Raw genomic sequence first — 288,358 nt, 5'->3', positions numbered from 1 at the left:
CACAGGAATTCCCACAGTGAGGGAGTGATCAGTGCTGCATAGCTGTCTTTTCATGCTTTATTAATAGATATTTATATTCCATAAATACCATCACATACTCTGCCCCCTTCCTACAATGCCACCACTTTACTGGGAAACCTAAAGCCCCATTGGTCCTTTAACTCCCTTTTTACTCTGAATCCAAGGTAAATAGCACTGCATTGAGAAAGATTGTTTGAAAGATTAGGTTACTCAATTAGAGGGATTTATTCTACCTTACCAACTTCCTTATAAACATTTTCATTTGAATTTTCAAGGGCAGGAGTCTATTCTCATAACAGGCATGGGCCAGGCTCCACATACCATCTGACATTTCTTCAAGTGGTTTTCTTAATCAAAATTGAAAGCTTCTTTTATCAAGTCACATGTTCACATCAGCGTGGACATGGGCCACCATGGAAAGCCCAGAAAATCAAGGTCTCTGTCAACACATTTAGACATCAGCTGATGCTCCACATAAATGGGAAGAGTGGGTGCTGCTATTATCCTGGGAGGTGATAGGTAAGTGTTGCTACTCAGCAACTAAGATACAAGAACAGGGATATGAGCATCGCAGAGCCCCTCACTAATTTTTTTCCTGGGAGACAGCCATCATGTCCTGGAAACAGCGGTGTTCAAAGCTCAATAGCTATGACCCATCCAGAGTTCTCTGCAATGGTTAAGATTCCTAATAACATTAGGAAGGGTTTCTTTATAGGTTTCACAGATTTATAGATTTCAAGGGCAAGAGGAATCATATTTCCTATGCAGTGTGGGCTACCACCCTCCCCTGAAATAATTAACTGGAGCAAGTGGAAGTAACAGTCTCTGTTTGCACAGCTAGGACTCAGTAAACAATAAAACACAATACCTACAGTAGATGATGCAGGAAAGTAGGAGAGCTGAGCTCTATCCCACTCCCCCTGCTGTGGCCCTCCTAAATGCCCACCATGTTCAGTCCTTTGGCTCTTTCTGCCACAGGACACTGCAGTGCCCCCCTCTATTACAGGACCCTTTCCTACTTGCAAATTTTACTTCAGAAAGAAGATACCAGGAGACACAGAGCAGTCATTTTCAAATGGTGTGCTTTTCAGCCACGTTCAACAGGCTTCCAGTGAAAAACTGGAACCCAAGGAAGAAACAGTATACTCTGATTTAAATTAAGGCACTTCCCAGTCACTTGTAAAGTAGCCAGTCATAGTAATGGATATTTTTTCCCATTCAGATAAAGATTGTGTATTCAGATTGCCATTTACCTTTTTCATTTTCCTTATTCCTTTACCTATAACACATTCACTGACATCGATTTTTGCAATGTACATCATATCAAGCCCACAGATCATTGGAAAGGACTGAGTAATATTTTACAGAGCAGTGCCAAAATATTCATGAAGGTATCAGTGTGTTTCTAGTGTGAAATATGCTATCTTCTGCCCAGAAGTTTCCACCCTCATAAGAGTTAGCTACAGAAGAGGCTTTATGAAAAGTGCAAATATTCTATTACTCTGTGACAAAGGGACTGAATAGATCCAAGCAAGGAAATATCATGAATAACCACATTTTTCTGTGGTTCTCTAGGAAAAAAAATTGAAAGAATCAGCAGGAGGCCTGTGTATTCCAGGGTCCTGCCTAATTAAGATGTCTGAACATTCATGGATTTGTTACAGTGCATCTGGAAAAGAAAACACAGAGAAGAACAGACAGAAAAGACACACAAGGAAAACTGGAAGATAAAATAAAATCCTTTTGCATTGCTAACCAGCCCAATAGTTAAACAAAGCCTGCCTTTGCATCCCCCAAATCCTTTTTGTTTCATGAATCAAGTAAATAACATCATTTGAGTTCCCACTTGGTTGGCATTGACACAGTCTTGCTGCTCCAGTATTAACTATCCTGGAGCTGCTAATGAGAAATTTTGATTAGAAAGGTTTGTAGCAGATTTCTTAGCCACTGAAAGACCATTGCATAATGGCCATCCATATGTGAGATTGATTACTATTTTGGGTTTACTTAGAAACAGAGGTCAGACAACCTTAAAAGGATGAAAGCAGATTTATTTAATGAAGGACTTTCAGGTACATTAAGGGCTTTGTCTGCCCAAAATGGACAATGGTCATATTTAGACAGATTTAACTTTGGTCTATTTGCATACCAGGGGTTAATTCTCCAATTACAGCTTCAGGTAATGAAGTTATACATCCCTAGTTTTGTATCTCCCCCTTTTGTTTGTACTTTTTGGAGCCTGAAGCAGAGGGTGTCCTTGGTTCTCAGGCCTAGAAGGATTGTTTTGTCTGACCAAAATATGAAGAGAGCTTACTAACACTCTATATGGAGTTTAGAATTATACACTAATGCAGTACTGGATCTGAAAAATATAAAAGCTGTATTCTTAAGGCATCAAGATGTGTCCACTTTACTTGAAGTTGAAAGGGAAAGTAATGAATACCATATCAACACAGCACAGGAAAAGAAAGATACATGGTTCTCAAGGGACCATCCATATGATTAAAGGTAAACATGCTTATAGAATTTGTTTAGTCAGAAGCTTACAGAGGGAAAACAATTATTTTAAAGTTAAGGTAGGCCACCCACTCAAGGTTAAGCCTACCTGTCACAAGGGGAAAAAAATTGCTATTTTTGGGATAGCTTTTTTCTCCATGACAGCTTGTCCATTTTTGCTTCTCCATCAAAAATACTTTTTAAAAATTGCAGATGGTTTTGAATTTTATGGTCATGACTTATTTCAAAGATTATTCTTATACCCCACATCCCTCTCAGAAAGAGAAGACTTTTTCTCTTTTTTTTTCTTACTGAAAGTCCACTTGAGCCCAGCACTGAGTCTTTAATGGCATTGGTTACAATAGGGCAGAGTTTGTTACACCAGTTTCAGGAGCAATCTGTCCCTTAGTACATTTTCATAATTTACTAAAAATAACAGTTTAGGATTTTTCTGAGTCTGCATTTAAACATGAACAATAGTATCTGGACCTATCCTCTAGGAACTTGTCTCATCCCTTTGTGAGCCAGTTCAGGCCTTTGGCCTTCCCAATATCCTGTTCCAATGAGTTTCATAATTTAGCTAGGGTTTAGTTCAAAATATTCCTCCTTTGATTTTCTTGAAATGCAGTGCCTAATAATTGCATTGAGTGCATTGTTATTACAGAAAATAATCATACTCTGTTTGCTTCTCAATACTATTTGCTAATCCTACAGACATCTATCAGACTCTCCTATCATATTTTATGGGAAATCAGAGACAACTCTGTTGCCAGAAGAAACTCCTACCCTACTTTTCCTCTCACTTCATGGAAGCTGATGAATATTCCTAACCACCCTTGTTTAGTGCAACAGGTAATGCAGAGGGTATTCAAAAGATGGAAAGGTCAAGCTTTGGCATAATTGTGTTTCTTGTTTCTAATTCTTTCTCCACTGTTGTAAATATTATACAGCTTTAAGACCAGTCCTGGACACTAAGCTGGCCAATTCATCTAGCAAATGATGACTCCCAAACTTCTGTCTTGACTGGTCAGATCTAATCTGGAGCTTTTGTATGGGACCATTCAGGTTGTCTGGTTGGGTACAGACAGTCTCTGAAATGCTTTTGTTTTTATCAGCCTTGCTATCGATAGCAAGGATGCAGGATTGAGGCATTATCACTCTAGGAACTGGGACAGCAATTCAGAAAGGGAAGATAGGAAAAAGCCTTTGGCTCAGCTAAAGAGGATACAGGATAGTTACCTGACTGATCTGCTCTTTTTGGACCTAAGATGAAATATCATTTTGAAAGCACTGTAAGGTATCAGAATGGGCCTCAATAACACATCTGTCCCAGTCACTCTGACATGCCATACTATTGCCAAGTGTGTGTGCCAAGACACACCATACCCCACTCCTGCAATGATTACATTCTTGGGCTAGCACAGTCCAAGCTGTTGATCTTTGGGACACATTATAAGCCTATTTTGTTCCTCAGTCATTAGTGGTTTTCTAGGGAGCTGAGAGCAGCTAGAATGGTAGGAATGAGCAGTATTAGTGGGTTGCCTGCTGTATTTTTTAATGTGGATCTTGGTTACTTCAAACAATATTTTTGTTATTATTTTCTCTTCATAGGAGTGATATCTGAAAATTTCTAAATCACTGGGAACCTCACTGAGGCAATTCTTTCAGGCTAGAATAGTAGAAATAAACAAATAAATATAATCTATCCTGCTGCTTCCCTCCTTTGTTTGACATCTATGGCTGGAGTCAGCAGGCACCACACCAGTGCCCAGTGGTGCTGACCATCTGATGCCACCAGAGCCAGCAAGTTGTTTCAGAGTACCAGAGTGCCAGTAGAACTGGAATCAGGTACCATTTGCAATATCTGCTCTGCCACATCCCTGAGGGGTTGCTAACAGAGTCCAAAAGTACAGTACTTTAGTAATACATCATCATGGTGATGAATGTAAAGTCTTTCTCCACTTGAACAATCCCCTATTATCTAAAAGCTCCATGTTAAAAAGAAATATTTGTCTTGAAGGAAAAACATTTTACTGTTCCTCATCTGTTTTTACAAATCCACACTTAGTCTGGCAAAGATATCCACTGTCATTTTAAATGAAAACTGACTGAATGTTACATCAGTTTAAAATTAACTCATACTGCAGTTAGAATTTATTGTAAGGCAGCTGGTTTTTATTCCTATTTTTTGAAGATAACATATGGATTATGACAGAACCTATTAAATATCTCTGGAGTGTATGTGGGAAGCTGTGTCATTTTACTCTGAGCTCCATCATTGAATTTCTGTCTGAACATCTTAGTCTCCTGTAGGCTCCCATCAAGTTACAAGAAGATAGAAACCAGAAGAGAGTTTTGTAAGCAGGCCTGAAAATAAAACTAAGTGAATGGCAGTTTTCTTTCTGAGGCTTTGTCTTACTTGCACAGCTGACATTTGAAATAAGTCCAGGCTGTTCCTCTCCTTAAAAAAGATGAAATGTGCTCAATTGAATGTGTGAACTGGGGATCATCAACTTTTCACTTCAAATCTGCATTATCTGGTATGATGGATAACTTGTTACACAGCAGTATCTTTTGTAGAAATTAATGGCCTGGTTTACCAATGCTTTTATGAGCTTACTTGCTATTCCTAAACCTTATGGCAAATATATTCCTGCCACTTTGTTCATTTTATTGTGTTATGGTAGCAGTGTTTTCATATCCAGCAAAGCAAGAAAGCATTAAGACTGAACACAGCTGTCAGCCCATGCCTGCAATGCCCTCCAGCAGCTTCAGAAAGAGAGTGAGTGAAAATAGCTTACTCAGTGGAAGCTGGATGGGAGATTTCTAGCCAGGCAATTACCTGGCTGGGAATTTGTGGAGGAAACTGTGGTTAATGCCCCTCCTCTCCTGAAAAGTGCAGGGGATCTTTAGCAACCACAATAGTCAAGATTTCAGGGTTTAGTTTAATTATGGGGAGACGCTCTGTACCATTAACACAGAGGGGAAAGGAGGGGTAGAGTTTGGTATGTAGAATGTGTGTGTGTGTTTTAAATGCTATTTGATAGCCTTTAAAAGCTCCTTGCTGGAGCAGTTCAGATGCTTTCTTGTTTAGAAAACTTATGAAGCAGAAATTCTGTTGAAAGAAACTTCACTAGAATACATTAAGATCTTTCATTTGTTGGCAGCTGACACGACTCTTACCAGTGTTTACAAAGAAGAAAATGTAATGTTTCATTTTATTGAATTGGCAAATTAGTCTTACTTGTTGCACTGTTGCAAACTTCTCCAGAGTTTCACTCTGCTTTGTTTTAAAGTATGCCTTGTGTTACTACCTGGTAATTAAGGCACTGATTCTATAAACAATGTCCCTGTGAGTTGCTGCTGCCTTCCTCGTCTGCACATTTTAAACACAACTTCTGCTGACACTAAAGGCAAATATTCATTATTATGAACTGTATGGATTTTGACTTATAAGAATTTATGGAATCCTTTGTGTACGAGAGAAAAAAAGCAGAATTTGATCATTATGTTCAAAGCTATTATCAAAATTGGGATAACAACATTCAGACATAACAACAGGAGCCCTTTTATTTTATGTTTCCAACAATAAATACAGTATTTCTGAAGAGAAAAGCATTTTTCCACCATTGATTTTCAGCAGAACAAATCACCAGTTCATCTTAAGAAAATAGATGCTTAAAGCAATACAAAGCAGTTAGAAGGAAATTAGATTATTTGAATACACTAAGATTCTCTTAAGGTAAAGCATTAGTGAAAAATTTCATCATGCTGACCTATCCACCACCACTTTTAGCACTGATCACACATTTGTGGCTTAAATGGAGGCATAAATCAGACTACTGCTGACAAAGCCAATTAATTTTGTGATCACAGAAAAGCTGCATATCTTTCTGGCACAATTTGAACTTTCAAAAAAAAAAGCCAGAGAACCAGCATGTCTGGAAACTTTTGCAAATACCACAACATGCTGCTGCAGATCTAGAAAGTAGGAAAAATTCTTAAATTTGCATGAAGAATAGCTGTAGAAAAACCTTTCCAAGGATAAAAAAGAATGATTGTAGGAATGATAGTCTGGGACACTGGTGTGCTAAAAAGGCACAAGGCTCCAGAGTAATCCATAGTAGGTGAAATTTATGTGGTGGGATGAAGTCTGTAAATTGCACTATTCACTTTTAAAGTTATATAGTTCAGAGTACTGTGCATATTGTTTCAATATTTAACTATGGTGAAAATAACTTTTCTTTGTTTTATCTGCATAGGAAGCTTATTTTCCACAGAGATTCCAAAAGTCACTTTTATCCTTTAAATATTTCCTACTGTGCATCTTTTTTTCTCCAATATAAGTGATTCAGTGGTTTGAATAAAGGCCCAACAGACTGAGTTTCACCATGAATACAGCAGTAGGTGATCCCCTCCATACACAACCAGGAGATGGAAAAGGGTCAAACCTTTTGTAATTATAAATCATGTGGCCTCTATGGAGAGGCAAGGGAGCCACTGCATGAGATAGAAAAGGGTAAAGGAAGTGCTCCAATTTGCATTTTGCAGTACTATAAACACATTCTGTTGTCCACAGTAGAACATCTGCTCTCCCACCACCTTCAGTAACAGACCAATTTCCTCTCAAATCAGTCCTGTTGTAGTGGAAAGACAAAGGCTCTTTGTAGTCAAAATAAAAATAAGAGGTAACTATTTCAGGAGTAATGTTTTTAATAAATCCAAAAGAGCTAAAATATTTTAGTAGAACACCATCAAGTAATCCAACCACTAAATGCGTCTCCAGTCCAAGATCACTTGGGCTTCTTGCAGTCAGTTCACCTTGTTCCCTCTTTCATGAGCAGAGCATTCTCCACTAAGTGAGGGCAAAGGAAACTTCAGAAAAACAAAAGGAAAACCATATCACATCTCTCTTGAACTCTCTTTGGACCAATGTGAAATAAAGTTTTGACACTTTCCTTTGTTTCGTCCAAGAATATAGTGCAGTCATAGCCTTACCCATTCTTTACCACTTGTCTTTCATAAGTCTTTTAACTTATAGGAATGTAAAGACAGGAAAAGAAAAAGATTGGATGGTTATCCATTAGAATATGAATGAAGGAGCATTTTATTTTCCAGTAAAAGTAAATTCATTCTCATAAAATCGTAGAATGTTTTGGGTTGTCAGGGACCTTAAGGATCATCTAGTTCTAACTCCTTACCATGGACAGGGACATCCTTCACTAGACCAGTTTGCCCAGAACTTCATTCACCCTTGAACACTACCAGGGATGGAGCATCCACAGTTTATATCTCATTTATACCTACTGTCTTCCACTTTGAAGCCATCCTCCCCTTTTCCTGTTATGGCTTTGTAAAAAGTCCCTCTCCATCCTTCTTGTAGGCCCCCTTTCAGGTATTAGAAGGTCCCATTTAGGCCACCCAATGGCCATCTCTTCTCCAGGCTAAACAAACCCAATTCCCACAGATTTTCCTCATATGGGAGGTGCTTCATCCCTCTAAGCATCTTGATATCCCTCCCATGGACTTGCTGGGGACAGCAGGTCCATGTCCTCCCTGTGCTGGGGACCCCAGAGCTGGACACAGCACTCCAGGTGGGTCTCATGGGAGGAGAGCAGAGGGGCAGAATCCCCTGCCTTGAGCTGCTGGCCACGCTGCATTTGATGAAGCCCAGGACACAGCTGAGTTTCTGGGCTGCAAGTGCACAAGGCTGGCTCCTGTGCAATCTCTCAGCCACCAGCACCCCAAGGGCTGCTCTTGATCTGTTCACCCCAGCCTGGATTGAGACCAGGGCCTGCCTTGACCCAAGTGCAGCACTTTGCAGTTGGTCTTATTAAACTTCATGTGATTTCCATGGGCCCAAATCTCAATCTTGTCCTGTTCCGTTTGGATGGCAACCCATCCTTTAGGCATGTTTTCACTAAATTACTCTCTAAATTGCTTTAACTCGCCACTTTACAGTGCAGTTTTGGAGGAATTGGTATCAGTGTAGAGACACATTTTATTTTTTTTTTGGCAGTTGTGAATGAGAGGAGATGACTCTGCAAGGCAGACAGACATGTGACTATCAGTTTCTGAGGCTGTTTTTAATTTTCTCCTTAATAAAATGTTTTCTTAGAAAGACACTGAATGAAATTCAGCCTTAGTGTGGCAACAGGAATTGCACAAATGCCAAAATGAACAACTTGAGCTGCAGATGATAATTTTTCTCTTTGTGGGTCACAATGCATCTACTATATTTGGGGTTTTGGGTATATTTGCAATGTGCCTCACTGCAGCTTTAGAGCTATAGCTGGACATTCTCCTAATGGTGGTGTGCTTATTAGATGCAGTCTGTCACCCAGACCATCTTCCCTACCTTCATTGTAGATCTCAGGAATTTCTCTGAATAGTGGCTGTGAATAGGAAAAACAGATATTTTGCTTGCAGACTGTATTACACAAATTATTCTCTTTTTTAGGCAGGATGGAGGTTTAAAAAGGGTATCAATAGGCCTCTTAGGAGTTTTCATCTCAATCCAATGCTAAGCTTAGCTGTTGTACTTGCTAATTCTCAGGGCAAAATCTCATTTGTTCCACAAGACTCTTTTTCTTGTTTGACATATGTTCTCCAGTGGGAATTCCATCACCCTTTGATTTAATTCTTCCAGATGTTTCATGCATCCTATTAAGAGCCTCTTCAAAGAAAGAATACTCATTGGTCTAGAAACCAGTTTCATTTTCATTGTTCCAGGGAAGGCAATAATTTTATGTTAGGAAACAGGAGCAAAAAAGTGTATGGGTAGTTGAACATATATGTGTCTATATGTATATATAAATCAGTAATGAAGAACTCCCTAAAATCTTGTCAGTTAAACCCAATGGAAATATACTACATTTAAGCAGTAAATAAATATATTTAAAAAATACATTCTATCTGAAGGTAACAGTATCCTTGGGAATGGAAGATTTAGGGCTTTTAACTTCTCCCCTTTCCACATAATGATTTGCTTTGTGTTTATAAAGGGGTGTTGTTACAAAGAGGGGTAGTTTATTGCACCTGAAAGCCATAATGCCCTCATGAAAGACTGTAACTAAATAGACATTTGTAGAACAGATTTTACATTTTGATACTTAAAGCATTGTTACACTTCAAATAAGAAAAGTCAAAAGCATGGCTGAATCTTTGTGCTCACTCAGAACTTAAAGGTTGCTTGTATAGTAATTATTTTGTGAATGTTTTCATATTGGCTATTTGTATTACTTCCTGTAAGAAAATTCACTGCACATATCATTCCACTGCTATCTTAATGCTTTTCCATCATTGCCATAAACTTATTCTTCAGAGATAATTACCTTTTTTTTAATTCATTCATGACTTTTAAGTTTGGGAGGAAGGGTTAATTAGCTTTGTTTTTCAGCACTTTTGACATAATGTTGAGTTTTTCCTGTTGCTCAAAAAAAAAAAAATCACATCCTAATTGTTAAAGAGTACATCCAACTAACACCCTTTTATAATACACTAGATAACACAAATTCAAGTCACTGGGTTAATGAATTCTTTTTCAAGAGCCTCTGCAGTTCCAGCTGCTCTTCCTTTCAGGCATCCTGGAAAGGTACAAATGTCAGCCAAAATTTCTGGTAGAAATTTATACAATGGAAAACAGTTGGAAAAATTATTTTCTTTTTTTCTCAAAAAAAAAAAAAAAAAAAAGAAAAAAGTACTAAACATGGAAAATATTTGATATCATAGGCTGTGTCACCAAGTCCTGTAGCTTTCCAGTTTCAGCTCCTTTCCTCCAATAATTTGTCTGCAGATAATATATGGCATAATAATATGTCCTGTATAATAGGACAGATTTTGCTGTCCTGGAATTTCACCAATAAATCAGGTGAAATTGCACTGATTGCATGAGATTACAATTTGTGTTTGGTTCAGCATTCCTTGTGACCCGACTATTGTAAGAGCAGAAAACGTTTCCCTCACTTACACATGGTACTGTGAGAGGGACCTGACCTGAATGACTGCAGGAAAGATGTGCTGGCCCAGCCATGCTCAGCCTCCATGCTGCTATCCACAGGTCACCTGGATCTTGTCCTTTGAAGAAGGTCTAGAGCTGAGAATGCTCAGTATCCTTTACTGGAAGACTCACCCTTAAACCCAAAATATCTGTGGAAGAACATAAGAGCGGCCTCTTTTTTTTTCTTTTTCTTTTTTTTTTAATTTAGTGGCATAAATATGTTGAAAATTGAACTTGATAATTTTGGCTCAAAGTGGGCTAAAATACATTTATCAACATTTCTGTGAGCTTCATGTTATGAATATTAATCTTTTTGAAATTGAAGATATGTGCCAGACATATATATTGTGTAGAAATACAGCAGAAAGAAACATTTAGATTTAACTAATTCGAGAGTCTTCCCAAAACAGCAGCTTGACACAGCACCTTCAGAAAATCACATCTAAGACAATGTTCCCAGGTCCTACAGAAACTGCAGCAGTAACCAACCCTACAAGCATCAGCATTTTTTCCACCTTAGTTGCTGAAAGAAAGATCTCCAGTTTCTTTGCCCTTACAATTTCTTTCTGACAGAAGTGGAAATATTTTAGAAAATCTGTGTGAGTCCACCCTGTGTCAGCAATAAGTCAAGGTTTTGGCTTGACAATTATTGACTCAGGTACAGAAGGAGACGACTGAAACCTTCCATGTGTGACTGGCAGTTAAGTTGTTATGGATTATTAGGCTCACAAAAACAACTAGATCACAATCTGTAATTACTTGCACGTGGCAATAGGGACCTTTTTGGTTCCTAATACTAGAACATAATGTGATCTAATGGCTACAGGTGGGACTAAAATTACTTTTTAAGTGTGTAATTGTTCCTTGAAGCAAAATAATTCCTTATAGCCTTTGTCACTTGAAGCCTTCCAGCTGAACATCTTTCCTCTTCATTCACAAGCTACTGAGTTTGATAACATTCACTAATTTTGGTGCTGATCTAATCACTATCAATAAGGGTGACACAAGGAAATCAATTCTTTAACAGGAAAGAATGAAAGCCTGTGATCTGGAGAGCTCTTCCAAATAGGCTGGGTTAACACAATAGTCCCTCCTGAACGTGAAATTTATGGATGCAACCCATATTCCCATTCCCCTATCTGAAGTCAAGTTTATCTTTAAGTCTTTTAACATACATCCTATGTTCACTGAATATGTGTGTTTGTACGGGTTGTTTTTCTCCTCAGGTTAAAAAAGGTGTAAGATACTGCATTAGGGTAAATAATGTCAGTCTCTAGTTCTGATGTCCCTATCTCTTTTCCAAAAGAGGAAGGTTGATAGTGATTAGTGGTGGTGAAGATGTGAGGATCCAAGTATTTTATTGGGGTACAGTCTGTAATTAGTTCTTTTTATTAACTTTTCTTCACATTCACCCTTCAAGTCTTACCCCTAATGACGCTGTCATTATTTAGCTCTTAGGAAAATAATGTGATACACTTTGGAATGCAACCATCTCTGAATTATTTGCAATACTATTGCTTACAACTTATCCATGTCCTAAGGGCCAAACCACATTTGGGTTCCATTTTAACAGAATAGAACTTTTCGTATAGAGGGGTGTGTTAGGCTAAATGTTGAGTGAGTGTAACACACTGGTAGGGTAAGATGGAAGGGAGGAGCACCTAGCAGGAGAATGTTCCTAGGTAGAAATGAAGGAAGTTGTAGCTCTTACATGAATGGCAGGTTTCTTTCTTTTCTTTCTTGAGAAGGAAGATCAGTAGCAGTAGTCCCCAGCCATCACCTGCACCACATTTACTCCAGGCAGTGACTCCAGATTGCTCTTTTTTTGTTAGCAGAGGTTTTACTCCATCTTGGAAAGAAGAGGGATGACCCAGTGTGAACTGAGTAGGGGGTAAAATGAGTGAAAGAAGGATTCAGCAGTAATTCTGCATTTCCTTGATTTTGTCAGTTTAAAGTTGACCTCTTAACATTAATGTAGATTTTGTCATTTATTTTTTATGCCTGGCGTATCTACCTTAATACAGGGACAACAGTTCATGCTGAGTGTTTTATACATAATTTATATCCAATACTAAAACCCTTTGTACTGCTTTAAGGGGTTATAAATTCAGTGCAGCTGAATGGATATGTTAATGCAAAACTCCTGGCCTACACATTTCACTTGATGTGAATTGCCAATGATTTTCCACCCTAGACATTTTGCCAGCAATATGCATTTTAAAAAAAAAGAATTACAGAATGTATCAATGAACAATAAAAAAAGCTACATTCTTGGGAATATTCACCTCTCTAATAATAATTACCCAACAAGGTTTGGATCAGATATTCATTGTTCACATTATTTTATTACCCACAAAGTGCTATTTCCAAAACTTGTACACCATCCAAAGTTGTGGTTGTAGAGAAGTGTAACAACACTATATCCAATTTTATTGTGCTCCATTCATATCAAGTTAATGAAACAGTGACAGTTCTATTTTTTCTTGTTTGTTTACACTTTGGCTATCATGAGATAAACCCACTATTATGATACTTAAAAGTCCTCCTAAGTGTATGACATTGTGTTCTGTGAAATTAATACTATAAAACACATCCACTTCATCCTTACTGCTCTATTTATTATTGGCCCTTCTATCTCTGCACAGTGACATTAGTGGTTAAGATGGTTCCTAGATGCAGCAAGCACAGACCATTCCCACCAGAACTTGAACATGTTGGGAGCTATTCTATTATACTTCTTGGGTTTTGCAGCTAGCAGCAGGACTAAATATTAAATTATGATGTGACATAACAAAATAGGGAGAGAAAAGTAGGGAAAAAAGCATGTGCAGAGCCAAGACAGAGCAGTGTGTGCTATTTAAAGGAGCTGTATTTGCAAGTTTGGAGTTCTAGTCTGGGTGTTTGCACACATCAGTGTGCACGGATTGAAAATACCATGTCTGTCATGGGATCAATGTTAAAGGAAGAAACAATAGGACTACGTGTTTGTTTGGGCCTCTCTGGCACTGCACTCCTTTACACGTGTGCAAACATGGTCACTCCACCACCTAGAGGGTTCTTTCTTCTCGTGCAATCTCCATTCTTTGCACCTCTACAGCAGAGCCCCTTCATGAACAACTTTCCAGGTGGAGACACAGCCACACTGTAGAGCTGGTGAGGAAGCAGACAGCAGATACCAAAGGTAGGCTGTGGTAAGAGCAATGAAAGATGTAGGAAATGAAGCTGGGCCACATGCAGCCATTTCAGACTCTACTTTTGCAGCAGGAGCTGGAGGAGACATCCTGCGGCTCTAGCCCTGCTGTGGCCAAACAGAAGAGAGTCAGAATGCTGCTATTAAATCCCTGGGTCCACCAGTTTCCCCTTCTTTCAATAGCTGCTCAATGATGCATAGGATCACAGCCTCTCTGAGTGCAAGCAAGGATGGCTTTCTCCCCACCAAAACCCCAGGGGCACCCATTCTTTACCACAGAGCCAGCTTTCATCTCCTGGAGAGGGAAAAGTAATGAATCCAAGAAAACTGGAAGGGAAATTCAGGAAGCCAGAGCATCATTATTGATGTTATAGCTTCTCATGAAAGGCTGTAAGGGATCTTTAAGGTTTAAAATAAGCTTTCAAAGCTTCGGTTTTAAGTTCAAATAAAATAAAACAAAACAAAAATTAAATGAAAAAGGGATTTCCTTATGGACGCAACTTCTCTCAAAACCACACGGGAACTTTGATCAAATACAGAACCTTGAGAAAGTGTGTTGTGTTATGTACAGTACTTTCAACAGCCCCCAAACTTCTCTTCACAGCCTCTCATCCAGGTGCTTAACCAAACCAAACATGTCTTTAATTCTTCCAGTCCTGCAGCCTCTCAGTCACCCTGTTAAGACTACAAGCCTTTAAGAAATATATAAATTTACTCTGTAAGTGCTGTAGAAGCATGTCCAATGTGCCTTGCAGTGATATGTACACAAAAAACTGTCATCCCAGGTAGAGTTAAAGCAATACTCCCTTACTTGTTTGCCGGGGAAATTGTTTGTTTGTTTTCCTGAAGGGGAGCACAATTGTTCAGACCATTGTAAACTGAGTCAAAAGAGATTTCAGCAAAGAGTTACGTTTCATTGAATTATTTCTGACAGCTTTGATTAATTGCAGATGTGCTAATCAGATTTTTTCAATCTCTTATTAACTACAGTACTTTTTTTTTTTCAGGACCTGATTTTCCTTCTTTGCTGGCGATAATGTAAACCTGACCTGAAGGCTGGCTTTGGTCCAGCCTTGGCAGCTTTCAGTCACTGCACAGAGGAACAGGTAGCCTCTGGCTCTTTGTTTGTTTTAAAATTTCTGTGATGATTGTGATCTGGCAGAAAGAAGACAGATCCAGATTTGTTTTAAGCAACTGTTGTAACGGGGAAGTTTTGTAAGATCCCTTAAAGCCAGTGATGAAAACTGGACAATGCTCCTCTGTCATTACACTCCACCAAATGTCAAAGATCAGAACCTGTCCTGTGTATTTAGGAAAAACTCCCCCTGAAAATTAATTAAGACCTAGGGTTTTAAAATGTCACCAATATATATATATTTAAGAGATAAAAGGAAAAAATTACTTTGAGGTTACAATCAACACTTGAGTTAATATAAGTCAATTCTGTTTATTTTACTTACAGGCAGCAAGCAGTATCAGATTTCAACACATCACACACCTGCATCTTCAGGGTTTGTTTGCTTTCCATCCCATAACTGCATTCAGTAGTAACAGTCAGTAAAAGCACTATATTTTCTAGGCTAAAATGAATGAAAATCCACATCTGAGTTTCTAAAGTTTAAGTAAACATTAGAGACAGTAGGAGGAATTTGGGATATTGCAAACAGCCTGTAATTGTGCCCTCAGATTGCACAGAAACATGAGTTAACACCAAGGCATGACCAGTAAGTGCTGATGTTTGCCATTAGGCTGCAAGTCAAGTTGTCACCTTTAGGAGTTGTACTTCTACTTCAACATGGAAGAAATGAAAAATTCTTTTTTTTTTTCAGGGCACAAAAACATCAGGTTTTTTGTTTCCCTTTCCTCAAATTGGTTATATACAAATCTTGACCTCCTGAAGTCAATAAGAGGACTTTGTTTTTATGAAGCTTTGGATCTGCTCATTAAGTGCACAAGGGCTTTTCATCAGGAGGGCAGAGCACAAAGGTCCACACGTGTGGACATCTCTGCAGCAGTGTCTGTGTGTACAAGCAGGGGGCTCAGAGGGAGAATGCAGAGATGCTCTTGGGTTTTGTGGGTTTTTAAGTGTTTTTTTTTTCCTTCAAGGAGAGGGAATCTTTCAGCCTGAAAGTAATTCATCAGTTCAACTTTTAGAGAAGAGTCACATAGAGAATAAGGAAAGCTGTGATAAAAAATGTTAGCTTTTCAATGCGTCTTCTGACTATTTGTAAGTAATTGAGGTCTGTTGGGAGGAGATTTTCCTCTAATTATCTTCCCTTTTTAACTTGAGGTTAAGAACCTAATAAATCTCTCCAAGTAGTGCCCCTTCACCCCACAGACATCTTGAGCTTTACCACTGAGTTTCTGTGGCATGCAGCTAGAAACTACCACCCATTATGGCTTCTTCATAAAATTACCTGCAGGCTGTCGTTCTGCTTTTGCTGTTTTCCACTTAAATTGGCTGAAAAATGTAAAAAATAGCTCAAAATAGAAAGAGAAGATGAGGTAAAAATGTGGACTACTCAACTGTAAGGAGCTCTCAAAGTCTTGGAAAGAGTTTCCAGAAAAAGACATAGGAAGTGCCCCCCTCTTGGTTTTGGGGTTTTTTTAATGTCTTTAAGCTGAGGACTTTAACATGAGTGTCTTCTTAAAAGGGAAAGATTTGTTTTCTTGGCAAGAAGGGCAGGAGAGCAAGTCCTCTAACACCCATGAAGTTCAGGGATCAGCAGGGCAAAGCAGCTCAAAACCTCCCCTGGCTCCCACATGAAAAGCTGCTTGACTTCGGACTCCCCTGACTGTCACTATCAAGGTGTTCTCCAAACATGCTGACACCAGGTTGTCGATTTTCTGTAATATGCCATTGGAGCTTCCCACTACTCCTGCTCTAAAATATTCCTTCTTCTCCCTATGTCAGGCTCTTTGCTTTGTGGAGTTGCTAGCAAGCATCTTGGAAGAGGATGCATGTTCAAGAGCAATCCCTTGTGCATCTCCTCCTGTGATGGGTGTTCAGAGATTTCCTTTTCCTCCAACTGTCATGCATTCTTCAGTCTCTGAATGTAAGGGTCAAGAAGAGAATACAATTATACAGAAGTGAACTTCCAAAGCAGAGTTATTAAACTGTGTATTTTTCTATATAAACTTGCCATGGTTTGTATGGAAGATATTTTCATTTCCCAAACTGAAGAGCAAAGGAGACAAGAGGAACAGTTGCAGTGAAAACATACAGATCATTTTCTTACTGACAACCTGTTCTGCCTTTCTGTAAAACTGAAACATTTGAGAGACTAGTGTTTTCTGTCTCTCTTTTACTCTTTCTCTTTGATTCTCCTTGTCTAAGCTCCTTTTTATATTTAATCTTCTTTTGCAATTCCATTGCTGGAATTTAGCATTTCTTTTCCAGACAATCTTTCCTGTATCCAATAGCAGGAATACTTTCTGCACTACCCCCAACTTCGTCATGATGAAACATCTTTTGTGAGATCAGACCTGGCTCCTGATTGCTAAAACTGGCTGTTGCTACCAAGAAACCTGGAGACTTTCCAGGTGAGATGTGGCAGATTTCAGCATTGTACTTTAGATATCGAATCCAACACTAGTTTAGACCCTGATGATGCTCAAAATGAAGAGATGGAGAGGACTATTTATCTAAACAAGAAATAATTTAAAGGATTTTAATTGCAGGATTTTTTTGTAGTCATCCCCACTTGAAAGTTTTGACCTGATAGTAGGAAGAATCTGGTCCTTCTTTAATCCTTCTTCTTTTGCATTTCACCTATGGCAGAAGAGAAAAATGAACATTTTGAACTTTTCTCACCTACTCCACAGTTAAATTTCTCATGTTGAAAATTTGGCTTACAGGTCATGTGGTAAGACTTGTAAAACAAAATAAGAATAACCTGAGTGATGGAGGATGCTAAAATTATTCATATCTGTACAGAAAGACAGTTGTTCTAGCTGCCCATAAAATGCTTGATTTTCACTTGATTATTGTTTTTCTATTTTTATTCTTAGATGTCCTGAATGTTTTAGTACCATCAATGATGGATGATATTTTTCAGCATCTCTTCTGCCGCTGCTATGCGGTGAAGTTCAGCCACTCTGTACAAAGGTTAGACCCAGTTAAAACAGCCTGTTAATTATTTATGAGACAGCAAGAAGACCAATGGGACTTCCAGTTGTCCTTCTGGAGCAATAATGAGACCATTACAGTCTATTTAACACCATGAAAAACAATATCCACAGGTGACCTTTCAGAATCATTGCAAAGTTGGATTTATGGCCATCATGTACTCTCATCAAGTAAGAATATCAAAGAGGGGCCTAAAGTTAAATTGGCACTTCTGTCGGTAACAGTGTCCTGAGGTTTGATAATAGTAAAATCTCTTCATTTTCCTTAATTTTTTTTTAAGGGAGAGAATGGATGTCACAGACAGAATCTGATAGCTGGTGTTGTTTCTTATAAGTTCAGGAAGCCTACTGAATACTTTGGGCATGTGCTGTGATATGACACAGCAACAGAGCTGAGATATTTCTGTGTCTGTTTAAATAGTCAAAACATCTGTATGCAGAGAAAAACCTCAGTACTCCATTTCTTCAGCCACACAGCCCCTGAAAACTATGCCAGATATTGAAAGACTGAAACCTTTTTCAGTAGTGCTCAGGATACTGATGTACAAAATCTGAATACCCCCATCACCTCCCAGGGATGAGAATTAACTTAAAAATAAAAACTGTGTAAAACTTTGTTTTCAATTAGTAACTAAATCAAATGAAAAATATGGTTTACCTGTCCTTTTTGTCAGCAAATTATACTGAGGTAGATAAAATTTCAGTCCTGATCCCTATGTGGGCTTGAAGAGACATGTACATCTATCAGAATGGTGACTATAGAAAAAAATAAAGACTTAATCTAAATGCTGTCACTGAACAAAACAGCAGTGCGTAGAACACATGCAGCTGTGAAGCTGCAGATGGAATAACATGGAAACAGAAGCTAACTGCATGTCTTGAAACAGATGTGAAGCAGAAAGGGCGTGTTACAAGCAGCTGATTAAAAAAAAAATGCTGCATTGAATGAATTATTGTATTTGATTGCTTATCTAAAAAAAAAAAAATGGAGATATACAGTTTCGAGAGATAGGCTCAGTCCTCGTCTAAATACCTGCACAACAGCATGGCTGCATCTTCTTCATGAGACTCAAGAGCATGACCCACAAGTACCAGTGCCATGGGAACTGACAGGGAAGCCAAGCCTGGCACTCAGGGAAACCTGAATTCAAGAAGACACAAAAGTAACAAGATGCTTATTCATCTTCTGTCATGAGCATCACATTCAGGGTCAAAGAGGTAACACCTTCCACCTTCTGTCTCGTCTGTCTCTTTTTCACCAAAGGACTGATAGTAATCTTTTCCTTCCCTATAAAAAGGGAATGGGAAGACAGTAGTTTTCTTCACTGTAAGGATCTGCTTAATTCCTTTGTTCATAAGCCATTTCTTCGTGTTGTCTCAGACTTCAGATATGAGCAACACTGACTTTTGCAGAGCTATACCCAAGAAGTCTCCTCTTTTGTCCAATAATCCATCTGCCTATGCAGCTGCACAGCCCCAGCTGCCCTTGCTGCTGCTGGCCACTCTGCTCCCAACTGCTGTCCCTAATTCCCTTCTGCATCACCATCTACCTCTGCCTCCAAACAGTCCTTTTCAACCTATCAAAAATGGTTGCAAAACTCAAGCATGTGTCTTCTGGCTAGTGCCAGAGCCCTAACTATTTCCATAAATTCCTGTTTGTGCTGCCCAATGCAGTAATGTTAATATTTGTATTATCTATAAATAATGATGCAAAATTTCCAAAGCTGAAGTGACTGCAGATTCAGCAGAAATTTTTGTGACTCTTTTCATATTGAATAGTTCCTTTCTGGAAAGGAGGAGTTTATTGAACTCCTAGTCAGAAGGTGATTCACACAGAGCATTCTGAGGGTAGAATTACCAGATTTTGCTTTAGGGCAACAGAATTTGTATTCCTATTTGCCTTTTACAGTTTGAAAGCTAGAACAACTGCATGTCCTCCTATAACTCATTAGCAGTAAGGAAATTGTAGGATTAAGTGTAGTATAACCTTCTCCTTCCTCTACTTACTTTTAAAATCCTTGAACTTTGTAATCTGGACTTCTTTTCTTTTGTTTTCTTTTCTTTTTCTTCCTTTCTTTTTTTTTTTTTTTTTATCCCATAGTAAATTAACTGGAGACTATTCACAAGTTAAATATTAAATGCTTTTATATCCAAGATCACCTAAATCACAGGAACAATGTTGGCTGTTTTCCAATTCAAAGGCCCGTAATCTGTATATTTTCTTCCAGTTCACTTTCAGAGCTCTGTTTAATTCAGTGTAGTATGGTGGTCGTCTGCAATTCAGTGTTTTTAAAATTCAATAGACATTTGGGGGGAAAAATAATGTGGTTAAAAAAACATGCTTAATCTTTTGAAGGTTTTGCATGAGCATTGTATTTGTGGTCTTTTCTTAATACCCTCGGAGATTCATCCTCTTTTCCACCCCCTTGGAGAACCTGACACACCATGTCAAAAGCACAGCCAAAATTTGAGGAATAAAGTGTCTGTCCAAATGGTTTCATCTGAGTTTTCACTTTGGTTCTGTTGAGTACCTGCTGACAGGAAGCAGATTCCTCATTTCCTGATGTTCTACATACAACAGCATCGTAAATGGAGCTCTTGACATTGTCTCTGCTACTAAAATCAGGCCACAACCTCCCATCAAGTGATCTCTTCCTCAGGTGCTCATTTAGCACTTTCATATTCCACTTTGAGAGAAACCAAAGTTCCAGGGAGCAGAGTACCAGATGAGAGCAACAGGGAGAGGATGTTTGGGGAGCAAGTTATCCACACAGACCATCAGGTTTTGTCTATTCATTTTTACAGGTTCAAGAGAAATCATGATCAAAGGCTGCTTACTCCCTGCCCTCAATCCCCAAACTACAGCAGAAACAATCTTTAAGGAGAAATTGATTTTTGAAAGACTCTGCTTGTTTGTTTTAAAGGGACCACCAGAATGCGTAAGTTCTTCAGAAGCCACTCTTCTTCAAGGCAAGTTGCTGCCTTGGTTTTCAAAATTAGTGTTCTCATCAAAATAAAATACTGTATATTTTTGATCTGCCAGAGTTTGCTTCTCAGACAGAGAGAAACTCTTCTCAGAGTTTGCTGCTCAGACAGCACAGGGAGCTGTTCTGTCTGAGCAGCAGCAGTCACCCTTTCTTCCTGACTAGCAGACACATGCTTTTGGTAATTGAATGCAGCTGTTCTCCTCTCTGCCCCTTCTTAAGCTTTTGAAGGAAATCCTACTTAGAGAAATGGCTGTGCCTCCAGCAGGGATCCAGAACACGAGGGAACACTGACTGGAAAGACTGCATTTGCAAAGGGCAGGTACCAGCTGACCCTGTTCTTAAATCTCTGCAGAGAATTTGGGATCAGTGATGTCACATTGTAATTCCAACTACCTGAATTTTAGATTCTAAACAGACAACTGGCATTTCCTTTAAAGAATTCCACAAGTGAGATAGCCTCCTGAATAGAGGTGGCAGATTATTTTTGCAACAAGATAAGAACACAAAAGCAGATTTCTGTAGGCATCTATAGACACCTCATCTATTACCTGTTTGCACAATTGCACTCATAGAGAGGTCTAGGGAGCAGAAGAGTCCTCTGTGATGGAGCCTTGGGTCTACATGGCCTCTCCCATAGTATCATGAAATTATTGATGCAGGTGAGCCACCAAATACAGCCATAAAAAGAAAGGCCTGAAATGAACCTTAAAACTTTTGTTTGTTGTTTGTAACATCACCAGCAAACAGAATTTTATGTTTATACCTTCACATGTAGATGAGACACTATTGAGGACTTTGGACTTTCATAAGTAAACACATATTTCAGCATTGAAAATTTTAGAAACAGGCTTTTAGGGCAAAAGATTCATTTTCTATAAATACAAATGAATATACTGTGACAGCTAATAGAAGGCACAAAATTAATATCAGAAGTTGAGTCTCAGGAGAGGTAATAATAACAATACCAAGACCTCAATAAAATAATAGCTGTATTTAAATTATGCCGTTCCTGAGAGATGTGCCAATGGAAGCATGACTGACAAGGGCAGTGGAAGTGCTGTACCTTTTTAAATGGATTTTAAATTAGGCAGATAGTTTCATTGTCTCAGGCTACAGACACAGGATCCAGTAGATAATGCTCAAGGCATAAACCCAGATCAAATCTTGCTGCAGCAGCAGTATAAAAAGGAGCACAGAACCAGCAGTCAAAAGCCTGCTGACCATCTATTGAAGAGAGGGCAGTTGAGAGCCCCTATTTGCTTTTGTTCCTGCCAGGAGTACAGTTCTCAGCATAAGGGTGATGAAAAAATAACCCTTGAGGGTTGTGTCAAGCAGCCATCCACAGCATTTTAAATCAAAATGGGCTGATGTTCTACAGATTAACTGCATTATAAGCATGTCTGCAGTACTCTCTGGAGTGAGGTGCAGTGTTTCCTGAGGCAGGGTTAAAATGTCCTTACTCCTGCAAAATGACATAGCCAAACTAGTGAACAACAAAGCCCAAAGTGCCAACAAAATTCGACTCTGGACATGAGGAGGGCAGGCTTTGGGCTGCTCAGGAATTAGTAAGTAAAGTCTCCTGTGAAAATATTTTTGCAGATGCCAGGGTCCTTCAACGCTGGTTGCTATTTAAACATCACCTCCTAAGGGCACAGGAGCAGGCAATTTGCAAACTGAGAAGTCAAGCAGGTGAGGTAGAAGGCTGGCTTGGCTGAACAGGAATCTTGTCTTGGAAATAAGGTGAAAAAGGAAGGTGTATACCCGGTGGAAGCAAGGTCAGGTGACATGGGAAGAATGCAGAGATGCTGCTCACTACTGCTGGGAGAAAATTTACATGGCCAAAGCTCAACTGGAGTTGAAGAGGGTCAGAAACCTGGAGGACAATAAAAAAAAGTTTTTTCCAAATATACTGGCAAAAAGCAATGTAGAAACTGCATCTGCCCACGACAAGATGGGCAGAGTCTTCTCACAAACAGGGACAGATACAAGACAGAGGTATTTAATGCATTCTTTTCTGTCTGTCTTCAACAAGAATGACAAACTGAGGTGGTCTCAGCGCCCTGAGCCTGAGGACCATGACTCTGAGAATGATGAGAGTCAGCCAACCCTGAAATAGTGTGAGATCTGCCTCATCTGGATCCCTGCAAATCTATGGGGCCTGAAGGGGTTTTTCCAAGAATCTTCCAAGAACTAGCTGATATCATTCTAAAGTCTCTCTTGATGATAGTTGAGCTGTCTTGGGATTCTGGAGAGGTCCCAGCTGACTGGAAGCTGGTTAACATTGTCCCAGTTTTCAAGAAGAGGAAGGGGCAAGAAGGCAAGGGCACTGGAACAGGCTCTCCAGGGAAGTGGTCACAGCATCAGCCTGACAGAGCTCAAGCAGAGCTTGGAAAATGCTCTCAGGCACATGGTGTGACCCTTGGGGTGTCCTGTGTAGGGCCAGGAGTTGGACACAGTGATCCTGGTGGGATCAATTCAGCATATTCTATGATTCTAAGAGTTTTATTACACTGAGATAGGACTGGCTCAGGCACACCTACATCATCTCAAAAGGCATTGGCAGGCAACACGTGTTCATAGTCCTGAAGGAAAATTCTTCCACAGGTAGCTACTGATAGTTTTACTACGTTAAAAAATCTGTCACGGTGTTTCACGTGGCTCTGGCTGAATTCTGCCCTCTGACTCTGTAGCAAACTCTTCTGTAATTAGAAATCCAGGAAGAATGAGGGCAACCTCCAAAGCCTGAGCAGTTCTTACAGGAACTGTTCTCATGATTTGATGAATATCAGTGAGACGGCACAGCTCTAGGTGAGGATAGATCACAGCTCTTGAACACTTATTTATGGGAAGAGAGGGAGAACCTGTTAACATAACAGCACTTCTTGGCCTTCACTAAAACAAACGTACTCAAAAGCTGAGAAAAATGCCAAATTGCAGAAGCCAGAATTTCTTGAGGGGAAATAAACATTTTTCCATTGTCTTTTTTCTTTTACTCCCTAATTTTATTTTTGACAACCTTTTAGAATTTTTTGGCTGCAGCAGCAAAACTGTCTGCAGGAAAGAAAAATAAATTACTGATTCTTTCAGTTTACACTCTGGCACAAACTTTTCAAACCTTGACTGTCTTTATTGCATTCTGAATTAAAGCACTTCTGCTGAATGTGGTGATTTATTTATATTTTTGTTGTTTCTGTTGGCATTTTATGTTCATATATTTTTTTAACTACTTAATATAAAATAAACTCACATGCTGATAACTTTGGATCAGTGCAGTATTTTTAAAACCACATGTGTACAATAAAACAGTGAGAGTTTTGAAATCGAAGTTAAACTAGATCAAACTAGGAAAAATGTTTGAAAAGTTTCTGTGCTTGGGAGTCTGATTCTGCCTGAGTTGAGCCAAAATTCTTTTCTCACCAAAAATTACTCAACTCTGGACTTTCCTCAGTAAGCCAATGAAGATTCTTCACATACGCTCCTTTCAAGGAAAGCAGAATTCAGGCTTCTGTCTCCCCTTTTGGTTTAGGTAATGAAAAATCCCAAAAGCCGAAGAAAAGCTGAGGGTGTAGATAAAAGACTGCCTCATGAGACCCAAGGTTTTCATTCTTTCAGTCAAAATGTGAGTTTTGCTGCCTCTATTCTTGAATATTTTTTATGCTCTTTTTATCCTTTTACAAGGGGATTTTGAGGGAGAGTTTAAATAAAAGTCTCTTACTAGCTGCATTAAAAGTATGAAATACATTGTATCACATCAACTCTGACCTGGTATGGAACAGCATTTTTCATCCTTACATTTTTGGCAGATTTTTATTGAGTTTTGATGGTGGGGAAAAGACCAATAAATGGCAAAGACAAAAGCATCACTCACTGGTAGCCAGACCTTTTCTGTGAAAATATAAACGAAATTAATGTTCTCTGAAGATTTCATCTTGCTTTAATTATAACTTGATAATGTTCTGGCAACTTAGTTTGAGAAAGGTAAGAAAAGTTAGGCATGTATCAGCTTAAAAGTTGCCCCACACTTTTAAAACTGTGATTTTATAACCAGGAAAAGGTATTTTTGGTGTGCAATTTGTCTCATTTTTAGTTAGTGGTGTCTGGTTCACTGAATTTCAAGCTCTGTGACTGCAAGCTTGGCCTGTGTTTTCTGTTCTGACCACTTGAGGGAATCATTCTGTAGCTGTGGTCTGTAATTTTTTTTTTTTTTTTACACTAAGGAAGTAAGAAAAATTATATTTGTTGCAGAAAGTTTTCCAACTTTACTTCAACATGAAAGACATCACAAGGCACCGGCTCAGAAATAAATTACTCCCTACATACTAAATATCCAGGAAGGGAAAAAAATGTTGATAAATGAGAGTCTTGGGAGTTGCTAAGTGAGGTCCCTGCACACAATTTATGATCATGCACTCTTGGACTTCAGAATGATTAATACAGCTAATTCTCAGCAGAGTAAGAGCTGTTTTAGCCCAGGAGAGAACTGTATGCTATTGTTTATAGAAGCAGATAACATCAAAGTGGCCCACTGCTTGTGTTAAGCAAATAGAGAATTCTGGGTCAGTGCAAATTAATCCTAAAGGAGTAAGAAAAAGTTCTTAATGACTGTTAGATCGGTGTGTTATCACTTTTCATACAACCAAAAATGGTGGAGCTGTTAATGAGAATTACAAATGGCCTCGCTGGCCGCAGCGTGCTGGCAGCTGTCTGTGAGCATGGTGACCATCAAGTCCTCTGGCAATCTGCAAATATGACATTTGCTAATGAAGTGAAGAAGATTTAGGCAATTCTCTGAGATATTTATGTGATTTCAAAATAGTCCTTGGTGACAAATACGTGAAGTGCTTTACACTGTAATTAGCAGAGTGGACCAAAAGCCTTGAAACCCTTAACTTCTATTCATACAGTAAGAGCCAGTTTGCAGAAACAAATTAATTGAATTTACACATGTGGTAACTGTGGGGAAAAAAGAAAGTCTTTTTGGCTGTGTCTCTTAAGATGTGTTTTCACACAAAGGTAAGTGAAGCACACACTTCATGTTTGTTTAGAAGGAATTGGGGCTGACAATATTGCAAAGCCAGCTCCAGACTGCCTTAGAAGCATTGTTTTGTTCCATTAAAGCACAATTTAACATCTTGGCCACAAGAAGGTCTAAAAAATAAACATCTTTTATTTGGTTTTGTGAGATGGCTTGGGTTGGTAATGATTTCAGTACCTCTGCACATATCCCAACACACTATAATTCTGTTCCAGTCCTTCTGACATGATCTATACACCACATTATGGGATGTAGCATGGCTGTTGACAGGTAAGGAGTGAGAATGGGTTGTAAGGGTACACTGGCCTTGTAAGCTGGGGACTCCTGAGCTGTGCTGGCAGAGCAGAAGGGCAAAAGTCTCCTCAGGTCCAGTTGGCAGGTTCATGCCTCTTTACAAGTCATCATAAAACAGTATGAATTTTGTAATTCAGAACTCTGTAAGTACAGTTACTACAATTTAACTCTCCTAGTATTGTCACCAGAAAAATTATCTGTCTGTTAAACTTGTTTTGAAATAAATTGCCTTGTTTCACACAGGATCATTACATCAAGAAACTATTCACATAGTTATTAGGTCCTCTGATATATTGCCCTCTGGTAGGGTGGTTTTCACTCAGCAAAGTACACACACACATTTCAGTGCTTTGCACAATATTTGACCCATAAAGCAAACCCTTTTCAGAGTGCAGTAACAGCAAAAATAGGCTCCCCCCGCCTTGACTTACAGCTTTCCTTTCTACTGCTTCACATCTGGGGTGCATTTTTGCATATGGAGGTATTTTCCAGTGTAAGCCAAGGATGTGAAATACCCCTGTGTGGATACACAGAGGGAAAATGTGTATAGGACATAGGACACCAGATCTTTTTCTCCCTTACATTGATACCCCTACATGGGAGAGTTCTTTGTTCAGGGGATGCAACAGAGCAGAGCTGTAGCAGTCTGGTTTTATTCTAGTATCAAACTTCCCTGAAGGCCTCTAAGCTCTTTTGTACATATCTGGATGGGGAGGTAACAGAGATCCCTATGTATGCTGTGTGGAATAAATGAACCAACTTTTTAGCAACACACAGAGGACCTCAGATATTTGCCAAAAAACTTTGGTGGGAAGAGTTGCTGACTTGCAAAATGAATAGCCTCCCGTAGGAGACTTTATTTAGAAGTGGCAAAAATCTCTCCTACACAAAATGAAAATTCATCTTTTCCTCTTTTTAGCCCTTCTCACTTCGTTTGAGGAAGGTAAGCAGCTTTCCCTCTTATCCATTGTAAATCAGTCATCTAACCAGGAGGTAAAATTGTCCTAGGGAAAATGACTGTAGGTGTCTCTCATGCCCAGTGTCCCATCAATGCTTAACCAAATCATTTTAATTTAATTTTTCTAATCTTCTCACAGGAGTTTGTACATTCTGCCATCAATCAGATTTGATGTTTGTCTCTGAAGTCACTCCAGTATGTATAAAAAAATATCGATTTTTTTGCTGGTTTGTATCTAGAACTAAACATAGTATAATCAGTGCAGAACAGAGCTATAGTGTAATGGGCACACATTAAAAACAAACTGTTTTGGACTGGGGTAACCACTGTCTAGCAGTCAATTTACAAAGTTTATGTCTGAAAAGGCAAAATGAGCTATTTTTCATTTGCAGATAAACTTCTGAAATCTTCCACCTCCACTCTAATTCCTAGAAAAGAGAGGAACAAAAGGAAAGCAACTGCTTGTGATTCATCTCTGTCTGGCTCTCAGAACACAGTGCACAGACCCCTTAAAATACTCTGCAGACCTTCTTGGTGCCTGGCTTATCCTGTTCACCCTTCCTAGCATCATCTGAGAAATACACTGTGCAACTGGCCCGTCTGACAGCTTCCATGATGCCGAAGTTTATGGCAACTGTAAATCTATTAAGCCACAATTTGCACTTAATAAAATGAAACAGCAAGTAGTTAAATGAAAGCTCAATCTTAAACTGGACAGCATTTTTCAGGAAAAGTCATTGAGCCTGCTGTTGCTACTGCTGCCTTCCTCTGAGAAATTCAATCGTGCTGATTGAGGAAACCTGGAGAGAGAGAGCTGGCTATTCCTTCCTTTGGTTTGTAATTGCTCCGTAGACCATTTAATCATCTGTAGATGAAACAAAGCCTGTGCTGTGGAGTCCCGGAAGGGCAGGCATGCTCTTATCAACTCCTTCCTACCCACCAAGCAGAGCTGGGAGCTCATCCTGGTGCTCTGAGCAGCCCTGCTGTCGAGGCAAGGAGCTGAGAGCAGATGGGCTCTTCCTGCTGTCACTACACCAGCCTTCCTGCCTGCCTTGATTTCATTACAGCAAAGTCTGTACAAGCCAATTTTTCAAGAGTGGGGTTTGGAGCACAGAATGGTCTTTCTGCCTGAGAAGGCAGGCAGATACTGAGACACCAGCCAGGACAGGAGCTGCTTGATGCTGTCTGGATGAGAAGAGATAAGCCCTGAAAGTTAAATAAGATGAGCAAGGATTTACTGGCTCTTGTAAAATACATTCCTCTGTCAACCTTAAAATGTCTTTCTTCATACCACTGACTCTGAATGTGGTCCATATTGCATTGTTGCTGAGTGACCAAGTGGATGGCCCTGTTTCACAGATGAATAATTTGGTCAGAAACCATATCCCCAGTTTCATTAACTTGAAGGAGGAAAAAAAGCCTGGCCAGGGAAGGCACTGAGAGTGAGCTCGAAAATGAAAAATCTCATCCATCATACTAATTGGTTCAGAATATTAGCCTTTATTTGAGATTTGAAATCCATTTCCTCCCGAATATAAATAATTTGCCCAACAGCTCAGGCACTACACATAACCAGGTAAAGCTTGACACTGCCCTCTGCTCCTAGCTCATATTTTCTGTACTACACCAAGAGAATACAGCTCTTTGAAACAGAGTTACAAGAACTGACTGCTCCTGGGAGGGCATTTCTGGGCACATATCTTTCCCCTTTCCAAAACTTTTGTCAGTAAGGATTCTTATGAGGATTTTTAATTCACAAAAAACACTCAGTGCTGACTAATGCTTGCCAATTAAGTCAGCCCATTGAATCAACAGTTTCCTGTTACCTGTTCCTTCAGGTAGAACAGCGTCTGATACCCCTGCCCTTTCCCAGGCTTCTGTGCAGGGACCTTTCCTGCCTGAAAACAGTGGGGACACCTGTTTTCTGAGCTCGGAAGGCCAGCACCTGAAATCCTAGGAATGGGCCTGCTATTGAGTAAAGGGTGCTTGATAAGGCAGCCACTGTGATAGGCAGCGGAAATTTGATGATGAAAGGAGATGCCTAATAGATTAATCTGGTGTGATTTGCCAAAACACAGGGTTTTCTGGAAGATTATCCACACTCGCAATAGGAAGCCCTTTGTTTGGTAAAAGTCCCCACTTATCATGGTATTCTTTATCTCAACAAGAAACATAATGGTTTACTTGTTTACATGCATGGCAGATATATTCAGAGCTGGGCTTAGGAACTGTGAACTCCTTTTCATTTGAAATGCTTCCAGCAGGCAGGTTATTAGCTGAGGGGGAACAAGCAGTTGGACACACATAAAATTTAAATCTGCCTTGCTTGGATTGGCAAAAATCAATGTTATTTCATCCACTGGGAAAATGTTTTACTTCCTGCTCAGATACTTTTGGAAGAAAATCACAAGCTCATTTGTAGCCATCATATGTGTATGTATATATTTTTTTAGAGTTAAGTGGTATGTCTACAGAAACGTATTTGTTACTTTATACCAGTTATTTTCCACTAATATTAATTATTTTATTAGCTTGTCTTTACTTCTTCAATTTTGCTTTGCTTACTATAAAATGTGACTGATGGTTTTACATTATTTATACTGAATGTGTGGCTGGAATCTAGCCCTTGATGTACCTTGGATAGAACTGCTTTGGTTTCTGGAACTGATTTTTAAATACCTAACACATCCGGAACTGCAGAACTACCAAAGCACTGTGTTCTTGAACTCTGAAAATAAACAAAAACTGCCGTGCTAGAAAACTGCTTTATTAAAGCCTTTTCTAGCAATCTTGTGTCCCCAAAGTCTTTCATAGTGTGCAATATTAAGCTTGCTGGATACACAGTGCACATGCTGCACAAAGGATGCACGTTTTATGAAAGGAGCTGGGGCATGGGAGTCTGAGGGAGTTATTTTCCTGTGCTCCTCAGCAGTAGTGTACTGTGTGTACCATACAGGATTTAAATTCACTGCAGAGGCAGCCAGTTTCCAAATCATATTAAGTACAAGGTGAGGGGGGGGTCACTTCAAGGAGGACTAAAAGAAAGAGAAGGCAAGTAAAGGAACTGCTCACCCTGATGCCACAGGATTAGTTATGTGGACCTACCTCAGCATAGGAGGAAGGAACAGAAATTGCAAAGATGGGCAAAATGGGTCTGGAAATCTGATAAATCCACCAAAAGAATAGATGTGCAAAGATTTGTCTGTCTAGACCAGTGGACAGCTACAAATGGGAGTTAGTGGCTCATCCAAATGGATACACTGCAATGAAACATTACAATGGAGTAATGTTTGGCATAGACAGAGGATTTTATTTTACTTATAGGACATATTTTATGGTTTCTGTTTTCTTCTTCCATGTTCATGTTTACATTACTTATTTTACAATGTGTTCAGGCACACATTGTACTTTTTTCTGTCTGCTCCAAACTTTCCTGTTGCTGAAACTGTGCTTAAAGCAAAGTCCTGCAATTCAACCAAGTCAGTGCACAGCTAAAACGGAGGAGTGCAGGGGAGGCCTTCAGAATTTGTTTGAAGAAAGTGCAAAATCATCACAGACCTTGCAAAATTTCTTCATTAAGCTCACAGTGTCAATACATTGTCCATAAAAAATCCTTGACTAAACCAACTTTCTAATGTCATTTCCCTCTGTTAAGTTTTGCCCTATTTTCACAACGGTGTCTGAATAAAGTCACATGCTGGAATATAACAGCATCTTCTGTTCACAGTCAATGGGATGCTTTCAGAGGAAAGCTCTCAGCCAAGTGAGTGCAAGCCATACTGAACTGGGGCAGTACAGACAAAAAATAACTTTTAATGTGTTTCTTGGCATTTAGCTCTTTCTTCACATTTATTAAAACTATTGCCTCCAGTACTTTCTATATTTTTTATTTAATGATTAAAACATTTTAAATCATTCTGGTGATTAAAACATTCTAGTAAAGTTGAGATGATTAAATATTTTAGCTTATTAAAGAATGCACTTCCACTAATAAATAAAAACACCTCTCATTAGGGAAGTATGGTCAGCCTTATTTTTCACACCCCTCCCTCATCTTGAACTTTTCAGTGGAGGCTTCTAAAAGGTTCCTTGATTTTTTTTTTCAGGGGATGGAGTTGGGTTTTTTTAATTGGTTCTTTTGTTTGTTGGTTTGGGGTTTTTGTTTTGTTTTAGTAAATGCACCACACTCTTTTGTTTGTTATTAAAAGTTTATAGTTACATCACCAGACACTAAAAATAGAATATTTCCTTTTGTATAGATAGTAAAATTATTTCATCTGACTAGGAGTTCTCCTAAAAAGTACCTTCTGGGTTACTCGAGTTTCTGCATGCACAGTCATAGAAAGTCTATGGCTTTGTTACCCAGCCCCAGGGATAAAATTTGCCTGGTGGTGTTAGAATGTATTTAATTAGAAGATAACTTCTACACCTAACTTCTGTCTTGTTATAGTCATGCCGGCAGAAAAAGTGTCTGTCTGCATCCCAAGTCACCTGCAGGAACACATGGTTACTTGAGAAAAGGTAATACAATGCTAAAGGAAGTGCTGCTGCACCATGCTAGAGCACAGTGCTCTCCTGAGAAATCTGCAGAAGTGCTACAGGTCAGAGCAGAAGTGAATTTTTGAACAAACTTCCTGGTTGTTCCCACTCACTGTGCTCTGGTTCACGGCACAGAGTGGTCTAAGAGCACATTTCATAAAAAATCCTTGGATGAAACTAAGCCAGATGTGTTCCAGGACTGAACCTAACTCCCTCCAATTGCTCACAGTAGCACAAGTCCCAGACCCAGTCACAAGCTAGACCACAGCAAACCCCCTCTGACACTCCTGGTCCTTGGGATGAACAGATTTGCTCCACTGATCTGCTGATAGCAGCCTGTACTACCCACCACTGTACACACAGCACATGTGGCCAGCACTAATTTTGCCATATGGAAGGACATCTATGTGAATGAAAACCCAGCAGTGGATTTCAGAGCAGGTTAAGATCTCCTGGCACAAAGAGAAGCCCTGCATCCTGAACAGGGTGGTTTGCTGAGAGTCAAGGCTTTGGCTGAAGCAAAATGTCTTAGTAGATGCACAGAAGAAGTCCTGACACTTCCACACAGGGTCGTTTGCTGGACACAGCTGCTTCTCTTCAAACCTGTCACTTACCACTGCAACAGACTGCACAAATAAAAATACTCTGTTTCAAATCACTGCCTTGTGTTGCTGTGAATCTCCATCACGGGAAGTATCCTGAGGATGTATGGAAGAAAATTAAACGTATAATGATAAGGTGGCAGGCGATGGCCCATCTCTGGACAGTAACATGGGCCCTTTGGTATTTCTGTTTGCCATTAGAGAGGGACAAGACAAACCTTTGCTGCTGAAGCTCAAGGACTACTTTTTTGCATTGTTGCCCCAGTTAGCTCGTGTAAAAGATACCAGCTCTGCTTGCAAGCCTTGACTCGGTTGTAAACTTAGATCATCCAAGCTACAACAACAAGAGGACAAACTCCACATAGTGCAAATGTAATTTGCAGGGTCAGCATGAAACTGATCCTGCCTCTTGGATGAAGAGAGAGCTATATATGTTGTGTCACATCCACAGAGCTGCCAGCACCTGCTAAGAATCTTCAACACAAACTGAAGCCAAAGTGAGCTGAGGTCACGCTTCAGGCATGCCAGGATGGATGAAGTCATTGTGTTCAGCCACTCTGGCTAAATGCACTGGCAATGTATACATATCACACACCCACAGTCCTCTGCCCATCCTGTTCCAGTTGTCCTTGGTCCTGCATGATGGAGGATATGCAGGAAAGGAAACCTCTTGGCTGTATGGAGCAGCGGCAAAACTGATTTCCACAACATTAGATTAGGTACAAACATTATATACACGGCCAGAATTTAGGCCATCATATTTTAGGCCATATATTAGATTTTCCAGAGGATATTAAATGCAGCTTAAATTAATCTTTATAACAAGTGGGTGAGGCATATAGTAAAATACTAATTCAGTTCTACTGATGTCCCTAATGGAAAGACAAATGTTGCAGAAATCTTTACTAAACAGAAGAATGGCTTTGGCATGTCAGCTCTCCATCACTGGATCTGAGGAAACAAAACGTTTATTGTTTCCAGGTCTCTGAGATCTTAAAAAAAAAAAATCTTGGATTTTTGGCAGCTGAAAATAAGAGCTTTCAATTCAGACAAAAGAATTATTTTTTCTGGTGCTCATCCAAAAAATTAAATACAAAATAAAAGGTACTATACTTCTGTCTTTACCTTAATACCAATGAAGTGTGTGCTCTAGTTTTCTACTCCTCATCTTTACTCGTGGATAGATTTGTGTTCTTTTGCTTTGCTCATGTTCACTGAATCACAAGAACACATCATGTGTGACATCTCTTCACTGTCATTTGGCTGCACACATCCAGGAATTGACAGTGCAGCTAAAGGTCCTCAGACCTACCAAATCAGTATGGTCTTCACATAGAAACTCACACTTTTTCATGTTAGAAGGACAGCTTCTATTATGCTGTTTGGTGTCTAGCATACCATAGAAGTAAATGCAGCTGTTTAATTTTGGAGCCAGTAGACAGTTCCCATGAGCAGCAGCAAAATGACGACGGTTAGTCTCATGCTACCTGCTTGTCCCCTCCATGTGTCTACTTTCCTATCCCTGGCCTCTGCACCCTGCCCATGGCTCATCACAGTCTGCAAAACTCGATGGAAATATGCTCAGTTCTTCTCTGGAGAGGAGTCACCTTCCTAGTGTCAGGTCAGCCTTGAAAAGCTCTTCACTTAAATCCAAACCACGACTGGAGGGAGATGCCTCCATCTCTTCTCTATCCTCCTGCACAACACACGTGGCAGAAGGATCTTGGTTGTCCTCTGCCAGTTCAAACAAACGCTCTTCAGCAGGAATGAGCATTCCCATTGCCATCCTTTTCTACCACACAAAGGATGATCATTTATGGTAATTTACAATAATACAGCTTTGGAAAATATATTTTGGAGGGGAAAGTGTTGTTTTAAGAACTACACAGAATTTTCAACATCCAAGTAAGAAGAGCACAGTCAAATTTTAGTGGTACAAGATTTAAATCCCTGCATATTTGACAGATTATTTCATGTGAATGATAATGATTTGTTGTAAATGTCACCATAGCAGCTACACATAAATATATAATCTAGTCTGACTTCAGAATAAAATAAGTTTTATCTTTATTACCTGGTACACAACCAAGAATAAAAGTATCCCCTTTGTGTTTTGAAGATACAAGACCCAAAGTTTGCCCTATTTTTTCTTTCACTTAAATAGTGAGAAAATTGCAATGTGAGCTAGCCAGAAAATGTTGGCAATTGTATATTGGATAGACTTGAGGGGTGAAATATGAGAACTGCAGAGACAAAAATGAAGGATGTTGTCAATTTCAACAGAAATTTAGACTTGGTAGCCACCTTCCTGGAGATGGTAAAAAAAAAGTCACAGAAATTAATTAAGTTTCCAAGGACTGAGTTAGAAAAGGAGAAAGGAAGAAACGGGAGAAGAAAGCCTTGAGACACCATGAGAGGAAGAGGAGAGGTGGTAAGTGAAGAGAGTAGAGGAAAGAGGACGTAGAGTGGCTCCAGAAGCATTAGGAAATCAGAGTTGGGAGCAACTCAGTTGTCTGAAGGAGTGACCACAGAAGATCAGGGATGGAGAAGCAGCAAGAGAAATCCCCTTGAGGAACATGAAAACACTCCAGGACAGCTGATGTGGAAAAAGGCATATGAAAGGGCATTCCCTGAGACAGGGAATGAGGAGGAGATGGAAAATGAAAGAGCCCATGAGGGAACCTCTCAGTCGTCTCTGCATGTGGCCCTCTGGCCCGGACTGGGAGGAGATGTGATGGCAAGTTGCATGGCTGCTAAGGTAGCTGAGGACCTTAATTTCCTTCTCTCACAAAGAAATTTTGTTGCTTTAGGTCCATCTTGAGGGGGAAAGAAACCTTTTCTTCTATTGTTGTGGCTGTTTATCTTGTGCAGACAGCAGGGTCAGAACAAGCTCCTTTTCCACTTAGGCTCTCTACACCACGCACCTGAAGGCATTTAAGAGTAGTGTCCAAGCTCCGGGTCAGGTCTCTCCAGCTCCCACAGAGCCAGAAGAACAAGAGAGATTGCTCCAGGCAGCAAGTCAGGACTCCCAGCACAAAAGTCTCTTGACTTCCCTCTGGCCTGTACAGAGGACATGAGGACTCCAGACCCCAGCAAGTTAGAGATCCACCACCAACTCTCCCAAGCCAAGTCCAGATTTCTTGTTCTGAAATCAAAAGCTATGGCAAAAAGTAGTTAAAAGCTTAACCTTGTACGTCTACCAGGACTCCTCTTTTTACTTTTTTACTTTTTTTGAGCACGTCATTTCTTAAATACTCTTAACTTGGATAAAAAATGGTGATATATCTATTGCTTCTAAATTTGAAAATATTTAAAATACATATACAAAATAATAGGAAGCTAACTTTAGTAACTTAAGTAAACCAAACATAAGTATATTGTGGTGTAAAGTTTAGCATATTGTCCTCCAGAAAAACCTAACATTGTGCACATTGGTGTAAAAATACCATAGATCCTGTTTCAATTAAATGACTTCATTGAAAAAGCCATAGCATGAAGATTGAATGCTAGTATTTATTGAAAATGATAAATTATCCAAGGATTATACTTTATAAACATGGGACTCAATGTCTAGGAAAGAATGTAATAACTGCCTTAAGTATATTCAAGAAACAAGCTGTTCCACGAGCAGTTAACAGAGCCTGAGCCCCTCTATGTTTGTGTCTTATATCCTCTGCACATTCCTCCTGTATTAACCCTATTCATCTCCCACATCCCCACCTGAGAATCCCTTTTGGCAAGAGAGGGAACAGCCTGGAGCTGTCCCAGAGCCCTGGGTGAGCTGGCTGATGCGTGGCCACGAGCGTTTGCGTGCACCCAGGCATTGCCAGGCAGAAGCAGAGCTGACTTTGCCAAACAGGGGCCAAGTTACCTGGAAGAACAAATATCCTTTTTCTCTGCTATCCAACCACAAATTTTCATGGCAGTTATTGGAGCTTAACGATGTTTGGGATTTCTCCTCCTTTCTCAAATGTGGTTGAAATTGGCCTGAATTTTTCTGGGGAGATGAAGGGGTAGTAGAAGGGAGAGAGTGAGAGAAAACTGGGCTAAAAATAACAATGTTTGGATTTTTCCAGGCCATTTATTCTGAAATATTAGAAAATGAAATATGTAAAGTAATACCTTTCCTCCCCTCCCCCCCCACTAAAAACACACAGTTACAGACACAAATGTATTATTTTTGTTTTGATCTAGGAATACATTTTCATATACAATGACATCTGCATTTTCTTCAATTCAGAGTACACGTACTTTGAGGTCTGTATTTTTCTACTTCTGAAAGGATGGACAAGACTTTAGAAAGCTGTTTGGATGATGGGGGAAGACCACTGTCCAGTGTGTGGATTATTATGGATCTAAGACCACAGTTGTGTGAGGAGCAAATTGATAGAACAACATCAGCCAGGGATCTATGATTTATCTGAAACAGTATGTTTCCCAAGACTGCCTAAATTATTTAGATTTATTACTTGATTACATAGTTATTTTAAGAACTCTGCAATGGCCCATAAGAAAAAGTCTGCTGTCTTCAGCAGTCTTGTCTAATTCATACTGTAGGTTCCCCAATTCTTACTGATACTATGTCTTACAAACTAAAGGGACTCCTTTTAATAGTCTGTGCTATTGTGCTCACACTGCTCATCAGTGAAACTAGTTACAATTTTGAGGAGTTAAAAGCCTTTATTTAAAGTAACCAGGCTCAAAGGCTGGTGCATGGGCATAATTGACAGCAGTAGGGCTTGGAATGAAATTCAAATCCCATATACTAATGCCAAAACCAAGATAGAGTAGGCTCAGGAAAGCCCTGACTGCTTTTGACGTTCTGATGCCATAAATAAACATCAATGACTGTTTGTGAGAATATTACCTTCCCTTGAGTTTATACTTTCACACTAGTTTCAATTTGGCTACTGCCTCTTCATTATAAATCTGTGCTGTTTCCCATGCCTGCCTGCGTGGCGCTGGTTGGATGTTACAGAGGTGCAACACACCAGATCAGCATGCCATGGATGAGATGCAGATGCATCCAGCAAAGGTTTTGATGTTCTGTATGTTTAAATTCATAGTTTTCATAAGAGTAATTTTAAAGGAAGAGATTTACCCCCATACACATTTATCTCTGCCTTTCCTCTTACCACACCACTTCCTGTATTTCTTTACTTTCTTCTTCTGATTTAGCATCTCTCTATTGTTTTCCTGTCTTTGTGTCCTTACAGAATGCCACCATTTTATACATTTAGATGTCTGTGGTGCAAAAAAAGCAAAAGAAAATGGATGAGTATAAACATTGGCTTTGCAGAGACCTGTAATGGGCAAATGGCCAAGGAAACTCTGCTGCAAAGAGAAAGAAAGCAAAGAAGCCAAAACTTTTAACTTTCACTGCCTACAATACACATCAGTCTAATGTTCGTTTCATCAGGAAAAACATGGATGACTTAGAAATCTAATTACATTGACCTTCAGAGGTGTTTTTTACTTGCTGTCACTCCAAAGTCAGTAATACAAACTCCCAGAATATGATCTGAGTGCCCATAGTCTCTTGCTCTCGCTTCTAAAAACTAATGACAGTGCATCTCTCCGAAGTCCAGATCTCAAGATGCCAAACTTTTATTCTTTTTTTTCGTTCCCACAGGAATGTTGCTGGACGCGTGGATGGAGCTGAGAGTTTTCTTCAGATCAGCTTTTTGTGTATGCACTGTTTCACATTGAAAAAAGTTAAAAATCATGTGTATGGAGAATGAACAACTTCATAGGGAAGTAATGGTTTTGCCTGTTCTTGATTTCTTACATATTTGATTACTTTCTGAATATATCATATGGATTATTGTACTCCAAATGCACTTTGGTGTAGACATCTACCAACACAATAATCAGTAGTGTTTACATTACAATCAGACTTGACTCATGCCTGTAAATTCATCCCCTGTTTTTGTATTTACACACAGACTTTCTCTCCATTTTTTTCCCCAACAGACCGCATAAAATGCAAGGAATGGTTCATAAAATCTAAACTCAAATCTGCAAAAGTTGCAAAATATCAAGATAAGGCTGCTGCTTAAGGTAGAAAAATAACAGATTAGGAGGTGGTCACCTGTGGACCGACCCTGGAGGAAGATCTGGGATACTCTCAATGTATTTTATCACTAGAAACAGAAAAAAAATTGAATGGTGACCCTCAAGCATCCCACACTTCAGTCTAGATTGTGAATCAGCCAAGATAAAATGGGCTTTTAAGAAATGGCAAAAGAGAGCAAGCATCCACTGACACGACATTTTACATAGTGGGTTAAAATCACTTCAGGCAAAAGTAAGGTTTGAAGGCACAGCTTTGGGAGCTGCAACTACCTGTATTCCAAATCTCATTCAGCTGTATTTCAACATGTGGAAATGACAACTGCAACTCTTGCTCTCTGTGGACAAGTTTGCTCTTGAAATTCTTTAAAAGAGAGGAGATTTTGAACAGCAATTTTTCATGAAATTTGGATGATGAAAAAAAGAAGGATCAGAGACAAGCAACAAGACCAAAATAATTTTAGGTAGAGACACCATCTGAAGCACTGAAATTGCCTTTCCCTAGCCCTGCCACAATAACTGTGCGGCTGGTGTGGAGAATTGAATTTCAAATGGATTGAAAGCTGTGGAAAACACATTGCACTTCCCAGTCTATCTGGAAGGCCAAGTGACTTGACCCACAGTAGAGCAGTGTATGAAAAAGCCTGCACCACTGGAAGCACAAATGGTCTCCTGATCTCCTGATTCTATGGAAAGCACTAGGAAGCAAAATCATCAGGCAAAGATCACAGGTGTTCACATGAACATAAATTCAACAAAAAATACCCAGAGGTTGAATTTAATTGGCAATATCAGCACTGTTTTGTCAATTCTAATAGTGACTCACCATGCTAAAAATCTAAATGCAACGGTACAGCAAAATAAGAATGATAAAAAAAATGTGGTCAGGAAAAGCATCACCAAAACCTCACAAGGAAATATATCTCGCATAAAAGTCCCAAAATAAACACTTTGCCAAATACTTGTTGTCAAGGACAAGTTTCCATTTATGTTTGTAAAATGACAAAAAAAAAAAAAATCTAGAAACTACTATTTGTTTTCTGAATAATTTTGCCTGTATGAAAGGTACCATGCTTTTTCTTTATTATCCTTTTAAATTGGTGAAGTTTAGATTTTGTTCCACTCTGAGATTATCCTGAAACATATCCTCACCAGAAGAACTGTGGATTAAGAGTAAGCATAAAGAGTTTAATATCACAAACATCACAAAATGATAATTAATTTATGTAAAATGCCATAATAAGTGCACGTTGTAAGATTGCAGTGTTGTGGTATACACATCTCTTTAAAAATTAACACTCATGCAGCAGATTATCTTTTTTCTGTATTCCTCAAATGTTCTGACTTCAAATTTCAAAATGCTTTTCTATGTCAATGACAATCTTAATAAACTACAATTAGTTCCACAAGGCACTTTCTGATGCACAAGCCCCTGGCTTGATTGCGGTGAATGGTGGGTATTTCCTGTGTTTAAGTCCACATATGGATTGAGTAAGGCAGTGGCAGAGAGACTACTGTTTTCCTTCACTACATCTTCATTTCTTTTTCAGAGGGTAAGCCTTTTTTGTTTTTCCTGGCTCTGTTGTCAAAACATTGACCAGAGTTTTGGCTCGTGGTATTGGAATACGAGGCCAAAACAATCCTCTGAAAACCAGTGTGGCAAAATGTATTTTAAATCTATACATTCACCATTCAACCATGGGAGTAACCACGCCCACTGCCCCACTCTGTGGTTTAAAAACAACATGGGTTTGCCCCCAGAACGGTTTGATTTATTTGACAAGCTTTTTCAAGCTGGATATATCAACATTTAAACTCTTCTGAGGCTTGGCTTCCTACATCACATGTACACCAAGTATTAAAACACACTCTAATCATTTTCTGCCTCTATTAAACCAGACAAGGTGAATGCATTGTGTATTCTGCAAGATTTCTTTGAAAACCTGTCAGTCTCTCCAAAGACAGATAAACTAAAGTGATTTTCATTTTTCTCTGAAACTTACAACCGGGACCTTTCAAATATTACCTTTATTACATCCTTTTTGGAAAATACATTGTTATGATTAATATGCAGACTTAATTCCTGTTTCTGACATGCTAAAGTCCAATGCCAAACCGTAAAAGATGACACACTATAAAGAGTTCTTCATAAAATGTAGCAGAATGCACAAGTACACTGTGAGAGTACAAAATTTTTTTCCAGCATTATTAGAGCAATTCTCTTACCTCAGGGGTAACAAGGAATACAAACAAAAACTTGGATGTAAAAATTAAATCAGGACAAGACCAATTTTGCACACATGATTGGGAAAATTGAAGTACAGAGATGGTGGGTGGTAGATTAAATAATCTATCCAAACAGAATCTAATATTCTGAGTACTGGGGTGCAATTCCCTTGAACCAGAATTCCGGTATAATTTACTCCCAACTTTTTTTTGTTCCGTTTTTTGTGGTGGGTACCACATCACTGAACCGGGCCTCTGTTGGTGTTGCTCACATGGACATGATCTACGTAACAGTCACACAGAGAAATATATTCATAGACATGCAACAATAAGCCTAAATTTAAGGTAAAGTGGTGGCTCTACCTTGAACCACCTATAAATGATCCGTGCGACACTTGAACCAAATTTAAATATCCTGCTGGAATTTACTCCCAAGCGGCACTGCGGGAAGGAAAGAGCAGGCCAGGAAGCGCTTCTCGCCGTTAAATCAAACATAAACTTCACAGCCAAACCTGCTCCGTTTGTGCGTGCTGCGGAAAGCTTTACAAGGGCTGGCGGGGGGAATATTTGTGTCTGTGAATGCAGCGACACGTGTTACGGCTCCTCTGCCCAGCCCCGGCTGAAGGCAGCGCGCCGGGAAGCGCCGGCCCTAATTGAAAGAAAAGCAAAAGCAATTAGCCCGCGGGGAGGGCAATCCGCTTGATTGGCCGCTGCTGATGGATGTTCCTCCGCCCCCGGAGCCCACGGCGGCCCCGGCCCCGGCTCCCGCACACCCCGGGCCCCCGGGGCGGCGGCGGGACCCGGCCGGGCTCGGTGCTGCCCGGGGATGCTCGCTCATCTCTGCGCGCAAACTCCCGCCCCCAGCGCGCCCGCCTGCTCCTCCTGCAGCGCATTCCCGACGGCCTTCCCCACGAAAACCGTAAAAACAGAGGCTGGCTTAAAACAGAGACCTAAAGGAAAAAGAAAAAAAAAAAGAAAGAAAGAAATGAAGCAGCATTCCAACAAACCCCATAAACCCGAGATGCTAGAGCAAGAGAGAAGAGAAAGGGGGAAGGACGAAAAGCTGAAAGTATCAGCGGGAATAGCAAATAGCTTCGTTTTCACTCCAGACACCATAACTTGTTTTACGATTAGTGATCTGTTTAAAGATTTGTCCTGGAAGTACTTGATATTGGGTTACAAAAGGTCACCTTAATTGCATTAAGCCATAATGACCCATGAAGCGCTGCAAAGGCTTAGAGAAATCAAGCTTCTTCCTTAAAGAAATAAATGTAATAAATAAAATAAAATAAAAATAAAATCACAGCTGGGCAACGGGGCGGGACTCCCGGCGGAGGCAGAGGGGCGGGAGGCAGCGCCCCAGTGGCGGTGGGCTCCAGCCCCGGCCCCAGGAACCTCCGGGGTGCCCTCGCCCCCTCCCGGCACTGTCCCGGTGGGAGGGCGTGTGTCGGCCCTGGGCACAGCCGCCGGCGTTATGGTCCGGAATTAAATGTGTCTACTAATAATCTATAGTCTCGCTCGCCGGGGCAGAGCAGACAAACAAAATCGTCATTCCAAATGAAAAGAAAACACTATTTCTTAGAAGTGTTTAGGAGGGTGCACAGCAGGGCATATTTTCTTTCTTACTGGCAAGAGTTTGTAACTGGATCCCTTAACATTACTGAGAACATGAAAACATGAAACAAAAGTATTGATCCAAGAATTCGCCGAAGAAAGTATCCAAATACACACCGGTTTATTTGAATTTTTTTTAAGGTTACATCAGATGTTTACGGGGGAAGTCCAAGCTTGAGAAACGTGCCCCATTCAAACATACGGGGAGGAAAGTGTCATTTGTGTTGTTAAATTTACATTACGTTCACTTTAATTGCATCAGCTGCTAGATAGATCTAGGAATAATGGTATTTAAGAGGAAAATAGCAATCATCTTCAGAAGACTGAAGCATAATGGAGGAACCTAATTAATTTAACTTTGCAGTCTTCCATAATGGCTGCACTTTATCACTTCCACAGATGGAGCTTGAAGGAATTAACAATGCTGTTTATCCCAGCAGACATCTCTGACTGTGGTTAGCCAATGGCAGATTTCCCACTTAAAGATGCATTTCTTCACTTGAGAGAAACCAACCCGAGCCCTGGCAATAGCTGTCGAAATTTGCTATTACTATATGTGTGTGGGATTTTGAAAACCTGAGAAAATGCACAATATGTGTCTCTTTATGGTCTCATCTAGTGACGCTGGAAGAAGACAGAGTGTTTCCTTGCTTACCAGAGCCAAGGTTTTTCCAGTACCATTTTGATTTTGCTTCCCCTATTTTCTCCTTCACTAGATTTTTTTTTTCTTTACAACTTATCCTGCAATTTTTTTTTCCTTTAAAATCTCAGTACGTGTCTTTTTCTAGACGCGTAGAATTCAACCCCTCCCCTAGATGATTTGCAGTGTTTACAGACTTTTCATGCCTGGGAAACCTGAGTAGCCTTGAGGTAAGCACTCCTCCACACACAAAACACGGTAAAAACCGGATTATTTTAACAAGTTGATTGTTTATTATTTCAGGAAACAATGTATTTTCCACGCTGCCATATTCTAGGGTGCACACACACTCACACCCTCCAGTCACCCGTGGGTGTCCGAGGAGAATCGGAAGGGAGAGATCTAACGTGATACCAACCTGGGGATGACCCACAGCACTTAAATGCTCCACACCATTACCCGCATAGCTGGGCAAATAAAAAGTGTTGCTTAGCACCTTTGAGGGGGATATTTGTTACCCCAGCAGCAGGCACCTGGGGAGTCAGCCACAGCAGTGAGCCAGATGAGCACATCGTCGACACCACTGTCTCTATCCACTCCTGTAAAAAGAGAAACGTTTTGAGGGGGCTCGGAGCCAAGGATGGTTCTGCGTTCTATGTGCTTATGTATTCGAGGCGGATCTTAAACTGCATTGCCCCTTTTTTTTTTTTTTTTTTTTTTTAAGGTTTATTGGCATATTGGCATCCGGAGTTTATTGTTGCTGTTGATTTGTGGGAGGGAGTGAGGCGGGGCGGAAAAGGGCGGGCTTGCACACTTCCAAGTGCCTGGCAAGCAAACCTCCCATCCTTGAACTTAGACCTTAGCACTGCCCAAAATGACAATCTCGTACCGTTCTGACACCCTGGCAGAGAAAGCGTCTTTTCCGTCCCTCGTTTGTACGCAGCAGCGTCCAATAGAAACCAGCTCATGCACGGAAAAATCCAGGGCTGCTGGTAAAAGTCATACAGCTCTCAGTTTTTATAAAGTAAAGGTGAATGGCAGCCCAGGAGCCACCTAGGCTTTTTGTTCCGTGTTATTTAGGAAGGCAGGTTTGGATCCAAACCTGAATTTGTTAATCTGGCAGGTACCTCCACCAGCAGGCAGTGGAGTGACAATGAGTATCTAAGTCATGCTGTCATTTCTCTCCTTGTCAGAATAAGTCCCCTGCTGCTGAGAGCATGGAGGGAAGAAACGCCTGTCTTCCACCCGAGCCAGGAGTGCTCCCAGCTGAGGGCTCCGTCAGGCAGGTACGGCAGGGAGAGCGCCGGGATTTGAGCCGGTGACGGGAGCCGTGACGCACGCCCCGCTAATGAGGAGACAGTGATGCCGCTTCGCTAACCGGTCTGAAGTGCTGGCCACTGGACATCTCAAAATAACTTGGCACATCTATGTGTCTACACTTCCACGGGGAAGAGGAAAAAAAATTAAAAGGAATATAAAGGTGAACGGGCACAGAAAGTAGCGCAGGGGATCTCAGGCTCGGGCTGGCACGTAGCTTAATTCTGAGCGAGGGACAAAACGTGAGGTGCAATTGCGTGGAAATCAGTTACACCAGAAAAAGGAAATGACAACAAACAAACAAACAGCGGCCAAGCCTCGGGGTCTGAGGGCGGGGGGGAGATACCAGACACGGCCGCGCGGTGAATCCCGCAGAGGCACGGAGGCACGGCAGCGCCGGCTGCACCTGATCTGCCCGCGGACCCCCCCGCGCCGACCCGCCGGGCCCCCGTGGGTGCCCGCAGGCTGTCGGGGCTCCCGAGGCGCTGGTGGGCAGTGGGGGAACTCTGCGGTCTCCCGGGGCCAGGGTGGGGATGCTGCCGGGTGTCAGTGATGCGGTCGCTGCGGGTGGTTAAGTTTTGCTTATGATGTAGGATAACGCCGCTGTGTGACCGTGACGCTCTGCAAATCCCGCCCGTGTTCCAGCCCCTTCTTACTCGGTAGTCACATATTCGCAGCGATACTGATTTCACTGAAAATAAAGTGGTTGGTTTTTTTTTAACCGGCAGAGAGTAGCTGTTAAAAAAATAGAACACAAATCCCAGCGGGAAGCTTTCCAGCATGTTGCGGGATCCCACTGTCCCCTCGGAGGTGCGGGAGGGCCGCGACGGCCCCCGCTAGCCTCGTGTCCCGCACAGAGCGGTGGGAGGGAGAGGAGCGGCCGAGGCGGGAGCAGAGCAGGGAGCGGAAGGCGGCCGCTCCTCCCCTCGGCTCGGGGAGAATCGCCAGGGAATCCAGCAGGACTTTCCTGTTTACCCGGCCCCAGTGGTCCCCGCTGGTGCTACCTCTGGTGACGGCGCCCAGGGAGGGGAACAGAGGAGCGGGAGCACGGGGAGGTTGTGGCGGCTATGGTCAGCCAGGAGATGGGAAGGCTGCAAGGCTAGCTGCCCTGTAGCTGGAACCTGGGCTGTTCTTGTCCTGCTCAGCCAGGGAACAGAGATGCTGTGCGGAGGCAGCAGCATCCTCCCCCTTCCTTGCCTGGACAGTCGGAGGCCAAACCTCCCTGGTGCTCCCGCAGAGCTCATCTGCAGCTGGGTCATCAGGGCCGGAGCAGAAGTTTTGAGGCGCTCCCCAGTCAGATCAGATCTCCCCGTTTTCCTCACTCAGGCTCCCTTAGGCTCCATTCTCAGCGCAAGCCGCTCCTGCAAGGCGGCCGGGCCGGGGCAGGGCTGGGTCGGCCCCAGGTAGGGCGCGGAGCAGGGCGGCTGCAGCGGGCGGGGAGCGGCGAACGCCTCCCCCGCCCTTCCCGCCGCCGAGAGAGCTCCGTCCGGAGTTTGAAACGGGGAGATCACGTAAATCCTAAAGTCTCCTATGAAAATTAATAAAAACACACGAAATCCTAGACAGTCCATAGCAACTGATTTTTATCCACCGTTTTACGCGCTTCATTATCCACCTAAATATAACCACCCCGTGATTTAATGTAGTTCACGGAGACCACAGGCATTTTTGGCTTCTCTTAGCCTTTTTATTCTAGCGCTGGCAGTGGCCTGACTCAGTCTTCTCTCAACATTTGACTGTATCTGGCAGTTGGGATAAGACCAAGGAGGGAGAAACAGACTGCATTCGATGTGTTTGTCTCGGTGTCACTTCCAACCAGCTTGCAGAACCCCTAGCGCTTCAAACCCTGTTTTTCGGTAATTGTCCCTGTGCCTTCGTTTTCTGCCACCGTAATGTCCCGACAGACAGTTCCTCTGGAAGCTGGAGACCCCGGTCGGGCTTGCTGGAGGCGGGGGTTGGCTTTAATCAGCGTAGTCAGAGAACCAGAATCAGGTGTGGATTTGTTTCAGGGCATGTTTGCATCAATCAGTATTTTCGTTACAATCTTGTCAACAGTTTTAATTCAAAGCTTATGCTAAAGCCGAAGAAACTGAGCCATACAGGGGAAAGAGTTATTTTTAGAAAAATATCGTTAAACAAATTGGCATGGATGAAAAAATTCTGATGGTACTAAGGCTAACATTTTTTGCTTAGCTTTATCAACAACAAGATGGCTCGATGCTGTGTGGCAGGGTGGTCTGTAATTTTGGCGAGCGTCGACCGTGGCCTGCCAATCCATAGGAGCGCATCCTCTGCTCCTGAACTTTTCCCTGTCTGTCTGTGCCAGGCGCAGACAGAACCCTGCGCTTGGCCGAGCCCCAGGAGCGGCGGTGCGAACTCTGCGGCTCTGCGATCGGGGTCACAGCGGCGGCCTTTGCGCGCCCCGGGGCGTTCCGCGCCGCCCGCACCCCCGCACCCCACCGCGCCCCCCCACATGCAGCTCCGCGGGGACCCGCGGCGTCACCCCGGTGCTGCGGGCAGAGAGGCCCGGGAGCTCCCATCGGCTGCCCGGGCTGTGCGCAGCAGGCGGCCGAGAGGTTGTACGCGGGTTTGCGGGGGCAGCCGATGCCAGGCGCGGCTCTCCAGGGCCAACTCAGCCATCCCAGCGCCCCACTCGGGAGGTTAAACTCACCGGATTAAAGGCTAACCCGACGGAGAAGCGCTCCTACCTGCGCTGTATTTTTGGCTTAGCTATTTGCGTGGGGCTGGGGGGCCCGGCTGAGCGGACGCCCTGCGTGCGTCTGGCCGGCTCTTTTCTCTCCCGCTCTCCGGCATCCCCAGCTCACTTTTCACATCAAATAGGCCATTAACTTTTGATCCTGCCTGTTACATTCCAGGTTTCCCAGTGATGTTTCCTGCACACTGAGCCCCCCCCTCCGCCCCCCCCCCCTTCTCTCCCACTTCGCATTTAAACACGACCCGGTAGATCTGAATTTCTGTCGAAAATGTAATTTTGAACATATGCACTCATTCGTCTCTTTGCGCTTGGCCTCACACAGAAGTCCCTCTCGGAGGAGGGACCTAACGTTTTAGATGCCCCAGAAGAGCCTTGAAATTTTGGCTTGCTTACGTCTTTCAGCGACCGAGCCAGAACGAGACCTATTAAAGCACCGACTGATGCCTGCGAAGACAATATCCATAGCTTCAAAGTCCTTACGCGACTATTGGCAATGGTTGCGCTCAAGCGCAGCAAACAGCCAAAGGGATCAGTGGGACATTCTCTACTCCCGTTTAGAACGTTATTAAGAGGGCTTCAGCAGAAACCGGTTTTGCGGTTTTTTCTCCCGCATATGATCTCCTAGTTTCCTCTCTTGGCCCTAAGACGCCACTGGAGCGACCGAGCAGTGTTGGAGGAGCATCCCCTGGGTGCCACAGGAGGTCACCTCAGCGAAACAGGGGTCGGCCCATGGTGGGTGGAAGGGGATGATTTCACGCATGGTTGCAGCCCAGTCCCGGCCCACCATCCGGCTGCCCCCAAACTTCGCTGCGGGGGACCGAGGCGGCAGAGCCGCCGGGTGCGTTCCTGCCATGTCCTTCGGAGCATCCTTCAAGGGCTCCACGTCCCTCGAGCCTGGAAAGTCCCACAGAACAGCCAGGGAGGGGAGTGTTCAAAGCACCAAGCTCAGCATCCCCTGCCCGGCTCCGCGGTTCCCTGGGCCCGCGGAGGCGGAGCGGGGCGGGCGGCGAGCGCGGCTCGGCTGGGGCAGCTGCGGCCGGGAGGCGCCGCTTCCCCCAGCTCCCCGGTTTGTTCCTAGCACGTTTGCACTGTCGAATTTCATCGTGGGGAAATTTTTACTTAAAATTCGCCGTTTCGTTACATTTTTTGACAAAGAAAATCTCTTTCTAGAGTTTTTCCAGACGTGTGTTCAGAAGGGACTTGAGCAAACTGAGAGATGGTAATTTTAAATTCAAACATTTCTCCCCACATATCTAAGGATGATACTTTTTCCTAGTAACCTGTCAGAAACGTGTTGCAACGCCTTCATATAATTTTACTCATTAAAAGAATACATTTTTTTTATTTTGTCATCATTACAATAAATATTTGCTTTGTTAATGAATATTTTCTTCTAAGACACCCAAACCTCCTGTTACAAACACAATTCTCCTCAAATATACTAAGAAATTTTCTGTATTTAACCTAGGGAGGATACAGGTAACGACAGATTAGCAAGACTTAATATTGTCAGCAAAAATGATTAAATTACACCGACCAGCCTCTTGGACTGCTGGGAGTTAAATCGAGCCATAATGTTCTAAAGAAAAACAAAGAATGTGAAATACGTACAAGTTTCCCAAGACTCCTTTGATTAAATTTCTGTACCTGATAAACTGCACTTCAAAATTTGCAATACTGACTGCACTTAACTACTTTACAAATGGTCTTATGTTAAATAATGCACAAGTCCATGTTGGCAGAATATGACATTAAACAAGTGGCTTGTTGCTCTGAATGGTTCAGCCTCCTATTAATACTGATGTTAGGTACACAGGCTTCTGATTTCAGGCCTTTACTGCTGAAAAACCTCATCTGGAGTTGTGGAGAGAGCAAGGTTAAGGGTGTTCTTTCACTGCACATGGAGTATTCAGTTTTAAGAACTTAATGAGCTAAGGCACAATTAAAATTACAAGACAGTTTAAAATACAGGATTACATGGATAATTTACTCCATAGTCTGGTTTTAGCCAGTTATTTCATGGAGTAAAATTCTGTAAATTTATGTATTCTTAAATAGTTCGGGGAGTAGTTTCACTAACACGGAAGTGTCTACATTGTTAGGTCTTAGCATGCGAGATTAATTTTCAGATACTGAAAAAACAGCGCTCAAAAGTCATTGGAAGTCAGAGGGACTTTTCCCACTGACCTGGAGACTGTGGGAAGTTTCTATCAGCAGCGACACAATTAGCAGATTATGAAACTGGAAGACGATCTTATCTGCTCCTGACACAATGCTAAATGGCTGCTTTTCCCACCTACCTCCATCTTCATTAATTCTAGACAAACACCTATCAGAAAGATAGCGACAAAATAATGTATTACTGGGGGGGATGGGGTGGGGGATGAGCAGCATAGCAGAGGGAAAAACAATTTGAATTATATTTAATTCATCACATGGAAGATAAACATTGGTGGTATTGAAAACATAAGCATCACATATGAAAATGGTTTATTTTGGGGAGTTAAATAAACTATAATCAAGACTTAGAAGATGAGACAGATTAACATTTGAATGGACTATTTGTTATTTGTCTTCTCGTGGGACCTTTTAAAGGAGTAGGTGGAGATCTGTTGCCACACGTGGCTCACCAACACGGCATTATGGGTGCCAGTTTGCACTGGATCCTAACATCATCTGTCTCACAAATGTTTCCAGGTTCCATTAGAAGCCATTAGGCACCATTTGAATATTGTCTTTTTTCGTAGTAATCAGCAAAAATCTTGCTTTTAATTACATCTACATGTAGCTAAGGACAGCATCTGATCCTGGAACTGAAAAGCTGAGTTTTATTTGTCCTTCTTTACATGGATAAGTCAGGTTCATACTCATGGCAGTGCTTTTGTTCATAACAAAACGCCTGTCGGTGACTGGAGGAATCAAAGTCTGAAAAGACTTTGAGAGAGACAAGAGAACATTTACTAACTAAGGAAGTCCCGTTCTATACTTCCTTTCTAGTATGAAACTTAAGTGAAACATATTGCAGAAACTGAATAAGCTTGAGATGCTTCTAGAAAGTTAAAACCCAGTGCTGTTTTTTTTTTTTTTTTTAACTCATCAGGGCAAGGTAGCAGCACACCACAGTAGACCTGATTCAGAAAGAAAATGTCATACAGATAGGACACAAAAATGTCCCTGGAAATGAACTCGAATCCTCCAGTCTCTTAAACCACACTGTATTATTGAATGATGAATTTTGTATTTGGATCCCTTGCTTAGTTGAAAGAAGTGTAAAGACAGCTCCCTACTGGCACAGTATCTGAGGAGGTTACAGAATGCTGTTTATTCCAGCTAGTGTCTGGAATAAATTATGTTCAAGAAATTGGCTCCTTATACTCCTATTTCAGATGAGAATTTGTACAGAGTGCTAAGTCCTAACACTTCTGGCCAAACCATGGGATTCATTAGGATTTGCCATTCATCATACCTGCCAGAAGCTCTCAGATTTGGAGAGGTGCTTGTTTTGAGGAGTGAAAGAATAACAGAAAAGAAACTGTTTACCTTGGCATTACTGTCAGTTCTCAAAGGCACCGGTCTTTCAAATTTCAGGGCTATGAGTTGTCAGACCTAATATGCTTTCTTACTATTCCTACTGAAATTCATTAGCTACATAAGGAAGACCCACACCAGTTTTAGCTGACATTACAGGTCGAATAAACCACTTAACATTTCAGAGGTTTCTATTGCAGATAAGGGGATAAATGGCAGCAGGTGACCTGACAGCTCTTGGGGTGGGAAGGAGTTTTCACAATTGGTTTTTAATCCAGTAGCAGCAGCAGATGCTTGACAACTCATTAGACCGGACTCTAGGAAGCAGGATGGCAATCTCACTATTCTAAACATTTTGATCTATAAACCATGCTTACCAATTTCCGATTGTGAAGGGTAATTATGCTAATTTTTTACTCAGTGCCTAACTATTATATGGGCTTCACTTGAAGCCTTCACTTGTGTTCTTTTCACAACATTAACAGCTCATAACCCCGCAGAAAAGGAAAGCTTACAGAAATACCTCTAAGCCAAATCCAAGACAATCCACATCACTTACCACCACAACGTCCAGGGTTTCTTGTAGGAAGGAGGTCCATTCTTTTATAAGCAAGTTGGGGGCTCTCATGGTCCTCCGTGGAGCTGTATTGCCAGCATTCTCACATACCTGTGCAACAATTCTGCTCTTGCTGCAGTGGACATTAACATTTTATTCTGAGGTATCCAACACAAAAATTAGAGCACCTCTGGGGAATTAGATGTGCTTTGGCAGAGACCTTCTTATACATTTTTGGTGTCTGTGTAGTTTTTGAATACTATCCTACTTGCTCAAAATAACAAAATACATATGAAATACGAATATTTGATTTTTTTTTTTTACCAGTAAGATTTCTAGGAGAAAAAAAGAATTTAGACATACAGTTAGCCCCACACCTGATTTTGAAAAAAGGCTTCATGCCAGAGTGGATAGTTAAACAAAGATCATGAATTTCTGAAGAAACTGTTCTGTGCAAGGTAGAGTATGGGCTGTACATGTCTATTCCATAAGTCCAGGACAAAGTATGTTGCAGAGATGAGGTTTTCCATTTTGCTTCTAGAGATTTTCATAGAATCACATGTGCTGTTCTCCATTACACATTCCACTGCAAGAGAGCAAGTGGATCTGCGACTTTACCTTTCTTGAGTTGTTCTCATAATCTGTGAACTGAAATTTTTACAGCCTATGGATCACACTCACAGCTCAGGTATGCTACAGCAATTTAATCTGCTTCCCTGAAGTGTAAAAATCTCATTGTTGTGTGTCAAGGTGACTTTTGACTACTGGATTTAGTGGGAATTTAACTTGGTTTTGCACCTTAAAATTATATCGAACAAGAACTACAATGTTGAAGTAATACAGGTACAATGAAAATTTTAAAAAACCTTACATATAAACGTCCCGTATTTGCCAATTCAAAATACAGCCTAATGGATTAATTTAACTTCAGAAGAATGTGGACTCCATCTCTGTGAATATTTTGTATACAGCCCCATGTGTGACATTTTGATTAACTTTTACCCTGTAATTTACAGGACTGGAGAAGAAATTTGTGGAGGAAAAAACCCTTGAAATTGTTAAAAAGAAAAAATAGATTCCATGTGATTTGTGTCCTTCAAAACAAACATTAGATATTCTAGTGATTTAAATGGCATAACTTGTATACCTACATAAATGCTTGTGGGTACATAATTTCAATTTCTTTAAATGTAGAGATAGGGGTTTCTTTTACTTTCTGAAACTGGCATAAAAGCACACCAAGAAAGCTGGGAAAAGAAAACACTGGAAGGGTATGTACTGAAGACAAAGAAATGGAATGGAAGAACTTGAAGCTATGGTAACTTTTTTTTTCCTTTCTGGTTTAAGGGAGAAGAAAGGGAGGAGGAGAAGGCCTGGACTGCAGTGTTCATATTTACAACTACAGGTAAAAAAACCCCAGCAGCTCTGCTTGCTTCAGTGTCTGGACCAGGTTGCCAGACTGAGCAGGGCTTTCACCTGTGTTATGCTCGGATGCCCATGCTATACACCTCATGTAGGGTCTAAGTTCATATCTGTGTGATGAGAAGTGAAGAGGATGTTCTACCACTGTTCTGCAGTAACTTTATAAGTGAAGCATAAGACATATGGAATCTGACCCATGCTTTCTCTCTTCATGGGTAATGAGGAGGGGTGGATGCGTATGAGCTAGGATTTTAGGGGTGATCCGATTCTGCGGGGTCAGGTGCCATATGCCTAGCACAGCTTTTCCCAGCGCAGCATTCCCATGCAGACCTTGACGCCTTGACTCATTCTGTGCCTTCAAGCGATGGCTTTACCCACGATGGTGAGGAGCGGTGTCAGACAAGCCCCTGGGCCCGGGGGATGCTGCCGGTAGCTTTCCGTCCCTTACCTCCCGCGGCGCTGCAGGAAGCCGGCATTCCTCAGCGCCCATTCTTCCCTCGCTAATAACATCTAAATTCTCAGAAATAATAATAAAAAAAATTTGAAAGAAAATAATAATTTTAAAAGCGTGTGTTGGTGGGGAGGGAACGGGGGGCGGCCAGCGGCGCTCTCGTGTGTGACGGCGGGCAGAGAGCGGCGGCAGCGGGCGACGCGGCCGGGCAGGCGCGGTGCTGCCGCCGGGCGAGGCGGCGGCGGCGGCAGCGGGAGGAGGCAGAGGAGGCGGTCGAGCCGCTCCAGGGAAGTTTTCTCGCCGCCGCCTTCCCGAAACCCCTCCCCGCCGAGCGCGGCTCCGCGCTCCTCGAAACTTACCGCCGGGCGCCGCTCCTGGGGAGCCGCCGGGCCCGCGCCGCCGCCCCGGAGGCCCCGCGGAGTAAGTGCGCGCCGGGCCGGGCCGGGCCGGGCCGGGCCGGGCCGAGCCGAGCCCGGGCAGCGGGGCCGAGGCCGGGGGTGCCGTACACGTGGGGCGGGCGGGAGGCGCCGGCTCAGTCCCGGGGGTTGCGCGGGCGCGCAGCGGAGCGGCTGGAGGGAGGGAGGAAGGGAGGGAGGGGCGAGGCCGCGGGAGCCCCGTCGTGGGAGGGGAAGGGGCGGCGGAGCGCGGCTCGCCCGGCGCCGCGGGAACCCCGGTGCCGGCCGGGGCCGCCGGACGCTGCGGCAGCGCTGAACGCGGGTTGGGTGTCGGAGGGTAGCACAACGCGGGCTGTGTGTGGAAGGGTAACACTACGCGGGCTGCGTGTCGGAGGGTAGCAGCCTGTGGACGCTTCGCCGTGTGTGAGCGTGTCCGCCTTCGCCCCGCTCCCCAGGGCTGCCCGCTGTGGGCACGGCAAGTGTCAGGGGAGCGAGGAGCGCGCAGCTCCTCCTCCGACGGACGGGGAAACGAGACCGATGCCCGGGCACCGACGGCGACCCCGCCGAGCGCGACCGCAGCGGTGTCCCGGGCTCGGTCCCTCTGGGGCGGCCGCCTCCCCGCCGGGAGCCCGCTGGCTGCCTGCCTCCAGCGGGTCGGGGCGCGGAGGGATGATGTCCGGTACTCATCCCGCTCCGTGCATCCCGGCACCTGAGGAGGAGAGTGTTGAGCAAGGGCAGCAGGGAGGGGGTGCACCCACAGGTGTATCCTGCCTCAGCTCGCTTTCTGGGGTGCTTATTTCTCCCACCGTCACCTAAGACCTTCAAAGAGATGGATGGATGTGGCTACTTATGAAATGGTTTTGGTCCCTGTTGTTCAGCCTAAGAGATAGATTTTTTTGGGGTTTTTTTTGGTTTTTTTTTTTTTTTTCAGGAAATACTCTGTTCTTTAAGACTGTACTCAAATTGGCAATTTTTCTAACAGAAAGTCAGAGTTTTCTTCTATTATGAAAATTAACAGTAGGCTTTCCCCCTCGCTGCCCCCCCCCTCCCATTTTTTCTCCCTATTGGATCGGTAGCAGCACAGTGTTGTTTAAATTGCAGAGTAGCTCCCATTGGCTTTTAGTAGCAAAACACTGTTATTGTTACATATGCTCCAGCAAAATGCAGGATGAACAGCAGCACCAGGCAGTTGCTAGGTTTGAAAACTCACACTTTCCATAATACTTTAAAATAAAAATATGGTTATAAGAAGAGAAAATGGTCATTCAGTGCTGTCAGAAGTTCTTTAAAAAGAGTGGTGTGTGGAAAGTCCCTATGAAACAATTTCCAGATTAGAGCTGTTCATTCTCTGCCAAAAGCTGTGTAAGCATGAACCGTAATGAGGGTAGTTGTAGGATTATGGAGTAGGCACGGAGCAGGTAGTCCAGCTGCAGCAGAAAGTAAAGAGACAGAAGGGCAATATGTATGGAAATGTCCCTAGTTGAGGACTGCAGCTCGTGGAGGTAGCTGGCACATCTTCTGAAGGCTAGTCTAGATACGTTCCTCCCAAACCTTTGTTCTAGCTTGTACACAACTTGTTCTACTGTAGATTTAAGTGTGATGTAAAACACAAGAATGCATGTTCTTCAGCAACCTTTTAAAATGTATGGATTACACTTACCAGTCCTCAAAATTTTAGAAATTCTAATAGCATCAATAAAAGTATTTATAACCCATCTAAGTAGAAATGAAGTCACTGGTTCCTTGTGTGACCATAACCAATGGTTACCAATAGCACCAATAATTGCTGTTATTCATTCCAAGCCTGATGTACCATTACTAATTTTCTTCATTAGCTGCATCTTCCCATGTGAAGTGAATCACAAACAGGGTAGGAAGAGAAAGAAGGAAGCAAGTCACTCTTTTTTTTTTTTTTTTTGTTTTTGTTTTTGGTTTTGTTTGTTTGTTTGTTTGTGGCTCTGTCCTCCTTGTGCTGCAAAACTTGTCACTATGGGCAAGGTGAGGGATGAACTCTGGCAGGAGAATTGTAAAATCTTCAAAGGTCATTTGAACAGTTTCTCCTAGTCAGCCAGAAACTAGGGCCCACTGGCATCTTGTACATTTAGAGAATTTTACATTATTTTCTTTGTTTCTCTCATTCAATTGCTTAATTATAGAATCCAAAAATATTATTGCTCAAAATAACCTTTCCTTCTAGATTTAGAGAGAGTGATACAAAATTAAGAGTTTAAATTGAGTTAGGAGGCTTGAGATTTTTTTTCCTTTCTATCATTTTTACTCTCTTTGACTGTTTAATCTGATATACCAAACATCATAAGATAATGATTTCTCAAATGTCTGGACACTTTTAATGCTTTTTTTTTTTTCCCTCCCTTTGTGACACAGAATATCTTCTCACTCTGTCTGATAGTGCTAATCCCGCTGCATGGACCTAGGAAGTAAAATACTAATTTACCATTGAGTTCTGTGATGTGGGTCAAGCTACCACGAGAAGGCTCTAATGGTTGGACCAAGAAAAGTTGGCCTGGATTTGATGGTGTGCCAGTGAGCTGTGGCTGCCTGGCAGTGACACCCAGAGAGGCAGCTTTTGGGGGAGCCTGGGGGCAGCTGCTGTCCCTAATCAAGCCCCGGGCAGGGGGTGGGGGCGTGGGCAGCGCAGGCAGTCAGTGCCCCAGTCTGCCCAGGGCCCCCACTGTGCCAGGCTGCCTGGAAAAATCAGCCAGGTGAACTCCTACCCTGTGAGGTGGGTCTGCATTTTTGCAGCTCCCCTTATAATGAAGTGAGCTAGGAGAAAGCTCTTTTTATTTATAAGAACGGAAATTGTGTGTAAAGTCCTTAAAATCAAGGAGGCCACAGCTGGGTACTTCACATGCTTTTGAAAGCTTTTCCAACTCCAGGCTGTTTCTCTGTCCTTCCCATGCTGTTTCCATAGAGAGTCACACCTACTGCTACTTTAGGCAATTGGCCTAATTCCTGAAAATTTGGAATTTTAATTACTCAGCTCAATAGTTTGAGCTCTTTATCATCTGAATAATGAAGGTGATTGCATGGTGTTGTGTGAATAAAGTTTCTTTTTTTATGTTTTATGTTATATTGTTCTCAAAAGAAAGTTAAATATTATGTTCAAAATGTTAATGTAGTTCATTCTTCACTTTTTCCTTTATTATGTAATATTATTTATAAAAACTTTGCTATAGCATTATTTGGTAAGTTAAACTATTTTTATAATAGTTGTAAAAATCCTATTCTATTGATAATAACCATTGTCTGTTCTGTTCTTCCCACTTGGTATATTGCTAGAGTCAGTAATATTTAACAATAATTAAAGTTTCATCTTGAGCTGTGATGGTGAAAAAGATTGCAAGACTATTAGGATAAGCAAACACTTAAGAAGTGTGCCTGTTGCTAGAGGAAAGATTGACTTATTAGACTTATTTAACTGCTTAATGTCTACTGTGTTTTGCTCTTGAGTATTTTGTTTTTTTCATGAATTTATATAGAGTTCATTCTCATTGGTAGATGCAGTTTGGAGATGTGGAGAACTAAATATTGTTGAAACTAAATATTGTTGTCTGACTAGGTGCATTTTTTTGCTGACAAAACCCACAAAATGCATCTTTGTGTAGTTGTGTAAGCAAAACCTATTTATCAAGGTTCCAAATCCTTAAGTTTTCAGTTTTTATAGTGTTAAAAATGAGGAGTTACTGAATTCATTTTCATGAAAACATTGTCTGGAAGAAGTGAGAGGACAAGAATGTCATCTTTCAAGCAAAAGTCATGATAGAGTGGAACAGAACAGCATTAAAAACCAAAAGTGTTTTAGCATTGTTTTGCAAGAAATTTGGATACTATTTGGCCCTATAAATACTCCTACAATATTTTTTTTCTTCTCTCCTGTAATATTCCAATGCTAATTGTCCAAACTTGTTAACAATTTGGTGGGGTTTAATTTCATTAGGAGTGACTGCTGGCTAGAAAAGAGAGAGAGGTCCCAACCAGTGCCTCCTTGCTTGAGCCACTGACAGTAGGGATGGCCCACAGGGAGCTGGGCAGTGCCTTCCCTGGGATTGCTCCTGAGAGGCAAGAGCTTGAGGACATAGAACAGAAACAGGAAGGAAAGTGGGCATCATTGTTAGGTAAAAACAGCATCACTTCTGCTTTAAAATTAGTTTTCAGTTAGTGAATTGGGGGTATTTCTGGTCAGCATGGGCGGGGCTTCCAAGGGTATTTAGGTGGCTAAAGGGGCAGCTGGGTCTTTACTGTAATTCACAAGGGTGCTTGGAATATAAACAAACACAAACAAGGAAGTGTAAATGGCTGTAGGTGCTTAGGCTGATGTGATGTCTTTAAATATCCCATTGGAGCTCACACTGACAGATCTGACAGTTCAGTGGTACAGCCTTCTGGTTTTCTCAGTTTGGGACCATTTTCATGCTCTTTCATTTTGACTTAACAGAGGTTAAAGGAGATCCCATTCTCAGAAATGAGTGCAAATGAAGAAAATAGACTGCTTGCACCTACTAATGAAACTCATCCCAATTTCAAGTTGGCACCTCTACTGCATGAAGAGAGGCAGAAGCATTTGTAGAAATTGATCTGTTGTGAAGATTGAAGAAAACATGCTCATTGCACTGTGTGATTGTTGTGACTTATCAGTGAAAATTTTGGTTGACCTCAAGAGACAGGGAAGTTTTAATGTTGCAAGGAAGAGAGCAGCACCCTTGGCGTTGCTTCTGGCAGTGTGAGGATGGTCCCTGCTGTGCACACTGAGGTGGTGGTTGATCCATTGTGAGATCTGCAAGTGGCACTCCCACGGAGACACCAGAGACGTGGCTCTGTGCCACACAAGGACAGCTACACTGCTCCCAAGGGGGTTCTCACAGATGCACCGAGACCTCAGCTGGCCCTGACCCAGTGCTTGGGTCCCCCTCACAAGGAGATGCCAAGACTTTGGCCTCTGCATTTCCTGGTTGAATGTTGGCTTTCTATAGCCAGGGTGACTCCCTTGCATCCATGCTCTCTGTAACCCATCTGTCTGGGTGGATTTTTCTGCTCTCTGGGATGCTGGGGCATCCACTACTAAAAATATTGCTGGTATACTTGAATGCTTTTACCAGCCTGGGGGAAGCCTAGGTTTTAATGAAAGTTTTTACAACTTTAGACTCAAATTTATCTGATTTGTTTTAAAAAAACTTTAAAAAAATATAAAACTTAGACATTTCACCTAGAGGAAAATTACTTTAATTGCTCTGTGTAAACCTTAAAACCTCTACACGTGACCTGTATTAATTATAACTAGCAAACTTTTACCTGTTGGCACTGAATTATGCAGAAGCAGGACAAGTTGCTTGTTGTTAGACCACAAACTTTTATAGACTTCATATATTTTACAAACTACTTTAAAAGCCATGTAAAATAATAAGTAATGCCCTACCTTTAATCTAAATTTATAATAGGTGTAGAAAGGCTTCTTAAAGCACATATATAATTACTACATTGTACAGAACCACACGGGTTGAAAGAAAGCTTTGTTTGTGAAGTGCCTTACACTTCTTTCCTGAGCTAGGTAAGTGTTCCAGTTGCAAGTTATGATTCGTAGCTCAACATTTTTTCTTGTAGGTATTTCATATTTTTTAGTAACCATGACACTTCACCTAATAGTTTTAATCTGTTCATCCCCCCCACCTTTTGTAGTCTGTTTGACACACAGAAAGCAGAAAACTGATCTATTGCTCAAAGACATGATGACAAAGGAATTGGCTGTTGCACTCTGGTTTTGTTCTTTGTTAATGATATATAAATAAAACCAGGGAAATTCTAACTTTTTGATGATAGAGATCCTGTGGAATTCTAAGGGGAAAGCTGTTTAATCCTTATTTGAAGCAAAGTTCACCTTGTAAAATGTAATTTTATTAATTTTTAAAAGCAGAATTTTTATGTATTCACCTTAAGAATAGTCTTTATTTCCTGTCCTGAACTGTTAGTGTGTTTTTCTGCTGAACAGTTTCAGCCTACATTTCAGATACAAATAAAGTTGATCCCACTGGGTAGTTTAAATGTAGTATTAATTTTTAAAGTAATTTAGAAAAGAAATTCTGGCAAGCAAGTAACCAGTATAATTTTAACATTGTTCTACAGCTTGGGTTTTGTATGCATTTAGTTTTCAACGAAAAATATGATCTTTTGCTATGTTTGGAGAGCTCTCCTTTTAGAATAACATTATTGCTTTAAATTTTTGTATGGGTATGTCTCCCACTTTAGCCTTTTGTGGAGCTTCCCATCTGAGGCACCTTGTTGGATGTTTGTGTGAGGGAGACTGAACTTAGAAATTTGCCCTTTGCAGGCACCAGGTTTCATACCTGAAGCACATACCAGGTCCTAATTCCTGTTCAAAACCATTCCTGACCATTGGATGTGGGAAGCAACTCCAAGACTTCATGAAGACAGTTTTTGAAACAGTTCTATTTCAGGTTTAGATCTTGTAAAAGCAATGGCAAATTATTTATTTCATTTTTTCCCATTCTCTAACTTTTGAACACCACATTTTCAGGCTTCTGTCTCCACCCCAGGAGAGTTTTCTTTGTATTTGACCATCATCCAACGCTGTGAGACCAGAGAGCTTTTCTGAGCTTGCTGAAGTTAGCAACCAGGAGATTCCCAGAAAAACATGCCAATGTCTTTTGCCTTTGTTTCTTCAGGTAGGACTTTTCTGTTATCCCCATTCCACTCTCCAAAGGTCTCAATAAGTGTGCTTATCAAGCAGAATCATTTTTGTAGGTTTCTTCCACTTGAGGTGAATAGCAAGGAGAGTGGTGAAGAACTGCTCAAGGATCTTATGAGACAAGACAGTAGACAATAAAATGACAACTGAAATTCTGCAGGTATAAATGTGAACTGCTAAACCTCAGTTTAAATAGTTGTAGCTGTACATGGAAGGTGATCGGCACTGGGCTGACCCTGTCAGAAGTCTTGAAGGAAGCTGACTCCTTTAGAGGGGATCTTGGCATCTAAGATAATTCCAAGAAATTTTGTTCAGTTCTTAGTAATTCCCCCAAAAATGAATGTTCAGAACTTCTAGGAAAAAAAAAAAAATACATAGGCTTCAGGAGTAGAATAGACAAGTACTGGAGAGAGTTATACTGAGGATTGCGACACAGATGAACTCCATCTGTCTCAGGAAACCCTCTCCCTGAGCTGAAATAGCAGGAAACTGGGAAAATGCTGTGAAAATGGCATTTGCTTGTTCTGTTCTAGCCCTTCTGTCCAGTTATGGCTGTTGCTGGAGACAGCACCAGGAGGATGTTGGTCTCAACCAGTATTGTGGCCCTTGTGTTCTCAACACCTTTTCCATGATTTAATGGTGTATGGGAGAAATGGGGTGCAAACTCTATTGTTGAGTTGTTCCTTTCAGACTTACTTAGGCTTACAGTGTGATAGCATTTTTATAAATGTAATCAGGATTCAGGAAGTATCACAGATGTATTTCCCAGACTGTCACTGATATCATTTGCATGTGATGTATTTTTTGTGTTCATAGTGCTTCATTTCTACCTTCTTTCTTGCTTGCTTTTGCTCTTGAATCTCCTTGGTTTTTCTGGTCCAACACTCAGTGAGATTCCTGTGTAGGCAGATGAGACCTCATGTTTCCTTACTAGAACTTTAACTTCTCAGTGAAGTAAAAAATGTTAGGGAAATACCATAGTTTTAAAGTAAAGTTAAAAGTGATTATCTAGATGGCAAAACAAAATTCTTGATACTAAATTTATATTATTTACTTATAAAGAGCAAGATTAATTTCAAGCTAGACCTAAACTTGACAGTGAATGTAAGAGCTTTGAGTTTTAAACATGCCTGTCCAGGACACCAGAGTGCTTGTTCTATTTTATATAAAGGAAACCTTACCAATAAAACTGAAAACATTCAGCCTCCTATCCCACAGGTTTACTTCAGCTGCAAGTCCTGCATCCATGCATTTCTGCTTGATGGTAGTGAAAAAAAGGTCTGTTGAGATGAACATGGGGGGTGTGTTGAGATGACTGTGGGGGTGCAGAAATGGTGACCCTACCCCCTGTGGTGGTGTTCAGTGTGTTACCTACATGCTGCATGGCCACAGAGCAGGCTGGGGGTTTGCACACCCCCAGAGTCTGTGTCTGCTCGGTGTCAGCTGTGCAGTTGGTGTGGGATGCCTTCCAGCAGATGTGCATGGTAGGTCCCACACATCTGGGCACCTATCTGTTTTGCTGGAGTCCCTGAGGCTCACTGGAAGGCAAGATGCTGTATTGCATCTGCAGGCATCCCAGGCTGAATCAGAGGTGGTCTTCAGTCACAGCCCTGGAGTTAATTGTTTATAAAGCTGCTGAAAGGTTCCTACCAAATTTCATTTTTTAAAAATACCTTTCCTCTTCCATTTTATTTCCTTCCTCTTTATTTTTTCCTTTCTTTTTTGGTTTTCAGCTGTTACACTTGGCAAGTTTCTTTCCCAGCATTTGGAAATAATTGTTTTCTAAATGCTGCCCAGGTTATCTGCCAAATGTAACACCTTAAAAGGAAGGGGGGTGGGGGACGAGAGACCTACCTGGGAATAGAGTGAATGTAGTGAGTCTTTAGAAAGTGCCTAAAAGGAAATTTACCAAATATAGCACCTAAAATCAAAACCATTGAGCTCCCTCACAGTAACTGCAAAATACCACATGCTATCATCTACAGGGTAAAAAAAGGCCATTTCATCCAGCCTCAGAACTTCTTTTGTTATTTTCTTTACTAAAAGATAAAGCACGTGTGGCTTTTGGGGTTCTTTTTCTTCTAACAAATGTGTATATTTGGGGAGATACAATTTTTTCAAAGCGTTACTGGAAAAATCCCATCAGTTCCTGAGAAAGCATAAGAAAATAAGTGAGAGCAAAGCAGAAACCACTGATGGCACTAAAAATGACCTTATCTTGGAGACTTTGCAATTGCATAATCAGCTGGGAGGATGTAAGACAGGATTTTGCTGGTGGCATAGGAACAGGATGAAAAGTTTAATTCCTTCCTCTCGGTGATGGAAGGGCTAAGGCAGCCCAAGGTAATGTGTTGGTGCTGTTTCTGATCACTGTGAGTTTTGTCAGGGGCTCAGTGCAGCTGAAGGTGTGTTACAGCAGCCCTGGGACAGCTCAAGATGTGGATTAGTGGTGTTGGAGGTCTAGCATGGGAAATGCACAGCTTTTATGAGGAACAGCTTGGCAAGCGTAAAGAATCAGGTTCCTTGTCCTTAGATGTAGGTGTCTAGGTGCCAGGGGTCAGCCATGGCCGGTTACTTTTTGGTCACCGTTGTGTTTGGTAGTCTCTGCAAGTGGTCAGCTTCCACTGGCACCTCCCAGCCCTTCGAGGGCATGTATCAGTGACTGTGTTTAACATCTGCTTCCCGGGTGATGCGCCACTGGCTTTGGCCGGGTTTTCAGGTGGGTGCTCGGATGGGGACAGGGGGACAGCACTTCCATGACAAGGAGCTCATCAAAGCTCCTGCCACCTCTGCAGTGTGGCTGGGAGGGGCTGGCAGCCGCCCCGTGCCTGGCGGCAAAGGCGAGTGTTGGGATCCGCGTGTGTTGGGAAAATTGCACAGCGCTGGCTAACGTCTCAGAGAGGAGGGAATGAAAATCCCCCATAAACCACTGTCTGTGCTGCTCTGTGGGCTTTTTTAATGCCCTTTTACATGGTAATAGCTGCTTGGAAAGAGGAGTGCTGGTCATTGTGCCTGGTACAGCAGTACTTATTTAGCTGGTGGGACTCTTAATACTGTTGTGTATTTAATGGTAATAATATTTTACAAAGCAAATGACTTCCAAAGAAGTAGAGAAAAATAAAACAGGATATGTGCTTTCATGACTTCCCTTCAATTAAATCTTGTCTTTTTCAATAAATTGAATTTTTGTCCTACTCATATTTGATGGCACATTTTGCATATAACAGCTTCTCTGTAATAGGTACAGAGAAGCTGTTATATGCAAAATGTAATTTGGATATATTATATATATTTTATGTAAGTGTAATTTGGATATATTTTTGATACATTAACACGTCAAGGGAATTTAATTAGTTTTTGTAAAGCTTTACTAAAAGTTAAAAATAACCTAAGATGACAATTAGAATTAAGATAATTTATCTACTCTTGTTTAAAAGTTGAATTTTTCAAAATTAAAATTACTTAATTATTATGACTTGATTGTGGATCAGCTGTTCTTTATTAACATCTAAGCCCTCATGTTACTGTGACTTGATTCTGCTGCCAGAGGTCTCTGGTGTCTTCTGAGCAAGGCAAGTCTTTGCCCCTAGCAGTGTGGGTGGGTGCCTGCATATATAGGAGCTTTTTGTAAACCTCTTTTGCAGTGACATGAAGTGCAGCATATGTCAGAGCAGAAAGTACAAGAGTAGGCTCTTTTAACACTGGTGTGTTATAGGAATCTTTCCCAGAGAGAGAAAATATTTGCCACAGCAGTTCCTGCAAGTTAGGTTGCCTAATTACGGCTGAACTATAATATGCACGAAAACCTACATGCTTTTTCCTTCTGGGCTTCAAGAGAAAATTACCAGTCATTGTAAAGTTTTCTTTCCATTAGTAAAGAGAGCACTGCTGATCTGAAAATCCATCAGGTCATCCATACCAGCATTACATCAATTGACTTTTGAATATTTTTCCATTAGAAAAGGCTCCATTTTATTCCCTCGCTGAAGTGGCAGACTTTCAGTTTGTGCGGTTTTTCCATTTATTGAGTTTTGCAATAAAAGAGTTTTTGAAACAGATGTCAGTCATTGCTTAGTAGTGGGGCATTGTAAGAGGTCTGTTTTCTTCTTTTTTTTTTTAAGTTAGAAAAAAATCTTTTCATTCCCTCCCTAACTTTAATTGTCACTTTTAAAAGCCATAAATAGTTTTCTAACCTATAATCTGGTGTCAGAACAAATATAAGCACCAAACCCTGATTTCACAGAAATATTGCAGATTGGCCATTGTTCTCAGCAGGAGCAGGACTGGATTTGATCTCTCAATTGTAAACCAGAAAGAAGGGAGTGGATGCATTGCAGAAGCATGGTTCATATTAGCATCTTCCTTAGGGTGTGGAGTGGACCTGTTAACACTTTCTTAATGCTTAGATTTTATAAAAGTAGCCAAATATGTGCAATGAATAGCATCCAAAAAACGGGGTTTGAAGGGATTTTTTTACTTTCTTGCTAGGTATCCAGGTAGAAAGATAAAGCATAAGACTTTGGGTCCTGATCCTAAATCATATGTGTTTCATATGCAGAGTGGTTTTAGGACAAACAGAATGTCTTCAGACCATATCTTCAACTGTCACAGAAGAGCAAAGTGTTACTCACATCTCTGTGTATATATAACGTGTGTTACATATACACAGAGATGTGTATATATATTAAGTGTGTGTATATAAACACTTAAAAAAAAAAATCACATTTTCATTTTTTTTCTTTATTGACACCATTTCCCCCATGTATTTAAAAAAAAGTCTCAGTTTTTCTTATGAGGATTTAAGCTGGGTTTGTTTAAATTATGCCATTGAATAGTTCTGAATGTTAAGATGTTTACAGCATTTTATTCTAAAGGAGGAAGGAAACCATATTTTGGGTTGATATCTCTTTGGGAGGGTAAGCTTTTGGTGTTTCATCTGAGTACTTCACTATTACTTTAAACATCAAAGAGCACCCTTTCCGAAGGTGAGAGAACACAAAGCATCCCATATTTATAATTTATGAGGCCTAAGACTGTGACCTAATGTAAACTTGAAGAGATTTAGTATAAAAATATCCTTAGCTTGAGGGCAACGTTTGAAAACTTTGTGGATTTTCTTTTTTATCCTGGCTCAGTCTACAATCATATTGCTTTGTTATCATTTCCTCTTAGCATTAAAGTACGATTGACATTGATAGATATCAGGGGAAGGCTGAGCTTCCTAAAGGGAAAAAAAAAAGGAAAGAAAAGAAGAAGAGATATGTTGTTGGCACAGAAATAGTGGTGGTAGGAGCGTTCCTGGCTGCCTTTTATTCTTCTGCAGACAGTGAGCACCACGGGGCTCTCGCTGCCTGCTTTTGGCATGCATGGATTCGCAATAAACAGCTCGGCTATGTGTTTGTTTTCAAGACTGATTCAGTTCTTCAAAGGCAACTGCTCCCAACTTGTGAATACTTGTTAGTTGCTGGAAAGTTGCAGAAGTGAAGATCAGCTCCTAGTTTCATGCCAACAAATTAATCCGACGATGTGGTGCTGTCTTTTCCACAGGTGTGTGTGCGCTAGCACTGTCTGAAGCCCCCTGTAACTAATAGCCCGTATATAATTTGGAAGGAGAAATCTTCAATGGAAGACCCCGAGGGAATAAATGGGAAGTCTGTAAGTAAACAACTTGTCAGTCCTGAGAAAAAAAGTTGTGGCTTTTAAAGTGGCAATTATTTTTGTGGCAACCAAGCAAAGGAAAGTCTTAAGCGAGCTACATGCACTTTAAGTGACTGGAAGAAGCAGGGAATGATGAAATTAATCAAGAGGTGGAGGCTTGTGCTAAAGCTACAGAAAATTAATACAGCTTTAAAAATATTTGTCTTCAGTGATTCATATTACAAAATTATGGTTGCTGCTTTCTCTACGAAATATTTGGCCTGCTGTGTTTATGTGTTAACATTTTTATCTGTTGGGGAGTTTTCATCCCATTATTTGAGGTTATTTCTCTTTGCCTTTGTGAACATATGCAAATACTTCTTCTGGGAAAAGCGAGTGAAACTCCTAGCTGCAAAATTTAAGAACAGTGGCAAAAAAATGTAGTAGCATTGTTGTATGTTGTAAATGCTTGTCTGTAGAGTCACAATAATAAGAAATTTTGGAAACTATCAAGCACAATTAAGAATGTTTAATGCACGGTCAAATGATTAGTTGTGTGTTTTGGATTTGTTAGTTTAATTTGTGACATCATTCTTGGCACTCAGTGAAATTCAAAATGCTACATATATGTTTTTATTCTGAATTGCTTAACAGAAAGTGTGCATATTGAGATTACCTTATTTTTACCAGCTGTAAAATAAGTCCAAAAGCTATTTAGTAAATTTAATTAGACTTATTTCTTGCATTTTTTCCTGATGTGTTCATTTTCTACATTTGACAGCAGTCTATTCTCTCTAACTCTTCCCTTTCTATTGTATGTTTCTATATCCAGTTTCCCTGATGCTTCCATTTCATGTAGCAACAGAGTAGAAAAAACCAAGCCCCTTGATAAAAAGCCTGTTGTGCTGTGTGTTTTTTGTTACACTTCATGTGTAGTGCAATTTTTGCTGTCTGAAGCAAAATATGGTTTTGATTATTTTGATTATTTTCCAATATTCATTTGTTCCAGTCTTGTCTCTATGTGTATGTTTGGGTATTTATCCATCACTGCTACCACCATGTGTGGACAGGACCAGTTCACTTTTAGGGGAAGGGTGGCCATGGTTACCACCAGGCACTAAACAGGGATGGTCCTGTTTGCAGTTGCTGTGCCAGAGCTTTCAGCACCACCCAAGCTCCTCGTTCCATTTGGAATCAGGCTTTCCTCCATGCATGAAAAGCCATTCCCTGATGCTGTCAGCATTTTCTGTGGCTTCCACTGCAATACTTCCCCTGTGTGTGCCTGGCATGGCCTGGGCTTTGTGTGCTGTGGAGGGTTTGGGCTGGGTAATTGTCTGCTGGGGCTGTATGTAATGACAAATATAACTGTCACTTAACAGGAGTATGAAGGGAAATATTTGTTCATGGTTTGGCACCACCAGCACTCCTGTTGGGGTTATTCATTCCATTCCTTCTTTTCACCACTTAGTCCAGAGAGCCTGTAAAATGCTTCATCTGCTCAGAGTTTCCCTTCACATTTCCCAAGTGGGTGGCAGTTGTTGATGCTATGAGGATTATCAAAATCTAAGCCAGTAACTGCTGAATAGACCCACTGCACTGACCAGCACTCAGGCTTCTGTAAATGAGGACTGAGGTGCCCAAAGGTACATGACACAGGGCAGGGCATGTGCAATCTTTTGATTGCAGTGTCATTGGAGAGGTTTAAAATTGGGGTATTAAATCCTGGAATCAGATCCTTCAATTAGGTCTCACTTGGAGTCATTCATAACTGGACAGTCTGCTGCATTTGCATCAGCCACTTGACCAGCAGGGAGATTTTCTAAAAGCAGTCATCAGAAGGCAAAATAGTCTCAGTGAAAATAAAGATGATGGCATGAACATTGGTTTTTGTTTATTTTGCTCTCTGTGTGTGCATAGAAAGAAAGAGAGGGTGAGGGATAGATTAGCACACTGTAATTAGAAACCAGAAACCAAACCTGTTTGGGATTTAAGATCCCAAGCACATGTAGTGACTTTGAAAACCTGGTGCTAGTCCATAGGAAAAGAATAAAACTTCCCTACACATACAAGTTGACAGGTAATTTAATTTAGTACCTGGCCAATGCAAACTATGTGGTGGAAGCAATTTCAGGTACATGTGGATAAGCTTTATTCAACAACTGAGAAACGAAGCTGGATAATGTAAAAAAAGTTATCAGACAACAGTAGGAGAGAGTATATGAGAAAGTACTTTGCCATTATCTTTGGCCAAGATTTCTCTTTTGAGGAAGAGGATGGTGTTGCACTTGGGAATACAGCCTGTCAGTGTTGGTGTGTACAGAGGATTCCATAATAAGCCCAGTAAACTCACTTCTGCACTTCTGTTACACTCACATGGCTGAGAGAGTATTTTAGCCATTTCCTAATCAAGAAATGGTTCTAATTGTACTAATTGTCATGTGCTTGATTTGCATTCTGTGGGAAATTAATTTAAAACTTGGGCTTGCAGACTTGAACATTACCTCTGCCCCTGCCTTTCCTTTACAGCAAAACAAACCTGAGGCTGGCTGGACAGAGGATGTCAGTATTTTATCCTGTCTGAAAATTTCACTGAAGTTCTGTTGCTTTTTTTCCAAGTCTAAAAAAGACTTTGAGGCTTGTTTGCTAATGATATATGCATCTATCAAAGATTGTTCACTCATGTGTCATCAAGCCAAAACAAACGTTTGGGTTTTTTTAATTAGTATTTTCTTCACCATCCTGAAGGGGCTTTTCTGTCTGTCAGTCATTTGCAACAAGTCCCACTGCTCAAATATACTTGAGAAATAAAAAACCAATCTCTTGATTTAATTATTTTTGAGATGAAAATATCATTTTGGGTGTTGGAAAAATTCTGATTGTAAGGAACCTGGGGCTGTGTAATAGTACATCTTATACCAAACTAATTTTTAAAAAATTAGGCAAAATTATAATTGCTTGTATTTGGGGTAGGCTAAATTTGGCATTGGCATGAATCTATTACCCTAGAAATCCTCTAGAAGCCCTAAAAACATGACAAACACTGATAAGATTCAGCATGATAACCCAGGTAGTTAGAGGTACCCTGATGATGACTTAAAAAAAAACTTGAAAAGGGCAGTGCAGAGGTCAGCAGCTATTTTATTTCATTATATTTGCCTGTGATTTTTTTTTTTTTTAATGTGTGGGGTTTATTTATTTGAAAAACCCAGCACAAGAAAATTTTCACAAGTAAATACTGGCATGTTTTCAGCTATTACTATACCCTCTGGGGATATTTTGGAGGGCTTTTCTTACATAACTCTCTCTTTGGTAGCTATATTAAGTTATTATATAACATAAAATAATTTTCATTCCTACCCTGTCCAGGCTCATAGTTGAAAATTCTCATTGCAAAATTGCACACCAAGAAATATTTTCAGCATTGAGTGTTTTTGATGATGGAGTTTGCCCATCTGGAAAACAGAGTGAAGACTCTGAGGCCCTCAGCAGTCAAGGTAGATCCAAAGAGTGTGTACCCAATGAGCCAAAAAAGGAGGTGCTCTTGGTCCACTCCTGCAGAATTCTTCTCTGATTCCCCCCACAGCCCCCAAACCTCAGCTTTCAGTCAGCACTCTGGGCAGCCTGGCTGTGTATTTCCAACTTTTTTTCTCCTCCCTGCTGCTGCCCGGACACTTCTGCCATGCCACGTACCAGAGAGCGGCACTTTGCACCGAGAATTCACCTCCTACCTCTGTTCGTGGAAAGACACAGAGCAAGTAGCTGGTTTCAGCAAGAAAGGGGGAGGGAGAAAATAAAACCCCAAACCAAAAAACATCCAGCACCTGGCTGCAGCAAAATAATGAATTTTGCAGCAAACATGCGAGATTCTGTGGAATCTTGGAAAAATGCCAGACTCCACGACCACAGAAATGCTGAGTCCATGGGGCCCAGAGAGAGATGGCTGGGGCAGTTCACATCTCTCTGTCTTTGTTTCAAGCTCCTTGCAGTCTTACTGAGGCATCAGATTACACTCTCTTCACATTTTCAAGGTTATCTTCACTACCAGAAGGGCTAGAAAGTTCATTTTGTTTCAAGGCGAGCCGGGATCCGGCAGCACAACTCTGGAGCGGTTTCAGAGGCCACTGCCACGGTGGTGGCATGGCTGTGCCTGAGGGCATGGCTGGTGACCTGCACATTTGAGCAGCATCATCAATGACATGTTTGTCATGCTTACTCACATTACCTGTTTGTCACATTAGGGAACAAAGTCTTTGAGGAGGAAGGGTGAAAATAGAAGTATTTTACCTTTGGTTGAAAACTTAGAGCGTTGTCACTGTGAAAGTCACACATGTGCTGCCTAGTTTTTCTCAAAGGCTGGCAAAGTTCTCCCCTCTGTGTTCCCCTCCTGTTCTGAAGAAATGCGTGACACACTTCCTTTTTGGAAAGCTCTGCGAGGCAATAACCAACAAGCACCATTGCAATTGCCGTCTGTAACTGAGCCTATAAAATGTAATCGCCTGCACCCTTCCCACTGCCCTTCCCCTCTCTATCTGCAATTGGTAGAATATTGGAAACATAAGCCACAAAACCCACTTATTACCCTCAGTAAGTGTCAAAAAGAATGAACAGCCGGAACTAGCTGATGGATTTAAGTTCCCCAAATTGAAGTGAGCTGCTGCTAGGCCGTCTATAGCAACTGCTCAATCAGTAACTATTAATAGAACTTTTTCTTTCAAAACATTTTAGTGAAAATACTCCTGAAAATTGTAAGCTGTTTGTGGACAGTTTGAAAACATTATTCACTACAGGCTCTTCATTCATCTGTGCCTGCAGAAACACCACGGAGAAATTCTTGTCATTTAAAATGTACCTTTCCTTGCTGGTGGCAGAAATCCTAAGGTGCCGTAGGCAGCAGTGCTTGCAGCACTGACAGAAGTACTGCTACCCACAGCTTGTAGCCTTGGGCATATTCCTCAAGGTCACAAAGACCTTGCTGGGGTTTTGTTGGGGTCCATCAACAGATACCACCACTTATCTTGGTTACAAATCCTTATTTCCTCAGAGGGGTGGAGCTTTTGCTTTGTTACAGCGTGAGGCATTTTTAGATGACTTGTATAAGTGGGCATATGAGAAATACACAATCCATCTGACTTTTTCCAGCCACTGTGTGCAACTGTTCAGCATGGAGTCGCTTCTTGAAAGTCTTGATGAAGTTGTAGCTTAGCCCTTAACACTAAAAAGCAAACTGCCAGTGAAGTTTATTTTCTTTTTTACTAGGTTTTCTGGACCATTGTTCCGCTTGAGGAGCCATGTTTGTTAGTTTTGGCTCTCTGACTTCTCTTCCTTAAGGATAAACTCTCCTTAGGCAGTTGTACAACTATGCACTGAAAGACTGCATAGCAGTTTATTCACAGCCCAAGCTCCAGCCGAATTCAACTGTGTGACTTCCTGGCTTAAGCAGGGGTGCATCCGTAATGTAAATACCTACTTGATTCTGTGGAAAACCAGGAGGTTTTTTGTTTGCTCTTGTAAAAGATTCCTGCGGGAAGCTTAACTTTAAAGTTGGCATCCAGCCTTCTCTGCTGTGACTCGGATGCTGATCTGATTTTGTGCTTTCATGGACATTTTTATATTTGAAAATTTTTAATTCAACATTAGCTTTGCTTACAAGCTACAGAGCAGAATAAAATCACATTACAAACATTGTAGTATTAGATTTTATCACCATTTATTTCTTCTCGTCTGCCCAGGGATTTCTACATGTTCGGTAGAACTAATTTGCAGTCAGACACTGAGGTCTTCTAGAAGGCCAGCAGGCTCCACAAACTAATTTATCCAAATAACCAATCCCTCATAGGCCAACCATAGAAGGACACCAAAATGGCCTAAGCAGGCAAAGCCCCCTTTTGAAGTCTGGAATGTTTTGACTGACTTGAAACAGGCGGCAGGAATGAAGGGATAATTTTCAGTGACCCATGGGACTTTTTTGCCATTTTCAAATATTAGGTAAAACAAAGAGAAATTGCTTGTTCTAATTTAGAAAGACTTAACAATCCGGAAGGTAACCAGACTCAGAATTGAGTACTAAGGTATAGAGCTGAAGTTTACTTAATGCATTGAAGGTTTGCATCTGGGTATTTGGTATTTGCACACCCACACATACACAGGCTGCTTTACTGGTACATGCACATACCTAAACTGTTTTTTGACTTCTATAAAAAAAACTTTAGTACAAAGTATATTTTTGCAATATTAGGTGGACTACCTGGAGTGCTGTTTTTAAGTACATACGGTTTTTCTCAAAATAATAATTTCTAGTTAAAAGGATTTGTTTCTGTTGCTGCTTCAAAAGCTGGGGTAGTCACTCAGATGCCAAGACTTCCATGCCATTCCTCTTTTCTTCCACCCCCTGTCCTGATGCCATCTGAGTAAATGTAGAAATTAATACAATTTTTTACTCTTGCAGATACAAAAGAGAAGTATTTTGATGCATACATAAACCTGAAATTTTCTATGAATACTTCTAGGGAGAAAGAGAGAATGTGAATATTTAGAAATAGAATGAAAACTTTACAGATCAGGTATTTCATGTTCAGCTACTTGAATGTACATTTTAAAGGCAGTGTGGAGCAATCACATAGATTTCAGCAACTTTTTTAGAGACATTCTCTTGTAAATTTGGTCTCAAGTTTACCATACATATTTATGGGATAAGTAGAACCCTGTATTAACAACACTAATGACACAGACCAACTCCAGCACTCAGCTTCACCCCCATGACACTGACTTGCAGGTAAGCTGGAGCTTCCCAGCAGAAGGAATGTTGTCTGTAAGGGTCACTAAGCCAGTAGTGAAGCAGCTCTACCTGTGCTTAATAGAATTATGTTCCCTTAAAAGAGTATTTTGACAAGGATTTGGTCACCAAGTCACCCATTTTCCTCTGCCATATTTGGTTGTTCTTGGCATGGAGCAGTGCTGTGTGTGTTCTTGGCATGGAGCAGCTCACATGTGTGTCCTGATAACTGTGTGAATAGCAATGTCAGCAGATGGGGGATTCAAGTTGGCACTTAAATATTTATGGGTTGGGCTGTGGCTGTCACTGGTATTGCTCCTACATGCAGAACAAACTCCTAGTTTTAGTTTATTATTTTACATGGGTTATTGAAGTATAAGTTTCATCCCAATTTCAGATTTCTCTGAAATATTCATTCTTACTGTTGTTCTATGGTAATAGAAAATACAATAGAATGACAAAGAAATCCTGTGTAAGTGCAGTTTTCAATCATGTATATACTGACCTCAGATTAGTGGATTTCAGAAACATGATGTTTAAATTAATGTTATTTTGGTGTGAGTTTATATATGTGTGTCTGTGTGTGTCTGTGTGCATGGAATGTATTAGATTAAATTAAGTTATGTTCCAGCTTTTACTTGAGGAATATAATTTTGTTAGTAGTTAATAATGTTAATGCCATGATTTTCTCATATTATGTTTACATATATGGCTACAGTAAAATCAAATTATATTTGCTGGGGGTAAGATTAGTCAGTCAAAGAGCTGTTTACAACGGGAGAAATTTAAATTCAGACTTGGTAGGAAAGAGATTCTTCTCTATTCCTGTCTGCCTTGCTGTAGCTGTACTGTCTAGACTGTCCTCGAAGTCATAGACTCAGTGGTCTCGTGCTCTGCCCAGCACAGCAGCAGAGTCTGGCAGGGAATAGAAAGCTTCATAGGGATTTCTCATCAATCACATAGAATTTGTCATTTCAGCATTTTTGGCATTCAAAGCCTTATATTCTGCCACCACCATTCACATGGGGTGGACTTTCCATTGTACTGACAGTGCACCTCTGCAACTGTGCAGTGCAGCAGATGGGAGAAAATTTCCTCCCAGCTCCTGTGAAGGTCAGCTCCCACCCCAAAGCACAGGATTTGATTATCCTGATTATAATTTACAGAGCTGTAAATGCTGTTAGTGGTCATGAGTCAAAGAATGAAATTTCTTGAAGATTAAAAAAACACCAGTTTTATCTATTTTTTTAAAACTCTATTTTAAAAGAAGAAAGTAGGAGAGTAAGTAATTTCAGACACATTTTCATACTTTCCTTATGCTATGGAGTAATTTTAGAATATAATCTGAGTGTAGCATTTGGGCAAAATGAATGGGGATTCAAAGAGTGGGAGCTTTTAGAGCAAACACTGCTTTGGTGCTCATAGATTCAGGAATTCACTCTTGCTGAATGTGTGTTTAGTACTGTAGATATTTTTAGAAAGTAAGCATGATCTATTTTTTATTTTATTTTTATTCTTAATAATTGGACATATTTTTCATGTTTGACCACCCTTTTAGGCCTGTAAATAATTTAAAAGATCTAAAAGTATCTCAGTATTCAGAATCAACTAGTTAAATGCTTATATGCCTGGCTTTCACCTTCAGTTATATGTACATGAAAAAAGAATCTAAATTTAGGGTTGCCCTGTCCCACTTCTATTTTTCTACTCGAGTTTGAAGCATTAGTTTTCTGGGGGACAAGCAAGGTGTATTTAGTGGTAGGCTGATGTGTACCTCAGACCTTTGTCCTTTGCAACATTACTTTGAAGAGGGAGGTGCAAGATCTACGTTATGTTTTTCTCTGGTTTTTGCAGGGCTCTGTAAAAGCTAAGTGGCACATCAAGCAGGTTTCTATAGTGCAGACACTGCACAAATCCTCTGCTCAGTCCCTGTAAGGGCTGTATGCTGCCATTATGCTTTCTATAAACAGAAGACAAGCACACTGCCAAATCCTTGCAGCACTGGACATCAGCTCTTTCTGTTCTTAGCTTGTTTTGTTTATTGATGCTCAAACACTGTCTTATTTGCCACTATTGCATCCGCTTTTGATCATCGGGAGCAAAGAGTATCATGCACTTCTTGCTAGCTTGGAATCTCCATCTTTGCAATTTCTTCTCCATCTGCAGGGTTTTTTTAAAAATAATTACCTCTAAGGAGTGTAATTAATTTGATTTTGTATTTTGGTCTGACTAGTGAGACAAAAAGACAAAAACTACTCAGAAGCAAACACTTTCAGGGCTGGACAGAAAAGCAAGAGCCTCATATGACAGCTTGAAGAACCTCAGACTGGGACTAGCAGAGAAGAGCAAGAGGTAAGTGCCACCAGATTTGGATAGACAACTTAGCCTGGTGTTCTGGGACTGGTGGCAGACAGTTAATGAGAGTAGGAGAAAGAGAGCAAATCCTGCTTTTGAGAGGATGGAAGATACATCCCAAACATTGTGTTTAATGCTCTCCTTCATGAATTTCCTTTTGTATATGTGTGTGCTTTGATTCTCTGCAGTGGTAAGTTCCACAACATAATTATGCCTTTTCAAAGAAAGTGGTTCTGTTTTATGCTTGCTGCATAATAACTGCAGCAAAAACATGGGGTTGTTAGGTTTTCCTGACATGAGAAATAATGACTTGCCAATCTCTGTTCACTTCCTGCAGTCTCTTTCCTGATTTGGTAGAATTCTCTTGTTTTCACGACACAAAGGTGTCTCCTCCAAGCTGAGGAGCCTTGTTTTTTCCTGAGGCTGCTGCTGAGCTTTGTGTGAGAGATTCAAGATGTGAGCACTCCAGTTTTGTGATGTTTTCTGCTTTACTCTGTGTTTCCTTCCTAATAATTTTAAACACTACATCCACCTTTTTTAACTGCCATTAGCCACTAAGGCCTTGTTTACAGAAAGTTATTGGCAACAACTGCAAGATCTCTTCCTTGGGAGCAATAGATAATTTAGCACTTATCCTTGTCCATTCTCAGTTTGAGTTGTCTTTTGCTTTGCATTTATCAACACAGAATTTCACCAGCTCATGTCATGTGTAGTCACCATAAAAGCAGTTTTCTCTAGGCAGATTTACTGTAAGCTGACCTGAGTTATGTAGCAAATTTGTAACCTTGCTGTTTGTCATCTTTTCCAGGGTATTTATGTTTAATAGACCCGGTCAATTTGCAATTCCACTAGTAACATTGTGAAAACTGCCCACTTACTCAGTTCCATCCTTTAAGTAGTAATTCATGACAGCTCTTTTATTTTACCTTATGACAAAATTGTTTAAGAGCTTTTGGCTTATGAGAGCTTTTCAGAAATCTAAATATACTACATTAACCAAATCATCCTTATCCAAATAATCGTTAACTCCTTACAGAAACACCAGTAATCTTGAAGTTATGGCTTCTCTTTACAAAGCCATGTTTTCTCTTTGCCATTACATCATATTCCCATGTGCCTTCCAATTATCTTGTTTATTATAGCAGCTGATTTGATCATGCTTCCATTGTTTTAGAGCTCTTGGGTGAACTCTTGAGTCTGGCTGGTTTGTGTCTCTTCATTTTGTTAATCTTTCCCAAAGCTTCTGCTGATACTTTGTTTTAGAGCTGTCAAGGTCTTCTCTTCTTGGACAGCGAGCATCGTGCAAATAATTAATTTAACTGTTTCTGTAATAGTGTTTTCTTGACTGAATTTTCCTTTGTTACTACAGCTAAATGTTGGCTTTTTGCATGTTTTTAATGAAGTTTTTATATTAATCTGAGACAGTAACGAATGGCTCTTCAGGGCTGGGTTACTCTTTGGCCTATGTTTTCCTGTGTTTGCATTTGAATCTACTGCACATGAGCCCTTTTCCAGTTTCAGGTATTTAACTGCAGAGTGTGGCACTCAGCTTGTGTAATGTCTCTGACAGACATTCAGAACCTTTCTCTCTGAAGCTAATCAGTTAAAAAAGTCTTGGAAGCTAAAACTCTGTATCAGCTTGTGATCAATTAGGTTAAATGGTTTTCACAGATAAACCCCAGAAACTGGCCGCACTGGCATCAGTTGCAAATCAGGAAGGCGTGATTCCACCCCTCTTCACTGTGTCCCCTGGTGATGGTACTTTGGGAGTCTGCCCATGAAAGAGAGCTTGGGCTGGCGCAGAGAGGGGAATGAACACCCTGCCCTTATGATCAAGTGTTCTGCCCACTTGGCTACAGGTGAGCCTCTTCTTCCAGACAAACAAGAGAAATGAAGCTTTCCTGAAGGAGCAGTTTCAGTTCTAGCTCTAATCAGGCACAAATGTCATTTAAGCTCTCTTTTGCATTCTTTGGTTTGTGAGATAGGGTTGTAGGAAACACCTGCCTCAGCCACCTCTCTCATTTTTCTGTTATCATCCAATCTTTTTGTTAAAAGCTCTGTCTCCAAAACTTTCTTCTCCCTTTGCTAGTAAAGTTTCTGGATAGTTCTGATTTATTGTCTGGCTCAAAAGGGATAGACATATAGGTTTTGGCAGAGTGGGAACATAACTTTCCAGAAGAACTTGCGTATGGGAGTGCATTTTGCTTTCCTTTTGGAACCTGCATCTCACTGACTGAGAAAAGATATTGCTGGGAAACATTCAATTATTTATGTAATATTATTTTAAGGTCAATTAGTAGCTGTATGAGTTAAAAAAAAATTATATCCAGGGGAAGATCAAAGACCCATTCTGACAGGTGGCACAGAAAGAGGAAAGAGAAAACAATCTGGCACTTAAAGAAATTGCACGTTTAGTTAAGAGCAAGATACAATGGAAGACTAAATTTTAGAGTTTTGAGCCCATCTGTTCTAAAAGCAAATTCTGAGAGTTTAATAACTTAATTTATATTTTTAAAATATTTTATTTTTCAATGAAAATTGAATTTATTCAATACTGTTAATAAGTAATTCAGTGACTACTTTTTCTTATATTTTGGTTGAATAAATGCACTATTTGAAGATTGACTCTTATACAGGGCTTTGTCCCCGTTAAAGATCAGTAACCAGTCAGATCTATTGAGACTCAGGCCCCAGGCAGTTTACCACTCCTGGCTTCAGTGGGCACTTGCAGCCAGTGCCTGCTGCAATGTTGCTGGGTAAATCTTAGAGCTTGGGGACTGAAAAGACAGTCTGCATCATCACTCCTATGCACTGTGGCTAAATCCTGAGCAAGTCAGTTGGAGTGCAAAATGTGTGGTTCTGCTCTTACCTTGTCCTCCTCTTTCTCCACATTATTCTTCCTATTTCCCACCTCTGTTGCCTTCTGTTCAAGAAAAGTGTGTCCTAATTAACATGCATGATTCTTCTAGCATGTGAATCCTCAACTGGTAAAGGTGCTAAAACCATACCTTACACTGTCTGGTACTAGCATAGTGTGTAGGTGTGAGAACAGCTGATAAGATCATGAGCCCAACTTGGTCAATGGATTACAATTAAAGGTGTGCAGGTGACAGAAGCTATTCTATTTCTATTTAATTGTATCTCCTTCTACCCTTGTTTATATTGGGCACCAGCAACATAAAAGCTCAAAATCCCTTTCCTGCCTCTTCCCATGATTCTTTCAGGGAAGTTTATCTAATGACTATTGGATTATAATGGCATAACAAAGATTTTATCCACTTGTTGACCTCCCCATGAAACACTTTGGCATATAAGTGGGAAGAGAGCAAGAAGTGTTAGCAGAAAGAAAGCAACTGTAATACCTTGAAATTCTGAAAGCATTAATTGCTTTTCTTTATTAAAGATTTAGACAGTCTGTGTGTGGATCATTATGATGGTGGGGTGTGATGACTCCTCTGTACTTGAAATGTCAAGATGATTTGACTGCTTGTCATCATGTAGTGAGAAGAGTCATGCCAGCACCTTTGAATCCCTGGGCCTTTTAGAGCATCTCCTGTGTGTTTGAGCTGTTACCTGCATGTTATAGCATTTAGTGTATTATGCAGAAAGAGGTTGTGCTGAGCAAAGGCAGAGAGGAAGGAGGGAACTGCACTTGCAGTGTAATCCAGGAGTGGGTAATAACATGCTGTGGAGATAACTCTGAATGCGAGGTGAGGCAAGTTTGGGAAAAAAAATGAAGGATGTCATTTGCTCCTTCCTTTTACCTCCAGCTGAAAGTACTCCTCCACTTACTTGCCTTTCCCAGCCTTTGATTTCTCATCTTTGTTCTCATGTTTTACTGGCACAGAAACGTTCTTTATTTCAGTTGACCAAGGATCACAGCAGCACATACCTGAAAAATTATTTGTGCCTGTGAGCTCTTCAGTCTTTTATAACCTGCCATGAAAATAAAAATGGATCTTGAATATTTTTCCAGCATGACTTTGAGAGTTATCAATTATATATTTCTGCTGATGAGCGTTTTGACAATTTGCTTACTTCACACTAATGCCAGATTTACACTGATGTTGTTTAGGTCATCCTGACTCCTTTCCTTAAGTACTGGTGCACCTTTGGCTTCACTCCCATTGACTGTCAGCTGGTGCTAATAATAAACTGCAGATCTCAGCTGAAAAGCCAGTGCTCTTTTGCAGACTTTTTGTTTTTCTCTGCGCTCATCTTATTCAACCACCGATGTTTTGTGCTGCTCTAGTTTCTCATTGTCAGTGGCTAAGTAGGAAAACATTATTCGCTGCAAAGTGTTCACAAGGCGTTCAGCATTAGAGACAGCTGCTACAAATAGAAGCCCTGTCCTCCTTGGTTTTGCTGAGCAGTTGAGGATAGTTTGTGTCAAATGAACTCAGTGGGAGATTTTATGTTGTTGGTACTGCTGTTACTTAGAGAGGATTGCAAACTCTTGCCACGTTTTTTATTGCACATGGCATTTGCTGTCATGGAGTTCTTGCCTGAGTACTTTTTTCTTTTTACAGAGCTGCTTGGCAAAGGTTTATGCTTCAGTATCTTTCATACCAAATCCTTGTGAGATACAAGTTTACAGGGCATTATTATTCCTCCTGTAATTCTTGCACCCTGCTGGGAAATTGAGAGCTACATTTATAAGTCAAAGAGGATTGTCAGAAACAAGTGGTGCTGACAAACCCAGTGTGTTTTGTGCTTTAACATTTGTTTTCTGTGAGTAATTTGTAGGTATAAAAGTAGCATTTGAGTAAAGTAAGTGATAGGAGCTGTTACACAGGACCTGTGTAGGCCTGCCAAGAAAAATAAACATGACTGTGATGAAGTGTGTGATGGTGGTGTTAGCAGAGCTGTAGAGGCTCTTGGAGGGATGCTAAACAAGCATCATTGGGATCATAAACCAGCTGACCATGTGGAGTCCAGGAGCTGGGCTTCTGAAACAGACATTCTCTAAATCCACCACAACCTTTCATTTTACTGTTCATAAAGGAGTTTTAAAACTTTGTTATTTTTATCAGTTCTGAATGCATCAAAATTGGAGGACTAGATTAAGTGTAACATCTGATGTGTTTAATCTCAGATCTTTGTGTTAGCCTAAACTGTCACAAAAGGTGACAGTTTCATGATTGCTCTGGTGACACTTTTTAAACATCTAAGACTTCACTAAGGAGGAAATGAAATTTCTCTGATTTGAGATCTCCTTGTGAAGTTGGATGTAATGTGCTGGTAGTAAGGAGGGTTTTGTCATTAAGACATCAATCTGACTTTGGGAAATGAATCCTCTCCACGGCTGTCCTGCAAACTGCTTCTATGACTGGTGATGCCCAGCAGTTTGCCTATTTTTTGTCTGCAAAATGGGACAGTAATGTTTTCCTTCTCATCATGTTAGTCTAAATAATTTGAGCTAGTTGTGGTAAGCTTCTGTTATGTATAGAGGTTGCACTAAGCACTGTCTTATAGTCCTGAGCATTGAATTTATCATTTTGAAAGTAAAATGAGAGTGCCAGGCATGAAAAATTATCTATTAACATCTACAAAGATCTCTGTGTAAGTGCTCACAGCAACTGTATTCCAATGGACAAATACAAAACACACAGAGACTGACCCATATGTTTTTGAAGTGATAAAGATCTGAAGTCTAGATTTTAACACTGTATTATCTGTCCCCATGGAGGGAATAAAAATGGTGTGTGCAGAGCTAAAGCTGTGAATTTGATCCAGAACTTTCTTCTATATTCTGTAAATGCAGTAATTTCTGTAAAGGCATATTATTTTGTATGACTTCTTCTGCTTTGTGAGTGCATGCACTTTTATCATGGTTGTTATATAGTTTATGAAAAAAGGAATGCTTTAGTGCTATTTAAATTCTAGAGCAATTATTTTCTATAGCAGACATTGACATTTTAAAGCGCCAAGCACTTCTTTAAGTGAAACTATTCAATACTTTCACATTGCTTTGTTCTCCTCTGGTCAGAATATAGTGTGGGAATATTCTGCAATAACCCAAGTTATAGAACATATTTAGTAGTTTTTTAGTATATTGAGTAGCTTAATGCAAAATGGTACTGGGAGAAAAATGAAGAAAATGTGAGGATAAATTAAAGCAAATTTTAAATTTTTTCTTTAACTGTTTTTAAAATAGGACAAAGTTAGTAGTCTTACTTTTAGTCATCTACTGTTGCTACTGTGTACAAATGATGCTGCATGAACAGGGGGCTACGTGATGCAATTTTAATAGCAGCACAAACCTATTCTCTTCTAACTTGATGGTTTTTTAAACAATGCAAATTTTAGAATCATTATTTTTAAATTATAAATATAAAAGTAGTTGCTGCATGTATTTCTCCTATTTAATTTATATTTAACTGTGGTTGGTCTATTAATCTTTGTTTCGAACATTAAATGCCTTCCTCATGGCAGCTGTCCATTCACTAGTACCATGACTACTGGCATGTTAAGTTCAAAGTGGAATGTCTTGGAGAATTCAGATAATATATTTAGTTCCTGTCACCAGACAGCCCAAGGCACCAGTGCGTCTCGTTCTCAGAAGAGAAAGCCAGATACTTTCTCTGCAATGTTCCCCTTCAGTTAATATAATTTGGGGTGGTTTTTTTAGCATAAGTGGTAATCAAGTCTATCAGCATGATTTTTGTTTCTGTAATCTTTGGTTATGAATACCTGGAAGAAATTTTTAAACAAAATAATTTTAAAACCAGTGCCAGGGAGAATATGAAGTAGATTATATGGGTTTTTTTCCCCCAGTGCTTAAATATATTTGTGACAAAAATAATCTGGAGCTGGAGTGGATGCAAAACTCTGGGTCTGAATGATCAGCCATTTTAAAACAAATTATAGAAGATTATAGAAGAGAAAACTTTCCCAAGAGCATATTGAAAGGCTTAATCCATATCTCTAGAAATTGCAGCTGTCAGGCTTTCTTTTATTACCCTAGCAAAATACTGTGTCAGGTGTTACAAAGAAGTTTGGGCATGTATTTAGAAAATTAATAGCTTCCTTACATCAGATGTGTTAAGTAGAAATGTCTGGTTGCACAGCCAGTTGTCATATTTTGATGTTCCTGATGAAAGTTATTTCTTTCACTGTATAATTTAAAGTCAATAATTAAGCTATGAGGAAAGACTCATCTTCATGCATGTAAAAATCATTTCTAGGATGAGACCTATTGCTATGCCAGTCTTGCTGCACAAAGTGTCAGGTGCTCCTGAGAGTGTGCCATTCAATCACAGGGAATTCCAGTGTGGAACAATAAAGAATTGCAACTTTACCACAAGGAAAAAATTGGTATTGACATTTTCTTATGTATCCCAAATAAACTGTGTTCAGCTTGTCCAAAGAACAAAGTGACAGCCAGTAGAAATATCTTACACTGATGCTCTGAGAATTAGTGATTAGCATATTGAAAGAACTTTTTTTCTCCTTGTGTGTAATTTCCCATGTTGAACCTGATGTTTATTGCCTCCTACCTTGTCATTGTGCATCTCCAAGAAGAATCAGGCTTCATCTTCTTATCTTCCTACTGGGAAAAAAAGGAGCAGTAACATCAAAACCAGTTCTCTCAGTCTATTCTCATACAGAATGTTCCCCCTAATCTTGATAGACTTCTGTCAGGCCCTTTCCAGTATCTTATACTGGGAATGCCAAAACTAGACCCAGTAATTCAGATGCAGTCTCTTAAGTGCCAGATAGAAGGGGGGAGAATGTTCCATGATTTGCTGCTTGCACTCTTTCTAATACAGCCCCATATTCTCTGGCTTTCTTCACTTCTCACAGCTTGTGTGCAAATGCTCTCTCACCCTTTTCTGTAAATCTGCACCCAGTCAGCTCCCAGCCTGCACTGTTGCATGGGGGTTTTCTGTCCTGGCATGGGATTGGGCATTTCCCTTTGTTGAACTCCATGAGTTTCCTGCAGACCCGTATCTCTGGTTTATCAATGTCCCTCTGATGAACTGCAACTCTCCCCTACCGGTGTGGGAGGGCAGAGCTGCAAACTTGTAAACTTTGCAGTCTACAAACTTGTTCAGAGTATACACCACCCCTTTCCCTGCTTCTTTTTAAAACATTGATTTTTAAACCATCAGTGCCTGATGAGATGACACTGGCACCTACCTGTCAGATGGCCTTTACATGGCTGAGCAGAAACCTTCACGCCCAGTTAGCCAATTCTCCACTGCCTCATCTTCTACTTATTTGTCTGAAAGAATACTGTGGGAGGCTTGCAGACTCTTGTCCACAGAGCCAGTTGTTTCATCTCACAAGCAATCAAGTTAAGCACAAATCATCCTTACTAACTCTAATAATGCTGGCTATTTCTTTCTATCTTCTTTTCTGTCCTGTGCCTAAAAATGGTTTCTGAAAGGTTTTGTTCCATAATCTCCCTGGAGACTGAGGTTAGGTTGACTGGCCTGTATTTCCCAGAGTCTTCTTGTTCTTCTTGATGATGATATTGCATAACTTTTCTGAAGTCTTAAGGAGTCTCCTCTAATCATTGTGACCTCTCAGAGATGCTCAGTGTTGCTGCTTCCCTACCTGTATCCTTGCACACTCATGCTGTGTCTCTATACTCCTCATGAGTAGCCTGTCCCTGCCTCCACCCTCTATGTTCTTCATTTTTGTGTTTAAGCTGAATCAAGAGTGTCTTTTTCATCCATGCTGCCCTTTTGCCTTTCCTTCGTGTTGGAAGGGACATTGGGGAGGTTATTGAAGAGCATTGGGGAGGTTGTTGGTGAGGGTGAACCATCTTTCCTGGGCCCTTCTACTCCCATGGGGTCCTGCCAGAGGTCCCATCTGCTCTTCTGAATGATCAGATGGGGGTGTGGGGCTGAGCTGTGCTCCTGATCTCACCCATCACCGTGCAGTACCCACTGCTGAGTCTGCCAAACCTGCACTGCTTTCAAACCAGGAGGCTCCCTATGGCAGCCTCCTCCCTGCCCTCATAATGGATTTGAGACATACTCCTTTCTCCCAAGATGAGAACAATTTTTCAAGGCCATTCTTATCCCTGAGCTTCAAAGGAAATAGCTTTAAATAAGCAGGCATTTGTCTAGAAATTGGCAATAATTAACAGTGGCTGCCCATTTAAGCAAAAAAGAAATCAAACAGTAAAACATGAGGGCAGATTGTGGATGTAAACCATGGCTGCTTAGGTTAGGAAATTGATCTAAGTGTGCTCTTTTCTGTTTTTTTTTTCCCTTTGAAGAAGAATTCAAAGTAATGATTGTATTTTGAATGACTATTGTTCCTGTGTAATGCTTATTGCATGAACACACCCCTTGACTTTTGAGCGCATGATAGAATTTTATCAATTCCTGAGGGAGGTTCTTGCTTTTGAATGACCAGCAATTTTCTGTCAGTTTGTCTAATTGATAATGTTTATGCCTGTACAGTGTACATAACAGAAAACTGCTTTTGTGGCAACTTCTAAAAGCTGAAACTAGGCTACAAAATTTGATAACCGCAAAAACTATTTAATGTAGCTAAACGCCAGGGTCCAGATATTTTCCTATTATGTAATGCACAAAAGGAGTTCAATACCCACAACATTAAAACAATGCTTTTCCCTACTTCCTGGGATGCCTTCAGTTCCCTGCCTTTTATATTGAGGGGTGTTTTAAGTACTCCATTTGTTGCCCTTGTCTGCAGGGAAGAACAATAAGCCCTAAATTAGTGAATTTACTAATACAGTGACAAAAAGCTGTAACTCTTTGGTACTTGTCAGTGGCCTTATCTTTGCTCACACTGTAAGGTAAGTTACAGTAAGGAGTACAGTACTGAGTGGATAATTGAGACATGAAGCTGAATGTTGCAAAGACTGACTTATGTAGATACAGGTGGTAAGATGTTCTCAGTTCCTCTGCCTTTTCCACCTAATCCAGTTTATGCTACTGAGTACTAAAAGTAATGTGATTAATTCTGAAATTGTTAAGGAGGTGCTTCAAGAACATTTACCAAAAACTAGTTTAAATTCTATTGTCTCTTCTGACTTGCAGTCAGGTTTCCATCAAGTAAACTGCTGCCCTGTTGGCTTTAAGCCTAGGGATATCCTTAACACAAAATGCTATATGCTTTAAATTGTAAAATATTCGTTTTATAAAGTAGCTTGCATTATGTAGGGCTTAAACTGGGTCCATCACAGATACTTCCCTTAAGGTCTTAAATTTGCTGAACCTGTATGTAAGGTTTCAAAATAACTTTATTTTCTAAAATATGCAAAAATAGTAATGGTAATAATAGTAATAGTCCTGAAGTTTCATCTCTTCTTGATCCTTTAGGGGAAAGAATTAGACTTACTCAGTGTTTCTGGAATAGCTGTGGTAGTTGAAACTCCATCAAGCAACTCAAAGACCTTAATAAATTAGTAGGTTTAAAAAAAACTACTGAAGTTACAAAAGGGTTTTACTGATGGCTTTTTTGAAAAAACATTATGCCAAAAACTTTTTTGCAACCCTTACCGATGAGTTTCTCATTAATAAGATTTATACAAGCATTGACAAAAGGAAAAATTAAGCATGTATTTGAATATTAATGCAGTTGTTTTCAGCTGTGGTGAAGCTGCAGTTCAGCAATGTCCTTGATGAAGTGGTTGATTTTAAACTTTTTGTTCCAGTGACCTGCCTTTTTCTGTAAAACACACCTGAATAAAACATATGTTTTGGTACATGCATATAAATATGATATGATTGATATGATTGATATGATATGATATGATAATGTTATACAAATACATATGTATATTATATATTTTAGGTAAACTAGGAAGATGTTTAGAAGATTTCTCAGTAATACTGAAAGTGTAACTACCATGAGAGATGGATCTCGAGTTTACATAAAAGAAAAATTATCTATTAAAGCAAATTTTGTTTCAAAAAGTAATTGAATTTTTCAAGTATTTATCCCTAATCCCTTGCTTTAATTCCTTCTGTCTTATCTTTTCATCTCATCAGAAGCAAAGTGTTACAATCACAAAACCTTTCAAAGTTAGTACATTGCATCTCCCAGAAAGAGACTTGTAAAAGGGACTGTTACACTTAACTTTTCGGGGTGTCTGATTGGAAAAAAATTATCAAGGAAACTCTGCTAGTGCCAAGACTCATTTCTAGGGTAGGTGACATTTCTGAATGCCAGCCAAGGTGAAGATTAGGCAGATTGTTTGTCACGCTGTTTGATTTTGCTTGATTTTTGATTGTGAGCTTATACAGGGAAGATCTTCAGTGTGAACCAAGTGTAAGTGAAAAATTTCAGAGTTACTGTAGATAGTCCTGTGAACAAACAGTGTTTTTAGCAGACCTGTTCTTCTGTTTACCACCTATTATTAGCTTGTCATGATAAAAACAGCATACATGTTGTTCAGTGTGGTGTCTAGGGCTCTAATCACATGTCTATTCCTAGATAAATTAAGATATATGTAATTATTTTTAATGATTGGAACCTAATGCAGATATCATGAGAGAAACTATGACCTTGTTGAAATCAGCAAGAAATCATTGATTTCAGGGGGATGAGCCTCCCAATCTTTTTGCAAGTGTCATTTTTGCTTACTTGAGATGACTCCATGGCCCACATTCCTCCCTTTATATATATATGGCAGTTTCTACCAGTTGATAATTGGTTTGTAGTGGATTAGTCTATTAGTCTGTTGTGCATTTCAAAGACTATTATTTTGAATTCTATCAGATTAAAAGTAGACCTTTGGTGCAATTTATGAAGCTCAGTTTTCAGTAGCTGTCTCCTCCTTGGATTTCCTATTATCTAAAATCTGACTGAGGTTATGAGGCAGACGTTCCATTTATGGGGAAGGATCTCTCTCCCATTTAGGCATCTTTGTCCCCTAGCACTGTGGAAGCTGCCCTCTGTCTATCAGATGCAAATGTTACCAAGCAAAGTATGGCCATGACAAACACATGGCCTGCATGACAGTAAAATACTTGGTGTTTTTTCTTTTTATGTGAAGTTGGATTTTTGTTTGTTGTGGAATTCAAAAAACAGTCAAAATGAAAAAACACATTAAGTTTTAACATGTACCCTTTAACATAACAATCTTTCTCTTATGTACATATAAAATATAACTAAGAGGGATGTCAAAGTAAACCTTTAAGCATCATTCTCTGTTAAAAAGACACCTCTGAGTAAAAGAAATTAGATGTCAAGCAGCATTCCACAGGATCTTTTTAAAATTCAGATCACATATATGTTAAAAGGAAACTTTAGATATTTTGCACAGTCAGATTATGAAATTAATAACTTGGATAGCACATCTTGGGAAAGCAATTGTAAGTTTTTTGAGATTCCAGAAGAAGTAAGATGGGGAGTGTGAAGGAAGGTGTAATCTCCACTGTGAGACTTCTGTGTCCTACATGTTGTGGTGGGAACTCATGTAGTACTTCTGTGTGTACCACAGCAGCCCCTGGAAGAGAATTACTGATGTAATAGCCAGCATTAATACTAAGAAAGAAATTTATTGATGTCTACTCCCTGGAAAGTGACTAATAGCAGGACTACTCATAATTAAGAAAAAAGAAAAGAAAAGAACAGGTCCTGGCCAGCACAAAAGTGATGCAGAGCCATAAAAATTTTGGTATGTTTTAATGTTTAGTTCCCTTTTTGTTATACTAAACAGTGCTAATAGACCAACAGACTTTTAAGATTCATCTACAACTGTAAATCTTAGTTAAAAATGATTAAACCTTATCCAGATATTTGTGGGTCATATTCCCACTTGCAAGGTGCCCCATTTCATTATGCACATTCCTGAAAATTAGTGTACAACATGATTGATTTTATTTGATAGGATTTGCTCTTCCTTTATAAACACTCTATGTGTTATGTAGATTGCAATGTCTAGGGGATTTAGATGAATGTGCCTGGAAGACAGTTTTAACCATCCTCTTTCAGATGAACCAGAGGGGACAGGCTGACTGTCTTGAGGAGCAGAAAATGTTTCTATGTCTAGTCAAGACATAGAAATTTAGAAGGATCAGTGACCTAATTAAAGAACATGAATTCTTCTAGTGTTGACGCCCAAAGTTCAAATGTCCTTTTTATACAGGAAACTCGCCTGCCTGGCTGCTACACAAATATTAAAACAACTCTGTGTGAGACCTGGGTTTTTGAGCATCTGATCTGCAGCACCATGAGACAGTAGCTAAATCTTTGCTATGCAAGACCTCCTTGTCAATCTTGAGCCTAAACATAGTAACCAGTGTAATAGGATGTTTATTAGGCGAAGCAAACAATTAATGTCTTGAGATAAGCTCCTAACAGAGACTACATTCCTCCTGCAAGTTGCTCTAAAATGACTACTGTGTTTTCTTTCTGACTGTATTTCTTTCAGGAAGAGACTCGGCATGCCTGCTAAAGTCATTTGTAGCCTTGTCTTCCATATAAATGAATGTCAAGGTTGAATAAGATAACTAATGAGTTGGACGACTTCATACTTGAACACCAGAAGAGATGCAGCTCCAAGTTTCCTTCCTCTAATCCTTGGTGGCTTGCTCATATTCTCATAACTTTTTCTCCCAACCAACTTCTCAATGTGTGTTTCTGGAAAAAAATACCTTATCTAGGGCTTATCCAAATCAAATCTACATCATTACCACATTCACCTTGGGACAAAAGCCCTTGCAACACAGGAGTGAAATATGGAAATAGTGGTTTCCAACTGTTCTAAATCTTTACATTTTTATAACTAAATATTTAAGTGTCTGAAATCTAACTAATAAATTGAAAGCTTTCAAAATCACAACCAGGAGGTATGCTGTACCTTATAGCACATGTTTTAAAAAGGAAATGACTGAATAAATTAAAACATAGGAAGACAATCTTAGTTACATAATAGCTATATGTATTAAATCATTCAGGAGAAGTTGCAGCTGAACTAACACTCTGTAAAAATGAACTCTCTGTGGCAGACTCTTCACTCACTGAACTTGTTTAAAATGTAACAGAGATGAGAGAATGGTTGTACAAAATGGAAAATTGCTGCCATGGAAGAGATATGTTCAGATTTATTCCTTCCAGAGGAGAAGATGATGATTTAGTTACATACGAGGGAGAAGCAATTAACTGTATCTTTCAGTTTGAATCTGATGCTTATTTGAAATTACATTTAACCCCTAACCAATTCTTTCCCTCTTATCTAAATGCTGATCTATAAAAGGAAGAAAGCATGATCTATTCATAGAGAAGACATTGTGGATGTAATTAGAAATTGTTTACGGTCTGCATAAATGCCAGGTCTAAATGCTTTCCCCATAAATGCTCATTTAAGCACCCCATTGATCATTTTTTTTCTCAAAATGTTTAATCATGTTTTCACTTCAAGTACATGACATAACTACAACCCAACTAAAATTAAAGTCTAAATAGCCTAATATGCAGTCCCTTACTGGGGCCCCCTTACAGACCAACCAGCCTTATGAATTCAGATCTTACTGTTTTATCTAAATTAGAAGCCAATGAGCTGGAACACATAATTTAATTTTATGATGCACTGAAAGTATTTCAGTAAGTAGTCATACCAGACTGCTACAACACTCGATCTTGGAAGAGCATTTTACAGGTTGTCTGTATAATAGATTTTGAAGGACAAAAATTATCTTTTATCAGAAAATGTAGAAATATTTTTCTGACAGAAGGATATCTTTATTGTTTTTTAAATAACTTAGTTTGAAAAATACTTTGCCATGTATAGAGCAAAACACTCCAGTTAGTGCATGGAGAATGAGTTCTCTTCCTTTCTTCTCTTCCTTTTTTCAAAAGGGATACTTATCAGAGCTGCTTTCTAGGAATCTTTCTTTTGTAGCTGCTATAAAAGTATTAGCTTTTGTCAGAGAAAGAAACATAAACATATATTCAGTTCCCTTTATTTATATGCTAAAAGCATTAGTATTTCATTTTTGCACTAGAACTTGCAAGTTCAAGGGATTGTCCATCCATGCATCCTGGAAAAATGAATTCCCATACCCAGATGGATGCAGTTGGTAATTCTACAATGTATAAAACTTTTACTACAAAAAATACTTTACCTGAATGAACTTAGCAGAAATTCACAGAAACGAGTAGTATTAATTGGAAGGAACCCAGTGAATTTCCTGTCTTGCTTTCTAATCAATAATTTAAATAAAATCAGAGATATTTTGCTGACATTTCAGGGCAGAGCTTTACTGTATGAGATGGCTTGAATGGTTGCTCTGTCTCTTCCTGGCTTTATGCTGCAGTTGGGGCAATGTCAGTGAAGGAGAGCACAAATGTAATATGTCCTGTATTTCCCAATGCCTTTGAGGAAGCAGCCAAGTTGAATCTGTTGCAGTTAGAATGAGAATGCAGAAGTGGCTGAACTGTGAATATCTAAGTTCATTTCATTCAACAGGGCTCCAAATTTTAAACCAGAGGTGGGTAGACTTCTTCACTGTGGGAGCCCCATCTTAAAATCCCTGGGGATAAAAGCTGCCTGGGGTCCATTGCATACTCAGGAGAGTCAAAGAGAGTAGGAGTGTGATTTCCCAGTAAGAAGTGAAAGAAGAGTCCCTGTGCTCCATAGAGTTGACCTGCCTTGCTTCTGAGTCCCAAAGCAGCTGAGAGATGTCTCCTTTAGCAAACTGGACTCTCCTGGCAGTATGGATTACTTGGCAGCCCAGCTAAAACCCTTCTGCTTGCCTTTCTATTTAGCAGGGAAATCCTTTGAACATCCACTTCTGTCTAGCACCACATCTTGGCCAGCCTTATCTGATTGCTTTAAGAATCTGAGTCAGCTTAAGCATTAACCTCAGGAGTAAATGGTCTCATTATAATCAGTGCAGCTACCAACAGGCTAAACTTATGGTTTGTGATTTAGGACCCTCCATTAAGGGATGAATAGAGTGGATTCTAGTGGTTCCATATGTCCATTCATTTTTTATTTATTGAAGGGTACTGCATCAGCCACAGTTCAAACCAAGTGGCTTTACAACACATTATTATAATCTATTTGAGTGAGGAACATTCAGTATGTTGTGAGGTTAGACACAAGCCTTGTCCATTTGAAAAAATGCAGTTCATGTGGGAGTGAAGTGAAAACATGTTTATTGAATTTAGAATTCCTCTATGTTCCATTCAAGGTTTGAAGATTATTTATTTTGCTACATTTTCATGAGTTTGTTCAACTAAAATCAGTGCTTGAAACTGGGGCTTACTATTTTTAGAGTTATAGAAGAGTTTTCTTTAGAGACACACTTGTCAGGAATGGGACTACTGTTGTATAGAAATCCAGGGAGGACAGAGTCCATTCTTGGCTGATGCAGTAGTTTAAGTGGTAATGCTAAAAATTATACAAGACAATTCTCAATCTTGTTATCAATACTTGCTTTACCATTTATCTACAGAGAGCATTTGTTATACGTATGTATATGTATATATATATGTATATGTATATATATGTAAGGCCCGTGTGAGACTAATTATCATTGATCTATGAATAAAATAACACCTTTTAAACTTTTTATTTACTACATTACATACCACCATAGCATTTTAAATATGCTGACTGTAAAATGAACAATCTTGATAGAAGCATGGAAATTCGACAGATTGTTTCATCTATCACTGTCTCTGAAGCAGAATCAAACATCTTAATTACCACTGCACCACTGGGACACATATCTAGCATGATGGTGGAGTTTGCTCCATTCCCATTTCACAGAGGGTAATTCACTGCCTTTGTAGGAGACTTTTAAGAGTCAGTAATTATATAATTCACATTCTTCTTCTCAATTTCAATTTTCTTTCTAGATCCACCAGCCCTAGAACCACCAAGCTAGTTCTTTGAGCGGTTCCTGATAGCTCATATTTCCTCAGCTTGATTGTCTGTGTTGCTCTTTGCAAGGTTCACCTTCTGGGGAGGATTACTTTGCGTGTCACAACAGGATAAACACTTTTTTTACACATATTGCTTAGATTTGTTCTGTAATCTGCTCCAAAACCATTTCTCCATACCTGCAACTTACTCAGTAGTGGCTTTCTCATATCTGTACAGCTTCTTGTTTAGATGTCGTAGTTGTTTTACATATTAAGTACAATTAAATTAAAAAGTAAGGCTTAATTTTCTGACCTGACATTTAGGGAATTCTAAAAATTTTCAGTGAGAAGCTTGACTTTCAACTTTTGTTTTTATTGCACTTGATTTTTGTATTTTATCGCTGTCTTTGAAATAAATATTTAATACAGTAGAGCTTTAACACAGCTACTGTGAAATCACTCATTCTGCATTTGAAATGGGCAAAACTTATGGTTTGTTTTTATTATGTAGCTATATTGCCAGTCCCGTTTTTCTGATTGTTTTAATGGAAGAATTGGAAGGACATCTATTTTTTCTGGTAATTTCTATACATCATTTATTTATTTATTTATTTATTTATGTGTTTGTTTTGTCATCAGCTTGGGCATAAACTTTTGGTTTTGATTATGTTCCTTATCATGGCTTTCTTAGTCCATGTTCTTGCAGATATGCATTTGCATGTAACTAATGTGGTTGACGTTGAGGTGATACAGTTAAACACGTGTTTTCATCTTTGGAGAATTGAGTCTTTACTTTGAGGTCTCCAGGGAAGCAAACCAGTCTGCTTTCCTCCCTGGAGAGTTTCATGCATTATAGCAACAATAAATATTATAAGAAATGTATATCTTTTCTTATTCTAGCATATTATTCACGTGCCTGCAGATTTCTGACAAATACTTTTGTTGTCTGATGACCTTTCCATCATTAGTATGAATTTCCCTTCAAGGCAAGCATTTTTCAATCAACAGTAATTTGCATATAATTTATCAAGAGAAAAGAAAAGCAAAATAATTTTATTTAAAGATTTCCCTTTGTTTTAAGTGTCATTAGCAGTTCTGACTAATCAGATTTTTACAATCTCATCAGGCGCTTTTAGAAAATCTCTATGAACTCATCTAGAGGATGCATTTATTCCTAAGTGTCCTGTATTGCATTACAGCACAGTAACAAGTCACCGACTGCTACAGATGTTTATGTGAAATGCAATTAACACTCTGCCAATTTAGTTTTTATAGGGACACAATCAATTTTTATTCATTTTAAAGCTGGAATGCTTTCTTTTATTGTGTGCTGCCTCTCTGCTGATTATATAGCTAAACAAATTATTCTGTTTGTACTAAATGGGAGTGTTTAGGCAGACAGTACTGTGCCATGGATCACATATAAGAGAGGAATGCAATATTTGGATTATGTAGAATGTGTAGGAACTAAATGTATTTAAATGCATTTAAGTTATCTTTATTATTTTAAAAAGTCACATAGAAATGTGATTGCTAGTATTTAGAGATAGTTTTTTAATCCCAGTCTCAGTTCTCTGGTGTGCTTAGTGTCCACAACTGCTGTGGCTTTCATTATTAGAGAAATAGGAAACTCAGTTTGTTCAGGGGATCCTTTAACAATGACATTTTCTCGGGTGCTTGACTTAGTTAAAGCATTTGCACTGAACAATGCTAAATTATTACAATAATCTTTGCTGCATAAAGAGACCCAGAGTAAGTGGTACGCTCAGGAAACACGGGAATGTTGTTGTAGGTAAGGGCTTTCAAAAATTGTGAAGAATGGGGTTTTCTGGATGGTCCCTGTTGGGTAATATTTTTTGGATATTAAGAGTGACGTCAAGTCAAGTAAACAGAAGTCAAAAAAGAAGACTGGATGTGGCATGAAAGTAAGGAAAAATTTTTCTTAGAATGACTTATCTTCTGCACTTAGCAAAATTATTAATAAAATTGGCTTGTTCTCATGCAGAAGACATTTTTTTCTAGGTGATGGTTCCACCTGAAATAAACACCTCTTATCCTGGCTTTAGTGATCTGTAAAAATAGCTCTTCCTTACTTTAGCTTCATGCCTGTATTACTTCCTAACTTTTCCTTATGCATTCGTTTGCTTTTCTTCCTTGACTCTTGGGATATGTTGGTCTGCTTTTAAGGGAGCTTTTCAAAGAGTTGCCCCCTGACTGTCCTCAGCATGTGGAGCTGGATCACTGGGGTGGCCAGGGAGACACTTGAGCCAGGCTGCCCACGGGCCGCCTGCATGTGGCTTCTGCTGGGGAGGGCAGCGGTGGATCCCCTGGGCATCCCCATTGTGTCTTACCCCAGCAAGCAGCCTCAGCCCTGATCCATACTGATGTCTCTTCCTAAGTGGATCCTCCTGATCACTCATCTTTCTCATGGTCAGTTCCAGTGTTCATTCCCAGGGTGTTCCCACCTCTTGTTCTTTCGTTTTCCAATCCCCGGTCCTGCATTGCCCCTTACAGCCCTGCATCCCCATCTCCTGTCCTTACTAATCCTTAGCTTTATTCCTTCCACTCACTGGTCTGCCTATTATTAATTTTCTCTCATTTTCTCTCTCAGCTACTCTTCTTTCCCTGCATTTGAATCAACTTCTTTCTCTGTCCTTTGTAAACACTAGACAGAGAATGAGGGGAAGGAAAAGATCGTTAAAAAGAAGATAAATCCCATTGCTGACCTAATTTTATGAGACAGCTCTCAGAATTCCTCAAAGCATGCCAAGTGTGAACAGATTGGTCCATAGGACTGACTTGCTAAAATGTGATATGTTGTCAAGTCTCTCCCATAAGCTGCCGTTTTCCAGTGTTAACTATTTTTATGAGATTCATAGTAAAGTTAATAATTGCTGCCCTGAAATGAATTCCACATTCCTAATGTATTGCTCAACTTAGAAATTGATAATTATTTTGAATATGGTTGGAATTGCTTTCTTTCTTATGATTCTAGAAATGGCTGAACACTTTTTCTTGACATTTTATGTCAATCAGCTTGATATTGGAAAGTAGCAAATTTGTTGTGGAACTTGCTCACCTAGTAGTTAAAACATGTGTACACTAAAGCTTTCTAGGCTTCTGCCAGCCAGGCTGGGAAGTATGTTGAAAAGCCATTTCTCCTGCAACTGCTTTGCCACCCTTTCCATGTCAGGCTGCAAGGCTTTCAAGTGTTTTTATAGCCCCTGTCACTCAGAGAATGCTTTTATTGTGCCTGCTGGCAGAACCACCTCTGTGTAACCTATGTAACTATTAAAATACTTCTAGTTTCAGAGAACACAGTAAGTATGTGCATTCTCTGTGTGTTTAAAGCCCACATTTATGTCCTGTGAATTTTTGCTGCATGTTTCAGAGGTTTCAGTCTAATTCCACATGTATGGGTTCTTGGAGGCAGTCTTGTCTTTTTATTTGCCTGTGAAGTGTTATGAATCCTTGTAGTTTTGTTAACCATACCAATGTTAATTTACTTAGGATGCAGTACCTATGCATACTTTCAGTATGTTGCTGAATTTTCTCGACCTCAAGCATTGAGACAGGAATGTAGCTTGAAGCACAAAAGTAGTTTTCTTAAATTTAAACTGTGACTATAAATAATGCACATTTCTTTTGTGTAATTAAATAATTGATATTTCCCCCCAAATGTATGTAATTTATGTGTAAATTTATAAACTACTGAAGTTAAGATTTTAAAGCTAAGACTTCTATAAAATACATCTAAGAACTTTATAGAGGAACACAACACAAATCTAAAGAAAGTATTTGCAGTTTATATTAAACCTTTTTACTTTAGATTGATCGTGCAAGGATGTTCATGTCTTCAGAGAAAATGTGCAAAGGTTTTGTTTTCTTTTTCCTATGTTTTTCACCTGATCAGGCTTTCTGTGACAAGTAAAAAAGAATTAGCACCTTTGGTGCTGCTGCTAATAACTCTCAATGCAGAGTTTTCTGAGGCCTCCCTGCAGACAGCATGAAGGCTTCTTGTTTCACTTCTTAAAATTTATTAGTATTCAAGTTCAGTGAAGCCTAGATGAATAATTGCAGAAAATAAACACCCCTAGGAAGTATGAACAAGGTGAGCTGTGGAAGCTGCTCTTACAATCAGATGAGATCTGCATTTGGTTCTTTCATGTTTCTCCTGCAATTTTTCAAAGGGGAGAAAAAGGGAAATGGTACAATGACAATGACCATTTTTAGTAGCATGCTGTAATTACCAAAGACTTAGGACACAAACTATTGTGAAGCAAGCAAAAAAAGAAAAAAAAAAAGAAAAAGGCTGAAAATGACCAACAAGGACACTTTAATGAACACTTCATTGCACCTCAAATGAAAACCAGATGTTCTTTGTTAACTTCAGCAGCAAGCCTTCCGTTCCGATGGAGGAAATTGTACCTTCATATTTTTTTGTAAGTTTAATAGATAATATGACAGAGGTATGTTTCTCTACCTTTCTGAACCTTTATGGCATACTTAACATTGCTGATATAAATAACAACCCATGGTGCCAGAATTTTATCATTTGAACTGTCCAGTGCTTTTTATAAGAAAACCCTGTAACACAATTTGCCTAGCAAATGGAAAATATTTCTGCAAAATCACTATTGAAACACTGCAAAAAAAGGACTATTTCCTTACCATTACACTGCACCAGAAGGGATACTACAAATCAAATGATGTTGTAAATAGATTTTCAGCATAATTTTCATTTAATAGGTCATAAATACCATTTTTCTGAGCATTGTCCAAGTTCTAGCGGGACTGCCTAGGTCTGGCAAATCAACCGCTGACAGGAAACAAAAAATTCCTGGGAGAATTAATTGCAACTATTTATGTGTATGTATGTATCTATATCAATACATACCTAGACATTCAGAAATATATAGCACTGCATAGAATCCCTGGACTTTAAAAGCATATTGGCTTGTAGAGCACCTACAGCTGCAAAGCAGGTATTAGGTGCTTCAGTTACCTATGTAAGTCTGCAGTTCTACTGCAAACACAAATTCAAGGACACTGCTGGAGCCTGACAATGTTAAACCTTCAGCCTTTAAGGAAAGGGTTTAATCAGAGATGTCCAGAACTGATGCTGGAAACCTATTTTAAAAGTTCACCTCTTATTTCTCCCAGTCATCAGGTTGTTCTGCTGGACATGGTATGTGGCCACCTAAATCCTTAGTAGGTAGTGAGGGTCCTGCCCAGAAATGATACAGAAAATTTTCCTGTACCATCTGTTTCCTTTCTCATCAGGAAAAGTGAACCTAGAAGGACAGAGAGGTCATGGCGAAACTATCTGTTCTGTGTTTCATTACTTTTTGGACTGTGTTAGTAAAGTACAGGGTGGGCTGCTGTTTGTTTTAGCTGGAGGTGAGGAATGGAGAAGAATAGTCAGCTTCTTGGAGCTGCCCCCCTCCACTATGTCTGAACATAGTTTTGGGATTATGTATATTGTACTATTTCATGAATTACTAATGTAATATGAATCATTACAATCTGCCAGTCAAGGCCTACTGGATGGAAATGTGCTGTTACATGCCAAGATCTGCTGGGAGACAATTTAATTTATGGCTTATTGACTAAGATTTGTTACCATTTTCTTTTGAGCTTTTAATACATGCTAAGTAAGGCTTTATCAAGACATTTGTTGTATGATAAGTGGTGTAGGAAATCTGAAAGCCTAGCCTGCAGTTGCCAATGCTAAGCAATACACTAGAGCTACATGTTCTTATTTAGCCATTTATCTCTTTTAACAGTTAATAACTTAGGCTGTTAAGATTATAGGAAAATTCAGTTTGGAAGGCAATCCAGGAGGTCCCTCATTCATCCTCCTGCTCAAAGCAAGATCATCCATAAAGCCAGACCAAGTGGCTCAGGGCTTTCTCTAGTCCAGTCTTGAAAAACCTCCAAGTTTTTAACCTCAGGGTGAAAAAGATTTTCCTATTATACAAAAAACTCTTAAACTCTTGAGTTTCAGCTGGTGTCTGCTGTCCTGAATCCCCCCCACCAGGCATCAATGAATGTTGAGAGCCTGGCTCTTCTCTTCTTGATGACCATCTTGCAGGTGCTGGAAGGCTGCAGTTAGGTTCCCTTTACCTGCTGGACTTGGTAGATTTTGTGTGGTTATTTCCACTGGCTAAGCCACATATTATTTTGAGAAATAAAGACCACATTTTACCTTTCAAACAGCTCTCTGTTGGCACGTTTAAGTCCTCCAGATTTTTTTGCCCTCTCCTTTGTTTGTTAGGACAGTGCCCTTCCCTGCTGTACCAGTGTTGGTCTGACACCAGTGAGTAGTTGTAAGTGTTGTGCCCAGAGGTTCAGTTTAGGAAGAACTAAAATGTTGGGAGGGATATTTAGGTTGTGGATACTCAGAGTTCTGTGTTGCATGCAGAAGTTTTGAGTGCCTCTTCACAGGATAGGAGTAATCTGGTGTTTATATTAATCACACAAGGTTCCTCTAAAGGTCAGGTCTCCTCTCTTCTACTGTTCCCACTTAACCTATTCAGGAGGACATACTGTCTTGGCATCCTTTTTGCTTTCTGCCCTTTTGATGGGATTTGAAAGTTTAAAATGAAAGTCAGATGTACAAAGCTACTGGGAACTCAAGTTTATCTTCAGACAGCTTCTGTTTTGCTGGTCTTCACCAGATTATACCATTTAACTACTACTTAGTATTTCATAAAACTCATAGGACATCTGCTCCTTGATTGCTGTCTGGTTTGCTGTGTGTTTTTCTTAGCACAGTTAATTTTCAACACAAGGTGTCTCCAAAAAATTCATACTATGAAAAGTGGTTCATCTGCTTTTATGAGCATATAATTTTTTTTTGCAAATGAATGAATCTCAGCCTTCTGGGGATATATTTCAAAGTTTTCATCAGCTGTCTGTTACTTTGCATTCAAGAATGTTTTGTTCTTGTGTCTGGATTAAGACTGGACCTAAGGGAGTAGGTGGGGACATTCCCATACATGCTCAAAGGGAATTAAAGGGCGTTGTCTTATGTTTGTTTCAAAGAAAAATGCTAAAATAGACAAAACATAAGCATTTAATGTATCAATTCCATTTTTTACATTTACCATTTGAATAAAGAGATCCCGTGATGCCTAGAGAAAGAAGTGAAAATCTGTTACTTTCCAGCTAGTAGTTTAAAAATACAGAACTGACCTGTCCAGCTGTATTTGCAAGTTTGCATTCAGCAGTTACAGCACACCAGAAATTACTTTATGGAAGGTGTTGGAAAGACCAGATTCATAGATTCTTTTGGAGCCTTGCTCATCTCTCACAACTTTATGCTTGGCTCCAATGTTTCTGTCCTTATAGGGCTGCTGAGAACTTGTAGCTGGGTTGTGTGAAGCTGAGGCTTTCATAAAGTCTTAATAAAATATATCCAACAGATCATTTTCAGCACAAACTGGTGGCAGGAAACATAAGGAGTTCCTTGAGATTCTCTGATAGTTTTATGCTTGATATCTAGATTTTTTTCCCCGGCAAAATGTGTTATTTCTACTGTAAAGACTCAGTTTACAATGGTTAGTTGTAGAGATAGAAAGTTTTCCTTTTGATTTCCGTCTTTATGGAAATGAACTGCAGTTTAGCATTTTGTTCTCATCCTTGGAAGGCCTGTAGGGGGTTTAGTGCCACCTGAGACTGTGGAGAGATGTACTAGATGGAGGGACAGAAAAGCATGAGGAAGGAAGGGAGCAGATCTCCAGAGCCTTCTGAATATCAAAAGTTGTGATCATTTGGACTTGGCACCAGCTACTGAATGAACAGGATCAACGTATGGATAGATGGACAGTTTGCTCTTTGATTAGTTGAGTTTTGTTTGATTGCATCCCTGCAGTGCCTTGGGAAGGGTTCATTTAGCAACATGTAACCAGTCCAAGTTCTGCAGATTTCGACCAGTTTTACCAGAGAATCCCTCCCATGCTGCAAGCAGGAAAAATATTAGTGTTTTGGTTTCTTTCTATTTTAAGTAGATTTTTTTCTCTGGCATAACTGAAGTTTTGTTGTTCATTATGCCAACTAGTATGTCTCATGGAGAACTGAGGTCATGGAAATCGGCTGGGGAAGGACTTCACAGCAGAAGGAAGGAGTCCAGAAATGGTAGTAAAACTGTGGATTTCATTTGGTTATTGAGGCCTATTAAATTTATGTTCAACTGAACAAACTTACAAGATATGGATTGATACACTGAGGAAAAAAACTCTGGGGTCATTCCTGTGTTTCAAGTTGTAAAAATTAGAAGTGTAAATTCATGTGCTAGTGCTTGGTTTTTTTAAATAAAAGCTAGGCTGAAATGCTGATTCATGGGACTTGTGGAAATAATAAAATATATACTCATTTGGGAAGTCATTCTCAGGTTTAATTTATATATTTTAAAGAGGTCCTGCGCAGTTTATCCCAATGTCATCATAAAAGAGATTCACGTCTTCTTGAAGCGATAATACTACAGCAAAATTATGTTCACAGAAGTAGGTTTCAAAAGAAATATTAGCTATATCAAAAAAGCCCCAAATGCACAATAACTTAAGTACAGATGCAGTTTTAGAAATGAGTTTTGGTTTGCCTTTTAAAGGGCCATATCCCATGTATTTCTTCCATTGCCTGCTCATTCCTGTGCTTTGAGGTTCAGCAGGGCAGGAGTGCAATGAGCAGAGCTTCACACAGGCATTAACTGGTGCCAAGTACTGACTCCTCACTAGGAGATGCTGGCATGTAGAATCAGGTTAGAAAACAAGCTGCTGATGCAGCTCAGTTACAATATTTCCATACTGCACTGTGGTGATTTGACTGTTTAGAGTACATGGAGCCACTGTTCTGCCACAGTGAATGTTAAATTTTACAAGTATTGGAGTATAGTGTGAAAACTCTGAGTGCCAAAGTTTGGACTTTTAGGTGGCTGACAGGAATTTTCTTAAAGAAAAAAAAGCCATGAAAACAGAAATTTTTCTTCTTAGGTAGATTCACATCAAAATATCTCCATGTCACTTTCTTATTTGAGTCTTTTTTCCCTTTTATGACTTATTGGAACTTTATCATACAGGCTGGGGAAGCAGGAGCAGATTTCTATTATCTAGAAACCACAGATTGTTATTCAAATCTATGGTATGATCACTATTGCAATATCATGTGTAGAAGTCTGCTGAGGTTTTGGGGTAAGAAAACTAGCTCCTGGAGGCCGGGGGATGAACTTTGTAACTTAATAAGAAAAATAGAAGGTTCCACTCTTTAAAAAAACAAAATTCCTCTGACCCGAAAGTCTTTAACTTTGGATACCAGTCAGAATATTTCAGCATTGAAGTTATGCTCCAATAAGACATTGTGGAAATGCAATCTGAAAAAGGAAAAAAAATACTGCTGTATTTGTCCTGTATTCTATATAAAACAGGGGAACTCTCAATTTTATAATGCCTTGTGTGTTTTAGCTTGGTTTACTGGAGGTCTCTTTTACTGGAGACCTCCTTAGAGAAGATGGGAAGTGGATGGAGAACTTCATTAGCTCTTGAAGGACTACAATCATCAGAGATCTTACTTCTCAGCCATTTGAATTGAATAATCTGTCATAAAATGTACACAAATGCTTATATAGATAACTGTGCCTGAAGAAGTTTATTTATAGAAAGGAACATCTTCATTTCAGTACATTGCCTCTGAAACTTCTATCATAGACACCAAGAATATCTAACCCTCATGGAAATCAGGCTATTGAATTCTGGACACTCTAGACAGAAAACATTTCATTTTCTCAAGAAATGTGTATTTTTGTTTGTTTGTTTGTAAAGAAATAGATGGAAGAAGGTATCTTACAAATAACAAAAAATATTTTGTGATAATTTTTGGTAGTATTCTTTTGCAAATCCGCATTAGAATAAAAACCATCCAGTTATTCCTTTTGTAAAGGCCAAAACATTGATCAGTCAGGCTATTAAACTGTAACAATCTAAATATAACAGTTGGGAAGGAAAGAGGCACTACATCTCTGCAATGACTTGTGACTGATTCATTGGTGTTAGTGTAAAATTAAACACCTGCTTTTTATACAAAGTGAGGAACTGTTTGTGTTTTCAATGCTGAAGGAGGTGCTAAACCAAATAACAGAGCAGCAGCAAGAAAGCCAAATGGCATTGTATTTGTTCAGCTTAAGAAGGGGGTGGTCAAAATACATGAGTAACATTACTGAAAGCACTGAGACATATTTTTGTATGAGGTAACCAGTGAGTGTGGAAGTGTAAATCCCTCAGAGAACATGTGTGAGACAAATGAGGTTTCTGCATTCTTTGTGAGAGTCACTGAGAAGGTGAACAAAAACCAGACAGATACAGTGTATTTGGATTTTTCAAGAAAGGTTTAGGTTCTCACAAGAAATAATTCAAGAAACATGTTACTGCTAAACTTCCATGTGGATTGAAAAGTATCTGGGAGGTTAAAAAAACAAATAGGAGAAACAGGAGATTGATATTCATCATGCAAAACCTTCAGCATCTATAATGAAAGTACTTTGATTAGTGTACTTATTAATCAACTAAAAATAGGATGACTGAAGAGATGGCAAATTTAAGACAAGATAATTTAGGTGAAGATTAGGAAAGGCTGAAGAACTCCTGTGGGACCTCATATAACTGGCAAATATGATGCAAACTATTTGGTAGGACAACGTGGGCTGCTGTAGTCATAGCTCCTACAAACATTTGAACATCCTTTTGTGTAGCTCATTGCCACTTCTGCTCATAGCACAGCACCAAACAAAAATTAAAATTATTTCATTGATATTAGAAAAATAAATTTCTTTGTGCAAGTAATAAGCCTGTGTTATGATAGAAGAAAAATCACTTTTAAGGCTCAGAAAGATTTAGAAGGGTACTTACAAAGGTAAAACAGATAACAAGTGCAGTAATAATAATATTTTTTTATGTATGTTACATAATCCTTATGCTTCAGATGGCAAAATCATGGGCAACTGTATCCCTCTGTTTTTCTAAAAGAGCAATTGTTATCTTTCTGATAAAAATGTCTGGTACATCAGACAAACTGCAAGCCTGCTTTGCTACAGTGGTCATTGTATTCAGTGTCTACCAGTAAAGATAAAAGTTTCTAAATGAGAATGCTTGAGAGTGTACAGGTCATGGAAAAGTGAAAGTTCAGACTGCAAACTCATCCGTTTAGCTTTTTGGGTCTTTCACATTTATTGTGTGCAAGGTGACACTTCTGTCTTATCGGTAAAGATATAACCTTCAGTATTCATATTAATTCATAACTGATCACCTGCAAATGAGCTAACTACTTAGACTTGTATGGTTTTAGTATCCTACCCTAGCTAAGTGCTTCTGGAGACTTAAAGCTCAAAACTCAGCCCACTCAGAAAGCTTGTTAATGGGTCCCACGTGACACAGCTATCAATTTTTTAGTATCACATATACATGCTGTATCCATTATAACTTTCACTTAGGGGCAGGCTTGCCCTAACTGTACAGATGCTTGTAAGGCTTTGCTTTTATTTTTGGTCTGAAAGAAGGAAAAAAATTACCAATGCTAGAAGAGAGTGAAACTGCATGTTGCAAAAGGCAATGTTCTCTGTGTGTCTGGCAGAGAGAGGGCCTGATGCACTGCAAAGGCTTCCAAGATTCTCTCTCTGTTTTTAACATTTCCCAGGTTGTTTAAATGTGCATTGTAAGCAATGATAAAATGACAAGTTATCATTGATCTGTCCTTTCCTCCATCTCAGAGGGATTCATTAAATAATGCATGTACCCATGTGAATTACCCTTCTTCACTATACTATCCCCAGACCATTAGCCAAATATAGCATCAGCAACATCTTTCAACCCCTAAGAACCCTTTGGCTTTCATTTAATTAAATTATCCCATTATGAAAACTCTTATAATGAGATTAAATTTAATTATTTATTAGACACTTATTTGCACTAGGGAACCTATCAATTATGCATGGTTGTGCTAAACATTTTTCAATCCATCACCTTTTCTTTTCATGGAAGGTGCAATTTATTAAGTGCAACTGAAGTACTGTAACAGAAGAGCTCCAGCAGAAATGTGCATGCCATATTAGTTCAATTAATTGCAAATGTAATAGGAAAACAGAAATATGAAAATTTATCCTCTCTCCTTTTGAAATAAAGAACATTGACAGTATTGCATATATTGCAATTATTTGGTGCATCTTATTTTTAGATCCTACCTAATAACATTCATGGACAGTCATTTTAAATCATGATTTTGCTTGTATTTTGGGTATTAAAGGTTCCTAATTGCACAGAAAATTCAGACGTAAAGCACAATTAGAATAGCTCAAAGAAATGTTTGCAGCACACTGTGACTTGTTAAGTACACATGAAAATTTCTTAATTGTTTATTGAGGACTCTAATGTTCTCGTAATAGAAATTACACAATCATAAAGATTTTAGGCAACTTGTTAATTCCTATAACCATAAAGCATCCTCAGCCACACATCTTCTTGATAAGCATTCGGATATGAAGGCAAAAACTGTAAGCTACCAATAATTGTTTCAAGCAGAATTACATTTTCTAATGAATTTAAGAAAAATATATAAATGTCAATACAGCTCTGAGCTTTTCTTTTATAAGACCCTGTCAATATGTAATTAATTATTCAACTAGAGTTCTGTGTGGCTCAGGGCAGCATTTCAAAGAGCTTTCTTTTTTAAATTGCAAAGTCATCATAAGATAGCTTTTAGTTGATTCTTCTTTTTTGCCATTTAGAAATTGTTTGTGTATAAAAGCTCATGGACACCTGTGAGGTGGCATATGCAGTGCAGTGATAAAGTGGGGAGCAAGAGGCTTTTTAGTAGCTGTAGGCTTTAGCATATGCTTTTAATACATTGCAAAATTCTTCCTTGCTTTAAAAGTGCTCGTGTTTCTTGTTCAGATTTGAATGGGGGTCAAACAGAAAGATTTATTTCCTTTTTTTTTCATCACTTATGCATGTAAGAGGATGTTTGCTTCATTAACTTCGAAATTCACTGGCCAAAAGACTGCATATTTTAGAGGATTTAAGTAAATGTGCCCCAAAGTTCACACAAATTATTATAGAGCATTTCAGTCCTCATCTTGAAGGAATGAGACATGATGCATCTGTTAATAAAAACAAAAGAGTATTGCTTGTATTTGGCAAAACAGTTGTATTTTGTATTTAAGGCTTCATCAATGTCACCTGTTGTTATTATTTGGTACTTTCTTCCTGAAAGTCAGGACAGTTAATTAAATCTCAGTGTATCCTGGTGGGTTTGATGGAATGGCTTTATTCCTGTGAGGGAGATTACATTCATTAGGACAACTTTCCAGATGATATTCAGAACTTAAGTTTGCTTTTTGGTATGCTGCTTTTGCCAGCCGAGAATTTAGCTCTCATTTTCCAGAACAGTCACTCATCTCCCACTTGGATAGATATGGTCATGTGTAAGATTGGGATGTAGTTACACAGAAGTTGTTTTTTTTAAAGTATCAAGATCTTATCTGAAGCAAGTGATGGTACCATAACTGGTAATTCTTGGTTTCTGACACTTCCTCTGCAGAACCAAAGCTCTGAATGAAGCTTAAAAATAGTGTCTAGAGGAAAACCTTTGCAACATTACAGTACAATGAAATTACCATCTGCAAATCTTTGAATAGTGAATGGGTGAGTTAAGTCTACATCTTCTCAGCCTAAAAGCTGCATTTTAATATAATTTTTCAGCAAGTTGCAGCAAAACCTTCATTTTATCTTTGGCAAAGATTTCTGTATTTTGCATTCTGAAACCTTGTTGCTGCAGTTAGCTGTGGAACAGCCCATCTATGTCTGTGTTGGGGGCTGGTAAATTGGCAGTGGTTATTCTCATTTTTCCCACTGTATAATCAATTGGCAGCTTTGAACTCTACTTTGAAATCTCCTTCAAGGATCATGTATGCTACACACTACAATATGTTAGCAAATAATTTTAAATGCATACTTGAGACATGAAAATGAGATTAAAATAAAAATGAACATGAAAAGGCATGCTTGAGATATGACATCTGTCAGCCACCTGCTTAAATTATAGCTATCCAGTCAGGCCAGATGTACTGGTAGGTGCAAGCAATTTTTACACCAATATTGCCTGAAAGTTTCATTGTCTGCAAATTGACTGTGGTTGCAACTCTCCATATACTCCTCTCTTCCTTTTGCATGTGATGATACCTTTTTTTCAGGTGAAAAAGTAAACTTTCTAATAGCTTCAAAGGCTGAAGCATTACACAAACCCTAAAATGAGCTTATGTTGTGCAGCAGGGCTTTTTGATACATCTTCTTAGTACTTTAATACAAACTTTGATAGTTTTACTTGAGCAAAGACATGATCTATGAGGAAAAGTAGAATTTCAGTGATGAATTCATCATTGGTATGAAAACCTTGTAGACAGGCTTTTTATTTACATCTTGCTGAAGACTTCCTTCAAAATCCCTTATCTTTTGCATTTAATAGAGACCACAATTAATAGAACAATGCATAGGTATCAGTATCTTTAAAATCTACTGATTTCAGCTGTGTTCAACTTTTCAGCTTTATTTTTAACGCTGATGGTGAAAACATGTGCCGTGGTTGAGTCTAGTTGTCATAATCTTTGGTCACTTGTCTTTATTAATAAATGACAGAATCAATTTAGTATGGTTCTGAATTAATATAATTTTAATTGTTTTATTGTTTTAAAAAAAGATATTGAGTTTATTACTAATATTACTTAGAGGTGTGAAATTTTCACCTTTGCTGCTTGTTTAGTGCTTTCCCCTTCCCTTACTGTTTTACTAGAAACAGGAGTTAAGATAGTAGTTAAAATAATGTTGTATGAGGGAAATTACAGTAAAAAGGAAAAACTTGGTACAACCAGAAGGAAATATGGGTTTTCAGAAAATTGCACCATACAGTAATTTTTTAAGACATTCTAAATGCAAAGACTTTTCAGCTTTTTTATTTTTACATATTTTAAAATATTTTTTGATAGTTAAGGTAAAAAGATTCCTGATTTCAGACTTGCTTGTTTCAGGAAAAAATCCTATTCTGCAGACCATTGATAATTTTCCCAAACTCTAGCTGGAAATCATCAAGGCATCAGGTCATTAAGTGAGGACGATAGACTCTTGCTTCACCTCTCCCTGATGCAAAGTTTTTTCCCACCATTTTAGGCCCTGAGGTTGCCAACAGTCTTCCCTTTTGCTCTGAAACAAGCTGACAGCCTCAGGCATTCCAGCAAGCTGTGTAACAAAGCCTTTTCAAGACCTGCTTGGTGGAAAATCAGATTATTTATGAGCTCATACATGGTGTCCATTGTTGTTGGCTTGTAGTTCTTTTCCAGTGGTCTCATCCTTCCCTGCATTGCTGTGGTGCCTTTGATTTTATTTTTTAGTATCCATCAAAGTAGACTGAAAGAATGGGTGAAGAAAGATGCTCTTCATTGACATCACTCTTGCTTATCATCTGCTGCTATGTGGTGAAGAGGAGAACGTAAATCTGACCCACATACAGGAGAGGACAGTCCAGCTGTTTACAGCACCAGGTGTGAGATTGAAAAAATAAATTCAGAAAATTTATGATATAAATAAGAGGTGACTTCTTGATTGCAGCTGTAGCTAGTCCCTGAAAGGAAGCAATGCACGATTTTTGCCTGTTGTTTTCCTTCCTTCAGCAGCTCAATAGGATGAACCTGATTTCTTGAGGTACAGTTTTACTTTTGTAGGTAGGGACTGAAAGGCTGTCGTGTGACAACTGACAGCTCTCACCCTCTGGGGAACTGTCTTTCTATGTAAAATGAATTTGCCCTGTCAGCAAAATCAAAAACTTCATTAAAATAGCTGAACAGAACTGTAAATGGAGATCAGGCAGTTTCTTGTTATAACCTGGTTTCCTAAAGCAAAAAGGCTTTTGCAACCACATTCTTTGTATGTGTCTGTCTAGCTGCATGTCTCCTAATAACTTCAATTTTTTGGAAAATCTCAGTCCAGTCTGATGGAAAGCTAGCCAGCCTCACACACGTCACACTCCTTTAAGCTTCAGGAAAACACAAAGATGGATTGTGGAGAGTGTGTAGAGGTGTCCTGGGCTGATGAGAGGCTAAAGACAAATGTCCTTTGGGTGGACATCTGTGAAACTCTAGGATAGGGCTGTTGTGTGCTGCTGATGGTATGGTTGGAGGCTTGCTGGTCTCCAGTGCAGGCAAGCTGCCTTTTGGTCCTAAAGGTGCTGTGCTGTTGATGACACAACCCCTGGTGTGTCCCTCTCCCCAGACTGGGGAGCTGGTAAGAGGTACCTGGCTGGTCTGTGTCAACCCCAAGCCATTGCTCCCTCAGGACTTCCAAGCCCAGAGAATTCACTTTTAAGCAACCTGCATCCCCAAAGCCAGAAACCTTTCCTCTCCAGAACCACACCAATGTCATCAGCACACCTCTCCTTCTTCCCTGCCACTTCTCTTCTCTTAAGGAACCCCATGATCTTGTCTTCGAGAAGATCTCTTCGAGAAGATTCTCTTCTCTTCCCAACACGGAAGCTCCAAACCCGTTGCAGCTGCTCCACCACTAGATTTCAGCCTGGTTCAAAGCACTGCTTTCAGCCAGCTGTGCTCCCCCTGGCTGCCCATGTTCATTGCCTCTGCCTCCATGGGCACTGGATCTCTTGAAGTTATCTGTGTGGGGAAAAATATCCTCCCTTCCCCCACTCCTGGTTTTCAGGAGATGTGAAAAACTGGTTAGAAGCAGCAACTGTGAAAATTGAAGCCTTTGAGCTATAAAACAGAGGGCATCTCTGGCAACCCTGCAAGTAACTCTAAGCCTGTAATTCTCCTACTCACAGCCTTGCTCTAAAATACCCTGGCTGACCTTCCTGGCACATTGTGGGGAAAGTTCAAATATAGTCAAATGCAAAAATCTTTCATTTATACTTGCTGTCATTAGCTTCTGGAATGTCAAAGCACAGTTTCTCGGACTGCTTGATGGCTTACAGGTTGATTATCTCTTACTTTAGTTTTAGTGGTTGTTTTGATCCTATTTTTTTTTTTTTTGTAATTGTACTTCTAATTATTTTAGAAGTTCTAAAGATACTGACACTCCATGCATCTAAAAGGCATTTCAGCAAAAATATTAATGGAAATATCCTTAGAGATGAGGATTAGGAGCAGCATGAGGAATGGAGTAACTCTCATTAGGCTGGAGACTTTTTCTTCTGAGTATAAAATGTTAATGGAGCATCCTGTAGTCTCTGTATGAAAAGACTCTGTGTTCCTTCTGTATTTATAGATTGCAGAGTGGGAGATGCAGACAGTGCATACCCGGAATTAGATAGTTATTTTAGATGGAGGAAAGCAGGAGGGAAATTTTCAAATTAGAGTGTGAGCACATAACCATGTGACTTACTCAAATTAATAGGAACTGCATAGTGTAATCTCTATGCACTGCTTTGAAAATTTCCCTGGGTATTTTTATGCAATCAGAATAATATGCAGGCAATAAAGCAAAAGCCAGTGTAAATACAAAGTGATCACAAAATTTTGCATGTTTTTAATTATTGAAATAAACTCCACTTTTCTCCAGATATAAAAAATGCATATGAATGAAGTAGCTAAATGCAACAGAAAACTGTTTCAGCAATTATTTAGAATGGATTTTTTAAAATTTACTTTCTAATGAAGTCACTAAACTTGCTTGCACATTTAGAAAATATATTTAAAATCTTTACTCACAGATATGTATAACACCCCCCCCACCCAAAATACAGATCTAGAGGAGATGTTTATGTCAATCGGATCCCCAGGTATCAAGCAGCCTTCTGGTAATGTCTCCAGAGTCTTAATTGGATCTCAATATTGGATTAAATGAATTCTTTGTACTCTGAAGACTGTGGCTACACTGCAGGATGATATGAGAAAGGTGAAGGAAAGGCTTCTGCATTTGCTTCAGAGCCCATCTATCTGCTGTGCCCTGTGTCCAGTTACTGCTGGCTTAGTAAAAGACACATGGTGCTTATCATTAATTAAGTAATGAATGGTGTTAACTTCATTATCCACTGGGCTTTCATTCAACATCATAAATCCAATAAAGCAAAGCTCATGGTTTCTGATTGTCAGTTCAGCTTGGGGGAAGAATGAAAGATGACAGGGTAATGTCTGAAAACAAATATCATATGGTGTCTGCATCCCCTCCAAAACTCAAGAGCTGCAGAGCTAATTTCAGCTGTTAGTATATTGCTGTACCACCTTGGCTTTCCCAGGACAGACGCAGCAGGTCAAAAAATGACAATGCCTGTAAAATGAGAATAATTCTGAATCAATAAAGCCCTTTAAAAAGCCTGGCATGAGAAGCAGGTATTCTGCAGCTTTCCCTGTCTACCAAGTGGTTTTCACATTTTAAAGTCTTGTCCAAAAGCAGCAATTTTCTGCCAAATAATTCCATCACCAATTAGTCTGTCATGGGCTTTGTCAGTTCATCTTAACTTCTCTGCCCTATAGACTGAATGCTGGATGCAAAAGATCAGAGGAAAGAAATGTTTTTCTTTCTTTCTGTCTAACACAGCTTTAACCAAAAGAGCCTCAACTGCTGACATTGTAAAGCAACAAAATTCCTTCCCAAGACCCCAAACTCAAAAAAGAAACAATAACATCTCCAGCAGGACCAAGAGTCTCACACCCTTCCTAGCAAGATGTGGTTAGAGAGGTAAGGAGGAATATATAACAAATTGATCAGTATCAGAGAGAGTGATCCGCTACAAACAAAACACAGACACCTTCTTGATCCTATAGAATATCTAAGAGAATAAATTCCCCTGGCAAATACATGTGGGCATTCCCCCAGAGAAGAAAATTTTAACAGGCTGGTGTAAAGAAAGGAAACTGTGTAAATTGTGTAATGAAACAGTAAATTGTGAGAGCTGGAAAATCCCGCAAGGTGAATGTGGACATCGTCAGCTGTTGCTGGCAGCTCATGAACAAATGGACAGCAAAACCTTGAGCCACCCAGCTTGTGGTGCCACAGGAGTGTCCTCACTGCCAGTATAATTCAGAATATCAGTGATTCCTACTTCAGGGGTTCAGATCAGGAGAGCTGAGAGAGTGAAATCTAGATAATTTCACAGAAATTATCTAATATATACATCCACTCCATTCTCTTACCTGCAGAGTCAAGAGGAGGGAGGTAAGCATCTGACACATCATAGGGCAGTCACCCCTGTGTGGGAGAACAAGCTCCAAGGAAGGAATTTGTAACGAGCTTAGGGGCGAGACACCGGCGTGTTGGACAATGCATTGACTCCTGTGATAAATGTTCTCTGAAAAGTAATTTCCAGAGCTAGAAAGGAATTATGTAAATGGAGAAATAATCAGATAAGGTGATCAACTGTGAAGAAATGAAACAGTCTTTCAGGGCTCAGTTATGAGAAGATGATTAGAATGCATTTAGCAGTTTTCAGCTAATGAAGTTAGAGTTGTAATTGAAGGCAGGTGAGGAAACCAAACAAATTTTAAATGATAACTCAGTATTTATGGTTTTTAGGCTTAGAGGAAGTCAGGACTTCGTTTTTTTTTTTTTTTCTTTTTTTGATTTCTGTTTTGTGAATCCATTTGCATGTTTCAGAAGTACATTTTTGGGGATTTTCAAATAATGGAGCTAATCCAAGACCAATGCAAGTGATGAAAATTTGGTGGATTTACTTCTTTCAGTAGACCCAACCCTACAGAGATGTTAATTTGGATAGCATGGCATTTGATGTTAGACAGAGAAGGAGATTGTGGCTTATTAGATCTTCTGGGATGGAAGGAGAAAAACACATTGTCATATGCTAAAGGAGATATTAGCTGTCACTCCCGTGAGCACATGACACCTATGTGGAAATCTTATGAAGTCTGGGTATCACTATTTTTATTAAATACTAGGTTATCACATTTCCACTGATGTCTGCCTGTGTACTTTCATGTTTATTGACTGTTAGATGACATCACTGCTTTCTGATTGCAAATACTTTGCATTACTGCTAGCTCTCAGCTATTTGAGGGAAGATTTATTGGTATTATCCATGGATCTTTCTAGCAAGAGAAAAGATACACATGCTTAAACAGTGCTGAAGCTGGAAATTTGGCAGGTATCCCTGAGCTGCACAGTGCAGTTTTCTTAAACCAGAGAAACTTATGTCTTGCAAAGTAAAAAGCAAGCTCAGGTGAGTGCAAAGATTTGGCAAATCAGTGTCTCAGACCAATCTCTTAGATCTCTGTGATTTATTGGGTTTTTATTCATAGTTATGAGTTTCTAAACCAAATGTAAACAGAATTATTCTCTTGTTCAGGCTCTCTAAACTCCACTTCTCTTACTAAATTAATAGGAAACATTTTTATTGCATTTTAACTTACAGTTATTTCCTCACTGCCATTCATTTCAAGTAATTTTATTTTACCCATTCAAATTTTGAGGAACTGCTGTCTTGGTGCACCCAAACATGACAAGATAACTAGACTTGTTTCCAGCAACCTGGACTGTGAGGATAGACTCCAGCCAGCAGTACACAACTCCCTTGAGGTCAGGAGGACAGCTGATGGGTACCACAGTCCACTTTTGGACTGGACTTTTTGGGCTGAAGCAGACCCCAGCACTGGCTGACAGTAACCTTGTAATGTAGGTCCTGCTCAAAAGAATTTTATCCTGCACATTCATCAGATGGTAAAAAAATTTTAGGCCAACCCATATTACATTGATGTAAAAATAGTTGACCTAAAAGTTGCTGCTTTAGTGCATGTGCTGCATAACTATATACTATTATTTACTTACTTACCAGGAAAACAAGAGGCAAATCCTGTAATTCATCAGCTAGTAGAGTAAGATTTGTATAAGCCTCCTGCTATGCTTGGTGTACCACATTTGTCTGAGGCCGATTACTGTGATGCTGATTCTGTCTTAATTCAAGCTTTAGAGATGCATACACAATACTTTATAGTATTTTGAAAGTGAAGATATTAAGAATGTTTTCTCATTTAAAAAACAAACAAAAAAGAAATTATGAGTATTTTACAAGAAAGGAGATTGGAGGAGATAAATGCACTCTAGGGCTATCATTGCTGCTTTGTGGCAGCTTTTTTCGGGTTTCACAGAAGAATAAGAGCCAGCTGAGGGGCAGCCACTCTCCATCCCTTGGATTTCCTATTTTCAGCTGTTCCTGAGACCATCACCCAGTTTCTGAATTCAAAACCATTCTAGATACACATTAAGATTCAGGAGGGGGAGCCTTCATTCTGGAGGCTTGAGGGGTGGGTAAAATTCATCAGTGGCTGCAGGGGCTGGGGATGCTTTAGTGAATGGCCAAAGCCCATTGGGGCTTGGTGGAGCAGGAGGTGTCCTCAGCCAGGGCAATGCAGCCCTTGTGACCCAGGCCCCATAAGGCATCACATGCACCATTCAGTCTCCACAAGTTTAATTTTGGGGTTTTTTCAGTAACTGTTTCAGTCACCTGCAGTGGAGTACATTGGTGGAATATCTTTCAAACTAATGCATTTCTTGGCTACTAAAGCTAATAAATTTTCCAAGGTGTCTCTAATTTAGGCTTTTGTGCTTTCCAAAAGAGCTGTTAAAAATCAGCCTGGTTACAAAAAATACCCTGCTTGTAATCACAGTGGCACTAGATTCACCAAAGACAAATCAGCATTTCTGATTGCACTCAACACATTCCCTACACTGATAGCAGACAGACGGCAATTTTTAAAAAATCAAATAATAAGAGTTAAAACCAGGTTACTCAGCTTTGCTCCAAGTTCTTCATGCAATTGTCTGCTGTTGTGTGTAGCTCTTTATCCTGTTCTCCTTATGATATTGCATCCTTCTGGTACCACTGCAAGAAAAGCATTCTGCCTCAGCCCAGTGTGCAGCATACTTGCTGTGTCTCTCAGCTCATGAACTGGCATCCAGTGCAAGATGCATTTTTGTTTTTCTGGGCATAGTTTAGCAACACCTTTTAATGGGGGTGGCTGTGTATGGAGGTTCCTGCATTGTGCAAGGCAAGGCATCTCTAAAGATGCATTTTCAGAACTCCCTCAGCTGAATAGCTTGGGTGGATATGAATGCTTCTCTCTTTTGGGCATGCAGATGTGGTACAAGAAGAGGGGCAAGGTATAGGATTTGTTTTTTAGAGACTGGAATCACAATTTTGCTTGTTCTTAATTCTTGTGAAACTCACTTAAAATTCTTGTTTTAACCTATTTCCCTTTAAATTAGTGACAGGTTTGCAAGGACAAAATTTCTGACTGCTGTCTGTGACTTTTTTCCCCCTTGAGCCCAGGTTTGAAAGGGATCTGTTATCTTGTATTTGTGAGCTCAAAGTGTAATTATGAATAATTGGTTTGAGAATTAAATATTTCTTCAGAAGGGTATATATTAAAGCAGGATATATATGTAGAAAATCTGTATAATGACATTAATTAAAAAATAAAAAAATCTGTATTGGTAGCCTGGAAGTATCCAAGCAGTAAAAAGAGTTTAAGCTTTGTTTACATTTTGGCTGCAAGAGGTGCCTCTCTTTAAGTATTTAGATAAACAAAGCAAAGCTGCTGTTTTCATTAGCATGTAACACAGAGCCCAGCTTCCTTACCTGAGAGAACATTAAACTAAAATTCAGTGGCAGAAAGCAATTTGATCTCTTGCAAATATGAGTCTTGATAAACCTTATTCTATGGAAAAAGAGCCCCAACAAACCAACCTTCAAGTCTCGTACCTATTGACATTGCTTAGTAAAAACATCTCGTGTGCTGGTGCTTCTGGGTGTGTTTCCAATAGCAATGTGATTGCAAGGCTCCATGGATAAAGTTACCAATCCTTTGAATTCTGACCTTCAGTCTAAAACAGCTTTAGAGGTTACTCTTTTTCCTTTTTGTGAGATTGCAGAGAAGAAGTTAATGCTGCTGGAAGGAAGCGGGGGAGGGAGCTGGGCTTGGAGATGAGAACTGGGTCTTTGAAGCCATCTGAGAAGTTTTCCTTTGGCCTTGATTTGTAACAACAAATATTGGCAGTCTGAGTCAGTAATTATATGAAGTTTCAAAATGGAGCTGAATGCTCTATTTTGAAATTTCTGTGAATACAAATACTATTGAGACCCAATTGATTCTGAGGGAAATTAAACTGTTGTGTTGGACAAAGTCTGGATTCTTGGGGCAGCTGTAGCCACCAAAACCTGAGAGTAGCTTAAGTCCATCATCTGTGTCTACAGGGAGGGGACACCTCAAAATTGGGTCCCCTGCATTGACTGGAAGTGTCTCTCTCTCCCCTGAGGATGAAGGTTTGGATGATCACCTTCAACTAAATCTTTAATTTTAGATGATTACACTAGGAGAGAATCTAGCTTCAGCTGAACAAATGATGTTCATAATATAATTACTCTAAGGTTTAGAAGAAGTTATTGTATTAAGTTACCTAAAAACAGCTTCTGGGAAAAACATCGTTGCAAGTATGACATAAATCACAGGATTATTTTAAATTAGATTCCGACTTTGTCCTTTTCATGACAAGGCCCACATATTTATGCATGTCCCTTTGAGAAGATACTCAGATCACCAAAAGAAAAATTTGTGTGACTGAATATTTCAAAGTTAAGGATGTACATATTCACTGTATTCAGCTAATGGAAGGGTTGCAATTTGAATGTATATTGATGAGACACTTATATTAGTCATAAATACAGGTTTGTCAAAGTGAGCCTGGGTTGCTGTTTTTTCAAATTCTTTCCAATTCAAACTGCTTTAATCAATAATCAATGATCAATTATTTTCTCTATATAATAATTTTTGGGGGTTGTGTGTAACCTTATATGTCAGTACATGAAAAATTATGTAATAATTGGCACAAATAACTAAAATACAGTAATGATCCACTGCTCCATCTACTGTTGAACTGTGACATGAATAATACTCCAGAAAAAAATACAAAATGCATTTAGGAAATAAAAGCAAAATGGAATTTACAGCAAAAAAACCCTATTGTTTCTGTGGTTGAAGAACAAACATGTTTTTCTAGCAGAGTATTCTGATTATGACTTTAATTCAGAACTGAAAAACAAAGAGGAACTTTCCATCTACTTTTTCACCTTATAGGAGGTGCTGAGAAAACTGGTTTTGTTCATGTAAGTGGGAAAAAGTTGGAAAAAAAGGCAATCTAGTATTACTGAGCTGACACATGTCATACAGGGTGCTGTATTTATATCACTGGCAAAAATGTAAGTTATTGCTGTGAAAAAAAAATGCAATGGTTGGTAAGTTCTACCTTTATTCTAGTAGCACTAAATGAAAGATGAGGAAGGCCTAAACAGTCGTGGGAGGATGAGCTATGGAAAAATGGCATGTGTGTGAAATGATGTGTTTTATAGTCTTTACAGAACAACAGGACTTGATTATTTTGTCAGCTCACTGGTAATCTCTCATTTGTAGAGTGCTCTTCCTGCAACCCAGTCTTCTGAGGAACTGCTGATTATAGCTTTTATCACCCCTTAGAATGCTGGCAAGCTGCTTCTCATCATCAGTGGTGCATTTGATTTGTCTTTTTCATTTTTATAAGCAAATTATTATTCATGTATCACAGTGAAGGATTATTATTTTCAAAGTTTAGGCAGTTATGTTTCCATGCTGAGCTGGAGTAAAAGCCTGAATGTCAATTAGAAAAATTAGCTGTTTCTTAAGGAAGCTCACAGCTTGCAATTTACTCCCTTCATTTCACCCCCTATCTTGTGAACTGATAATTCTTCAAATAACTTTCTTCAGACACATCTTTGTTGTCTTCAGCAGAATTTCTTTTATAGACAGTTGCATGTTTATGTGTCTTTTGAGCAGAGGTTATTGTGCAACAAATAAAAGTAACCCTCCACTTATTCTTAGGTACTGCAGACAGTATTAAAAATCCCCCTCTAAAACTCTTGAACTTTATTGGAAAATGGAAGATAATTTTTATAGCTCAATTTAATAGCTAAGAAATTGCTAAAATGGGGACTGTTGTAGTTGGAAAAGCTACATTACTCTTAAACCTGCAGTAAAACTCAGAGCTCTGCTGTCAGGATGTCACAGACCTGGTCTCTCAGTCTTTAGGGAAAACCCATCACTTTTGGGTAGAATATCTAGTTCAGATAATGTGGAGACCAAAGTTTTTCGGTATTTTCGTATGTCAATCATTCCCTTTCCAAGATTTCTAGGAGAAAAGTAATTTAGAGTGCTAAAAATTCCCAAAGGGAAATAATAGTATTAGATACGATTAAAATTTAAATTAATCTAGGAAAACTTTCCTTTACCCTAACAAACTAATTTTTTATTTTGCATTTAGAGTACTGAGTATTTATATAATTTACACTACTGATGCTTGGAAATATATATATATATATATATATATATATATATACATACACACACACTATTTTTTCCTCACTTTAACATAATGCTTTTAAGATGCAAGAAATCTACTGAAAAAAACAAGCAGACTTTCACTTTGGAGAGTGAAAAATTGAGATACACTAAGGGATTGCCTTTCAAACTAGACTTTGAACGCTTCTTCTGTGGGCAATCTCTGCATTTGTTTATGTCATAGCTGTCAGCTATTTCAGAATCATATATAAGTCATCCATTCATTTAAAAAGCTAAAGCAGCATCTACTTAAGATTAATAAAGGTTAATATTTCCTATTTTTAATTATACTGAATGGTTTTGTAATTTGTACTGAAGTGATGGACTGCAAACAGCTACAACTGCATGCAAACTAGCAAAACTAGCAAACTGGGGCCAGCAGTTCATACATGTTTTGGCTAAGGACCATGGCTAACAGCACATACCTTTTCTTATAACATGGTACACACAGTATGAATTTTAACCAATATATCTTCAATGAATATAATTAAATTGTTCTACTGAGGCACACTGATAGTTTTTGGACAGAACATTTTAAGTGGTTGATTTCTGTCACTTTTACCGTTTGTATTTACCAAGGTCTTTCTGCTTTTGCTCACATGAGTAGCATGAGACAATACGGGCTCCTGTCAAATGCTGCAAACTTCTGTTCCAGCCAGGGATGTCTCTAGGCAACAGCTGCTATGTGTAAGATAAAACTTGTATGGAGGCATAGGAGGGATATTGCTGCTTCAGAGGGTTCTGACGTTGCACTGCAGTTGTTATGGGAAGAGCCAGGTGGTGGCTCTCAGGAGCAATGGGATACATCTTTTGCTTTAGTGGAGTGTGATCTTCCTAGGCCTATTTCTGGTATTAAATATTTCAGTAGTATTTCCTGCTTGGAGACAAACATATGAACATCCCACTGTTCCATATCCATCTTACATCTAATTTTTCTTAATTACCAGAAGATCTGTAATCGTGGCACCTAAGCGCCCAGTAAATGTTGTGCTCCAGATGGACCCATCTTACTTGTGCTAAAACAAGTGTGTGACACTGCATATGAAGTTAAAACCATATTGCATGAGTAATGGTTGTAATAATATACCCAGTGGCTTGTTGTGCATTTGATGTTATGTAATAGGCCTGGTCCTTCACTTCTTAGGACTCTTGAGATGCCAGCTGCATTAATGGGAATGCAGAATCAGGACAAATTTAGGCATGATGTAAACATATGCAAATCCCACTGAAATCTCCGTTCCAAACCCAGTGTTAGTGCAATTGTGGTTTGAAAATGTTGTTGGGTGCCAGTGACCAACAACCCACCCTGCACTGATTTGGTATGCAGTTACTGGGAAGAGTAAACCCCAAAAGATAAGTAAACAAACCTCTTTTAAGAACGTTTCAAATCGGTGCAGTACTCAGCTGTCATAATTAGATTACCTATTGAAATAAAAAGAACTGCACTCACTTAAACCAAATGAGGATCTGGTCCATGGTATCAGCTGTAGGATAAGTTCATAGGTTAGACCCTATCACGGGGTTATGATATACACTGATCTGAAGTCCAATCTTCAGACATCAGATAAAGAACTTTAAGGCACTCTTTAATGGCTGTATAAACACAGAGGACCCCACTTTATCTCATATCCCCCATCTAGATCACTTATATGGCTTCAGTTCCCATACTGCCTACATGCCATACTACAGAAGAGATTAAAAATTCAAAGCTGATTCTTTTCTTGCAATGCATCGCCAACACCCTTTTTCTGATCATTTTAGCCTCTGTGTAATTTATCCCATGTTTATCCTCACATCATCAAGCTCTGTACGTGTGTGTGGGGATCTGTCTTACTTTAATTAAATACAGAGACTGGGCACACTCCTGAAGTTATTACTTAGATATAACTCCCAGTAGGGACTACAAACTAAACAACAGTAAGCCTGTTTCAGTCACTTTTACATTTATAATACTAAAATTTATTCATATATTTTTGCTGTTTGGTTTTGGTGGGTTTTTCTTTTCAGAAATGGAATGGAATAGATTTATGCTAAAATTTGCATGCATCATTGAAGTCACAGTCTTCTTTTTAAATATTTTTTTATTTCCATAACAACATGTATTGCTGTTTTTGAGGGTTTTGAGTTACATTTTCCAGTGTTAGATTGTACCTCACAACAGCAATATTATATTTTTTGAGTTTTTCTAGAAAAAATAATGAACTTCTGCTTTACTAAAGTCAGTGCCTGATATTATACTTTTAATAGATGTAGCTGCTACAGTCAGTGAAGCAAGATGTGTCTTTATATCAGATTGGGCAGGACTTTTAAAAAATGAACTTATTAACACTGGTAAAGAATTCGGTGGAAAGCATTTTCCGGAAGATCGTGGCTATTCCAAAAAAGCATATAGTTCAGAATGATTGCGTAGCCTCGCGCTTCAGGGCTTCAGTGACTTTTACCTGACAAAACTGTGTGACTCCATCATAAGTAATTTGCATTTCTTTCACAGTTTAATATAGAACACGATAAATAGTTTTCTTGGCGTGAGCTGTGGTTTGTGACTCTGAAGAAGTGATGGGATTGTGTTTGTGCTGGCTACGCAGACGGGCCCAATCGAAAGCTGCTTATTTTGACCTGGCTTCCCATATATGGTGTGTGACTGTCCCGAGATCCCTTTTCTCCGCTAAACAAAATGAAATCCTAGGTGCGTTTTCAGCTCGAGGTTGACTTGTAGCTTTGCAAACCGATCTGCTTTCCTGAAGTATTCCCAATGTACTTGCTGCAAAATAATGTCTCACTTACTGGGATGTAGTAGCCAGAAGATATTTCTCCTCTAGAAGTATTGCTTTCACATTCACTGATTAGTTAATTGAAGGTAAGGATATATTAGCAGTGAATAACCACAGGTTTTTGCAAAGAGAAAAAAAGTTCTGTTTCAATCTGTTTATACAGTATAAAGTTGGGGGGGGGTTTCTTGATTTTTGGTTTTGTTTTGGTTTTTTAAAATTTAGTACTTTAGACCTGGCGTGGTATTAAGACTTCTTTTTTGGTACTATGAATTGTTACGCTGTTTTCCTCATCATATTTGGATTATGTGCACTGAAAAACAGTGTAGAACAATTAGTGTTACATGAAGTGAAAGATACTGTCTGCATAGTGGAAATGCTCTGGAGAATGCTGGTCAAATTTAGTTACTATGTATGTTAGAATGTTTTTTAACTTAATGTATGTATTTTTGAAAGAGTTAGGGTTTTTTTTTTAAATTATGAGCAACTAAAAGTTCGGTAATAGAAAAGCATCATAAACCCATTTCAATTTAATGGCTTGCTAATTAAATTACTTAATTACCTATTGATTGGTAAAAGCTAAGGTTACTTAATGCACAAATTTAACTCTGTGCAACCATCTCTCCCTTCTTTGGAAACATTTATATGGTCTGTGGAAACAGCCTTTATACAGTTTCAAATTTGAAAATTTTAATAAGTGATTAGTAATAATTAAAATACGAATTTTACTATATTTGCAATTGTTCTTAGGCACACAGATATTTAATGGTTTAAGTAGTTTAAACCATTTTAAAAGTTCCAGATATTTTATTTAATAAATACCCTTAAATTGGAGAAGGGTAGCTTAAATAGTTTTAGCAGACCCTTTCTTTACAAGGTTGCAAGAATCTCAGATATTTGAGAACAAATCTGTTACATATCCAATCAAAACGGCATGTCCGGACGCGCACGCTGGTTGTATGCTTAAGAGCCTCTATGAGTATCCCTATTTAGCTTCTCTCATTGATATAATGTTGGTGTAATTCCGGTTATTCTATTAGGACGGCTTTAGTTTAAACCCAGTTTACAAGAGGGGACGCATCTACGGGCAATTCAACTTTCTAAATGAGCAGGGACCCGAGGGATTTTTAAGAGTTTTTTCTGGGGTGAGGCTGAGGAAGGTGCAAGGAAGGGGGGCCCTGTCGGCCGGGCAGGGGGCGGAGGGGGCGGCCGGGGGCCAGGGGCGCGCAGTTTCGGCGGCGGAGCGCGGCAGCCCCGGCTGCGTTTCGCCCGTGCAGGAAGGCTGACTTCAGACCGCGCAAGCCTCATTGCAGTTGTTGCTTTTAAACCAATAAGGCTGGGACAAGAGAATAGCTGCGGTTTGCATTACAAAAACAAAAACAAAACCCAAAGGGGAAAGGAAGAAAAAAAAAAAAAAGAAAAAAAAAAAAGGCGAAGGGGAGTGAGAAGGAAAGCGGGCGCGGGAGCGGCGGCGTGCCCCCAGGCACTGCCTGGGCAGACACACACGGCTGAGCAAACAGACGGCGGGGCTGCAGGCAGCCTCTCTTGGCCGCGCTTTGTCTGCCCAGCCCGGCCCGGCGCGGCCCGGCCCCGGGGCGCTCCTGCCCCGCCGCGCCATGGGAGGCGCGCCCGCCGCGCTCTGACCCGCGGAGCTGCGCCGGCACCGTGAGTACCGGGGGCACGGACAGCGGCCGGGGCAGCGGGACGGGCGGAGCACCGGGGAGGACAGCAGCGGGGAAAGGGGGCCGCTGCCGCAGCCCGGCTGCCGAGGGGCGCGGGGTCCCGGGCGGCGCCGAGGGGCAGCGGCGCTTTCCGCGCGTTCTGCCGCTCCGGAGGAGAGCGGCGCTCAATTATAAATCACTGCAGTTAATTTTGGCCGTAGTTCAGGCTGGGGTTTGTAGGCTTCCCGCAAAACAGATGTTAGGAGGTTCTGTTTATTGTGATCAGCCAGGTTTGGGGATTCTCCTGCTTGATTTCCTCGAGTGCTAATGGTTCAGCAGATAGGAGTAACGTGATGGGGAGATATTAAATGAGGGGTGGAAATCGGCACGTACGGTACGAAACCAGCAGACCTTGTTGAAAGAGACTTGAGAGCGTGAGAAAAATAATAAAAAAATTGGGAGGAAGAATGCCTGACAGAGATTTTGACAGTGCTTTCTGAAGCAGGAAATCCTTTTGCTCAATATGTTTAAATTTTCCAAACACCAAGGAAAACATGCAGATCCCCACAGGAGAACTTTTCAAGATGACAGAATAAACATCTACACAACTGAAATATCCAACGTTTATTGACATTTTAGGTGGCTTATTCAGAACGGTGATCTTAGAACAAGGAAGTTAAAGACCTTCTGAAGTCTCGTTAAATTTACATCTTCCTTGCGAGCAACCAAGACCCACCAAACATTCTCTTGGTGTTTCAAACACCAAGAGGAAGGACTGCCCTTTACAGTGCAAGATTGATTCTGGAAAAGTAAAGGTGTTAGTGCACTTAAAAATGCTTCTTTGGAGGTGGTTGGGGTTTGGTGTGGTTTTCTTTCTTCTGTAAGCAAACATTCAAAACTGAGGTAAGCGGAAGAGATAAAAGATTTCCGGGGAAAAAAAAATGATAGCATGTTTTGTGTAGTTTGTTTAAATTTAAAAATGAGCACCGGGGGAAATTTGGAATGAGAAGTGGAAATGTGGTGCAGTGTATCATTGGAAGTTTTTAACATTAGATACCATGTATAAAGATTATTTTATTTTCCAACCCATACTGAGATGGTTCACAAAGCATCTGCCAGAACGCAGACTACTGTTTTGGGGTGTCAATTAAATGAATAGCATTGGTGTGGATATGCATTGGTAACAGTACATATATGTGTGTGCAGACACATTACAGAATTTCAGGTGTATGAACACGTACGCACACAGCGTTTTCATGTTGCTCACAAACCCATGACATGCAGTTTTTAGCCAAGCACCTCGCTGCTGTCAGAGTTTTCCCAAGGCCTGGAAGGGTCTGGAAATGAGCAGCCATCCCCTCTCAGCAGTTCTGCGCAGTGACAGACGGCTTGAGTCATGCTTCACCTTAGGAGAAAAAAAGAATGAGTAATCATTTTGTTTGAATTGCAATAAGTATGAAATATTTCTCAGGAGCCAAAAAAAATCTTGGAAAAGCAGAAAGACATTCTTAAATGGCTGGTCATAATAGAAGTATTGTCACATTGTAGTATTTCTTTCTTAAGGGGAGGAAAGTGTTGGGATTTCAAAATGTTTCATTCATGAGTGTATGAAATGAGCACACAGGATGGCACTTCAGAAGCATTTAAACTGGCAATTAAAAATTTAATAACTGCAATTACTTGCTTTTGCTTTAATAAGTACAATTTGTCTTTGATGTGAATATCTAATGAAAAAGCCCAACCTCTTGGAGCCCAGCAAGGTATGATTATTGGAAGACTGAAAGCATTACCAAGTTTCCTGGGTTGCCAGCAAGGTGCCTTTCTGCAGCCAATTGGCATTTTAGTTTTGTAACATTTTGGCTGTTGAAGCCATTATGTCGATAGATACCGACTGCGTTGCTCTTTTAGAGAGTGCTGTTGGGAAAAAAGTCCCTTTCCCTCCCTTCCTCCACCCCTTCCTAAAATGACAGATTTTTTTTTTTTCTCCCTAAGAAGGAACACCCTCATTTGAAAACTGCCATTGTCTTTGAAATTTGCTGCTTTAAAGTAGAACTGTATTTTAAGAGAAAACGTGTGTGCTGGCTATAGTTTTCTGGGTTAAATTCTTATTTTCACTTTGAAAATTTCTTTTCAGCTGGAAAAATGTTTTAAATTATAGCCATTAAAAAAATTGCTCCTAGCAAGCAAAAATACTGTGGAAAACCTGTAATTTAGACAAGTACCTACATTTTATTTGCTCTGTGCTGCTGAAATTTAGAATCTCTTCCCATTTACAGTTTACTTTTCGCAGAACATTATTAACTTTTTGGCTTCATACATGATCTTCTGTCAGATGCTTTTGATTTGTAATTTAGCAAAGTATAATAAACAGTGCAAAAGTCATGAATTTTCCTCTGCATCCTGAGCTCTGTGGTAGGGAAAATGTGATAAAATGTGTACCTTAAGTCTTGTTTGATGATCTCTCAAAGCAAGTTTGCCTTCTGGAAATAATTTCTGGGGTTGAAGAGCATGGTATTAACAGATTTAATGTGGCTATTCAGTGGATTGGTGGAGTACTATGTGAGGTTTAACAAAATGAGAGAGACAAATTGAACATCAACAAAACCTACATCTGTGAAGAATTATAAATTTAATTAGAAAAAAGGGCAAACTTAAAAGACCTCATTAACTAATCAGAATTTGATGTTACTGATTTAAGATTCTTAAATGGATGAATTTTAAGTAGCTTTGCTATCACTGTCCTTTTTTTCTCGCCATGTACTACATAGTGCCCAATCTGCAGTCTGTATTAAGGAGAAAGATGTGACTGTTACTGACAAAAATCAAATTATACCTAGTAATGTTTTTGAAGTATTAAGAAGAACATGTATGCCATTTAGCCTATAAGGCATTTTTAGTTTAAGAAGAGCATTGAGTATGAAGGGGGGGTATGACAGCTCCTTTTTTTTTTTTTGTGTGTTTTTTTTTAATGTGATCCATTCCTGTCCAGATAAGGCCAAGCATTTGGGTTTTTTCCCCCCACTTTTTATTTGATATGTGAGTTATGTTGCCAAACTTCAATTGCCCAGAAACCTGTTGACAAAATGGAAATATATGAGAGAAAGCACAAGCACACACCACCCAGAAACGTTTTTATTCTATGAATTAACTGGTCATCGTAAGTGTGGTTCCTTACTACGTTGTAATTTTGTACTGCACATAAAAAACTGAAAGCATGTGAAGTGTAGCATTTTGTAAACTGTAACTAATTTCAGTCACATCTGTGTCTAATTGTTGTCTGCATTCGCATTCTTGAGAGTAGATTTATTTTTCCTGGACCACTCTGTGGATTCAGCTGACCAGCCTAAGTGAGGATTAGTTGTTTTAAAGTTATTTTGATTAAAGAGTCATTTTTAAATTTGGTAACGTGCAACACATGTTTTAAATAATCCTTGAGACACAAAGGAATATATCTAAAGTATGTCTAATGAAAATGAAAATTGTGGATATGAACTTTCACAAATCCTGGAGTGTTGGAGGACATTTAAGGTATATATTTAATTCACTGTGAATGAGCTGGGTTTTTTTTTTGCCCTGTCCCACAAATACATTAATGAGATCTTTCTCGCTATGCACATACATGGACATGTATATATGCATATAATGTATATATTTGGTACTTAAAATAAGTGAGGATTACATTTTTTTAAAATTTGAATCAAGTACGAATAATTGTGTAGTGCATGTTGGAAAATATTGGTTAGTTAAAGCATCCATTTGGAAAAGGGAGTTTTTTCTCTTATAAAAGGTGGGTTTTTATAAGATCCTGTGCAAGAGGGAGTGAAGATAGCTCTGTAGGCAAACTTAGTTCTCACCTATAATTTTTTCCAGGTGTTTAGAAGTAACAGCAGAAGCATATCCTAAGGCACTCTGCAGCAGTTTCTGGGGTAAAGAACTAAGGGGGGAAAAAATTCCTTAAACCAAAATGCAGAGTTTTGACTCTATCTGCTAGTCTAGTTTGATTTGGCATGTAGCAATGTATTGAAAAGCGTGTTATGCAGTACTTTAAGTACCCAGTTATAAAAAGATTGATGTTCTTCAGCATGCATTATTGCATGCTTCTTGACATCATTTGTAATGTTCTTCCTTGCCTGACTGCCCCTAGCAGTTGTTTACTCTTGCTAGTAGTAATTCTGTCTGTGATTAAAAATAACAAAAAACCCACCCTACAGACACATAAGTAGGATTTGCTCGGATGATTTTTATGGCACTTAAAATGCCTCATCTCCCTTGTCTTTGCTCTGTGATCATTTAAGAGATGTCAGTTCAGGTTGAATGGAAATGCACAAGAGCGATCCTCACTGCAGGCATTGGCAGGATATATACCTTGCCCAGAGAAGCTTTCGTGTGCTTTTAAGCTAACAGTGTCTAGGAGTGTATTTCCACCTGAATTTTATCACCCGCTGACAATTGTTACTGCCTAAAGTTTGACAGTAAAGCAACAGAGTTTTTCTGATGGAATATGAAAACTATTACTCACCTGAGTTATAAAAGGAATCATTGGATTAAACTAAAAAATTGTTGGTGGGCTTTCCAGTGGAAAAAAGACTCCTTTTCTTCATGAGCAACCTCAGAGGTGAATTCTACAGGTTCCTCCCATTTATTTAGCCAGAAGTATCCTTTTAAGTAATTTTATCAGAAATCTCATTAGCAACTGCAATTTTTAGGAGTAAGACTATGCAATAGCATGTGGAGTTTTTATTTTAATTTGACATGGCTGGAGATGGGCTTCTTTTAGAGGTGATTCTGTCAGACTGTGTGCTATATAGTGAAGGTCTTTACCACAGGTAGACTTGCCCCTTGTTATTCTCTGCCTCTCCTCCCCAGAAAATAACATCAGCATCTCCAGCTTGCCTTTGGGGTGAGCTTGACTTGTGGGCTCCCTGCGGCCCAGGCACAGAGGAAGGATGGCGAGGAGCAAAGGAAGAAGAAAACCAGTGTGATGAGGGCAAGAATCTGTCAGGACCGAGGGAGAAAGGAGGGATGAGAGCAGCGGAGGATGCTGAGGGGCTCGGGGCAGGAGCGGCTGGCGCTGCCCTTGGCGGGCGGCGCGGCAGGGTTACCTTTGCGGGGTGCAGCCGAGCCGAGCCGAGCCGAGCCGAGCCGAGCCGAGCCGAGCCGAGCCGAGCCGAGCCGGGGGAGGAGTGAGCCCCTGTGCAGCTGTCACGGGCCCCTGATGAATCACTATCCCGTCACTTGGCTGCCGTCCCCTGGCGCGGGGAGGAGGGAGAGAGACCTGCCGGGGAAACAACAGTTGAGCCTTCAATTTAAAGACAATATGCCTTTCAGGGGCACCGCACCCTCCTCCTCTCCCTTTGGATTTAAAGGACAGAATTGTCATCCGTAGTGATACCCTTTCTTTAAATTAAGGCCTCATAGCTTCTGTTTGTTTCCCTGGTTTACAGGTGCAGAAGTCCCAAACCAGTTCAGATGTTGCTGTTTCCTCAAGCTGCAGGTAAGGAATGAACAAAAAATGCTAATTTTTTGCAAGCCTTCTATAGTTGGGGATTTTTTTAAACTTCAAGTGATAAGTAAAATATTTATTCTTGTTTCTCACATTAAGCCGATGAGTAAGTGTTGGAGAGTAGCCTTTACGTGTGTGCAACCAAGTCTGTAAACCATGAGCACGGAACTTTTCCACTAAATTGTTTGAGTTTATATTTGATGTGGATGTTTTGAACTCATAGCAGTATCATCTTCTTCTTGTGTAGAATGTTTTGGGTAAAGAAATATTAAATGAAGGATATATGTTTAGAAGCTGTGATAAAATTTTAGTTAAAATACAAAAGCTTTGTACCTGAAATGACACTTGGAATATTTATACCATTAATGCGGGAGTAATTTTATATGTAATTTTAATAGTCTTTAAAAGAGCCTAAGCATTTCTTTTAAACTGAAAAATTACTAGTTCAAATGCCTTGGAGGCACAGTAACCTAGAAAGTTTCTACTGGGAGCAATTAGTTTGAATGAGTACGTCAAATAACAATATCAAAAGTTTTAGGTATAAAGGAACAGAAGGGTAGGAAACTTCAGTCATAAGCCCCAACACCAACCAAGGGATATGTCATGGTGGTGATGACTGTTGGCCTGTTGAAAGCACAACTCTTAAATATTCAGCTGCTTTTGCGCCGCTTAAACGTTTAATTTTTGCTTTAGCTGGGAATTGCTCTTTCCTCATTTTGAGTGAGCGGCAGCTGCTGAGGTGCAGCAGTGCTCAGGCACACCAGCGCCTGCATGGCCTCGCTGTATGTCGGTCAGATCCCTTCCCAGTTGGGCACGCTTTATGTAATCCACAAAGCAAACAAGTGAGCAGACATAATAATGTTTTAATGCTGCATTTGTTTCAAAGGAAACAGAGGAACAATTAAGTAGTTTGCCAGAGTAAACACATACATCAGGAATATCTCGTTCCCTGTCAGTAGATGATAGGTTTCCACAATTGCTTCAAGTGTTTTATTTGTTTTGGAGGGCCATTATATTGCCACTGAGTGGTAAATCTTGAAAAAGCAGAGTGTTAATTTGTTTTTAAGAGACTATGTGTCTTCATATATTGGTGATTCCATCTTTGTACGTATTTTAAAAATACGAGATGACATCCATTTTTAAAGTGCAGTGCTTGGAATCTAGGTTTTATTTAGTTACAAGCTGCAAAAATAATTAAAGTAGCTGGCCACTCATGTTTGGGGATACGACATGAGTTAAGCACTGGAAAAGATCAAGTTGGGAAAAGTAGTTAATTTTTTACAAACTGTTTCTGGGATGTTGATAAATAGGAGGCTGCATCTCATATAGGCAGTTCCTCTGTAATTCATGCTGACTTATGTCACTAAAACGAGTTGCATCTTGTTTTCAGGTCTATGGAAATGCAGGATCTAGCCAGCCCACACAGACGACTAAGTGGTAGTAGTGAATCCCCCAGTGGTCCAAAACTTGATAACTCCCATATAAATAATAATTCCATGACACCCAATGGCACAGAAGGTGAGCCAGACATTTTTTTTTCAGTGTTTCATAATTTATTTTTTTTCTCGTTTTTAGCTTTGGTGTTCTCACAGTCAGCATGCTATATAATGTTTTACTATTTTAGGTGTTCTGTGTTTATTCATATGTTACATAAAGTCAATGTTCAATGTTTATCAGTAGTTACTATTATCAAGTTTCACCAATAGCTTTCATTACAGGTTTATGTTTCTTTCATGGAGTTTGAGTGGACTGAGCAGGTAGTATGTGCAGAGCTTAAATTAAAAAAAAAGTCAAAAAACTGAAAAGGAAGTTTAATGATGAGAGAAAAAAAGTAGGTGTTTACAATTGCCATAGCACAAAATGCAATTTTTCAGTCTTTTTTTGCTATTTTGGTATTTCTTTATGTCTCACTTTTTGTAAGCTCCTAAGGCTATGAGAATTTTGTCAAGTAGGCTAATAAAACTGAGTGTTGAAAGTTCCTCAGGCTAGCTTGCTGCTCTGATGGAGTGACCAAAATTCAAACAGGTGTAGTAATTCAATGGGGTAAACTGATACCTATTTCTCAAGAAGCAGTCAGGCAGTTGATAAGTTATGTTTGTTCTCAGTAGAATACTAACAGCAGAACAACCTAACAGCTTTGCCAGTAATATAATACATCTATAACACATATAATAATATATATAATGAAACACAGAAGGGTTTATGCAATGAGTGGCAAAAAATGCTCTTTCCTGTAGCATTTCTATGGCAATAGTGGGAAAGATCATATGTGAGATTTAACTGGCTGTGTGAACAGAGACTTAATGCACTACTGGAAGACAGAGTCATGCAGGTCCAGAATTGCTCTTCAGCACAAATGTATAGGTAAACTGCTACAACTGTTGTAGCGAAGATATGAAATTTTTTTTCTATAAGAACTGGGTTGTAGTAGTGCTGTCAAACTCTTTAGGATCATGGACATGCATTTTTCCAGGAAAGGCACATGTCAATCAAACAGATGTTGTCCCCCCCTCAATTCCCCACATATCTTTGTTATTCATTGTAATTGGAGTCCTTGGTAGTGGGGACAGTTTATGGGTTATCAGATTAACAGGGACTTGTGCCAGACTTGTGTGTAATTTACTTTTAGCTATTGCTGTAAAAGTATTGCTTCAATCAAATATTAAGCCATTAAAAAAACCAAACTTTTTAAAGGATAAAGAAAGTGCTTACTGTGCTCATGGAGTTTAAGCAGGAAAATATTTTATGTCCATAAATGAATCTTCTTCCTTTAAAATATACAAGTATGTTATTATATTTCTATATCATATTACCAGGTATATACCACTTTTGGTACAGGATAAAATTGCCCTTTCAAATTAAAATTCCTTTAGCTCACAGAAGCCTTTGTTGTAAACGTCATGAACTTTTCTACTTTCTATATAACTTGAAGGTTCTTTTGTAGCAAAAAAAACCAGGGAATGTTCCTTGAAATACTGAAAGATATTCATTATCTGACTTGACTTTTTGTTCAACATGTGGGTGCTGTGTGCACCCACTCTGAGAAATTCTTAATATTACTTTGTCAGGAAATGAGGTATATGTTGTATCTATTAATGCGCTGACCTCAGGTAGAAAATAATTTTGGAAATAATATCTCAACTCCTAGGTAGGTATCAGAGTTTATTGAAGAAAGTCAATTAAACCATGGTAACTTATTTGTCTGACACTAGAACTTTCCAGTTTAAAAGAATTTGGAGTGAATTCTACCCAGAAAGCTGTAACTTGCAATAGATGTTTACCTCCTGAGATGAAGCCAAATGGTTTTCTTTTGTTTGCCCTTTTCCCTCAGGTGACATGACCCTCCTCAGCACTGCAGACTGGCTGCTCAGCCCTAGCACACAGAGCCCTGCAGGTTTGGGTGCTGCAGGCGTGAGCACTCAGCATGCGATTTCGGATGTTGTTCCAAAAGTGTCCTGAGAGACAGCTTGTGCTTGGTGGTTCTGCTCTGAGCTCTCTAATTTGAAAATTCCTGTCTCTGATTGCTCTTAAGTGACAAAGAAGGAAAAGTTTTTCAAAGAAACTAGTAGAATAATTTATTTCTGAATGAGATGTGTGCCAAGAGACAAAATTTGTGAGTGAAGCAGATCCCTAAGAATCTGAAGGTGGAATTTTTACTGCTTATCTGTTTTATCTTGAAAAAATGTTTTGTTAGGCTCCTTGAGCTGCTTAAAAGATTTAAGAAGGAGTGGAGTGAATGAAGCAAAAGTTTCCTACTTTTTTTTAATGAAGGTTGAAGTAAAATTATTTTTTCTGGGATTCCTGAGGCAGAATCCTGCTGAGCCAGAAGGGGCTGATTGTAAGGATGCAGTTGTACGGGCATGCTGAACAATTCTTCCTAGATGCTGCAGTGTGGTTTGCTTGTTTGTTGCACATGGAGTGGAGATGTGGGTTGCTGAATCGTCACATGTCAAATATAATATGTGAAACCAGCTTCTACCATGCACACATTCTCACTAGTGTGAAAGAGCCCTCCTTCCCTAGCATAAGAGATCTTCATGTGACTGAGAAGAAGGGCCTCTAGGTATTTGCATGTTATAAATATCTTGTAAAGATATGTTAAATTTGATTTGACTATGGGTGTGATTTTGACAGGTTTCCATACCCTGAAGCACAGGATATGTTCACTAGATGAGGGGAGGGGAAGAAGAAAGAGGAAGGGGAAAAAAAACCTGTCCCAAAGTGAAATGGCTGCATTTCAAACAAATGTGCATTAATTCCTCTAAGGCACATTTTCAGACTTGTCTTCTATTGATGTTTTTCTGGGAGAGGATGTGGTTGGAAGATAGCTCACTTTGTTAGCTAATATTTTTAGCTTCACTGTAAGTTTTCAAAGCACTGAATGGGGATTTAGTTGTGCAATTGAGTCTGAGTTTAATCTCTACATTCAGCTTATATATAATAACTCTTTGTGTGCTTAAATTCACTTTGAGAGAGCAAAATTCTTCTCTAGGCCAGGCAGCATGGTCTTCACTGATGGGGAAGTAACAAGGAAATTATAGACCTTGACCAGACAGAAGTTTCCCAGGAACAAATGCAGAGGACTAAAATGTCTGGCTAAAGGCACTTAGAAAAATCAGGCCTAGTATGTCAAGGTGATGCTGACTATATAAATACTACAGTATTTGAGATTTTCCTGTTCTCTTTAAATGTATTTCCACAACATACCCTCTATTGTAGAAAAGAGCAGGCACTGGACTCCATAAAAATTATGGCCTTGTATAATTGCCTAAGAAAATCTCTTTAAAAAAATTATTGGAGTAGGGATCAAAATGTTCATAGTTTTGCCTTATCTCTAATCTTCCTTTGCCAGTGAATTGCCATGGTGGGTTGATACTGAAGGAGTTAAAGGAACAATAACAACAGAAGCTCATAAAATTGCCATTCATTAAGTTTTATCAGACAGCTGGTGGCTATTCCAACACAGTGCCCACTTTGGTGGATACCCTTTAGGGGGGAAAGGCCGTGAGTAATCAGTAAACTTAAAAGGAGTAGGAAATCTGTTTTCCATGGCAGGCAACTGCATCCAGTTTCTGCCTACGGTGATCTTTACTTTTATCTTAAGAAAGTAAATCAAATCTGATGGATGGCATAGAGTGAGAAACAGAAGCCTGTGACCCATCATGATGATGTTTTATGCAACTGGAATGGAAAAGAATAGAAAAGGACTGGGAGAAGGAGCTGTTATTTTCTGAGCAACATTTCATCAGTACAGACCTGCTACTGTGAGTGTTCAAGAGGGAAGGAGGGAAGGCATTTTCATATCAAGTAGGAAGGGAAAATGGATAACAAATTGAAGATCAGATTTTCAAAGATACATAAGAAGGGAGGCTTCAAAGGGAGTTGGACATCAAAAATCTTTTGGAAAAAAATGATTCTCACTCTTTAAGTACCTGCTGCAACATGAGAATGAGATCTGACACAAAGGCAGTCAAAGCTCTCCACTACGAGACTATCTGATTTGTGGCCATTAAAAAGGTTGTTTTAAGTCTGGTGAACATAAATCCATCCTCAAGGTTTCAAAAGGCAGCACTGTGTGGTATGTTTGCTGTCAAGTTGCAGTATTACAGAATGGAGAAAAAATTGTTTTCAGTATTTCCTAAAGTAATGGGGGAGTAAGATGTTAAAATCTATAGAGGGGGTAGAGCTGGTCGTTGTTATGGCATGTGATGTAGATTTCTCTAAGTAAATAATATGTCTATAAATTATATTTCTCGAAATTTTAGCAATACTTTGTAGCACTCAAAATAGTCTTTCAGTATTGCAATTAAGCAATTCACATTGGCAGTGAATGATTTCTAGTTTATTACTATTTTTTTTACAATTTTTTGGGGTTTTGTGTGATTTGGGATGCAAAGTTGTGGTAGGTGATGGTAATCAGGCAAAATAATGCTTCTTTTGGTGATTCTGGTTGAATTCCAGTACCTTTTAATTACTCATTTCTGGAGTTCCTGTTAATTATTTATGTTGAAACTTCTGTACTTGTGTTTGAACTAAGGAGCTTGATGGTATGAAACTTGTGATTGATACCTCCAAATTTAGACATCCTGAAATAATATCATACTAAAAGTAGATGTAATATTTGCCTTTTAGTAGGGTATTAGCATCAAGAGCTGGGAATGCTGACTTCTTTACTCAACCCAGAAGAGCGCAAGAGGACTGTTGTTTGGCTAGAGGCAAAAACTGCAGGGGTCCTGGGCTCCCAAAAGCAAGCTGGGGGGTCTGTAGAGGCTAGTAGGAACCTTCCCCCGATGTCACTTCTTGAGGATAAAAATCAGATACAGCTGATTTATGTGCAGGCAAGGGGCTGACATGGACTATCCTTTCTTCCCTGCTCTTCATCTTTTTTTCCTTGCTGTATTACATTGGCTTCCTTCCAGACTCTGTCTTACCTGTGCTTTCATTCTCCTGCTTCACCAAGAGTCGTTCTGTCCTGAGCACATGTAGCATAATGCTCTATTATTCCTCTTTCATAGGCACTTGGCCAGTGAAATGACTTGTCCACTTCTCTGCTGACTCAGTCGAGCAACTCCTGTTGCAAGTTCTTGGGGAGGAGACTGGCTAATAAATATTTGTTTACTTACTGTCTTTTCTATATGTATGTGCATCCATTTTTTGACAGAGTCTCTATTTCAGTTTCTTCCATAAGTTTTTCTTGAAAGAAAGGACCTCCTTTAAGTGATAAGCTAATAGCAATACTGGTTCCCACAGGCATTTGAAATAAACAAAATACTCCAAATGACAAATTACTTTAAAGAAAAAAAAAAAGAAAATCTTAGAAGCACTATTATTTTAATATAATTTATTTTTGAAAGCTTCTCATGTAGATGTTCACAACAGAGTGTGTCAGACAGTGGGTGAAGCATGGTAGTGTGAGAGCACCCTCTGAGTGTGCCCAAGGGCCCCAGAGCTCTACGTGCCCAGTGGTTGTGCACAGGCTGTGGGGTTTCAAGGGCCTGTGAGAATGTCCACTTCTTCTCTCAAAACTTGCCACAACACATCATTCTAGGGGCAGTGTCTTTCCAGTGGGAACAGCCTGTTATGCACGTGTGTGTACAGTTGTGTGATTCCTTACAAAAATGTCATGTGAAGTGTCCTTTGTCATATGCCTGGCCAGTAACACAGATGAGAAGGAAATCCAGCCCCAGCTGTCACTGTGCACCTGCAGAAGGAACAGAGGTAGAACATCTTAGTCAAAGATCACACCTTAAGAGAGTAGTATTTGAAGAGCCTTAGCAACTTCAGACTTGTGGCTTGATGATCTAGCATTTGCATTTGCACCTTATAATCTTCTGATGGATTTTGCTTGTCCCAAGTAGATAAAAAAGCATGAGACTTGGTTACACTTCAGGGTCAGCCATGTCATTTGGCCCCTGCTCAGTGAGTGAAGGACCTGTGTCACCATGTTTGATGAAACAAGCTAGGGAATTTGCTGCTGGTGGTGCTGGCTGGAGGGGAACAGAAGCTAGCACTATCTCTCTTTGTCCAGGTGAATTTGGCTTTAAGTCTGTCAGTCCTGGAGTTCAGACACTGGCCAAATTTAGAGCATATTATTTCCCATTTATGAAAAGTCCCAACTGCTTTGTCATTGTGCTTCTGTCTTCATGAGATAGTCTTGTGTCTTGTACACCTAAATGGCAGAGCAGGCTTGACTTCTCCATGCTGCTCCCCTGTTCACATGAAAATCTCCATGTTTCCGGAAGGCAGTGAAGACAACCTTCTTTGCCCTTAATGACCTGTGATGTTTTGTGGTCATTTTGTCTGGCTTTGATTAAAGAATATGAATACTGTTTGGGAACACTGCAAATTGTTAAACATGTGCATGGTGAGATTCCCAATTGAAAAGAGGAAAATAAAAAATAAAGGAAATAGAATAGTCCATGACACTTTTAAAAGAATTGGTCTTGGATATATGCTGCCTTCATTTGCAGGGGAGAGATACAAACACTTGGTATAAGATACACACATCTCCCAGCTGCAGTGAATTTTAACCTATGACTGTAGTTGTCAGATAAAAATCCAAGCTGAATCTTGCTTAGCAGCTACAAATACTGTCCACCTTTGTCTCTATCCAGAGAGATAGAGAATTTGAATTTTTGTTTTTGAATTTTCTTTCTGATTTTGCACTGTAGCAAATTACTTTTCTTTGTAAATTTAAGGTTTTTACTGCTAGATGAGGAGGTACGAGGATGTTAAAGCTCTTTCACCTTAAATGCATAAGAGGAAGATGAGAGTCTTGGGGGTGTATGTGGTAAAACCTAAGTGTTAACCACAGCCCAAATATTGGAGAAGTTTTGAAGCCTCTCACATCAGAGGAGGGGAAAGCAGGGAACAGTCTGGGCTTGAACTAGAATGTGCTGCTTTGAGCAGGGACTTTTTTTTGAAAACCATACAAAAATTTAGGCTGGAAATTACCTTCTGGTAGTTTCCAGATAATGAGATTCAGGAAGAATTCTCTTTGAATAGCAGTAACAAGTAAGTTTATCAGGCTTCATGGTCAGAAGCTCATGATTTGATAATCTGTGACAGAAAGAGACAATAATATCCTGGATAGGAATTAGTATAATTGAGTAACCTGTAACCTTTTTATAATTGCAAGATTGTTCACTACAAACAAAGGGCTGTTTGAATAAAATAATGGAAAATATAATCAGCTTAGAGGTTCAAGGTAGAATTCTTGTCTTGTTGTTAGTAAAAATTACCTTTATGCTTCGAGGTGAACTTTGGGCTTCTATAGTGAGTACAGAAGCAGGATGATGTCAAGCAAAACAGTGTGTGAATAGCAATTGATTATACATGAAGTACTTAGTCAAGATTTATATGGTGTTTAGTTACTACTATTATTTGAAGATGCCAGCCAGAATAGGGCAAGAGATTGTGTTTTTATGTATGTCTATAAACAAACTAACTACCACAATTTGTTGAGTCTCTTGTAGCCCATGAACACTGAGAGCTGTCAGCCAAGAATAATTTAATTTTGCCCACTTTTTTATAAAATACAAAGAATATAACATCATAGTGTTAATTCAATCTTAAAACTGCAAAATTAAAACCTATTTAATGTCAGGCATGTTTGCAATATTTCTATTCTGATTTAATGTATATGGCATAGCTGTTAACAAAGATGGGTTCAGTAGAGCAAGAGTTATATGTATTTAATGTAATAAAAGCAGTTTTAAAAATTGCTTTTATTTTTTTGCACCTTCAAGCATGCTTACTTTTTGCATGCTTGAAGATGCAAATCTTTATGAGGTATTCCTACAACTTCTGTGCTAGGAGTAGCCAAATATTAGGTCTCAAAATCCATATTTAAAGTAGCCAGCATCTCATTCCTCCTAACACTCTTTACTGATATATATACCAGGAACTGCATGACAAGCTGTGAACTGAGAAAGTTGTTACTTGGCCAACAAACCACATGAACTTGTGGGTTCTGGTCTGGAGTTCTCTCTCTCAATAGAGTTCAGAAACTGCCATGTCAGTCATTTTTTAACCACCTTTTGCTCTACAGCTGACAAAACAGGGCACATTTCACTTGCAGTCCCTGAGTTCCTTTAGAAGAAAAATTTTAACAATCTATATAACATTAGATCAGCAGTTGATCTCTGAATCAACTGAATTTTTTGCTTTTTTTCCTCAAAGCTAGCATTTGTGCTATTATCTGCTACTCCTATTTTTTCTACTGTTCCATGTGTTTTCTTACACAGTTTCTTTTTAAGTATTTTTAGACTCTCACAAATTACTAGAAGCAAATAATAAGGGGAAAAAATCTCTTTGTTGACATAGTTTTTTAAGGTCCTTGATATATAAACCAAATCTAAATCACTGGTTCTAAAAAAGCACTGACTTTTTGCAGCAGATTAAGAAGACACTAGTCTGCTTCTTGAACTTATTGATAATCTATTAAGTGAGTAGTTTGGGTGGCACTAAAACTTAGTAGTACATTGCTAAATCAAAATCTGTCTCTAGAATTCACGTCTGATGATTCTGCACCTCTGTAAAGGTCAGTCTTGATAAAGGAGCAGCAGAAAGGGGAACTTTTCCTGTGTCACTTTCCACAGTTTTTACCACAACTGAGCACGGTGTTGGCTGTTGTTGGCAAGCTTGCAATGTGTGTTGTCTAGATGTGGCAATATTCCCACTCATGTCCCAGTGTCATCTTGTGAAAGCTTAGGATATGTTGCAGAAATGTTAATTGCCATGGAAAATGTGAAGAGCTGAACTCCAGAGCACCCGTAAGCAGCACGTGGCAGGGCCAGATCCGTGCTCAGCCGAAGCTTGGCTTCCATGGACAGCTCCATATGTCTCACTTCATAGATATGGGTGACTCATGGGCTGCTGGAATAGACTGTGAGACTTGTATTCTTAGGCAGTGCCTTTGCACTTCTCTTTCCCTGTGATTCTGGGGTGAAATATACTCCATGGCAGTTGAGTTTTGCTTTGAACAAACGAGAACTTCCTTTGCAGTAAGGGTACCTGTAAATATATCCAACAGGTATTCTTGGCTGTTCTCATATCCATGGCTATTCTTCTCAGTTTATTTCTTTGTATAGCAAGATTTCATCCTGTTAAATGTGCTTAGGCTGATAGAAGGAATATGCAGTAGTCTTCAGGCATTTTAAAGTGCTGGGGGAACGGAGAGTTTTTCAGTACTTATTCATCTTTATTAAATTTCCAGCTATCTTTGACACAAAGGTTCATTAAGGTTGTGGTTGTTTCTAAAGACAGCATTCTAGGGCATATTTATTATCACCCAAGTAATGGGTATGCAGATCCAGGGATCCAGGAATAATGGGAACATCCTTTCTTATATCCTGGGGGTTTTTTTTACATTCGGGAGATAGAACAGCTGAGAGAGAAAACAAAGTTTTTAGGAAAAATTGGTGAGCACCTCAGTCAGCAACTAGAATTCCTTCCCATGAAGATGGCACTGCATTGTATTTCATATTTTTCCTATATCTTTAAAAGTAGTATGTGTAGTAAACAGCATTCAGTTTTAAACTATGTTGCACAGAAGTATTGCTCATTAGCCATAGAAACAGAAATTATATCTTGAAAACTTTTTTCTGAAAATGGTATCTTAAACAAGGATCCAAATAGGTGCTCAGAGGCTCATCTAACCTGTCCTTGAACATTTCAAATGATGGGACAGCCACAGCTCCTCTGGGCAAGCTGTTCCTGTTCTTCACGGCCCTCAGAGTAAAGGATTTCTTCCTGATCAGGATACTGTCTTGATCTTAATATTATAGACTTATAGATTTCTTCCTGATACCTAATCTAAGCCTACTATCTTTTCCTTTGGATCCATTCTCCCTTTCCCTGACACTACATGTTCTTGCAAAGGGTCCTTCTTTATTTTTCTTGGGGGCTCCATTCAGCTACTGGAAAGCCACAATTAGATCACCCCAAAACCTTTTCTAGGCTCAACAGTCCCAAAAGTCTTAGCCTTTCCTTGCAGGGGAGGTGCTCCACACCTCCAGTCATCTTGGTGTCCTTCCTCTGGACTTGCTACAACAGGTCCATGTCCTTCCTGTGCTGGATGCAGAACTCCCAGTCGTGTTTCAGAGAGCAGAGCAGGGGGCAGAATCCCCTCCCTTGCCCTGCTGGCCATGCTGCTTTTGATGCAGCCCAGGATGCAGTTGGTGTTTCTGGGCTGGAAATGGACATTTCCAGCTCTCGCCTAACTTCTCATCCTCCAGAAATCCCAAGTCCTTTTCAGAAGGAAGGGGGTAGCTTCTTTTTGTCTAAAACAACTGACAGTATACTTCTCTATACTGTGTGAGGCAATTCAGCATAGTCCTCAGACTGCTAATTTTCAGTGATCCAAAAAAATGAAGAATATGGAATATTGTTTTTCCAATAGAGAAGAGGAAGAGTTTGGAGAAAGCACATACTGAAAAATTCCACCCTTTACTCCAGGTTCGGTCGATCTGTCTTACCTTCCTCTATTTTCCCCCACCACAGATACCAGCTGTAGAGGAAAGTATCTTTCATTGTTATTCCCAAAGTACAATTACATTATGGAAATTAGGTTCAGAAGACTTGCATATTCTGGGGAAACTTGGAGTAGTCTATGAGAGAAGTATGAGCCTGACTTTAAAATGTAGTTGTGATAAACTTTTAAGAAAAGGCAGAAGATAATGTAGATCCTATAATTTTTCATATCTAGGTTGACAAACTGTAGAACATGCTGTAAAAGTCTGTTTCTGAAAAATTACTTGCGATAGACACTCTGCAATAAATATTGCATTGTATCTGTGTTTTTAAGAAATACCTTTGTATTAGAGTTATGGTTCAAATCATGAGTGCACTTCTGGAGTGAACCTCGTGGCCACCTTTCCTTACCTCAGTAATTCCCCTTGGGGAGTCTCTTGGATTTCACTTGTTTCAAAAACAGTGCTTTGCAGAAGTGCAGCTCATGTTCTCAAGCTGAATAACCACTCTCAAAAATGCCCAGCCTCTGGACACTGGGCCCTCTGCCCCATCATTTCACTTCATGAAACTTTCCTAAATGGAGTGCATTGCTTGTTAATGCAGACACAGCAGAGTTTTGTGTGCAGCTAAGCATTGACCTCCCAAGTCAGCAGGCAGAAGAGCAGGCTTGGTGAAGGATTACCAGTCCACATTCTTATTCTTCAAACATGCAGAATAAGAATGTGGACTGGTAATGAAAGGAAAGGTCTTCTGTGGGAAGAGGGAAGTCCCTCTGCCTCACCCTTTTCAAACTTGGTGCCAAAGGTTCCTGCTAGTGATGGCTGTAATTCCCGAACACACATGTACATACGAGCTGTATAAGGACTAGCTATTGGTGCTTGTTTTGCATCCATGCCAAGTCAGCCCCATCCTTGCTCTTTGGATCAGGATACTGTCTTGATCTTAATATTATAGACTTTGCACTGGACTGACAGAAAGGGAAATTGTTTATTTACTTGAGGTTTTATTGAAAGTCATTAACTGATTATTGATTATGAATCAGCATGAACCAGGCAATAATCTTTCAGTCTCTTTATTTTTTGCTCTCTGATAGCCATGTTCTGTTGTGGGTGCTGAGGGATAAAATGTAAAAGCATTCTTTGAAGTATTTGGTGAGGACTGTGTCCTTTTTTTTTATTCAGGATTGTTGAGTATAAAGTTGGTTTTTATTTTGAGAGGAGAAATCCACCACAAGAAAAGTGTTTTACTTCATCACAAATCCTTAATTTTCCTCTGAAAAATTATTTAATTGGAAGCAAAATTTGAACAGTCCTTAGCAAAAACCATTTAAATTTTTTTTTCCTCTTTTGTCTTATTCAATTTGCTGTCTTTCAAGCCTGTAAATGCTGTGTGATCTGATCTAAATGTGGATCCTTATTGTTGGGTCTGTAGGATTAAGAGGAATCAGGACAGGTGCAGAGAGTTGCATGGGAACTTCTGGTTTGTTACAGTGGCTTTTATTCCTTGGGGACAGGAATAACCCTCTTGATCATCTTATATTTATGTGTAAATAAATCATAGCTGCCAGTATTTTGCACTGTTTGTGTACACAAACACATAAAATGCAAAATATTGATAGCCATGATTTAGAACTTTTTTGGCAGATTTTTGCTTTATTGAGTTCGTGTTTGCAGTGAGTGTGTGTGCATGTGCCTGCAACAATATTAGGAGCATGTAGAACATTTTCTGTTTATATTTCTATAGTTAAAACAGAACCAATGAACAGCAGTGAGATCGCTACTACTACTACCACAGACGGGTCTTTAGACAATTTCTCAGGATCAGGTAAGGAGTAAACAAAAGTTTTAAGCTCAGCATTTTTTTCATTTATTATTTTCTTATTCTACATGATCTAAACCTGTGCACCTCTCTTAAATAGCCTTTTGTACTTTCTATCTTATGCCTATTTCTGTTCATTTTAATCTAAGTCAACAGGAGTTTTCCCCAAGTGAGGAGCATAACAGTATCAGGCTTATTAATGTCCATTGATGTCTTCAGTGGGACACTGATGTCTTCTTTCAGGCCCAGAGTAGTTACTTTTTGTTTTCTGTGAGTAAACATACATGCCTCTGTGGTTTTTATTCTAATTAGAGGGATAGGTCTTCCTCACTTATTGTAATTTATTATTACCAAAGTATTCACTCTTTTGCCAGGCTTCTTTTCTTAGAGGAAGCCAAATGCATCTTAGCTTCTGACATAGAGGATACAAACACTGTGGGAACAACCTAAGGTGTTTGCTCAGTTTTGCACACCTGTGGACTAACTGTGGAAATTCTAGCACATTGGTTTTATGGTGCAAATCAAATCAGAAAAGGATCTAATATCATATTGTGGGATTACATTTCAGTAGTAGCAAAATTTGACATCTCACAACCAGTCAGACTCCTGGTAGCCAGCCCTTTCCTGGTCATGTCAGAGCCTCCATTTCCTCTAAAGGCTGATGAGTTTGAAAGCATCAAGCCTGAAAGCCCAAAGAAAGGCTTCTAAGGTATTTTAATTCTCTGAAAGAAGAAAATACAGTGTGTACCTAGTTGTAGCTACATATATCTGTGGCAATCTGAGTAAAGGTTGGAGTGTAACACTTGGCATGTCTGCAGCCTCAAAGGCCACAGAAAAGAAAAATTATCAGATGTAGAAGGCAAAGAAAGAGGGTCCCTGCTTCCCTCCCAGAGTGTAAAGATGATGGATTTTCCCTGTAGCTGGCCAGGAAGGGGGTAGCTGGGGAGGGGTAATTATGTGTGCCTTGTTTATTTCCAAGCACTTAGCAATAAGGCCTGTTGTTTCTCGGGCTGTCTGATCTTACAGTAGTCTCATAACCTGCTGCTGACCCTTTCCTGGCAAAGGCTCCCAAGCCCACCTTGGGACCTAGAGGAGAAGTGACACCCAGACAGTAACCAGAGAGGGAAGGGCTCCCAAAAATATCGTCCTTAGCAGAGGAGGCCAGCAGAGCTGCCACGCTCTGAGCAGCACCCAGAGATGCTGACAGAAGTGAGCAGTGTTTGGGAAGGCTCTGTGTGCGCAGCGCTGCTGGGGCTGCTCGCGGTGCAGCCTCCTCCGCTTACCTGTTTCACTAACAGCACCTTGGACACCCTTCTGCAAAACTGATTTCCCTAAGGCTGAAAGCATTTTAGACAGCAGATAAAGTGGAAGAAAGTGTAATAAGGTAATACATAGTCTGTATTAGGAATTATTTTTATTTTAAAAAGAGGCGCGTGCTCTGAAGCGGGCCATGTGTTTCCAATCGAGGCACGCATAAAGCTCCTTCATAAAATGTAGGTCTTAAAAATTCTAAAAGTTAATAAAATGTTGCACTTGAGATATCAACAATCCTTTGAAAATATGAAGGGAAATGTTTCCATTAGGAAATATGTTGTTTGCATTGAAAATGTTGCCTGTGTGCAACCAAAGAATAAACTACGGCTCAGGAATTGTACAAAGGGGCAATTTAGTATTTGAGATTTGCAATCAAGATTTTAATGTTAAGCATTCTTGTATAGTTCTTCCTAAAATATTATTTTCTATCTAAGGTATCAATGATATTTGAATTTAATTAAAATCTTGTTAATACTCTGAAATTCTATTAGGAAAAATAATATTTATCTTTGGTGTGTGTATTTACACTTCTGTATGCTTTCTTTTCTCCTTGGTGCAGCAATTGGAAGCAGTGGTTTCAGCCCAAGACAAACACACCAGTTCTCCCCACCACAGATTTACCCTTCCAAGTATGATATCTTTTTAAAATAATAATAGTAGTAGTAATAATAATAACTGGAATAGGCAGATTTTAACCTAATTTAAAATAATAATTGAGTCCATCTGTTAAGCTATAATTTGAACTGCAGCAGCTTCTAGGGAAATTTTTTTTAAATGCTAAAAATGTATTTGAAAAATATTTACAAAGTTCATATTTCTCTTATTCTTTTATTATTGATTTCTTATTGTTTCTTTATTATTATATTAGTCTTATTATTTCTTTCTTATTTTGTCTCTTAAAGTTTCCATTGTCTAGCACAGCCTATGATTATGTGTTAACGGAGCAGCAGGATTATAATAAATCTAAAAATAAGTATGTGCATGTCTGTCTAATGCAGTGTCTGTCCTATTTTCTGTCCCTTGTAATCAATAGCAGACCCTACCCACATATTCTGCCTACCCCGTCCTCACAAACGATGGCTGCCTATGGGCAGACACAGTTCCCAGCGGGAATGCAGCAAGCTACAGCCTATGCCACTTACCCCCAGCCCGGCCAGCCCTACGGAATCCCTTCCTATGGTAAGAAATCCCGGCTGTGCTCTTTTATTCCTCAGGTAAATGCTCTTTAGATCGAGCCTCTGTGATCCTTAGGTCAGTGCTTAGTGGGACAGCACTAGAGCATTTCTTTTGGAAGGCTGTTAGTTTTCTCACCTTTGAATGAGTCATGTTTAATTTATGTATTAAAGAGCTAAAAAGGTACTCACGAAAATAAACCCCACTTTGGGGTCAGGAGGAGAGGTTTGTGATTAGCTCTCTGTTGGTGACATCAAAAATACAGCAGTGGAATGGGAAAAGAGATCTCAGGGTTTCCAGGACACAGACCCAGCCCTGGTGACTTGCTCTGGGCTCTGCTCCCTAGCAGTGCATGAGGTTACATCGGGATGTAAAAGTCTGAATTTCAGCTGGTGCAGATTACTAGAACCCAGATGAATCTGCGAGGCTGTGCTGATTTTCAGCAGGCAAAAAAACTGATTCAAAAATGCCTCCATAAAAAAAAAAATCTCATTTTCCAATGTTTTAAAATTCCCTGGAGGTGAAAATTGAGGTAAATTGCCACTAAAGCTCTGTCTGCCTGATGAAGGAGATAGTACTAAGTAGCAAATATTTCCCAAAAAATTTAATTTAAAAACAAGCTGCCATGGGTGAGACCATTTTCCTGCCAGAATGTCTGCTGGCAGACCACATAGCAGTGCAGCAGCAAGGATGCATTATTAGAAAATAGGTCTTATATTCCTCTGGGGTAATATATTAAAAATATATAATCCACATGCTTTGAGCAGTATATTTTGTGAAAATATGTTCAAATAATATAAGTTTTATACCAAAAGGACAAAACTTGCCATATAAGCTGTTCACTTTAAAAGTATTAAAAGTTTTAAGTGCAAAACTGGTGAATATCTCATCTTGAAGTCTGCGAGTTAAAAATCCACTGGATCTCAAGTAAATCCTACGGCAGATTATGGTGAACACTAGGCAAAAGAAATACATTATTTTTCCCCTTACTTTAAAATAGGTTTCTAAGTATAAATTGGATGTTTCAGTTTCAGTTCAAATGCATATATTTTAAACTTTGTGAGATGGGAAAGTCTTAGACACACACACAAGAGCTCCTGTTGCTGATGAGATCCTGTCTGCTAATTCCATCTGGGTCAGGGGGGATGATAACAGACAGCCCTTTTCCCCACCCTGCTTTTGTTGACCTGTTTCTCCTGTGGACACCTCATGTTCATACTTGGCTGACTGCTAGGCTTGGGCAGCCCAAAGAGTGACTTTTTTGTATTTTGCTTGGTTCTTCTGGATTAAATCCTGACCTCACTGAAGTCAATTCTAAAATTCCCACTGACTTCAGCCAGGCCTTGATTTCACTGCTTGAGTTTAGCTGTCTCACTGTCGTCGGAGCTGTAATTGAGAGTTGCTTTACTTGGCAACTGCTTGTGGGGGTTAACATGCTTGCCTGCTCTTTTGTTTTGGTTTGGTTTTTTGCCTAGTCCATCCCCCATGCCTAGGACTTCAGATAAATTTGCAATGTTTTACATTGCAGAGCTTACTTTTGACCACTGAAATCCTCAGCTCCTGAGCCAAGAGAATTTTTATGCGCTTTGTTCTTTTCAGGCTTGTGCCTTGTGGCTGGTGCTAAGGTGCTCCTTGCTGATGTACTTTATAGGAGAAATATTTAAAAGCAAATAACTATCAAAAAGTTTTAGGACTTAACATATATTTTTGCATAATGAAGGTATGCCATATAATCTATGCTCCCAAGTGAAATTGGGGAGCAGTAGGACACTCATTTGCAATAGGCAAGAGCTGAAGCCTTGCTTAGAGCCAAAATTCTACTCTTTGATCTGCAGTTTAGACCCCATGTACCCCCTGTCTTGCCTTTCTTTCATCCAGGCAGAAATCTTACAGCAGTATAAAGGGAGAAGACTTATGCCTATGTGAAAGAAAAACTTAGTTGAGGCCTCTTTCTTTTTATTCCTTTACTCTGGGTGTACTGTAAGAAAGAGTATTTGTGAGTTCCTGTATCTGCCTGCCTCAGGTTTTCTCTCTAGAGCAGAGTTTGGGAAGGTGCTCAGCTGTACTTCTAGCCTCTTCATTTTTCCAGTTCCCCACCTCCACAGCCATACAGCCATGCAGGCAGGAAGGGGGGTGGAGGGGATTGCCATTGACAGCTGCTGCCCTGGGGCTCCTGGCTCTGCTTCATCTGCAAAGCCCCTGAGGAGGCTGGAGAATTTCCTGAAGCTCTTTCCTCCTGCCCGCTCCAGCACCAGCATCTAGCAAAGGCTCTGCTTACCCTCTTCTTTACCTTCCAGATCCTGGCAGTCCTCTTGTGTCACTGTCCCTTCCCACTTCCTTGAGTCCAATAGACTTGGGAGAAGGGAGCATCAAGGTTTGATGAGTGAAGGCTTTGGGGATGAGAGCAAGTGTGAGAGTAAGTCCCAGGAGATGAAAGGCTCTTCATAGCACAGAGGTTTGCAAAAGGGCATGTCAGTGCCAAGTTGTCTTCACTCAAGTGGCATCCTCCTACTGCTGCTTTTGTTCATCTACCCCTCCACCCTAAATGGAGAGTTGGATCAGGCTGCTAAGGGAAATTTAGACTAGAAATTTAATGCTTGATTTAGTTAAACTTTCTCTAAGCTATATTTAATCAGCATTTCAGAAGTCTTTAAACAGCTAACAAATAGGGGTTGTTGATACCAAGCCATCCACAGCAGGAGTTTCCCCTTGGAAATGAGGTGTTGAGATTTGTCATTTGAACTGCTTAATTGTAACATGAAACAGAAGAATCGAGTAAGCATCAGGGAAAAACAAGCAAACACGTTTAGCTCAACAGTTAGAAGGTCTGGAAGAAGGAATTGAGGTTAATTAATGACAACAGTTAAAAAATAATTACTTAGATGGTAGAAAATACGTTGCCATTTGTATATAGGGAGGTATTGAAGTTTTGCCAACAGTAATTTCGGAACCCACTCCTACCTTGAAACATAGTTGAATATTGTCTAAAGAAAAATCCAACCAGGAAATGAACTTCGATTAACAGTAATTTTCAAAGGAATGTTACTAATTCACACTTAGTTAATTCAGTTCAAATATTGCTGGTTTCTGAACAACGAGTTATCACTGAATGCCACACTGAAACCTAGGAATATTGTATCACTTCTCCATTACTTTGGCTATAATTATTTTTAAATGGTAGTTCATGTTGGGACAACCTTATAATTAAGACTAAGAGACAGAGGCTGAATTGTGTGCATTTCCTCAGTATTTTGCCTGCTGATATTTGCTTCCTCATTGCCTTACAAATTGAGGGAAGAATCACTGAAACTGGGCAGCGAGTCATTCACTGATCAGACTTTGGATTATTTTATAACTAAATTTAGAAGTGAGAGAGTGATGTGATGTTTAATGGATTTCTCCACCAGTGCAGATTAATGACTCTGCTATGTTTTTCCCAGTTCAGGAGATTGCTTCAGTTGTAGTTCCTGTCTCTTAGGTGCTTATTTGTTAAGAAATAAATTAATGTTTAATTACCTTTGAAAAATCATCATTGCACTTAATACTGCTAGTTTTCTTTATCCACATCTAATTCTTGGAGCTGTGTGATTTTCCTGTAGGAATAATATACAATGCAATTTTAATTTATGTCATTAATGGGTAGATGGCAGGAGATCTTGGCTATGCTATGCTTCATTAAATTCATATAAGGTTACTAATCTAGCTCTGTGTAATGTCGTGAATATATGGAAAAGTTTGCTTCTGGCAGGAAAGGAAAAAAGGAATAATGCAACTTCCTGTTCATGTATAAATTTCTTTTGCAGTTATTGGAAACACAGTTTTGAATTTAACCTCTCCCTGGTGAACTTCAGTTTTCAGTGTGCTCTCAATATTTGTTCTCTCAGGCAATAGTAGGTGTGTGTTAAAATGGCTGTTAATTAAGTGATTTTATTTTCCATCCCTGTTTGAATATGAACAAATAGATTTGCTGTCACTAACTGATTTAGGTGCATTGTGGGCAGGCATCAAGACAGAAGGTGGATTGGCACAGTCACAGTCACCTGGACAAACAGGATTTCTCAGCTACGGTGCCAGCTTTAGCACACCTCAACCTGGACAGGCTCCCTATAGCTACCAGATGCAAGGTCTGTATCTGTATAAACAGATATTACCATTAATTATATATTGTTAATGTTATGATGGGGTTTTTTTTCTCCTTATTGTGTTATATTCCTAGAATAAAAATGAATGTTTACTTAAGCTCTTAACTCTGATTTTATTGCAGTTGTTGATGAAATGATGATTGCCTTTGCTGAGAGAGCAGCAGGCCAGCTCTCAGCAGTTTAGAGGACCCCTTCCTTCATTAAATTTTAAATAGTGAAGTATTCTAGAGTAGCTACAGTAAAAAAATCTCTGAATAGCAATAGTTCAGCAAACAGTGAATGAGACAAAGCTAGTCCTGTAAAACGTGACAGGATTATGAATTTAGGAAGTGCCAAATATAATTTGACACCTGAGCATGTTCGAGGAGGGAGAAGAAGATAAAAATACCTACTGCAGCTGTGGAGGTAGCTAAGTAATGATTGAAGTCTGTTTCTTTGAAGTCTATTTAAAAGCTGTAAGTCTTTGTATGTGCAGGCTATTATTATCAATTATATTTTCTAGCTGTACTTGCCTGTTTAGTGTACTTTATGTCTTTCTACCTTGTTCTCCCAATTCCTTTTCCCTCTTCTGTATTGAGAAGTCACTGGCTGTGCCTGGTTCTGTTCACCACTTAACAGATATTTTTAAAAACATCTTTGTTTACCTGAGACAGTTAATTTGGGATGTCTGCTGCAGGCCTTTTCACCCCTGAATTTGGCAGTAGGTATTAAGTGTGTTGCACATTTTGGAATTGTTGAAATAAGTAATCAGTCACAGAAATGGACCACATTTTTTTATAAGTTTAGCACCTTTGTATATTATCAAGCTCAGTCTAAGCTGTGTGCCACCAAGTAAACACTCCATGAAATGCCTTGAGGCAGAAGTGCTTTCAGAGACTAAGTGAATAAGATTTTGCTTTTGTTCCACAGCTTTGAGGATATATTGATCCTTTACTTTTCTCAGACACAAGAGAGATGTTTTTTGTTGCATTTTTTAAAATCTCCTTTTGAACTGCATGTTGAGTAGTTCCATAGGGCAGAAGTGACCATCTGACATCTCAAATTTTGCTGATTTATGGTGTGCTCTGACAAGCAAGAGGGTCAGGACCAGAGTAGCACATGGATTTTCATCTACATGTTGAATAGTGATGATCTTCTCATCAGAGTAAATACAACCAAACAAGGTTACTGTTTTTTCTTTCTGCAGGCAGCTACACAAAAGAACTCAAACAAACACACTTCCACACTGACCTCCATACCCACCTTCCCCCCTCCAAAAATCTTACTTGTCTGTAGGAGAAAGCTCAAAATGCTTGCCAGCAGCAGCTGAAATGAACTTCTGAATCAACATTTCAGCTTTTAAGGAACTGATAGTTCAGAGTTGCTAGGAAATAGTGTGATTGAAAAATCATGTCTGGGCTGCCTATAATTTCTATTGCAGTAGTGCCTTCATGCCACAGTCATATACTGGGATCCTGTTGTGTTAACTTCTACAGGCAAATAAAAATATAGCCATAAAAGCTGGAAGCTAAAGTTAAACACACAGACTAGAAGAGCCTAATGAAACAATAAAGCTGACACTGTTTGTGTATAATAAACAATTGGTGCCCCATAGTGGTTATCTAACAGCTCTAAAGGTGTTTTTTGAAAGATCTAGAGCAGAGGGATGTCAATAAAAAGGGATTTTAGGGAGGACAGGGAAATAGTTTTGCAGATGTCAATGGGAAACTCATTCAACAGAGGGAGGGAAGGGGGAACAGCAAAGGATAATGTAGAGAGTGCTTGGAAAATTTTAAGTGAAAGCTGTAAGTAATGTGAATGCTGGAATTAGTAGTGCAAAGCTAGGACTCCGTCAATAGACTGCAAAGAGTCTGGCATAGAGAGTATTGCTTTTTTTTCCTTTGCTATATGCAAAATTTGTATAAGATCAGAATTTTCAAGCTCAGCAAAGGGTGACAGTTGTCAAGAGATGGAACAGTAACATCTTGGAAAGCATTTCATCTGTACTTTGAGAGGCAAGGATCTTGAAATATTCTGCAAAAAGAAATATGTTAAAGATGACCCAGTTGGGAAGCTCTAATAGGAAAAGGATCAGAAGCATTGATTTAATGATGGAATTGTCTGCAGGGCTTAGGGGGGGAGGGGAGTCTTACTCTGGGTTGTGCTATAGCTGTGTTGTGCTTGGGCTGAGAGCTGCCCACCTGTGGAAGTCAATGGATCACTGACAGTCTGGCTTGGGCAGAAGAGCCACAGGTCAGACTTGGAGCATCCCTGTGGTGTGTATGTCCTTTCTGTTGTGCTCATAAACAGCACAATGTGTGGGTGAGGGAAGGACTGGTTATCTACAGAAACCGTAGAGACCATAAGATTGGAAAAAAGGAGAATATTTCAAATGAAAGGACTGGAGGAGTTGTTAGTTGCTAAGTAGAAAAGAATCACATTTCTGAACAGGTCTTTCTTGCAGTTAAATGTTTGACAATATATGTCTGTACTACACATGAGAATATATGTCTTTGTCATATTTTCATTAAGTAAACTTGTGTATTTGAGACAACTCTAAATTGACTTAATTCTTCCTTTTGATTGAACAGCTGTTGAAAGTAAACAGGAACATTTGTTTCTCTTTCCTGATTTAATTTTGGAAGGAGAACCTATTCATAATTTCAACTATTATTTAAGGACAAAATTGATTCTCATGACAGAAGACGGGGTTACTGCTGCTGCTGTTCAGTTGTTTGTGCAGAAACCTCCAGAGAGGAAAATGAGTTTATTCTTCCTTTTCCCTCTAGCAGTATATGGGCAGGCTGCAGCCCCAGCCTTGTCATAGCCTGCAATAGCTGTTCTTCATCTCCTTCGTGCAGCTGCTGAGCTGCTAAATGGAGATAATGGATCCCACAACCTACTCCGCAGCCGAGCGTTACATGACAGCGGCTCGGGGCCCTGCTGGCATTCCTGCCTGCGGCAAAGGGGATTTCCTAGCGGCCTTGCAGTTGTCCTGCTCGTGTTCCCTGACTGGGGTTACCTCGTGCTCCAAAGCTTTGGAGTTAATTCTGGTTCCTCTCCCTGGGATGGATGTCTCCCTGCAATGCAGAGACGCTGCCTCGCGGTGCGTGTGCAGCCAATTAAACCCAGTGCTTTTCCTAACCCTGCTAAAATTACAGCGTCATTAGTCACCGAACAATAGTGGGGGGAGAGGCTGCCAACTTATGAAAATTGTAAGGAGAATTGCTGCCTGTGACTCCTTGCTAAGTTTATTCTGGTAATTGGATTTTTGTTTGTCACAAATTTCTAATCTCAATAAGGGAGTGTGCATAGGGGAGAGGGTGAGAAGAGGACTCAGGCGGTTCTGCTACCCATCTCCCCACTCCCCCCTCCCCCCCTCCCGTTTACTTTATTTAACAAGTGTGTTCCTTAAGCTGTTTTTCATAGAAGTTGCTTCATAGATGTTGAAAGACCACTTACATGACTAATGGCTGTGGGAATGGGCCGTTGCTCTTATATTGGCAGATTTATAAGGATTGCACAGTGAGGATAAATGGAGTGGAGGAGGGCTGGGGGAAACAGCAAGGAAAGAACTCCATATGCAAATGTCTTATTTGGGTCTCCTTTGATTGTGATAAAAAGCATGGCTTGCATCCTCCACCTGAGTACCCTACCACTGGAAGGGTGCTAGACCTGTGATGAGCACTAGCATTGTTTTAGTTACCGAGGCTGTGATGATAGAGAATAACTATCCCATTGGTTTGGGAATTCAACCGTAAAAAAGTGAACGTTAAGGTATTTGGTTATTATTATACAGTAGAAAAATATTGTGCTGGATGGCTAAGCAGTTACTAGGACAACAAGGGGGAGTTTGCCAAGGATTTTTAAACACTGTAAGCAAACGGAAGAAACCTTGAGCTTAAATAGCCCATCTGGCCGTCTAAGGCTTTCCCAAGAGAGCTGCACTAAACTTCTGCCACATACATTGTACCCTGATGATAGACATAGCCCATGGCAAGGAGACTGAGCTAGGAAAGCAAATGGGCTCCTGTGGCCAATACACGGGGGAGGACCTTATCCCGTGCCCGCAGCGGCACAGGGCGCGCCCCGCACCTGGAGCGCGCCCTATTCCCAGCAGGGTCCAGCCGCCTTCCGATGCTGACTGGGATTCCCAGCTTTAATGTGGGTCAGAGCTCTTTGCAAAATAGACCTTTGACCTGCAATTTACAGCTTTTATCACATTTTAAAGCTATGTAGCCAGTCAACTTAGGGCAGTAAAGCTTGCATGTTTTGTAGTGATTCTTATTTTTGTGTTTGTTCGGCTAAGGCGGGATAGCGGCTCTATGCCATGTTATGGCTGAATATTTAAAAAACAATTTGCAAAATCTGGGGTATTTTAAAAACAACTTCAGGCAACTGTAGTTCTGGGTGGCCCACAGAGCTGTTTCTGAGAAACCTGCTTCATGTTTGTTACGGTCTAGGAGACCCTTACCCCTCCTCCATAGAAGCCAGTGCTGACCATGAGATGAAAGAGAGATCTGCATGTTAGTGTGTGTGTGTCTTTGTCTGAGAGGGAGAGATGCTGGCTGGCATGTAATTACTTTTCTCATTTGCTCTTGCAAATTATTTTACAAACTTTCTGAGAAAGATAATATATTCCTCACACAAAGTCTGGGGTTTTTTCCACTTATGACTATGAGAGGCCTTTTATATCTTTTTAGAGTGGCTCAAACTGTGTGCCTTTAAAACCTGGGTTTGAATGTATTACTGCATCTTCAAAAACCCTATAGAAATAAGAAGAGACACAGTGATTTATAATTTTCCAGCCAGAGCACTATTAGAAATAAAATATTATTTCAAATTGCAATTTAAAATATTTTTCAGCTGTATTTTTGGCTTTCGTGTTTGTCACAATAAAAAAAATAACATCTGTTTTCCAATTTTAAATTAAATTTAAAACAACATGTTTTTCTCATTAGTCCTGTTTATCTGTACTATCTGCTAAACTTGGATGTCAACTCTTCTGCTGAAATAATCTGATTTTAGTTCACAGGATTAGTAGCATCTATCAACAATCAGAGATTTTGCACTAGTAGAAGATAGAAGATAAATGTTTATAGTCATTTCATAGATTAAGTTTAAGCTTCATCCTTTACTCCCACTGCTGTTGAACTTCTTATCTACTTCTTTGAGGCTTAACTTGTATGTGATTTTAGCAACTTTTGCAGTCAACTTTTGCATTTAAATATTTTTCCTTCTGACTTCTTATAGCTATGATACCTATTGATTTGGTGTTTTTTTTTGTTTAAGAAAAGTAAATAGCTCACAAATGTCTCTCAGGGGCTGTAGTAAGTATGGACCCCTGCCTGCATTCTGTCCTCTTTGGAGTTGTAAGAAATGTCGCTTCTCCCAATGAGTAACCTCTCTTTGGGTTTGGTTATTAATTGAGCTGTGCCGGGTACATCAGAGGATTGGTGCATCTGTGTGCCTGACTCCCTGTTGATTTTCATCCCTCCTTGTCTCCTTTGCTCACCTGCAAGTTTTACTCCCAAGGTCTCTGCATTATCTTTGCACTGAGGCAGATTTTGGTGGTGAGGGAGACTGCAAACAACCTGTGCACTTTAATAACCTGTGCTGACTGGTGCTTTCCTGCTGGATGAGTTCAATAGGTTTCTTCATTACAGACTTTGTGGTGGCTTATGTAGCTCCACCCTGTGCATCCATATGTCTCAGCTGGTGGCTGTGTCACTCCTGGGTTACATCCAGCGAGGGCAAGACAGCTGAAAGGGGGTTGCTGCCCTTTTAGTGGAACAGCTTCTCAGGTTGGGTATTAAACGAGAGCCCCATCTGTCTGTTTTGGTGGCTCGTGAAAGCTGGAGGAGGGAGATGAAGGCAGTAATTCAGTCTCTGGGCTAAATTCCATCTTGGGTCTCTCTTTTCAGAGTGGTACTTTTTTTCTCTTGTGTCATGCCCAGTACACTCTGTCAAAAGAGGAAAGGTTTGCAGCCCAAGGCTGTCTCCGATCGATTAGTGAGTCCTAATGGCTTTGCAGTGGGACTGAGCTGTTTGGAGCAGGGAGTTATGGCTTTTGCAGCTCCTGTCAGGGATTGAGGCTTGGGGAGGGGAGAGGACACAGCTCTCAAGGGTGGCAGGAGAAACAGAGCCACCAGGCTTCATGAGAAGAGGTGGTGTCTCTTGGGACAAGGTTTGCCCTTATTGTTCAACAAAAAAAAAAAAAAAAAAAATAAAAGGGAAAAAAAGAAGTAGGGAAACCCTCATTACTTCCACAGTGCTGGGTGCTATTCAGAGGGGTGCGATAGCTGAATTTTCAATCAGACCCGAGGTGGGTCCAAAGTTCCAGTCTAAATTTCAAGGGGATTTTTTTATTGTAATAATGAAACACAGAATGTAAGAGCTATGAATTATCACTTTCTAAGTATTAACATGTTGTAGAGCTGAATTGGTCAACATATGGGAAATATTACAAATATGCCATAATGTTATGATATAATTGTGTGATACAAGTTATTTTCCAATACTTTATTTTAGTAATTCACGTAATTTTTCCTTTCATTTCAGGCAGCAGTTTTACAACATCATCAGGAATATATGCAGGAAATAATTCACTCACAAATTCTACTGGATTTAATAGTTCACAGCAGGTAAATTTGTAAATAAGAGTTCAGCAAACTTTGGCAAACTTAGAATTCTCATCTGCTGAAAAAATGTAGCTCTCAAATAGCTTGTTGAAAGAAATTGTCATCTTTCGAGTTAAACTAAAGTTTATAAATGTTTTTCTTCAATCTGTCGTCTTAGAGCTAATTGTCAGAGGTTGCTGTTCTTATTCACACATCTTCAGCAGTGTGTCTAATAAACTGCTTGTATGAGAAGACATACTAAATTATGTGTAATTTAGATTTTTTTTACTGCCTCACAGTTTTAGGTCCTACAGCATCTAGTCCAGGAAAGTCTCAAAGTGCTCAAAGTCTGACATGTGTTTGTAGTTATATTTTGGAATTTATACTGAAAAGTAGCAAAACTTTGATGGACTGCTCAGTTGCTTTTTTGTCTTGCAGGAATATCCCTCTTATCCCAGTTTTGGCCAGGGCCAATATGCACAGTATTATAATAGCTCACCATACCCTTCACATTACATGACAAACAGCAACACCAGCCCTACGACACCCTCCACAAATGCAACATACCAGCTTCAAGAACCACCATCTGGCATCACCAGTCAAGCAGTTACAGATCCTGCAGCAGGTAATTACATGGATTTTATGGTCCCTATGAGGCACGTTTTTGTAAGTTGAAAGGGGATTGAATTGGATTTTTTTTTGTGTAGCTGTTGATTTTTTTTTATTATTATTTCTTAATCCTGAGCCTGTGGCATATCTTGGACAGATTTTAACAGAAAATAGAGCAAAGAAAAAGGAAGATTGGTAACAGTTTTAAAGCTTATCTGGAATACAAGTTGTTTGTATTTATTTGTAAAGTGTGTTAAAAATTGCAGGGTATGGATAAGTCTTTACAGTAAACAAGAACCTGGTGCTTTTAAGCTCTGTATTCATTAAGATAAAACCCTTTGATTTTTCTTAAATAAAACTGAAATCAAGAGGCCTTCAAACCATAACCCAACTCTCTACTTGAAAGAGAGCTTTCGAGTTCTTCATTTCAGAGGACATAATAATGCTTGCAATGGAGAGTTGAAATTGCACAAGTGTTTCCATCTTAAGAAAAGATTTTCAGTAGCTTATTCTTTTTCCCAGTCATTTTACCTTTCTTGGTGGAATTTGGCAGTCCTTTACTAGTTGAGATACTTTTCGAACATTTATGCCAAACTTCTTCAGCTGTTTTTGGAAATGAGGGGTGAAAAATACTCTTCTCATTATTTAAAAAAATGTTAAAATCCATCTTTTTAACAGATCAAGCATGTCAGTCATTAGTAGATGGCAGAAGTATGAAGTCTGTGAGAGAGAAAGTCCAAGGTTGCAGATGTGTTTCTTAGTGATGCAGGAAGAAGCAGTTATGATTTGGCAGTGGTATCAGGTGGTTTTGTTTCGGGCTTCTTTGGGATGAGGTTGGTGTTAGTTCTCTTGAAGCACTTGATGGGACTCATCTTCTACGTGCAATGCTAAATTTTACTATCATTTGCTAGGCCTCTGTTGCTTTTCTGCATGAGTGTGCACCCGAAGAAAATGTTATACAGTGTCGTCTTTTTTGAGACATTTACTGCAAGTAGGGAAGAAAATACAGCTGGTGTGTACATTTATATATACACAAGGTCATGTGTGTTCACTGTATTTGAGAAAGGAATCTTTCTAAATATATGTGTGCTTATTGGGGTCTGTGGCATTTAGATGTGGATGCATATTGGTGTCTGCATAATTATCCTGCTTTTCACTTTTAAATGTTTTTCGGTTTTGTTTTCTTGTGATTTTGTTTGCTTTTCTCTTTAAGTTGGAAGCAGTTAAGTTCCTCTTAGTCCAAAACCCTATGGTGATCAAGTTTTAGCTGTTATCAAGATACTAAATATGAATCATTGTATCATCTGTGTCTGGATCTTTTGCAAAATCTTTGCATGTATTTTTCTAATTGATCTTTACTATAGCATTTACTTCCTAAAAGCTAAAGTAAATGTGCGTATGAAGAGAGGAGCTATATTCTTCCCAAGCTCAAACTTAGTGACTTAAAGGCTGTCCTCCTATTTAAATAGTTTTCTGTGCTCTATAATTCTGAACAGAACTTTTCTCAGTTCCTTTATAAGAAGTCTTTCTTTTCTCCCTCACATCTTCCATATCCTTATTATGACAGTTTTGTCTAAAAATTTGAAAGAATTTCGTCAGCTTTCTCATGGATGAGTTCTGCACCAAATCCTTCTTCTAATTTGTTATTTCATGTATTGAAAGCTGTACACCCATGGATGCCCTACCACTGCTTGCTCAGCCCCTTTTCAGACGTGTGCACACCTCCTCTGGCATTGCTGGGACTTCAATTTCTTTTCCCAAGACATTAACATTACTGATTTAACTGTTCTGAAAATGTTCCTTCCAGCAGTTTGCAAATCACAACTCAATGTAGCTATGGCGTTATCATGGGCTGGCTGCCTCTACCAGAGGCAGAGGCGCATTTAGGAAAGTACCTGGTGTAGACCTCTCTATTAGAAGGAACTGATGAAAGTCATCTCCATCAGTGTGGTGGCAATCAGTAGAACGTCTAGAGCCAAATTTCTCCATTTTTCTTTAGTCAGTTTTGTCTTTACACAGTTAGGTTAGGATCAAGGCCATTTAGGCTCCTTCTGGATTGCCTGGAGAGAGATGAACACTTCTAGTTAGAGTTCAGTTTAACAACAGTCTTACTCCTGAGATGACAAAGCCTCTCCAGTGGTATGAAAAGAGTTAAAAGTGGCTGATATACCAGTGCTGGCTTCCTAAGGAGAAATTAGGTAAGAATCTTCTGCTGCCTCACCTTCAATGCTGGTAGAAAGGAAGGAAGGAACCATCAGTAAATCCAGTGCTGTGCTTGCCATTTCTCCTTGGACATTGTAAATGGTTGTGCTTTTTTCTTGTTGAGGTTTATTGCTCACCCTCAGTTGAGCTCATACACAGTCTGCTTGGAGGACAAAGCAAGGCTGGGCTCAAAGAAAAGAGGGATCAACGTGTAGGAAGGGAATGCCGGTGGAGTGGGGACAAGTGGAAGGCATATTCAAAAGAAGGAAATTCATAGTTGCATCAAAAACACAAAACAAAAGAGCAAATTAAACAAATTTTTATTACAATTAGTAAAATTTCTGTAGGCTGTTTTGGCACATCTGCTCAAGTTAGGCTGCTGATTCTTTACCACAACTGGAATGCTTCATATGAGGGATGGTGGGGAGCAGTGCAGAGCCATTGCATTTAGTAGGATGGGCTCCAGCTGCTGAAGTGCAGCTGTCTATCCTTAGACATCGTCTATATTTTAAAAAAACATGTAATCCATGTGGTTATGAATTATGCCAGGACAAGCACAGAACAGCCTTCAGACTTTACAGAGGCGCCAGAATAATTTGACAGACATAGGTGATTTCTATGAATTTGGGCCAATAAGTGAAACAGAAGAGTCTGGTAAGAAAAATGTGAAAGGGAGAAAGTAATTATGTGCTCCTGTGACATTTTTAGTAGAGTTTTGCTGACTCAGAAATCTCAGATAATTTCACTTCAAATATGTTTAATTCCTTGTCCAAATATAAAGTAATCCTTTTATGATTTTCCTCAGTTACTAGTTAAATTTGAAAGTTTTTGCCATGCAATCCAGAACATGCAGGAATTCTTGCAGAAAAACCCGGGATTTTCCATGCTCAGTGTTTTTTCTTTCTCTTTGCTTTCAGGATTTGAAACTTTCTTGTACCACAGTTGGGATAAAATCATTCATTGCCCAGATGTTTATAGTCTTTGTATCCATAAATCAGATATAGAAATTAATGTTATTTTCTTGTGAACAAAAGCCTGTATTTTTGTTAGTGATGTAATCAGAAAGTTGCTGATTTTTTTGTCTAAACTGTAGTATCTAAGAGAAGTAATAAGAATTAAAATTATGGAATAGAAGTAGATAAATGAGCAAATATTTGTTCTCCCTTCCAATATTTAAATTCATTGAAATAGGTTAAGAGTGAACAAAAGCAGTATTTCTTTATGTTTCATGTAGGTAAGCTGTGCAGCTCTTTGCTGCAGGATGTTGGGGATGCAAAAAGTTTATGCCAGATCAAGCATAACTTTGACAAGCTCAAATATTAAATTTACAGAGACAACAAGGAATTCTTGATGCACCAGATCACTGGAGACTGGGGATGAATTAGTACTGTGTGGATGTCTGTTCTTTTTATGCTTTCTTACTTAGTTTCCATCTGTTTGCCGATGTTGAAACTTACCCTGGAGAGATGGAGTTATGCCCCCATCCACTATGCCTACCCTGATGCTCAAAAATTCTTAGTGTAACATTCATATATTTCTAGGAGTTAATATAGAAAAATCTACCTTTTCTAAAGCCAGAATAATTTTCTCTTGCAATATTTCAACTCCATCATCACAAATGGTAATAAAAGTTCTTGATTTGTGCAATATTTTTTTTTCATTCAGTCAGGAAGGCTGAATTTATCCTTCTATTTCATATGATGATGTATTTATAATTTATTAAACAGCGTTTCTCACAAGAGAGGCTTGCATTGTTCTTGAGACTCAATCTCTTTCATTTTTCTTGGTTTCTGTAATAAGTGTGTTTAATATATTACTGGAAGGTTTAGGGTTTTTTTCATATTACTCACATACTTCACAATGCAGATTAAAAACCTCACAAGGGCTGTGCCAGCCAGCAAAACTTGGTCTCAGACATGGGCCGCTATTTTGCTATTAAAGACTAAACTTCTTTTTCCTTGAGTACTATATCATCTTTAGTGTTACAGAAGGGAAAGCAACTTTTACAGAAGTTTTTTTACAGAAGTTTTTACAGAAGTTTTCTTTTTTTTTTTTACAGAAACTTTTAAGTTTCTTCTTATCGTGTTTCGTAACAATGAATTAGAGACAGAAAAGTGAAAGAGAGTAAATAGTTTATATAGACAACTTTTCTTTCCTATATGGAAAGAAATGCAGCTATATTTGCAGTACATTTCTGGTATTCTAATGTTTGTTCTTTTTCATAAATATAAATGAAGAGTATATCTAGAGGATATATTATACAAAGAAGGAAAATCACAGAAAATTCTGTTAAGACAGGAATTAAATTTGATATGGTAGTGAATGGCAAAGTGCAGTACTGGTTTTGCTTTTCTCATAATGATTGTTCTCCTGGGAGGCTTATCTGTGGTTTTGGTGGGATTAAAAGTAACAATGATTTCAAATTGTTTGAAAACTGAACTAATGAGTCAGGAAGAAATAACTAGCAAGGATACAGGTACTACTGGCCCATTATGGATTGCTTCATGTTTTTTTTTCAACAAAGAATGCTGGAGAACAAAAATCTGGACCACTCTCAGTTGTGGTCATATATAGTTTATAATTGCTGCTATATATGATATTTTGTCATTGTTTTAAATATGCAATCCTAAATCAAAACCTCAACCAGGCCTTGAAATAAATAGTCATTTTTGCCACCATTTTTAACAGTCTGTTGAGAGCTTCTGTCAAGTTTATAATAGCATGCTCTTAATTCTCAATATACAAACATTAAATTTGTTTTTCAAGTGAAGATTTTGACATTTTGTCAAAACAGCACTAGAGATATACTTCTGTGATCCTGCCAGCAGGCATTATTGTATTTCTTGCAATATTTACTTTGTGCTTTTACTTACTGCTAATACAGTATTATTTTTTTATAGACAAGTAAAAAAAAGAACATCAACAAATACACTTGATTCTGCTGCATTGTTTAATCCTGGTCCAGTTGTATGCAAGTAGAAGTTTGTATAGGTGCTCATGGAATTTGTGTTTTGTTTTATTTATGCAAAAGGAAACTTTAATTATGCAAAAGTAAGAAAATCATAGTGGGAGACTGACATATTCAAATTACTTGAATCTTGTATTTTTATTCTGGTACACAGGAGTTGAAATAACACTGGCAAAATGAAGTATAAGATTTAAGGGGAAGCCAATAATCTGGGCACAATCTAAATGTAAAATTTTTTGTACATAGCTACTTGTAGAGACATTTGACTGTACTAAATACCCTGGACCCACCTCATGCATGTAATTTACATTATGACATGAGATATGTTTACTTTGATAATGTGTGTTTACTCTTTTTTGCATAACCTTTCAGAGTAGTAGGGAAAAAGTCTGATAAATTTGCAATGCCTTTGTCAGCAGCAAAAGCTCTACCCACACACACACCAGCTGGATTTACCTAGAGACACACTTGATTTTGATTTTTTTTTTCATAGCCAGTTTGCCCCAGATTTGTCACTGAACACTAATGCTGTCCATCTAAATCAACAGTAAGAAAGTGCAGCTATTACTGGGGGGGATTTTCATAACAAACAGAAATGAATTACAGAATATGGTGCTGCAAATGCTGTCTCTGCAGCTGTACTGTCTGTTCATAAATAATCAAGGTGGTTTTATTTTTGAGATGACGGAAAATTGTCCTGTGTGACAAAACCATCAACACTGCCCAGAGTGATTTATAAAGGGAGGTATGAGCTGATGAACTCTTGTGTCAAATTGCAGTATTATGGTGCCTTGAAGCACAGAGGAAAGTCTGATATAGTGTGGTTCATGTATTCTAGTTAGGCCAGAATGTAAACATATTTCATTGCTCACAGTTATGTTTTTGTCAGGCTTGATGTCACTGTACGCTACAGGGGCTGCTACCAGGTCAGAAGCAGTGCCAGTCACACCTGGAAGACAAGATATTTGCAGAATCTGGGCTTTAAATGTTTTCTTTCTGACTGACTGTAGAAGTCAAGAGTGGGTCTTTCACACTTATTTGGATAAGTGTTAAAGACCCACTCTTCATTTATATTTGGTTCAGAAGAAGGTGAAGCAGGAGTAAGCTATAACATTTAGTGTCTGCCTGGAGCAAAGCACAGAGAGTTGCTGTAGCAGAGAGATCTAAAATGATGTGTATGTCCATGGATGCAGAAGAATAACTGTTGCTACAGTTGCTATTAATTCAAATTTGTATTAACTGTTGCTATTAATACAAATTTGTGAAGGCATTGCAACACAGAGCCACTCCACTGGCTCTAGTCTGATGGACTAGACTGATGGATCCACCAGGCTGTACCTAGCCTGCTGCAGGGCCATCAGCAGGCACCTCAGGAGCATCAGGGACAGGCTAGGCTGGTGTAAGATTTGCCCTGAGCACTTTTCCAGATCCCAGATATTTTTGTCTCAGGGGATTTCCAGACCTGCTGTTGTTTGTGTGTTTAGGGTGTGCCTGCATTAGCATTTTAATTTTGAGTAGGGTCTTTTTTGGTGTGAAGCTTTTGCTCAGCAGAGCAGTCCTAGGGCACCCAAGTGGAGTCCTTCCAGTCAAAGCTAACCTGGAAGGTGTCCTCCAGAACAATTCCTAAATTGCTCCAGCCCCTCCTGAGGGTGCCCAGGAGATTGGGTCAGAATGCACTTGCACTGAAATAACCTCTCAGAAACAGCCAGCAGAGCCTGATGTCATTGCCATCACTTGCCTGATCCCACAGATCCAACTTGCTAATGTGGTGCAGCTGTAGCACCCCGAATGCTTCACTTCCAGGAATATCTTCAGGCCCCTCTTGAGCGAGATTTTGGGAGGCTGGCATGGGGTTTTTTTTGCAAAATGTGTACAAATCTCATAGCTTTTATCTGTAATCCTTGTGTTTAACCAGGCTGCTGCCAGCTCCCTTTGGTGATCTTGCTTTTGTGTTGGACAGGCAACAGATCTGATCCTCACCCTCTTCTCTGCTCATGATTAGGGGGAGGGCAGGGTTTTCTCCTGCACTTACTTGGATTTGTAATGCTCAAGGACAGGATAAAATTGAATTCAGTGCTTTAGAAAAATCATCATTTCACTTGGCTAGTATTAAAGTATGTCTGGTGAAGTCAGCTGAAGTTGAACAAATTAACCTTCTCTTAGCAATGATTACAGAGTAATGAGCATAGTGATAACATGATTTGTGGCTATGTAAATTGACTTCAGCAAGTCTTTTGATGCCCCTGGCAGTTAAATCTTTTCACTTCACTTAAACTTTGCTTAATTTTAAAAGCAAGCTAGGCTAAGGCAGTTTGGCAGGAATTACAGCAGAAGGACAAAAAGCTGTTTAGGAAATCATGTCCAGAGAGAAGTCAGTGAGAGCTGCAGCAGCATTCCTCAGTGTCTGCCTTGGGCCTAGCACCAGGCCACATTTTCATTAATCATTATGTGACGGAACAGAATGTGTTTGCCTATTAAATATGTAGATGACACCATGCTGAGAGGGGCTGTGAGGCCTTTGGAGACGGGATGAGAACTCAAAAAATGGAGATGTGATCTGAATAGGAGCAGGTGTGAGGTATACATTTAGGCAGGAATGATGAACTGCACAAATGTGGGACAGGGAATGTTGGCAGCTTCTTCCAGGCTCTACCTTTCCCTGCAGAGCCCTCTCAGTACTCCAGATATTAGTGGCACACAGAGCACCCTCAGCCACTGTTGTTTTTCTTTCTCCATAATTTGTCAGGGCTGGGCTTGTCGAGGCTCAGGGCTCAGGTGGGCGCTGAATTCTTTAACTGGGTTTCCTTATGAGGCCCTGAGAGTGACCATTGGACACTGAGCTGGTGACACAGCCATGCACACAGAGGCTTCCCTTCACGTACATGGAAGAAGTTTCTTGCACCCAATGTCATGTTTTCCCCCACTGGTGACTGCTGTCTGTCACACTGTTTGTAACACTGATCTCCTCAGCAGGCTCAGAAGTTGCAGGTATTAGCACGGTTGCTTGTTCAGTCATTTGCAAGGTTTGGCCAAGTCTTCAAGAAACAACCAGGTCAATGTCACTTCTTCCTCATAGGATGATCTAGGAATGTCCAAACTAATATTTATGGAAATACTGTAGAAAATGCAAATTTTTTCTGGCCAATTGGTGTCCAGGGGAGGGCAGCCTGCAGAATATTCAGGAAGTCAAGCTTTGCTTGATTTTGCTTTGCATTTTTTTGTCCAGTTTGGTGAGACTGTAGAGAATAAGAATCAGAGCCTAGCAAAGAAGATTGACAGGGAAGGGTTAATCTAACCACAAAGGGGATCTGTAAAAAGTCTTCACTTGCATGCAGGTACAGTGAAGGGAATAATTTTTCCCCCACTTTAACAGATTAAACTTCTACTGTTGTAATGAATGCTAAAGTTGTATGTTCTGATGATGCAGCTGTCCAAGCAGCAGAGATTTCCTGGAGAGATCCATGAGAGCAGGACAGACAAATCTTTCTTGGGAATGATGGAAGTACAGCAGCCCCAAGAAGGGGTCCTGAGGTGGGGTTGGGAGTCTTTCTGCCAGGTGAGAGTCTGGTGCATCCAGATGCACCAGATTTCTGCAATTTCCCAGATTACTTGGGAAGAGGAAATGGAAATGATCTTCCACCCAAACTTGCAGCCCTGTGTTTAAAATTTTGAATGAAGTATTCATAAGTGAAAGTGTTGCAAAGATGGAGAGCTCGATGCCTCTTACAGACAGATTTTCTTCCCTGCCCCCACCATGCTCTGCTCTGTGTCCTCACTCGTTTAGGTTTCCTTGTTTGTTTATTTGTCATGGAGTTTTGTTTATACTCTTTCCATCTCACCTGTTCCCTACTTGTTTTAGTATTGCTCCAGCAAGTTTAATACTTTTAGGCATAGCATGTCTGTAAGAAAAATTTCTAAAGCTGAGAACTAAAGCCAAACTCCTAAAAACAGTGTCAGAGACCAAAAGCAGCTGAAATTTAAATTAGTCAATTAAAAAAAGTAATTTTTCATTACATCTAAGTTTTGAAGTACATGTTTAGAACATCATATCACCAATACACCCACTGAAGAAATTCTGGTCTGTTTATTTTATGGGGGTTTAGTATAGGTCAAATGTTTTCAGAAGATTCTCTGCTTAACTTTGAGTTACATCTTAACTTGATCTGCTTTGTTTGGTGATGTCTGAAATATTTAGGTAAATATGTAAGGTGAAATGTGTAAGTGATGCTAATTCTCAATAAGTGTAGATTTGAAGGCTGAGCATGAGAATTTCAAGACCTTTTCTTTTCATCCAGCACAAGTAACTGTTGTTATTTAGAGTAATTGTGCATATGTGGTGTTACACAGATGTCCAGGGTCTCCTCCTTAATTTAACCTTTGACCTCAACAGGATGTTTTCCTAGGAGAGAGAATCCCTTGTGTGAGAAGTATACCTGTCTGTTCAAGCTGGAATGTTGTGGTCTAGGCAGATTCAAATGAAAAATTTTGTATCTACTGAACTCTAAAGAGTAGTTAATATTAACTGAGCAGTGAAATTGAGAAACATGACAATTGCAGCTGCCTTCACTAAAGTAGTGTTTTTAGGAAAAACAAAAGACATCATGGTGACCATCAAAATAAATTTCTGAAATTCAGACTATGAGAGGAAGTATTCAAAAGAGATTTAAAAATGTGTTGTTCCATTTCTAAGGACCGTGGTACTGCTAAATAAATTAATGGGAAGGAAAACTGATGCTCAGTGTATGCTTTGTTAATGTACAAGCATTCACTATGATGGAGTCTATAGATGTTAAAAGTAGCAAAATATCTTTAAACTTGCATGTTTTCAGAAAAACTCTGCTGTTCTTAACTACATGAATCATCATTCTTTTTGCACCTGTTCAAAACCAGTAAATATTCTTATAAATAAATGTTGCTGGACCATAATAATTAGCATGCAATACCGTTTGTAAAGATTTGTATCCTGTCTTGAAGGTACTCATTGGAAGTGTTCAGTGATGATTAGGCCTTTGAAAAGTACTAGAAATATCATCTTCATAGTTGATGCATATTTAACACTTAATTATTTAAATTACCATAGAAAAATAAATGTTCTGGTTTATGCTATATTTTGGAATAATTCTATTCTTCTGGCTCAAATGTGGCAATCTAAAAGAGTCTCCAGCCAGGTAATTTGGAAAATTTTTCAATTTATATATGTCTGGGTTTTTTTCACATCTGGTTGGATTTTTCTTACCCATCACCATGACAGTTATTTTAAAGCATTTAGGGTGTATAAGTTTGAAAAGCTAGAGTTAAATTAATGTTGTTTTGTGAAAAACTGCTATCCCTTAAAATTGTTTACCTAATCTTGTAATAACTGAAGGAATGAAGCAATGAAGTTTTTATCTCCTAAGTCTTTTATAGGCATTTACTGAAATCGTTTATCACTCTTTATACATATAATTTGAGATAGATTGAATTAATTTATAGAGCAACATGACCACTTACTGTTTTATATTTAATTATTTTAGTTAGGACTTGGTTTGGTGTAAGCAAGTAAGGTGAACATTCTGAACATTGAACTGGAGGGTAAAAGTGTTCTTTCTTTACTGTGACAGAATACAGTACAATCCACAGTCCATCAACCCCCATTAAAGATTCAGATTCAGACAGATTGCGCCGTAGCTCAGATGGGAAATCACGTGGACGTGGCAGAAGAAACAATAATCCTTCACCACCACCTGACTCTGATCTGGAGGTACTATATATTAAATGTCTTTGGCCTGTTGCAGAACTTTATTTTTATTGTTATTTTGCACAAAGAAGTGTTATTTCTGTATCAAAAATAAAGTGGCATTGAAACTCCCTCTTTCCTAACAGTATTTGCATAGGAAACAGGATTTTTCTTCCAAAGAACCTTCTTCAGGAAGAGCTTCTACTTCCTTGGAAAAATACTTTGTGTTTCTTTCTCCTTTTGATTAAACAAAGCAAACAAACAAACAAACCAAAACAAACCAAAAGGAAAAAAAAAGGAGCAATCTTTTCCCAAGTCAAAGACAGGTTTTCATTTGGACAAGAGACACTCCTAGCACAATAGTGGGGTTTGTTCTCCCATGCCCTGCTCACATTCCTCCCAGTGGCCCATGGATTGTGTTGAGAACACATCTCCAATGACACACCACAGCTATGAGTGTCCACACTGCATTACTTTTCCTTTCCAGAAGCTTACCCCATTTGTCATCATGGGAAATACAATATCACCAGGATTTAAAATGTTTGTATTTGAACACTTTATTTTTCATTAAGTTATCATTTTGTGTGTGGTCAGAGGACAAATTTAAAACACATATTTTCCATTGTCTCTAAGCAAAAGAATTATTTACTGATGCCATAAATTTTATGCACACATCATCCAAGCTTATAGTTTTTGTTCTTCAGATGACTAAAATGCATTAAAATTAACATAAGTTAAGGGAAATAAAGTGCTTAGCAGCAATCTGCTTTGTTTTGTTTTTAGAGGTAATTTTCAAGGGCACTTACATGAATTTTTGTAAGACTTTTGTTTTGTAAGACTTGTGGAAACACAGAATTCCAACCCAGAAGATTTAATTTTCAGATGCTTCTCTTTGTTTATTTCAGTTTCTATCTCACATCAAGCTTCAAAAATTGCATTTCACAGTTTCATTTTCTGTGTATATTTGACTATACTATAATTCTATTCCAGTAGAAGGATTTGATATAATAGCAATAGTAGTAAAAAGCTAACAGATTGTATTACCCTACCCTGGGAAAAAAACCCCAACCTGTTGGTTTTGAAAATAAATGGTAGGGAAGCTATGGTTTTAACTGCTACCATATCAGTACAATTTTCCCATATTTGTGCTTACTGATTCAAATTTTAACTTTCCATTTCAAGTATTAGCTTCCCAAAGGAACACATTGATTTGATTCTCTTTTTACAGAGAGTATTCATTTGGGATTTGGATGAGACAATCATCATTTTCCATTCCTTGCTTACAGGGTCCTATGCTAACAGATATGGAAGGGTAAGTGTCAAGAAACTGATGGAAATGTTCAGTAATATTTGTTGGTTTGTGGTTGATACATCAGGAATACCAGAACATTAGTTGATTTTTAGAGGCAAACTGGTACTGGCCTTACAAGACAAAAAAATATCAAGCCATTTCACATGTCCATGCTTTGCAGCTGCTCAGCTCTTGTATTCAGTACATATTTAAATAATGTTGGGATACTTGATACTTGGGATACTCAAAGTTTGACCACTTGAGGTTTGGTTTGTAGATACAGGTAGTCTGAAACCTGTTGATATCATCAAAATCTGCAAAGATCTGCATCCCCTCAGAGAGTTCCAGGAATGATTGCTATGATGGATTGGCTGTGCTCTGTATTGAGAGGGAAAGAGGAAGAATGCTTTTGGACATGGCCAGATTAGTCTAAAATTTTTTACCTTTGATTTTTTAAAAAATCTAAATATTGACTGATGTTTTCAAAAGTCTGCTTATGAGTCAAATCTTTATATTATGCACAGTCTATAAATCATAACTGAACTGATGAATATGCCTACAGACAGCAAATTTCCTTGGTAATTCCCAGATGATTTTAGGTGAATAAGAACAGTTTATGAAAGGAATGTCCTTATGAGATCAGACTTCTTTTTGTCAGGATTGTATTTGAAAACTAACAGCTTGTGCTAAAATTTGTTATAGCCTTTTATGTTCACCTCCTGTGAGTTATAACTGGAATGTGATTTTTTGTTAATCTCAAAAATTTCTACATGTAAAGTACAACTACATAGTTTTGTCTGGCTTCATGGAATGCCTCTGTCTTCTTATAAAGCTTCTATTTAGCACTAAAAGGTTTTCCCCTACACCCAGATGAGTGAAGGGCAAAGCTACCTCCAGTTCAGTCTGTGCCTGGGTCAGGTTCTGAGTTTCTCTCAATACTTTTTTGCACTATACAAACCTAAAGCAATACTACTTTGCATTCTTTCTTGCTTTTTCAGGTAAGGTTTGTTTGTAGAAATGTTTACTGTAACAAACAGTGTACCTGTTTGAGGAGTATAATTAGGTTTTTTCATTATATGTCAGAAAAGCAAGTTAATTCAGCAGCCTTGGTTTCCTAGGTGTTGTTAGTTTATATTTAGTTAATTCAGCAGCCTTGGTTTCCTAGGTGTTGTTAGTTTATATTTAGATAGTGAAAAGAAACTAGAACTCAAATGTTTCAACAATTATTGTGTGGGTATGTATGGACAAAAGCACTATAGAAGAGTATTAAATATTTACCAAAAGTTATTTTCCATTTTTCAAACGAAAACCAGCTTTTGTGTGGTATTCCAAAATCTATGACAATTTAGTTCAGAATGAGGAAAACAAATCCCAGTGCTCAGAAAAAAGCTCAGTGGGAACAGAGACTCACCACTGGCTTTTGGCCAGCAGAGTAGCTCTGGAAAAGCCTAATTAATTAGTCACTGCCATAGAAGTACTAATGTGAGCATATTTTTTCCATTTGTTGCTAGTTCCCTGTAGTGGATTCATTAATTGGGATGTGAACATAAACACGTTATTGCTGGATGGTTGAAGCTGAGGAAAGTGGCTGGGATTCAGTTGCAAAGAGATAAAAATATGTGTGCTGCAAGGAGAGGGCTGACTCCTGGTTGCAGCTCCATCACTGCTGGCACTGTTTACATAAGATGCAGCTTTTGCCCAGCTGGCTCTGGTTTCATGGCATCTGACACACTGTTCCTGCCTTGCTAAATGACACCCAACTGTTGATGTAGAGAGGAATGATGGCATTGCTGCTTAATCTTTGGATAAATACAAAATCTTTTTGGTGAGGGGTAGCAACATGCCTGTCAGTGATTCTCAGATGATGTCATGGAACTGTGCCATTCTGGTTTTGTTTTCTTAAGGTTTCATTCAAATCAGAGTTTCTCTTGGGCTATTGACAGCTTCAGACAACAGTTAGTAATTTCCAAGGATGTTAGAGAGACAGTGTCAAATGTTCAAGGCAAACATGCTAAAACATGAGAATTTTAGGGTTTATTTGTGGCAGCAGAAGTTGCATGTTTTTAAAAGACTGTTTGCCTGTGATTAATGGCTTTTAAAATCAGAAATCCAGACCATAAGTTAATCTGAAAAAAAAGAAAGTTGAGGGGAATTATTGTTCCTTTCACTTGTATTCTTGTTTATGAGCAACCCAACATCATGTTCTCTTATAAATCTGCACTATGGTGAAGGCTAGAAATGCCCTTTTAAAAAATTAAATCTAGGGTGATCACATAATCATTAAAATACAAAAGCTGGATCTTCAAACAAACACAAATGTCCTAATTAAATAATAGGGGATTTGGCAACTTGGCATTCAGCTCTTTTCATAATGCCTGAGTGAGTTTCATGGTGAATGACTATGAATGATGTTTGGCCTTGCTGCTGAAGGGATTGATTTTCTTTGCCTAATTCTCTCCCTCATTCTTCCTAACTTCTTCCTTGTGCCACCTTTTTCTGTACCTTCTTACTTTTGCATCTGTTTTTATCACCTGCTCTCCTTTAGCTGCTATTGTGCTCTATTTTCCTCCTGCTTTTTTCCTTCAGTTTTGTTGTAACATAACAACAACTTTATTTTTCAGTTTATGCAGTCATGGCAAAAATCACTCCATAAAGCACTACATTTTTATTTAAGGATTATTTGAATTTAGTGAATTTAGTGGAAATGTATGAAACTCTAAGAATATGTCTTTCCAGACAAAAACCAAAACATTTCCTGTTGCTTTTGGATGTTTTTAACTATGTACAGAGAGAGATGTATTGATCAAATATAAAGCTACCAGTTAGTTTAATTGACATCAGGGCTGATTCCATTTTGGCATTTGGAAAAAGTTTTATCCCTTTAAGATCTTGGAGCAGGTGAAAATACATCCCAGCATTGGCACAGAATACTATGCTCTTTACATACATTTCCATCCCCAGTGAAAGCAGGTTTTAAAGGAATTTTCCTTTAATTGATAAGCTATTTTATTGTGGTTTAATATACTTTAGAGATAGAGAAAAACAAAGCCTGGTTTCACTTAACCCTTCATTTGTGACCTGTAGGCTTAAGTGGAAAATAAGCCTGGTACCCAAAGTGAACTTTCCTGTTTTTCAGCTTCTTGTTTCTCCACAAAACAAAGAAATCAAGTAGGTAGAATTTAGAAATGACATACAGGCAATGTTTTGGCTCCAATGCCAGTATTCAAAACAAAAGGCCTACTTAAGCAGTTTGACATTGGTATTTCTTTTCTTTAGTTGAACTGTACCTCCCTTAGAGATTTGTACCTGATTTTGACCATACCTGAAAAGACACTGAGTGAACCTGCAAATCCCAGGCAACAAGAAGAGATTGTTGGCTTTCCTACTCATTGTGTGACACCTCACAATAATTAGTTAGCAATTAGTGGCTTAAAATTGCAAAAGAAGGTTGGGTATGGGATTATTTTTTTAAAACCTTGTTCTAGCCTTGTCTTTTTTTAAAGTTTACAGCCCCCACTCTAATGTCTGATGGCAGAGTTTGATATACTATGATGCTTTAAACCAAGGTTCTTGTGCTTTTCATTAGAGCAGTTGCAAGTTTGTGACTACACAGATATTTAAAATGCTAATGCAGATGTTTTTGCTTCTGCTAAATATGTAACTACCAAGAGCCACAGTTCAACATAGTTTTTGTGTTAAGTAGAACTTCCTATATAAAAAGATTGTGTTTAAACTAGGAGTTAAGCTTTCTTTGAAAAGCAATCCATTTAGTTTGTGTTATTTAATCTGACACTTTCAGTAGGTGCCAACGAGTTTCTTATATTTTTTTCTGCCTATTTAATTTAACCAATAAATGACATTATTTTAGTATTTCTTGGAGAAAACCATTCTGTTTTATTTCTGCCATGTAAAAATACCTTGGAGTAAAATGGGTAGAAAGCTTTACAAAAAGCCCTTTTTACAGACTCAGAAATGTGATAAAAATGTTCAATAATAAAAAAAGCAAGTTGTGTACACTGAAATGTAAGATATATATTTGCAGCCATTAGTTTAAAATTAGTCAATTGGGTTCACAATCAATATCATGCTCTGTTGCCCATTTATTCTGCTTTTAAAAATGATGTTCCTATTTAGGGATGGATATCAGAATGGAATTATTTCTACCTTGTTGCATTAGTAGTTGATACTCAAGATCAGCTAGTGATCTTCATTTGCATCTTAGACCTTTAGCCCATCTAATTCCTTTAAGAACTACAGCAGAGGCTCCTGTGAGGTGTCTTCTGTTACTGCTCAGGCACAACAAAAACCTTTGTCTGTTTAAAAAAAAAGAATAAGCCCGATGAACTGTGTAGGATGATGAGGTGCTAACTGGGCACAAAGATGAGCAGAAATGTCAAAGGGAAAAAAGCCTCAGACCTAGCTAGAGAGAAAATACTACCTGCTTTCCACCTCACATGGCTACAGAAGTAAAGCAGATGAAAGCACAGGTCTACAAATGGAGCAATATTAAAACAGAGAGACAGAATACTTTTCATATTTCAAAGTGTTTCCATTTGAACTAAGAAGCCAAATATTCCTTTTTTTTTTTTTTTTTTTTTTTTTTGGCTGTACCAGTTTAAATAAAAGACTTCTTTTTAAGGGCAAAGTTCATCAAAATAGCATGATGCAATTTTTTCCCCCATTTCTAAGGGCTATTTTATTTTATTTTAAAAAACTTACTCTTAATGGATGTGAGTTCAAGAATAGATGTTTTTTCTGCTCAGTGTAGCTTTGCTTTGAAATTTCAAAAATTCTTTTTCTGGCTAGCAGTTTTTGGGTTTTGGCATTTCCAGAAGGCAAACAGGCTGCCAAATCACCATTCTTTTCCAGCCCTCCACTACTGACGCATTTTGCCTTTTTAACCAGTAGTTACAGAAAAATGTTTGAAAGTTCAGAGATCATGTTGAAGCATCTATTAATTTGATTTAGAGGCGGAAAAAGAAACTAAGGACTGCATCTTTTGCTTTTTAACTGTGACTTGTCATCAAGTTTAGAATACTAGCTTATTTTAACTAAAATATGGGTTGCCACTTCTTCAGTTCTATTTAAAATATAATTCCTACCAAACTAACATTATTAATAGAGGCTGTTATGGGATAATATAACATGCTCTTTCAAACTCATGCTCCTGTGCTCTTGGATAGACTTGGCATTATAAATGAGAAACTCTATATCAAATGTATATATTAGGCTCTCTTTTCGATTTTTCAGATTGAAAATATATAAAACACCAAAAAAATCAAAACAAGACAAACATCTGTAATGCATTTGGTAACCACAATGCTGAACATGCTTTTTGAGTTTATTAGCTCAGTAAGGAGTAAGTTGTTACGGTAATTTCTGTAGAGAAGTTAAAGTGTGTTATGTATTAATAACAAACAATAGTTTTGTTCACTCTGCATGGGTGGGCCAAACTGGAAACATAATTAAAGCTTTTTTGACAATCAAGGAGTGGTTTTAAATATAATTACCATTTGCAAATAAAACATCAATAGTTCTTTGCTTTAAAGTCAGTAGGTATTCCCAGGACTGAATCCTGTCATTTGTGACCAGTTTATTTTGAGTAACAATAGAATTATCATACCCCTGCTTGATCATAAAACTTGTGAACAGTTGTAGAATCTGGAGAAGTTTTATGTGAAATGGATTTGCCCTTTCTGCACAGAGAGCAAACAGCCAGTGCCAGGGATACATGAGGGGGAACACAGAAGTCCCACTGCAAAATCAAGGAGTCAGTTGAGTTTAGGTCATATTTTTGAGTGTTACTGGGAAGTGTTGTGGTACAGGGTAAGACAGTTACTGAATTGACACTGACAAAGCAGATGTTGCATTTGATACAAGTAGAATGTTATGAAGAGCTGTTCCTCCACTTTGTATTTGGGTATGTGTGTTAAGCACAGTATTGATGGTGCACTTGCTTGATTTCTTCTTTAAGGACCCTCCCACTTCTGTGTCCCTTGGACTCCGAATGGAAGAGATGATTTTCAATTTGGCGGACACACATCTGTTCTTTAACGATTTAGAAGTAAGTGTTCATTCTTTTAAAATACACAGAGATGATCTAATATTTAATATTTGTCTGGTTTTCTGTGTTGTTAGATGCTTTGACAATTATTTTCAGAGTTTCAATACAGAAATGCTTAGAAAATAGCTATATCATTTAGTCATTAGGATATATCATAATATCTACACTAAATGTCTGAACTGGCCTTCAAAGGTTGCTACAGTTTAAATGGCAGAGTTTTGTCCTCACATGTTTTAGCAGTTATGATGGCAGTAGACAAGTTTCAGAAGTGGATACACCAAAGGAGCCTGTAAACATAGACAATTCAACAGTCTGAACAGGCCATTAAATATTAAACTCCAGCTTCTATAAACAGTGGATGGCTGGGTGCAGATTTCTTGCTCACATCCCACGGTGGCCAAGTGTTACCTTAGCCCCAAGGGACATCATAAATGTTGGATGGGCTGTCTGTGGGCTGTTCCTGGGGCTGCTGTGCCTGCAGCAGGCACGGGGTGTTCTGTGCCAGGGTGCCTCTGCCTGCAGCGAGGAGCTGCTGCCTTGCCAAGGACTTTTTTAGCCTACACAGCCTATGGTTTGGCAATGCTTGGGAGATCCTTCCAAAGCTGTCCAAACTGCTGAAAGAGACTGTCACTGTAATGCCTGGCTGTTTCATCTTAAAAGGGAAAAAAGCAATTTCTGATCACATTTTAATAACGCAAAAACATGAAAACAGTCAGATTTCTTTCCCATCATAGTGAAGACAGCTGTTTATTTAAAATCCAGCTGTTAAGCAAGCTTGTGGTGGGGCTGCCAACACACATTAATCATCAAGTTGTTGTTTTGCTAGATTTTAGAATAGTGTGTTATTCCAGACAGCAAAAGAATCTAAAAGATTCAAATGCAACTTTTGCTGATCAAAGTTAATTGGCAGCAATTGGCCTTTAAATATTTCCTGATGTTTCCCTTTTCAAAATCAAGCAAAATACACCTTATTCAATAGATGAGCCAAAATAATTTGAAAAATGCCAGTGTGTGATAGACCTCAAATGTGGTTTGTCCAACATCTGTCCTATATTTTGATTTCTTTTCATCTAAAAAGAAACCACTCTCAGATGATTTGGCATCTTAGAACGTAATGAAATTATTGAACATGCTTTTTTTTCTTCCATTCCTTAGAGTGTTTATTTTTATACTCAGAGTAAAATAGCTGGTTTCTTTACATTTTAAAGTAGCATTTTCTTCCATTAAGGTAGCTGTATTTAAAGATATGATTGTTTTGGATAGAAGAAACACCAATAAATTGCATGTATAAGACTTATTTTTCAGATTTATCTAAAAATATAACAATGCTAGTTATTTTCCAGCTCTGTTTCTGATTATATTTCATTTTAACCAGAGCAGAATGAAAATCTTTCTGTATTTAAGTATATTTAATAAAGTTCAGTATGTTTTCATTTGCTATGCAGAGCCAGATATGTTACTACTTCATACAGGATTGTCAACCTCACTGACTTTAAGGGAAGTTAATCAATCACATCTTAGGGCTGGTAGATTATCTTCTGCTAATAGACATGTTGCAGCCTTAACAATACAGCACAGTAGTTCATTCACTCAAGAGCTTTGAAGCTGTGTATGAGAAAACAGCTGCTGGTTCATGGAGGCAGAGGAGCTCACTGCTAAGTCTGATTTTTTGCCTTTCCATCATAACGAGCCAGTTTATGTTGTGTCCAAACTGAAGTGTAATAGTTGGTGTCTGTGCCCTGGCCTGCCTTCCTCATACACAGAGGCACCCAGGAGTGAGCAGCTGTGTGCATGTCCTTGTACACCAGCCCTAACCCTTATGGCTGGGGAGCACAAGCTCCAGTCTGAGGGATCATGCCCTGTCCAAGGGGTGAAGAGCACGTTCAGTGTGCATAGACAAGCCTTCAGAGCACACAGTGAAAGGGTGTAAGGGAGCCTGTACTTTGTGGGAAGCAGCGTGTAAGGACTAGCCCTCACAGACTGGAGGTTTCAGTTCACCAGCAGTGACACAGTTTTTTGAATATGTCACAGAAATGTGGTGTTCTTGAAGGAGCATGTCCTCCTGGAGCCACAGTTTGTCATTCTTGTGAGCATCACCATTATCTAGCAGGGCCTGCCAGTTTCCCAAGGGCTGTGACCTCAGGGCAGATTCCTCACATCCAACTCAGAAACTCAAAAGTCCTTGCATGGTGGTTTGGAAGTTCAGGCTGCTCACAGCCTGTCAGGCTTTCAGCAAAACTGTGGACAATTTGGTTTGGATATGCCTCAGACTTAAAGCATCCATTCTCACTGATGAAGAACTGCGTCTGAAAGATCTAGCTCGGGTCTAATCTTTCCAGTTCATCAGCACAAACATCTGGGCTGTTGGGATTGAAAACATTTGTAGGCACCTTTGCCTGTGAGCTGCAGAGCTTGGGTATCCTTGCCCAGAAGTAGTATGAAGAACAGCAAAACTGGATTTGGAACATATCTTACCCAAAAAGTAGATGTGTGTCTTTGAGCCTGAGCTTAATTCAAAGTGGGAACCTGAAAGCTGATGCCCTCTGTCTCACCCAGGCTCAGAGGGAGCCCTTCTTGGCACATAGAGAGGCAGCTTTTAAAGGCAGGCAATCATCTGTCATAGCTTTGGCCTATGATGTACATTTTTCCAAATACCACAAGTTAATGTTTTTAAATAAAAAAAAAATCTTCTTTCATCCAACACATTCCAGAAAACTCTATAATCAGAATAGCTCTCTTATTATCCAACTGAAAATACTTTTTCGTCTTATAAAATGCTGAAGTCTGATCGAACATTTTGAATGCAAAGGGCAGAATTGCAGCAGTGATCACTGAAGCACAGTTTAATTTAAGTGGCTTTTCAAAGCACAGCCTGGAGATCTAGTAATGTTATTAAGTTAAATTCTAAACTTTGTCAGTCAATTTTTAGTCTGTATAAAGTGAACCAATGCCAATGTGTATCAGTTGAATTTAGTAGGGGGCACAGCCAGGTAAATGGATAATCTATTTTTATGAATGTTGTTCTTTATGTAATAATAATAGTAATGATAATAATAGTAATATTTGTAATTGAAAATTTCAAACTCATTGAAAAAATTCAGTCAGATCTCTCTATCTCATTCTGAAGTCAGTATTCTCTTTCTGGATGGGTGAACTACAGTTAGATTTGCACCCTTGTACTAGTTCTTATTTTATTGCTTTGAAAAAAAATAAAATAAATTCCTTATTTCCTTCACTTTGCACAGATTTATTTGGAGCAATTAATTCCAAAGTGATGTAATAGCAAATAATTTCTGATCTTTAGGAATATTCCTTAAACAGCATGTTAAAAGGGTATGACAAGATTTTTAACATACTGAAAAGAAAAATATTAATGCTTACTTATGCATAATTTGATTTAAGTACCATAATAAACAGTATTTTCATGCATTAGCAGTAATTTCATAATGAAATGATAGAAGTGTACTAGGCTAAGCAGTAGAAGATACTGCATTGTTCTAAAAATTTACATTCCAAAATCTGTATTTGGGCTTCTGAACAAGAGGGTTTGGTTTTCAGTATTGAAGATTTTATTTAAAAGTCTCATATTCTCTGTTTTATAGTTGAATTTTAATTGTGTGCAAGAGGGAATAACTACATTGACGTAGTGCCCTCAAGAGAACCAGTTATCTCATCAGAAAAAAATGTTTGATTTTGCATGCTGATTATGTTGTGATAGGGCTAAGAAGGTATAAGATTTTAAAGGTCTATATGGAGCAATTATACATATTATTTATTTTAGGAGGTATGCTCCGGTGTTTTAGGGAAACGAGCAACTTGATGATAGGACTGAGACGTGACATCCACTGAGGTGATCAGCTCTGGTGCAGGTGTGTTCTACAGTAGAGCAGAGCAGGGCAGCGTGGCTCACAGGGGGTTCCTCAGCCAGGGAAGCCCCAGGGGAGCACAGAGACCCACCAGGAGCTGGCTGCTCTCATGAGAGTGGCTTACTCTCCTGGCATGTGCGAGGCCAGGAGTAGTGGTGGCTAATCCCTCTTCCCAAAGCAGGCAGCCCTAGTGAGCACTGTGGCCAGGAGCACGTGGCCAGGGCAGGCAGACAGGTCCTGGTGTGGCTGTTTGCTCAGCAGGGTGTGCAGGGAAGGTGACAACTCAGAGTGGGGACATCCACCAGTCAAGTGCAGACACGTGAAGTCTGCCAGCAACCAAGCACCTTTCTGTAGCCATCTGCAAAAGGCAGGGGCACTCATCCCACCTGACTCCCAGGTCAGAATGGTGGGCTCTCATCTGAGGGCAAAGGCTGCAGCTCTCATGGGGGATCTGTCCTGACAGTGGCCAATGCCTCCATGTGGACAGGGCTGCTGAAGGACAAGATTGCAGCTCAGAGCTCAGACTGCAGAAAGTGAATAGAGGCTTCTCCCAGGGCAGAAACCCTAAGGGATTCCGGAGTTTAAGTAGTTTTTTTCATCAGTTGTCCCAGACATAAAAAAGGAATTTGAAAGGGCGAGTCAAATCTGGCAAATGGACAAATCTGTCAGAGAAGAAGAGCATCTTCAGTCATAGGCTTGAGGAAGAGCTTAAATTGGAGGACTGCAGGAGGAGAGAAACCTCAATCCATCCCACTCTTACCCATCTGATACCTGTGGCACCCATAGGTTCCCACAGTCTGGAGTGGGATCACAGTTCAGCAAAATAGCAACTGAAGAACAGCACAAAGGAATTCCAGCCACTCCAGCCAGTAAGTTGGCTTCATCAGAGGCCCATCTTGAATGCTTCTATGCAAACACACACAACCTGGGGAGTAAACAAGGTGAGATAGAGGCATGTGCATGCCTGCAGGTCTATGATCTTATTGGCATCACAGAGACTGGTGGGATGACTCTTGTGACTGGAGTGTTGGAATGAAAATAGACAAGATGTTAAGGAAGGACAGGCAGGGGAGATAAGGACAGCCTGTAACCCTCTGTGTCAGTGGATGTCAATGCTGGAGAGCATGCAGCACTGCCTGGAGATAGGTAAGGAGCTGACTGGGAGCTTATGAGTCAGGAATACAGGGAGAGCAGGGAACAGGTGACATTAAGTGGGGGTCTGCTACAGACCTCCTAACCAGGAAGATTGAGTTGGTGAGGCTCTGTATAGACAGGAACAGCCTCACATTTGCAATTTGTGGTCCTCATGGTGAGCTTCAGCCGCCCAAATATCTCTTGGAGGTACAATACAGTGGGCCATAAGCAATCCAGGAGGTTCTATAATGTGTTGGTGATGACTTCCTTCTGCAAGTGATGGAGAAAACAAGGAGAGGCACTATGCTGGACCTTGTTCTCACCAACAAGGAAGAACTGGTGGGGAATGTGAAGCTCAAAGATTGACTGCAATGACCATGAAATGGTGGATTTTAAGAGACTTGGGGCAGCAAGGAGGGTGCACAGAAGCTCACAATCCTGCACTTTGGAGGAAGGACTTTGGCCTCTTCAGCCATCTGCATCTGGGGTGAATCCAGGTAAATCTGGGTGCATTCTATATTGGGTAAATCTGGAGGAGACTGGATTGAGAGCAGTCCTGGGTGGAAGGACTTGGAGGTGTTCATTGACAAGGAGCTAAACATGACCTGGCAATGTGTGTTTGCAGCCCAGAAAGCCATTTGTGTCCTGGGCTGTATCAAAAGCATGACCAGCAGGTTGAGGAGGTGATTGTTCCCCTCTGCTCTGCTCTCCTGAGATCCCAGCTGGAGTACTGTGTCCAGCTCTGGAGCCCCAGCTAAAGAAGGGTGTAGAGTGAGTCCAGAGGGGGCCACAGAGGTGATGGGAGGATTGGAGTATCTCTCATATGAAGAAAGGCTGAGAGAGTTGGAGTTATTCAGCCTGGAGAAGAGAAGGTTCCATGAAAACCTTATTGTGGCCTTCCATAGAGGGGAGAGGCAGAGAGGGATTTTTACAAGGTGTCATGTAGTGACAGGACAAGGGTGGATGGCTTTAAACTGAAAGAGGGTAGGTTTGGATTAGGTATTAGGTAGAAATTCTTTAGTGTGAGGTTGGTGAGATGCTGGAATAGATTGCCCAGGGAAGCTGTGGTTGCTCCATCCGTGGAAGGGTGCAAGGCCAGGTTGGATGCAGCTTTGAGCAATCTGATCTAGTGGAAGGTGTCTCTGCCCATGTCAGGGGGCTTGGAACTGAATGATCTTTAAGGTCCCTTCCAACCAAAACCATTTTGTGATTCTATCTGCATCTTTAAAGATTCTTTTATACTGATACTTTTAAATGTTTATTCTTTTTTTTGGGATATCAGGTGCATATGATATGTTAGGTATCAGGTGCAACGAGGAATGTTAAAGTTATTACTAGGTATTGGTGGCTGTGAATTGTTAGGACCATTTTATTTGAAAAAGTTTATTCAGTTCTTTGTAAACTTTGTTCTAAAATGACACCATCTCATTAGATCTATTCCTTTAGAGGTGTATACTGAAGTTGAATATATCACTTATTAAGTCTTTTCTTGTCTAATCTTACCTAAAATTTAGAATACTTTTTGTTTTGTTTTGTTGAATTCTATTGAAGTAATTAAAAAATCAAAAGCAAATTAATTTGTAGTTTTATTTCATTTTTTTTTCTTTTAGGACTTTAATTTCTGTTTGTTCATTTCACTTTTTTTGGTGTAGGCTTTCATGGGAAGGTTCAAAATAAGAATCTAATGATATTATAAAAAATCAATTTTTCCCACCTTTGACAAATATATAGATGCGTGGTCATGATTAGCATTAATTTTTCTGCCATTTGTGAAGGATATATAATGCACACCCATGGGTTCACAATTCACTTCTGTTTGTGGAGTCTATGCAAAATGATGATATGTGTATGGGAGTAGTTCATAATGAATGGCAGTGTGGTATGAGTTTTCAGGCTACATTAGTTGATATGGCATTCCCTGATCTTTTATCACTAAGAGAAATATAAGGTACTACTGTCAAGCAGTAACTTTGTTTTTTTGGGAAAAAAAAATTAGAATGGTCAGTTATATTCTAAAAATTTAAGGATGATGACCTTGATTAATTTCTTCTGAGATTGTTACTTAAAATCCACTTGGTGTTCCACATCTAATATGTTTGTGATAAAAATTCAGAGCACAATCTCTTCTGTATGTCAAAAAGAGCTGCATAACTGCTATGACATCAAGAATGGGGTGTTACTTCACTTTCATGAACTTTTAAGGCACCTCATTAGCACATTACTGTGCATGGACCCCTCTGGAAAGCTGCCTGTGTTGGAGCTGCACATGATTTCGAGGAGATGCACCTCCGTCATTAACCACAGCTGGCTGGACCATCAGCCCAGGGCAGGCAGTGGCCGAGGTGCTCCCATCCCAGCCTGGCTACCAGGCAGCACCTTCACTCCTCTGTCCTGCCCACCTGCCACCTCCAAGGTTAGCCAGTCCTCAGGCACCCAGGAGCAGGACAAGAGCAGCCCATTTCTCTGCCTGCTCACTCCACTAAATAAAGTTAGAGTAATACAGAGACATTTTACAAATCCTGCATTTTACACATATGGGAGCATTTCCAGCTTTAATGAAGCATTGAGATGCTGTCTTCCACAGATGCATATTCTCACAGTTTAAAGCAGAGAATAAACAGCATTTATGTCCTTGCACTGTCATTCCCTGTGTTTGCTTTGTAAACCTCCTTCCTCCACCCACAGGGCAATAAATACTTCCAGGACTCCTACAAGTCTGTAACTGCTAGCTTGAATTTACTCAGATCTAGAAGTTGATAGGGAGAGATTAACAATCAGATTTTTTAAATGAAAACTGCTTTAGGTGGATTGTTTCTTGTATAATTTACTATGTGGAAGTTCTGCTCTTGTTTGTGGCACCCAGCCATTTGACTGTGAGTTTTTATCAACTCTCCCTCCTATTCCTTTTCAAGCTCAAGGCAGTGTGAAGGACAACTTTTTTACTTGAAATGTGATGGAGATGTCTGACACCCAGCAGTATGCTGAGCCCTTCTGTTCCCTAAAGGACCATAAAGGACCTCTAAGGCCCACATTGCAAGGCAGACTCCCGTGTCACTAGAGCAGATGGGGATACACTCTGCACTAACACCTGGCCCTACAGGGATTTCCAAGATGGGAGATCATTGTCAGAGCCCAGGGATAAGAAAGGGAACAATTAATACCCAGGACAGCATCCATAAAGCCTGATCATGGAGCAAAGCTCCTTGAACATTAGTTTCTCTTTGGCCTTTGCCTTCCATTCTTACAGGTGAATCCTGGCTGCCTCCCTGCTGCTGGAAGCAAATGTACCCTATAAATCACTTCTGGCACTCAAGGAGACCTTTTTTCATGACAGGGACATATATCCTCTTTTCATCAGCCTGAAAATTTCTCCTTTGTAGGTATCAGTAACACCACAGGAGACTAAGTGACTTTCCTCACAGGTCCTTCAGTGGCCGTGCACACAGCTATGTCCCCAGTGTACCACGCAGTGCCCTGTAGGAATGCCTTTGAAGCAATACAGCCATATGTTCTGTTTCTTTAATCTGAAGGAGAAAGGGAAATCATTTCCCCTCAGACCTGGGTCTTAATACGCCACAGACTCTGACTGGTAACTTTTAGCACAGTAGCACTCCAAAGGATGATTTAGGATCCTGGGCATTATGATAATTCACATTATTGAATTCATTACTGCGTTCAGCAGGCTTACTGTATGCAGGTTATTGCACATCTCAAAGAACCATGACCACTGTAGGGCAAAATGCTCTTCTTTCTGAAAGCATTTTAGCACATCTGGTCCTAGATTCAAATAATCTAACAAATGAAGTGCTTGGATGCAAGCCAGCTCTTAAGTGCAGACTTTGAGCAAGCTCCAAAGCAACTTGGGAGAGCAGGTTGGCCACTATTAGCAGTGTAGAAGTCCATCATTTATTCTTCCACACCTTGTAGAAATGTCATGGAGCCAGCTTTGGACAGCCATGACAGGTATGGCGTTGCCTGGGTTTACAGAGATCCACGATCAATGATAGGACTTGGGGGAGCTGCAGTCAGACCAAGGAAGTGCAGAAGGAGGAATGTGAAACACCATTACCAGAGAGATAAGCTTTCTCAACTTCTCCACAAAATAAAAGTCAGATCAAGGTCATTTTGTGTCTAAAGCTGTACCCCAAGCCCTGAACACTGACAGGGTGAGCCTTTGTGGGCAGTAGGTTCTAATCACTTGTCTGGAGCATATTTTACAAACATATTTATGTAGGTGACATGACACGAAGTCTGTGCTTGTGGTTGCCAATACTTTGAAGTTCCTCATCACTGTGCCTTAGTCTTCTTATCATGGTGATGACAAAGATGATATTTACAGATACAAGAATCATAATTCTGTCATAAAGTACTCAAGAGAGAAAAGCAGCAGTTGAGTCTGGTGATTATAGCAGTTGTTATTGAGTACAATTGTAGCTGGCTTTCTAACAAAGCTTCAGGTTGGTCTCTTTAACATATTAGTCCTCAGGAACATACTGGCACAACTTCTCTCTCTATTGACACAATTAGGAAATATGTGCATTCAAACAAGGGAAAAGAAAAAAAAGTACCAAAAAATTGCAAATAGTCAGCCAAGAAAGCTTTCCAGTTTTCCGTTGTATTTAATTTCTTTTCTATTGTTGGAGGGGTTTTTGTTTCTTTTTGTTTGTTTTGTTTTGTTTTTAATTATTTCTGTAAGTTGTACTTGTTCCAGTTTGAGTTATTCATACATTTCAGGTAAGGTCTGATTAAGGCCACAGGTTAAAAAACACCCCAACATTTAGAGCAGAAGGGCATCAGTCATCACTAGTCATGGCAGTGTTTCAGGTGTGTGTACTTGGGAGCTAGCAGCTAGTTAGAATTCCATGTGGTCAGCTGGTACCAGAGCTTCTGTTTGGGATACCTGGATTTTGCTGTAGTATAAAGCAGCTAAAGACTAGGCAGGCATGCTTTGTGAAGAAATACAGGGACATGCAAATTGCCCAGTGCAGTATAGAGGAGTCACAGAATGGTTTAGTTTGGAAGGAGCCTTTAACAATCATCTAGTCCAACCCCACTGTCATGGTCAGGGACATCTTCTACTAGACCAGGTTGCTCAAACGCCCATCCAACTTCCAGCAATCCACATCCACAACTTCTCTGGGCAATTTGTTCAAGTGCCTCACCACTCTCACAGGAAGGAATTTCTTCCATGTAACTATCTGAATCTGTCCTCTTTCCTACCCCTTATTCCTTGTCCTATGGTAAAAAGTCTGTCCCCATCTTTCTTCTAAATCCACTTTATATTTTGAAAAGCCACAGTTGGGTCATCCCAGAGCCTTCTTTTCTCCATGCTAAACAACCCCAGCTCTTTCAGGCTGACTCACAGCCTGCCTCTCTTTCCTGTGCTGAGACCCCCTGAGCTGGAAGCAGTTCTCTATGTGGGATCTCACCAGGGCAGAGAAGGGGAAAATCACCTCTCTCAACCTGCTCTTCAGGCCTCTTTTGGTGTAACACTGTGTACTGCTGGCTTTCTGAGGTGCAGGTTACATCCAGGGGTTTTTATCCACTCAATCCCTAAGTCTTAACAGGGCTACTCTCTCTCAATTCACCACCCAGCCTGTACTGATGTGGGTGATTGTCCCAGTCCAGCTGCAGCACCTTGCACTTTATTGCATGTCATGAAGCTCATACTAGCCCACTCCTCAGACCTGTCAATGTCCCTCTGGATGGCATCCTACTTGTCAGTAGAATACATGCTAGCTCAAAAAAGTTTGTAGTAGGCAGCACAGTAACGTTTCATGGTATGAGACCCATCTCCAAGATGGTACACTAAAAGTAACTTCTATCAAAATGTCAAAACATGTTTTGTCCACATATTTTCCCCAATTAGGTATTCAAAAGTATTCCTTCCAGTGGCAGAACTAACATTCTTGTCCCTTTCCCAGGAAAAAAATACCAAATGCTGGCATGCTTTCCCGGTAGCAATTGTACCTCCCCATTACAGCTATGTTCTGCAGAGTCTGAAATATCAGATTTAGGATCAGCTAGGTCAGGAGATAGTGTGCTGAAGGACAGTGGTAAGGCACCTGGAAGCCATTGCAATACCTGTATGAAAGCTGTGTATAGACAGAGCCGGTACTGGAATGCCAGATCCACCCTACAAATGTCAGCTTCAGTTGCAGAGGAAAGCCCAGTGCTGGGCTGCAGAGGCAGGCTCTGAAAGGCGTGTGGAGATTGCTACGTAATGAAGGACATGAGACATCATTTAGAAAACTCTCTTACAGCCAGTAATGAAACAATAAAGTTGTTTGAAAAAGCCTAACACTTGATGGAAAAGAGGAGATGCAAAACTGACCACAAGAAATGTAACAGATTGAGAACTTTGCAACCATTAGCAGACTTCAAAACACTGTCTTATGTTATGTTGCTGACACATAAAAATGCCCTTAATGAATTTTTATTTCTGAGAGGTTGCAAAGTTGCTGATGTGTGCCACAGAGCTTTTCTACAATGCAAATCATTCCCTAAGCACTAATACGATACACTGCTTGATGGTTCATCATATTAGATCCAAAACTAGGTAATAATGTGGTTCATCCTGAAGGCCCCTTAGTGCCAGAATTGTCACTTCAGATTTGAATAAGTTCATTTTATTAATTGAATTATCTGAAACAATAGAGCAGTAATGTCAAATAAATTAATAAATTGTTGATGCTAACAGTAAAAGCAGTTAATGTACTAATTATGGTATTATTTTCCTTTTATTCTTGTGTAGAGAGGCTTCATTTTGGCTTTTAATATTTCATGGAACTGATGTGAACAGCTTTTTTTTAACATTTTATTTAAATAGTATAAATGTGATAACACTGAACAAAATTCTATCTACTTTTATAGGCATCAAGACTTACTCATAGCACTAAGTATTCCATTATTATTTTGCAATCAAAAAAGTTTTATAAATTAAAATAACATTCCTGAACAGTAGATTTGGTGTTTTGGTCTCTGATTAAGCTGACAGATGTGTAAAATCTCATGTAGCCAGTGAAGTCCCTGGTGCAGCTGCAAGTGCTAAAGAGTGTGAGTTATTCCAGCTAAGATCAACATTAATTTACACTCAAATATCTTTCCCAGCCTGCCCTTTCTATTCACGTAATGCAGTTATTTTGTGCTGATTCCACTACTTTGTGGAAAACTATTTTTTTCTCATTGGACTCTTCCAATACAAAAACCCAGAAGGCAAACTGAAGAGAGCATAATAGTCAACCTTTAGAAAAAAAAAATTTCCTGATTGATATAGGAACCATTTTAAAATCTCATATTTGAATTATTCAGGTTGATTTTTTGAGTGGAATAGTCTCTGAAAATTGCGCAAAGTAATTATTTTAGGAAAGCTAGGTGAAACTAAGTGTCATCCTTACAAGCTATTGTGCAGGGTAAGAGTACATTAGCCAATCCTCACATAAGTACAAAGATTTGAAACCACATCTTAAGCATCTTAGCAATATGCATGGTAGGTGGTTTCTATCAATCTTGTCAGCCTAGGTTTAAATTTGGCATGGATTTACAAAGTTGTTTACAAGTTGTTTGATATCATGAAAGCCCTTTGTGCTGGTGTGGTTATGTGTGAGTGCTATGACTGAAGTTAAAATGTTAAGAAAATATGCATACATATGAATTTAAACAGATCTGTGCAGGGGTTTTAGGTTGTTTTGTTTGTTTGTTTGTTTGTTTTGGGTTTTTGGTAGCAATTATATTAAAATGTTTCCACTGGGAAAAAAATTAAGAAGTTTCTTTCATTCATTTTCTTTTAAAAGCACGAAAAGAGTGCTTGAAGTTGGTTCCCAAAATGTTTGAGTTTCAGTGTCTCAGGAGATTTCTACTGTTTCAGTGTGGTTACAATAAGGCCTCTATCTGAATTTCATCCAGTTCAATGGTCTAATGAAACTGTAAAGAAAGGGGGAGAGAATTATTTCCTTTACTCATTGCAGTATCACTTCTATTTTTCTGTGGTTTAAAGTCAGATTTGGCTGTTGTTAATTGCATTTATAAAATTTTTCTTTAGATACATTCAAGAGGCTGGGTGATCCTATAGTAGTCTAAAACTACCCTAAAGTGTGTGGTTAAAGCATGAGGCTTTAAAGAGGACTTTAAAAAATTGTAGACAAAAAGTTTAACAAAAGAAACAATGAAGTATTGAAGGAATGGAGCATTGATTTTATTTTTTGGGGTTTTCCAAGATCTTTGTCCAGTCAGAACAAGGTAGCCCAGGCGTTATGTGAAGGTTTGCTGTGGCACTGTGCAGGCAGGAGATGAGAGCTCTCGCGCGTTCACTGACAGCAGGAGCAGACTGCTGAGTACTGGCTCAGCTGAAACGCTGCCACGAGAAAGATCAGCTTTATCTGAGCAAATGATACTTTCTGAACTGTAGAAAATCCCTTCACTCAGTGGAAAGATCTCATCTTTTTCTTCTGCATATTTGTATAATTCACACTGTGAATGTGAAGTATGGATACTCGGGGGAATCACTGCTTCCCTAGCACTGTTGGGCAAGGGGGAGAGACAGTTGTAGCAGCAGTAAGAACAAGAGAGAGACAGTTTCTAGGAATTTTATTTGACTTTGAAAAGTTTAAAAATACAAATATTTAAATTCATTTTTTGGAACAAAATGCATATATTTTTCCCAAAGGTGTGTTCACAAGTCCAAAACTCCCGTTATTGCCTTGGTCAAATGAATAAACCATAAATCAAGCTGTGGTTACCTACAAACAAGGATTTACAAGCAGAACAAGATAGACAGTGAAAACATACACCACATTTTTTTCTTTGGTTCCATCAGTTTAATAAATTCAGACAGAAATTTGAATGCAAGCAATACAACCTCTGACTCCCAAACTGTCAAGAGGATTAACTAAGAGAAGTAAAGTCTCTTTCCTGAATCTAACCTCCATTAGTTTGGTATTTAACACAGCAAATATAATGACTAGCAGAAGTATCTTCCACAAAAAAAAAATCATAAAGCAAGCAGGTTTTATTTCTAATTTTTTAATTATATTGCAAATTCATAAAACTTTCTTTACCATAGGAGGGTGGAAAAAACCAAAAAAGTTTTGTATGGATGTTTTTTTACTTTATAATCAAAACCACACTCAAATGGTATGTAATATTTCATGTATTGGGAAAGAGTATCTAATTTTTAATACAACTATGTATACTGAGAAAAAAACCTATATACTACTTGAATAATTCAAATTTAGTCTTTTAAAAAATTATTATTTAAATTTTACCTAAATGAAGTACTGTGAAAAAAAAGTAATTTTAAAACCTTGCTAACACCAGAAAAGCTTTTACAATGAAATTAAATAGCAGTGTGGTAATATAGGTTTTATGTATGAACTGCATGTGGTCATGCAAAGGGTTAAGTTGTGTGATTTCAGGATAAAAGGTTTCCTGAGTTGACTATTATTCCTATGGTCTGCCAACAACTTTGCAATAAATGGAATGATTTTTATGGGAATGTGGTTATTCACAGCAAGACTACAGTTGGTGTCAGTATGAAAAATTCTTCTTTAGTAGATTCTCTCAGCAGGAATAACTGATCTGAAAGAAAGGCAAAAAGTAGCTACAGAGAACTCTGGCTGGTGTTGGTGACAAATTATGTTTACAAAATGATGTGGTAACCCATAGAAAAGGAAGAAATCAGAACAACAGTAAATCAGAGTATTGCTTCTCTAAGTGCTGCTGTTCCAAAACAAGTAACCTGTGATTCTGAGTATTGTTTAATAGCTCATTTCTTTTGACCATAAAGCAAGTGAGAATTCGAGGCTTTCAGTTGCAGGGGTGTGAAAAAATGCCTCAGAAATCAGCCAAAGTCCATGGCAGAACATGAAATATGGGTAAATATGAATTAAAATAATTCAGGAGAAAGGAAAAAAATGGCTGTATTAGAATTTAACATAATTTTATAATTATTTACTTTATTCATGTTTTTTGCAAATTATATTATTTCCTGTATCACTTGTCTATTTTTTACCTATTTATGGTTTTTGAAATGATACTATTAGAAGAAAATTGTGATGGATAATACATTAAAATATTGATGAACTTAGTACTAGCAGTTATCCCATTTACATTTGGTTTGTGATGAGCTTTCAGAATGCTGGAAAGATTAACCCACAGATTAAGTCGGCAGCACCACCAGTATTGTCTTCCATACAAAATGAGGATTAAATTTATGTAGAATTTTATTATTTTCTTACAACCATACAGCAACTTTGTGGGTTTTAGTTGTTCCATCATTCCAAAGTTGTTGGAATATGAAAGGGGTTGTTATTATTTGTATTGTTTGGTTGGGTTTATTTTAAAAGCAATAGGTAGCAGCTCTTTCAAGAAGTAAACATGACAGCTTTGCTTTGAGTGTTTCCTGCTCTTTGTTTTCCTCATGGACTAGTACCCCAGTTCTAGTTAAAGCATTTCATTTGCAAACTTGTCTCAGAGCATTGCAAAACCTCAGTTTTTTTCATTATGGCATGAATTTGGTTTGTTGTGCTAAAATCACCAATGATATGCCAGCAAGGAAGAAAATCAACCTAGATGTGTCCATGTCAGAAAAAAAAGTAAAAATCCAGTATAAAACTACTGTGTTGTTGATAGGTGGAGGTCAGCCACTGTTGAGATAAAGAGATAGGTTTACCAACCTAAAAGTAAATATTGGCCAAGGTGATGCCAAAGAAAATAAATTTCTTAGAAAGTTACATATCACATTCTCTCAGAATATAAAAACAATGTGTGCATTCTTTAAAATTCTAAATGTTTCTTCAATAGAAATATTTTAAAAACAATCTATGAAAGAAAAACCTTTTTGCTTAGAAGAGTTTGCAAAAGAGTATAATAGTTAAAGATGAGCTGAAAGTGGAATCAGCTCTTGGTGACTGTTGAATGTAATCATTCATGATTGTTTTTTTCCAGATGACCTTCATTTAGCAATAAACAATGGACAGAAGCTCATATTCAGACCTCTAGGTCTAGTTCTATTGCTGTCAGAAATATCTGTTTTGCTTGAGGCAAAAAATCATGAATGTGATTTTGGCAGAGTGGGTCTGATTTGGCTGTGATTGGAGGATGGATCCTGGAAAGTCTTAGCAAATCTTTGGCTCTTCATTTCCTAATTGGTTGGCTAGATGTTGAATAAGAAACATCTGAGGTCACTTCTTAAAAAAAAAAAAAACACCAAACATAGAAAAGACTGTAGAATATACTGAAAATAGATTTCTAGACCATCAGACTCAAAAAAATAAGCAATTACAGGAAAGATTGTTGAATAAACCTTATTCCTGATGAGATACAAGGAATGGTTTCAAGGAAAGGAAAGCTTCAAGCAGAGCTGACTGAATTATTTTCCTCCCACCCCCAAATACCATAAGGATGGCAGCTGAACAAATCTTTGGTCACCCAGAGTGGAGTCATCAGAGGAATATCTATTCAAAAATTACTTTTGTCGTTTGGTTGAAATAAGTGTTCACCTCCTCCCAATGATGTCTGTAATGGGAACCTCCTGACCAGACAGTGGCTGGGGATGCTTTATGAGAAGCATGTGATTCAACTCCTGATAGTCCATCAACAGAGAGTTCTGGGAAACCCAAATGTAATTATTCCAAAACCTTTTAACAACATTAAATTTATTTTTAGAGATATAAACCTTATTTTTAAAGTACTATAAGTTCAATGAAGAGCTGGCAAAGACAAGTTTACTTTCTAAGGAACTCATCAACGATTGTGAACTCCCTTCCAGCAGGTATCAGAGCAGTTCCCTTTGCACGTTCAGAGACACAAAGCCCACCTATTTGCATTTAATTTTCCACAGTAGCAATTCAAGAACAGCTCAGCTGCAGTGCAGGAAGGAAGGGTAGAGAGAAGAAAGGAAATACAAATCACAGCACAGCCCTAATATGTGTGTGAGGGAATGACTGGAAATTGTTTCTCATCTGTGATACTACTACCATGGGTGACTTGCAGAAAGTTCATGAAGTTCCACTTCATGAATGTGGGACTAAATTACATCACACATGTAGCTGTAGGTAAATGAACAAAAATGCAAAACAAAGTCTTCATTCAGGCAGAACCGTGGCTTTGCTGGTGTGTGCAAAACACAGCTAAAAGCCTCAACCCATCTGAAATGCAAGATGCCTGCCTGTTGTGGAATGTGCTGCTGCAGTTCCTGAGTGTTAGAGCTGCAAAGAATAACAAATACCTCCTTTGCTCACTTGAGAAGACCATTCCTATAGGCTTATGCAACTTATTAACCACTTAATTTCTTTCACATGGCAAATGACAAGTACCTTCATGCTAGGTGCCACTAAAAATAAAGCCTATACAATTTGCTCTCTAAAGAGGATCACATGGGTTATTCTTTGCAGATCTACAGCTGAGCTGAAATACCCAGGAGCCTACCATGTTCATAGCATCACTTTGTCACTTTATTCACCTTTCTGTTGCTTCTCCCTGAGTTTCTAGCTGAGGTTAAACCACCACAGGCTGTAAGGTGGCACGACAACTCTTGTCTCTCTAGCTGACACTCTTAGAGCTCTGACAAAGGATTGTTGTCCTCTTCTCTGTCTGGGCAAGGCACTGATGGGTCAGCTCACTCCCCACTTCTGCCACTGAGCCAACATCTGCCCCACAACACTGGGAGTGGGAAAGAAAAGGAGAGAGAAAATTCAAAGTGCTTTTACATACTGGCAAGGTTAGCAGAGAGAATTTTAAACCCTGCCTTTGTCTCATTAGCAGACAATTACAAAGATGGGAGACTCACTCCCTCAAAGAATTGCTGCTTTCATTTTAAACATATGCATTTAGAAGATTATCAGCAGCATCAAGGCCCTGCAAGTTTGAATTAATTGTTGTGTGGTACTGACAGACACAGCTTAGGTCATCTTGTGAAAATTTCCACATGAACCCCTCATTTCCAGAGAAATGAGACATTTTAAGGCTTTTGTGGAAAAATCCTTCATAAGTTTAATTTTAGGTCCTTTAAAATTTAAATATATTTTAACAATCTTTAGTGTATCATTTCAACAAAATGTCTGTTCCTAAAAGTATACTTTCAAGTTAATGAGTTTGAGAATAATTCACTACATTATGAGGAGATTCATGGCTTTTTTTCATCTTAAAATATCTTCATATTTTATTTTAATCATAGAATTTTTTTCTCTTTGCAAAAAATATGTATTAGCATATAATAGGAATCATATCATAAAGAAAGTATGTGAAAGCACATGTGAAGTGCTGGCCTTTTAAAATACAGTTAATTTGACACTTTAAATTTAACACCTTTCTCTCCAGGAATAAAACATACCCTTCAAGGAGATTCACTTGAGTCTAATTTAGCTGTTTCTATCTATTGGTAAAATTCTTTCTTTCACATCCCCCCTCTTCCCTTCCTGCAAATATACAGAAAAAGAATAACATAACAGAGGAGAACAACAAATTACTTTGTCAGAGTTGGAGCAAGAACTGATTTTAGAGAGACCCTCTACTCTATCCACTGCAGTTGCCATATAGATACTTCTTTAGGTCGTGTTTTATTTTAAATTAGATTCTTCCAGTTACAAGGTGTAGCTGAAATGAAAATGTAAACCTTGGTTTTTGCATAGCTTCTTCAATAAACACAAGTTGCAGAATAAGACCTTTATTTTGGAATATACACTGTTTACTTTAGGAGTATCATATTTGATCCAAATGCATTTCTTGATGTGAGCAAGCAAAGTAGGATTTTAATCACCTTTTCTACTAGAAAAAAAGGCATCCATTTTGTGCTATAAAAGGGTTGCATGTTTGGTGAAGGGGAGTACTTTAAAGTCATTGGCTGTGAAAAAGAGTTTGCAAATAATTTCAGTTCTTAGTCCTCAGTATAACAGCATATATAAATATATAACAGTTTATATAGATAATAATTTTTTGTTCTGATGTTCTATTTAACAATAAAAGATAGGATTTTGGGGGTTTTGGTAGGTTTTTTGTGGGCTTTTTTTACATTATAAGTTTCTCTTTCTAGTCTTAAGTTTAAAACGGGAGCATTTTGAAAGCCTTCACAGCCCAATTTAATTCCTTGACTGTTCATCCACAAATTGTCAGACAGAATGAAGTGGATTTCAAGAACTCTCTTTGTTCCTCATATCCTGTGCCTGACCCACAGGTAATCTGCACCTTTTTTCTTCAGCACCGAATAATTGTGGTGGGAAAGAAGAGAAAATGTTAGGGTCACAAAGTGCAGGCTAGACAGAGATGACAGGTCCTGCCAATGGAGTGCCAGCGCTGAGAAGCTGTGAACTGCAGGCACTGCTCTTTCACATGGTTTGTGCTGTGCCTTAGCAGGCACTGCTCTTTCTCATGGGTTTGTGCTGTGCCTTAGCAGGCACTCTGCAGTGATGGCTTAGGGAGCTCAGCACTTCAGCCTTTGTTGCCTCGGCTTGAAAGGAAGACCAGAGAGTTTTTTGTATTTAGCAAGCACAGAAGTACAGTGGAGAAGCATTAGGTACAGTTCATACTCTCTCTCTCTCTCTCTCTCTCTCTCTCTATATATATATATATATATATATATATATATGTTTAGAGTATGAACTATGTATATATATATACATATGTATATATACACACACTTGCACACACACACTCGCACACACTCACACACACACCCACACACACACACAGAGGATGTATATGTGCTGTTATTCAATTTTCCAACCTGCACACACCAGGGATTTAACCATTCTAGTCAAGTGAAAACCAGAGGTTGACTCCTAAAGCTTAATGAATGCTGGCAAATAGTGTTGGTGCATGGGGTTACAGCTATGAGTAAAGAGATGGGCGTGTGGGGCATCCACAACCTAGCTTTGAAATACAAAATTGTTGCCTGGAAAACAAAAAATTGACAATCTGTAACTCTGTGATTCGGAAGGAAGCATGTTGTGATGGCTAATAGGAGTGATGAGTATTTCTGGAGTAGATAATAGTCTTAAAGGGTATATGCAACTGAAAGGGTATATGTCTTATTCCTGGAAAAGACATAAACAGAGGTACTGCTGTCATAAAAGCTGTATTAAAATCACAGCAGTGTACATATGGGGATTTTTTTTTTTTTTTTTTTACAGATACTTCACATTTATAAAGAATTGCATCTTTAACTTGTTTTGCTAGATCTGTTCTCACATGTACATGACCAAATTTCTCTAGTGTTCAGTAGGGAAAATGAAGCAGTGGATATAATTGCGTAATGACAGATATGAGAGGAACAGAGAATCCCAGCAATCATTTCCTGTGACTTGGCTAGCTTCCAGGATGTCTCAATGGGCCCGCTGATGTAAAGGCAAAATGAAAATAGCTCATTCTGAAGGGTAGTTGTTGGTTGGGGTTTTTTTTTCCCTCTCTCATTTGACTTTGCAGACTAAGGTATTGGAATAATTAGTCGGCAGTGTGGTGTTAGTTTTCTCACGGTAAATTAGGCAGATTAACCAAATGTGGAAATGTATTTCAGCTACAATCAGCAGATTTGAAACTGTAATACTTCAGCATCCTCTGAGGTTAGGTTAATATTATTCACATTATTCCTCTCTATAATGTGCAGACTGTTCCTCAGTTACCTTATGTCAGTGTTTATTCAAAGACAGCAGAATTATTAGATTTATTTTTGTTAGTTTTGTAACACAGAAATGTAGAGGATCAGCATGCTAGCTGTTGCGTCACTCCACTTGGCATGCAGTATTGGCACGGATAAGAGAACTATTATAACGGCCTTAATCTCTTTTTTTATTATTATTGTTATTAATTTTCCTACAGTAAGTTGAGTAGTGAAGCATATTGTACATAATTATGGCAGAAGTACACAACTTGACGGGTGGTAGTGAAGGAGCAAAGTAATATAAATATTTGCAGAACATTCCTGCCATAAGTTAATGCTTTGCATATGAATCTTTATAAAGATCCTAAGTTAGTTTAAAGGAATGATTCCAGAGGACTACATAGGTCCAGGGATTTTAAGAGCTGTGAATGATGACTGTGGAGCATCTCTGGGACTTTTTGGCTTGTCATATAAAAACAGAAAAGAGAAGGAGGAAAACTCAGCAGGAAGAAGTTAACAAATGCTTTGGGAATGGATAAGGAAGACATAAGCTTTCCATGTACAAATCTTAGGCTAAACTCACCTAGTCATTCATTTTTGATTGCTGTTTGTCTTTGGCTTGCTGCATTTCACTGGAGACACTCATTTAGCAAATGGTTGCAGCAGCTTTAAGTTGCTCCTGCAAGCACATATCTGCTGCTGCTTCGAGCCCCAAAGCAGAGCTGATAGAAGGGAATGGAGAAACAAATCTCAGCTATTCCATGCAACATCTGTTGGTCTAATTGAGCTGCTGCAGGAGATTCAATCTAAGCTACCAGCTGTGGCACAGAAAGGTCTGAGGGACACAAACACATGGATCCATGCAAGCCAGCTGTGTGAAGGAGCAAAAAAGGACAGCATGGACAGTAACTTCTTAAGCTGCTATTGGTAGATTTGCCAGGTTACACATGCTGACAATCCCATTTTCCCTCAAAATATTATTTCTAAACAATACCAAGTACATTTTGCTTTCCAGGGATTGATCTGAAAGCACAGAGCTGAGTCTCAGCCTGTCTGGCTGAAATACAAATCTTCAGTACAAACATGTTATCACTTGTAGTTCCTCCTGAAGATTTTAAACTGGATACACTGAAGTTGCAAGGTCAACATGGTAAGGAGCAAAACACAGCTAGCTGCATAGGCTTTATATCTAAGCCACAGGATATTTTGCTCCTTATTTGCCAATTCAGCCTATTTTAAGAGAATCCCACAATTTTAATTTTCTGCTTTGGACTTGACTGCTGAACTGATCCTGTCATAATAAAATACATCTGCATAAATAACAGTGTTTCTACAGGGACTCTCAGTATTGGTTTCAGATCTCACTTTGCCAGAGAATTAGAGGGAGAATTCTGTACTCTACTTCCTATGAAAATTTTACAAAAATGTCAAATACATTTGTGAAAGTTTGAAATGGTGAGCCTGCAAACAAACCTTTTTTTTTTTTTTTTTTCCTGGATGGCCATTTACCTACAAGTCAGTCCCCCTTGCAGGAGCTTTTCTGAAAAGTACTTGAGGATTTTAAAGTCAATGTTTATATATACATCTTTGTGGAAATGTTCTGGTTTGAAGGGCATGCTTTATTTTTTAGGCAGTGTTTTACCATATCCCTAATTATGGTGCATATTGAGCTAAGTGCTATTTTAAGTTGTTGACTCTGTGTGTGCTTGCTTATGTCTAATCAGAGGACTGAGCAGTGTCTCAGGTAGCTCACAAATAGAATGCTCCACACAAACCAAGCAGGTGGAAACAAATGCAAAGGGTTCTGATAGAAGAATGGACCACATCAATTAATGATGGGCAGATAATTGGCTCCTTTGAAGAATTACTCCTAAATAACTTCTCTGCTAAAAGAGCAATTGCTAAATGAATGTTTTTCCTTACCATGTTCAGGGGTGGAAAAATGCAGCCATCACTCATTAACTCAAAGTCCAAGTCAGCTAGACAGTGTGAAAAAATAGCTGGCACTCAAAGCTCACATTTAGCCTCAAAGCCGTGCCCTGCCACTCAAAAGGAACAAAACAGTCGTGCACTGTTTGTGACCTCCCTTTAGCTGTAACATAGTGTCAATCACATTGGGCTTTAATCCTTTCCAAATTATAACATGTATCTCTTGTGCTTTGTTCCCTTCCTGCCTTTTTTACTTCTTTTATTCCTGACAAAAGAGGACACTATGTCTCTCTTATTATTGTCAGTATTTTGTCTGAAATTTGGGGTGCTTGTGACATTTTCTTCCTTGTTCTTGCTTTCTTGACAATGTTTCTGTACCTTTGCCCTACCAGTTTTTTAGTCTCAGATTTATTTTCTGGGCTTTTCTCTCCAAAATAATTCTTTCTCTTGATGCCACAATTTCTATTTCTAATGTATCACTGAGGTTCTCACTTTTTACCTACCAAGCAGGTGGGTAGACAGAAGGGAAGAATGTCATGATCTTGTGATGGTCCCAAGATCTTGCACTGTGAATTAAAGCCCCAAGTCCCTAGTTTCTCTCTAGCTGTGGTATCTAAGATGTAGTGGTCTCATTCTTCCTGCCTCTGTCTTTTCCCTGAGAGAGTTGAATTTGGAAATTTTTGAGTTATTCCTTCTTCCATCTGCTCCTTTGAGAAGATGAACTTCTACTCCTTCCTTTAGTTTCGTGGCTACAAAATAAAAATAGTTTATTTTTCACAGATTTCTATTTTGAGTCCTCTTCTCCAGCAGCTTGTTGCAGTTGTCATTCATAGTTTCTAAGCTGGGGAAGGAGAAATCACAGAACAGTAGAAGAGTAACTAAAGTGGGAAACTAATGAATTCAGGAGGGTATTGCTTCTTTAGCTTACACTCAGCTTGTATTTGAATTGTTAATGTGGTACATTTGGATGGGCATTTGCTCTTGGTTTTAAACAGAAAAACAGTAAAAAATTATGTGAATTTGATAACTTGCTGAAGAAGCTTCTGGCTCTTTTTTCAGCCAAGTTGATTTTCAAAGCCTGGCAGCATATGCTCACTCTTGCAGTTTCAGCTTTGTCTGTACATCTAAGGCATTTTGTCTGCCTAAGGAGGAAATTCACTGTATGCTGGTTAAATATGAGCAAATGTAGTATTGCCTCTCCTGTGCTGGTTGTCACTCCTACCTCTCTCTTTAGCACAAGCTACCTATGCATAAGATACAGAGGAGTAAGCATTACAGTAAGAATATGTTGTACAAGTGCAAAAGACCACACCTTGTTCTTCAAAGCATTTCAAGTTTCTGAGGCATTTTTTGTAAACCAATGTTTTTAAAAATCGAGAATCCACAGCCACCATGTGAGGCCACATAGGCTTCTTCAGCTTTTTTCTTATCTGAGGTTGTTGACCTGAGGAGAGGAGGAGAAGGTTACAGGGTCAAAGTCTTTTCCTCCTTGGAGCTTGCTGCTTGCTGGGAGAGGGTTGGCTGGAAAATAGATGTTTTAGAAAAAGGGTTGAGGGTCATGATTTTAATTCTGTTAGGGAACAGCTGGTTTGAGTTTCTTTCCACTTCTATCTTCCCTCCCTTCCTCACAAATCCATGGAGAGAGAAAAATTTGTTCAGAGGAAAGCAAGACAAAAATAAGGGATTGCAGCATTTTCATCTTTAAAATAGATCATATTTGTTATAGGACTTTACATTAGGAGAGAGAAGAGGAAATTATTAAAATAATTGAAATCCATTATTGTTACAATCATTGAATTGATATTGATCTAGAGTGTCAGAAGTTTATTTGTTTTCCTGCCAACAGTTAAAATGTTAATAGTAATGCTTTAATGTTTTGGGGTTTTTTTTTGGATAAACAATATACATTACAATTTTTAATTTAGTGATGGACAAAGCTAATTTTTGATATATTGTGTTAGTTTGCAGACCAGAAGCTGAAGAAAGATGGTTTGATTTGGGTATTTCTGTTCAGATTTTCTTCATCTTTGCATGCTGCTTTCATGCACTAAGACCAAAGAGAGAGAAGGAAACTCACAACTCTCAAATGAATGGCAAACTAGGAACAGATTTTTCATCTGCACTCCTCTGAAACACTGGCCTCAGGCTGTGTTGGTGTGTGGCTCAACAGCAATCAGAGGTCATAATTTCATTGGCGGTTAGCATCAGGTTTAATTTTTCTAATATGTTACATTTACCAAAATGTCTGGTTTCAGTTACACTTATGCACTGACTGAATCAGCTTTGAGCAGCATGATGTTTTAAGGTACCTGAAAGGCTACAAGAACGTTTATGGAACATATATGCTAATTGTTTTTAACCACTTTCCTTTCTAAACACAAAAATGTGTTTTTTGGAAAGCCATTTAACAGTAGTAGCTAATGACGGTGTGCATTTATTCTAAGAAATGAGCACAGGGAATAGGTAAAATAGTTGTTTTAACAAGACTGCCATCTACTGATTTCCACAATTAAAAATATCCCTGATGACTAGATTGGTCATAGATTTTTTTTTTTTAAATACCTTTGTTTTCAAGATTTGCAAAATCAAGAAAATTATAAAATCTTTCTGTCACCTTAGGAATGCGACCAGGTTCACATTGACGACGTGTCTTCGGATGACAACGGTCAAGATTTAAGGTACAAGAGAACTCAGTAAGATAAAAAAGTTGCTTTGCAAATTCCTTCCTGGGCAAGGGATGGGCTGCTGGAATGCTCACAGTGGCCTGCTCTCTTTTGCAATACATAATTGCAAAATGCAATTATTTAAGGTTGCCTTCTTTGCAACCCAGCCAAAGTAGGGTAGCTGGGGGCTCAATGCAGCCTGTTACCTTTTATTAATCCCTGGGGTTTTTTATCTCTGCCTAGCACGTATAACTTCGGAACCGACGGCTTTCCCGCGGCTGCCACCAGTGCCAACCTGTGCCTGGCCACCGGCGTGCGCGGAGGAGTGGACTGGATGCGGAAACTGGCCTTCCGCTACAGACGAGTAAAAGAAATATACAACACCTACAAAAACAACGTTGGAGGCAAGTGACTCTGGAGGGTCTAACAGACACGGATTAGAGGATGTAAATGGGAAGAACTGGTTTCTACTCCTTTTTAGGAGTGTTTAGTGAGCTGTTTAGTTTGCAGTTTCAGAAAATTGTCTGAGCTGGTGAAAGCAAAGGAAAAGGACAGAGCACTACTTAATACCAGTGCAGACATGCCCTTGTCTACTCCACAGGTCTTCTTGGTCCAGCAAAAAGAGAGGCTTGGTTACAACTGAGAGCAGAAATTGAAGCTTTGACAGATTCTTGGTTAACACTTGCACTGAAAGCACTCACCCTCATACATTCGAGGTGAGTACTGAGAGTAGGAAGGAAGCTCTAGCATGTCTGATGATGAGCTGGAAGAGGCTGTCTGGTGTGGTGAGCAAAATGCTGAAGCTGGAGGACCTCATCCTCATTTCTTATTCTGATCTGACCATGCTGCACCTTGTTCCTTGATACGGTGGTAAAAAAAAAATGTTCTTTTAAAGTGGTGATAATAATGTTGAAGGGGTTCTGATGGGAGGGGTAAGATTTTCCTTCTATTGTTTTGCTTTGGTTTCTTTCTATATTATTAAAAAAGGATATTTGCATTTTCTCTTCCATAGGACAAACTGTGTGAACATTCTCGTAACAACTACTCAGCTAATTCCAGCACTGGCAAAAGTCTTGTTGTACGGCCTAGGGGTTGTATTTCCCATAGAGAACATTTACAGTGCAACTAAAATAGGTGAGCTATTTTCATCATGTTGTGATACATGTAAAGCAGTATTTCTAAAAAGAAAAGGTATTGTAGCTTATATTTAATTCTTTCTTTCTCTGTAGCAAACACAGAGATTAGTAATACCTGATCCTCATTAAACATTGCTAAATCATCCTAAAAGTGCTTTCCAAATGTCTGATGATCCAAAAGCTTTGTATAGCTCTATTAACAGTGGTACAGCCTCTGTTAGGAAGAAATGTTAAAAATACTGCTTTTTTTTTCATCAATTGTCAAAACTGTGGGGCTGTGTAGCAGTTGAGAAGGGTTTTTACTAGGCGGTGAGTATAGATCCCTGAAGTCTCCCTGAAGCAGCAGTAGGAGAAATTCTGTAAAGGTAAGCCCTGGCTTGTTTTCATGGGCTCTGGAGAAAATTTTGGTAAACAATTTACCAGGAGCAAGGATGTTTTGCTGCAAAATATAATTATTTAAGTGTCTTCATACTGACTGTAATAAGTTTCAGCCAGGCAAATGTTTATTTCTGTTTTCTGGTTCAGTATAAAAAGATGTTATTCTGAGTATGTAGAAGTACCCCAGACCAGATGGCGATGGTGTTTGTAGTTTTTAATGTGATTATGACATATCTGTTCTGTCTCAGATTCCCTCATAATTGTGAGCTACAAGAACACTTTTTTCATGTGCTCTTAAGTATCTACAATACAGCAAGCTCAAATGGTGAAATATTTTTGATTTTTTTTAAAACAAGACAAAACAAAAATTGGCTCACAGCTTTACAGAGAAATTTGAAAGCATTTACATAAAATATTTAACATTTTTTTCTGTGTATGAAAGTTAATAGTGCCCTCTATCAAAACCTTAAAGTAAACTATAGCTGTGAAATATATAATGCTTTAAATATACATGATAATTAAAACATATTTTAATAAATCTTCCCTTGTGACTTCACATACATGGGATAGAAAGGTGGTTTTGGAAAAATGTGCTCTGTCACTGACTGCCACAGGAAACCATGGGTTTTTTGTGACATGGCATGATTCATAGTATTCAAACACTGTTCCAGGTTAGTGTTGGAGGTTTCTTATGCCTGGTGCTACTGTTAAATGGTATCATTAAGTAGTTTGGCTTCTGTAATGGCTAGAAAACTTCATTTAATTTCCGGCCTACTTTTTCTTATGCTTTTAATTTTCTTTAGCTGAAATATCTATTTTGGAAACCACAATTTTCCCATCCATTGTTGTAGATGCTCAGGTTAGCATGTCCATGGTCAGACTAAAGTGACCTTTCGTAATGGGGACATTTGAGAAAACTCAACTTTAGGCTTTTGCTTTCTTTTCTCTTCTCAGTACCCTACCTGTAGCTTCCCAGTATGGGTACAAATTGAAAGAGAAAAAATTTAGGCTAGCTATTAGGAAGAAATTCTTTACTGTAAGGATGGTGAGACACTGAAACAGGTTGTCCAGGGAGGTTGTAGATGCCACAATCCTGGCAGTGTTCAAGACCACATTGGGTAAGGCCTTGGATGACCTGGATAACCTTGGATAACTGTTATAGTGGGAGTGTCCCTGCACATGCCAGGATGAGTTGGCACTGGATGAGTTTAAGGTCCCTTCCAACCCTTAAGATTTCTGTGTTTCTATAGTACTTGTGCATAAGGCTGGAGCACTGAGATCATTTCCCAAGGTGTGTACAGGGAAGGAATGACCTATATGACTGGATCCCAGTGCAGGGGATATCAAGGACATGGTCCATGTACTGGATTACAGGCATTTAAATCTTAATCTTTTGAGTGACCTTCTAAGTCAAGGTACGACTGTTTTAGGAGCTGTGATTAATCACATCACAGATTTTGGAGAAAAAGCTAGAATTTCTCAATTCTAGAATTTCTCAACTCAGCTTCAATCAATTTACTCAAATCATGCTACTGGTCATAAACAAATGGTAGATAATTCTCCTGGTGGTGCAATTCCCCACAAAACCTGTGTCATATAAGGGAATGAGATAAGAAAGGTCTTATTGTGGACCTCTAGTATGCTGTCTATGCTGCCATCAACCTTGATACACCATCCTGAGTGACAGACTCTTCTCATCATTGTAGCTCTACTTGAGAATTCCAAGGAATGGGGAGATCCAGGCTAAAAAGTTATTTGTTTAATGACATCCCATCACCACCTATCTTGAATAGTCTGATCTTTTTCTTTCAGGAAAGGAAAGTTGTTTTGAACGAATAATTCAACGATTTGGAAGAAAAGTAGTGTATGTTGTTATAGGAGATGGTGTCGAAGAAGAACAAGGCGCAAAAAAGGTAATGACCTTCTCTCGGTGAGGGTCGGTTTCAAGAGTCTGGAAAATTGTCTCTTCTTCAGCATGGGACAGCATGCACTGACATTTAGGTTGGAAATCTTTGCATTATAAAATCTGTGTTGGCTATATCTAGTAGAAAGCCAGGTAAGGCTATAGATAATGATTTGCCCTGCTGTTCTCCAAAAGACACATTAAACTATGTATGTTTGATGGATTTCAAAAAGGGGCCAGAAAATGGGCCCTGGCTTTTGTGCCAAGAACTAACAGTTCTGTTTTCCTTGGCAACCCAAAATACCACATAGGATGTTATGAATGTAAGCAAAATATGGTGATTCTCAGTGATCAAAGGCAGTGTGCTGTTTGACTGTATGAAATCCATATATGTCACACCTTAAAAAGACATGTAGGACTGGAGTAGGTAGACAGGAATTTCCGTTTTCTTGTGTGTCCCTAATTTGGATTCTTCATTCAGACAACAACCTGTGGCTTGGCATGCATTCATAATCTCAGATAAATGAGCAGAGGATACTGTTTGACTGTCTATTATTTTTTGCTTCCCACTGAGAAGAAGGGAAAAATTAACTTTTTCTGTTTCAATGTGAGTTAAGCTGTTTAAAAAGCAACACTTCCCATTCACAAATAATAGGCTTTATTTGTAATCTTGCTAAAAAAACTACTCTAGGTAGTCTGCAGATACACCCTCTTTGCTTGGAGGAATGAGGCATAACCCTGGCTATTTGAATAATAGGAGAAAGAGCAAAAAAATAGGCATTTTTGTTCTTGCTTCCTTTCACAGATAAATTGCTTTTACACAGCTGCTTTTTCACCACAAAACTCTCTGTGATAGTTCTATCTCTTTCCACTGTGACTTTCTAAATTGGAGAAGTGAAACTAATTAGTCCACATGGCGTTTTAACAACCATTGACTGGTTTGGCTTCATGAAATCTGGGTTTTGTGCCCCTGAAGCCTCGCGGGTAGGTTCCCGGCTCGTCCCAGCACTTTGCAGAGTCTCAGTTTCATATATCCCTTTGGCGGACTGGCAGGAACAGTTTGCTCCTTTCTCCTTCAGAAATGCCTTTCATCTTTGCAGAGAAATGTTTTCCCGCTGCAAATGATTACATTTTAAAAGCTGTATTTAAGATCAGGGGGGGAAAAAAAATTCCTTCTCTTTGTTCCTTTTCTGTTGCTCAGTGAAATAGTGTTGTATATGATAATGGCAGGAGTAGTCCTTTTGGTAACATTATCTATTCCACTGCTTTTTTCAACAGGAAACATGATTCAGAAAAGCATAAGAGAAAGCTTTTCCAGTCGCTAAGAGGAGTAGCAGTATAGAAAGTTCCTTTGTGCAATTACTTGTGTGTATTCTTTCCTGGTGGAAGGAATTTTCAGGTTGAAAGCATGTTGGATGCTCTGGATTAAATTATCTGCTGCAGCAATGCCAGAGAAGTCAATAAGTAGACCAGCAGCCCTGCCTTTCTGCATAAACTATCAATCTGATTTAGGAAAATGCTTCTGTGATTCTTGTCCTGCTTCTTACTCCACCAAATAAGAAATCACCATTTCACTCTATGAATGCAAGATTTTCCTTTTTAGTTTCTTCCTTCACATCCTGCAAGAGTCTTCTCTGGAGAGCACACAAACAAAACAGAAGCTTTGCCTCCCCAAAACTACCCAAACCATATCAATCCAGAGTGGCATAACTGTCCTGTGATGTACCCCATTGTCATGCTTACCCCTGGATTTTGGTAGCTGGTTCCTTCCCGCCTTGCTTCCCATCAGCATGTCGGGTTTTGTGGTATTCTCCAGGGAAGGGACAGGTCTTCAACAGAAGACCTACCTACCCTTTGCACAGCAGTTTTCTGTAGGGCTTTGGCCTGAGGTGAAGCCATTAGCATATGTGTGTTTCTTTACACTGTTTAGAGCATAAACAGTACAACCGTCTTTAGATAGCACCTCATTGTTTACATGTCAACTGTAATGAGTCTTTTCAAGTGGCATATAAATTCAAGCCTATTTAATTAGAGATTTTTTTAATTCTATGTTCATTCAGTGGATTAAAAAAAAAGTTTGGATTTCCAGCTTAGGACGTAAGAAAGTTAAGGTTTATTATTTAAAATAATTTACCAATCATTAATAAATTCCTTCATCATAAAACAAGATTTTCATGTATGTCCTTCGTTCATGGAAAATATTGAGTCAATACAGCAGTAGGAAAATAAAAGAAACAATTAAAATCTTTTTATTATTGCCATTAGCATAAAAATTCAATAATAGAAACTTTTCAATGCTGCTTAAAAGATCATTGCTTTATTGAGAAACATTTTTAGGATAAGCAGTTTGTTCTTAAAATGCCTCTTTTGGTTGATGTTAGGAAACGTAATACACTGAGAAAAGTGCACACTGTTACATCTCTGGTAGCATTAGTTGAACGATGATATTGACACCTTTGTTTAGCTGTCACTTCCAGCAAAATATTAGATGAGGCAATTAAACTCTCAGGATGTTTGCACTGGGGATTGAGGAATGATTGTACCCTTCTGGGTCAGTGCAGCAGCCCGTGAGCTTGGCTGTAACACCAGGCTTCGCACAAAGGTTGCTGCCTTCATATCAGCTTCCCCAGGAAAAGAGGGAGAAGAGGGCAGAGAGAAACATGTGTGAAAGTCCAAAGGGTGCCCTGGAGCTGCTGGCACCAGTGCCAGTGTGGGTCAGAGCCACCACCTCTGAGTGCCACTGCAGTGACACAGCTGTTCTCAGTACAAGGGTCCGGGGGTTCTGCCAGAGACTCCATTATCTCCGCATTTTGGTTTGCTTTGCTTTGGTTTGTGTTTTGGTTTTAGAGGTTATTTTGTTTTATTGTGCTGTGTTTTGTGCTCATCTTTTGCCTTTGCCTTTGGAGACACATTCAGGAAATACTAATAAGACAGAAAAACCCCAGCTCCTGAGTTTTTCTGCTTAGGAGAATTCTCCAAAGGATTTCTAATTTGTGAGATGAGACAAAGGCTCCTCTGCACTGAGGAGCTGGATTTTACATCAGGTGATTCGGGAGAGCTTAGGCAAATGGGCTTCTCCTTTGTCTCCAAAATGGTCATGCTGCCTGGGAGGAAAAATCATAAATCTTTGTGGAGCAATAAATAGAATATAAATGGGTATCCAATATGCCACTGCTTTTAAGCTCAGAGTCACACTGTGCTGGTCAGGTTTGGAGTAGGAAGCAAAGACGGCCGCTTAGCAAATCTGGCAGGAATACAATAAAAATACCATGAAAGATGACAAAAACTGATGAGTTTTCTATTCAAATCCATCACAAATCTCAGAAGTTTTATTGTATAAATATGTATTCGTTTTAAGGGAAGGAGGATAGAGGATAATCTGCCCTTTTTTGGTGTTGCTATCAAAAAGTGGATTCGTTTTGTATGTGTATTAATAGCAACACTATTTGGTGGAGTAAAATAGTTGAAGTTTTGTACATTTAGTAGGTACACGCTGAAAATAAAATTACTTCTATTTCAGAAATAAAATAGCTTAAAATCTTAGTTTATTTAATAATACTCTAATTATTAGGTTTACTAAATCTGTAGTTTCATTTTTTATGCTTTTACATTAAAACCAAAATTTTGCCACCACATTAAATTTCAAAATGTCATCAAAATCAAATAATTTAAAAGTTCATAGATATTTTATTACTCAGTATCATCTACCAAACAATTCATGATTTTTAAAAGACAAATGCTTCATATTTACTTGGAATATGTTGAAATAGTAGACTTAGGGTTCCATTAGATACTAATGCATCCAGTTTCACCACCTATTTATTAGTGGTTAGCATTTGTCATCCATTCTCCCACAGCAGCAAATGTGAGATTAACATTTCTTGCTTGGCTCAGAATAGAAGCGTTTTGCATGACATGGGTGTGCTAAGTGGTGGCAGGGATTTGTTTTTAAAAGCAATATTTAGTACAGATATATACAAAGGATCTCTTCCTCTCTCAAATGATCTCAAGTCATTTGGCAGGAGAAAATGTACTTCCATCTCATGGATGTCTTGCCACTTTTGAGGTGGCTGAATAATTATGAATCAACAATGCATGTTAATACAGAAATAACAGATCTGGTTTTTTATGATAATTTTATTACTTTAAAGGTTCTAGTTTCATACAATCATTATCTTAGATGGGGTGAAAATTAGCATACCTGCCTCATGCATATATATGAAAACATATGTGTGAGGCTCTATATATACATATATTATATATATCTCTATATATACAGATATATATAGAGCTGTATCAGGTTTGTTTCCCCTCCTCCCAGCTCTGAAGGCTGTACTGTAGGGTCAGACTGATAGAAATCTGAATTGGCCATGTTCAGGCACACCCAGGGCATCAGAGCAGATTCCAGCCCCATGCAGCCACCATGTTCCTGGCATGCTTTATTTCTTGGGAGTGTGCAGCTGGCCTGTAGACCTGCATGAAGGAGAACTGAAAATAATTATAATCCTGAGATTGCACAACCTCCTTTTTTTCGTGAGTCTCTCTATTGTCATTCCACACTTCACTGCTGTAACTGCATGGGGTAAATATAGGTATACTCCTTTCACAGACAGGCATCAGTAAAGCAGAGGATGCTTAACTGAATTTGAGATAGACATAAATAGTCAAAATAATGACTGCTAACAGTTTTGGTTTAAAATCTGACCATCAACATATGACCCATAAACAGGGTAATCCAAAACTCAATATTGCACGTGGGCATCTAGCAAGAGGTGCTGTAATTTGATTTAGCAGAAGCTAAACCTTCTGTTAAATCAATCAGAGTCTTTAACTGCTCTGTCTGCCTGGTGTGTGTATTCTCTGTGCTGCTGAGGTTGTTACTAAGGAAGCAGTATAAAGCTGGAGCTGCATGGAGTGGGAGCTGGAAGCCAAGAATTTATTCCTATAGTTCTCCCTATTCATTGGTTTTCTGCCTGACCTTGGAGGGCATCCATGTCATGATGCTTCATGATCATCCATGACTCTTGGCTTCTGCAGAGACACTCTGCATAGGCAGGTGTCCACCAAAGTCTTTGCCAGCCACACCATAGGTATGCTGTTTTGCCAGCCACACCATAGGTATGCTCCCTGCCCCAGTGGCTAAAGCAGACCTGCTGCCAAGCTGACTAAGAGGAGGAGCAGGGAGCTATGGCTGGCTGTCAAGGAGACCAGCTGTGTCCCACCTGACTGGGGTTTGAGAGAGAAGAGGGAAGCTGCAACTTCCCATGAAGAGGAGGCAGCACTGCTGGGTGTAGCCAACCTGTGCAGTCATCTGGCAAACACAGCATGGACCTGCTGCAAGCAGAAACTCGTGACTCTTTGTGCTTGATGTAGTATCCCTATCAGATATTTCAAATCCTGCCAGAAAGATTTTGCAGCCTAAGTTAGAGATAGGTGCACAGAAGCTTTTGCAAAATCCAGAGAATGGCATGACTAGCAATTTTTATTTTGTATTTCTCTTGCTGGTTCATTTCCTGAACATGATGCAAGAAGTTCATCTTTAGGGAATCTGTGAGTTGGAAAGCAGCAGTGTCAGGTCTGACAGAGCACAGAGGGTAGGCTGCCTGTATAATGTAACAGGGAATAAAAACCCTGGGACATGGAGTTGCAACTGAGTGAGCTAACTGCATCTGCTTTCTGTAGCTGGTAGAGCATAGAGAGAGTACAGTGGAAGTCCAGACTGAAGATGTGGGCAAAAAAAAATATTGTAGTGTTTACCATTTCCTTCTTAAGGAAAAGATCCATCTATAAAAGTGTTTTGGAAATATCAAAAGCATTTTTTTTTAAATACCTCTGTTGTCACTCTGAATTTTCTTTGGTTTGTTCTCTCCATTGTCAGCCATCACTCATGAATTTATCTTCAAGCTGAAATTTAATCAGCTATTTCTCAAGGCTTTCTAACACTCTAGAGCAAAGCTAAGCTGAACAGAAACTGCTACAATGGTGTTTTCTTGGGAGTCGTTTTGTTTTCTTCCTGAAGAAATTCCTTTGCTCTAGAAGCTGGGCATACTCTGAATGTGGGCATGTATTGATGCATCCATATTGCATCTTCATTTGAATCAGGATTGTCATACCAAAGAGGATGTGATAGGCTGAGTGTTAAGGTGTTTGCCCTCTGAGACAGGTACAGAAATGACAGTAAATGTACGACTGGAATCAGTGAGTTTAACATTGTTTTCAAAATTTTTCTCTAACTTAAAATTTGAGAAGACCAGAATGAAAAAAGGAGAGCAGAATAAAAGTTGACAGAGGAGATAGAGTTTTGCCACTGCTTTCAGTGTAATTAGAAATTTACTCAGGAGCTGCCGAAATAGGATGAGAAAGCCTCTTTGGAAAATCATAGATAAAAATGGTTGAGGAACTTAGAAGATAATGTGATAATTAATTACTTGTGGTTTGCCTCCTAAAGATGCCAGGACACAAACTGACCCGATGAAAAGGTGAATACAATCATGTTAGCTTTCAGAATACTGTTGAATTGAAACTATTTTCCCATTGGATGTATAGAATAATTTCCTGACAAGAGCTCTCTTTTCTTATTTTTTAATTTATGCAAAAGTGCTTGTTGACATTATAACCCCCAGTTTCAAGTATAAAGGTAGTTCTTAAGCAGAGTTTTACCCTTCATGAATGAGGTAATCTGTGCTTTTTCCTGGGATTTGTGTTTTTGGTTTATTCAGGTTCTTTGCAAAAGTATTTGTGCTCCAGACAGATTTTATTACAACTAATAGGAAAAAAAGATGTATTTATTTTAATGTCCCACATGGAAAAGATGCTTTAAGATCAGTGTTAGCAATGACCAATGTTATACAAGCCACTGGGATAAAAATCTTTTCAAAGTGATGTGAGCAACTCATGAGTTATTCTGAATCACCATTTCTCTGTTCTTAACTCTTCTGCCAAGAGTAGTTTTTTACAAGGAGCAAATATATTTTGAGAGTAAACAACACTTTCACTTTCTTTGTTTTCTTTCTGTTTCCTTCCTGAAACTACCCACATGCTTCATGTGTATGTTATTTGACTTCTTTTTTTCCAGAAGTAATATTTTCTTCTGCAGTGTTCTGAAATCTGTTTTTCATATAAAGAGATTAGAAGCCCCTCCCTTCCTTATGATCTCCTGATGTGTTTGCTGTAGTTCCTATTGTAAATAGATTTGCTGTTATTGAGAATTTATGCTTAGGGGGTGGGTCAGAGAAACCAGACATAAACATGAAGGACTCAAGGTTTTAAGAGCTCTTTTTCTCTCCCCCAAGTGTTCTCTTATCCCTGTGAAAGACAAAGTCTAAGTACCAGAATGCTTGGGGTTATTTTTACATGTTGTCTGTGCTGTTCACAGCATGCTATGCCGTTTTGGAGGATCTCGAGCCACTCTGACCTTATGGCCCTTCACCATGCCTTGGAACTGGAGTACTTGTAGCAGCTTAGCAGCACTTTCAAACCTCAGAGCCTCCTTCTGCCCGTGGATGAGATGCCTGTGTCCTGTGTCAGCATTGGACTGCAGAACTTTGTGATTTCAGCATGTTGACGTGCAGCTGCAGTCGGGGTTAACCCGTGCCCTTTCAGAGAATGGAGGAGCATGTCCTTTTCTTCAGAACAGCTGTTGGCTCCGGCACTGCGAGCCCAACCAAAATAAGCCATGCGAGTGTTTGAACAACTCATCCTGACCGTATTTGCTACCAAAAAAAAAAAAAATAGAGAAGGAAAAAATAAAATGGGAAAAAAATTTAAAAAAAAAGAAGAAAAGAAAAGAAAAGGAAATAAGAGGTTCATACCTGTGAAGAAAAGAAAAAGGACCTGCAAATGCTTTGTAGTTTTTAGCCTCTTCAATGTGACATACACCATTTCTTCAACACAGCAAACTTGATTGCACAATGAAGACTGAGATTTTACAAAATACCAGTGGAGTAATTTTCTTATAAAGAAGGTTTACGTTTTGGTTTCTCATACCCAGGGTACTCTGTACATCTTTACTTATTTATGAACAGACTGTATTTTGACATCATATAACTGAGGATATGTATAATAGGATTAAAGGCTATTATAAGCCTTTGCCTTATGGTACAGCAACTACTTTTGATTTTAGCACATTACAGAGTAGTTTAAAATATGTCTAATTTAAACTAATAGGTACATCACTGAGACAATCATGTACAGGAAGAATTTTTTGTGTAAATTTGTAATAATGAATGATTCTTTTACATATTGTTAAGGTAAATGCTATTGAAAGATAGTAACGCCTTGTTGGTGAAGAATGAGGCCACGTGTGCACAAACTTGTGCAGTGCCTTATCAATGTGTTGGATATAAATATGTAGATAATGGATTTTTTTTAGATAAATTTGTCAAGACCAAAAGCATGGATGTCAAGTGTCAATAGGAATTGGGTTTTGTTCTCAGCTGTTTCTCTGCCATTTTCTTCTCCTGCCCACTCTGATTATGAAAAGATTGATTTTGTGTGTCCCCCCTGGTTGAAGCAAATACAGATAAGACCCAAGTGAAGAGGAGGCCTTTATTGTCTCTTTGTTTCCTCTTTTAAAGTTAACATAGTAACTCTTTCTAAGAGTATTAAAACATTAATTAGGAGGTCATTCCATAAAGAAATAGAGAAAGAACACAAATATATTTTAAGATGTAACGTAAACTGGAACCTTGGTACTGAATAGCTTTTGTCTCATCCAAAAATGAAGGAAGTTATCATCACTAATATTTTTAGAAATTAGAAATGAGAATATTTTGGAGAAATTAAACAAGAATGCTCATGTACATTTAAGTTTTTTAATCCTCTTCCACCAGGAGTCAGATTTTCCTAAGATATAACATCCATTGCCGGCAATGGAAATGCTGAAATGGTTATCACCAAGGAGTTAAAATTTGCTTTTGTCTGTACTAACTTAAAGGACAAACCTAGACCGTGTCTGTCTGTGACTTGTGACTTTTCTGATCTTGAAGGCTTTGAGCTACTCGGTTAAATAAACTGTTAGTCTGACTTTTTTTTTGGCTTGAATTGTACCAAGTCCCTTGGCCCAGTTAAATATCTAATTAAAAAGAAGCCTCACCTTTGTTGTTAATTTTCTGGTTTTTCTTCTTTCTTTTTTTTTAAAAAAAACCACCAGCCTCAAAACAGCTACCTGCAAAGCTACAGAGCACCAATGTAGCTACAAACCAACACCCTTCCCTATTGGAGGAATCACATTGCTGCTAGAATAAAATATTTGTGGATTGCCTTAGTACCAACAGAGAGGTTTTTATCTCACCAAGACTTGCACATGTGCTTTATTTTACCCAGTATGAGTTCTGCAACTCATGCTGGACTCACATACGTGCATAAAGCACATTGTGGGTAATTTTTTAGAATTGAGACTAACATTAGCCTTTTCTTTCCTCAAGCAAAGTAGACAGTGATGGGGGGATTGGTTGTCTGTCTTTTTTTCTTTGGCTCTTTTTCAATTTTTAGTCACTCGCGGACTGAAAAAAAATAACAGTTTGTCTGGGCCTTATTGTACAAAAAGTGTGTTGTGTCCACAATTGTGTACAGAATTTTTCTTCATTAATTTTGTTTTAAATTAATAAAATTGATTTGTGAACGTATTAAACAATTGTCTTGTATGCAAGTCTGTGATATTTCTGCCCTCTGGATTGGGAATGAGGAGACATCTCTCATCTCTTTGCTGTCTCAAGACACAGAAGTTATTCACCTTCTGGTGCCCAGCTGAGATGTTAAATAGGTTAAAGAATAGTTGCAACTAGTTTACAGAAAGCTCAGTTAGATGAGCAGAAGTTGTTTTGCTTATCAGCAGCAGGTAGAGATGGTCAGTGCAGAATAAGGCCTTGGTGTCCTGGAAATGTCTCTAAGTGACTCACAGCAAATGCCTGAACTTCATGGTGCCTCTGTCATCCAAAGCCATCCATATGCTGAATGGATGAGTCTGCCATTCAGACATCTCACTCGGGGCTACAAGTCCCATCCTCTGAGGTTAAAGAGGCCTGAATATCTGGGAATTCAGGACTGGCATTTAACTTTACCAAGCATGGAGCAGGGCTGCCCTTTAAATTGGGAAGAATGCCAGTGACCACCATTTTACAGCAGTTTTATAGTTTTGTTGTAACACATGGTATTGTGAGGATCCCTCTTTGCTTCTCTGCCCATCAGTGAGAGCCTTGGCTGCCAGCAGGTTATTCCTTCCTCTCCCTTGCTGGTCTAGTGAGACCTAACAAATGGAAGCAAATCCTTGGCACCACCAAGGAAGGTGCATGCTCAGAGTTGAATTAAATGTTTTCAGCACAGCACCAATGATGCTGGAAATTAGTGTGATGAAGTAAGCACTTAAATGCCCCCTGAAGTCAGTGTCTTTCTTCCTGAGCAACTAAATACTCAGAAAAATATTTTTTTTTAAGGAGCATCATATGAAAACCCTTTTTAAATCAAAATCTTGTAAGAAAGCAAGGAGTCCTATAGAGTGAAGGAGACAATGTAGGCAGCTCATAAACTTGGTGTCCACTTTTTGAAACATGTCAGTACTGCTTGAATTTTCCATTTCTTAGATGCTCACTGATAAAAATGTTCAGTTGTAATGGTTTTTATTCTAAGAATAACACATATGTAACTTTGAGGTAGTGCCAAGAAGGTGAAATTAAAAATAGTAATTATTATTATTTATGTCTCTCATGACTGGAATGCATGCTCAGTGAGTGGTACCTTTGTCTCCAAAATGCTTGCAATGCAAGCCAATAAAATATTGTTAGAAATTCTTTTTTTTTGTTTTTTTCTTCAGTTTTCTGCTTCTCTCAGTGTTCAATTCTGCCCTGCAACATCATAGAGGATGGATATCAAGAGACACGTTTCTTTGTGTCATATGCCTAGGGAGAGGCACAGGCCTGTCCCAGTATTCCTGTTCTCTGTCAATGGCAAGGCTGCACAGCTGCCACTTTTGCCATTCTCTGTTTAGCCAGGGACTGGCTCTACCAAAACTGTCCAGCTCTCTTGTGCAGGCAAAGGGCTAGAAGGAAATAGGAAAATCCAGTGGAAGACAGTCATCTCCAGATTGGAAAAAAACATAGAGAAGAGTTGTGAGAGTTGAAAGGCTGCAACTGCAAAGAGAGGTAACCAGGAAGGGTCACTGAGTGGAGCACCCAGTACTCCTAGATGGGCCCCAAGCAGCTGCTCAGGATTATGCTCAGGAATTTGATGGGACAAGAGGCCAGTGTGAGGTCCCACAGTCTCTTGGCTACCCTATCCCACCAGCTTCATGGTGAGGATAGCAGGTTGGCCACAGCATGGTGGACAGCAGCACATAGCTCAACATGGGCCTCAGGGGAGAGTGGTGTAAATCAAGGGGGGGCTGCTTGCCATCCCTCTTCTGGCTCCTCCTGAAATTCTTGCCCAGCCCCATTACCTCTGTACAGCTTTTCTTAATGTGGCAGAAAAGACACAGCAAAGATGGAAATCCCTGGAGTACATGCTCTGAATTCCCTCCACAGCCTACCAACTGTGTGAACTTCTCTGTACTGTAGATGTGCATATTTACACACACATACACATACATATACATACATATAGATATATAGCTAGATACACAAATATAGATAGACATATTTGTTGCCAAGCTTTGTTACGACACCAAAAATAAAATGGTGTGGCATTGAACCCGTTGCCTAAGTGACTTTATGCAAATGGTTTGCAATAGAAAATGCCCCTTACTCTTGTTCTCCAGCACAGCTATGAAAGATAAATGAAGATAAATAAACATTTGACTACTCAAATCATCCATCTTTGTAACTGTCAGCATTTCAGTTTGTCTGAGTATAAATAAACTCCCACCAGTTCTGATACACCAGGGAATTTTTTTGTTGTTGTTTTTTACTAATATTCCATACTGCCATTTATGGCTTTTATGTGGCTGTTTGTTCCTGCTAATGGTAATAGAATAACAGCAGAAAAAAAAATTAAAATATTTGGATTTATCTAAAGCTAAATACAGATATGCCAGCTCTCATGGAAGCCACATGATGTTGCCAGGTGATGTGGAAGTCAGACCTAGGTACAAGTATGCTGTTAGTGATCTGCCCTTCCCATCACTTCACCAGCACTGGCAGTGTCTTGGCTGGGAAGAGGCATCTGTGGCTTAGGTTTTGTTTCTCACCCTCACTTAGAAATGTTTTGCATGGACTGCTCTCTGCTGCTTCCTGAAGGGCTGGCCTTTGACACTGTGCTCTTTCCATTCTTATGCACAGGTGTATTGTTTCCTAAAGTGGGAGATGAATAATTTGCAAAGGAAGCTCCAGCCTGCTTTATTTTATTCATTGCCAAGTCGTGTCAAATTTATCATGGAAGTGAAGTGAGATCTAGATATCACATTAAGTTTAATAGCTGAGACTGCAGTGATAGATGGTATAGTGCAGAGAGGTGAAAAATAGTTAGAAATAAAAAGACAAACATAAATTTATTTGAAAAATGTAGGATAATAAACCTGGGAGAAAATAATGTAAAGCAAGGAGTGAGGAAGAATGCTGATTTGTCCAGAATGGAGAAAATTGTGTTTGGGAAGGCAAATTAATTTCTTGGCTCTGCCACAGAGCACCCCAGGAGTTGTTAGGACTCAGGCTCAGCAAAGCTAAGTGTCACTGTGGCTGCAGAACACCCAGGGCTTCAGCTGGTCCCGCATGCTCTCCATGGAGAGAAATGGGAGCCTCAGTGAGGAGCTGTTGGAGCCAGTTACTGGCACCAGAACTGTGCACAAAATCCTGTCCTTACCAGGAACTTGGGCACCACATCTTGCCCCCTAAGAGATGTCTGGAATCCTTTCCTGTGCAGGACAGGAGGCTGCCCATGCTGAGGAACTTGGCAGGAGCTCTCCGTGTCCTGTGCGGCACCCGCTGCTCACCCTCTCTGCAGAAGCTTAGTGATTAGTGACCCCTTGCACAGGATACAGGTGACTTTGGGCCAGGTCTGTTTTCAACCCTATCCAGAGCTGTGTGGGAGCTGAATGCTGTTGATCCCCTCAGAGGGCTGGAGGAGTTCCCTGGGAGAGGAAGAAAAGAGAAGTGCAAATGTGCAGGTTCTCAGTGAAGCATACGAGGATGATGTTTGCAGAGCAAAAACACTTTGCCTCTCTACAGCTGCTTAATGCAAAGTACAGAAAGTCCTGGGAACTGGCACATAAATCAGGGCTCCTGTCCCTGAGGCATGTGCTCACACCACCAAATCCAGTGCTGCCCTTAGCTCTCCTCAGAAAAATCCACTGGATGGACTGAATACCTCTTTCCTTCCTCTTGTGGTTTCAGTCCAGCAGGCCATTAAGCCCCATGCACCACTCACTCATTCCCCTCACATTTGAATGGGGAGAGAATTGAAAGACTGAAGTGAGGAAATTCATTGGCTGAGATGAAGACAGTTTGATAGCTAAAGCCAAGGCTGTGCACAAAAACAAATCAGAACAAGGTCTTAATTCACAATTTCATGGACAGGCAGGTGTCCAGCCATCCCAGCTGAAAGCCGGGCTCCATCACACATAATGGTGACTTGAGAAAACACCATTGCTCCAAATATCCCCCCTCTTCCTTCTTCATTCCCCATCTTTATACACTGAGCATGATGCCAAATGGGAAATATCCCTTTGGTCAGTTGTGGTCAGCTGCCCCAGCAGTAACCCCCCCAACTCCTTGCATCCCTCCAGCTGCTCACTGCTGGAGTGGGGTGGAGTAAGGCACAGAAAAGGCCTTGACTCTGTGCAAGCACTGCTTAGCAGCAGCTAAAACATCCCTGAATTGCTAACACTGTTTTCAGCCTAAATCCAAAACACAGTCTCAGACAAGCTACTGTGAAGAAAATTAACTCTATCCCAGCCAAAACCAGCAAAACACCTCTCCAGAGTAAACAAGTGCAGTTCTCAGTACCAAGACAAGCAACTGAATAGAAACAAAACCATTACATTCCCTTTTACCTCAAGAAATGTTATAATTCCAGAAGGGATTATTAACTTTGCATTAAATTCATGTTCCAGCTCCTAAATCTATCTGTGCAGTCATTATTTATATGTGACTCACTTAAAATTCAGTAGAGCATCTGTATCATAGATATCAGAGGTCTGCTTACATGCCATTTGGTATTTGTCACTAATTTGGGGTCACAGGGGGTCTGCTCAGTAATATTTCCACTACACAGCAGGTAAATCCTCTCAGACTGCTCCTGATACCTTCTTATAAAATGAGAGTCTGAAATTCAATTTAAACCATACAGATTTATACCTAGTAAGAGCCTTCCTGGAACCCTTCTGTTTTAAGACAGAAAGTTTGTAAAGGGGAGTTGGAACAAAAAACCACCCCTAAACTATGTACTTACTTCTCTAGAAGACAAGGAAAACTCAGCAAAAGAAAATTAGGAAGGTTGCAATATCCCTTTTAAACAACAGTTACATGGGGGAGAAAGTCAGCTCTTGTGAATATTGGCATTCTTTTTGATATTTCTATAGTCCAGCTGTAATCCACTACTCTGTAAGCTTTTTGTCCAGAATTTCTCAAATACACTCTCTTACGCCACCTGATTCCTCTTCCCATTGCTCCAGTAGCTGTGTGAACCAGCAGATCTGAAGATTCTGCTGGTTGTCCTTGGACATTTCCCTGCAGAAGAACCAAAACAGGCAATGGGTGTGCCAAGAAGGTAGCAGAGCCAACGTTAGTACCTCTTGGGAGTGAAGGTGCCCTCGTTACTTTTGGCTGTTCCTGCTTAACACAGGCAACAGGTGTGTGTTAAATGACAGTTGAGAAATTCAATTTCTGAACAATTTTCTTTTTTGTGATTTTCTCTCTTACAGATAAGCAGAATTGGGATTCCTTGAAGTCAAAGATTACATTTCCATCAAAACCTGAAGATAAACTGTCTATTAAAAATTCCAGGCATTGGGTTGCCCATTGGTTTCAATTTAAGTTATGGGCAACTCTGCAGATCTGTAACTGTAGTAGGCCCTTAAAGCTTACTGACCTTTTTGCTTAATATTTGCTCTTTTTTTTTTCTTCCACTAGGAATAGGAGCAAGAAAAACGTGATGAGTGCTATGGCAGCCTGAAGCCAGAGCTTTGACTGGAGACTTTTGTTTGGTTCTTGAATCATGTTTTGCTTGGAAATGTGGTTTGGTGTTTATCCGACTTCCTGCTGAGCAGTCCAAGTCCTGAGCTGGGACACTGGGTGATGAGAGAAGATACTGATCTCATGCTTCTCCCTTTTTCCTTTCTTTTCTTGTTTTTTTTTTAACATATTTTCTCCCACATTTGTCTGTGAATAACTGATCCTTTATGACCTTATTCTTGCCATTTTAACTTTGTCCTAATCCGTGCAATGACCTCCTCCATATTCCATGATACACCAAAGTTTTAAACATTGACATCTGAGACAAAAGCTATTTGACACTTCCGTAATAGTACATAATGCATTTCCTTCTCTTCTGAGATGGAGAGTACTGTACCTGAAATGTGGAGAAAAAGTTACAGTTTGGATACTAATATTTTCCACAGCCTTCTAATTATTCTTTCATCTGTACCAAATATAGACTGATGTTCAAACCTTTTGTAGGTCTCTGGCAGGGTTATGTTGTCTGAATGTTATGTTGTCTCTGGTCAGGTTTCTAAAACCATTCTAGTAATTTTGAAAACATGCTGGCAAAAGGAGTCTGTTCCACAAGGCACTTGGTTCAGTTCTTAGACAGTGGCTTTCTGGTGAATATTTGTGGTATCATTCTAAAGTGTGGAAGTACATGGGATTTCTAAACCCTCAGTTTCCTGGTGGGAATAATTCTGGACAGATGGTTTTACTATCCAGATGACAAACTAATTGCCAGCAATTTTGTAGAAATAAAAAATCTTATTTGAAATTATGACCTAATTGTTATGTAAAAGAAGAATAGACCATTGTAAATGCATAATTGTGTAACATGAATCTGAATATGAGCTAAGAATGCTGCCTTCAAATCAGTCTGTTAATTACACTTCCTTAGACTTGTGAGTTGACATTCTGTTCATTCAGAAGTCTGAAATATAGGGAGATTTTGGCTCTCATAAATGGAAAAAAATAATTTAATCCACTCCTTTCTAAATGGAAATGGAAAGTAGACCCCCTTCAAACATCCTTTGAATCAAAATGAGGGACTGCTGCAGTCTGAAGTAAAATCCCATTATTTCCACAATTTGGTAGAGAGATTGCAATTTGGATTTTGGCCTTTGGGTTTACTAATCCACCTAAATAACCAAATGATATCACTTTTAATCTGCAAGAGGGTAACTAAGAGAGAAAGGCTAAGAAAGATGCAGTATTCTCGTGGCAGAACTGAAGCCTTAAGTTTTAGCTTTCCTATTTTTCAGATTCTGTAGCATTTTAGAGTCTGGCTCTGAACTTCATGTAAATTGTCAGCAAGTTCTCTTCACAGTCTAGTTAGACAAAACCATCCTTCTCCAGCCTGAGAACCAAGGACACCATTGCAGCTTTGGGCCCAAAAGGTGTAAACAGTGAATTGAAGAGTGCAATTTGGAAGGATAGGACTCATAACCTGAAGCTGTAATTGGACAATTAACTCCAATATGTAAATGGACCAAAATTTATAAAAGTATGAAAACTTGTGACCAGTTGTCCATCTCGGGTCCATCTTGGGTCTGTCTTGGGCAGAGCCACAGCTGGGCTCTTGTGCTGCCCAAGGTGTATCCTTTGAAGGCTTTTTAATAAATACCTACTTTATTCCTCTAATTCTGATTAGCCTTTGTTCCAGATAGCCTCTCTAGGCATCAGAACTGGCACATGAACATGCTGAAACACATGGAACAAGCATTCCCCAGACCTCTAACCTGTGTGCTTCATTCCCTGCCACTTGGATTTCAATTCTAGCATCAATTGTGGTACTTCTTAACAACAGCATGCAAAATTTAAGCCTGTCTACAGATACAATGCCTGGAAGAAACAACAGCATTGAGTTTACAAATAAAATTAATCACCGATTCTCCAAAACATGGATTAACTGCGATGTTAGTGATATAGCCTATTAAAAAATAAACTATGGGTCCATAGCAGTCAGGCTCTAACCAACTCTGATATCCTCATATATTATTATAAATCTACAGTGGTTTGTAGTTTTCTGTGCTTCAAAGAGGAAAGCAAACAAGTACAAGTGAAAGACACTTCTATGATTTGAAGCTACAAAGCCAAAAGTTGAATCTGTGCAACTGAGTTATTTTATTTATCTACCAGCACTAATGTTCAGTTCTGCCAGAACTCCCCAAATCTTCAGGTCTGTAGCACAGACAGTAAATCTAAAAGAACCATGCTTTAGTAACACTAATCAGGACAGCTGCAAAACACCAAAGACCCAAAAACCAAATAGGATAATGGTAAAAAACCTCTGCCCACAAACCTAACTTGTGGTGTCTGTTACTTTGCCACAGCATTTAAGCTTGCCAGATGCTGTCTGCATCAGTCTGCAAGCATTCTAGTCTTCCTTCATTTAAGAGTAGTTTAAGCTGCATGGTGTATAACAACCATTTGGATCTTTAAAAATAAAAGGCTAGGCCAGGCTAGGCTAGGTTAAAAAACAGGTTGAATAACATAACTGATGGAAAAACATCAATTGTCTCTCAGAAACTAAAAGACAGGCAGCAGTCTGGGAGAAAGGATCAGCCAGGCTAGGAGATGTGCTTTGGCTCAGAGAGCACTTTGCATGCCATGCCAGCATCTGTGGTTCATTTCAGAGTGCATGTTAGCTGAAATATCTTGTCATAATTTGGCTGGGGCTTAACCAATCCCCTGGAAAGAGGAGCAAGCAATGCTCCATGGCAGAAGCAGCCAAGCTTGTCCGACAGCAGCACAGCCATGCATGACCCTCCTCTGAACTGGGGATCTGCACTTATACCTCTGCTGCTCTTGCAGGGACAGCTGAGCCCATGCAGCACCAGAGCTAAAATACTGAACCCCAGGCAGGCTTGTACATCCCCTGGATGCTGCCTAGGAAAGTAAAGTGTGTATATAGCCTGCAGGAAAAAGTCCTTATCCTTGTCAACTGTTGTCCTCCAATGCACCTCATGGAAATACATTTTCCAGTTTGAGCTGGTATCTTGTGGGTCAACAGCAATGTATTGGAAGGAGTGTAAGTACATCTCCAGTATCTAGGAGAGCCAGATTTCATCCTCTGATTTCCCCAAGTCATGCTACGTAAGTGACTTGTTGACTGTATCTGGTGTCTCTTACCTCTTAGTAAGGAAAGCATCATACATAGACCAGTGTTGGGAGAATGGAAGATTACAGGTACAGTGAGGCGTTGTGTATTTCTCCAACACACAAAAAGGTCAAATGGCTTCGGTGTTGTCCATGTTTTATTGTATACCCATTTTTATTTTAGTTTGTAGGATTGTTTCTATTTCAATTGTTTTATTTTCTTTACTGCATCGCAGTGGGTCAAACAGACTTGATGTTTTAGAGACAGTCCCTCTTCTCCTTCTCCTGATGAATTTCTGTGTCCCTTTAGAGAGTACCACTGTGGCCAAACTCTGGCTTTCCAAATGATGCATAGGGTGCAACAAGAGGTGAGGAAAATGGTCATCCTTGGTGAACACACAACAAAAATACATGGAGATGACATTTCCTGTTCTCCCACCCCTCTAAATTCAAGGCTGGTGGCTCTGCAGGGAAGGAGGAACCTCATCTCTTGTTGAATTTGGTAATACGTCTGGAGGAGAAAGATTCTTACAAGCAAAGCTCCTAACTCCACTTCTGCTCCTGACCATGGCTCCCATGTTGGCTACTGTCAAGGTGTGTAAAAGACAATTACAGTCCAGCACTGGAATTGGACTGGAATTGAATCCTAGAGCTACACTGCCAGCTGAATGGTAAAGGTGTTGTGGAAGGTTTACTTTTGTCTGGAGAGAATGGTCTGAGTGTGGGGGAGGGAGGAAGAAATAGTTTTACAGAAAAAGCTGCTTCAAATCCAGTATTAGACCAGTTCTCATGCCACTTTTCTCCCTCCCTTATTAAATGGAATTCTCAGCTCTTCATAAACCTCTTTTTCTTCCTCCTTTTTTAAATCCTGATAGGCTAATCAGTAACTGAGATGTCTGGACAAGGATCAGCGGAGTTTATTTTGTTTTCCCCAGTGTCTGTTTTTTTGAAAACTGTGAGGGTAAATGAAAGGAAGTCTTGACAATATGAGCATTTGATTAAACATCTGTTAAAAAGAGTACTTGGACATTTTTCTGTGACATTTGTTCTTAAATATGGTATCTAGCAGGTCAGCTACTTCTAAAGTTGTAAATGAGTCTTAGTGATGCATCTCAGCAGGCATTAGTGCTTGGCAGGTTCTCCTGAAAAACTTAAAATTTTTTATAGGAATTCATCCTTTAAAGAAATGGGAACCTTAAAGTCCTGACAAGCACTGACATGAACTGCATGAACAAAAGAATTATCCCTTATACCAGCTGATCTTCATGTGTCCAAGGAGATTCCACCCGTAGCAGGTTGAGCCCAGCTGGATGCCAGGTGCCCATCAAACATACTCTATCACTCCCCTCCACAACAGCAGAGAGAAAATATTGCAAAAACATTCAGGACTTGAGATAAGGACAAGGAAAGATCACTCACTAATTACCATCATGGGCAAAACAGACACAACTTGTAGAGATGTTGATTAAATTTATTACCAATCAGAATTCTTCCTGGGCTTTGCCTTCTCGAGATGGGGAACAGGGGTCATGGTTGGTTCATCACTCATTGTTTCTGCTGCTGCTGCTGAGGGAGAAGAGTCCTTCCCCTGCTCCAGAGTGGGGTCCCTCCCAGAGGAGACAGTTCTTCATGAGTGTCGTGGTTTAAGAGGAAATGAAGTTTTTTGTGATGGTGTGGGCAAGCCAATCGGTGTTCAGATTTAATATTGGCACCTGGTTTGTCCACTGAGGGCAGGATACGCCTCTGAGAACACAGGGGTTAAAAGCTGTGATCTCCCAGGGGAACTTCCTCTTGGAGTCCGGCTTGAGAGTGAGCAGACCCCCCCTGCCCAGATCTGGCTGGGCGGGGGGGGAGGGGAGCCATGTGGCCGGAGGTAGGCCAGGCCTGGGCCCAAGGGTGGAGGAGAACATTGCAAGGGCTTCGGGCAGCCATCCTCCATTCCCCCCCCCCCCCCCCCCCCGCGGAGAGAGGGAGAGAGAGACAGAGCCGGTGCCTGTGGTGCCTGTGATAGTGGCCCGGCGTGAAGGAGAATGGGGGGGTGCCCAGCAGGGCAGCCAGGCGTGGGAGTTGATGAAGTAAACCGGCAGAGCTTGGGACTTTTAACCCCTCCAAGGAAGATGAGAACCTTGCTAATGCTGATTCCTCCTGAAGTTGATGAGATTGAGAAGTTGTTGAGATTGAGAAGATGTTGAGAAAATTCTAGGTGGGAGGAGATGATGGAGTGGCTTTGGGCTGGACTTTTCTTGTGTAGCCACAGCAGAACCACGGGTGTTTCTGTGACACAGAGACTGCATTCTAGGGGGAGGCGATGGCTCAGAGCCAAGAGAGTGCAGTGATGTGGAGGAGTGAACAGAGACGACGGGTGAGGAGGGTGGTGGTGGTGCCCTCCGCTTCAAAGAAGAGAAGAGGAAGATGATCTCTGTTCAAGAGACCCCTCGGCCCCAGGGGGTGAAATTTGGAGGGGACAAGTGTCCCAAAAGGAGAAGGACTGTGCTCCCTTTGGAACTGGTCAAAGTATCCTTAAAATGAAAAACCCTAGAAGCAGCTCTGATCCATGTGCAGTGGTGAGAGCACTGGACATGGAAGGCGTGTGGCGCAAGAGGGACTCCTCTCTTCTCGAGAGACTGAGAATCGATTATCTGAAGGGTGGCAGTGGAATTGGGAATTTGGTGGGGGGAGGAGGAAGAATTTGGAAGGTTTTCATCTTGTGTTCTATGTGTTTTGTGTGTCTTCTTTTGTAGTTGTAGGTTAATAAATGTTTTTTTTCTTTTAACCTTAAGTTGGAGCCTGCTTTGCTCTGTCTCTGATCACATCTCACAGTAGGTGCCAGAAAAGGAGGTGATCTCGTGGGGGCACTGGCATTGTGCCAGGCTCAAACCATGACAATGAGCTTCTCCAGCGTGAGTCCATCCCACTGGCTACAGGTCTCCATGAACTGTTCCAATGTGGGTCCTTCCCCACAGGATGCAGCCTATAAAGAGCAGGTTGCTACAGTGTGGGTCCTCCACAGGGTCACAAGTCCTACCAGGAAATTTTCTCCAACATGGGTTACTCTCTCCAAAGGTTTGCAAGTCACTGCCAGGAGCCTGCTCCTGTGTGGGACTCCCACAGGGTCACAGCCTTCTTTTGAGCATCCAGCTGCTCTGGTGTGGACTTCAGGTGAATATCTGATCCCCCATGGATCTCCACGGGCTGCAGGGGCAGAGCTGCTTCACCATGGTCTTCACCATGGGCTGCAGAGGAATTTCAGCTCTGCTACCTGGACCACCTGCTGTCCCTCTTTCTGCACTGACCTTGGTGTCTGCAGAGCTGTTTCTCTCACACGTTCTCACTCCTTTCTTCCCTGAGCACAATTACATCTGCACAATAACTTTTCTTTCTTCTTAAATATGTTACCACAGAGGCATTACCACCATCTCTCATTGACTTAGCTCAGGCCAGCAAGACATCCATCCTGGAACCATCTGGCATTGGCTCTACCAGATTTTGGAGAACCTTCAGGCAGCTTCTCATGGAAGGCACTCTTATGGCTCCACCCTCTACTGCCATGTAAACCCAATGCATCAGCACAACAGCAGAATCTAAGGAAAAGATCTAGAAATCTTCTCTCTCCTGATTTTATTGTCAGTGTATTTGTGGAAGCACTACAGCCTGGGTCTTTTAAGGAGGTTGGGATGACAATACCTGTCTCACTCAGGATGAGGTCATTCCTGTTCTCATTTAGGATAATGCAAAGAAGATCGCAGGTTATAAATTGCCAAGAAGAATATGCTCAGGCTGCGAGCCAAAAAGAATTTTTTGGGGTTTTCTTTGCCTGTTGAAAGATAAATTGGGAACAGAACTGAAATGTGGAAGAACCATTCTAGCTCCTCTGGAATATCTGGGTTTATCCAAATGCCTGATGCCTATTCTGACTGTGTAATTTCTAATCTTTTTGGTTTAAATCCAACTTTACATTTGATTTTTTAAAATGTGATATTCCATTAGTATTGCTGCATATTTTTTGTTGCTCGCAGTAGAACTTAATTCTACTGCTATCCATAGTTGTCAGTTAGGGAAAACAAAACATCTCTTATGCCAGGTGATATTTTGCATTCCCATCTCCCCACCTGCTCCACATGCCTACAGTCACACCTGTACTAATGACACTCTTCTCCAGGCAAGCTCTCATCCATACCAGGTGCTGCTTTTATACCTCTTTCCTTCTTTCAAAGCATTCCCAAGCAGAAAGGGACACCCTCCCAGTGTGTTGGTTATAGCATACTAGGAGTTGATTTTCTGTTTTGGAAAGCTTCTAGTCAAGAAAAATAATTTCAGCTATTTACACTCATGAGAAATCATTGACTTTTAGGAGGGAAGCACATGAATCAAGTGGAAATTTCTAAAAATGTTTTATTCTTATCAGCATGGAGTAAGAAAATTTGTGTTCTGATATTGACAGAATGTGGCTTGCCTGGGTTAAAATACACATTTACCTCTGCTACTGGTTTAGAAATGCTTTAGGAATACACAAAGGATTTTTAAAAATAAAAGCCTGGTGCCTCAGGGAGTACCGCTAGTTTAAATAACACATGAAAGTATTTATGAGCCTTTTTTTATGAGGTGGTCAAAGCAAAGACCATCCAGCATGTAACATAACACTGGCTAAAGAAGAAAGATTTTTCAAAACCACATTGGAGAATTAAGCATGAATGGAATTTTATTTCAGTCTCTATTGCTTATTTAAATTAATGAGGTTTTCAGGTGCGGTCTAAATGATAATACAGATCAAGGTGAGTTTTGCCAGGGAGCTGGACTCTAGTTTATTATTCAAAGAATGCTACTGACTAATGTTGATGTAATCCCAAATAGACAATAGGTTTAGTAAAAGTAAAATTTTCAAGAGTTTCAAACACTTTATGGGACATTGCATTGACTCATTCATTAGAAATGGAGATTAATATTTCTGAATTGTCCAGATACCTCCACAGCAGATCTACCAGTATCTATCCAGTGTGTCCAGTCACAGAAAAGTGCAGAAAAAAGATCATTGTCTCTTACTTGGTTGGGCAGTACCACTCAGTGGTTCCTGCTGCATTTTTGTAGTCTCACTGAGGTTTTTCCTACTGCAGGAAGAAGCTTCAGTCCATCCCCATGTCAAGAGATCACTTCTAGGTCTAATTCCTAAGATTGCCAAATCCTGGCCTATTTCCTAGAGCTCCTAGGGGGATTTTAAGTACTGCAGCTCAAAACTGGTCTCACACTCTTTCCTTCTGCTTCGTACACATTCATTCACACTCTGTCTCCAAGTCTTCTCATTCTGGTCCTAGCTTTCCTATCTCCACACAGGCCTCAGAGCTAGGAGATTACTTTCAGACAGTTGTAATCCCAGGTATTTTCTGTTTACCAGACCAGGGTCCCTGCTGGCCAAATGCACTAATCTCCGTAAAATGAGCTTTATTCTTCTTGGATTGTACCTCACAAACTGGAGAGAATCCACTGACTTCATATGATTCACTAACTCTATGTTAGGCTTCATGGCAACTGGGTAAATACTTAAAGGATTTGCAAAAGTACAGGATGATGAGGGAAATTTTTGAATAAACATTCTCGTGTTTCTTCCTTAACTATGCATGTATATATTTAGCTAATTAAGACAGTTATTCTAAATCACTTTTGCAATTACTGTGCCAGTTAGTAGGGCAGAACTGAACAAAATTGATTACAATGGGAGTATCCTTAACTGTTAACAGTAAAACATGGACATAAAAACTCAATTTTTCCAGAACAAACTTTATCAGAAAGAAAAGGAAAGGTTCTAGCATGTTATTTGAGTGACTTCATTATGAATAAGTTTGTTGAACTGATTTGCAAAATCAGTTAAAAATACTTTGGGCCATATTTTGCTTTGGGTCTTTTGGGGATTTTTGTTGTTCCTTTTGTAACTGGGTAAATTTCTCTTAAGCTGGTATCACTGATGTCCATTTTGTAACATCAAACCACCAGGAAATGTAAATAAATCCCAGTGGCATGGAACTTCAATAACCTTAAACCAGTTTACACCTAAATGAGAGCATCTCTGGAAGGGATTAGCATGCTGTAATTTATGTGCAGTACTTCCCACCTTGAGCTGGTTTGCCTTAACTTTCCCCTGTGTCCCTAGGCAGAGAAGCAAAGATGGAAAGAGCCTGGGCTGCACTGCTTCAGTCACTTCATGGAACAGTTCCATGGATCTGAGTGTTTGAAAGTGATGCTGCACAGAGACTCCTAGATTTTGGTGTAGAGCTTCAACCAATGGGCTCAGATCATCCACAGCAATGCTGCAGCCGAGTAGGTCTTCCAGTGATTTATCATCAGTGATGAAGACAGTACGTCTGTCCTGGTAACCGTTGTCACTGAAAAGCATGTTGTTGGCTATGGTAATGGAGATTAAAAGCATCTTAAAATGAAACAGCTGCAATCTCTCAGTTGTTATTCATTAGCATTTAATTGTTCAATCTGTTTTATTGATTTTCATTGTGCATAAAATACACAAAACGCACAGAAAATTTGATACCAATGGAAGAGCAATAGAGAGAGAAAATCATGCGGTGTGAGGAACAGCTACAGTGAAACAGGCAGGCTGAACTAAGGTGGGCATGAATTCACTGTAGGAAGTGGACTGAGCTGCAACCCTTCCTTAGGTGGAAGCTGGAAAAAGAACTAAGAAGTTCCTCTGTGGAAGTGTGTAAAAGAAATGAGAGCCGCTTCTCAAAACAGAACACAAACCTGTGTCTCTACTCAAAGGGTGTAAGTGTAAGATCATGCTCAAAAGCTCAAATGTGTTTGGCCAAAACCAAAGTTGTCTCCCACTGTTTAATATTACCTGGGTCTAGGAACAGGGCTTGCAGCCAGAGAGAACTGCAGGCAAGTTATCTGACTCCATCATCAATTTCTCCTCTCAAAGAGAATAACCTTCAAGCCTCCAATTTTTTGGCATAGCTGATCAAGCTGAAAAGGGTAACAACATAATCTGCGTGAACAGTACAAACTGTGCCTGGTGGTCAGGGAGCCAAACTGACGTTATCCAAATCCCAGGGAGGCCAATGGGATGACTCTGATTTCACCCAAAGTGCGCCTTGGGCCAAGTCCAGCAGTAGCCCATGTATCATCTGAGCCTCTATTGCTTCCCTCGCAGGGTACCCATTCCTTCCCTTTAAGTGCTTACAAAACACTTTGCAGCACTCTGATAACAAAGATGTTACCCTGTCACTGGGCTGTGTGGGTTAGTTAAAGACAGAGAAGATGCTTTATGACAACGAAGCAGGATTCCTCCTGTCAAGGACCACTCCTGTTTCATAAAGCAGGTGCTGTCTCCAGAGCTGCCTTTGTCCCTGACAGCAGTCAGGGCCCTGAACATGTGCAGTCAACATGTGCCCTGACAGGGCTGGGAGCATCTAAGGCAAATCTCGTGAAGTTCCATAATGTGATTCCCAGGCCATTTTGTCTTCCCTTAGACTGCATGCACAACAAAGCCATAATGGGATTCTCAGTATGCCTGGGCTCACTGCCATATGAACAGCAGTTGCATCCTGGCAGAGGAATAGTCTAGCCCTGGGCATTCCTCTCCTGTAGTCTGGGAGTATTTCAGGTCTGGCACCTGCCTGCAATTGGTCTGGGAACAGGGTTTGCCTGGGTGACCCAGGCTGGACATTTGACAGTCTTATGAAAGCGCTGCCTTCTCCTGTAGCCACGCAGTGAGTCTGCAACACAGACTATCAGCTTTGCTCCAGGGGAGCCAAACACTGACCTTCTTCCATTTCATTCTCCTAAAGCCTCTTTTCCTGTGATATTCCTTTGCATTGCTGAGTAGTTCAAGCATATTTAGACTACTATCTGTCCCTCTGTAGACTACAACAAGCACTTATCTGGCACTATAAATATAAAAATTATAACAACAGAGCTGTCTCTGAGTGTTCATTTGAGCACACCTCGAAAACCCAAGGGAAAGGCTGAATGCAGTGACATATTTCATTAAAAAACAACTGATGTTTTATTTAACTCAATAATTAAAAGTTTTACAAAAATCACCTCAGGGTGGTTTCTTAATAGCTTGGTTTCAGCTTAATGCCCAAGTCTGCATTGCCCAAGTCAATATGATAATTGTCCAAGAGAATAATTTTAATATAAGTAATAAAGGTTCTTACAGATTCAGATATGTTTCCCTCAAGACAATGAGGAATGTTTCTAAAGAGATTATGATGACTGTATCAATTAGTCCATCATTCTTCTGTGCACAAGCTGTAGAAGACTCCCAAATGATTTGAGTAGGTAGTTTACTGCAGCAGGTCAGTGATTGTATGGAGCTTTTAAACAATGGTACTCAGCTGGTTTAGCTCCCATTTAGAGAATATTTTTGCCTGTTGGAAGGACAATGTTGTTAAAGTAGAACGTGTAAAGAAAAGAGATTCTGGCTGTTCAGTTGCCAGACTTGTCTTTTCTTTGGTTTTTTAATTGCTTTTTTTTTATGAACTGAAGACTTTTGGAGGTACACAAGAAAAGAAGTTAGCAGGGCAATGTCTTGGGAGCAGTTAATTAGTGAGAACATGATATGAAAGGGGGATTAAACTTCCCCTTTGTCTTGGTGAAATGGATTCTAGCTCCTGCATGGTCTATTCCCAGTCTGATGCAGAAGCTTGACAGCTCTTCTCATGCACTAAGAGCTATAAACTATATTCTCATGGTGCTGCTCTAACTTCTTGTATCAGCTCTGCCCTTTTTATGTCCTCCCAATCTTAACTTTTTTCCCTTCCATGCTGCTGTCTTCTAGATGAAATAGTTTCCTAAGCCTTTTGTGACAAATCACTTCTCTTTTCTCTCTTTCTAATAGTTTTTGTATTTGGGCTCATTTCTCTTACACGTGACACATTTACCTTACAAACCTTGTGGTACCAAAAGATGTTACTCGCCCTGACAGATTTTTGCTATGCCAACAGTCTCAGCAGTAAGCATGGGGAGTTTTTCCTAATCTACTTCAGCACAGGGCTAGTGGGTTAACTCAAACCACGTTGATGAGTTTTGAAGTTTATCTGTGCTCATTTACCCTGGGTGGCCTACACAGTGTGGAGCTGAAGGCTCAGAGAAGGTCCAGTGAGCTGGCAATGGAGAAATGAGGACAGTTAAGTCTTCAAGGAATCTAGTTTGATCTGGCAGAATGCTTCATTCCATGGCCCAGACTTTCTATACCAGCAAAATGAGATCCCCAAAATGAATTTGTGCCTTGCCTTGTACATACTTAAATATGGCTGAAAAAATATTTGAAAGGCAGGGATTTCATGCAAGCATCTGGGCTTTACCTGGCAGCAGTAGTTTACACCATTATTGACCAGGTAAGAACTTGGGCCTCTGTATTTTAGGCATGTGTATAATGCTGTACATATGTGGGTGACTACGTGTGAGCGTTGCTGTGTAAAGTAGAACAATCGTGATCTTAGCGAAGCATGAACGAGAATTGTTATAGAATTACCATAATAGTGTTTATAGTAGGAAGTATAAATGGTACCATGAGGCTGATTAAAGCTAAAGAGCTACTTCTGCTTGCTGATTACAATTAGCTCTTCACTGAGTTGCTTGCCAAAGAATGCCATTAAAATACAGTCAATTGGTCTTGCAGGCTGTATTTTTTGTGTGTTTTAAACGCACAGCTCAAGATTTTCACATGGAGAACTAGACATATTCTGACCACAGGTACAGTGAGTTGAGTAGAATAATATACCTGCAGCAGCAGGAATAGCTGGGACTTTGTACACACTGTTACCTTACACATTTGCAAGCTTTCATGAGCTTTTAAAAGTCCAAATCTATCACCTATTTCTTTAGCTTGTGGGTAAGTCTCCATCAGTCTGCTTTAAGATTTAGGTATTTCATAGGATTACATTTCAGGAATTTGAGGGGAAGGAATCATTTTGGTTTCCCTAAGGGCCACCAATTGAATATGTGATCTGGGTGTTCAGTTTCCCAAAGTCCATACACTACTCATGGTAAGTTTTAAGACGCTGTGCTTATATTTGTTCAGTCATTACTTTCAGTGAAAGAACAGAATCTTTCACCTCACAAATCTCACTTTCTCCAATTCTTTCCTCCGAACAAAACCTCGTCCCACCGTTCTGGTTACAGTTCCTGATACTGTAATTGATACATAGCCAGCTCTGTATTTTGCTGGTATCTGCTTTTGCTTTCATAACTCAGCAGGGTCTAATGCTTCCTCCAAGTCCCGCCAAAATTTGACATAAATTTTCACACCCTTCCCTTTGTTTTAATACTTGATACTCCCAAGCATCTTCCCTGCTGATTCTCTTAAAGCACCATGAAAACTGATTTTGATCTCACTGTGAATCTGACCAAATAAGATTAACATTTAACAAAAAACTCTTTTAGAAACAAAGCCCTGAAGAATAAATGTAATCATGCTCATTCTGAGAGCTGCAGTCATTTGTCCTTGGCTTGTTTTTCCCAGAAATGACTAGCACAGGCATATTTTTTCATCAGGGTAGTTGGCTCTGGTCTCACTTGGCTGGTTTTAGGAGATGATTTCAGTTACAGTTTCATCTGCCAAATCCCATATTCCCTTGTGACCTAGTTTGGATTTTAGTTTTCCAGCTAGACCACCTGCCTGGTGTTAATTAGTTATGGTTTCCTTTTCATATGCAAAACTGTTTTAACTTCATGAGCTGGCACAGATTTACCTGGGCTTTCCTCCTGGTCCTACTGTACAAGCAGCGCTGCCTGCCTAGACCTGTCATCTGCACTATAAAGTCAGCCAGCCTCAATCAGATATGACAAATTGTTCAACAGGAAGGGCTAGGAGAAGAGAAGCAGCAATTAAATTTCTTGCTTCCCGCTTTGAGGCTCTTCTTGTCTCTGGACTCAAAAACCCTTGTCCGACTGAGTTGTTGGTGATTTTTTTTTCTAAAGCTTGATGGTTTTAATCCAAAGAAGGAGAGTTAAATGTCTTCAATAAGTACTAGAAGTTCCTGTGCCCACCTATTTATAGTCAAGATATACAACTCTGGCAGGGTTGCTTTTTCACACCCAGACTAATTACTCTGTGCTTGTTACTATATCAGGCTGGACTGGTATCCTGTTACTATGACAGGTACTCCAAGTAACCTCTGTGCAACCTGCCCGTCTGTTCCCATTGCAACTGGTGTTATGGAAATTACGGCAAGCACACTTGACAGAAGTTGGTTGCATGGCACTGAGGATATCCACCAGCCTGGTCCTCATAGCAATGCCACACTAGCCTACAATATTGTGGGCTACCTCTGGTCTGAATAAACAGCCAGACTCTTCTTTGTTGCCTTTTTTTTTTTTTTTTTTTTTGACAGAGGTATTCTATCTACAATCCCTTCATAGCAACCTTGTGCCTTTGGTCCTGACCCACAGGCTTCCCCATAGGCAATACAGATATTTTTTCCCTGGATTTTATTTCTCCACTTCTGGGAACTCAAGATTTACAGTTCATTTTTTGGAGGTTTGTAATTGTTGATAAATTATTATAAAAGTGGTAAATAATTTTTATCTTTTCAAATCTTCTGTCAGCTTTCTCAGACACCCCTCTAATCTATCATAGAACCAGATGCCCACTTCTTGGTCTGAGCTGTATTGCTTAGTTACTGCAATGAGGGCTTGGTTACCCTGATTCTGCTGGAGTTGTCACCACATCCAGAGCTTGATGTGAATAAATAAACAACAAATCTCTGTTATTTTCCTGGGAATCCCTTTGTGTCGTGGCAAAGTTTCTGTTAACACTTCATGGTGTTATGAAGCAACAATGAAGACAACCAAGCCCTGCATTGAAAACAACATTGTCACCAAGGCAGTTTGGCACAAAGGCTGTCCAACACCAAATGATGCCATATCAAATGCTGATGCTGAATATGTGATCCATATGTTTGTGGGGGGCAAAACCATGCAAAGCCATCTCTGTGTATAGTCTGCCTGCTTGTCTTGCTTCTGTCATTCTGTGTGTGTCATCTCTGCATGATTTTACAGGTCAGTAGCTTTTAAACACAGAGGTACTGTTAAGTTCCTCTAATATGAACAAAGACAAGAGAATTTCACTGAATGACTCTGGACACATTATATCTAACTGAAACAGCATCTATTTTCCAGAGAGATGTAAAAATTCTCATGTAAGGAGTTAAGGTTGGGCTCTATTTTAGCTATGTAAAATCTGGTACTTCATGTACAACAACCTCAGGGTCCATTCAGAAGCCTTTCATTTCAAGACCACTCTTGGAGGTGTCTTTAGTGTTGTTTGTGTCTCAAATGAAACCTAAGCTAGGTTATGTCAGAGATGTAGTTTTCAGATGGTAAAAATAAGGGATACAAACTTTCTCTCTTTTCATCAATGACAAGTGTACCAACTTTTCCATTTTATCTTTAAGATGTGAATGGCACATGCAAGTTTGATTCAGACATATCAGCTGCCTTCTATATGGTTTTTGTCCCTAAGCTGTGCTATTTTAAATATGCTAAGTTGGATGGCAGCACTGGTGCTGTCATCAGTCTCCTGAGACAAGTGACATGAGGCACCAGCTGGTGCCTTTTCCTGTTTCTACACCGTGTAGGTTAGATAAAGAGTAACTGTACAAGTGGGCAGAAACCAAATATTTCATTGTGGGTAGAGAGCGTGGCTGTACTAAAAAGACGCCTAATGACTGAAATTGGGCTGAAATGGTCTGTCTCCTCAGATACTTTTCACAATGTAACAAGAGACCATTCTGAGAAGATTCAAATTCAGTGAGGCCAGACAGCCCCAAACCTACATATTTTAGGCTTCAACCCAGAGAAGTGATGAAGATGGAGCTGACCTCAAGCATATGAGTTACACTGCTGACTGTCAGATAACTACTTACTTGGTTAAGTGTCTTTGTATATCAAAGTTTTTGTGGGTTCATTATCAGTTCCTTTGAAATGAGAGAGGTACCTTAAACGCCCTTCAAATACCAAAGAGGTAGATGACCCTTAATACCACTCAAATTGTATCTGAACTAATAAATTAAACATGCTTGGAACCACTTTCTGGCAATGAGCACAGCTGGTCCTTGGGCTCACGTTGTCACATTCTTGCCCTTCAAAGTGGGGTCCCAGCATTCAGGTTGCCACTGGGAAGGCTTTCCATCTCTCTCTCACCCTCAGATCATGTCTGGATATTTAGTATGAGCCAAAAACATCCCTGAGACCCTTTTAAAAATTTAGAAGTAAATGTAATTGAAGCACAGTGCCTGGGAACATCCCTTGCCACTTTTTAATTTACTAAAATAATCCTAGCCTCAGAGACTGAACACTCCTCTAAGGTTACTTATACAAGCAAGCACGGAGGCAGGAGAAAATTAGTTAGTTAGTTAGTTAGTTAGTTAGTTAGTTAGTTAGTTAGTTAGTTAGTTAGTTAGTTAGTTAGTTAGTTAGTTAGTTAGTTAGGAAAACAATCATTGTGCTTTCTACAAAAGCCACATATACTTAACTGTGATAATCTAGTCACAAGGAAATAGACTTTCACTAGGCTGTTGAAATGCTGAAAGATTTCAGACCATGAAGCTCCCTATGTGCCAAATCCAAATGTTTTTGCAATAAATACTGAGAAGCTTTGGCTGTTTTGAATATTGAATGTTAATATCTGTTAAAAACATTATTTTGTGCATTTAAAAAGAAATAAAAAATGTTTTGTAAATGAATGGGAAAAGGACAGATAAATGACCAGAAGGCAAAACATTCCTTCAGAAGTCTAATCCAGCTTGAAAGATTAAATGTAAAAGAAGAAAATTCCTATCAGCTGTAAGCTTCTGTTAAACCACTAGCATTACTGTCTTTATCACATAGCATTGACAAGCCATCCATTTCCACTGGGTTAAGACTGTGGACTCATGAAGAAAGGCCATTTGCACTGAAGAGCCCCTGTTTGAAACAGATCAAATACAACATCCTTATCCAAAGGTAGCAAACAACTTACTAATTGATAGACAATAAGCCAAATGCCACTCTGTGAAATGTGTACAACTTAACAACTTTGCAGAGTATCTTAGCAGAATATGGCCAGTTTCAGCATGTGCTATAATTTTTGAATTTTCCCAGAAATTGTGTGTCCCTGCTCTAAAACAATGGCAGTCCCTTCCCTTCTACATCAATACTCTCAGTGCACTTTCAGGCTGTGTAAATAATTTGCTGGCGTGCAAGATACAAGTGCAGCCCTGCTACTGCTGGAACTGAGGCCATTGCCTGAAACTTCCCCCTTCCCTCAATTATCTGTACTTTGGTGAAACCAGATACATTCATCTCTGCATGCTTTAAGGGTACCAGTTCTTTTGAAAACTCTTCAGAAAAGACATCAGAGCTGATGTACCTTACAGTATATGACTCTATTGAGAATAAATGGGGGGGAGCAAACTGAAAGAAGGGTAGGAAGAATAGCTGAGAGCCCCAGCAACAGCACAGAGCCGCAGGAAGTGGCTAATGAAACTGGATCTCACAGCAGCTGTGTGTCTAGCAGAGATTTCACTGGACTGTCAAGAGGATAACAGGAGGATGTACAGCCTGGCATGCACGTAACAGTTTGCAATTAAAAAACAGAGGACTTTTTTAAAAGGACCACTTCACAGAAAAAAATTAAAATAAACTAGGTGTGTTTGAAAAAAGTAAGCATATATATACTTGAAATTACCTCAGTCCTGCAGGGCATTTTCAAGAAAAAATTTGTTATATGGGTTTTTCTCTTGCAGTATTCATGCTGACAGAGAAGATGCTCAGCTGGTCCAGTTGAATTATTAGAAATGTAGTTACATTGTTTTGCCAGACAAAATCAAAGAACTGATTCCAGAAGTGGTACAAAATGGAAACAACATAAGTGGTCCTGAGTTATGCTTCAGAATTGAACATGGGGAACTTTTAACTTCTTAAATTCACCAGTTCTTAAGGAGTTACCAAACTATCACATGAACAGGACAGGCTTTGAAATGCTTTCCAGGTCTGTGGGTTGAAAGGAAGGATTTTTTCACAAAGAAGAGTAAAATGAAACCTGTAGTGTGAGGAGGAACCATCCCACTTTCTAATTCATCATACATAAAAGCCAAGCTCCAGCCACAAACTGAGCTGGGGTTGCTGTGGGTCTTTAATAAATGACAGCCTTTCTAGGCCAGAGCCCTTGTCAAAGAGTAAGTCCCATTTGAGAGGGACAGGGAGTGAGATCATGCACATTTCATTACAGCAAAGGTAACTTGTGTGATACAGTCTTAGGTTTTGAGTAGCTCATTGATAATGCTGTGGATGTAGCCCTGCTTGAATGGAGTTCTGGTATGAGATTGATAAAATTTTTCATAAAGGCAGGTCTTTCAGCATGAACTGAGGTCCCTGCTGTGAGAGCTACTTCCTGTTGTTCTCTGAGCTATTAATTTTAAAACCAGTGTTGCCATGTCTATACCACATTTAGTTTCCCTGGATTTTAACTAACTGAGGTTTCCAAGGTGTCTGTTCTACACATCTGCAATACGACAGCTTGACCCTGAGCACAGGATTAACAGCTGTAATGGGAATGGCAAATGTGTTAGGGAGCATGATGGGCAGAAATCTTCCTGTCCTGCTGCAGGTTCGAAATGAGTAAGAGTTGCTAAGACTCATATCAAGGAGGAAGGCACATCCTAGATGAATCTCTTGCAGTATTCCTCCCAAGGCATCAGTTCATGCTACTGAAATCTGGACAAGTTAATACCTTGAAAGCTTTCTTCAATCCCTGGAAGTTCCAGACCAATCCATACAGCCTGGTTGCCCTAATCTGCAGCTTTTACTGTCATCCAGGGAGACAGAGTCAGATGAGCTGCTCTGAAAGCATCTAAGACAGAAGAAATTCCCTCTGGAGGTGCTTGTCTCTTTTCTAGACACCAACACAAGGAACTTAGTTTGTGAGCTAGGACAAGCTTATTATCTTTAGCTAGGTAGAAGTATGTGAAGTTACTCCAGTGATGTTAAATCCCTCCAGTTCATTGTTGCAACAAGCCAGTTATGGTAGGCAAATTAAGTCAACTGCTACTGATGTCCAGCTGCTTGCTCCTACCCACCTCCCTGAGGCTACTGCCTCCTCAGTTCTGATTGCGTAAATAATTGTCAATGAACTCTGGGTTTGTGAATGAACCAGGGAGAAAAAATGGCAGAATGGAGCATTCTGGGGTGTAAACCACCAAATGTGAATTGGCAGCAGCTGGACAACCTCATCTGTTCATGACTGAAGTTTTAATTATGTGATCTTGAGCCTCAGCCCTTCATGGCAGTGTATTCTGTATTATTATGAAAGTTGTATTACCTAAGGAAAGGGGGAAGAGTGTTTCTCCCCTGTATGTGAGCACAGGAGAAGCAGAGACAGCCCACGGTAACTCCTGAGTCAGGCAGTGTGAAGCAATAGCCCCGTGCAGGTTCTTCAGTGGCAAATCTGAGATATCAGCCACTTTGCCAGTGTGACAACTCAGCACCATGCAGTAATAAAAGGGGAGTTTTTAAACAATTTTAACTCAGAGTGCCTCTCAGTTATACTGTGACAGATTTCCAGAAATACCTTCCTGTCATCTGCAGGGAAAATGCTCAGTGGTAGGTCATGAAAGAAAAGCAGAATATGTGTATGTTCAGTTCCAGCTCTTATTTTTTCACTGGGCTTTTTTTTATACACAAGATGCTACAAACAATATTCTGATGATATTATGTTGCTCTGGGTCCCTGAATCCCTAGTGGGTTAAAAGCTGCAAGCTCTGTATGGACTCACATCCCCTGGAAGAACTACAGTAATATGCAAATGGAACATGTCATCACTAATTCCTGGGAAAGACAGAGAAAATATACAAAAAGTTTAATGAACGGAAGAAGAAAGAGAAGTGGTAACTGACATTTCTAGCTAGGGAATATGACAATCAGCAGCAGGGCTACCAGCCAAATCCTCTTATAGGCCCAAAAATGCTAAAAGCTTTAGCTGAGTGTAAACAAATGCCATGTTCGGTGAAAAGCAGTCTTGAGGGACAGATCTGTTAACCATCAGTGGGCATGTTTCATCTCACCGCTCCTTCCAGGCAGTTAAAGGGAGCTTTGTGTACCTGCCTACAGACAGGAGCTGCAGCTCTGCCATGCAGGAAACCATTGCCTTCCCCTCAGGCCTAAAAGGGAAGACTATAGCTACTGCCTACATATATAAAATATAATACAGACCATTTATAAACACAGAATTCTTCAAACGCCTTCCCTTAGGCTACCACTTTTAAATTTAAACACAAAGAGAACAAGAGAAATGTCAAATTCAGGTGAAAACTGAGGATAGAGTTATTTTTTTAATTTAGTGCATAAAGTGAACCCGTCTTGTTACATTAACCTGCAGTAGCATGAAGTATTGTTTGTTGCTTAAAAAAATTAAATCATGCCTTAAAAGCAAATGCAAGGTGAAGCAGAAGCCCAGGAAAGCATTTAACTTTGGTTTCACCCCCAGCTCAGGAGCAGTCCCACTGCAGGCAGTGCTCCTGTACTTGATGTCCTGCTTTGATGTACCTTTGTCTTGGGCATCAATGACCTTCATCCATGAGAGAAGCCAGACTTTCCCCCTTTTGAATGACCATGTTCTTCATGCCTGCACACACCAAAAGCCAAGTCATTCAGATCACCTGGAGTTCCCAAAATGCTGATTGAAATGAAACTTCCTTACAGTCAGTGAGCTGTTCAGCTAGTGAATCAAAATATCTCAAAGCAGATATTTAGACTGATTTCATTGATTTTTAACCAATTTTTAGATTTCATAGAGTTATTTAACTTAAAGCACATATTTACAGAAAGGGGCAGCAAAGTCTGACTACACCATTTTGGGGGAAACATTGGGTTTTCACTTTCTAGCACTGCCTCAGAGGAGGCCTAGCAGGATCTCAGTCTCTTCTCCCAAGTGGCAGACAACAGCATGAGAGGAAACAGCCTCAAACAGCACCAGGGGAGATTTAAATTGGATATTAGGAAAATTTTTTCACCTAAAGGGTTGATAAGTATTGTAACAGGCTGCCAAGAGAAGTGGTTGAGTCACTGTCCCTGGAAGTATTTAAAAGACATGTATATGTGACACCTGGGGGCACGGTTTGGTGTTGGGCTTGGCAGTGCTGGGTTAACAGCTGGAATCTGTGGTCTTTTTCAAAATAAACTATTCTGTTAGTCTATTGTTCTATGACTTGGTGATCTCCAGTCTGGTCCCTTCCAACTTCATCTGTTCCATGTGCATTTAAAAGAAACTCTACAAGAAGGTAAAACCACGTTGAGAACCTCTCACAAGGTCTCTCAGACTGTGCTTGCTGTACTTGGAGGTCTCCTTGCTGGATTCAGCCCACCATCACGGAGCACCATCACACCAGGATCTGCAGAGCCACAGCAATGGGGGTGCTGACCAGAGCCTGCTCAAGCATTCCTGCAAAACAGTTCCAGGGACAGCAGAATCCCTGGAAGCTGCTGCACTTGCTTTATTTGCCCATCCCAGTCACAAACCTGTGGCTAACCTACTGATGGCCTGTGCTTCAATGCATTCAAATAATTACAATTTGATGAAAAAACTCCCAAAATAAAGTGTTATCAGCAATAAAAAGATGTGTTTGAAGAGTAACACAAATTATACAGTCAGGCCAAATCAATTTAAGTTTCTGGGATTGTGTGGCTGTAATTTGAGTGCAGCTCTCTCATAGCTATGCTTTTTTTTTAATCTGACAGTGTTTTGAGGATATCTCACCTGCAGACATAGAGTGTTTGCAGGTACTTGCCAACTTATTTTTTCCTTGATGATTTCTCAGTGCTAAAAAGTTAACCTTGCTAGTTCTTCTCTACAGTGGAAAATTTTCTTGTGATACCTAGAGGGAGCACACTAATGACCATTGACACTGGCACAATCTGAGTCCTGAAACACAATTTCTGCATAAATTCACACAGCTCCAGGGTTTTATTTTCCAATCTGAAGAGATTATTTCATGGTTCTTAATCTCAGGTCCCCCGGACTATAGTGATATATCTGTGATTACCCACAAGGCCTAAGAAGTGAATGATGAATGGATGAATTTAAATTAAATCATCAGCAGTGGCTGGTGTCTCCCAGATATTTGACCTTGCTGCTGGTCTGAGATGTGGAGTTGGCAGTGGCTGGGTGAGATTCCCAGGATGCATCCCCACCCTGACCACATGCTGCCTCTTGCCTCCCCACAGCTTGACCTGAGTCTCCTACCCTTCCTGGGGCAGCAGATGTGGTGAGCCATCATTGCTTCTTGCCAGTAAAACAAAACACAGTGCCTGCCTGGCTCAGACTGCCTGGAATGAGCACAATTCTTTCTGCTGAGCATCCTTCAGGAGAATTATTCTCGTCCTCTGTTACAAAAGTGAAAACAAAACCCCAACCCTGCTCCCCTCACCTCTACCCAAAACCTGAGAAGCACTACTAACAGGCATTTTGTTACTTGAAAGCCACTAGAATGCCACATCTCTGGCAAAATGTATGCACAGGGAAAAAATGTAAACTCAGGCCAAATGTATTCACTTTGGGAGCTGTGTCTATACTCAGAAAAAGTGACTCAGTTTGGAGGTGTTATCACCTGTAAACATACAGTTGCATTTAGGAGTTGTAGGTCTACCTCGGGAATAAAGCACACTTTGGATTGGTTGCTAGCTCCATTATATCCGCTAATCCATCTTTCCTAAAATTCCTTCTAACAACTGGAACCACTCTGAGAAATTTAAAACAACCTTTTTCATGTACAAAAATTATTTTTTGACTTGTCTTTGACTTGTCCATAAAATCACACAAAAAGGCACCTACCTTCTGTTTCTTACCATAAATTGTTGTGAATGCACAGCCTTACTGACTGCAGACATTCCAGTGAGACTCAAGAAAAGTTTGTTAAGGTACAGGTCAAGAAAAGACTTGTACTACAGTCATATGTTGCACATTGATTTTTTTTTCCTGGCCACTTCAGTTTTCTTTAGGAAAAAGAAAACTGGAGTGGTCAGGAAAAAGAGAGAACAGGCCATGTAATAGCAAAATATCCTTTGAAGTGAGGTGTATAGATAATCACATACCACAGACTTTTCCCCTCCCTCTGCTTGGAAATGGGGAACTTTTTCGTTTCCTCTGTTGATGTCATCTTCCTGTCACCAATCTGAGGCATAGCAATAGTGTGATTAATGTTGCATTTTTCTTTCCTATATGAAAGCCTGGGAGTGGTAGAACCTAAATATAAATTGTATCACATTTGAGTAATTGTTAGAGAACATAGGATGGTATAGACACAAACAGTTCTTACCTACTCAAGGAATGGAAAATCAGCAAGAGACAAACAGCCACTGTAGTCCAAGTGATAACATTCCAGATTATGAGATGATCCCAAAAAGAAGCTTTTTTTTCCTCACTAAAGCTCTGCTTTAAGCTGTAAAAGCAAGGAATAGGTCAAGGAAAGCAAAATGTATTTTGGCAAATGGTCATGTAATGTGTACAAGTATGTATTGACTTTGTTCTGCAAACCTTCCAAGTACCTGATGCTTTAAGAGATCACTCTTGGAATGTATTCTTAAATTATAAATATGTATTTAACAAACAGAATAAATGTTTGAGAGTTTCAGTCAAGTGTAAGGAAATATCTAAGAGAGCATAGCCAAAAGGAAAGTACTTTCCCATTTTACAGTAATAGATGTGTGTGGGATTCAAAATATAGCACTGAGGTAACACAATACCATGCAGTGCATGACTTGCAAAACCATAGATATACATTGCTACTGACATGGCTGAAGATATATTTAGCAGAGCTCTAGAAGATCAAATAAATGAAATTTTGGATCTTAGGTCAATGGACCAATTCATTTTTCCATCCTGAGAATGTACAAAATAGAAAATAGAAAATAGATACAAAATCTCTCAAAACAATAATTAATTTTACTGAGGTTTTTTTCTCTTGTGGAATATTACAATTGGAAAAAAATGGTTTTTTCCATTCTATTTTCACATTTGAAAATGGATATCTTTCTATGCAAAGGTCCTTTGCTCAAGTACTGGATTGCAAGAGGTAAAGTTCAGATTAATGGTATAAAGAATGAGCACAATAAACAGCTCTCCCTAAATGAAGATTAACTCTTGTCTTGGGTAAATTTTGTAAAAAGGAATGAAAGAATTAGGAACCGAACAAAAGGTGCCCTCTGCACAATTTAATCTAGTCTTCTGTTAAGTGCAGAATTAGGTTTCTAAGGTTCTTGGAATTGCAAGGTAACCTTTCATTCAGATAAGAAAGAAAACACTAATGAGGATCTAGATCTGGTTTGAGGAGTGTGACTTTTACTATGGGAGGAGAGTAACAATTGAAATTTTAATGAAATAAATAGACAGTATTAAGGGCATGTTCCATGAACTTGGAAGAATTTAATAAAAGGTTGGTAAAAAAAAAGGATATTTTTCACACCTTGAACTGAGAAGAGAACTTGTTGGCAAGCTTTGAGAAGAGGTACTGATAATTTGTCAGAAAAAAGTAATTTATGAGAAACTTCAAAAACAATGTCAGGGTAGTCCAGTTGTAGGAATTTTTGTCACAGAAACCATCAAGTCATGAGAACTTTATTGTCATATTGTGGGGTGTCCTTGCAATTGCTGGAAATGGTGATGTCTTTCTGGTTTTTGAGAAACATAACACTTCTGATTTTAGCTATTCCATCTCATTACCTTCAGTTGTTCTTTTTTTCCTTAAAGATTCTCCATGATTCATCCAGCTGAAAGGTGGCAATAAGGAAAAGGCTTTCTTATGATGAGGCCATTGTGGATGCACTCCAGCCACAATCCCCATCCAATGACTATGTGCCTTTCCTCACTGCAGGAGAGGAAGCCAATTTTTATGGTCCTGTTGAACACCTTCCATCTGGCTAGGACATCTGTCCAGTGGCAGGAGAGGGAGGAAATTCCAACAGAATCTCATTGGCAAGAGGTGATGTCTGGTCCGCACAATTCCCTTGTGGAAAAGCCATACATAGGATGCCTTAATTTTGATGGGAAGCTAAAGGAGAGCAGCTCAGTTAGCAACAGGTTGCCTCTGTCATGCATGCTTGCTCCTTCATCCTTTCCCAGCTATCTGAAAACAACTCTTCTCCTGTATTGTCTGTTCTTTCCCATCCCAGGGAAATGAAGGAACCACAAAGCTAGAATTATCTTGAATTCAGGATTTATAAAGGCAAAACTAAAGACATAAGTTTTATTAGCAGCTGACACACATGCAGTATTTTCCCTCTGTGTTACAGTATTTAAATACCTTATTGGCCAGAGCAACAGTGGATCCCAAAACCTCAGTACTTTTCTCTGGGGGTTCTGTGAACTGATGACTCCTGAGCCACTGTCAAATAAGAGATTTTGATCAGATTATCTGAAAGGATGCCAGGAAGCATGATAAATGAAGGTAATTAGTCACTGTCCCTACAGGTCTGCCTGGCCTGTAAAGATGAGACAGTCCGCTCTTTTTGCAGACAGGAAATCACAGGGCATCCCAGCCCCATGAAAAGAGGGCTCTGAATGCATCACCTCCAAAATTAACATCTTGAAGACAACACTGAGAAAGAAAGAGGGGGGTAATAAAGTAAAATTTTTAATGTCTTGATTTTTCCCTTATTTACAAAATCAGACACAAACACACTTTCAGCACAGTGAATTTAGATATTTCTTCTAAATTATACCTACCTATGACTGATTTTTCTGTACAATATGAACAGAGGCAACCAAAGCTGGAACTAGACCCAGCCCATTGGCTGAGACTGAGGACTACATTCAGCCTCCTTCAGAGCTCAGGGCTGCTCAGAGTGAGCCATAGCTCTGTTATTACAAAGGGGCTTACAAAGCCACTGCTGATCTAAGACACATATCCCTGCAGTAATAAGCTTAGACATTTCCCACAGATCAGGTTACAAGTGAGAATTGTACGTGCATTTCTATATATTTAGATTCCTACTAACTAGGAGGTGAGTGTAAGCAGTAACCACTCTGTGGGGCCAGCTGTCCCTTTATGGTTATCAAGCCATAAAGTTCTCACATGAGAAAAGGTGTCAGTAAACCTAAAGACAGCAAATCATGCAGAGGTGTTGAAGAAGGTGAAGATTTACTGCAGACATGTGCAGCTGGGCATTAACTTGGCTGGAAGTCATTGATGCTGTTGAAGGAGGAAGGATTTGTTTGTCTCACAGGCTGTGGTATTTTACCCATTTTCTGATGTGATGTTCTGATTTCACTTTTCCGTAGCAGAAAACCATATGTAGATCTTCTTTAAAAGATGGTAAAGATAATTGTTGTGTCTTGAAGGTGCAGGAGAGTTGCTGAGTGCTGGCTGCTGGAAAAACCGCGCCAATGGGACAGCATGAGGGGGAAGAAGAGATGAAGCAGGGACAGCCATGGTTACACAAAGAGCCTGCAGAGCAGAGCAGGGGCTGGTGGTTTTCAGTCCCACTGCAGATGAATCACAGTTGCAAAGTGGCAGCAATGCCCCTTCAGACCTCTGAAAGGTGGAGGTATAAGCACAACCTCTTGGACTTCTGCATCAGAAACCTCTCTGCATCCTAAGTGAGGAGACTGAGACACTGCTATGAGATTGGATAAATAAATTATTGTGAGGAGGGGCTGTGAGAGTCCAGATTTGGGATTTATGCACGTGGATATAGCAAAGAAGTAGGGCTAAATGTTGCTCTAATAGAGTAAATCCATATGGACTTCCTGTAAGTCAGTGAATCTTGTTTCAGATTTGTGCAGGCTTGTCCCTCTATGTTTGTTAATATACTTAATTAAATCTTCTTCTAATTTGAGTGGCATACAGTGCTGGAAAACTGTAATCAAAGCTAGCCACCAGTTATAGAAACACAGATATTAGGCACAGAATAAGAATAAATTGACATTTTAACCATTCCATTTGTTCCACAGAACACAGTATTTTGTTGAAAACAAAAGCACTTGGTAGGAATTATTGTAACTCATTATGTTTAAATAGTATTTTTGCAGTGTATCAATATTTTTGTTTTGAAATAAAGGTTTGAATTGCAACACTGTGATGTTATCTAAAACAAGACCTTGTTATAAATTCAAAATATGAGTCGTGCTCTAGGAACATAGTAGTCTTCTGATAAAAATGTCCACCTTCTTGGTGGACCAAACAATCAAAAGCCCAAATTGTTCAGCACTTTTCATACCATTAAATACTTCAGCTATTCTTACTTTTGGTCCAATAATAGCAAATAATGAAGTATCGCTGAATGGACCTGTTGTAACAACCAAATTATCTTTCTGATATGAGCCAGAGAACTATATTGCAATTCACACAGAGATAATATTGTTAACAAAACTTCCAAAAAAACCCCCAACAGGTATTTATTGCATGAGAGATTCCTGTGAGGGATGTATTTTCTACTGCTGATAAAATTTGTGTTTTACAGAACCAAGATCATTGGAAGCACTCACTGTCTGGTCTTGGTGTGCTCAAACTCAGAGTAAGCTGAATGTGTGCTACAGGAAAAATAAAGTATTAGAGCAAAATTTATGTTATGTATTTCTGACAGTAATAGAGCATTTATCCCTGTAGATCTGGATTTCCTCTAGCAAAAGATGGTACAGAGTATATTTAGTTTTAAAAAAGTAAAATCCGCAGTGCCCATTGTATTTTTGTCTCAATATTTTTAAATAACAATCCTGACACTTTTTTTTTTTTTTTTTTTGCATTTCTCAAATGCCACCTCTTTTATTAAACCCTCCATGTAAAGCCACATCAGTGTTCCTGAGGGAAAATTATACCACCACCAATTTAGATATAGTCAAATCAAAACCATTTTCACAAATGACTGGCAGATTTTTTGCATTTGGTTTACATGGTTGGGCATGTTTGTTTTCATTACTCAGTTGTTTCTAATGAGTACATTTGTTTAGACTATGAGGAACTAAAATTAATTGTAAATATTCTCTGGTTATTGAAAGGAGAGTTCAAATACTTATCAGAATACATTTATATATATATATCTGCATATATTTAGTATAAGAAAGTGGTGGTTTTTTTTATGGAAGGGCTCCAACATATAGGAATTTCACACGTTTTTGCTAAACCAGACCCCCCAGGGCTTTTCAGCAAATACCCAGTTGAAGGGGATTAGCTGGAAAAGGGAAATAGCTAGAAAATCTGGGAGCAGCTCTGATCCACCATTCCAGCTTCCAACTCAATGTGGACACAGGCATTCATAGGTTTCTCCTAGATTATTCATAGGTTACTATAGGTTTATATTTACAGGATATACCTGACACTACTAAGTTTACAAGGATTTTCCATTGCAAGGAGTTGCAAAGGTATTGGCTTTGTCCCATTCTCTATTCTTGCAGTGAATGTAGGTTCATGGGCCTGAAACTAATTTATTTGCCACAATAAAATTATCACACACACAAAGTCTGTCAGACCCAAGTTTGGAAATCCTTACTCAGATCTAATTAGGCAAAAGCCTGGCTCTAATTAGAAAAAATATCATATATTCCCAATTCACCTACAGTACTTCACAGAGAACACAATTATATTCTCCAGTGGAAACAAATTTTAGTCTTCCACCACAAATAAGGGAACCCACTGTGTGAAAGGTAATCTGCTGAAATGAAGCCCTCTTCAACTTATTTGAGTTCTAAACTAACACAAATATTCCTAATATTAGATTTTATGTAAGAAGTAAAACTTCTAAACTGTTTAACTAAGAGCATATGCCCGAGAATTCTTGTGGTTATACACCATATTTCTGATGCTTGTCCTTTACATCAGGCTTCCCATTAATTCCTTTGGAACAAGGATTTCCCTCATAGTACTCTTTATGATACTAAACAGTTTCACAAAGTTCACTTCCCAGTTTTCTAATCTATGTCACATTCATTCACAGCAAATGTAATAAAACACTCAAGTCTCAATTTTTGCTAATATTTATGTCCTATGCCCACAAAAAGCAATTGAACTGCTCATGTGAATAAAAATTTGGCCTCCTGATTTGTATCAGATTTGCAGAAGACAGTCTCAACATTTCATCACTCTTGTAATTTAATAAAAATTTCTATAAGCTGAAGAGAAAAGGCTGAATACAAGAGATTCCTCTGCCAGGCTGGTAAAAGCTTAGAGTAAGTGTATGGATTTAGACTGAAGAAACACACAGGCACTTGTGCCATGCTTCAGTTCATCTGGCATGTGCAAGGAACCATAATTACAAATACAGGAATGTCTGACATATACTTGCCCACTAGTGCTGTTGTACCTCTGCCAGAACAGGCCGTAAATGTATCACTGGAAAGTTACAGTAGAGATAATATGAAAACAATTATTATGGGTAGTTTCAGGCCCTTCTGCAGGGTAGCCATATTTGCTGGGCCATAAAAAACTCTTTTTACCCAATTTCAAATCAATTTGGACATGATAGGTTTGAGAGCTTAGCTTAAACACCAATATTAACCCATTTTTTAGTTGTCAAGAAGTGATTAAAAGGAAAGGGATGAAGAAGAACAAAGGGGATAGCAAATTTTGTGATTTTGTTAATCACAAAAATGCTATGAATTAGGCTGAAAGTCAGCTTGTTTTAATGGAGCTCAGCTACACCAGCAAAAAAAAAAATAACCTGGTGGGCCATTGTGTTGCTAGATAATCACTAGAGAGGTAGAGCCCACCAATTTGTGTGAGCTCAGCTGTGTTTTCCTGAAGACTAGAATAATACTATCCTATTTTCAAACCATTACATAGGCTTCCCCCTAGTTAGAAATCCATTTTCTCAAAAGGGGTTGAATGAGCATGAGTAATGAACAGCACAAGATGGCAAATCTGGAGGTGGTGGGAGGATGAAGAGTTTGCAAAACTTTCTAGCATTTCTGAAGCTATGAAGAAACATATGAAAGATATCAACTATAAAACTCCAAGACAATTGTCTTAATATTCACCTTCACATGCACACAAATTGGTATTAAGAATATTCACCAATGCAAATCTAAAAGGAAATGGACCCACTAATGGAACATCTAAATCTAATGGAGCCACTGTCTCTCCAAATAGATGAACATGTTCTTACGCATAAAGAGACCTTTATATTATCATAATCAGAGTACCTATGTACAAGAGACACCCTTGCCCAAAAAAGGGAGAGAGAAGTCCCTCATTTTTATCTCTCTTATAATGAGATAATTAAGAACTAAATTAAAATTTACAGTGTGCATAACACAGATTTGGTTTCTGCAGTGTGTGAGATATTAGGGAATGGTTGAAAAATATGCATGTCTGTGATTTGTCCAGGTTTTGTGGGTAATAAACAGTCTCCTATAGGAAGCCATATAAGACTATTTATGGCTGCAGGCAAACTATTCTGTCAGTAGCCTGGCTCAACTTTCAGCATGTGATTACAGGACCCAAGGAATGTTATGTAGAAGCCTGAACCAAACACACCCTGAAATGTGTATTCTACTCTGAGATGTGTGCACTCATAGTGTGATGAGCACAGCTCTGAAATCAACCTGTAGCCAATATTTTACCAAATTTATTAAAGTGAAAACTAAGGTTTGTCACACTTGTCAATTTGGTGGATGCTTCTCAGATCCTCTATATGATTCCTGAGCAGAGTGAGCAAAACACATACAAGTCATTTAAATACATGGGGGTTTGAGGCATTACAGCTAAATTGCCAGAGATCAGCAGGTCTGCAAATGTGGAAACCCAGGACACTAGGAATATTTCTCTGTCTGCTCTGGGGTGCCCTGACCCCCAGGGGAGCACTGACTTTGACCCTCATTCATGGAGAAAGTTTCCTAGAGTTCAAGATTGACTAGAATCCACAAAAGTGTGGAATAGATAATAGAGAGTAGTGTAGCTGTATCACTTACATGAGAAATTTAGGTTTTGGGATTTTTAGTATGTCGTGGATGGAAGCAAGATGGAGGGCACAGGGTGTTGTCCTGGGTTTCTTCCTCATGCTTCTCACATGCAAATCACCTCCCTGTTCTGCAAGTTTCTTAGTTTAGTTTCTGGAAGGATTGGTTCCAGGTTCTGGATGATCTGCCCAGGCACAGAGGTAAGGCTGACCGGTCAGTAGTTCCTGGGGTCCTCCTTTGTACCATTTTTTTAAAAGGGTATGATTCCCTTTTTTCAATCACCTGGGACTTCACCTGACTGCCATGACAATTCAAATATCATGGAGAGTGGCTTGGCAACTACATCAGCCAATTTCCTTAGGACTGTGAGATACAGCTCATGATGTCATAAAGACTGAAGTACAATCAGTTTCCTCAGGTGGTCATGATCTTCTCTTACAGTGGGAGGAACTTTGCTCCCCCAGTCCTCATCCTGCTGTCCATCCACTCAAGGAGTGTGGGAAGAGAGGATAACATTGAAGACTGTGGCAAAAAATTGTTACCTCAGCCTCCTCCTCACCTGCTGTTACCAGAATTCCAGCACTGTTTTTCAGCAGGGAACATTTTGACCTTTTCTGGTTAACATATTTGTTGTTATTCTTGACATCCCTTGCCAGGTTCAGTTCCAGCTTCACTTTGGCCATCCTCACCCCGCCCCTACACAACTGTGCTTCATCTCTAGACTCTTCCCAGGTTATTTGGCCTTGTTTCCATGCCTCTGCATTTGCTTCTTTCCCTTTAGTTTGACCAGCAGTTCACTACTCAGCCACACAGATCTCTTGTTTTCCTTGACCCATTTCTTGCTCCTGGGAATTGCTAGCTCTTGTGCTCCATGGAAGACTTCACTAAAGATCTGCCAGGTCTGTTTCACCCACTTGCCCCAGAGGGCAGCCTTCCAGGGGATCCTATTGACTACCTCCTTGAAGATACAGAAGTTTCTTTTCCTGAAGCCCAGCAATATCATGTTTGCAGTCGGGTTGTCACAGGAACTCCGTTTGCAGCAGAGATACAATCCTGATCACACAACATGCTGTCCTCATGAGGCTCCAGGATGGAAACAGCTTTATTGAAAACTGTCCCCCAGTGGATAGGAGGATGGGAGAGGAAGGAAAGCATACTACAGCCAAGAATTTGCCATGAAAAAATATGGGCCCGTGGGCTGGCAAATGCTGTTCCAAGCACATAGCATTTTAAATAAGCATCAGACTCTGCACTTTCACCATACACAGTATGTGCACATGTGCAGTAGTTTAATGTGAAGTACTGAATTTACTGTGCATACTGTAACATTCAGTAGTGTCCATGGAGTGAAAGTGTTTGGTATTTGGGAGGCAGAACTTGGAGAAACAAGAGCTGAGACTGGAAAGGCAAGAAGTCTGAAGGAAAAGCAAGGGCAAAACTGGGGATGCACAACCCTCGTCTGTCAAACCTTTCCACGACCCAAGTAGCACAAAATTCCCACTGAAAATCTGAACGGTAAGTACTCTGCTTGCTCCTAACTTCTGGCTGTGTCATTCTAAGAAGTGAGATTGCTAGAAGCTTTTAGAAGGAAACACAACACCTTAATAGCCCCTCCCATACTGAAGGATATATCACTACCTCAATGATTAAACACTCCCAGGGTTGACAGTGGCAGTTGACAACTCTGTTGAAACTAACCCCAATTGTCTTTATGGCATAGACATGTCTGTTCACACTGGAAATGTCTTTTCCGTTTCCTCCTCTATTTGGCAAAAACCATTTTTCTAGCATACTTTTCAAGTTTGGGATAATTAGAGCATTGATCCTGAAATCTGAGCCACCGTGGGATGGATACAGAGCTGGAGTTTGTGCAGAGTCTTGTAGGTTTCAGGGTCCATAGTCCCATATCTGATTGTAGACTGGGGACATTTTGTTCCATGTACACACAGGAATATTTTCTTGGGGACAATTACAGTAAGTGCTAGCAAATACTCATATGTTTTATAAGGATGGGAAGATTCCCATTTTTATCAGCTGCAGCCCAGATTGTGATACTTTGCCTAATATACAGCATGCCAGAATAAAATGGAAGTTTGGCTTCCAGGAGATTTATTTTACCCTCTGTAGCTACCTTTTGAACTGAGAATTACTTGTAGTTCCCTCCAATATCCTGTGATTCAAGAAAGAAAGACAATCCAGAGAAGAAAAAAAATCTAGCTTAGAAGTAATTTTTTTCTTCCCAAAAATTTCTTTTCCTCTGCAAATTCACATAACTGTGCTTAATGAATATGAAACCTGTCAAAAATAATGCCCTACATGTTCACTTATGGTTTCATTTTTTCAGAGCATGATCATTCTATGGGTTGTATTTTTTATTTATTAGCAAATAAATCCAAGAGGAATTGTTTCAACTCACAAATCATAAATACAGTGTGATTTTTGTCTCAGTTTGTTTTAAAACCTGACATCTTTGTCAAAATAGTTTGAAGCAATCCAGTACATGAAAGGTTAGCTGATTTCTACATTTTACATGACTAATCTTGATCAAGAAAGGAGGAAAACAGATGCAAAAGGGGCTGTGTAGGGTGCAAGGTGTGAGCTGAAAAGGACAAGCAAGTCTGAGCACATCTATTTTGTGCTTGGTTCTGCAAAGAGATAAAGCAAGGTCAGAGGGGAAGGTCAAGGTCATGAAACATCCTGAGCACTTTGTCCTTTGTGTGAATTCAACACAGATGTACAATCCTGATCACACAAATCTGATCTATAGCTAAGAGTACAGAACAAAATGTCACTGTAAAAATTCAGTTAAATTATACTTTTTATTTGAAAACTCTATTTCCTATAAGGTAGACTTCTCTTTTTTAAATGTTCATTTTTATATGGAAATGTTGGTATTGGAGCAGCTTCAATCAATTAGTAAGGGCATAATAAAAGTGATTCTGGGCTTGCAAAATCTCAACAGTTGAATGGCTTCAATACCAGAAGCCAGAGCCAGCTTGTCACAAGATACCACATCTCTGCATCCTACTGCTCAGATTCCAAACAGCCTGTAAAATATTTCAGCCTTGGTGAGGCTCCAGCTAGCATTTCCAATATAAAGCCTGTTATCCATGCAGTTTTGATGCACCTGGTTTTCCCTGAATTTTTTCACTGAGGAGTTGGGGATGTAGCAGGTCCTGAAACATGGAGCACTGCCTGGTATCTGGTGAGGAGCAAAACATCTGGCTACAATGGACAGGGTTTGCTGGCAGGGCTGGTGTCCTCTTGAGAAAAGCCAGAGCTGTTTCGACCGCCCAGCACCAGTCACCACTGCAAAGGCTTCCAAATCTCCCTGATCTCTACTTAAAAAAAAAATTCAGCTGCCCTGAAGCAAGCAGTTTGCCACACCAGGGATTGTCATTAACCCTCTGGTGCCAGAAGTCACAGCTGAAGTTTAAGGAACTTGCCTGAGGCTTAATCCCTTGCTCACATCCTCCACCGTGCTGCACACCTGCAGAGTGTCCCTGCTCCAAGCCCTGGTTCCCACAAGTGCAGCTGTCAGAGCACATCCAGTTTTTAGGATGAGGGCCTGAGTGAGGCTTGGGATATGGCTATGCAGTGAAACAGATCCCTGTAGCTGTTTTATTTCCCCCTTCCACACGTCTGTGACAGTCTTTGTACTTTTGTAAATCCTCACTGAAAATATCTTCCCCATTGTTTAATGCTTTTCTTCCAGCAAGCACATCCTCTGCACCAATGAGCTCTTCCTGTTGCAAATTCAGTTCTTTCTCAGTTTGCTTCTAGATTTATGTGCCTTTTTCTGTGCCCTGGCCAGAACTGTGATGCAAAGACAATGTACTGAAGGTATTCAATACTTTTCCATTACCCTTGTCACTAAATTTTCTCCAGAACTCATTTCATATTCTTTTTAGTCACAAATCCAGTTGAGAATAGCTGATCAAAAAAGGTGAAAAGTGAAGCAAACAACTGGCCCACAAAAATCCAACAGCTTAAATGAACTTTGTACCTTTCCACAATAAAGCATTCATAAGCATGGTAGCTAGATACTCCCATCATTAATGATTCACTAGCAGGGTATTCATTAGTAATAAGCACTAGTGTCATGTCAATAGTGCATCTAAATTGAGCTAATTACATTACCTGATGCCTCATATTTTATGTGTATAATTTATTCCCCATGGGATAAAACCCTTGGCTTTTCTCCAAAGACAGGCAAATAGGCCTGGCAGTTTCTTCTCCACTGGAACAAGAACAAAGTAAAACCTTTATATCCCATCCCAGCCAACACCTTCAGATCTGTCCAGTGCTCCAAATTTTGCAGGAACTGTGACATTTGCCAGTTTTTCCTTGTGTAGAGAGCTGTGAATGATCTTTCTGCCTCATGTTTGCTCTGCTTTAGGTCTGTGCCCTCACTCCTTAGCCCAAACCTCTGAGGCAGCTGCAAGTCAGGGGAAGAGGAAACACCTCAGACCTCATTTGTCACAAATACCTCTAGGAAGGAGCTGGTATTGTCCTTGATCAGTATCTCTGTTGCTTTACTATTACCACAACTGTCTGCAAGTTGGCATGCTCTTTGAAAGGCTTCCAGACACTGAAAACCACACAAAACTTTCTGAGGCGTCATTTGCTCTCCCAAGTAAATTGAAACAGGAACCCCCTCCAGAAGCAATGATCTTCTCTGGGTAGCAAGAAGACAACGTTCACAGTAAGGAAAACCTTCAGAACATTTAAATTTTTTAAAATTAAAAATAGGGACTTTGTAAAGATTCCCGGTTAATTTCTTCACTCTTTGACCAGATATGACTTCTCATGTCTTTGCATCCCCACCTGCTGATTGCTCACCTTCAGAAGTCTGAAGACTAAGACAGGAGAGATAGGCAATAAAGACAGTCACACTGTCTAAGTTCAGGAGCCTAACTTTAGTGAATAATTCATCCCAGGCAATTACCCTGGACTTTTACTGTAGTCAGTGGAAAAAGATACTTCCAAGCATTTATTCAAATCACTTAAATTAGGTTCCAAAGGGGGCACACCAGATGCAACCTTCTTATTTGCATTTGGGCTGGTAATTTGCTTTCAAAGGAAAATTCAGAGAGCTTATGAATACAACCCTGTGCACAGGTTAGCATCTCTATTTTTGAAGTGCCTTGATAGATAAAAGTCTAAACACAGTACCTTATGACTAATCTATTAAAAAATGATGTATTGAAAATAAAATTGTGGGCTTGGATTTCTGAAAGCATGTTACATCACATCCCTCAGACAGAAAGGAATAATCCAGAGAGGGTAACATGACATGACTGTGTGGATTTCAGGACTAGTCATGTAGCTGGAACACTACCTCAAGTCTATACCTCATCTTCTCCTTGCTCAGATTTTAAAGAGAGCTCCTGTGAAACTCATGTCACCTGGATAGAGGACTGCAGTTGTCTGAAAACTCCATTCTCCCCAGACATTTCTGCACAACTCCTCTTATCTACAGGGCAAAGACATCTATGGAGTTAGTTAACTGTTCTGATTTATCATATACATATGGAGCTTTTGCTGATGAAATTCTCCTAGGGCTGGGAGTGGGTCTTTACACTCTTCTGAACTGGCAGAAGTGCTATGAGAGACAAACTGCCCATTAGGGGATGAACCTTAGACTCTTGGAAACTCAGATGTGCTGAGGGAATGAACCCTGCAGACTTTGACATATACTATGTGCTCAATATCTAACACGGGTTCAAGAAACACTCCTTAGTAGCATGTTTTTTGTTTCAAACCTCAACTTCAGTAGCAGAAAGAACACCAAAGGGCAAATTTCCACAAAGGCTGCCTGCTGCATGTTGTTGAGGGTCACGCTCTGAACCCCAAAACCCAAAGAGGGTCCTGTGTTTTCTGCAGTGAGGCTGGGATTTTCTCTGTCAGTGACCTCTCTTCTTGCTCTTCTCAAGGTGCTGGAAACAAAAGAATAAATGCTTAGAGTAAGTGACTCAAAACACAGGAAAGTTCATTCTGCAGGGACTGTATGGAAAAATCTGAAGGAAACCTTGACATAAAACAAATCCAATACCTATTCCTACCAGAGTCTCATATTACAGTTGTCCTGACTGACATATTATAGCTGGCAAGGACTAATGCTACTGTAAAAAAATCCATGATGTCATTTCAACTGTTCAAATACTCATGAAAATAATTTTTGAAAAACTTCCTATTTAGCTTTTACTACAAATACAATATAACTGGCTAGAAGTGAAGAAATTGCTGTTTCAATTTAATTGATGCAATAGAAAAATACCGTAAACTGAGGAATAAAAGCATGTTGTTCTAGACAAATATTTTTCAATATAATTTTATTCTCTTTTGCTGTCAACATTTGAGACCTCATAATAAAAAATGTTTTATTTGATTTATCCATTCTACTAGAGACTATGAATCTTGAGTTCATGTAGTAAGGTCAGAGAAGTTTAGGAATTCAGTGGTCTCAAATGAATGTCAGTTAGCTAAGAGGTGCTCAAGGAGGGTCTATTAATAATGAAAGCTCCAGGCAAATGTATAATGCAAGCCCTTCAGATCACAACACAGAGCTCAGATTCTCTTGAGAGTCATCTGAGGACAAGGTGCTTTGTTGTAATGAAGAGAATATAATGTACAGTGACAGGAACAAAAAATCTGTATTGTGAATCCTAAGTGTGTGCTTTTATATCATAGTATTGCTGCACAAATAATGGCAAGAGACCTATAAAATTGATAGTGAAGACTTCAAAGGACTATTTTCTAACATGCAGTTTTTAATATTTAAAAGTAATAAAATATGTAAAAAGTCCAAATACACACTATTGTCTATATGGTCATAATCTGCATACAGCAAACAGTTTCACAAAAGCCTAATCCTACATCTGAGTTAGGAACAAAACTGACTTCCAAGAGAGGCATAAATGTAAGAGCCTAATTACCAGTATATTGTATGCTCAAATCAATTTCTTTTTTTAAAAGTTAGGAAGTTTTAAAAACTAGAAAATAGTGATTTTACCAGTTAGGAAAACAAAAAAGGTATTTTCTAGTTTTTATGAATGGAGTGCATGAGAGTAACATAACAAGTTAATGGGATGGTAGGACTGAAGGAGAGATTTTGCTAGTTCCTAAGCCAACAGTCATACTACTGTTAGAATGTCAATAGATGCAGAATAATAGAAGGTATATTATTTTTTTTTCTTTGTTTAAGGAAATGCATCTTCACACTGTTCTCAGGAGCTGCATAGATGCCCCCTCTCTTCCGAGACCATGGATGGCTTCTCCAACAGCTTGACAAGACTGAACCAGCTCTCGGTGCAGGTACAGAACCAATTCAACCAAGGTCGTGCAGAGGCAGTTCCCACAGTCCATGAATGTTGTTGAGTGAATATTCCCAGCTTCCCTCCCCAGGAACTGCTTCTGGTTTGTGTGCAGGGTTGATGGCCCAGGTGGATAGTGTGGTCAGCACCCACAGCTTGTCTGCACTTATAGGGCACCTGAACACAGAAACAATCAGCTGATGGGTCAGGCTTGGGCTGCCACTTGACTTACTGAGAGATTTACATAGTGTGGACCAACAGGGCTGAGACCTCAGCAGACATGTCAGTTCACATATTTTACACATCCAGCTCACACATCTGGCTCCTATTTCTACCAATGGCATCTGGTGTGTGCACTTCAGTAGCCAAAGGCTGGTTGTACTCAGCTGTAGCCCAGAACCATGCAAGTCTTTTTGTCTGAGCTGTCAGGGAACAGTGTGGCTGTGTGACCCAGCATGGCAGGGATAACTGCACCTTGTCCTGTGAGAAAACTGCAGCCATCCTGCTGTACCCAGCAGCAGTCCTACTTCTGCCTTCACCTGCTACCTCTCCAAGCCACTTCAGGCTCTGGGTGGTGTCAGGGTTACATCAGCTTTGCTCATGAAAAACTGAGCTAACACAAATCTTGTTCTGGAGTCCCACTGACCCCAGCCGCAGTTGTGTGTGAACACTTATAATTCTCTTTCCCAAAGACAACAAACAGTAAAAGCAATTCTTATTTAAAGTACTAAGTAATAAATATTTGTATTATTGTTTTCTACTACTCTGATCCACAAGAAGAAAGAGTGCAAGTTACTAAGGAGGCTGTTCATTGTAAGTCATTCAGAACTGCTGAAGTCTCACTGCAAATCTTGTCCTGGGCTTTTGAACCTATGTTTGCTCAGTCAACTTTTCAAATTTCTTCTGTTTAGTTACACCAAATGTTCTATTTTATCAGCTTACTATTGCTCAGACAAAGAAAGTCACAGGTATATCTTTTAAGATAGTTCACAATCCTAATAGCTTTTAGCCCTAGACAGGAAAGGATGCTGGGAGGTTGTAGCTGCCAAAGCACGTGAGAGGTCACCTTCTCTAGTCCCTTGTGGCTTGTCTGCTGGCTGGTGTTTAAAGAAAGGCTCCTATCCTGGTTTTGGGAAATGGAAAGAGTTTCCCTCCTGGGATCTAGTAAGAGGCTCATGATACATTTATGTCATAGAGATCAGAACAAATTAAAGAACAAACGTTTCTAGCCAGGATCAGATGCTTGGGGAGTATCCAGACTGGTGTGATATCCAAGAACAACTGCCTAGAAAGCTCTGTTTTACCCTTTACCAGCTTGTGGAGGAAGGCCAAGCATTTGTCACCTAGTTTTGTATGATATTTTGAGATTTGTATGCTGTTATTAGAACTGGTCCTAACATGAACTTATGAGATGGAACGTCACCTACACATGCCAGCTGGGGAATGTACTTGTCAGCTTACATCTGCTGTTACAGCTACATGGTTTATAAAATCAAATATAGGATATAACCATCGTCCTCCAGAGTCCATGTAAGTGCAAAAAATCTAATATAGACACATAAGGGGACATGTAAATAAGCAGAATGATGAGATTTTTCACAGCATGTCATAATATATTTACTTCAGTAAGGGCATGGATGGACCATACCAGTCAGACACCTACACCTACTAACTCCTCACAATCAAGTGGGTTACAGGTGTCAAAATACTGATAGTACCTATAAAACAACTAATTTGGTTAGTAGCATTCCATGTTGCAATGTTCTGAGGACACAGATTAAATTGGCACCTCACAGCATCTGGGAATTTTATTTACTCCTTCTCTACTTCGTTTCAAAATTCTTCAGTGACCTACTAATCCCTTGTGTACACTTTGCATCTGATGGCATGCACACAGGAGAAAAGTATTAAAGGTCTAATCATTTGCCAGTTGGGCTGTGGAGACACATTTGTTTGTTTCAAATGCAACACGTTTTTTGGAAGTGTTTAACATTCCTACTTGCAGCTGTTAAAAGTTTTAAATGTTATGCTTCCATTATGACTGCTGTAGGGGACCCCAGAAGCAGTTCCATGATGAGAATGTTTGGGTCTGTGTGTTGCAAATCCATTTCAGAAATCCCAAGCAAATATTAACCTTCTTCCTCTTCCCTACTTTCCACAGGTGCTGAGCCCAGAAGGGACCTGCATCAATTCCCAAAGTGTGCTCTGCTTTGAAGGCAGCCATCACTGGGGCCCAGATTAAGGAACATGCCAGAGAGTGCCTAATCCTTGTAGACTAGATCAGCATTTCAAGCATCCTAAAACACAGGATTATAAAGACAACTGTCTTTTTCCCCTTGAGGCAGAGATAAGACAATTCAGATATCACTGAGGCACCTTGACAGGATGTTTACAAAGAAAAATGCATTGTGGGGAGACAATCTTTCACATACCACCATGGACATGTCATTTAAATTGTATAAGGAAGTTCTTCATCACTTTTAATGGGGAAAAAAGCAATTTGCCTACCTTTTCCTCCACTCATCTCTTGACCTCTAGTTCAGAGAGAGATTGGATCTAGAAACCAAAAATTCATGTTTACAAATAACACTATAAAACCCACACAGCCACTAATGCTAGAGCCATTTTTGCTGTTCATATTCCTCTAGCAGGTCTACAAAAATAAAGTCATTAATAACCAAGTAATTAGCTTTAAGCTAAGGAAAATTCCAAATGCAAAATCTTCTCTAAAGATGTTTACTGAAGCTCCCTTGATGCAATTGCCTTTGGCAATATAACAGCCATAGCTTGTTTTGAGGAGTTGAATGTCTGTAGTCTGAAAAAAGTGCTGACAGGAGAACTTAAATGTAACAAATGCTGCATAAAAAAAGGGCTAAATCTGTAATGGTCATTGTTTTGTTTCCACTGTGACTTGAAATGGGAAATGAGAAGGAGGTTTAGGTTAGGGTTTAACGAGAGATTTTTCACTTAAAAACATAATTAGGATATTGAAAATCTAACAACAAACAGAATGGAGTTGAAGAGCAGTGAGTGGAGAGCATTTTGGGGCATGGCTGATGAATAGCAGTCCAAAGAAAAAGGATGGATTAGAAAGACCAATGGTTCTGTTCATACTAATTTCCCAAATTTCACTGTAGTCTTTGGAATGGGGATTATTATTAATTAGGCTCTTGCAGCTCCTTTTGAACACTTATTATCTTGGCTAAGAAATACCATAATTAAACATAATATGAAAAACATGGTGTTATGGAACCATGGAACAAAAAGCTTTCACAGGACTGGAATGCACCACTTTTAACTTTGCTACTATGAAGCATTTATTTAGAGACAAGATTACTAGTTCACTTACAGAATACTTTAACCACCAAAAGTTTTTAATTTTTGTAATTAGAAACATTTTATAAGTGAATGTCTAAATGCAACACTTAACACTCCCACTGCAGATATTCAAAGCTGTTGGAGAACCACTTTTATTTAGATGCCAAAATACAGATGAAGGAGTCAAAGTTCTCAATCAGATTTTAGTAATTGTATTTCAGAGTACAATTCTATCTCAGCTTTATTTAGAATAGAAAAAAAAAAAAAAAAACAGGGGAAAAAAACCCAACCAAACAAAAAAAACCCTAAGACCTGAGCCAAATCTGATTCACTTGGAATTTTCTTGCACCTAGTGTTATCAAGCAAATAAAGGATGATGATTGGAAAGGGAAACCAAAGTGGAGACTGAGAAAAGAACTCAGAGAGAAGCGTGAGAAATTAAGTATGAGAAAAGGAGTAAAGCGGTGAAGACAAAAGAAACAAGATTAAATGGGATAAGGTCTGGGGGGAAAATCCTTTCTGGCCAGACCTATGGAAACTGATGGCCTAGTGATTATAATTTTGTTTGTAGATTGTCTTTGAACCACTGCCAATATCAGATAATTCAGCCATGGCTGGAGTTTAGGAATGAGTTACCTTTTTCCTCTGTGGAAGGAAAATGTCTTTGCAAGACATTTTGTAGCGCATTTCATTGACTCAAATTGTAGCTGAAGTTGGCACCTGATAATAGCAGAAATTAATTTTTGGGCCCTGGTCACAACACAGAAACCAAAAGAATTAACAGAAAGATATACACTTTCAGAAAGTCTGATTTTCTAACACTCACTCATGCAAATATTAAGTTATTGCTCATGTAATCAGGATTCAGAAAAAAAGGGGGACATTTGTAAGAGTGTTAATGTAGTTTTTGATGCATACCATATAATGAGTGAAACAAGGAAATTTAAAGCTATGTTATGCAAAATGAATATGAATGCAGGATTATTTTGAAAGCCCCTTTGGAAAGAAATGGTGGACTTCTGTAAACTGAAGAGTAAAACATGAGTAGTTTAAGTAGGTGTTTAGTGTAGGGGGGGTTTAGGTTTGTTGTGTTAGCAGTCATTGTCTTCCATCACAACTGGAAAATCTGACTTGGAGAGTGGGAAAAGCATCATGCCTCAGGGTCTCAGGGTGAGAGACAGTTGGGGAGCTTCACTTCAGATTGTTTATGGGAACTTTGTAGTGGGGTGCAGGTGAAAGGAATCACAAGCTCAGCCATAGTCACACAGCTGGAAAATGTCTCTTGAGTCATGTGAAGTTTGGGATAGTGATTCTGAAGAACACAGATAGAGGCACACTCAGTGAGATGAGGACTAAAGCTATGCATATTTCAGCCTGTTTGTCTGAGGACATTATTTTTCTGCAGCTGTAGGAAAGCTGCTGTCCCACACTGAGCCACCTTTTTCTTTAGACATCGAGCCCCAGGGGCCTTTATCTCCTTTTCACCTGTAAACTGTTTCCTTTTAAAATTATAGTGAACTTTAAATGTCAGGCAACCTTTTTTTCAATGCTGATGTAGTTTGTTCCATCCTGTGGTATTTGTCCCTGTGTCCTGTCTCTTATGTCCAAATTTCAGAACCGGGAAGCTGAGGTAGTCAGTACAAGAAAAGAAAATGTGAAGCTGTCATTCTTCCAAGCACTTCACTAAAAACATCTTGGAAAACAGCCCATGCTCTTCCAACTCTGCCTCTTCAGTAATTAGAAATGGAGGTCAACATATTTATATATATATATATGTGTGTGTATATGTGTGTATATGTGTATATATATGTAGGGTGTCCACTCATGGGCTCTGCATGATCACCATCTCCACCAGAGCACCCTGTACCCTCTTCACTCCCACTTAACTCCAGCTGGAGATCTTTCTGAGACCATCACCTCCTTTGACCCTTGCTTCCATCTCCCTCTGAATGCAATAATGCAGCAGCCTGGCACAAAGTGCTTTTTCTAGACACAGCAGCTTCACATATGCACTACCTCAGTTTTCTAAAAATAACAAAGGGCAGGAAATGCTGAGGTTGACTTCTTCCCCCCTGTATCACAGAGCATTCAGTGGCATAAGTGAAAATGAGGGTCATAAAGCAATATCTTTGATACAGACACTCAGGGAAGTGGGTTAGTAATATATACCATATTTTTTTTATTTGGTAAAAAGTTCAGACTTCTAAATGTTCTGTTACATATCTGAAGCATTATGTGCACATGCCTGACCAATTAGATTAAGTCTATACATCATGCTGTTTCATCACTTACTTAAATTCAGTGAATTATTTCCTAGCCAGATTTTATTTTCTGATGTACTCAACTATCCATGTGAGGAGCAGAGCAAAGGAAATGTCTCTTCTTCTACTGTAAAAAAAACAAAAAATCCATAACTATAAAACCAAAATATTTCTGTTCTCAGTGCTGTTGTCATTAAATATATTCCATGGAGTTTGTTTAACTAAAAGGAAAGCTGAGATCTCAGGATGATTCATGTCTTCTAAATATATGATCTAGAAAACTGAGAAAAGTGAAGATCTATTATAACTCACTGAAGAAATATCTTCAGGCTTGCAAAAAGTAATCCAACAGGGATGCTAGACTATCTGTGCAGAATGACTTCTTGCAATTCTGTGGACATTTGTGGACAGTATCAGTGTGCCTGGCATTCAGGAACAGCCAGCTGGGCTAACAAATGGACCTAGAGGAAAATCCTGCTATGCAATACAGATGCTTTGCACTGCTTCAGCGCTCACAAGGCCACTGTTGCCAGCTGCCTCAGAGGTTTTAAGCATTATACGTCCAGATAAGAACTTTCCCAGTGTTTCTGAATCTCTGTAGAAGTGATAAAGTATGTCTGAAAAGCAGACATGGCACCTGGCATCTGTAATACTCTTTTCAACATTTTTGCCACTTGGCTATTGTTTCCAGCAAAAGAAGGCTGAAACAATGCAGTGCACTCTTTCCCACATTCAGTAATAGAAGTAAGGAGGCAAAAGACCCCAAAGAAAGTCATGAAGTTGTGCAAAGGATTGAGAACAGGTTTGAACACTGTTCTAACAAAGTAGATTGCAGATTTGGGGAGGATTAGAGATGTTGATAGGATTTTTTTAAAATTGTGGATACAACCAAATGCAAGAGCATAGAATATATGTAGAAGAGCAAATCTGAATCAAGAGGTAACTTGTTATATCTGTATTTTGATAACAGCTGCAAAAGTTACATCAGTAGATGATGAAAATAAAAAAAGTATTTAAAAACCCAGGTTTTCTCCTCTATATTTATGACACTGATCAGCTTTTTATGCCTTCATTTTACAACTACTGTGTTTTCAGTTTACCTTCTTGGCAATCAAAACTGAAAAGGCACTTTATAACATCTGTATGCAATTTTTACAGACACTAGTGATTCATAAACTTTGATTTCAAAGACATTTCCTACAACTCTTCTTGCTCCACAGGACCACATGAGTTTCCCCACAAAAATGCTTGATTCATTTCCAGAGTTTATCTCACAATTTCTGTTGTCTTGGGGATGAAGTGGTTTTCTTATAGCTCAATCATTGGGAGCTATTAAGTCAGCAAGTTCAAACAAATTCCTGAGCCAGGAAAGGGGGGGTCCCTTAACCTTTTCTGCTCTGTGCTTCTTTTGTTGCTTTTGCTAAATATTTCTGAATTGAACAAAAAAAAAATAAAAAAGAGAGAACAAATCTAATAATAATTATAATAATATAATTTGAACTTTATCCATATTGCTTCCGTGATTGAAACAGACAAATAAAATATATATTAAGATAAGGTGGGAACAAGTGAGGAAAGAAAGTTGTAGCTGGTTGGAATAAATTGAAACAAATGTTTTCCTAACAAAAACTGGAATAGGTAAATATGCAAATAATAAAATATTGATCTTGACAATGCTATTACAAAACATGCATTAAAAATCAGTCAGGGTTGAGGACACACGCTGGTAATTTAAAGCTTAAATGCATTATGAAACTCTCCTAAATATCTCACACGTCATTTTGTAACATCCACTGAAAAAACCATTATGGGAACCCCAAAAAACACGTGGTCTGTTTGAAACAACTGCTTTGCTGAAGTAGAATAGCAGACAAGAGCACATCTGATCCATGCTAAATGCAGTCATCCTTGCTCCCACATCATATTGGTGTCTTGGAAGTGACAAATGAGGAGGGAATTTCTAGAAGGTAGCATTCTTATGGGCTTTTAGTGGGATCTAGCTTGACTCAGTGATTAAATACTTTAAAAAAAGCAACACATAAAGAATGAGTCCAAGACTTGTAATTCCTGCAATTGTTTGCTTCAGGAAAACGTTACAGGATAAGGAGAGATTGTGGATTCTGAGTTTTTATTGGAGTAGTTTCAGGCATTGGCTGTACATTTCAATGAAGTGCAATAAAAATATTTGGAAGTATAAGGAAAAGGAAACTGTTCTCTAAAGTCAACAGAGGGGTGGGTTTTATTTGGTGGGGTAAGGCAAGATCAGGTACAATCATATAGATATTTTGGGGATTACTGTTTTGAAGACTTTATAGTATTAAAAAAGCATAACTACGCTTTCAACTAGTTGTGGGGTCTCACAGTTCCCAGTTATTCAAAGAAAAACACAAAAAACAAGGCCAGAACTGTTTAGCTTTAAAGAATTCAGTGTATCCTCCCTAAGTGAGCTAGGCTGAGAGCTAGAAAATGCATCTCCATCTTTTCAAACCTGATCATAAAGGTGTTTTTCAGCAGGTGGAAGTGGATCCAAAAGATGTGGGTGTCAACTTGAAAACAGGGGTGTTTTCAAGTTGACAGTTCTGGGTTTGGCTGTGTCATTCTTCTAGGACCTCTCTGACATTACTGGAGAAGGTATTTCCTGGCCTGCCTCCTGCTTGCTTATGAGGCTGGCTGAGAATTTGGTGCACACTGACCATTTCCAGCATGAACTGATGAACTCACAGCCAATAGTGATGAGTTAAAAACTGGACCAAAAGCAAAGTGAGCTCTTTCAGAAAGAGGTCATTTACCTTCAGCTGCATGCTCCACAGAGGGAATTTCCACTGACAAGACAAAATATCACCAGCATAGATCTGGTTGAGTTCCCAGTCAGCCTTAATATCTTACAGGGCTACACCAGTAGTATGAAAGGTCTATTTCCATGTAACCAGAATTATTACATGGATTGGTGTCTGAAGTCAGGACATCCCTCTGGCTGTCCTGGATGGCCAAGACCCCTGCCAGGGGGCTCAGAGACCCTGGCACAGAGTCCAAGACGCTTGTGGTTTTAATTGTGACCCATGGAGCAAGTTACCAACCTTATATGAAGATCTGCAAGCCACAACAGTTTAAGTAGAATGATATTGAATTTATCACGGGGTGAAAAATAGATTTTTGGGGGTTTTAGAATGGGGGTTCAGGGGGCAAGATGGAGGAACTGGGGCGTGTCCAGCCTTTCTCCTTCTTCTTCTTGGCCTCCATCTTCTGCTGTAATGTTGGCACTTTAGGATTAGAGTAGAAGCTCACTGTCTAACACAGGTGATAGGTATCGGAAAATAATTTTAAATATTGTATATGTAGTTTTTAGTATAAAAAGATAACACCACCCCAGGGGTGTGCAGAGTGCCTGGAACTGTCCCGCTGAGCGGACCTTGGCTGGACAGGAGAAAAAGTTTTATAGATAAGATACAATAAACAACCTTGAGACCGAGAACTGAAGAGCTCTGACTCCTTCTTCGAGCGCTGGGCTGTGAAAAGAGACATTTTAATCTTTCTTGGGGTCACTCTGACCAGCTTGAGAACCCGAGAGTTTGGGATGGAAGAGGAAAATTGACTTTATTCCCTAGTTGTGCTGGGAACCTGTTGAAGTAAAAATGGCTCTAAAATGGTCTTTCAGTCACTTGAACTGCATTTTGAAACTCAGTTCATAGTTGACACAGAATGAATGAGTGCTCGAAATACAAACACCAAAGAGAGTCTATGTCAGAAAAAAGTATTGAACTACCTGAACAATACTCCTTTTCAGCTACCTGTAGACTTTTTTACTTGCTTCTATCAGACAAAATTCTAGTAAAAATGAGACTTATTTTTACAAGGGTTCTTAATAATAAAAAAGATATCTTTCTTGTGGCAGGGCTACACTTCATCAGGCAGACCTGTAGGCTTGGGGAGATGTGTGTTTTGTGCAAGTGGCCTCATAGGAACATCTGCAAACATTGTCTTCTCATAGAACAGGGAGCTGGTGGCCCAGAGGGATTTTGTCCCCAAGGTTTTTGCATGTTCACAGTTCCTATTTCTGCCGCTAGGACAATGGAGAAGGGTGTTGCTGGAATATAGCCCACAGCAAAGAGATTGCTCAAACAGAGGATCTTGACGTTAAAATTATGTGTTACTGGAATTTTGGTTGGTAGTTGCCAACATCTTGGAACAGTTTAGCTTCTGCTATACTATTGAAATTATTTTCAGTGGAACATCTGGAATACAAAGATGTTACGTAAAGAGAAATCCCATGGAATGATGGGAGAAGGTATCATCTTATTATATGGTGTGACAGGGTGGTCTCCTGAAGGAATGTTATAGTGGAGGTGGGGGTGAATGAATGGAATATGCATAACATGGAATCATATCGTTGCCTTGCTCTGTCTTATCATTTTATTTTGCATTGTACCTATATATGACTGCTCTCTTTCTGTTGCCCAAAGGCTACATAGTCTATACAAGAAAGAGCAAAATGTGTGGGTGTGTCTAAAACACAAATTAACCAATTGCTTAAACCTCCTTAGAAGCTGACCTGAGGAATCTACAATTGTTGCCCAGTTTCTGTGTTTGTGAAAAGACCTGCTGAGAAAAGGGACTGGTACTTCAGAAGAGAGAAAATTATGTGTTGGTGGCGTGCCTTTTTCTTTCTTCTTCAGTATAAGGGTATTTCTAAGTTGTGGTGGAATGTTTTTTCAAATAAGGCAGAACTGCTGCTTCTTTTAGCCTGGTGACATACCACATATACTTGGGACTTGCAAGGGAATAAGATCCTCTTATTAAGCCTTGGACATCACATCACAGAGGTGTGACTTAGGGGAAAACTTCTTGTATACAGAAATGGTACAGGAAATTATCCCAGGAAGCTTGACTTCTTTGGCTATTATTTAGACTGAGAAAGAATAGTGGTCTAACTGTCCACTTAAACTGCAGAATCAGTCCAATAAACTGCAGGATGGCTGGAACACCTTACACCCATGGCTATCCAAGTACATTTTATACAGTAACAGAAATACATAAGCTCTATGTTGTTTGCAGCAAAAGATTTCTGCTGGTAAAGTGGAATATCTACCAGGACAAGAGACAGATAGAGGGGGAGCAGAGAGTAAAAATCTTTGCTTGGAATATCAGAGGAAAAGGAAATGTCTTCCTGAAAAAAAGAAAAAAAAAATAAAAAAGAAAAAAGACACTCTCATAGTTTCTGCAATTAGAATGGTGCTGTTTGTGAATTGTGCCATACCTTTCAGCACAAAATGGATCTATGTCCATTGAGCAAATCAATACATGAACCTAGAAAGAGAGTCACTTTCTCTGCTCTACAACAAAGTGTTTGCTGCAAATGGTGCTCTGTCCTCAACAAAACTGGAAAATAATATGAACGGCCAAATATGGGCTGGAAAAAAATTGGCCCTTTTCAGGCCTTTTCCCATAACAGTCTGGAGAAAGAAATGCCTGATTATGTCAGGCCCAGATGGTTCATGTAAAGAGTAGGTCAGTCATACTGTTCTTCCATTTCTGTGTGTGATTTTATAATCATCTCCTTGATGCAAGCTCATTTTTAAGCTCTCAAGAAGAGCTCAGGGAAGAGTGTGATATTTAAGCCTAGACATCTTTTTTTTTCATCTGGGTTTCCTGTCACAATGCCAATGTCTGTGTGTGCAAAGTTCTGGCAGCCTGAAATACTTTGATATATTTTTTCCCAGGCTTCAAAAGGAAAGGTAAACAATGGGCTTACGACTCCAGGGCAAGCATCAGTAGCCAAGAGTTTGTGAGGTAGATCATCTTGATGATTCTGGCATCACTTTAAGTATTTTGCCATGTAAAAGGGATGTATGAAAGAAAAAAAAGCTCATTTAGTGGTTTTTGAGGCTGCAGGTTTGATGCCTTAAGGTTATTTCTGGTCCACACAGGTTTCATAGGTTTTCTGTTCTTGCTAGAGGTAGAAGAGAGAGCAACTCTGCATCAAAGACTAAATAAAGTCTATTTAAAACCAAACAGAAAATTTTAATTTTTAGTAGCTCCTTGAAAGATATTTGGATTTCCTCGACAGTCCAAACAGTATCTAAATGAAAAAAGAAAAAAGGGTCATGGAAGCTTAACAGTGCTTTGGATATTTATTTTAAATATTTTATATACACTGACAGGGCAGTCGTGAGTTCAATGTGCATGTGGTGTGCTTCTTTTGTGTTAAAATGCTGCTATATAATCTAGTAAACATAACCTTGTAATAGGTAAGGTCTAAACATGAGAGCATACTTTAAAGGCTGGTTTTGTATTGTTTTGCCTGGACAGAGAATTGTAAAATCCTTAAATGTTCAATCCCTGTTCTAATGAGTAATCCAGTAATCTGGGGATGGGAGGGTGACATTTGACAATTGAGACTGAGAAGGGAATAAATATGAAGAGCAATGAGATGTTCTTAATCCTTTCCAACCTAAATGACTCAATGAATCTAAGGAGTGAATTGCAATTTAGTGCAAAGTGAGAAAGAGAACCCTCAGAAAAATGTAAAGCCGCAAAACCAGGAGATAGTCTAACAAAATATAGGGGGAAACTTCTGATGAGACAGGGTATAGATGATAGATTAATTATTTGGAGTGTATAATTTGATTTATTGAACACTGGCAGGAGCAGGCTATTCTATGCAGATTGGTCCATCCAACTTGTCACCACAGTGGCAAAAATAAAGGCTACTGAGCCATTATAATTGCTGTAAGTAACAGTGGTGCTATATATAACATAGGGTCTTTTTCTTTTTAGTTTTTGTTACACTGAAGGTGAAATCAAAGTTATTTAAACATAAATATAATACAAATCCAATGCAATCTGGAAAAGTAGGCTGGATGATCATATAGCAATTAGAACCTTCTGCTTTACATCTGTCTCAGCTTAGGGAGTGGAAATCTGGTTTGTAATACAACAGTGAAAAAGGTAGAGCTTGTACTAGGAAGGCTTTTGGACATGGGACAAATGTCATAACAAATAATCAGTGCATTCACCAAAGCAAGAGATTGAGATAGAAGAAAAACCTCTGTTAATAGAAAATCTTTCCCTCTTCCCTTTTTCTTTTTTTTTTCCTTTTCATGTGTGCAGTTTCCTCAAAAACATATTATCCCTGGAAAATGTTCTACAGATTTGGAATTGCATTCAAAGAGAAATACTAGTAACTTTAGCATGTCATATCTGAATACCAGGAAAGTTTCCGTCTTCTTTTACCAGATTTTGTTATCATGTGCTGCAATGCTCAGTCTTCCCTTGGCTGTCCAGGCTACATTACAAATGTCACATATGCTTTTGCCTCGTGTTCTTAGAAGGGGGTATAGATGGTCTAAAAAGACAGACTTGATCTGGGTGCTTACAGCTATTGGAGAGATTGAAATGGTGTTTGTTTTCACAATGAATATTTTCACATTCCATTTGCATAATTTCTTAGGGTGGAAGATATTGCCCAGAAAAGCATCTGTGGCATCAGAGGTCTAAAGCCTCTTTGGCTGGCTTAAGCCCTTCTTTGCTCCAGGCTACTAACTTCTTTCATTTACTTGACTTATATAGCCAGGGAGCTCTTATATTTCACTAGAAATGGCTGTATAATACATTCCATTACAATTATATTTCCAGATTCATTTAATTTAGTGCCAAGCAAAGAAAAAAATCTGACCTTCAGCCTACTGGTGTTTTCATTTGTTTTCTTGAGCATTTATGTAGAACCTCCACCTCAGAACAAACATTCAGGTCAGCTGAACCGCAACTAATGCCAAAGTCCCTAGCCCTGCCATCAACTCCTTATTTGCAGACATATTTACTCATGTAAAATCCCAACTCTGTAAAAATGCATGAGACTGACTGTAACAGCTCTGCAAGACTGTGAGAAATTTGACAGGGAGAAAATATTTTGCAGTTCCCAGAAAGGTGCTGCTGCATTTAATTTATTACACAAAATTTGGGGATGCAGTAGTTAAGAGCATTCCTAAATTAAATGATCTGCTAGTGGGGCCACTAGGATGTGGGCAGCGGATTTTCTTTGTAGGAAGCTCACTGAAGAAAATGGATCACTTTTGCTCAAAGTCTCATGCTCACAAAATTTCACGTGTCAGTTTTAAGTGCAAAATGAGTCTCCTGAGATTCTGAGTTTTGAAATATTTGTGGAGATGCATAGGCACTTTCACACAGCTTTATCTCAGCACTGTAAAATTCCCATGATTTCTCCTGAGCACTCTGTGACTGTATAAAACCCTGAAACAGTTGAGAAGGATCAGATCAGCATGCTGTTGTAATGGGGGAAGTTCAGACTACATCTGTTCTAAGAAAAAAAATTATGTACAAATGTTGCGGATCTTTTAGCTATTTTCCTTGACTAAATATAGCATAGTGAGCCTGTCAGTCAATAACCTGAAGTTTCCTCACCCTTTTGGGGGGATTCTTCCCTTCAAAGGACTTTTTAGAACCTCTTAAGCAACCATCTCTCAGGCTTTTATTTTACTGTCTGGTCCCACTGTTGCTGAAAAAAAGAGATTAATCAGCAGCTAAAGCCTCTTACGCTTGTCTCTCCATAAGATTTATGCATCAAAGAGCACTCTGCTCCAGGGGTAAAGGTCACTTTCACAGATACATTTCCCCATATATCGCCAACTGTTTCTACTTTTCAAAGAGCAGTGGGCTCCCTCATACCAGCTAGGTTTCATGACTATGTTAAAAAAAAAAGGCAATTTAGAAAAGAAGCTTTCTCCATTTGTCTCTTTTGAAAGTTTTACAGATTGCTGATAGTACTGCTTTTTCTTCAGTTTTTGCTACTTATTTGGAATGCATTCTGTGCCACTTTGAAGTCTTCTGCCATGTTCAGAATCCCAGTGCTGTAGACACCAAATGAACTTTGATGGTGTTTTTGCATTTGAGACTTCTCTGGAAACCAAGCAAAGGAGAAGGCAGAAGAGAGAGAGGTGGTCCAGGAGCACCAGACTCATCTTCATCTTCTCAGTGTTAACAGGAGCACTGGGAGAGAAAATGAGAAAATTCCTAAAGAAACAGAAGTGGGAGCCAAAGAAAAGAAAAAAGCAGGTCAAGGAGTTAGGAAAGCACCAGGTAAATGTGAGTGAGGCTTGTAGAAGCCACATTAAGAATCTGATAAAAATTACTACTTTTGCTGTCAAACCTAAAATAATCATGCATTAAATTAGTTCAAACTGAAACAGTAACTGTTTGTATTTAAAAGTATGTTCATTTTCATAGTCAAGACTTATGGACACAAGGATTTAGATATATTGAATACATTCAAACTTCAGGTCTACTTCAGATCTTGATGCTTCACCTGGAATAATTCAAATCAGTGTGACAAGATCAGATCTCTGTCTTTTTACATACCCATACTATTGTTGTGTAAAAATGAGATTATAAAAGACACTCTTTTACTTTTTTACTTTTCAACCTGCTGTTTACTTCTATTTCTAAGAGGTATGTTCTTGGAAGGGCCCATTACATCACAAAAGGTTTTTAACTTGCTGGAGTTCACAAACCATACCTTTTTCCTGTCTCTGGAAAGGGATGATTAGTAAACTCAAGCAAGTGAGTTATGATTAGTAAACTCAGCCTTAAAGGTTTAAGATTTTCATACCTTTCTTCTGTCTCCTAGAAGGTCTTGACAAAAATTCCATACATTTAATTATTAAAAAAGAAAGCCAGGGCAAAATTTTCCTAGTAACTTTATCATTCTCCAAGTAGCCACAAAAAAGTCAGTCAATAAAACCAAAGAGCAATTTTCCAGCTCTTCAATAACCAGCAAGAGCCTATTTTTGTCAAAAATGCTAATCCTTGCAAAATTACAAGATTGTCTTCAACCAAATATAAAATTTATTTATGAGGGGGCTGTTGTTGTTGTTGTTTATGTACTTGATGCTGTGTTTTGCTTTGGGGGTTTTTTGCAAACTAAGTTTCTCGGACTTCTTTTGTTCTTTGCTAAATGAGAAAAAAACAAAAGCAAAAACCATTTTGGTATGACTTTATGATTTTGTCCTCCCCATTTCAGTGACCTCTTTAGAGGACATTCTGGTTTCCATTTTCCATGTATGTGTTAGCTTGACAGCCTTCAGATATACATATACAATTGTAGATATACATACACCACATATTTCCCCTCTATTTTAAAGACATGGTTTCATTTTCCCCTCCTTTTATTGACAGACTTGTCATTGATTTCAGTGTTCATAAAAGCAACGATGACAGATAGATGTCTGTAACTGAACAAGCCACAGTGGAGTTCACTTGTCGAGCAGGTATTTCTTTTTTGCTTTTTCCCACTGACTTTTTTTGTTTTCTCTGGAGCAAGAGTATTTAGGGATTTATGGATTGTTTCCACTGAACAATGTAAAAAAATACAGAATTTTGCAGGGCAGCAAAGTTTCCTACTAGTTTTTTCTTCCCTACTGCATAAGTTCACATTTCTTTGACTCTGTTGAAATTTTAAAAGTTTGATTCTAACTGATCTCACATTTTGCTTATTTAGTATTCTTCTATTTTGCAAGAGAGAATAAGACTTCTTGATATCTTGTAAGAGCTCATAACTAGCTCTCTCATCAGCCCATGTAATATCCCAGCTGTTCCACAAAAACTAACTTTATTTTCTGTGGATCATTCCATGATACTCACAAAAATGTTTACTTTCAGCTTTAAAAAGAGTTTTATGGGAAACAAACTTGCAAAAGTTACCAGTGAGAGAAAGGTGGTTGGAAGGAAGAGAAATTGCAACATTAGAAGTGAGGAGATTCTTTATGGCCGAGCTAGAGCTTTCTAAAAGAAAGTGCAACTTGGCAGCTTGTGAGGCAGTTAGTAGAGCTGAGGTTTTAAGCAGAACTTGGAGAGAACTTCAGGTGCTTTTCCAGGGATTTGAGTCAAATATGTCATCTGGAGTGGTCTCACCTGTCACCACAGACAGTTCAGGGAAATACCAAGACCTGCCTCTTTGTCCCCATTTTTCAAAGCAGAGCAAACTGAATTGAACACATAAAACTTGCAGTTCTCTCCACTCCCCTGCCCCTTTCCTTTCCCCTGTTTTATTTGTCTAGCAGTTGCCAGCAGGGATCAGACACTAGGAACAGTTCAGTCAGCACCTTTTTCTGGGGCACAAGCACCAGACCAGAATTTATTGGCTTTATTCACTGCAGGGATGATCACTACATCCAAGAAAGAGCCTCTTCTGCAGGGTGGTGATGCTTTGCCACCAGCCCAGTCAGCCGGCTCTGACTGCAGGTTTTAAGCTTTGTTTCATGCCCCTCGGGCTGAGAAAAGCCTGTGCCTTCTGGAATGCTAACCATCCTTGTGGGATTGGATGCCTCTGTTTCATCAGACAATAAATTAGAGAGCTTGTGTTGGACTGGAAGTGACCATTTCACCTAGCTTGGGCTGGCGATAAAGAGACGCGGCTGAGCTCTGGTTTAAAAGGCTGGCCAAGAGTCGTATTTATCAAGTGGATCTCTATCCATCTTCTGGGTGGAAAACGGTAGCTGAAGCACTTCCCCTGCCACAGCACACTTTATAAAGCCGTGGGGGGGTGGGGAAGGGGCTTAGTGAGAACGGGAGGCGTGGGGGCTGCTTTGTGGGGCAGCCTGCAGTGACACGGCAACCCAGACATATGGTGTCATTACTCAGCCGACACAAATTTGACACTTGGTGAATTTATTATATTTTGGTTTGCTCCTGGTGCCTGAAAGGCTTTGCAACTGTCTCTTCATAGGGCCTGTCACAGATGTTGATGTATTTTCCTCCTCCACAGCCAGGTTTTACTGTGGAAACTGATACAACTTCACGATAGAATTTCTGGATGAATTATTCACGCATTGCATGCTTTCTGCACATAGGGGGTTGGAAGAAATCCATCCTATTCAATAAATGGCCTCTTTAATCCCCTTTAACAGAGAATTTTCCCTGACTTTAAACCATTTCTATTATCACCTTTGTGATCCTAATGTTTTGGATAATGTATTTATAGTTAATAGCTTTGTTAAATTTTTCACTATATTCCACCTTAACATGCAATTAAATTCTCCAGACACAGTGATGAAACTGATACATTGAAGAGACAATAAACCATATGGCCCATATTCTCATCATCTTAACTTTTGGTAGCCTTTTTTTTCCTCTTTTTTATTTTTTTTTTTTTTTATCCTGCAGATCATTCCATGTCCAGTGATTTATAGGCTAATTCCTGAAATATCTCAATATTTGTTGTTGTAGACAGAATGGGCTGCTGCTAATGTCGGTACCATCTGTGGAGATGATTTTTTAATTGAAAAGAATTTTCAGTCTTGAGAATAGAGAGTTGGATGAACTCATCACTGCCCCCTGAGAGAAGATTAATGAAATGAAAACATATCGTACTGCTTTAATACCTGGAGAAGTAATAAGGATGCATCAAGTGACAATATGGAGCACAGTGCGTGGGGGTAAATTGCTTTAACACAACAGGCAAAGTCCATCCAAGAATTAAAAACTGTGTTTGCTCTTTTAAAGACTATTGAGGTATTGATGCTTTGTACCAAAACTCCTGATTACATTTTCTTCCTGACTTCTAACTCCAGAAGCAGAGTTCAGATTCACATTCTCTTGCTCTTGACCCCACAAGCTATAATTCATACTCCCAAAATAATCTTGTTTAATTAAATAGCTACTTGCCTATAGCAAAATCTTGAAATCAAATGGCTGCATGAACATTAATCCTATCCAAAACTGGTGATACTACTTTTGAAAGACAAGAAGCAAGTAAAACTATGTAAATTTATATTCACTATCCAAAATATGAGTTCTAGTTTTGTTTTAGTATAAAGCTTACACTCCCTTGACAAGAACTGGTAATTTAAAGCCTATTACATTTTTCCTAAGATTACTGTGCTTTGTATATTGTTAATACAGCCTGCATTGCTGAGTCGCCAGTTCTTAAATTGGAATTTATATTCATATTTTGGAAAATTGCCTTTCTCCACAAAGTTCCATAAATTAAGATCTCAGCCCTGAACTCTCATGGCAGTATTCAAATATGGAAAATATTGAAACTACCTGGCCTCCACCCCAGTGTTTTGTAGAAGGATGACTAATAAGCATTTAAGGTACTACTAATAAGAATTTCCCAGAGTGTTTTAATTTATACAATAACTTTAAATGAAATGCAGAGATTACATTTTTTTTTATGACTTAAGTAAAAAAATAGTGCATTTTCTTTCTTCATAAAAGTACTGTATTTAAAATAAAAACTTAAATTGACAAAATCCTGTAATTGCTACATCATGGTTCCATGAAATAAGAAATAGTACAGCAAAATATCTTTGGAAAATTTGTAAAAGAAGATTTTTTTCAATAGCTTCTAGCTTTCAGTTTACATAGAACAGGAGATTTCCTTCTGGATAATGGATTAACCTGAGCTGGACAGACACCACTATTGTATCCCAGTCTGAGCTCTAAGCTCTATTTTCTCATGGTCTAACCAAGTTAGTAAAGGAAAAAAAATTGCAACATTCCAGAAAAGAGATGTTGTTTTAAATGATAAATATCTGGTTGGTAAATTAGACAATGGAGCAAATATGGAATTTAAGTGCTTATTTAACTTTGCCATTTTGACATTTTTTATGTTAATACACACACAACAATCCAGTGAACTGCCAACAATCAGGTGTAATATTTGGAGATCCATTTCAGGAACTGGGAGATCAGAATGTGGGGCATTAAGTTGACACTCTTCCAAACAGTTAGTGACCCTATTACACTGCTTTTGTAAATGGGACAATTATGCATTTTAAGTGATGCTTTTCTGTTCTTTTAGTCTTTGAATGCATTCGTAAGCTACAAGAAGCTGCTCATAAGTTGAGGAAAGAAAAGAACCATCTAAAATTTTGATGTAAGACACAGCAGTAGAAGATTTTACTCAGACTGGTTACAGTCATAAAGTTGTATAGCACAGTCACACCTTGGACAAAAATAAATTTTAAAAACCCCATGCTTAGAATATTTCATTTTGGTGTTGTGAAGAATTGCATAGGTATACCTTTCCCTTACTCCCTTTGGTTGGTGTCTCTTACCATGCCACTTGCCATGCAAGCACTTCTCTGGTTGGACAAAAACAACAGCTACAAAAAAGAAATCTAATAGTAACTAGCCAATTGTTCCATTAAGATTGCTCTTGGCCCAAAAAACATTTGCAGCTACTCAGCCAACAAAATTGTATAAGTTTGCGAGTCAAAAGCCACTGGCCCAGTTGAAACAGCAATAGTAAAGCCAAGATGTGCTACTGGATTTTCAACACCTTGCAATGATTGTAAGTCCCAGAGTTAGTATTTTCTAGAGTGAACAACTGTCCCTTTTCACTTGATGCCATTTCTTTTGCAGCTATGCGTCACTGTGCTGGCACAAGTATGTTTGAAGGTTAGCTCTGCTGAGTTTCTGCTGCTCAGGAAATGCCATCGAGGTGCAAAGGCTGTGAGCAATTTGAGTACAGGGCTGGCGGAACAGGAGCCAGGAGCTGCTGTTAAAAAGACAGCCACACTGATCCACTGACATGCATCTTTGCTTTAGCTGACAAAAAACTCTCCATCTCCTTCTTCCAGGCTTGTCTGCATACGTGCTGGAGGTACAAAGAGCAATGAATCAGAGGGCCAGTGCCAGACCCCATGCCTTGAAAGTCTCTTCAAGCCTTGTAACCTTTCCCCTCCTTGAAGTCCCTACTGAAAACTCATCTCTCACTCAGGCATGTATTAAATTACAGACAGAGAATGGCTAGGCAGGTTGGGAGCTATCTAGGAACGACGTGCATCCAGGCTGTTCAGCTGGAAGATCACAGCAGCAGTACTGAGCATCAGTTCCCTCTTCAGTGTGCACCCCAAACACTTGTGAAGGCTTTTATGATTCTGAGCTGAGCCTCTGTCATGCCTCCAGAGAAGAGCAAGACCAGCCCTCAGGAGCTGCAATATTAGTAATATTACTGCAAGACCCTTTCCTCCCACTGGGGCTTTTCCTGCCCCAGTTTGCCCTACAACCCCATAACTACAGACTGAACCCAAGAATGACTCTTCCCCTGTAGCTTCTAGCACAGTGCTGCCAAATCCTCCAACAGCCCTGTACCAGCACAGAATAACAATCAGGTGAACATCTATTAAAGGAGAGCTAATTACAAGCTCCGAACAAGGGAATTTTCTCCTTTACTTTCCCATTTGCATGATTCTCAGCATTTCATCTTTTTTAATGCTTTGGTGAATTACCTGCAGTCCACAGCCTTTGGAAGTGAATAGTTCAGCTTCCAGTGCCATGACTATGGTAATGCATCAAGACTCAAACAAGGAAGAAAAGAATAGCAAGAGCAAGCCACAGAAATAATCCTTTTGTCCACCACAAATGTTGAATGATAATTTATCTTATCAACAACAGCACTTTGAAAGATGTAAAGTTTTGCTGGTAACAAATATTCACCCTTCCATGCAGACAACCTTTAAAATATTCAGCCTTCACCCCTCCATGCAGACAACCTTTAAAAGCCTGTGGGCTTAATGGTCTGCAATCTGATTCTACCACAATTTTTTGGGCTTCTAATGGCAACTATTGCAACTACAGCAGTAAATATAATCTGGTGAACCTAAAACAAGAAATGCAGGTGACAGGTCTTAAAAACCTTATATTCATTGCTAAGCATTCTGCTGGGAATCATGGCTCTAAATTTATTTAATTTCCCTGTTTTCTAAAGGAGTGCAGCAAGGGGAAAAGAAGAGGGAAGAAACTGAAAATTATTCTGGGGAATTACTCTATTTTACTGAGTTGTTGTTATGTGCTTTACTTTAACAAGCCAACTCGAAACTTAGAGGTGGCCCAAAAATGGATGATGTGATACAATGGGAAACTGTTCAAATTCAACACAGCTGAAGAATAGCCTGTTACTTGGCAGGTATTTTGGCACTTACAAATACTTTCCCCCTGTCTTTTTCTTATGCAATATTTAATCTCATTGTAACCTTTTTCCCACTTCATTCTGCTTGTCATTGCCACCTTGCCAGTTGTGTTTTTGCAGAATGTCGTTTCAGTAGCATTTTTATATTTGGAACTTTGAAAGTAAATATTTTTTTTAATGTGTACAAGAGTAAGCAGGCTTTAAAACCTTCCAGTCACCTTGGAGAATTTACATTCTATTTATGGCTAGTATGTGCAAGAACATAATGACAGAATAACAAATATATCAGGTAATAAATATCACCAGGTTTGCTATTCAGAGTAATTGAGAATATAAATTTCTTAACATTTTTTAATACGATAATATTAAAGAATTTGAAAAGCAAACCTTTAAGTGCATTCATTTTAAAGAGAAAAGGAAGAAAGGATAAAACTTGCAGGAAGGGTAATCACCAACATTTCCTTTTGAGCAAGAGCAGTCTCAAATAATATTGAAAAAAAATGGATCTCGCTCTGTTAGTAACCAGTGTATACTTTATGTTCCCTGTAGCCAAAGGCAGATGTGGTGTAATAAGCTTTAGCTATATGAGCAGAAAATGTGAACCTAAAATATTGTCAGAAACTTACCTCTCACACCTCATTTATTCCAGTAGCTTCTTTCAGCCTTTGGCATTTGGGGTGGGGTTTTTTGGTTGTGTTATGGGGTTTTTTTATGTTTTTGGTTTTGTTTTATTTTGGCACAGCGGGGGAAATTAAAAGAAGTCTTTCACCATCTCTATTTTGAAATTCATGCCTCTGTCATCTTCAGTCTATTGTTTCTGCATTGGTCTCTAGCCATTCCCATGCTCAGCTTTCGTTTGGTTTCTTTCTGACTGAAAACAGAATGAAGTTGACCCAAGGAAGGAAATTTGGGGAACCTTTAAAGGCTCTCTAAAGCCAGCTCCTTGGATCTCTTACTAACTTCTGACCCCAGAGGAAATGAGCTGAAACAAACAGGACTATTAATATAGGTTTTGATGTCTTTCCTAAATCCATACTACCAAAGGCCTCTTTGTTGGCCCACTACTCTGCTGTTGGTCTGTAGCTCTGTGGAATGGAAATGGCAGAATCTGGGGACAGAAGAGAAAGGGCTGCTCAGTTTTACCAGTTATGGTTTTTATGTGTACCCAGTGAATTCTGCCTTGCCTACTCACAGCATTTTTAAATGGCTTAACTCAGGGGTTTCTAAACTTCTGAGCCATATGAAAGTCAAACTCAATTTTCTCGTGTTTAGATATCGGCACACAGAGTTAATGGCTGTTGGAGCAGTCTCTTATTTTTGATGCTTAATCTTGTGATCAGCAGCAAATAAGCCAAGGAGGGATGCTTTTTAAAAATCTGCTAGAGAGGCAGATATTGCCCTGGGTGTTAGCAGGGTCTGAGGTGATTCAGGAAGAGCTAGACGTCTCTGAAAATCTTTGGCAGAGTTTTTAATGGGTTTTCTTTGGGAATTCAGCAGTCTCCATGAAGGCCAGATATGTTTAAAAATAACAACTATTTACCTTAAGGGTTCTCACAACGTGAGCCAGGCTTTTTGGTCTCTGACTTTGAGCATGCTTACATGCAGCAACATTTTTCCTTTTAAATGGAAAAATGTACAAGCACAGAGTAAAGCATGCCTATTTTTGATTGCATGATGCACTTCAAAGTGATGCAGGATGTATTTTAGGAGGAGGAGGAGTCTGATCTCTAGCAACCACAGTATCCAGTGAGATCTTTCCAGTAGCATTGGAGAGACAACACTGGGTATGACAGAACATAAAGTAAGAAAGGGGGAAATTTTACTAATTTTATGTAGGAAATTACAATTTTGACTCTCAGAGCAGCCTTATGTAACAGTTCCTTCTCTGAAGAAAGTAATTTTCTCTGTTATATAGCTTGTGTGATTCTATTTTTCAGTCAATCTTTTACATCTCACATATGGAAATGCTGCTTCTAAAACACAGAAACTTTGCTTTATGGGTAAAATACTGTAAAAGAAGTTTGGCAAAAAGCTTTCATGTACAAATACTACTGTATACCCTAGAAGCAGGCAGAAAGTCAAATCCCTAGATCTGAGCATTCACATATTTAGAAGGTTTGGCTCTGAGCAGAGATTTTTCTTGTGCTCAGAACATGTTTACCTAAGCAAGATCAGAATGAAAATCATTTTATCCAAATGAAAGTTGGTAAAAGAACACTCCATGCAAAACAAGTAGCCACAGTGTGGAGTTGGAAATAATTTAAATACAACTTTTTGAATTGTGAGGAGCTATCTTCTCCATTCCAGTACCGGTAACTGTTAAAATTTAGATCTTCCATACATGAAAAAATCCCACCAGTTGAGCATAAGTTATTATTGTTGAAAGGTATTTTTTACTTTAGCTCTCAACGTGCAATGCTTGAAAATGTTGTCCAACTGTGTTCCAGTCTGTGCTAGTCCCACCACACACGGGACAAACACATTAGGTGTTTGGGTAGGTCAGTGATGAATAATATCTGTATTACTAGAAGGGAAGCATGGTAAAAATTGCAACCCTTATCTTCACTGTTGTCATCTCCAGCTGCACTATAGACAGCTGCTGAGGAAGGATGCTCGGACATTCCATCTTTTCTTTTGGTCAGATTTGTGGTGTTGGTTTTGCAGCTAAAGTTCTTTTCTAAACAAAATGATTCAATGATTCTATCAGTGGAAGAAGCCACACAAACACCTTTATTTTTGCTCAATACAGACTGACTTTGTGTATCTTGGTCACACAAAAGAACAAGGTCAGTTACAATGCAGCCTTTTGTAGATTACTTTCAAAGTAACTCAATGATTATATTGCCTGTGCACTTTGAATTTTTGCTGGCTATTCAATTAGGGATAACAGCTGCTCTGGTGATGTGTTCCTCAGGTAGAGTTGTAGCTGTATACTTGCATTTATTTCAGTCTAACAGTGTCTGCACTCAAACATGATACCAGTACAGATATTAGAGAGAAAGCAGCATCTTAAGCCACAATTCTCTCTTTTGTCCCAGTCCTGGCCACACATGCACCAGTGCAGAGGGAAGGTTTCTGGGGAAGCTGTGCACCTGGGTCCTCTGCTTGCGGTTCAGTGAAATCATTGTGTTGCTGCAAAAGTGTGTGCACGTGCTCAGCCAATTCCCCAGCAGTGCCTCTGGCTGTACCTGATGAGCCATGATTAACTCAAAGTATCTGCTGAGAAGAATGTATCCACGTGAATCTGTATTTCCATGTTTGCTCACTGTCCTAATCCTACTGGCAGATCATATTTGCTGCAAACTGTCTTTCTGCTACATTCAAGCTATGCAAATTGATGTATAGACTGACAAGCAAAAGGGAGACAGATGGACACAGCATGGACAACCAGATGAGACAGGCTTGGGAGTGTCAAGGAGATGTCACATTCCTGTGTTGCAGCAAGAAGCTGCTGCTGTCCATAGAGTGGTGATGTAAGCCATCTGCAGTGCTCCACCAGGATCATTCTGCATGAGTAAGAGCTCCATTTGCAAATGCTGATTTAGCACATCATGAAAATAAGATGCACATTGCCCTTCAGTCTCTAGAGTAAGGGGAGATGAAGAGGAAGCTTGTAACAGGTCAAGTGCTGAATGTTTTCCTGCTAAAACCTTTTTGAAAGATATCATCACATATTTCAAAATGTTAGAAGTAGTGTAGTTCTAACTATACCATAAATAAGTGTTCAAGTAGGTACAAAGATGGAGACTTTTTACAAGGGCAAGTAGTGATAAGAGAAGGGTCAATGGCTTCAAACTGAAAGAGAGTAAGTCTAAAGGAGGTCTGAGGAAGAATTTCTTTATTGTGAGGTTGCTGAGAGAAGTTGTTGATTCCCAGTTGCTGGGAGTGTTCAAGGCCATGCTAGATGGGGCTTAGAGAAATTAGGTGTAGTGAAAGGTGTCCCTGCTTATGGCAGAGGGGTTAGAACTACATCTTTAAGACCTCAGCCTAAATCATTTGATGATGATGATGATAATTCTGTGATGTGAAGAAAGATACAGCCAACTAAAGAAATGCAATAGGCAACCAGTGGAAACGGTATCACATTGTTCCCTTGAACATTGTCTTATTGCTTAATTGAGATACAAAAACCCATCACCAAAAATTACTTTTTTCTTTGCATTACTTTTTCTTTGCATATTTTGAGGACCTGTAATTGAAAGTACCTATTTTGCAGAAAATCAAAAATACAACTTTTTTTTTGACCTATGTGTAACAAAACTGGAAAGAGCTCCCTTATATTATAAAATAATAGAAACCACAGGCTCTGTATACTGGAAAAAACACTTAGTCACAGTTTTCAACTAAATGAATAGTTCTCATTATTTTAACTACCGTTACTTAAAGTAAGGATACTTTAAATGCATAAATAATCAATTATTAATGAGTGAAAACTGATAATCAGAATAATCAACCTCTTCCCCATTCAAAATCAGTTCAGCTAATGTTTTAATTGCTATTCAGTTATCAATTTTTTTCTTCTTGGCAGTCTGTGTCCCTTTTTACAGTGCCCTGCTCCTTGATCACATGATTATTTGAAACACACAGTTTTATTTAAAAGTAACAGTGTCTCTTTTAAACTTTTCTGATTTTGAAGACTGTCTCAGAGATTTACTCAAAGCCTATCTCTAAGAAAAGAAGAATAAACAAAGGAAGGAATCATCAGCTATTTATTTATAAAACTCTTGGGATTTTGCATCATAAACTTTTAACTTTTGCACGTAATCAATTTGAGTCTGAAAGAAGCCAGGATTTTCCAGCACTTTGGAGTTGATAACTTTCTTGTAAATACTTCTAAAACAGAAATAGCCAGTCTAAAATAGCAACCACAAAGCTTGTCTTGTATGGGTACTTATAACATTGTGCAGTGGATCTTGAAGAAATGTGTGCTGGGTTCAGAGGACTTCACGTGACCTGAGAAATAGACTGTCCAAAGACCTTATGTGGCCCTAGGATTGAAAGCTGGTGATAGAAGGTGGGCTCTGGTTCAGATGTAATATATAGAGAGTCAAGCCAGGAGGGCAAGTGAGACCAAGCAGGGTGCTAATTACAGTCTCTTTTTTTGGATTTGGAATGGTAGATACATAACTGGAGGGGAGCTCTGTTTCCAAATGACATTTCTGTGTTGTTAACATAGTGCACGTGCTGAAAGAAGCCTGCCCAAGTCTCCTGAAACAGGGAGAAAGCAAAAGAGAAAGATGACATGCACATGATGCTCTACAAGAGCAATGCAGCAGACATGATACCAATGAGATATATTTGAGATATAAACAAATATCCAATCAGATTATGAAAATATAGAGATAATTTTTGATATCATGGCAGTAGGCGAATGCAAAAGCCTCTTAAGCTTATTAAGTGTTGCAGTTCTCCAGTGTTAACATGAAAAGAGAAATGTGACTTTTCACCCTCTGTGAATAAGTAAACAATTAGAATAAAGTACCTTCCACTGAGCTGACAAGAACGTAGGCATGCTTGGACATTGCAGTGAAGACTAAAGAAACTGGGTGTAGCTGGGTCTTTGCTCCTGCAAAAGTGGTGAGGGAGCAGCTGCTGCAAAGAGCCAGGCAGATGCTCTCAGCTGAATTGACTTTCAGCAATGGATTTCATCAGCTGACAGGAGCTCTGACCCCATGCTGTGTGTTTGCTTATGGCTGCTCCAGCTGCTGGATGCAAGGGTAACTGCACAATAGGCAACAACAAAATTCAAGGCCCAAGTCAGCATCTGCAGCTGAAAACTGCATTTTTAGAGGGCTTTGGTTATAGCTTTTGTATTTATTAGACATGTTAGCTTGGGCTCAGTGCCATGACTCATCTCTAACATTAGGCTTCTCAAGTAAAACACACCTCAGTACCTGAGATTTGGTAGTCTAAGGCAAGAAAGGAGAATATGTGAGATGACCACAACATTCTAAAAATCACTGAATTGTGTACTGATCCATTTATAGGAGATCTTTCAAAAGTCATAGTGTAAACACATTTCTTCTAGTAAACAAATAACAATTAATGCTCATATCATCCCCTGAACACAGCATAGAGTATTAAACAGGGATGTAGTACTAGATAGTCCTGTTTCTCTCTGGGGCAGCTTTTATCAGTTCTTAAATGTTTGGAGGACCTGAATCTAAATGGCTGCTGTACTCAAGAATTTTAATTTCCTTGAATAATCCACATCACATGTGAATTGTTCAAAGAACCACCTAAGACACGGACATGCCCCCTCTGCCAATTGAAGTGATTATTGCTCTGGTGGCATCAAGGAAATTTTGTCCATTTCCTTCAACACAGCATTTGGCCTCAAATCCACATCCAATATACTATCATCAGTTAGCCCAAAATTATCCCTTGCAAGTAATGGTATGTAACAGTCTTCCTCTCCTCTCCTGCCTCTCTCTCCTCGCCTCTCCTCTCCTCTCCTCTCCTCTCCTCTCCTCTCCTCTCCTCTCCTCTCCTCTCCTCTCCTCTCCTCTCCCTCCTCTCCTCTCCTCTCCTCTCCTCTCCTCTCCTCTCCTCTCCTCTCCTCTCCTCTCCTCTCCTCTATCCTCTCCTCTCCTCTCCTCTCCTCTCCTCTCCTCTCCTCTCCTCTCCTCTCCTCTCCTCTCCTCTCCTCTCCTCTCACAAACACCCATAAGAAATCTTTCAATAGTGGAAAACATTTGAGACAGTAGAGTGCTATTAAAAAAAAAAAATCTTTTGAAAAGCTGCTCACATTATTCTGGTATGTAAAATAGGGTAAACAGTCACTATAGATAACTTAAAGCCTTAATGACTGAAATATAGCACTTGCACAATATCCCTTTAAGGAATACTGTTCAAGACCTATGTTTATTAGTAATTGGATCTGGTTACAGTTCACAAATCTCTGATATCAGACCTCAATTAAAATGCCATTTATTTAGTGAAGTGTTGAAGTCCATGACTGAGTGAACAAAATGGTCCTGAGTTCACTTCCAGTCCAGCTGTGGTACATCAGTTGGTCAGATCCATAAGGAATGATTTCCCATTGCATGGGTATCAACACCTCTAGGAGGTTTCACACAGACATATGCACAGAATGTTAAAAATAATCTTTAGCTAAGGAGTTTCTCCTAAATTCCTCAGATTGGTAGGGTCTACTACCAGAATAAAAGGACCTGAGCTAACAGAAAAACCTCTTGTGCTCTTTGACAAGTGATTTTTACATCTGCTGCTACAGGAATGAAGCAAATATAACTGTATTGCTTGCCTCAGAGCAGCACCCAAAGATAGAATTTGTAATCTTCCCCAAATGACATGCCATTTCTACACCACAGCTTGTACACATTTTTGCAGTAAAAAGGTTTGCTGTATGTCTAAGCTCCTCTGTCTGCCTTGTTAAAGAAAAAGTCTTCTAATAAAAACACAAAGATCGGTATATTTAATATAGTAAACAGATGGTAGTCTCTCATGGCAAAGCATTTTTGTTCAGTAGTTTTCAAATATGACTTTTACAGAAAGTTCCTGTCTACAAAGGTTTGGGTTTGGGGGTTGCACTTTTGTAGATGAAATAGTTACCCAAAAAGCTTTACAAGCCATTGGTTCCCATTAGAAACTTACTGCTTACTCATTTTCACGGGTTGTTGCCACTTTAACATAACAATGCAGTATGTGTGACGTCCCCTTTTATTTTAAATTCTTTTTTAATGCATTTTAAGATGCACTTTCAGATTCCTGAGCTGAGAAAGCTACTTTCCAACATAATGTGTGAATGAGCATCTACTTCCTTCTTTTCCTCTACCCAGACTAAAAAACACTATTTACAATAATATGTGTCTGTTCAATGTACTTCATGAAACTGCCAGCATGATTTCTCCACTCAGAAAAGAGAGGAATTCTTTTCTACTCCTGTAGCTCCATTGCCATTCTATGTGTTTTGGGTTCTGTGTGTAATTCAGATGTAACCAAATCAAAGAATTAACAACAGTAATGGAGACCTACTGCCCTTGGCTCAGTATGCTGCAATGCTCAGCAGGCTGCAAGGTTTCCCCACCACTAGGTCTTTTCCATGAAATATCCTAAGCAACAACTTTTGTTTTTCATGTATTAAATATGCAACTAGGCAGACTCACTTCTTAATTCTAGTGCTGAGAGGGCTGCTCCAGGGATGTCTACACTTTGGGTCAACAGCCATGTAGCTCTGTACTTCAGGGGCCTGACAGAACCTGAGAGCTGCTCCTGCAAAATGAGCAATTCTTCTGGAAAAAAAAAAGGAGGTTGGGAAATTTCACACATCATCTGAAATTAATACCACGACTCATTCTTATGAATAGTCCTCAAATTAGAATGTAGATTGCATAATTTCTGGATTGTGAGAGGAACTGATGAGTTCTGCCTGGGTGGGAAAGGCTGCTTGCACACTCCTTGATGAAAAGGGATGGAAAGACTTGAAAAATGGATCAGTTTTTGTGAGTAACAGCTGCTGATTTCTCTGCTAGCCTCTTGCCTCCATCTTCAAGTGTTGTTCAAAATGCCCTGACCCAGGGGCAGGACTGGTGAAGGGCTGTTTGTGTGGGTAAATGAACAATGTCTGGAGGAAGCAAAAACCATTTATTGAAACTTCTCTAGACCATCTTGGCTACAATGAACACAAATATTTAAAATGCACAGTTCTTGATTAAAACAGTGACTGTTCACCATGCTAGCAGCTAACTGAGAATTCCTTCTTCAGTTTTGTTCTCCAGGACTGGAGGATACAGGAAATTATTGAAATTGCTTGACAAATAAAAAGTATGAGAAATAGGTTTGGAGGCATTTTTCAAAAGTGACAAGGTCAGTTAACCAACCATGCCCAGTTTAAGAACTAAAATGAATGAGTGCTTACTTTCTCTTTATTTTAATAAAGACAAAAAAAAATTATATCTTACAATGACCAACTTCAGAACCATTACCACTGCAGTTCTGCTTGGGTAACTTGGGAACATTCTATATTTTCATTCCTTTCCTTTTTGTTTAAATAATAATGCTGCTAGCCATGGTGCACAGTCACTGTTTTAATCAAGAACTGTGCATTTTAAATATTTGTGTTCATTGTAGCCAAGAAGTCTGCAGAGTCAGTGTTTTGACCAATTAAGCTTTAATCAGGACAGAATGTTTCAATGTTAAAATATACAAATTGCATCTAATCCACTGGCATATGCTACTTTTCTTGTTATAGCACTGTCTTTCCTCTTAACCTGAATGCCTCAGCTACAGGCTTTCATTTCTAAGTAATGACATGAGCCTCCCGTTGCCAACAGAGCTGTTACAAGAGCAGAGTGAATGCTGCCTGTATAGCCCATCATCTGTGTCCTAGCACATCTAGCAGGCAGTATCATGCTTCTTTATTTGTTTACTTGCCATCTCTCTTCTTTACTGGGTATTTGAAATTGTCTGTCACTTATGCTCTGTAATGGAAGACACATGGGTATTGTTTTGGTACTCCAGGGAGAAGCTGGGCTGTCATAGCTCGAGGCACATTGGAAGGACACAGGGATTATTGGATGTTCTATTTGTGGCAGGCTGAAAGGAATAATTCTTCAAAACCATCCACCCACTTCATTCTCGGAAAGTTAAATTCACTGTACCTCTCCTGTCCCTTTGCTTATGAAAGGGGTTTGCAGCAAAGGTCAGAGGTAATTGATTAAGGCCAGCATAGAACCCCAATGAAGTGCAGTCATCTCAGATGCTATTTGTTTCTCAAAACCATGGATCCTTGCTAATAACCCTCCCCACTTGTGCAAATTTCAAAACCTGTACCATAACCATGACCAGTGTCACGAATCCCACACTCACCTTGCCAGCTGCAGCAGTTGTAGAGCCACTGGCTCTCTTTTCAATTCTGTTTCTTGGCATTTCTGCTACCCAGTTTTCTGCTAGTGTGTATTTCACTTTACTTATCTCCTTTGCTTTCATAACACTCATATTCTCAAGTCAGATCCTATTTTATCCCAGTTCCCAATTTCCCTATATTTAGAGAAATTCTGCTAATCTTGCCCATATTTGTGAGTATTCTAAGTCTGGTAGTGTCCTGTAGTATCCTTTAAAATGTCACTTGCTTTTATTTATTTGTCAATACTTTACTGTACAGCATCTGATCCTCAGATCACCCTATTACAGAATTTCCCCTTATTTGATGTTTTGCCATTTAGGCTGATCCTAATATACAGTGTAATATAAACAGTCTTCAATCCACTTGACAGTTTTCCTTTTCAATGTAATTTGGGTTAATTTCGAGTGATATTATCCAACCAAAAAAAAGTCCCCTTTGAAAACAGCAGAACTCTTCACATGAGCAAGCACTTACCAGAGTGGGTAGAATTTCCACAGTCTATCCCTCATGGTTGGCTTTTTTTTTGATTTTGCCTTTCATTCATTGAATAAATAATATATGTTGTTGCCAAAAAATCTAACAAACCTACTTCTTTGATTTTATAAAATTAAATCAAAATTCTAAATTTTTCCTACTACTTTTTCCTTCTGGCATCCATCCAAAACTACAAAGAAAGTGCCAAAGTGGCACACGGATGACATATCTGACCCTTAAGTTTCAGAATTGTTTGAATAAGCTTTTTATGGGACACATCAAAATTTTTCTTGGAATTCACCTTTGATTTCTGTGTAGGCAGGTTAGAAGTCTCGATTCTCCTGTATTACCCAGTTCTGGATAGATAACACTGGCACATATTGTTATTTTTAAGGAGGGAGGAAAATAATTTATTACTTTCCCTGAAAAACTGAGACACAACTAATAAGACCCAAGCCTAAAAATGAAAGTATAGAATACCCTCCTATAAATCATATTTTGTGCACTTAAAGTTGTTGTGGTGAAATGGACCAGAGGGAAACACAGAGTAAAGCTTTGATCAATTTGATCAAGCACAGACCACCTATCGGGCTCCTGGGTGCCACTGTGCATCATGCACATTTTCAAATTTTTGTCATAATAGCTACCAGTCATTGTAGCTGAGCTAAAATAGTGGATGGTGATTAAACATGTGATTGAATCCAGACATTTTAATCATACTCCTTCTATCTATTTTTGCAAAGCAGGCTGCCTGCTTTCCCAGCAGTCCTCATGAATAGCCCAGGGATGATAATTTGCATGCTAACTGAATTCATGTACCATGCTGATTGTATGGAACATCTGTTGTTGATTGTTTTGGTCCTCTGCTTTTCAAACTAATATATGAAAATGCAGAAGGTAAAAGGCAAATTATCATGCCAAGGGCAGAGAGCAATTTGTTCCTTCTCTTTTTGTTGAACTCTATGTTGTAGTTATTGATAAATATCACTACACTCCTGCTGTCCCCCTGGAATTGCACTAAAATACTGTGCTTTAAGTTGCTGCAATTTTCCAGATGCTTTTTTCCTTCTCAGTCTAATTTTGGCATAGCTTTGGCATAACCACATTAGATGTGGTTACAGAAAACCCTTCCCCCGTCGCCTTTCCCAGCCCACATACCTACCACTCTGCATCTAGAACTGACATTTCTGCTCTTCTCTAGATAGATGTAAAGGAAAAAGGCTTCCCAGAAGCTTCTCTTTTCCCTGAAGTCTCACTTTGCTCAAAAAGGAAACAATTAATCTTCTCAGGAATGAGATTTTCAATCTTCATGGCAGAAAATTGAGAAGCTTCCTAATATCGTCTGAGGAAGCTGCTCCAGCATGGAGCAGGTTGCTGCCAGGATTGTTCTAAAATAAGAGCAAGTCTGAATGCAGAGAAATAAATCTGTACTTCTAGATCCATGATACATCAGGTTTCAAAATAGTAAGTTGAATGGTATGTAAGTAAGAAAATTGCTGAGGAGCTACACAGCTTCAATGGTAAATTTACTTTCACCCTGCATGCACTTATGCTGCTGTTTGGAGGGAGGCTATTAAAATTGCCAGTGAGGTTAGCTAGTTTTTCCTAGTGTTTTTGCCTAATATATAAGATGTAGGGTGATGTTTTTTTCACCACAGGAGGAAGAGACAGTATGTCTGTGCATGATGCAGTTTAGTATGCGAGCTATCTGAATGTTTAAGTTTTCGGTCTGTGCAGAAAGAAGATAAATGGCTTGAAATAACCATTGAGAAAATATTCCATTAATCCATCAGCAGCTGTTG

At 39.4% G+C, this 288,358-nt stretch overlaps 1 protein-coding gene across 1 annotated transcript; it reads left to right on the top strand.

The window, feature by feature from the left end:
• The first annotated feature begins 65,490 nt into the window (after positions 1-65,490).
• On the top strand, positions 65,491-210,800 carry EYA1 (EYA transcriptional coactivator and phosphatase 1). Its single transcript, XM_050970882.1, has 18 exons — positions 65,491-65,562; positions 126,768-126,817; positions 128,217-128,344; positions 140,543-140,623; positions 142,491-142,560; positions 142,965-143,110; positions 147,091-147,228; positions 153,787-153,869; positions 154,284-154,470; positions 165,225-165,364; positions 166,569-166,652; positions 172,606-172,695; positions 197,836-197,894; positions 198,123-198,283; positions 198,481-198,595; positions 198,892-199,013; positions 201,206-201,306; positions 208,672-210,800. Exons 1-18 carry the CDS (start codon positions 65,530-65,532, stop codon positions 208,750-208,752), a joined length of 1,869 nt encoding a protein of 622 aa, XP_050826839.1. The 5' UTR covers positions 65,491-65,529; the 3' UTR covers positions 208,753-210,800.
• The last annotated feature ends 77,558 nt before the right edge of the window (positions 210,801-288,358 follow it).

This window comes from Serinus canaria, chromosome 2 (assembly GCF_022539315.1).
Source record: "Serinus canaria isolate serCan28SL12 chromosome 2, serCan2020, whole genome shotgun sequence".
Lineage (NCBI taxonomy): Eukaryota > Metazoa > Chordata > Aves > Passeriformes > Fringillidae > Serinus > Serinus canaria.
This window is presented reverse-complemented; position numbering and strand designations above follow the sequence as displayed.

What these genes read in the sequence shown, in the direction of transcription:
- EYA1 (XM_050970882.1), top strand. Translation starts at nt 65,530, where the DNA reads ATGGAAGACCCCGAGGGAATAAATGGGAAGTCT. An exon ending in CACCTGACTCTGATCTGGAG is followed by an intron (nt 165,365 to 166,568) that starts GTACTATATATT and finishes CTCTTTTTACAG; the next exon opens with AGAGTATTCATTTGGGATTT. An exon ending in CTACAAAAACAACGTTGGAG is followed by an intron (nt 198,284 to 198,480) that starts GCAAGTGACTCT and finishes TCTACTCCACAG; the next exon opens with GTCTTCTTGGTCCAGCAAAA.